The following is a 288358-nucleotide window of genomic DNA, read 5'->3' on the forward strand; positions in this document are numbered from 1 at the left end:
GGCCAGTGCTGAAAAAATGATGGTGTCCATGTTCTGGGACAGCGAGGGCGTAATCCTTACCCATTGCGTTCCAAAGGGCACTACGGTAACAGGTGCATCCTACGAAAATGTTTTGAAGAACAAATTCATTCCTGCACTGCAACAAAAACGTCCGGGAAGGGCTGCGCGTGTGCTGTTTCACCAAGACAACGCACCCGCACATCGAGCTAACGTTACGCAACAGTTTCTTCGTGATAACAACATTGAAGTGATTCCTCATGCTCCCTACTCACCTGACCTGGCTCCTAGTGACTTTTGGCTTTTTCCAACAATGAAAGACACTCTCCGTGGCCGCACATTCACCAGCCGTGTTGCTATTGCCTCAGCGATTTTCCAGTGGTCAAAACAGACTCCTAAAGAAGCCTTCGCCGCTGCCATGGAATCATGACGTCAGCGTTGTGAAAAATGTGTACGTGTGCAGGGCGATTACGTCGAGAAGTAACGCCAGTTTCATCGATTTCGGGTGAGTAGTTAATTAGAAAAAAAATCGGAGGCCTTAGAACTTGAATGCACCTCGTAAATTCAGCATATGACACGGGATAGGTAACCAGAGTAAACAATAGCTAAATTTTTCCACCGGCCGACTTGATCTGTTGTGGGGATCACGGCGCCAGAGAACTGGCAGCGCAGTGGCTCAGCTCTGTGGCTTCCGCCGGCGCGCGGCGTCGGCGCGTGTGATGATGACGCGTGGTGGGTGCAGTGCGGCCCAGCCGTCGTGAGTCGCCGGGGCAGTGCGACCGGCTGCGCGCTTATCGCGGCCTCTGTGCAGCTGAGGCTCGCAGTTCCTCCAGGAACACTGTTCAACCGGAAGTCTAGAGCGACGGCGACTTTCACACAGCGGGACTCCACTTCAAAGGGAACACAGCGCTCCTTCGTCAGCAATTTCTTTTTAAAAAAAAAAGGTTCAAATGGCCCTGAGCACTATGGGACTTAGCTTCTGTGGTCATCAGTCCCCTAGAACTTAGAACTACTTAAACCTAACTAACCTAAGGACATCACACACATCCATGCCCGAGGCAGCATTCGAACCTGCGACCGTAGCGGTCTGGCGGTTCCAGACTGTAGCGACTAGTACCGCTCGGCCACCCCGGCCGGTAGCAAATTTCAATCTTGATCTCTATATAAACAAATGATTTCGCGGACAGGGTGGGCATCAATGTGCGGTTGTCTGCTGACGACGCCGTGGTGTACGGTAAGGCGTCGAAGTTGAGGACCTGTAGGTAGATACAAGTCTACTTAGACAATGTTGCTGTAATGAATGGCAGCTGCCCCTGAATGTGAAAGAACTTAAGTTAATACGGATTAGTGGGAAGAACAAACCTGTAATGTTCGGATGTAGTATTACTAGTGTCCAGCTTGACACAGTCAAGTCGTTAAATATCTGCGCGTAGCCTGCAAAGCGATATGAGGTGGAACGAGCATATGAAAACTGTGGTAGGGAAGGCGAACGGTCGACTTCGGTTTATTGGAGCAATTTTAGAATAGACTGGTTCATCTGCAAAGGAGACCGCATATAGGACGGTGGTGCGACCTATTCTTGCGTATTACTCAAGTATTTGGGATCCGTACCAGGTCGGATTGAAAGAAAACGTCGAAGTAATTTAGGGGCAAGCTCCTAGATTTGTTACCGGTAGGTTCGAACAACACGTAAGTGTTACGGAGATGCTTTGCAAACTCATATGGGAATCCCTGGAGGCAAAACGACGTTCTTTTCGAGAAACACTACTGACAAAATTTAGATAACCGGCATTTGAAGTTGACAGCAATACGATTCTGCTCCCGCCAACATACATCGCGCTTAAGGACTGCGCGAATGTAAGATACGAGAAATTAGGGCTCTTTCGGAGGCGGACACACAATTGTTTTTCCCTCGCTGTACTTGCGAGTGGACCGGGGGGTGGGGGGTGGGCGGGGGTGACAAGGAGTAGTGCATAGTGCACGGTACCCTCCGCCACGCACCATGCGGTGGCTTGCGGAGTATCTATCTAGTTTTAGATGAACCAATACGACACGAATTTATATTTGGAATTGCATTATGTAACACACAGTTGTACTGTTTACTGTTTCTTTATTGTAACAAGCGGTTTTGGTCTCTATTCGGACTACTTTCGGTTTATGAAAGCTACACCGCCTGCAAAATATTACTCGTTTATTTATTTCATATTATGCACTCGCTGATTATCCGAATCCGCCGGATTACCTATTTTTCATAAATGGGCCTCTATGGACGAATCTCATGTTCGGTCTCTGGACCTTGGTCTTCGGTCGGCCTTGACACCCAGCCAGTACTTCTCTAACCCACTAATCGTCCATTCATTTGTTTCCTCTGGCGAAAGGCCCTTCCGTCTTCTGGGTGACAATTCCGCCAAAAAACCCAGACGATTGGCACCGTCCTGTCATTCATTTTATTTCCAGCAGTGTCTATCTCTCGTAGGCCTCTCTCACATAGTTGGACCCCTATATTATATTGTCAGCAGCCTTCTGACTGGATTGATGCATATGCAGCATATACAGCAGGGAAATGTTCGGCATCTACATTTACATCCATACTACGCAAAACACCTTCCATTTCACTATATATTAAGATTTCTTCCCGTTCAGTTCACATGCAGGGCGCAGAAAGAACGCTTAATTGCGTCTGTGCATGCCGCAGTTAGTCTACTCTTGTCCTTGCGTCCCTTATCGGAGTATAGGAGGCTGTAGCTTATTGTTCGATTCGGCAGTTGCTGCTGGTTCCTGAAACACGGTATGCAGGCTTCCACGAGATAACTGGCGTGCATTTTCACTCTTCTGCCAGTGCAGATTTCTCAGTATTTCCGTGGCGCTCTTCCACGAGTCGAAAAAACTTGTAACTACTCGTGCTGCTCTCCTTTGAGTACGTCAGCATACCCTGTTACTCCTATTTGGTATGTGTACTATACACTCGAGCAGTATTCTAGTAAGGGTTGCAGCATGCAGCAAGTCACCTTTGTAGACCGACTACATTTTCCCAGTATCCTACCAATAAATCGAAGCCTGCTGCCTGCTTTACGAACGACTGAACCCATATGATCACTCTACTGCCGCAAACTGATGTACTCGAGTATTTGTTATGAGTCGACTCATGCTGGTTATGGCTCAGAGACATTATACACTCCTGGAAATTGAAATAAGAACACCGTGAATTCATTGTCCCAGGAAGGGGAAACTTTATTGACACATTCCTGGGGTCAGATACATCACATGATCACACTGACAGAACCACAGGCACATAGACACAGGCAACAGAGTATGCACAATGTCGGCACTAGTACAGTGTATATCCACCTTTCGCAGCAATGCAGGCTGCTATTCTCCCATGGAGACGATCGTAGAGATGCTGGATGTAGTCCTGTGGAACGGCTTGCCATGCCATTTCCACCTGGCGCCTCAGTTGGACCAGCGTTCGTGCTGGACGTGCAGACCGCGTGAGACGACGCTTCATCCAGTCCCAAACATGCTCAATGGGGGACAGATCCGGAGATCTTGCTGGCCAGGGTAGTTGACGTACACCTTGTAGAGCACGTTGGGTGGCACGGGATACATGCGGACGTGCATTGTCCTGTTGGAACAGCAAGTTCCCTTGCCGGTCTAGGAATGGTAGAACGATGGGTTCGATGACGGTTTGGATGTACCGTGCACTATTCAGTGTCCCCTCGACGATCACCAGTGGTGTACGGCCAGTGTAGGAGATCGCTCCCCACACCATGATGCCGGGTGTTGGCCCTGTGTGCCTCGGTCGTATGCAGTCCTGATTGTGGCGCTCACCTGCACGGCGCCAAACACGCATACGACCATCATTGGCACCAAGGCAGAAGCGACTCTCATCGCTGAAGACGACACGTCTCCATTCGTCCCTCCATTCACGCCTGTCGCGACACCACTGGAGGCGGGCTGCACGATGTTGGGGCGTGAGCGGAAGACGGCCTAACGGTGTGCGGGACCGTAGCCCAGCTTCATGGAGACGGTTGCGAATGGTCCTCGCCGATACCCCAGGAGCAACAGTGTCCCTAATTTGCTGGGAAGTGGCGGTGCGGTCCCCTACGGCACTGCGTAGGATCCTACGGTCTTGGCGTGCATCCGTGCGTCGCTGCGGTCCGGTCCCAGGTCGACGGGCACGTGCACCTTCCGCCGACCACTGGCGACAACATCGATGTACTGTGGAGACCTCACGCCCCACGTGTTGAGCAATTCGGCGGTACGTCCACCCGGCCTCCCGCATGCCCACTATGCGCCCTCGCTCAAAGTCCGTCAACTGCGCATACGGTTCACGTCCACGCTGTCGCGGCATGCTACCAGTGTTAAAGACTGCGATGGAGCTCCGTATGCCACGGCAAACTGGCTGACACTGACGGCGGCGGTGCACAAATGCTGCGCAGCTAGCGCCATTCGACGGCCAACACCGCGGTTCCTGGTGTGTCCGCTGTGCCGTGCGTGTGATCATTGCTTGTACAGCCCTCTCGTAGTGTCCGGAGCAAGTATGGTGGGCCTGACACACCGGGGTCAATGTGTTCTTTTTTCCATTTCCAGGAGTGTAACTACGTTTGCGTGTTTTGTGAAGTGCTCAATTTCACATTTACGAACATTTGAAGCAAGTTGCCGGACTTTGCATCATTTTGACTACCGGAACCAGTGACGCTATTAATCCCGGAAGACAGGAGAAATGTAGGGAGACCACGCAAAGCGTGCGACGAACTGTGAAGCCGGAATCTGCCCGATCCGTGTCGGATTTTGTATCAGCTACCCTCGTAAAATATTTTATTTTCAGAACACTGGACGGTTGTGGGTAGCTGTCTGCCGTGATACGGTACGTACACGCACGTAAGCCACGCCGGCGTTTCAATTGGTCCGCTGCGGCTGTTAACCCTGACTGACCCCTCGGTGGTCCGGGGCGGACGTTTACCAACGCACAGACACACTATCCGACGCGGTAAACACACGCCCGTGCCTGCTTAACACATCACGATCCAAAACTGTACTGAAACCGCATCAGAAAACTGATCGAAAGGCATCTGAGTAGCGGAACATCAGTAAACATCACGAAGGTGCTATCAAACACTGCAATCTATCAATGTAATCAATACACAAGTAACACAAAAGTACTCAGCCTTGAAAAGGTTACGTCGAAACTCAAGTTCCTTTTCTTCCTGCGTCTTTACGCGATAGTTGCACCGTCATTGACAAAATGTCATCTTACTTGCACCCATTACCGCTATGAAGTTCTTAGTCGATATTTACGTCTCAACGAGGAGGCTGACCTACTTACGCCCCCTTCTTTCACAAATTTTAAACTGCAGGAGTTGTAAAATTTTGAGAAGGAAATGAGGGAAAGGGCCTCCCCTTTATGTAGTGGATGTTCCCACGATGATACAGGAGAAGAATAAGTATATCACTGACGTAGGGAACCCTACTGTAGCAACAACTGAGTCGAGGTTTATGAATACAAACACGTGGGATAGTTCTGCCAGTGACATGGGAGAACTAATCGTAGAATGCCATGAAATGGCTCCATAATTAGATATACAGGGTTATTACAAATGATTGAAGCGATTTCACAGCTCTACAATAACTTTATTATTTGAGATATTTTCACAATGCTTTTCACACACATACAAAAACTCAAAAAGTTTTATTAGGCATTCACAAATGTTCGATATGTGCCCCTTTAGTGATTCGGCAGACATCAAGCCGATAATCAAGTTCCTCCCACACTCGGCGCAGCATGTCCCCATCAATGAGTTCGAAAGCATCGTTGATGCGAGCTCGCAGTTCTGGCACGTTTCTTGGTAGAGGAGGTTTAAACACTGAATCTTTCACATAACACCACAGAAAGAAATCGCATGGGGTTAAGTCGGGAGAGCGTGGAGGCCATGACATGAATTGCTGATCATGATCTCCACCACGACCGATCCATCTGTTTTCCAATCTCCTGTTTAAGAAATGCCGAACATCATGATGGAAGTGCGGTGGAGCACCATCCTGTTGAAAGATGAAGTCGGCGCTGTCGGTCTCCAGTTGTGGCATGAGCCAATTTTCCAGCATGTCCAGATACACGTGTCCTGTAACGTTTTTTTCGCAGAAGAAAAAGGGGCTGTAAACTTTAAACCGTGAGATTGCACAAAACACGTTAACTTTTGGTGAATTGCGAATTTGCTGCACGAATGCGTGAGGATTCTCTACCGCCCAGATTCGCGCATTGTGTCTGTTCACTTCCCCATCAAGAAAAAATGTTGCTTCATCACTGAAAACAAGTTTCGCACTGAACGCATCCTCTTCCATGTGCTGTTGCAACCGCGCCGAAAATTCAAAGCGTTTGACTTTGTCATCGGGTGTCAGGGCTTGTAGCAATTGTAAATGGTAAGGCTTCTGCCGGCCGGAGTCGCCGAGCGGTTAAAGGCGCTACAGTCTGGAACCGCACGACCGCTACGGTCGCAGGTTCGAATCCTGCCTCGGGCATGGATGTGAGTGATGTCCTTAGGTTAGTTAGGTGTAAGTAGTTCTAAGTTCTAGGGGACTTATGACCACAGCAGTTGAGTCCCATAGTGCTCAGTGCCATTTGAACCATTTTTAAGGCTTCTTTTCCGTAAGATTTTCCAAACCGTCGGCTGTGGTACGTTTAGCTCCCTGCTTGCTTTATTCGTCGACTTCCGCGGGCTACGCGTGAAACTTGCCTGCCCGCGTTCAACCGTTTCTTCGGTCACTGCAGGCCGACCCGTTGATTTCCCCTTACAGAGGCATCCAGAAGCTTTAAACTGCGCATACCATCGCCGAATGGAGTTAGCAGTTGGTGGATCTTTGTTGAACTTCGTCCTGAAGTGTCGTTGCACTGTTATGACTGACTGATGTGAGTGCATTTCAAGCACGACATACGCTTTCTCGGCTCCTGTCGCCATTTTGTCTCACTGCGCTCTCGAGCGCTCTGGCGGCAGAAACCTGAAGTGCGGCTTCAGCCGAACAAAACTTTGTGTTTTTCTACGTATCTTTAGTGTGTCGTGACCATATGTCAATGAATGGAACTACAGTGAATTTATGAAATCACTTCAATCATTTGTAATAGCCCTGTATAATTGCTAACACTGTAGAGCTGGTGAACCCGACCGCCCCGTAAGTATACGTTGAGAAGGACGGCGACACTAACACACTGTTGCCTCTGTTCCCAAGTTGAAGTGTGATCTCGATCAGCCCCAGTGGAATAACTCTTTGCACTTTGACAGACATGAGTTTCGTATAGGAAAAAGTAAATGAAAACTGTACGGTAGCTGAGATGTAATTTCGGGCCAGGTTACCACGTGGACCGCACCTGTTGCAACGGTTAGGGGAAACAGTCCGACGACCGAATTGAACAGCTCTCGGAACTGCACTCGGAAGAAGAAATGGTTGCTCGTGTGGACGTCGCGCGTAATACTGTGTGCAAAGTAATACGGGGACAGCAGCTGCAGCTACTGCTGACTTCGGACTGCTTGTCTTGATGAGCCAGTGCGTGCTGCAGCGCTGTACGGTCAATACTCATTTTCCTGCTTGTGTACTTTTCTCTGATGACGTCTGTTCCACTAGAGATGGAATACTCAAATAGTCGTAGTAGTCATGAGCGGGTAGTCATGTACGGGCCGTCAAGAATCTTCACAGCCGTGAAGGGCCATCGGCTCAGAGTGAGTTTGTGAGTGGCCGTTGGCAGTGATCGGTTAACAGGCCCGTATCTCCTCCTCCTCGGGTGACTGCACCAGCGTACGCTGTGTTTTTCAAAGACGAACTCGCTACGTCTTTGAAATATATCCCAACATCTACGTATGTGGTTCCAAGACGATGGCGCCAAAGCTCTCCTTGCATATTTGACTAGTAAACACCTATGCCAGACGTTGATTAAAAGATGGGTAGCAAAAAAATGTTCAGATGTCTGTGAAAACTTACGGGACTTAACTGCTAAGATCATCGGTCCCTAAGCTTACACACTACTTAACCTAAATTATCCTAAGGGCAAACACACACACCCATGCCCGAGGGAGGACTCGAACCTCCGCCGGGACCAAAGATGGATAGGAAGAAGCGGTCATGTTTCGCTACAGAACTTGTGCGACGATGTCATGCTGCAGAGAAACTGAGGGACGCCACTTTGAATAACTGTTGTGCGGCAGTATAAAAGTTAGTACAAACATGTGTCTACTTGCCAGAATGAGATTTTCACTCTGCAGCGGGTTGTGCGCTGATATGAAACTTCCTGCAGATTAAAACTGTGTGCCGGACCGAGACTCGAACTCGGGACCTTTGCCTTTCGCGAGTAAGTGCTCTACCATTTTTTTCCCCTTCATTTTGTTTGGTATTGTTCGTTGCGTTTGGTCTGGGCGGACGTCACAAGGCATCCGTTCAAGTTGATCGTTGATTCCTTTACTCAGTTTTTTTTTTTAATTACAGAGGGCGAGCAGCCCTCTGAGCGAACACGCTGAGCTACCGTGCCGGCAAGCCATCTGAGCTACCCAAGCACGACTCACGCCCCGTCCTGACAGCCTTACTTCTGCCTGGTCTCGAGTTCGAGTCTCGGTCCGGCACACAGTTTTAATCTGCCAGGGAGTTTCAAGTGTCTACTTTTTTTTATCATCGTCAGTTGACACAAGATCAACTTTTACACTTATTATGCCTTGTTGCCTCCCTGACGCTAAATGGTAGGGACATAAGCTGTAACTTATTTTGTTTTCGAGTAAACGGGGCCTTTCCATAACAATTTCCGCCTCACCTGTCAATTTCAAAGCCTTTTATGGCTTCATTCTAGGAACTTGGGGACAGTTATTGAAATGAAACACACCCGCAAGTACATTTTGTTGTTGTACCGCAGTATTCCCTGCCGTGGAAGATATAAGACTGTCAATACAATGTAATTTTGGCTTTGAGTGATCGAGATGGCATTTTAGAAGAACTTGACAGTGTCGCCATGTTAACACAACTGGGTTTGTCAGGCGGCAGCGAGACCAAACACACGCGTCCGTGTCGCTCCAAATGTTCCACGGCTGTCCTTTCTGTACGACATCCGATAGTTTGCAGACCCATAGGAACTACTTACAATTCAGTTACTGGTTTGTGTGCAGTTAGCAAATTTCAATTTCCATGCTAACACGAATACAGTTAGCTCTTTGTTTCTCTCAAATCGCTCAGCACCCGTCATAAGATAAATAAAGAAGTGTGCAGCTTTTCCACACATTGTGTGCACTAATTATGCGATTCATAATTGACCACCAACAAAAAAAATTTAAAAATCTGGTATGGTTGCACAGCAGAAAAACCAGGACTTGTCAATGCTGGCTTTATTTGCTGCACAAGCTAAATTTTGCTCATGGTTTCTGTCTAAATTCACTGTTTCTTTTGAATGTTCCCAGTCGAATACGTCTGTTGACATCGCACACACAGTTGGCAGTAAATGTTTCCAGATGCTTGTTGGTTCCCTATTAATAGGTTCGACGAATTCAGACCAGGACCAGCCGAAAAGTTTCATAGCCTGCCCCACAGGTGGCGTAGATACAAAAAATATTTCGTATCGGTACACGTTGCGCAGTAAGGCAGATGTCAACTTGATTTACGGAACAGCTTCATTTATACATCTTTTATAAGCTGTCGTGATGGGTGTGCGCTGTTCAAATAAGTAGACTGGATTACAGCGCTGCATTAAAATTCTATGTTCTGGAGGGTTCACTGCCGACGGCAACTGAACTAAGATTCGTTAAGCTGTATGAATCTGCTCGTTCACCTTTACCAATTAAGAAATGCATTGTAATTGTGCTGAAAATGGCTCTGAGCACTATGGGACTAAACTTCTATGGTCATCAGTCCCCTAGAGCTTAGAACTACTTAAACCTAAGTAACCTAAGGACATCACACAACACCCAGTCATCACGAGGCAGAGAAAATCCCTGACCCCGCCGGGAATCGAACCCGGGAACCCGGGCGTGAGAAGCGAGAACGCTACCGCACGACCACGAGCTGCGGACTAATTGTGCTGAAGATTAACGTAATGAAGAGAGTCAGAAAACTTCAGTAACGAATTAAAACATGGAGAAAGTGCCAGCACGTGGTAGTTCCTTCCTTCCTGTTGCTCGACGCCAGTACTGCTGCTGGCTGCTGCAGTGCGATGGAGAGGCTGGTCCTGAAATGTTCCCATTTTCGATGGAGCGTGGGTGCCTTTATGAGGGTAGTGTGGTTACACACCGCATAATACTGTGAACGTTAAAGTCTCGGATTCTTCTGCATGAAACAAGCGTAGGTCTTCTCGTTAGTTGTCGCACTACTTCTGCGGCGGTCCTTGCGTCCGAGCCTCTGAACTTACGTGACGTCGCTGCCACGGCCACAATCCACAGCACTCTTGGCAATGTGCAACGTGTGAGATCAGTGACGCGACGTACGCCTGTGCTGATTCAATTGTAAACGTGTGATTAATTTCTTACACTGCTACAATGTCTGCTGTGATTGTAGTAACTGAATGCTGCTATTAATTCAGCCCAAACAACCATAGAAGAAGGAAAGGATTTCCCTGCTGCTTTTCTGTAACAGCGGCTGATGTGCACACCTGTAGTTAAGCACTTGTTTTTGCCGCTCGGGGTAGCCGCGCGGTCTTAGACGCCTGGTCACGCTTCGCGCGGCTCTCCTCGTCGGAGGTTCGAGTCCTCCCTCGCGCTTGGGTGTGTGTGTTGTCCTTAGCGTAAGTTAGTTTAAGTTAGATTAAGTAGTGTGTAAGATTAGGGGCCGATGACCTCAGTAGTTTGGACCCATAGAACTTACCACAAAAATTCCATATTTCCACACTTGTTTGACAATGAGTTCTGCAACACAACACGAAATAACAAACGACATTTATTAAGTGTATTCTACAAAACGCTACTTAACTTTGGAACAATCATGTCTGACTGACATTTCTGTCTCTTGGCAAACTTTGATTTGTCACTACAACTGATTGCAATTGAGCAGACACTCTGTAAGTAGGCTGTTGATAACGCCACGTAGCGCTCTGTATGAAAATCACTGACTGTGCTGTGTACAGTCTGTGGCTGGTGGGCATTGTTGGGAAAATGGTTCAAATGGCTCAGAGCACTATGGGACTTAACTTCTGAGGTCATCAGTCCCCTAGAAATTAGAACTACTTAAACCTAACTAACCTAAGGACATCACACGCATATATGCCCGAGGCAGGATTCGAACCTGCGACCGTATCGGTCGCGCGGTTCCACTCTGAAGCGCCTAGAACCGCTCGGCCACTCCGACCGGCCATTGTTGGAATATTCGCTATTGTAGTGTTGGGCAGCTGGATGGGAACAGTGCGTAGCGTTGCGCAGTTGGAGGTGAGCCGCCAGCAGTGGTGGATGTGGAGAGAGAGAAGCCAGAGTTTTGAGAGGTTGCTAAAGGGGGACGATCTGGACGTGTGTCCGCCAGAGAAAGGAAATTTGTAAAGATGGATGTCATGAATTGGTAGATATATATATGATGACTTTTGACCACTATTAAGGTAAATACCTTGTTTGTTCTCTATCAAAATCTTTCATTTGCTAACTATGCCTATCAGTAGTTAGTGCCTTCAGTAGTTAGAATGTGTTATTTAGCTGGCAGTATTGGCGCTCGCTGTATTGCAGTAGTTCGAGTAACGAAGCTTTTTGTGAGGTGAGTGATTCATGAAAGGTATAGGTTATTGTTGGTCAGGGCCATTCTTCTGTGGGGATTATTGAAAGTCAAATTGCGTTGAACTAAAAAAAATATTGTGTGTCAGTCTAGTGATGATCAGAATAAGTAAAGAGAGAAATGTCTGAGTACGTTCAGTTTTGCTCAACTATTTGAAAATCAAATAACGTAGAAGTTTACCAGCACAGTCATTCATAATTTTCTAAGGGGACGTTACAACTCGATAGTCCTATTACTCCATAAATACCGACTGCTAGGTCTGAAGGCAGAATAAATGTGTTGTTGTTGTGGTCTTCAGTCCAGAGGCTGGTTTGATGGAGCTCTCCATGCTACTCTATCCTGTGCAAGCCTCTTCATATCCTAATAACTACTTCAACCTACGTCCCTCTGAAGCTGCTTACTGTATTCGTCTCTTTGCCTCCCTCTACGCTGGCCTGTGTGGCCGAGCGGTTCTAGGCGCTTCAGTCTGTAACCACGTGACCGCTACGGTCGCAGGTTCGAATCCTGCCTCGGGCATGGATGTGTGTGTTGTCCTTAGGTTAGTTAGGTTTAAGTAGTTCTAAGTTCTAGGGGACTGATGACCTCAGATGTTAAGTCCCAGAGTGCTCAGAGCCATTTGAACCTCCCTCTACGATTTTCACCACACTCACTTCATTCCAGTTCTAAATTGGTGCGCTTGATGTCTCAGAATGTGTCCAGTCAACCGATCGCTTCTTTTGGTCAGGTTGTACCACAATTTTCTTTTCTCCTCTATTCTGTTCAGGACCTCCTCATTAGTTGCGTGATCTACCCATCTAATTTTCAGCATACTTCTGTAGCACCACATTTCGAAGCCTTCTATTCTCTTCTCGCCTAATCTGTTTACCATCCAAGTTTCACTTCCATATATGGCTACACTCCATACAAATACCTTCAGAGAAGACTTCCTGACGCTTAAGTCTATTTTCGATGTTAACAGATTTCTCTTCCTCAGAAACGCTTTTCTTGCCATTGGCAATCTACATCTTATATCCTCCCTACTTCGTCCATCATCAGTTATTTGGCTTCCCAAATAGCAAAACTCATTTACTACTTTAACTGTCTCATTTCCTACTCAAGTTACCTCAGCACCACTTGGTTTGATTCATCTACAGTCCATTACCCTTCTTTTGCCTTTGTTCATGCTCGTCTTACATGCTCCTTTCAAGACACTGTGCATGCCGTCCAACTGCTACTCCAAGTCCTCTGCTGTCTGTCACAGATTTACAGTATCATATGCAAAGCTCAAAGCTTTTATTTCTTCTCCCGGAGCTTTGATTCATACCGTTATTCTTCCAGTTTCTGACCATTTTCTTGCCAAATCAGTACATCGTCTGCATACGCTATGATTTTCATATCATCCCCCACAGTCCCTTGGTGAACTTGTCTTATGATGGACTCGTGAGCACATTCGCTTGCCCAACCCCTCTGACCGTTTTAAACCATTCTGATATTTTTGCTGTCTATTATAACACAATTCAAATGTTTTTTGTACATGTTTGTGATTCTCAATTGCATTCCATATGACAATTGCAGTCTATTCACACCTAGCCATATCCCTTAACAGTGCCTAGAGCCTTTTTTATATCGACGAATGCAACAACCATGTCTTTGCCAAATTCCCATTTCTTTTCTACGAGCAGTCTGGCTGTAAACATGGCATCTGTAGTACATCTTCCATGTCGAAGTCCTTGTTCTTCTTCTCATAATCGTGGTTCTATCGTATTCCTGAATTTCTGTAAGATCATGTTTTCATAAACCTTCATACAATGTTACATTAATGCTGTTCCTCTGAAATTCTCACAGAGCGCTTTGTTGCCCTTCTTAAAAATAGCTACAGTAACTGACTTTTTCACAGCATCAGGAATCTCTCCATATGTCCATCCTATGTCAGGCAGCAGTAGCCGGCCGAGACACAAGCAGCAACAGGGAAGTAACCGATTTTGTGACTTTTACGAGTTCCTAAGCAGGCGCGAATTTTATATCATCATCTGTGTGCTTTAATAGTTTAGTTTCTTGAGTTTCTGCGTGTTTATTTAGTATCTAATAGCCACAGTTCTCGCGTTTTAGTTTGCGTCGGAAAGTAAATTGATTTTTGACATATTACAAGTTCCTAATAGGGGCGAATTATTTAGTTTCACCTGAGTGCTTCGGTGGTTAGGTTTTTGAATCTCTGCGTATTAATCTGATTTATCAGACACAGTTGCTGCGTTTTCGTCAGGGTCTACAGTAGAGTTGCGCAGTACGTGCCGATAGTCCGTGTATCTGCATAGTTTAGTTTTCCACGGTCTTTAGTATGGACACGGACTGCGATTGTTGTGTGCGGATGCGAGCCGAGTTGGTGACACTTCGCTCTCAGCTTCAGGCTGTGATGGCTTCGGTTACACAGCTTGAGGCTGCAGTGGATGGACACCACTGTTGTGGGGCGGCCGTGGGGATCCAACGGACGTCCAGCAGGTCAGAGCCCTCCTATCGGCCCAGTTACTGCTCGCACTGAGTTTGACCCCTGACCTGTGGTCGAAGCTGTCTATGGCTGACACTGTCACTGAGCCAGATGATTTCGCCTGTCCTGTTTCAGAGGAAACCTCTTGGCCTGCAAGATCCGGACAGTCACAGAGGGTGGGATTATTGATAAGTGGGATCTCCAATGTTAGGCGCGTTGGGGCCCCTTAGGGACATGGCTGCCGAGAAGGGAAAGAAAACCAATGAGCACTCCATACCGGGTGGAGTCATTCCGGATGTGGAACGGGTCCTCCCGGATGCCATTAAGAGCGCAGGGTGCAGCCAACTGCAGATGGTGGCTCACGTCGGTACCAATGATGTCTGTCACTTCGGATCAGAAGACATTCTCTCTGGTTTCGAGCGGCTAACGGAAGTGGTGAAGGCTTGCTTGCAAGATGAAAGCAGAGCTGACCATTTGCAGACCCCTGGTACAGAGCCGAGTGGAGGGTCTGAATTAGAGGCTCAGACGATTCTGCGACCGTGTAGGCTGCAGACTTCTCGACTTGTGCATAGGATGGTTCGGTTTAGGGTTCCGCTGAATAGGTCACGAGGCCACTACACGCAGGAGGCGGCTACACGGGTAGCAGGGGCTGTGTGGCGTGGATTGGGCTTTTTTTTTTAGGTTAGATGGTCTCCTGAAAACACAAAAAGGCCTTCAATCACAAAAGGTGCAGGCCGAACACAGGAAGGACGTAGATACAGGAACCATCGGTATAACAGTCGTAAATTGTCGTAGCTGCGTTGGGAAAGTACCAGAGCTCCAAGCGCTAATAGAAAGCACTGATGCTCGAATCGTTATAGGTAATGAAAGCTGGCTAAAGCCGGATATATGTTCAGCCGAAATTTTTGCGAAGAACCTAACGGTGTTCCGAAAGGATAGGCTAAACACGGTTGGTGGTGGCGTATCTGTTGCTGTTAGAAGTAGTTTATCTTGCTGTGAAATTGAAGTAGATAGTTCCTGTGCGTTAGTGTTGGCAACTGGAATAAAACAATAATTGGATCGCTCGAACAGTCCACGGGTGTACTGCCGGTCCATAGTGTCCAACGGGCACAATATTTCGGCGATCAGACATGTCGCCATCGTCAGGTGCGCTGACGAACTGAGCTCCTGATGGCGGGCGGCCCTCCTAAATCCCCTTCCCCCGCGAGGCGTTCTCTCCGCGGTCCGCGCCCGCTCTCAGGAGCTCAGTTCGTCAGCGCATCTGACGATGGCGACATATCTGATGGCTGAAATATTGCGCCCGTTGGACACCATGGACCGGCAGTACACCCGTGGACTGTTCGAGCAAGAAATACGCCGGGAGAAGTTGAAGAATCACAATAATTGGATCCTCCCAATTCAGATGATACAATTGCTGAAAGGCTCAAAGAAAACTTGAGACTGATTTCAAACGCGTACCCGATTCATACTATTATATCTGGTGGTGACTTTAACTTACCCTCGATATGTTGGCGAAAATACATGTTTAATTCCGGAGGTACACATAAAGCATCATCCGAAATTGTGCTAAACGCATTCTCTGAAAATTATTTAGAGCAGTTAGTTCATGAGCCTACGCGAATAGTAAATGGCTGTAAAAACACACTTGACCTCTTAGCTTCAAATATTCCAGAGTTAATAACGAGTATCAAAACGGATATAGGAATTAGTGAACACAGGTTTGTCGCAGCGAGACTGAATATTGTAACCCCCAAATCCTACGAAAATAAACAAAAAATATACCTATTCAAAAAAGCAGATGAAAATTCACTTGACGCCTTCCTGAGAGACAATTTCCACTCCTTCCAAATTAACAATATACCGGGTGATCAAAAAGTCAGTATAAATTTGAAAACTTAATAAACCACGGAATAATGTTGCACAAACAACGAAACAAACATGCCAAATTTAAACAGACACAAATCCCCAATATTGGTAATCTTTTACAGAAGCTCGAAATTTAGCGCGATCTTCAATGCGAGATGCTTATAGCAGTTTCCACAATGAAACGTTGTATCGAAACTTGGCAGAAAATCCAAAGAGATTCTGGTCGTATGTGAAGTATGTTAGCGGCAAGAAACAATTAATGCCTTCTCTGCGCGATAGCAACGGAGATACTATTGAAGACAGTGCTGCCAAAGCAGAGTTACTAAACACAGCCTTCCGAAATGCCTTCACAAAAGAAGACGAAGTAAATATTCCAGAAGTCGAATCAAGAACAGCTGCCAACATGAGTCACGTAGAAGTAAATATCCTCGGAGTAGTGAAGCAACTTAAATCACTTAATAAAATCAAGTCTTCTGGTCCAAACTGTATACCAATTAGGTTTCTTTCTGAGTATGCTGATGCATTAGCTCCATACTTAGCAATCATATACAACCGTTCGCTCGACGAAAGATCCGTATCTAAGGTCTCGAAAGTTGCACAGGCCACACCAATATTTAAGAAAGGTAGTAGGAATAATCCACTTAATTACAGGCCCATATCATTAACGTCGACATGCAACAGGATTCTGGAACATATATTGTGCTCGAACATTATGAATTATCTCGAAGAAAACGGTCTATTGACACACTGTCAACATGGATTTAGAAAACATCGGTCTTGTGAAATCCAACTAGCTCTTTATTAGCATGAAGTGTTGAGTGCTACTGACAAGGGATTTCAGATCGATTCCGTATTTCTGGATTTCCTGAAGGCTTTTGACACTGTACCACACAAGCGGCTAGTAGTGAAATTACGTGCATATGGAATATTGCGTGCTTATGGAATATCGTCTCAGTTATGTGACTGAATTTGTGACTTCCTGTCAGAGAGGTCACAGTTCGTAGTGATTGACGGAAAGTCATAGAGTAAAACAGAAGTAATTTCTGGCGTTTCCCAAAGTAGTGTTATAGGTCCTTCGCTGTTCCTTATTTGTATAAACGATTTGGGAGACAATCTGAGCAGCCGTCTTAGGTTGTTTGCAGATGACGCTGTTGTTTATCGACTAATAATGTCACCAGAAGAACAAAACAAATTGCAAAACGATTTAGAAAAGATATCTGAATGGTGCGAAAATTGGCAGTTGACACTAAATAACGAAATGTGTGAGGTCATCCACATGGGTGCTAAAAGGAATTCGTTAAATTTTGGTTACACGATAAATCTGTCAAATCTAAAGCCGTAAATTCAACTAAATACCTAGGAATTACAATTACGAACAATTTAAATTCGAAGGAACCCACAGAAAATGTTGTGGGGAAGGCTAACCAAAGACTGCGTTTTGTTGGCGGGACACTTAGTAAATGTAACAGATCTATTAAGGAGACTGCCTACACTACGCTTGTCCGTCCTCTTTCAGAATACTGCTGCGCGGCGTGGGATTCTTACCAGATAGGACTGACGGAGTGCATCGATAAAGTTCAAGGATGGGCAGCACGTATTGTATTATCGCGAAATATGGGAGAGAGAGTCACTGAAATGATACAGGATTTGGCTTGGACGTTATTTAAAGAAAGGCGTTTTTCGTTGCGTCGGAATCTTCTCACGAAATTCCAATAATCAGCTTTCTCCTCCAAATGCGAAAATATTTTGTTGACTCTGACCTACATAGGGAGTAACGATCACCACGATAAAATAAGGGAAATCAGAGCTCGTACGGAAAAATATAGGTGTTCATTCTTTCCGAGCGCTATACGAGATTGGAATAATAGAGAATTGTGAAGGTGGTTCGATGAACCCTCTGCCAGGCACTTGAATGTGATTTGCAAATTATACATCTAGATGCAGATACATGTAGATCCTCATTATTCAATACAGCCATTGAATTCCGATAGATCCTGCGGCTTTGATCATTTCCACTGTGGTGTCATCTCCTCCAGCAGCTTTGCCACTGTTCATTTCTAATACAGTTTCTCTACGTCCAACATTTGCAGAGCCTCTCTTTCTCTGTCCTCTGTGATGGTGTTCTTTCTTTCGTCTCGTTCTGTCTCATACAAAATGACGGAACTGTCAAGTATTTCTTATTTCTACAAACAATGACCGAAAAACATCTGCTATTACAATTCTCTCTTTCGCAAAAATAGTTTCCAAATTTACCATAAACGTTCACTTTTCCCGACTATGACACATTTTTATGTGGTGGCCGAGGTGATTGGAACCTTACGAATACAATAAAAAATTTTTGCGGGGACGGAATCTGGACTGACATCTCTGCCTTTCGGGGGGGGGGGGGCGACAGTGCACTTGGTGTGTCAAAACTGCGAGTTAGACTGTGAGAGACGATACTATGAAGAAATGTCCGCCTAAACGAGAACATTTGGCTTCGGAGGAAGATTACGGTATAATGTCTGTAGCCATTAGGTACGAAGCGGTAGTGTAAATGGACGAAGAAGGGAGAAGAAATGGTGGCCGCTTTGATGTTAGAATGGCTCCAGCACACACTGGAAAGAGTTGAGGGACATTAGGGAATCTTAATCAGGCTGACTGAATGATAATATCAAAATCAATGCTCATTCTTGAGAAAGGCATAATCTCTGATATTTGTCACAGTTTTAATATGCCGTGAAAGAAGATGCCAGTTCATGTCGCTCGTATTATCGAAGTATCGAAGTATACTAAGAAGACGCTTTCGGGTAACGTCTTTGTTGCTTCAGTACTTAGCCCGAGTTTTTCACCAAGAAATTCCATTCTACGAGTTTATACAAAAGAATGAGTTTCTGCCAATGGAAATAAAGATATAGAAAACAGAACTGTGCACTTAGTGTACCGCCGCTTCGTGACAGATAGCTGTGTCTGTCAGCGTGAATGTAGCTGACAACGAAACGCCCCACGGCTGGAGTTTGCTGTTAATTTTCCGCTAATTATGTGTAACTCCCCACTGGGCTGACTTCGTAATTTCATAGTGAACTGACGTGTAATAACACAATTAAAGCAGTAGTTGAGGGAAATTTTGTTGTACACTCCCAGGCGAACCAAACTGGACCTGGACATGAGAGGTGAACTCTACGAAAAGTAAAATTTAAAGAGCGCCTCGCTACTTGAAAATGCCTCTCTCTTCAGCTGGTATACTCGTGACTTTGATTGGGACGTTAAACGAAAGTAAACTTACAAATCAAACATAAATAATAAGAGTCACTGTTCGAAGCAATGAACAAAATGTATAGTTTTATGCTGCGTGTTTGTTTCATGGAAACAAACGCCGATTAAATTTCTTCTTTGTGCCTCCATAATGCTTACGAACAAGTGGAGGGACCTGTCAAGATATTATCGTATTCCATTGCAGCTTTTACTGTCCTGAAACATTTATACAGCGGAAGGAGAAGGAATCTGCTGTTGGGTACGACTTACGGGAGCTGCTAACACTAACGTTAATAGGAGATCAGCCCTTGCACGATAAAACCACACTGCGGCGTTAAAAACATATGGTAGATGTTTTGACAAGAAAGGCCCCTCGCTATGGACTAATTAGACATTGCGAAATCTCAGTTACTGATTTCTACGAAGAATTAGAGAGCCCCAACCAGGCAGGTGTGGGACAAAGAATTGCAGGAGTCCTCCAGATGTAGAGCAAGTGGTTACTCACAAATACAGCCTTCCCTGAAGAGCCTCACTGGTATTTTATGACGAATGTAGGTATTCAAGCAGATTCATAATCACCATCGCACTCGTCAGCTTCAGTATCTGCTACTTCATGAAACACCTGAACACGTTTGTCTTACACGATTCCATTCTTGTGCATTTTATGAAAAGCAGGATGCCAAACAAACGTTTTCATTTGGATTGATCTGCTTGTTCGTACAAATACTCTGTTGCAAGGTATAATAAAACTAAACGGTCCCTTGCCGACGTTCAATTTGCTATCGAACAACTGCGATGAATACCGAGTCTTGTAGAAATTTTTAATCATCTTGGAATTCGGGTTTTAATATGAAACTACTACTGAAGAATATTAACTGACATTTGTACGGAGCTGGAAACGGTTCGTTCGACTGCTCTGTAGTATTTTTTACCAGTATTCTAGAGCAGGCTGTGAGAGGCTTAGCCATACTGGAATAAAGAAAGTACGTGAAAGGTGTGTAGTAATAGACAGAGTCACCGACGCCTTCTCGTAATTCAGTAAATTTGGTGCTGCGGGGGAGCAACTGGAAACACTTCCTGAACGTGGCGAAAAATCTCTGGTGATAAGTTTTCTGTACGTGTCTTGAGTGACGAGGTGGGAAACTCGACGGAAGTGCCGTCCACACTTTGCGAATTAAAACTTCTGCTACCACACGACGCCCCATAAATCACTGGTTAAGTTGGTTCTCAGGTAAGAGGGAAAACAACTTCAAAACTTCAATATATCCGTCCCTGTAGGACATTACAGTGCTTAGATCAACAGACGGGCTGAAAACCGCAAAAATAGGAAAAGATCAAAGCAAAATAAGACGTCCCCCCCCCCTCTCTCTCTCTCTCTCTCTCTCTCTGTCACACACACACACACACACACACATACACACATACACACACACACACACACACACACACACACACACACACACAGATAGAAAGAGAGGATCACGAAATAGCCAAAGCAATGAAAAGAGAAACTGTAGAGCAGAACAGATGGAGAATGTGTACTTCCGTAGAAGTGAAAATAAAGCAGTGGGAAAACAGAAAGAAAACGAACAGAATGGAAGAGCAGAAAATGCAGTGCAACGGAAAGGGGTAAAGAATCACGCAGTGTTAAGCAGATGAATGAGAGCCGCAAACCGGCTTCAGATCCAGTGTTCGGTCTCCACCTGGTAGTAATTTTTGTTTGCTGCCTCTACCTGCAACCTTTATGTCTGACAGCGCTCACCATATTTGAAACCAGTCATCCACGTAACTACGAAGACGTGTCGGAAAGAAAAGGCATTTTTTAAAAAGAAACTTTTGTTGGGTCATCGAAATTGCAAGTAACATCATTTTCCTACAATTTACATAATGTCCTTCAACCTCTATGCACTTGTTCCATCTGCTGACAAGCTTCCTGTTTTTGCCCTGAAAGAAAAAAAAATGGCTCTGAGCACTATGGGACTTAACATCTCTGGTCATCAGTCCCCTAGAGCTTAGAACTACTTAAACCTAACTAACCTAAGGACATCACACACATCCATGCCCGAGGCAGGATTCGAACCTGCGACCGTAGCGGTCACGCGGTTCCAGACTGAAGCGCCTAGAACCGCACGGCCACACCGGCCGGCCCCTGAAAGAAGTTTTGTAGTATCTCGCACACACCGTTGCACACCGCCAACAATCTCGATATCTGACAAAAATAATACTGTATGTACGCTGGGGCTCCTTCATCGGACGAAAAGCGTGAGAAGCACTGGGACGTAGGTCAGGCGTACACAGTTGGTTCTCCATCAGTCGAAAGGAATATTATGAACGCACTGGAGAGTTTTGCCAGCTGTATGAGGTCGGGGATTATTCTGAAGCAAAATCACACGTTTTTGAAAGCTTCCCTGTCCTCATCCTTTTTATGTTGGGTTTCACATCTAGCAGTAGTTCACAGTAGCTGCCATCATTCACCGTTCGACTTTTAGGAGTGTAATGAATCAGCAGTGAATCTTCCATACCGGAAGCTCTGTCATCATGAGTTTTCCAGCAGAAGCTTGGCGTATCTCAGTGTATAAAAATGGAACCCCTGTTGGATCGCTTTCTTTTCCGTCCGTCCATCTGTCCATCTGTCATGAACACTTTTTCTCAGAAACGGGTAGGAGTATCAAGTTCAAAGTTATGTCACACATTAAGATCTGTGCTCCCTTTCAGGGGTAAAAATTTTAAGCTTCTGAGTCACTCGAATCAAACGATACGGCCATTTATGTGACAAATTTTGATTCTCGAAAACTCACTCATCAAAGGGTGCCTATCGTCGACCTAGAACCATGAAATTCGGTAGAAAGCAAGGCTTCACATTACAAGTAAAGTAAAAAAATCTGGAACTTGAAAAATATCTTTTGCCATTTGAACATACACTCCTGGAAATTGAAATAAGAACACCGTGAATTCATTGTCCCAGGAAGGGGAAACTTTATTGACACATTCCTGGGGTCAGATACATCACATGATCACACTGACAGAACCACAGGCACATAGACACAGGCAACAGAGCATGCACAATGTCGGCACTAGTACAGTGTATATCCACCTTTCGCAGCAATGCAGGCTGTTATTCTCCCATGGAGACGATCGTAGAGATGCTGGATGTAGTCCTGTGGAACGGCTTGCCATGCCATTTCCACCTGGCGCCTCAGTTGGACCAGCGTTCGTGCTGGACGTGCAGACCGCGTGAGACGACGCTTCATCCAGTCCCAAACATGCTCAATGGGGGACAGATCCGGAGATCTTGCTGGCCAGGGTAGTTGACTTACACCTTCTAGTGCACGTTGGGTGGCACGGGATACATGCGGACGTGCATTGTCCTGTTGGAACAGCAAGTTCCCTTGCCGGTCTAGGAATGGTAGAACGATGGGTTCGATGACGGTTTGGATGTACCGTGCACTATTCAGTGTCCCCTCGACGATCACCAGTGGTGTACGGCCAGTGTAGGAGATCGCTCCCCACACCATGGTTGCGGGTGTTGGCCCTGTGTGCCTCGGTCGTATGCAGTCCTGATTGTGGCGCTCACCTGCACGGCGCCAAACACGCACACGACCATCATTGGCACCAAGGCAGAAGCGACTCTCATCGCTGAAGACGACAAGTCTCCATTCGTCCCTCCATTCACGCCTGTCGCGACACCACTGGAGGCGGGCTGCACGATGTTGGGGCGTGAGCGGAAGACGGCCTAACGGTGTGCGGGACCGTAGCCCAGCTTCATGGAGACGGTTGCGAATGGTCCTCGCCGATACCCCAGGAGCAACAGTGTCCCTAATCTGCTGGGAAGTGGCGGTGCGGTCCCCTACGGCACTGCGTAGGATCCTACGGTCTTGGCGTGCATCCGTGCGTCGCTGCGGTCCGGTCCCAGGTCGACGGGCACGTGCACCTTCCGCCGACCACTGGCGACAACATCGATGGACTGTGGAGACCTCACGCCCCACGTGTTGAGCAATTCGGCGGTACGTCCACCCGGCCTCCCGCATGCCCACTATACGCCCTCGCTCAAAGTCCGTCAACTGCACATACGGTTCACGTCCACGCTGTCGCGGCATGCTACCAGTGTTAAAGACTGCGATGGAGCTCCGTATGCCACGGCAAACTGGCTGACACTGACGGCGGCGGTGCACAAATGCTGCGCAGCTAGCGCCATTCGACGGCCAACACCGCGGTTCCTGGTGTGTCCGCTGTGCCGTGCGTGTGATCATTACTTGTACAGCCCTCTCGCAGTGTCCGGAGCAAGTATGGTGGGTCTGACACACCGGTGTCAATGTGTTCTTTTTTCCATTTCCAGGAGTGTACATTGCAGCCATCATCCGTCAAAAGCATAATAGGCCAACATTACTGCATGCAGACAAAATGTAAATTACAGTCGTCTGTTAGTAAGTAAATAAAAATGTTTTGTTCAGTCTGCTCTCCCTCTCTACATACATAAACTCAAGTCCCCTGCTCGCTTCTTTTTGTGTGTCTGGGCTAGTCTGAGGAATTATCGTAAAATTTTTGATATGGTCTTGGAATTCCCAGAACCAATATCTTGCTAGTATCGATGCCGATAACAGGCAAAAATAGTTGGGATTCTCGATTCGCAGGAAGGATAAACTACATGCAAGTATGTACGGAACCCTCAGTATTAGTCGCACTGGGCCGATTTTTTTCTATGTGGGAAGATAGATGTTTTCACGCTCTCTTCTGTCGCTTTCCCTGTGGTTCGTAACGGTGGAGCCACGTCTCGTCAGCGATTACTATGCGACTGACAAAGTCTTGCCCTTCCTCTTCAAAACACGTTAAATGTGATTCTCCATTTCCAAACGTCGATCTTTGCGAACGCTTGGCCTGCAACTGGTGGCATGACGAATCGTTCCCTCAGCTATCTCGATGTTAGTGCCCTTTTCCGAAGTGGCTGGCCTACCTGAACACTCCTCGATACATGCACACGTGCGTCATTATGTTCTTAAAGGATACACTTTTTACTAATTTAAAAAAGTACAACAGGTGCTAAATGAACAAAGCGAATTTCGTAACGGAATCTTTTTCGAAGTATTTTCTCATCTGTTGTGATATCTCTTCTAGTTTTTTGCATTTCCTTCTGTTGAGTTTTCTTTTTCTGCCGGCTATCACTTGTCAAATAGTGGCTGGATGCAACAGATGTTTCCTTCTGCCTGTTTCGTGTGGCTACACTTCCAACCGCCAGCTACCAGTTTGTTAATCGCAGACAGAGCTTGGAGGTGGGGAGGACCATCCTGATTCTAGTGGACGTCTAGCATATCTACACGAGCAGTTACGAACCTTTTTACTAGCAATCACATAAAGAAAGCTTTCTGTCAGAATGATTTTGTACTGTCAATAGTTTTAAGCTTATCCTTACGATTTAAAAGTTACCAAACTCTACACTATTACTTGATTAACTGCAGCCTTCTGTAACAATAATCAGAGCGCAGATATGTCCACATTCACAGTCCTCCTCTGGACCTCTTCAGTTGACCAGTTGCTATGCAACGTACTCATCAACGTATAGTTCTCTGTTGAAGTTAGTTTGATTTGTAACTTACTTTCCTAGTATTTTACAATCCCCTTTTTGTTTCTTTTTTCGAACATAGTCTGGTCACCGAAGGAAAATTAGGAGAAAAAATCGTGTAGGTCCAGTCGCAAATTTTTGTACACTGGTCGGAGGGAGTGCCATGAATAACACACCAGAAATGGTTCAAATGGCTCTGAGCACTATGGGACTCAACTGCTGAGGTCGTTAGTCCCCTAGAACTTAGAACTAGTTAAACCTAACTAACCTAAGGACATCATACACATCCATACCCAAGGCAGGATTCGAACCTGCGACCGTAGCGGTCTCGCGGTTCGAGACTGCAGCGCCAGAACCGCGCGGCCACTTCGGCCGGCACACACCAGAAATCCCCACCAGAAGGTGTGAGCATAGATATGTGGGGAATGGTGGGGAGGGGATGGCGTTTAAAGGTCACTTTTTGTGTTTCACTTAAACAATTCGAAAACCGCGGCTTTTAGCGAAAATGTTTCACAGCAGAAAATTAAACTTCAAATAATTTCCTATAAAACAGGTCCTATTATTTTTTTGTGTCGGGCTAGTAATTTCCGCATTACAGAAGGTGCAGAAACCACAGATTATTAAAAAGTAGTGTTTTAATGATATAAAAATTACTGTCTGCGGTTAAATATAGTGTATTAAGAACAAATATTAAATGACTGTACCACCTATAAGTCCACTAGATCCGTATTAAGGGACAGATTCTGTTCTGGGGATATTAGGGGGATGGAGGAGGCAGGGGTGGAGTGTAGAAACCGTGAAGGGAGGTAGGTCGCCGGACTATGGTCATGCACTCATAGGTCTGCAAACTGAAGACCGACCTGCTGATTCCCCACTCCATCTCTCCCCTGTCAAGTCCCAAGAAGTAACTGCAGGGTGTTTCACATTATTACAACTACCCTCTGCAGCGCAGCTTACGAATCACTGGCGACGTAGTGTGCAGACGTAGCGGGTGTTTATTTTCCACAAAGTGCATTAGCACTACATGCAACCCAGATATTAGTTACTAGATAATATTAACGCAAGGCATGCATATGGACAGAGTATACGTATATCTGTGCACATTTTTCTCCGCTGCCAGTCATCCTGTATGGCAAGCATTCTTTCTGGAAAGGCAACTTCGAGCTCTGCTTGCTTTTCGTTTTGCAGATGGATTATCTCCCCAGATCTCCTCTCATGTGGTAGACGAAACAGCTCCACCGAGATGGTTTCTAGGTAGTGGAGTTACACTGACGGAAAAAATCCCAACACCAAAAAAAGTAATTAATGTACAGTAATGAAATTTCAGAAATACATTTCTCTAGATAACATATTTAAGTGATTAACATTGCAAGGTCACACGTTACTGTAAGGATGCGAAAAGCCATTGAAAATCTGAAATCCTGGTACATTAATAATCTGTGTAATCGCCAGAATGTTGAATGGAAACACGCAAACGTGCATCATTGTGTTGTACAGGTGCGTATGTCAATTTGTGATATGGAATTGCATGCCTGCTGCCTTTGGTCGCTCAATACAGGGGCGGATAATGCTATTTGTGGATGACGCTGGAGTTTTCGTCCGATGATGTCCCATGTGTACTCTATTGGAGACTGATCTGGTGATCGAGAAAGCCATCTACATCTACATACATACTCCGCAATCCACCATACGGGGCGTGGCGGAGGGTACCTCGTACCACAACTAGCATATTCTCTACCTGTTCCACTCCCAAACAGAACGAGAAAAAAAATGACTGCCTATATGCCTCTGTACGAGCCCTAATCTCTCTTATCTTATCTTTGTGGTCTTTCCGCGAAATATAAGTTGGCGGCAGTAAAATTGTACTGCAGTCAGCCTCAAATGCTGGTTCTCTAAATTTCCTCAGTAGCGATTCACGAAAAGAACGTCTCCTTTCCTCCTGAGACTCCCACCTGAGTTCCTGAAGCATTTCCGTAACACTCGCGTGATTATCAAACCTACCAGTAACAAATCTAGCAGCCCGCCTCTGAATTGCTTCTATGTCCTCCCTCAATCCGGCCTGATAGGGATCCCAAACGCTCGAGCAGTACTCAAGAATAGGTCGTATTAGTGTTTTATAAGCGGTCTCCTTTACAGATGAGCCACATCTTCCCAAAATTCTACCAATGAACCGAAGACGACTATCCGCCTTCCCCACAACTGCCATTACATGCTTGTCCCACTTCATATCGCTCTGCAATGTTACGCTCAAATATTTAATCGACGTGACTGTGTCAAGCGCTACACTGCTAATGGAGTATTCAAACATTACGGGATTCTTTTTCCTATTCATATGCATTAATTTACATTTATCTATATTTAGAGTTAGCTGCCAAGGCGACATGTCGACATTCTGTACAGCACTTGAGTTACAACAGCGATATGTGGGCTAGCGTTACCCTGTTGGATATCAGATCCTGAAATGCTCATCATCATTAGCAGCACGACGGGTCGAATCACCAGACCGACGTACAAAGTTGCAGTCAGGGTGCGTGCGACAATCACGAGAGCGCTCCTGGTGTCGCACGAAATCGCACCCCAGACCATAACTCCAGGTGTAGGTCCAGTGTGTCTAGCGTGCAGAGACAGGTTGGTTGCAGGCCCACACGGCCATCATTGGCACCGAGGCAGAATCAGCTTTCATCAGGAAACAAAACAGAGCTTTCACCCTGTCCTCTAATGACATTTCGCTTGACACCACTGAAGTTGTAAATGGCGGTGCTTTGGGGCCAGTGGAATACACGCTACAGGGCGTCCGGCTAGGAGTTGTCCTTGAAGTAATGATTTGCAACAGTTCGTTGTGTTGGGGTACCAACTGTTGCCATATTGCCACTGCAGATGCATTACGATGCGCCAGAGCCATACGCCGAACACGATGGTCTCCCCTGTCGGTAATGTCACGTGACCGTATATTCATGCAGCTGTCGCTGCCAGCAGTCACCTACAGTGGCTACATTCCTGCCAAACTTTCCTGTAGTATCACGTCCAACTCCTCGAAGCCCTATTACACGATTTCATTCAGACTCAGTGAGGTGCTGATAATGGTGTCTTTGTCGCCTGAAAGGCATTCTTGACTAACATCAACTCACCATGTCCAATCTCAAAGGTAACTAACGCTCCGACCGTTACAGCGTTCATTTAAAGCAAATCTCATTTGTTTCTCATAGTGGCGTTACTAGCACCACTCTTATGCGACTGGCGCGAAATTTGAATAGACATTATCTTTCAGCTGTAGGAACACGCCTACCATCTTTCGTTTATGTCGCACAAGACCTTCATGTCGTTGTGATTTTTCTTCCGTCAGTGTATTTTGAGTCTATTAAATGAGAACTTGTCTGCAGATGTTAAGTGGCCTTTAATGAAAAATATGCTCTGATAAAAACTGCTGAGACGTGCATAATTTGTAAGTGTGATGCCAGTGATCTCAATAGTGTTTGTGACAAAGGGATTGGATCGATAAATGTGGCACCTTGCTGTTATCTATTGTTGACAGCGTACTGTATAGCCATGTAACTGTGTTGTAGTCACTTGTTTAGTTGAATTAATGAATGGCCAGAAAATTGCCGAACTTCTCTCACAATTAATTGTGCAACTCGTGGAATTCATAGATCTCCTCCGTTCAGGAACTGCTGGCACTTCTAGACTGGGGCTACACTGAGTGTAGCAATTTACCTCACATCCACATTGGTTTTGAAAATCCGCTACTGGCTTGCTGCGACCATCGTAGCTTAGCCAGAGCCCCGTTGGCCGTCGCTTTTCGGAATTCCTGTAGGTGTGTGTGAATATGTCTGATGGCATTCGAGTGCTCACGTTCAAGACTAGAACAGTAATCCGCCGTAGTGTATTGCTTGACATACGTAGAAATATCTGAAGTTCCATAACACCTAGGAGGCCGGCTTATGTTGCAGAGGGAGAAAATTTAGACAACTTAAGCTTCTGGGCCTCTTCAGATGTTGCGAGAGCTGAGGCTTGATACCCCTGATGCTGTGAAAGGTATTCCAGCCAGTGGTAGTGGAGCCAATGAAATCGACACCGACGAATACTTACTGACTGTGTAATTCAATTGCGGCTGGTTCTTCAGTGTGGTTGACGACTCACAGATCCAGCTGTTTAACGTCTTTACCTAATAGCTCACTTAACAACTGCAAGTACGTACTCACTTAATAAACTGAAAATAACTCCACTACATAGTGAAGGCAGTTTGTCTGTTCACGTAAGAGAACCTGACACTGTAGACGAGTCTGCAGAGATTTTCATACATTCTGTCCATATGAATCTCTTGCGTTAGTATTATTAATAACTCATATCTGCATTCCATGTAACGTTAGTTAACTTTGTGGAAAATAAACATCCCCGGGAGTGTCTGCGCACTGCGTCGCGAGTGAATTATAAGGCGCTGCGGAAGGGTCGGTATAACTTTGTAGTTGCTTCTTGTGACGTAGTGGTGCAGAGAGGGTGGGGAATGCCCTGCTCGCTCTTGAGTTTGCAGACCTACGAAGGAGGGAAGTGCACAGCTACAATCTGGCGACCTACCCTCCCTCGCGCTTGTACCCACCACCCTGCCACACCCCCACAACACAGTTTATCCGGTAATACGGCTCCACTGCAGCTAGACGTGGCACACACATTTAACATTTGTTGTTAACCCACTTCATTTAACAGTAGACAGTAATTTTAAACCATGAAAACACTATTTGTGATAATCTGTAGTTTTTCCATTCCATGCTACACGGTAACTATTAGTCCTAGAGAAAAAATGAGTAGGACCTTTTATGTAGGAAATTTAATGTAGTTTAATTTTGTACTGCGAAACATTTTCGCTAGAAGCTGCGGCTATCGAGTTATTCAAGAAAAACAAAGTGACCTTTCAACGCCTCTCCCCACCCCCTCCCTCCTCCCATGTGCTCACATCCCGGCCGTTGGGATTTTAGTGTGTTATTCATGACACAGCCTGCTACCACTATGCAAAAATTTGCAAATACACAATTTTTTCTCTTATTCGATCTTTTTTGGTTTTCGTTGAAGGCTACCAGATCATCTTATGCTGACTTGCTAATAAGCTAATAATCTAATGATACTACTTGCGTGAACTGAGGATGAAATATGTACTAATAATAACGATAACAACAGTTGTCTTGGGGTTGAAGCTCTTCTGTCCATGTTTGTTTACTTATAGATTTGTGTCTGGACAGTATCTGCCTTGAGCAAAACTCAATTTTTGTCTTTTATTTTCCAGACATGTTTCGCTGAAGTTTTACATTATCAATGGACATTTATTTTCTTTCTATAAAATAGGAAAAATGCTCTTTATTACTTGCACATATAAACTGCAGTTCTGAAGACAGTATTTACAGATCTGAAAAACAGGCAAAGTTATATATATATATATATATATATATATATATATATATATATATATATATATATTGCCACATGCCGTGGTTTTCCTGGTTTTTATCTTTTTTTTTTTGCAGATCATTTCCACAGGTTGTCAAAGATCAAACCTTAAAATTTGTAGATGACAACAACATAACAAAGCTAAACAGTGACCAACACAGAGATACCAGAAAAATACACAGACTTTCCTAGAAAGTATGTCACACATGTTCACAAAACAAAGTTAAATGGCTAAAACAAAAGAACCCCAAAGCACCTACACAGAACAACTTACTAAAGCTCCACAAGGAAGATATTCCGATACACCCAGATGTAAATTTAAGAAGGGCACCCACACTTCACCTAGCCAGAGAAATACACATACACGTTACATGTACACAAACAATGTAAGCATACACAACACTGAAGAGCTGATACAAAAAATAAAAAGTGAACATACTCACAGCTTCTGAAACCATAATCAAAAAACAATTAGAGCAGCAGAAAGTTATTCCCAAATTCCACATAAAAGAAACAGCTAGCATTCTCAAACTAATCACAGTGAAAAACTATTTCTCATTTGACAACCAGTTCCAATCACAACAAGATGTGCTTCCCATGTGGTCACCTGTCAGTGGACTCCTCGCCAACATCTTTCTCAATCACATTCACAACAACATAGTGTATGTAAAACAATAATAAGACCCAAACAACACTAGACACTGTATCAGTATCACTACGTAGACGACATCATATGCCTTCTAGATGAAACACCTGGTCACATCCAACAACTCTACAATATGAGATTTTCACTCTGCAGCGGAGTGTGCGCTGATATGAAACTTCCTGGCAGATTAAAACTGTGTGCCCGACCGAGACTCGAACTCGGGACCTTTGCCTTTCGCGGGCAAGTGCTCTACCAACTGAGCCACCGAAGCCCGACTCACGCCCGGTACTCACAGCTTTACTTCTGCCAGTACCTCGTCTCCTACCTTCCAAACTTTACAGAAGCTCTCCTGCGAACCTTGCAGAACTAGCACTCCTGAAAGAAAGGATACTGCGGAGACATGGCTTAGCCACAGCCTGGGAGATGTTTCCAGAATTAGATTTTCACTCTGCAGCGGAGTGTGCGCTGATATTAAACTTCCTGGCAGATTAAAACTGTGTGCCGGACCGAGACTCGAACTCGGGACCTTTGCCTTTCGCCGGCAAGTGCTCTACCTTTCTTTCAGGAGTGCTAGTTCTGCAGGTTCGCAGGAGAGCTTCTGTAAAGTTTGGAAGGTATGAGACGAGATACTGGCAGAAGTAAAGCTGTGAGGACGGGGCGTGAGTCGTGCTTGGGTAGCTCAGTTGGTAGAGCGCTTGCCCGTGAAAGGCAAAGGTCCCGAGTTCGAGTCTCGGTCCGGCACACAGTTTTAATCTGCCAGGAAGTTTCATGCCTGGGTTAGATTGAAAAGGGCTTTTTATGGATGACGTGACCCACCAACCACTCTGAGGAATCTACGCTGAATCGCCGTTGAGGAGTGGGGCAATCTGGAGCAACAGTGCCTTGGCGAACTTGTGCATACTATGCCATGACGAATACAGGCATGCATCAATGAAAGAGGACCTACTACTGGGTATTAGAGGTACCGGTGTGTACAGCAATCTGGACCACCACCTCTGAAGGTCTCGCTGTATGGTGGTACAGTATGTAATATGTGGCTTTCATGAACAGTAAAAAGGACGGATATGATGTTTGTGTTGATCTCTATTCCAGTTTCCTGTACAGGTTCCGAAACTCTCGGAACCGAGGTGATCCAAAACTGTTTTTTATATGTGTATATACACTGACTAACGTTCCCTCAGAGTTAACTAAGGTGCGAGGAGACGACTATCACTGTGGAAGACTTGAGCACAGTGCGACGTATTGAGGCGCAATGCGGACTGAGTCCCGATGCGACGTACTGAGGTACTGGGAGGGAGAAATGGACAGCTCCGTCGGCGGCGACGGCCTACATGCACGCTGCCCAGGGGGCGTTATCGGCGCGTAGCCTGGGGGCGTGTCTTGGTCTTCTCTAGTCATAGGCGCGCCTAGTTCAGCGCCTGCTATACAATGTTTCCTAATGCCGATCAGTGTGGCGAAGGCGTATGCCAGTACAACAGCCTTCCCCCCTCCACCCCCCGCCTCCACCCTCCAGAGAAGCTAATAACTGAAGAAGACTATCAAATACAAAAAGTCATAGTTCAAGAAAAAAATAATAAATGAAGACACAATTCAATGGAACTCTGTTCTCTGCCCTCAAGGAACTATCAGACACCACCAAACAAGAAACACACCAAACCCCCCTCCCGTTGAAACATACACACACACATACACGCACAATCTTCCACAAAAAATTAGTTAATGTTAGGCAGATCCATAGAATCCCAAGTCGCAACATTTGAAAGTAAATGACTGTTCTACATTAACTTCTATATGGCTCTAGGTGACAAATTGTGTAAGAAAACGACTGCAATAACAAAGCATAAAATTCCAAGAAAACCACAGCATATGGTTACAAGGTATATGAAACTTTATTTGTTTTTAAATTTGTAAATACTGTCGTAAAACCTCTAATGTACACGTAGTAAAGAGCATTTTTCCTGTTTTATAGAAATATAACAAAACCCTACTGATGATGCTGAAACTTCAACGAAAGATGCCTGGGAAATAAAAGAACAGATAAAAATTGTGTTTCGCTCACAGCGGACTCTCTCCAAAAACAAATCTGATAATAATAGTGATGATAACCATGATGGTATAGCAACAGTGGCGTTAAAACAAGTCATTGTTGAGTCAGTGCAGTCAGCTTATGGCGCAGAAAATTAATTTCTTAAGGTTTCATTTACTTTGAATTAGCGCGTTTCGCCTCCGATAAGCGATTAGCGTGAGGTGAACGGGCAGCAGCGTGACATATTTTTTCCGTAGTTTTCCCCGTCCCCTATACAAGTTAACACGTCGTGAATGCCGTCCACGCAGGAAATAAGAGGAGGGGGCGTGGGGTGGGTGTCGCCTGTGATGTATGCGGCTAGCGCGTGCTGTGTGCTGCGCGCTGTGGTGGTGGCTGTGTAGGCAGGAGGAAGTTTCGCTTAGCGCCGCGCCTCTGGGGTCTGCCAGCCGGCGAGTTCATCGACCGGCGGAGCAAAGCAAAGCAGAGCAGAGGCGCGGGCGCGTCTCCTCTGGTGTGATGTGTCGCAGGCGACCGGCGATCATTTCCCGGCCGGCCTGCCTGCGCTGTCCCCTGCAAGTCGTCGCCGGGTAGTCAAAGCTAAGCAGCTTCAAGGTACACCCTCGTTACACTGTGTTTACAGGACGGCGACTTGTCTGGAAAACTAAGGAAAAAAGGGAATTCTTAACGCAATTGGATTTACTGATAAAATCTGAAAGACCCAGGTCATTCTGAAAAAAAATGGTTCAAATGGCTCTGAGCACTATGGGACTCAACTGCTGAGGTCATTAGTCCCCTAGAACTTAGAACTAGTTAAACCGAACTAACCTAAGGACATCACACACATCCATGCCCGAGGCAGGATTCGAACCTGCGACCGTAGCGGTCTCGCGGTTCCAGACTGCAGCGCCAGAACCGCGCGGCCACTTCGGCCGGCGGTCATTCTGAGAGACGATTGGTGGTACATCAGCACGGTTGGTGATACATATACGGCCGGCCGCTGTGACCGAGCGGCTCTAGGCGCTTCAGTCCGGAACCGCGCTGATGCTACGGTCGCAGGTTCGAATCCTGTCTCGGGCATGGATGTGTGTGATGTCCTTAGGTTGGTTAGATTTGAGTAGTTCTAAGTTCTAGGGGACTGATGACTTCAGATGTTCAAGTCCCATAGTGCGTAGAGCCATTTGAACTATTTGACACATATACATACGCACACACACTCTGAAGCGCCAGAGAAACTGGTATAGGCATGCGTATTCAAATACACAGATGTGTAAACAGGCAGAACACGGCACTGCGGTCGGCAACGCCTATATAAGACAAGTGTCCGGCGCAGTTGTTAGATCGGTTGCTGCTGCTACAGTCGCGCGTTATCAAGATTTAAGTGAGTTTGAACGTAGTGTTGTAGTCGGCGCACGAGCGATGGGACGCAGCATCACCGAGGCAGCGATGAGGTAGGGATTTTCCTGTACGATCATTTCACGAGTGTACCGTCAATATCAGGAATCCGGTAAAATATCAAATCTCCGACATCGCTGCGGCCGGAAAAAGATCCTGCAAGAACGGGACCAACGACGACTGAACAGAATCGTTCAACGTGACAGAAGTGCAGCCCTTCCTCAAACTACTGCAGATTTCATTGCTGGGCCATCAACAAGTGTCAGCGTGCGAACCATTCAGCGAAACGTCATCGAGATGATCTTTCGCAGCCAGCAGAAGGCCCACTCGTGTGCTCTCGATGACTGCACGACACGAAACTTTGCAGCTCGCCTGGGCCCGCCAACACAGACACTGCACTGTTGATAACTACAAATATGTTGCCTCCTCGGACGAGTCTCGTTTCAAGTTGTATCGGGCGGACGGACGTGTACGGGTATGAAGACAACCTCATGAATCCATGGGCCCAGCAGGTCAGCAGAGGACTCTTCAATCTGGTGAAGGCTCTGTAATGGTGTGGGGCGTGTGCAGTTGGCGTAATGTGGGACTCCTGATGCATCTATATACGACTCTGACAGGTGACACAGTCGTAAGCATCCTGTCTGATCATCTCCATCCACTCATTTCCATAGTTGCAGAGGATTAATGCATGGTGCGACAGCTGGCAGCTTTCCCTAAACGTAGATAAATGTAATATAATGCGCATACATAGGGGCAGAAATCCATTCCAGTACGATTATGCCATAGGTGGTAAATCATTGGAAGCGGTAACGACCGTAAAATACTTAGGAGTTACTATCCTGAGCGATCTGAAGTGGAATGATCACATAAAACAAATAGTGGGAAAAGCAGGCGCCAGGTTGAGATTCATAGGAAGAATTCTAAGAAAATGTGACTCATCGACGAACGAAGTAGCTTACAAAACGCTTGTTCGTCCGATTCTTGAGTATTGCTCATCAGTATGGGACCCTTACCAGGTTGGATTAATAGAAGAGATAGACATGATCCAGCGAAAAGCAGCGCGATTCGTCATGGGGACATTTAGTCAGCGCGATAGCGTTACGGAGATGCTGAACAAGCTCCAGTGGCGGACACTTCAAGAAAGGCGTTACGCAATACGGAGAGGTTTATTATCGAAATTACGAGAGAGCACATTCCGGGAAGAGATGGGCAACATATTACTACCGCCCACATATATCTCGCGTAATGATCACAACGAAAAGATCCGAGAAATTAGAGCAAATACGGAGACTTACAAGCAGTCGTTCTTCCCACGCACAATTCGTGAATGGAACAGGGAAGGGGGGATCAGATAGTGGTACAATAAGTACCCTCCGCCACACACCGTAAGGTGGCTCGCGGAGTATAGATGTAGATGTAGATAGTGCATTCCGACGGACTTGGGCAATTCCAGCAGGATAATGCGACATCCCACACGTCCAGAATTGCTACAGAGTGGCTTCGGGAACATTCTTCTGAGTTTAAGAACTTCCGCTGGCCACCAAACTCCCCAGAGATGAACATTATTGAGCATATCTGGGATGTCTTGCAACGTGCTGTTCAGAAGGGATCTCCACCTCGTCGAACTCTTAAGGATTTACTAACAGGCCTGCAAGACTCATGATGTCAGTTCCTCCAGCAGTACTTCAGACATTAGTCCATCTTGCGGTAGTTCTGCATACTCGCGGGTGCCATACACGATATTACGCAACTCAGCTCTACCAGTAGCTCTACCAGTTTCTTTGGCTCTTGAGTTGTTCCTTCTACACAGGCCGGCCGCAGTAACCGATCGGTTCTAGGCGCTTCAGTCCGGAACCGCACGACTGCTACGGTCGCGGGTTCGAATCCTGCCTCGGGCATGGATGTGTGTGCTGCCCCTAGGTTAGTTAGGTTTAAGTACTTCTAAATCTAGGGGACTGATGATTTAAGATGTTAAGTCCCACAGTGCTTGGAGCCATTTGAACCTTCTAGACAAAAATAAATGTACTTCAACATTTTGAAACAAATCAGTCTGAGGTTCTGCTTCGGATACAATCTGTTTTGACATCTTTACCACATCTGCCGCGCTTGTCTGTCTCGTAAATCTTCGATGTTGTCCGTGGGTCCTAGGGATCCAGCTCTTTCTGTTCGCATGATTCAGAGTGAGGCAGACAATAATGAGGGTGGAAGAACTTCTCACGTAGCAAGGATTTCGTTATTCGTACGAAAGCAACGCTGTTTATTTTAATTTCTTTCGTAAATACCGTAATAATTGAACAGTCATGTCTTGTCGTTCAGAACTGAATATTCAGGCTGCGGAGCCGTTTTTATTAAATTCAAAGTGGCAGTTGGCTGACTATCTCGCAGTGTCGTACTACAGATTAACATTCAGCGGCCGGTTTGAAACCTGAGGCGTTGTTGCTATGTACGTGTGCTGACATCACATTCCAATAACAAGATCGTATAGAGTTCTTCCGTGGATTTCTCGTATACTCGAAGTTATCGCACAATGAAACGTCTTGACACGCAATGGTGACGGACAATTGTAACGATGAACTTTCCATTAAAAATTCAACAGTGATACCAATTATTAAGATTTAATAATAGCTCATGAAGAATAGAAATGATAAAAAAAATTCGTATTCAGGGTGCACGGAAATTCCTGTTACGTCTAGGACGTGTAGAGGGAAGTCAGTACATAATATTTTGAATATGAACCCACGTCCGGAAATGTACAGTTTCCGTTCTGCAACGTCCGACGTTTGACTCATCCACTTCTGCTTGAGGAACTGAATTAAGCCTGACGCAGTACAATTATTGAACTCTGTATTCTGTACGTACAGTACAGTTCTTTTTTTTGTTATGGAATAATGAGAACACTTAATGTTTAAATCTGAATAGAAACAAATGTGCTTAAGTGATGAATGGATGTTTCTTAATGCTTACTTTCGAATTGTTACCTGATAACTGTATCGTGTGATGCCTAATTCAATTTCTAAAACAGAAGTGGATGAGTTAAACATTTAAAGTGGAACGACCCACTGTGAGGTGATAAGGCGACGTTAGAAAACACGCAGGAGTGACATGGACGTGTATCGCAGAGGACTGTGAAGTGTGCAACAGTCCAGAGGATGTGTTCATCAACCAGTGTATGAGAAACAGATGATGACAGACGTTTTGCCGACAGGTACGTTTCGAGACATGGGTTCCTATTCAAAATATTACCTACTCGCTCTCCTCTGTAAGTCCTAGAAGCTTGCAACTGGAATTTCAGAACACCCTGTATTTCTTGTTTTCAATCTTATCTGTACTTGCAGTAATGAGTGAAAGTGTGATGGCAACTGAAAAAATATGCGGCCATAAAAACCAGTAAAGTAAACTTCCTCCCTCACAAAGCGGTTAATTGAAATTTTAAATTTCAGTCCTTAAAAACCTGTAAAACTCAGAGAAATGTTTTGATGAAACAAAGTCGCCAACCTGATTTAAAATGTAGTCTAATTAAATTTCAAAAACGTGCCAACAGAAAAATATTGGATAATTCCGTCTCCCTCAAGAACACATACGAGCACAAAGCAAGGCCCAAACATAAAAGCTTGTAACAGCTATCTGACGACTGATTTAAAAAAGTTCGAAACCAGCAACGTTTTAATGCGAATCAACTATATATAAGAGAGTTGAAGCTGGTCGCTGTATTTCAGTTATAATCCTTGTAACTGCACTACAAGCAAGTTTCTCATAACTGTTTTCGCATTAAAAAACGGGTAGTCTGAATGGGCGATGGAGAAATGCATGTTGGGAATTACTAGGAGAGATGGGCGACCAAACTGGTAGAGGAGTAGAGTGGAGCGGAAGGCACGATCGGAAAATGTAATGGAGGTGAGCGGAATAGGCAGGCGAGTAGTGGCTGATTGACTGAGGAATGTCTTTCGGCGGTTCTAATAGATAAGAAAATGCACTGAACAAGGACCACTGTGCGGTGATAAGGTAATGTTAGAGAACGCGCAGGAGCGACACGGGTGTGTATCGCAGAAGACTGTGAAGTGTGCAGCAGTGCAGAAGATCTGCATATCAACCGTTGTATGAGAAACAGATGACAGATGCGTTGCTGACAGACGTGTCGATGACAGAGATGGTGCTGGTGATGGTGGTGGTGGTGGTGAGTGTTGATGATAGAGATAGAGATGCTGATGACAGAAGCTGACGAAAGAGATGCCGATGACAGACGTGCCGATGACAAAGATTTTGTCGACAGAGACGATGGCGACGATAGAGACGACAATGACGACCGTAGTAGAGTTGCGATGATGGTAGTGTTGTTGTTGATGATTATCACGATGCCGTCGAAACAGGGGCGTTGTGATAGCTGCCGCTGCCGCCGCCGCGGCTGATGGGAGGCCCGGTCTTGGGTCTGCGGCCGTCGGCCGTGCACGCGCCGGCGCTAGTCCTGATTTAGCTGGCTGGCTGCCTGGGCCGCGTATAAATAACGGACGGACGGAGGGCCGGACGGACGCTTTCCGGATTCCGCGCCGGATGTCGCTCTGCTGAGGGCGTAGCGCAGACACCTGCCGCTCAAAGCCTCGCGCCGTCTCGCCGCCTCGCCGGGGCGCACTCTGAGAGCGATCCCTCTAGCCTTCCTACACACAGTGCATGTACACTCCTGGAAATGGAAAAAAGAACACATTGACACCGGTGTGTCAGACCCACCATACTTGGTTCCGGACACTGCGAGAGGGCTGTACAAGCAATGATCACACGCACGGCACAGCGGACACACCAGGAACCGCGGTGTTGGCCGTCGAATGGCGCTAGCTGCGCAGCATTTGTGCACCGCCGCCGTCAGTGTCAGCCAGTTTGCCGTGGCATACGGAGCTCCATCGCAGTCTTTAACACTGGTAGCATGCCGCGACAGCGTGGACGTGAACCGTATGTGCAGTTGACGGACTTTGAGCGAGGGCGTATAGTGGGCATGCGGGAGGCCGGGTGGACGTACCGCCGAATTGCTCAACACGTGGGGCGTGAGGTCTCCACAGTACATCGATGTTGTCGCCAGTGGTCGGCGGAAGGTGCACGTGCCCGTCGACCTGGGACCGGACCGCAGCGACGCACGGATGCACGCCAAGACCGTAGGATCCTACGCAGTGCCGTAGGGGACCGCACCGCCACTTCCCAGCAAATTAGGGACACTGTTGCTCCTGGGGTATCGGCGAGGACCATTTGCAACCGTCTCCATGAAGCTGGGCTACGGTCCCGCACACCACTAGGCCGTCTTCCGCTCACGCCCCAACATCGTGCAGCCCGCCTCCAGTGGTGTCGCGACAGGCGTGAATGGAGGGACGAATGGAGACGTGTCGTCTTCAGCGATGACAGTCGCTTCTGCCTTGGTGCCAATGATGGTCGTATGCGTGTTTGGCGCCGTGCAGGTGAGCGCCACAATCAGGACTGAGGCACACAGGCCCAACACCCGGCATCATGGTGTGGGGAGCGATCTCCTACACTGGCCGTACACCACTGGTGATCGTCGAGGGGACACTGAATAGTGCACGGTACATCCAAACCGTCATCGAACCCATCGTTCTACCATTCCTAGACCGCCAAGGGAACTTTCTGTTCCAACAGGACAATGCACGTCCGCATGTATCCCGTGCCACCCAACGTGCTCTAGAAGGTGTAAGTCAACTACCCTGGCCAGCAAGATCTCCGGATCTGTCCCCCATTGAGCATGTTTGGGACTGGATGAAGCGTCGTCTCACGCGGTCTGCACGTCCAGCACGAACGCTGGTCCAACTGAGGCGCCAGGTGGAAATGGCATGGCAAGCCGTTCCACAGGACTACATCCAGCATCTCTACGATCGTCTCCATGGGAGAATAGCAGCCTGCATTGCTGCGAAAGGTGGATATACACTGTACTAGTGCCGACATTGTGCATGCTCTGTTGCCTGTGTTTATGTGCCTGTGGTTCTGTCAGTGTGATCATGTGATGTATCTGACCCCAGGAATGTGTCAATAAAGTATCCCCTTCCTGGGTCAATGAATTCACGGTGTTCTTATTTCAATTTCCAGGAGTGTATTTCTTGCACGTACCTTCCTCAAATTAAAGTCCCTAACTCCGTGGTGCAATACTAAATGCTGTTAAGGCCCCCATACGTGTTCTCTTATACGAGTTAGGTGTGCCTGTATAGGTGAACTGGAACTACACTATGTGATCAAAAGTATCCGGACACCTGGCTGAAAAAGACAAGTTCGTGGCGCCCTACCGGCCGCGATGACCGAGCGGTTCTAGGCGCTTCAGTCCGGAACCGCGCTGCTGCTACGGTCGCAGGTTCGAATCCTGTCTCGGGCTTGGATGTGTGTGATGTCGTTAGGTTTAAGCAGTTTTAAGTTTAGAGGACTGATGATCTCAGCTGTTAAGTTCCATAGTGCTTAGAGCCATCTGAACCATTTTTCGTGGCGCCCTCCATCGGTAATGCTGGAATTCAATATGGTGTTGGCCGCCCCATAGCCTTGATTACAGCTTCCACTCTCGCAGGCATACGTTCAATCAGGTACTGGAAGGTTTCTTGGGGAATGGCTGCCCATTCTTCACGGAGTGCTGCATTGAGGAGAGATATCGATGTCGGTCGGTGAGGCCTAGCACGAAGTCAGCGTTCCAAAACATCCCAAAGGTGTTCTCTGGATTCAGGTCAGGTCTCTGTGCAGGCCTGTCCATTACAGGGATGTTATTGTCGTCTAACCACTCCGCCACAGGCATTATGAACAGGCGCTCGATCGTGTTGAAAGATGCAGTCGCCATCCCCGAATTGCTCTTCAACAGTGGGAAGCAAGAAGGTGCTTAAAGCACCAATGTAGGCCTGTGCTGTGATAGTGCCACGCAAAACAAGCTCCCGCCACGAAAAACACGACCACACCATAACACCACCGCCTACCAATTTTACTGTTGGTAGATGACGTTCACCGGGCATTCGCCATACCCACAGCCCGCCATCGGGTCGCCACATTGTGTACCGTGATTCGTCACTCCACACAACGTTTTTCCACAGTTCAATCGTTGAATTTTTACTCTCCTTACACCAAGCGAGGCGTCGTTTGGCATTTACAGGCGTGATGTGTGGCTTATGAGCAGCCGCTCGACCATGAAGTCCAAGTTTTCTCACCTCCCCCCTAACTGTCATAGTACTTGCAGTGGATCCTGATGCAGTTTGGAATTCCTGGGTGACGGTCTGGATAGATGTCTGACTATTACACATTACGACCCTCTTCAACTGTCGGCGGTCTCTGTCAGTCAACAGACGACGTCGGACTGCACGCTTTTGCGCTGTACGTGTCCCTTCACGTTTCCACTTCACCATCACATAGGAAACAGTGGACCTAGGGATGTTCAGGTGTGCGAAAATCTCGCGTACAGACGTATGACACAAGTGACACCCAATCACCTGACCACGTTCGAAGTCTGTGGGTTCCGCGGAGCGCCCCATTCTGCTCTCTCACGATGTCTAATGACTACTGAGATCGCTGATATGGGGTACCTGGCAGAAGGTGGCACTACAATGCCAGCAAAACTCTGCAGGTGAAAACGACTGCACAGTCGGCTGGAGAAGAATAGATGTTCTGTTGTTTGCGCTTGTGCGTGCTTCGACATCAGAGGGAGTATGCCAGTCACCTCCTCAGGTTTAAGGTCTAAAACTCTCAGTTCGACGCATGTATTCGTGTCAGTATGTGAGGTTTAGAAGTGAGTTCTGTTGCTTTCGTTGTGCTAACACGAAGTAAAATTTATAGTGTCTTTTCTTAGTAACATCTTAAATCGTGAAAGCAACATCACTACTAACGAATTTGTTGAACTTCACAAATCGCCATTCTGTTTGTCGAAAGTAAAATGTGAAGGGTGACACGATTGAGGAAATCTGTCTGCTTATATGAAACTGGGGAAGAAAAATAAAATAAACAACAAATCTGCTATGGAAAGTCTCTGTTGACCCATTGTGGACATAGGACAGCGGCTGGTTAAATATTTATCAAGGAAGATAGCCGAACAGCCATACGTAATTGATAAGTTATTTTATTTTGACTACCAGTTTCGGCATTTCAGTATGCCATCCCCAGGCCTCATATGCACTTCGTGTATACACTGAGGTGTATCGATATTGGGTACACAGCCATCAGTGTTTGGATATTGTGAATTCGTTATTCGAGTGCCTCCCTCGAAGACTTGACAACAGATTTGGATTGTTGATGATGGTAGTGTTGTTGTCAAGTCTTCGAGTCAAGAACTCGACTAACGTATTCACGGTACCCAGACGATGGTGGATCCAGTATGCCGATATCGATACAACTGAATGTATACATGAAGCGCATATGGGACCTGAAGATGGCATACTGAAATGCCGAAACTGGTAGTCAGAATAAAATAACTCATCAGTTGCGTATGGCTGTTTGGCGATCTTCCTTGATAAATATTAGTCCACAGCTCGTGGTCGTGCGGTAGCGTTCTCGCTTCCCACGCCCGGGTTCCCGGGTTCGATTCCCGGCGGGGTCAGGGATTTTCTCTGCCTCGTGATGACTGGATGTTGAGTGATGTACTTAGGTTAGTTAGGTTTAAGTAGTTCTAAGTTCTAGGGGACTGATGACCATAGATGTTAAGTCCCATAGTGCTCAGAGCCATTTGAACCATTTTTGATAAATATTATGGCAGACGTTTATCCTTCAGTCGAAGCTGTGGTGACAACCAAAGGTGAAAATCTCTCATCTGTTGGGGGGGTTGTTTTGGGAAGGAGACCAGACAGCGAGGTCATCGGTCTCATCGGATTAGGGAAGGATGTGGAAGGAAGTCGGCCGTGCCCTTTCAAAGGAACCATCCCGGCATTTGCCTGGAGCGATTTAGGGAAATCACGGAAAACCTAAATCAGGATGGCCGGACGCGAGATTGAACCGTCGTTCTCTCATCTGTACTGTGGCCTCCACGTCTGTGCAGAAAACCTGTGCAGGTGAACAGCAACGCTTCTGGGGCCCTCAAGAATTTCATTGTATCCTCACCTAGCTAATTTTCCAGTTCCACCGGAAACTGGAGAATGATGAGCAACTGATCCGCAGACAGGTGTTTTGCGGGAGAGAGAGCTGCTGCTTTGGCGTGTCACGTGGTTGCTGCGATGTCACGTGGTTGCTGCGATGTCATCAGACTTCGTACTTGACTTCGGCGTGGCAGCCGACAGGCAAGGCGCGCGTGTGATCACGGGCACAGTGTGGGTACCAGTCACGTGAGACACTCCGTCTGCCAGCTCGCGCAGGCACTGTGCTTGCGATGTCAGACTGCCGAGACAAGGCTGCTGCACGGGTACCTCCTGCCGCCTATAGAGTCAACTGCCATTGACGAGTACGTATTTCCAGAATGAATCTTTCGTTCTACAGCGGACTATGCGCTGTTCTGAAGCTTCCTGGCAGATGTAAACAGTGTGCGACCGGGACTCGAACTCGGAACGCCTGCCTTTCCGTGCAGGTGAGCCTCTGTGAAGTTTGCAAGGTAGGAACGAGGTAATGGCGAAAGTAAAAGTGCGAGGGCAGGTTGAGGATCGTGCCTGGAAGTCTCAGTCAGTAACAGCACTGCTCACGAATGGCAGGGGTTCTGAGTTCGAGTCTCGGTCTCACACTCTGTTTTAATCTACCATGAAGTTTCGGAACAACATTTTTATTTCGCGTGCCGCTCTAGACTATCGCAGAATGCGATAGTGGGTAGACTGTCTATACATTTCACTCGCTAATGTAAGGCTTCACAACAACAACAACAACAAACGCAAGAAGCCATAGTACTCGTATAGTACAGGCATTATAGGTGGCCGAAATGAAGCTGGCGCGGAAAATATTTCAGGTGCCTTAAGATAGGCGACACACCTAAGGTTGATGAGGTAAGTTGGGTTGGCTATCGTAAGGCGCCTGAAATGTTTTCCGTGCCAGTTTTGTTTTGGGCGCCCTGTATGACGTGAAAGTCGGCCGCGAAGGTAAACAGATGGAATCTAGATCGCCAGAATGGGACGAGACGTGCAGGGCAACGTGGGTCACCTCCTGTCTCGCAGGGTCGGCAGTCTACGCTTGTGCGAAAGCAGAGAACTGACTCAGCTGCTTGGTGAAGTGAGAGCCATATTCAAACTTCATGATGGACCGGGATAAGTTCCTTCAGTCGTTTCAGAATAAGAAAAAACAAGGAGCAATACATTTACAGCAAGGCGGAGTACACAAATCATTTGGTAACGCTATCCTGCAACTGGTTGTTGCAGTTGGCAGTGTCGTAATCGTGCTTGTTGAGGCCTGAACTCAAGCGGTGTCTTACGCAACCTACAGGGTGTATACGCGGACAAGGAAAAAGAATCCCGCATTATTTCCGGTTTTCCCGATTGAAAATACACTTTTTCTCTAGTGAAAATACACTTTTCCTCAGGTGAAAATACACTTTTTCCGTGTTAAATGACAGTATATTTTCCCTCGGAATTGTAAAACTGATCAATCCTTTAAATGCTAAAGGTTCCAGACACCAGCTTAGAACTTCCCGGCACTTCAGGAAACGAAATCCAGCATGTTAGTTTCAGAAGCACTGAAATCGAGATTGCGATGCGCTTTTGTCAGCCAATAGCAACAGCTGCACTGTTAAATAGTGCGACCACACAAAAAGGAAAAGTTAATGGTTTAAAGTAGTATACGTATAGTATAGTTACAAGAAAGACTATGCTATCATATATAATTTTGGGCTTTTTTGCATGTGTTATCCTCTAAGATACATCACACACTAATGCGCCAGTAAAATTTTAAGTAATGACATAAATGTCTGGTGTTATGGGTCCGAAATTTTTCTGAGCGGGTGGTCTTCTAAGTGTTAAGTTTTGAATGAGAGACAAACACTCAGTGATTTAAGAAATTCATCACACATTCTCACACATAACATAATTCAAATTGTGTGAAAGGAAATTTACCTTGAAAGTAACGCTTCTCAAATTATCATTCGCAATATTTTCCAGCGACATATTAGAAATGTAAGCAGTCACTCTCATCGAAAGTAGTTTGCTGTCACGAAGTATTGCACAGTCTTCTTTCTAAAGTCTTTGACGTTTTGGTGTCGGCAGACGCTTGTGTGCGAAATGTGTTTTGTTTTTATAAATATTATTTTCTTTGTGATTAAAGTTTTATATGGTGTTATTCTCTCGTTTATGTTTTATTGCTGCAGTATTGTTTTGCAGCTTCGGGCTAAAGTAAAATTCTTTGTTAGAGTGTCAATTCTTACAAGTCAAAATTACAAAATTTAACTAAAACAATTCGAAATTCCCGGAATTTTAAAAATTCCCGGTTTTTTCCCAGTTTTCTCAGAAATGGCTTTGAGCACTATGGGACATAACATCTAAGGTCATCAGTCCCCTAGAACTTAGAACTACTTAAACTTAACTAACCTGCCCCTGTTTTCTCCCGGATGAAAAAGTGCCAGGTTTTTCCCGGATTTCCAGATTGTCCTGGGGCATATATACCCTGAACCATGGCTGAAAACACCATTCTCCTGTCCTCCACCTAAAACTGCCACCTTAGCGTCTTTCCACAATACCCAGAACGACATCTTCCGTATGCGGCTCGGAAGCCGCCGCATCACACAGCTCTCTCTACTCAACGCACGTCACAGGACACGCAAACTAGAATGGACGTTGCAAAGTTGCCATTCGACGTTTTGGAGCACAGTAAAGCGCCACCTCAACGGAAATGTCGCGGTGCTCATCGGTACACTTATATCCCAAGATACGAATATGTCGGCAGATGGTAGGAGTATTCTCGTCTGTGGAGAGACATTGACATGGGATGAAACGTTGCTCCTGATACATGTACCATTGTCTCACATCAGCGTACGATACGGGAACCTAATGTCCGATCATTCGCATCCATTTTCCCTCTGTGGCACCGTGTGGTGTGGTGGGTTGTGGACGTGACAGGCTGGAACGTACGAATACATTGACCCACTGGCAGCCGTAGCTTTGGATTGTGGAGTCGTCACCTAACATTGGCTCCCTCACTCAGACACAGATAAGTCTTCCAATTAGAGTAAATCCCATATCCTTTCAAACTGCCAAAGTTAAGAGTACATAAATGATATAATGCATAACATCGGAAGTCCCATCAGCCTTCTCCCGGGAGTTGTTTTTGTATAGGGAGATGCCGCGACGCTGAAGAATAGCAGCGAAATGCAGGAACCCCTGCAGGGGATCAACGCTTCATGTGGGGATTGCTAACTGACCCTCAACACAGAATTCTGCACATAAATAGACAGAAAGACCTATTAATGCGTGATTTCACGAGTGCAGAACAATTAGTGGAAGCGGTCACATCCATAAAATATATGGGAGTATGCGTAGGAGCGATGTAAAGTGGAACGGTCATATAAAACAAATCTCTCCGCCAACCATTCCCGACTGCGATGGGGAAACGAGGAAGGGACGGTGGTACAGAAAGTGCCCTCCTCCACACACCTGCCTGCTGGGAGCCCCAGCGCCTGCCGCCGCGGCCTTCTGCATTCGCCTCGGCTGCAGCTCTCGTCATACGGCGGGCTTTTTGCTTCCCCCTCACGCGGCCTGTGAGAAAGACTGAGGCCAGAGGGGAACCTGGAGAGGTGCTCCAGGCGTCTGCATGCAGCGGTAGCAGCGGCGCTCCTTGGAAGCTGCTTCCTCTACCCACGCCTTCAAAAGCGCGGAACTGGTACTTAACACAAGTACAGTTTCCAATGTTACAAACTTCCAGCCAACCGGTTGCAAACAGAATTTAAAATTCTTTAACTAGTTTTCACTGCCAACTAGGGGCGCCTTCTTCGGAACAAACTGTTACCTTACCTAACAATATCACAGGAAGATACATTAATAGCAGGTAGGCATAGAACAAATACTTAATTTTTACAAGTTAAATTGCATAAAGATACTCACATGTGGTTAAAAGGAAAATATGAATGACACCGCTCTAGTCAAGACGTTAAAACCACAACTAAAGCATTTTACATCTGGATTCATAACAGATATAGTCAAAATTTTAAAACAATGTTTAAATATGCCTCTAAGGGCACTACAGTGGTGTTGGCCGCGAATAAGTAACAGCAACTGTGCGAGCAGGCCTTGCCAAATTACGACGCAAACCTGATACAGATCGCGCCATCTGGTAGCAGAATTTATAAAAGCTTAACAACATCTACACGAAATTAATATAATAGTGATTAACAGATTAATAAAATATGAATTATACAAGCAAGTATTTAAGGGCTTACAGGGAAAAGGATAAGCAACTTTAACTGTCAAACATCTTTTAGTAGCGGCTTTAAGCCATTGAAAAAATTAATATTTCGCGACTGCAGTTGTTCATTTAATATGAGCCATCCTTCAGAGAAAAATGTTTGAAGATCTGTAACTCTTCAATCCCTCGTCTCCGCTCTATCCAATTCAATGCCCACAACCACCTCCGACTCCTCAAACTCCTCTCTGGCCAGACATGGGGGTTGAACCCGTCTACCATCCACCACACCTACAAATTCTTAATCGGTCCCATCCTCTGTTATGCCAGTCCCACCTGGATATCCACTCCCCCCCCACCCCCCCAAATTCTATAAGTCCCTTCAGATCCTCGAGCACCATGCACTCCGCCGTCGCCTCGCCTTCCGTATACGCCTCCCGTCCCCCACGCGGATCCTCTACGACCTGATTCCTTTCCCCCATCTGCTCCTATTCCTCAAACATATCCGCATTCTCTACACCTCCTGCCGCGTTGATTCCCCTCATCCCTCTGCCGCACCTTAACTGTTGTGTCCCCCCTACCCTCCATCTCTACACCCTTCATCTCCTTTCCCTAGGTGGCTTCTGTCAAATCCCCTCCCAGATGATGCCCTCTCTCCCTTCATTTATCCCTCCTTTCAACTCTGATCCTCACTTCCCCTCCCTTCCTCTGTCCTTTTCCTGGGCTCCCTCTCCCCCCTTCCATCCTGTTTTTTCCCCGCCTACTCTCTCTCTGCCCCCCTTCTCTCCCCCCCCCCCCAAGAGTCCTTTTGCATTCCCCTCCTCTGCCTTTACCCACTCCCTCTCTCGTCTGCCCAGCTCCAACCCCCCTCTTATGAGTCCTTGTCCTCCGTCGTCTCCTTCCCCCACTTCGTTTTTCCTCTCCTTCCACTTTTTCTTTCCCATTATCTGTCCAGGTTCCCCCCATCTGCCCTCGGCTGTGGTTTGTCATCTTTGTGCCAACTTTTTCGTGCAGAGTTTTAAGTGATTGTTCAGTGTTGTGCGTCTTTTCCAAAGTGTTATGAACAGAAATCATTCTGTCACTGGGTGTGATTTTTATACCTCTTGCGAACAGAAACCAGACTGTCACCATATTTTTTAATTGTCTGTCTATTTTTTTACCTGTCTGATTTCTGTGTATTTTATTAGCATCGCCAACCCTTTGTTTTATGTTTTAAGTTCCACAATTTTCCGCCATTTTACCATTTATGTCACCGATTTTATCACTTGTTTTTATTATTTATTATCTTCATTTTTTTTAAAATCCTATAGGCTGAAGAGCGGCGTACTAAGCTGCTGCCAGCCCGCCCCCTTTGGGGGGGAATCGAATCTCAATAAAGGAAAAAAAGTAACTGTTCCAAAATATTTAGTCTAAGACCTTTTCTTTCGCAGTGACAAAATTCCGATGTCATGAATTTCCATAGGTTTGTGGCCAGTGATCAACAGGTGGTTGGTAAAGGTTGGGTTATGAATGTTGGAACCATTTTTCCTTAAAAGATGCTCTTTGTATCTGGTAGAGAAAGCACGACCTATTTGGCCTATGTAATAGGCTTTACATGTGTCACAACTGATTTGATAGATTCCTGAGTTCTGGAGGGTAGGCCGGTCTCCCTTAGTTGGCGTTGAAAACTAGTTAAAGAATTTTAAATTCTGTTTGCAATCGGTTGGCTGGAAGTTCGTAACATTGTAATTAATTACGGTTGCTGAGCACAGCCATGTTCAAAACAACAAGTATAGTTTCTTAAAAAGAAACTAGTGGTTTCCATATTTTTTCTTGAAATTTGATGTCACTTTACATAACAGTCATCAATTATACTGCCCTCGCTCTGGGTGATAGCTGATGTGGTCGCGGACGTGGCTTCCAGGGTGACTGGTGAGCGCCCAGAAAACGCCACAGAGCACGTGCTCGCCAACGTCGTGTGCAACCGCGACGCTGACCTCTGGCAATTGTCGATTACATCTGGCACCACAAAAGCAGACGCATGTAAACAGCTGCGGTAACTTCTTTAGAGATTCTCAAAGACGGGCTGGGAAATCCGGAAGACTGTCGAGGTGTTAGTGGATTCAAAGGCGCTAAACATGTTGAAAAGACTGCTTTAAGAATATTCTCTCCATCCTACACAAAATATTGTTGATAACATAGTTTCACAACTAAAGTATTGAAAATTTGCGAGGAATCGAAACTGTCGGACTGCGAAACAAACACAGACCGTAAACAGGAAAATCTTTACGCAACCAAATAGACGAGCAGTACACATATTCGAGTCTCGGTCCGGCACACAGTTTTAATCTGCCAGGAAGTTTAATATCAGCGCACACTCCGCCGCAGAGTGAAAATCTAATTCTGGAAACATCTCCCAGGCTGTGGCTAAGCCATGTCTCCGCAGTATCCTTTCTTTCAGGAGTGCTAGTTCTGCAAGGTTCGCAGGAGAGCTTCTGTAAAGTTTGGAAGGTAGGAGACGAGGTACTGGCAGAAGTAAAGCTGTGAGGACAGGGTGTGAGTCGTGCTTGGATAGCTCAGATGGTACAGCACTTGCCCGCGAAAGGCAAAGGTCCCGAGTTCGAGTCTCGGTCCGGCACACAGTTTTAATCTGCCAGGAAGTTTCATATCAGCGCACACTCCGCTGCAGAGTGAAAATCTCATTCTAGTACACATATTGTTAGTATGATCAAACTCTGTATTTTGAATGTCACATCTGTATCTCTCAGTTTTAATTTCGACATCATCAGTGGAGATGCAAACACACATAGGTCTACAGAGATATTTATTCCTGTGCTAAACCTTTGCAGTTAGAGACATCGTACCAGTTAAGTGCTGGCGCATTAATTTCCGAAATTTTATTTTATCCACTCACCCCAAAACGTCAAGTTTCTTATATGTTTTCTCACGAGCCAAACCATTATGACTAATGCCCAACGAGAGACTGAACGCGACGCGATGCCGTTGGTGGTTTGTGAGGCGGTAAGTGCAGTATATTAGCAGAGCAGAGACGACTGGAGACTCACTGTAGCGACTACATGGACCACAGTGGAATTAGTCCACTGACATAATGTACTTTCACGAAGAGCAGATCGTTATGATCCGGCGGTAGGAAGCGAGCTTGTCGGACGCGTCTGAACTCGTTGGCTGTTGGCGCGCTACTGTGTCATGAGGTCTGCGGAAAATAGCAGGACGGTGAAAGCACACGCACGCGACCAGCTGTTGGCCGCCTACGCCTCCTCTCGGTACGTGGAGATCAGAAGCTTGAACCAGGATAAGCAGCCAAGTGTGCTACATCTCACGACGGAATACGTGACTGGTGGAGGCGCCACTGTTGGACGATACACCGTCCAGCGCACACTGTCAAACATGGGACTGTGCAGGTGATGACACGTACGTCTTATCGCGTTGACCAAACGCATCGTCAGTTACGGCTGCAGTGTGCACCGGATCCTCAACAATGAACCGCGGATCGCTGGTAACATATCACCTGGTCGTATTAATCGCGTTTTTGTTAAACTGGATCGATGGTCGTGCCCAGGTAAGCCGTCATCCAGGAGAACGGTTGCTCGAAACATGCATCGCGCCACGGATACATGCTGGGGATGGGAAACACCGACCGCTTAAAACGGTATTTTAGTTCTCGATAACCAGAATTTTTCGGTACTTGTTTGGTATGGATTACAACAGATTTTCTTATTTTTGCTAATAACCGACTTTAAAAAGAAAAACAAATATCAGTTACTCCTAGCAGCAGTGCTAAAGTTTTCGTGTTTAAGTAAACCCTTTTAAAAAGGGAACAAGTTTTATTCGTAAGATTTGCATTGGTTTGAAGTATTTCGTTATTATAGAAAATAGGATAAGTGATCGGTACCGACAGAAACGGGGAAAAAACAAATGACAGTAACGTCCCTGATGCCGTGTGTCGCGGTTTAAGGCACGCGTGTACGAAGACTTACCCCCACCTGGTCTGTATGGCAGTTTCTCGCTGTCGTCGCCCGACATCGGTGGTGTTGCGGAGTGGCACCAACCTTAGTCTACAAATATTTCTCCGAAGTGACGTAGCAATGAAGTACAATGCTTCATTTGCTTTACAAAATTTAAAATTTCTCTGCCATTTATATGGAATAATAAATTAAGAACGAAATTATGTTACACTTTTAAATTAAAGGCTTAATAGCAATTTGTTCATAGTGTGAAAATAGAATGGAAAGCTGGCGATCTACTGCCTCTGTCTACATAATGTATTTATACGCCTCTAGCCCTTGATGTATGATTAAATGATAATGGCGGCCTCTTGGGTAGTCATGACAAAACACTACCATCTGGTGAGCAAGATGTATGAGACAGGCGAAATACCCACAGACTTCAAGAAGAATATAATAATTCCAATCCCAAAGAAAGCAGATGTTGACAGATGTGAAAATTACCGAACTATCAGTTTAATAAGTCACAGCTGCAAAGTACTAACGCGAATTCTTTACAGACGAATGGAAAAACTGGTAGAAGCCGACCTCGGGGAAGATCAGTTTGGATTCCGTAGAAATGTTGGAACACGTGAGGCAATACTAACCTTACGACTTGTCTTAGAAGAAAGATTAAGGAAAGGCAAACCTACGTTTCTAGCATTTGTAGACTTAGAGAAAGCTTTTGACAACGTTAATTGGAATACTCTCTTTCAAATTCCTGAAGGTGGCAGGGGTAAAACACAGGGAGCGAAAGGCTATTTACAATTTGTACAGAAACCAGATGGCAGTTATAAGAGTCGAGGGACATGAAAGGGAAGCAGTGGTTGGGAAAGGAGTGCGACAGGGTTGTAGCCTCTCCCCGATGTTATTCAATCTGTATATTGAGCAAGCAGTAAAGGAAACAAAAGAAAAATTCGGAGTAGGTATTAAAATTCATGGAGAGGAAGTAAAAACTTTGAGGTTCGCCGATGACATTGTAATTCTGTCAGAGACAGCAAAGGAATTGGAAGAGCAGTTGAACGGAATGGACAGTGTCTTGAAAGGAGGATATAAGATGAACATCAACAAAAGCAAAACGAGGATAATGGAATGTAGTCAAATTAAATCGGGTGATGCTGAGGGGATTAGATTAGGAAATGAGACACTTAAAGTAGTAAAGGAGTTGTGCTATTTAGGGAGTAAAATAACTGATGATGGTCGAAGTAGAGAGGATATAAAATGTAGACTGGCAATGGCAAGGAAATCGTTTCTGAAGAAGAGAAATTTGTTAACATCGAGTATAGATTTAAGTGTCAGGAAGTCGTTTCTGAAAGTATTTGTATGGAGTGTAGCCATGTATGGAAGCGAAACATGGACGATAACCAGTTTGGACAAGAAGAGAATAGAAGCATTCGAAATGTGGTGCTACAGAAGAATGCTGAAGATTAGATGGGTAGATCACATAACTAATGAGGAGGTGTTGAATAGGATTGGGGAGAAGAGAAGTTTGTGGCACAACTTGACTAGAAGAAGGGATCGGTTGGTAGGACATGTTTTGAGGCATCAAGGGATCACCAATTTAGCATTGGAGGGCAGCGTGGAGGGTAAAAATCGTAGAGGGAGACCAAGAGATGAATACACTAAGCAGATTCAGAAGGATGTAGGTTGCAGTAGGTACTGGGAGATGAAGAAGCTTGCACAGGATAGAGTAGCATGGAGAGCTGCATCAAACCAGTCTCAGGACTGAAGACCACAACAACAGCCCTTGAAAACGGATAAATTAACACGAAAAACAAAGTTCTTCAACAGCAGTTTTCACTTTTTAGCACTGATTATTCGTAATGCGCAAATAGTGGTACGATTTCCGATTACAACATGATTTTCGAACAGAGTTTCAAAAAACTAGACTCAAAAGCAGTATACTGATGATTTCTTGTAGTATTCAACAATTTCTGACTTTTATAGAAAAGCAACGAACGGTAAACGCACTAAGTTTTCTTTTACTTGGGTATTTAATTCAATATTTTCAGTCTGTGTACCTTGAAACAGAGAGTCAAAATTGTTCAACATTTGTTAGAATTCTACGTATATTACTGGAATTAAAAACAAAAATCGATTATTTCAGAAACGGGTTATTGCGGATGGCTTTAAAAGTCAGGTTAAACTGGAGTGCATAAAGACGATATAACTGAAAACCAGTTGTTTCAGCGATAACCGCCATCCCTAACAGAGGCCTTTGAGAGCAGTATTATGCTACGGTCGACACTTCCATGGTGCCTACTGCAGTAATCAATGGCACCGCGACAACCGTGACCTGAACATTCTTGCGAATCAGTTGCAACCCTAGAAGCTTGATGTCTGCCTCGACGGCGATGGCATCCGCCAGCAGATTAACAGTCTGTGCCACAAGCCCAAAACATTGCTACAGTGGTTTCAGGAGCACAATAATCAACTCATGTTAATATTCTTTTCTTTTACTTGCACCTGTTCCCGCAGTTTTCGCAGGTTCGGAATTGTTGCAATCGGATTTGGTATGGTCAAGTTAAAGGGGTGGCCGGATGCCCTTTCTGCCGCCACCCCATACACCCCCCCCCCCCCCCCCCCCCAGGATGGAATCTGCGTACCCCAGCTATCTGTGTCTAATGTAAACCATGAAATAGTGCAAACGTGTTTCAAATGTCAGCGAGTCGTGTAACCAAGGCGGGATGTAGGGACCAGCTCGGTATTCACCTAGTGCGATGTGGAAAACCGCCTAAAAACGACATCCAGGCTGGCCGTCATACCGGCCCACGTCGTTAATCCACCGGGCGGATTCTATCCGGGGCCGGCGCGCCTACCCGAGTTCAAGAAGCAGCGTATTAGCGATCTCGGCTAACTTGGCGGGTCCAACTCATGTTAATATGTTGGCCACCAAATTAGCCGTTTGGTGCCATGTATCTCCAGAAGCCTACCTAACAGTAATATCGAATCCTCTCCACACAGAATCGCTGTTGTATTGCGTTCAAAAGATCACCGACACGCTATTAAGCCGATAATTTGTTGCCTCGCCAATGCATGTTAGGGCGTTAATAGCACAAACTGAACCTAAAAAACCAGGTTGAAATACAGAAATAATGACGAATTTAAGATTTCAGTATTAATACAAATGTGTAGATGATTTTCCGTAAGAAGAAGGCCACTGTCGCGTTGTGAAATGAAGTTTTTGGTTTGCGGTGATTGACAGTCCTTGATGTCTTCCTGTTGCATTGGGATCTGCTTAACATTCATGTCTCCAGAATATCTTCGTACGCAAGACGTAGGTCTTATTTTCTATGACAATCGTAGTAATCTATCAGGTCCATGTGTAGTACTATGTCTGATGTGGTTTTTGTGTTTTTGTCTTTCGTTGAACACAGTCTATCGTTTCGTTATCAATGTTCTGAAAGGCCTTTGTTCTAGGTATAGGTAGTATAGTTTGTTGACTGTTGCCTTTATAGTAAATATATGAGTACTGTAGCCGCAGTAGACAAAAAAATCGTATGGCAACTGTATACGTAAAATTCGAAGTACGAACGATACTCTCAGAAGCTGCGCATAGGTACTTCCACGACTTCGTAAGCCTGACATTCGCAGAAGAAAAGGAATACGAGGTCTGGCAAATAAGATACGAGTCACCAGCAGAATTGAGATTGCTTATGTTACTGCAAGTATTTGTCTGGAGGTATTAATGCACGACTATTTTTGCTCTCCCTTGTGCTGTGACAGGTTTCACAACTCCGCTTACTACATACGTCCTCTGTAGGCCCGCTGTCACATGTCTTGAACGAGATGTGACATAAAGGAAACGGCATTGATGCTACCAAATAGTGTACTCCAGCAACTAGTTGAATGACTCCTAATGGTAGCAGGCTTGGAAGCAATTATGATAGGACTAAAATTTTAATCAAGACAACGAAAAGAAACGACTGGTCCCAAAGGGCCTCAGGCGGCTTCTGGCAGGTGTCCCTCTCCTCCTCCCCCCCCCCCCCCCCATCTCCGCCCCCTTCACCACAATAGTTAATTTTTTACGATTTTTTTCGCTCTATTTCTTATCTCGTTTGTTACATCACATGATACCACAAAAGCTCAAGCTAGTTGCCACCCTTTGCTCTTCAAGCAGTCCTTTAAGTTTCGATTATTAAAGGAAGAAGTAACTGCTGATCTCCCTGTACGCACTGTCGGGAACATAAAACATTCTGACAAAACCTATATGCCTGAGTGCTGTAATATAATAAACTTAGGGAAAACAGCTCATTTTCGTCTTTCCATCTTGGTATCTGCACTTGTCCCTATCGCTGATGAACACATTCCCGCGGGTCGATTTCCGTGAGCCCGCTCAGGAGTTTCAGTGGCTTTCTTTTTTTTCTTTTTATTTTTTTCTTCTTCTTTATTCGGGGCTCAAGAAAAGTCTGTAGTAAACTGTTCGTCCACTGACACCGAGCTGATGAGTCGTCCTGGTGAACGAACGGCAGCTGTAATGGTGACCTGTGTCTCCAGTTTATCGTCGATCGCTGATGTTTCGGTTAAACAGCAGCGACTGGTTGATGGGGAACTTGGGTGATTTTTATCAGCCATACATCAGTGCTTAGCGAAATACTCCAGGTAGGGTGTTCTCTTTTTTTGAGCGTGGAACTTCCATCACATCACGGGCACATCTCCAAAGTTACGTCGCCAGCCTGCTAGGATTTAAGCACTACCGTAAGGCCTCGCGGCAACGGGCTCCTTCGCTTTTCAAAATGAAAGGCAGGATTAGCAACTGGTGTTTAACATTCCGTCCACAACAAGGTTGTAAGAGTGGATCACACTCTCAGATTCATTAAATGGAGTATTTCATCCTTTTTCTACTGTATGTTGTGAACTATTGCAACGTTGATCAGAACACTGGCGTATTAAAGCTTTACTATTGACGAGTCCAAACGTTGCGACCACCTACTTAATACCATGTTGGTACACTTTTGAAACGGACTACAGCAGCGATTCTGCGTGACATGGATCCGACAAGTCTTTGGTAGGAAAAAATAAGGACAACACAACAACCAGTCCCCGAGCGGAGAAAATCGTCAACCCGGCCGGGAATAGAACCCGGGCCCGCTTGCATGGGAGGCGAGCACGTTCTTTGGTAGGTTTCCGGGGGTGTGTGGCACCAGACGTGGACTCACAGGTCGCGCAGTTCCCGTAAATTACGTGCCGGAGGTTTGTGGGCGCGCTGTACTGGCGCCCGATAGCTTCACAGATGTGTTCCATTGCGTTCGGATCAAGCGCATTTGGAGACCAAGACGTCAACATGAGTTCACTATCACGCTCCTCAAACCAGTGCAGCACGGGGAGTTATCCTGCTGGAAGAAGCCACGGCTTTGGAGAAGACATCAAGCATGAACAAATGTACGTAGTCTACAATACTGTTCACGCAGTCCGCAGCTGCGACGGTGCCTTCCATTAGTATCACAGGTCCCAGAGAAGCACAGGTGAGCGTCTCACATAGCATGAGACTGCCTCCACCATCCTGAGTCTGCGGTGCGGTGTACGCTTCGAGCAGCCGTTCGGCTAGATAACGGAGTTTCCAGGCACGACCATCGAGCTGGTATAACAACAAACGTGGTTCATTCGAGCAGGTGACACGTTTCCATTGATCTACAGCCCAATATCAATCATCCCACACCCACTGCAATTGTAACTGACGATGTCATTGGAAGAACACTGGAAAACGTTGGTGTCGCTCAGAACGGTGTGTTCCGAAACACTTGTGGCCGCACCAGCACGATACTCCGAAGTCGGAATTGCCACAGATCCCCGCCACCTATCCTGCTTTAGAGAGCAGGCAGGCCTCTGACCTCCACGTTCTGCGATGAGGCGTGGACATCCTTCAGACACTTTTCCTGTATTCTCACGACAGCAGCACGTGAACAGCCGACCAGTTTCGCCGTTTTCTAGATGCTCGTTCCCAGGCACCGGTCTGTACCAACCTGCCCTCTGTCAAACTCGTTTATGTCTGTGGATCTGCCCGTCTGCAGCCCATATCACGTTACAATAATTCCCCTTTCGTCTTTGCTTCGCTGATAATTATAATCTACATCCCTTACCGCGTCACGTGCCCGCAGCGCCAACAGTAGGATTCTGTCTCGCGATCTACATCTACATCTACGTGATTACTCTGCTATTCACAATAAAGTGCCTGGCAGAGGGTTCAATGAACCACCTTCAAGCTGTCTCTCTACCGTTCCACTCTCGAAAGGCACGCGGGAAAAACGAGCACTTAAATTTTTCTGTGCTAGCACTGATTTCTCTTATTTTATTCGTGACGATCATTTCTCCCTATGTAGGTGGGTGCCAGCAGAATGTTTTCGCAATCGGAGGAGAAAACTGCTGATTGAAATTTCATGAGAAGACTTCGTCGCAACGAAAAACGCCTTTGCTTTAATGATTGACGCTCCAATTCACGTATCATGTGTGTGACACTATCTCGCGATAATACAAAACGAGCTGCCCTTCTTTGTACTTTTTCGATGTCATTCGTCAGTCCCACCTGATGCGGATTCCACACCGCACAGCAATACTCCAGAATAGGGCGGACAAGCGTGGTGTAAGCAGTCTCTTTAGTAGACCTGTTGCACTTTCTAAGTGTTCTGCCAATGAATCGCAGTGTTTGGTTTGCTCTACCCACAATATTATCTATGTGATCGTTCCAATTTAGGTTATTTGTAATTGTAATCCATAAGTATTTAGTTGAATTTACAGCCTTCAGATTTGTGTGACTTATCGCGTAATCGAAAATTAGCTGATTTCTTTTAGTACTCATGTGAATAACTTTACACTTTTCTTTATTCGGGGTCAATTGCCACTTTTCGCATCTTACAGATATCTTATCTAGATCATTTTGCAAGTCGTTTTGGTCATCTGATGACATTACAAGGGGGTAAATGACAGCATCATGTCGAGCGATTCTAGGCGCTACAGTCTGGAACCGCGCGACCGCTACGGTCGCAGGTTCGAATCCTGCCTCGGGCATGGATGTGTGTGATGTCCTTAGGTTAGTTAGGTTTAAGTAGTTCTAAGTTCTAGGGGACTGTTGACCTCAGCAGTTAAGTCCCATAGTGCTCAGAGCCATTTGACAGCATCATGTGCAAACAATCTAATAGGGCTACTCAGATTGTCTCCTAAGTCGTTAATATAGATCAGGATCAATAGAGGGCCTATAGCACTTCCTTTGGGAACGCCGGACATTACTTCTGTTTTACTCGATGACTTTCCGTCTGTTCAAGAGTGATCACAATATTTTTGCTCATCTCTGTATATGGTTCAAATGGCTCTGAGCACTATGGGACTTAACTACTGTGGTCATCAGTCCCCTAGAACTTACAACTACTTAAACCTAACTAACATAAGGACATCACACACATCCATGCCCGAGGCAGGATTCGAACCTGCGACCGTAGCAGTCGCGCGGTTCCGGACTGCGCGCCTAGAACCGCTAGACCACCGCGGCCGGCATGTGTATATAGAGGCACTCTTTTTAAATATACACCCTCGTACTTTTGTTCCAATTCCTGATGCCCTCTGTCGTCAAGTGAGGGAACTGACTCTCGCAGGTGATTATGCTTGGACTAATAAAAAAAAAAAAAAAAAAAAAGTGTGTGAAATCTTATGGGACTTAACTGCTAAGGTTATTAGCTTACACACTACTTAACCTAAATTATCCTAAGGACAAACACACACACTCATGCCCGAGGAAGGACTCGAACCTCCGCCGGGATCGTTGGACTAATCAAAGGATTGTGTAATAGATCACGATATATATTGTATTAGCGCAGAGGGTGCGAGCAACGAATCGCTGTCTGCTGTGTGGGGTTGACGTGGTATAGGAGCTAGCGGCGTCCACTGGTGGAGTAGACAGTCGAGGATCCGTTTTGGAACTCGCACAAGCAATGAGGATTTCCTGAGTGCTGATCAGCTGCCTCGCTGGATGAACAGGCGCAATGAGCAGCGACCTCTGCAGCAGGTCTCGGAGAGCTGCAGTCCCCGCTGCAACACCCGCGAACGACGGCATCATCACGAGGGCACCATCCCTCTGGCTGCCGACCGCGGGTCCTGCTAAAAGATAACAGCTGTACGCGTTAAAGGCGAAGCAACACCAGGCAACGGGCAGTCTACATCTACATCCCGGCGTGTGGCGGAGGGTACTTCGTGTACCAGTCTCACTTCCCCTTTCCTCCTTCCCTGTCGCGCTCGCGTATGATTCGCGGAAAGAAAGATTGCTGATAAGCTTCTATGTGGGCTGCAATCTCTCTGATTTTACCGTTGTGGTCTTCTCACGAAATACACGTCACAGGACTGTTATAGGATCGCAAGAGCTCGTAATTTTAATAATAAACCATACAGTGATACAGAAAGCCTCTCTTGGAGCGTCTGGAGTTGGTTGACCATCTCCGTGAAGCTTTTGTACGTACTAAACGAACATGTAACGAAACGCGTTGCTCTTCTTTGGATCTATCACAAGTAATTTTACGTGGTCGTTCCACTTTGAATGGTTCCGTATGTATACTCTTAGATTGGAGTGATTGTTCTACTACCGTGTAATAGTACAATAATGCGTATTTCTGTCTGTGTATACGCAATACGTTACATTTGTTTATGTTGAGTGTCAATTGCCACTCCGTGCACCAAGCGTCAATCCACTGCAGGTCTTCCTGATTTTCACCGCGATTTTCTAGCATCGCGAGTTCTGTGTGTACGACAGCAACATCCGCGAAATATTTATTGACTATCGGTGCTCGACAGTGTGCAAACAATGGTAATCATTCGACATCCACCTCCGGACACTGCTCTCCTTGCACTGCTGTCTTCACTCGCACATGTTTACCAAAGTCGTCTCCTCATCTGCTGTTAGGTCGCTGTCTAGATCTCTGCTCATGTTTGGCTAAGAGCTTCTTCCTTGGTCCGTCTACCAACAACTCGTTTGCCTACATGGCCCAGCTACATCCATTTCATTTGCGTTATGGTCATAATTATGTCATCGTGGCTGGGTTCTGTGATTCATTTGTTTCTTTTCCTGTCTCTTCTTCCCAACCCTCCATTGCTTATTCAACATCTCTCAATTTCCCTCCAATGTTCGTACTTAGTCCATGTATCAGTGCCATTAAGTTAAAACTGGTACTAAACACTGATTGTAAGCGCTGAGATGCGTCGGTAGGTTTTTTCTAGAACCCTATGTGGTTTAACAAAGGCACTGCAGGATATATTTATTTTCCTGGTTATTTCTTTTCCTGACCGTGCCATCGTTGCACTGATCTGCTCTAAATAAATTCTTGATTCTTCTTTCAAATCGAGTTTGTCACTGTCCTGGTAAACTCTAACCATGTATCGAATCCACTTCTAGGGTCAAGCGGACCGAAAAAACTCAGTAAATCTGGCCTTCCCCAACACCTTAAGAGATCTTGACTTGGTGGTGACTATAAGGAAGAGATAGTTTATGTGACTCTACATGTACAAACAGAGTGCCCGTGCTGATTAAAATATCTCACGTTTGGAAGGCTGGTCTGGTGTGGACGTCGAATATGATACGTAAATGTTTTTTGATGGAGTTAACTTGTCACTATGTCTTCTTGGAAGGGAATACATTTTTCCCCATTTCTGTCGAGGCGTAAGTTTTGGACCTAATGAAGAGGCTGTCAACGCAACAAACGAGCGGTAATCAAGCCAATAGAATTACTAACGCAAATTATAGAGGTATTTCTAACTTTATGTTTTCTGCTAGGACCTTTCTTCCCGTAATCTTTATGCTAATCTCTGCCAGCAATACAGCAGAGACAGCACTTTTAGCAGTTGGTTGATTTGGAGGAGGAGACAAAACAGCGATGTCATCGGTCCCATCGGATTAGGGAAGGAAGTCGGTCGTGATCTTTCAAAGGAACCATCCCGGCATTTGCCTGAAGCGATGTAGGGAAATATGGAAAACCTAAATCAGGATGGCCGGACGCGTGTTCGAGCCATAGTCCTCCCGAATGCGACTTATACCTACTCGCTTTGACACCGGATTATCATTGAGCGTATGTGGTATTTACTGAGTGTAGTTTCGTTATAAGCTACCCGTGATCCTGCTGACTCGGTCCGGTTCCACCTTTAGGGTTTCCCCTCATTCATATGTAACCCCCATATCTAAGGAGCATCCGCTATCCGCCAGCTGGGATCCGTCCGGTAGCTCACATCGCACGGTGCTCTGGCACTAATATTTAAGTGATCTGCATGCCTTGACGCCTGATAAGATTAATACGCTTTAAAAATTATTACTTCATTTGCAAAACGCGTAATTGCGTCGCAACCAACTAATCTTCAAGCGCAGAAAGGTAGACTTACTTAGTATGCGAAGCAAAACAAAAGGCATTTGGATTGGCAGTTTATCAGCCAGTTTATATATATAGACTTGCGCGCTGTATCTTGGTGTTCTACCACTTTTCACGTGAGCCCATGGACGGATTTAATTAGCGTGTCGCTCTACCGCGCGCAAAATCGTCGCATTCAACTGACTTCTACAACTTATTGTAAAACTTGCAGACGCTGAGGTACAGTAGAGGACCTCAGTTTACACTTTTGTTATGGGCAGTCGTTATTGTTGGATTTAGCTCTGTTATTAAAATGACAGAAAAAAATCGCAACAGCAAAAAGTGATTAATGTAGAGTAAGGAAATTTCGGGAATACGTTTGTCTAGGTAACATATTTAAGTGATTAACACTGCAAGATCACATGTTAATGTAAAAGCGAGATAAGCCATTGCAAATGTGAAATACTGACATTAATAACCGGTGTAACCGCCAGAATGTTGAATGCAAGCATGCACACGTGCATGCATTGTGTTGTACAGGTGCCGGATGTCAGTTTGTGGGATGGAGTTCTATGCCTGTAGCATTTGGTCGGTCAATACAGGGGCGGTTAGCGCTGTTTGCGGACAACACTGGAGTTATCGTTCAAAATGGATCAAATGGGTCCAAGCACTATGGGACTTAACATCTGAAGTCATCTGTCCCCTAGACTTAGAACTACTTAAACCTAACTAACCTAAGGACATCACACACATCCATGCCCGAGGCAGGATTCGAACCTGCAACCGTAGCTGCGGCCGGCTGGAGTTATCGTTCGATGATGTCCCGTATGTGCTCTATTGGAGACAGATATAGTGATTGAGCAGGCCAAAGCAACATGTCGACACTCTGTAGAGTATATTGGGTTACAACAGCGGTATGTGGGCGAGCGTTATCCTGTTGGAAAACGTACCCTTGAACGCTGTTCATGAATTGCAGAGCAACAGATCGAAGCAGCAGACTGGCGTACAAATTTTCCGTCAGAGTGCGTGGGGTAGCCACGAGAGTGCTCCTGGTGTCATACGAAATCGCACCCCCCAGACCACAACTCCAGGTGTAGTTGGTTGGTTGTTTCGGGGAAGGAGACCAGACAGCGAGGTCATCGGTCTCATCGGATTAGGAAAGGACGAGGAAGGAAGTCGGCCGTGCCCTTTGAAAGGAACCATCCCGGCATTTGCCTGGAGCGATTTAGGGAAATCACGGAAAACCTAAATCAGGATGGCCGGACGCGGGATTGAACCGTCGTCCTCCCGAATGCGAGTCCAGTGTCTAACCACTGCGCCACCTCGCTCGGTAACTCCAGGTGTAGGTCCAATGTGTCCAGCACACAGACAGGTTGGTGGCAGGCCCTCAACTCGCCTCCTCCTAACCAAGAAACGGCCATCACTGACAACGAGGCTTTCATCAGGAAACAAAACAGACCTCCACCCTGTCTTCCAATGAACTCGACACCACTGCAGCTGTAAATGACGGTGGTCTGGGGCCAGTGGGATGCACACGGCAGGGCGTCTGGCTCAGAGTTGTCATTCAAGTAACCGATTTGTAACATTCGTTGTGTCGCTGTGGTGCCAACTGCCGCTCAAATTGCTACTGCAGATGCAGTACGATGCCGGGCATGTTGGCCGAGTGGTTCTAGGCACTTCAGTCCGGAACCGCGCGACTGCTACGGTCGCAGGTTCGGATCCTGCCTTCGGGCATGGATGTGTGTGATGTCCTTAGGTTAGTTAGGTTTAAGTAGTTCTATGTTCTGGGGGACTGATGACCTCAGATGTTAAGTCCCATAGTGCTCAGAGCCATTTCGCAGTCCGATGGGCCAGAGCCATACCCGAACACGGTGGCCTTCCCTCTCTTCTTTCGATCGTATATTTTCGTGAACACCGCTGCCAGCAGCTCCATTCCTGCCAAATCTTTCTGCAATATCGCAGAAAAAATAGGCAGCTTCTCGTAGCCCTGTTCCACGACCTCGTTCAAACACAATGCGGTGTTGATGATGGCGTCTTTGTAGCCTTAAAAGCATTCGCGCCTAACGTCAGCTCACTAGTCCAACCTCAAAGGTAACTATCGCTCACGGCCGCTACAGCGGGTGTTTAAAGCAAATCTGATTTGCCTTCTCATAGTGGCGTTACTAGCACCACTCTTACGCGACTGGCGCGAAATCTGAATAAACATCATCTTTCTGTTGCTAGCAACTTGCGTTTATGTCGCACAATTCCTTCTTGGTGTGGCGAATTTTTCCATCAGTGCATTGTTCCTGGACGGATATCATCGTATTAACATCAGGTATGAAATTTCTGTGCCCCATCTGTCTGTGAGTAGCATAAAGTTACGATTTTTGAACTTTTCCGTGCTATTAAGCTAAAGGAGATGACTTTTACTGATCAACTCACCGTTTGGTACCAATCTTCGGAGCACATCTTCGGGGGTGGTTTCGATTCTCTGCGTACAGTACTCTTGCTGACTTCAGCCACTACTTCCATCGATAGTTAGGGGTGCTATGGCGCTCATCTTCGTCTCTATACGCCTCCTGGAAAGCGAAAAATACTATTTGGAACCACAACAAAAAATTATTTTTTCTCCACATTACTGCTTAATACCAAATTTTAGCGTTTATCATGTGTGATTACCGACTAACTAATGTGTTTGTGATGTTCTTAGCATAAGTTAGTTTAAGTAGTGTGTAAGTCTAGGGACCGATGACCTCAGCAGTTTGGTCCCTTGGTAATTCACACACATTTGAACTAATGTGTTACTTGCCACGTGAGTCAGTTAATTGACAATTTCTCCTAGCTATCAGTGTTTAAAATGTTGTGATGTGTGTTTCACTAGGAATCGTACCTCTGACTACCACGATCCACTACTTTGTATAGCTTTAAAGAAGCCTAATTTGCATTTTAGTTAATTCTCTTGCCATCAAATCGTCCACCATATTTTAATACGGACCATCTGCAGCGTCCTTTTATTGGTGTTTACCGAATTTTGAACACAGTGCAAAAATGAAGCTCCTAAATCTTTTGCTGCTATCTCACCCCGCACTTTAGTTGACTGTGGCCTACAAATGACACTGGTTAGACATCTACTCCCCATCAATTCCTTCTCGTTCACGCTTCCGTGTTAAAACGGCTGTGAACCCAGCGTTTTAGAACTACTTTCCGTCGTACGTCGCTTGGTAAACAGTGTTGCATAAGATGTAATCATCGTAAAGCCGGTGCTTAATGGCCTTGCATAACCTTGTATTGTATTTTTGGAGCATGAGACCTCCATGTCGTAAGACTGCCGTGTGAGTCAGCGTAACCATACAACTGATTAAATGCTACCAGTCATGGCTCAAGCATTAGTTGGCTACCGTCATGTACCACCACTAAAACAAAAATGAAATAAGTAAAAGTTTTTAGAAACAAATACACTACAAACCTGTAGAGGTGTTAGTTGCGTGCAATATTATGTTAAAAATCATCACTTTGGGTTCCGCTAGTTACAACTGAATGAAACGAATTTTTTCGTGTCATACGCGTTTCACTTTTTTGAAAGGTGTCATCAGTGGCGTGAAATATACACATATTTGAGTTTAAAGTATTTTGTTTTACTCATTGGTCATTATTTATTGAGGATTGTAACTACTTCTGGCACTTTGTGATTTTTTTATGACGTGATAATAGTTGAAATCTCTATTTGCAGATCTCGCAGATGCTATTCTACATCTGTTCTTGAGCCTATTGTTTGGCTGTTCTTTTGATTGTTGCCGTTCGCAATTACAATTGCAGAGAACTTGAAGATGAGTACTGTGTTGATTTCATATTATAGTGGAAACGAAATTGCGAATAGGAATACACTGAACGACAGCTATAAAACCGTAAAACCAGCACGTGTAGAGTATTCATATTATAGTGCTGTGCAAATGAAAACGGCGAATGGCAATAATCAGAACGAAAGGTATAAAGCGGGAACAAGAACAGATGTAGAGCAGCATCTGCGAAATTTGCAAGTGGGATTATTACGTTACAAAAAATCAGAAAGTGCGAGAAGTGTTTATAACCTCAATGTACGACGTCCAATACGTAAAACAAAATAATGTAAACACAAATATGTATATATTTCACAGCTTTGGTGATGCCTTTCAAATAACAATGGAGAAACGCGTATGTGACGAAATAATTCGTTTCATTTAGTTGTAACTAAACGAACCGAACCGAACCGAAAGTGATAATTATTAACATGGGGTAGAGGTGTGTGTGTGTGTGTGTGTGTGTGTATGTGTATAAACACGGTCGCTTTAGTGACGCGAAATTCCTTCCGGAAATTCATGTCCAAGGAATGCAATCATTCTTTTGCCTACGTGCTTTACGTCATTTCCAGACCATAAACGGTCAGCTCACATTTGAACCCGAACTGATTTACTTGTGACACGGTCCTGAAGAATTCGTCAACACCGTTGTACTGTCACCTTGCTGCACTGCGTGTGTTAACGCTCTACTCTGTGAACTTACGCACACCAATGGGGCCCTCGTCCTGCTCCTCTGTGCGCTGGGTTGTCTGCCATGTCACCCACGACTTGGTGTATTAGTATCTCCAAGATTTATCTATCGACTCTTTTTATGATTTTGCTCGAAATCTCGACTAAACGCTTGAAATAATGGAAATTTGGAGCCGCGTCGGCTCAGGATCTAATCCGCCTGCTGGATTGCCGACGGGGGTCGGTGTGGCGGCCGACCAGCCAGCCTGTATGTGATATTTAGGCGGTTTTCCACGTACGAATAGGCGAATGCCGGGCTGGTCCCACATCTCACCTCGGTTACACGATGCGCAAACATTTAGAAAACTTCATCGCTCCTGCACATCAGAAAACACTAGACTCAGACAGATGGGGCTCACAGATTCCATAACGGCGGGAGGGGGTGGGGGGGTTGCGGTTTTTAGCGTTCCCAGTATTTATTGTCAATAGCGTATCGAAAGTTAGTAAAGCTTCTCGCCTATTTATGCGGAATGAGTCACATTCTTTCAGGCTGAGAGTCAACTGCCACTTCTTGTATCAACAGTACAATCCTCTGTAGATAGCACGGATTTCGCTGGTCTTCTGGCGTCGCAATCTCCTTAGGTACAACACCGTCGTCTAAGAATAGTCTCATGGAGTTCGCAACGGGACGCACTACAAATTCTAAACAGTAGCGACCCATTAACACTCCTCTGGCCTACTCCCAAAGCAACCTTTACAACTGCTGATTTCGCTTCCTTACGAACGACGTGTTGAGCTATGCCTGCTAGGAAGGCTAGAACAGTCACCAGTCTGGTCCGTTACTCATTAAGCTCGTATTTTGTCCACTAAACTATGAAACTGTATCTAATACTCTCTGGAAATCAAGCAACACGGCTTCTACCTGGGCGCCGTTATTTACTGCTTCCTGGCTCTCGTAGGTGACGAGAGCGAGGTGCGTTTCACAAAATCGTTGTTTTCGGAATCCATTTTGATTCCTAGAGAGGAGATTTTCGTTCTCCAGAAACCGGTACGCACGCGACAGCAAGCAGTACTAATTTGTTCAAAACCGCCGAGAATAAAAACGGGATTTCTTCTGGGCCCATTAAAATCCCTCAGACTATGTCAATCACATAGTGGTATGCTGCCCCAGTGCTACGAAGTTATACGAATGAGATGAATGGTTTGTAATCTCGCTTGACAGGAAGTCAGTGTTACAGTACAGTGTATTACGATTCATCTGTTTCACTTGAAGTTCCAATCGGTAGCTGCCCGTGAATTCACGTCGCGAACCCCAGCTTGGCTGTGCGGGAGTGGACGCTTTCTTTGCCTGGGCACAAGTCAGGAACGCGAGGCCGACAGGATCGTTGCAGCGCCTTCGGACACAATGCGCGGCCTGGGAGATTATCTGGTCCCAGGTAAGGCTCGCTTCCCGTTTGCTGTAAGCAAACGCCAAACCCGGAAGACTGCAAGACATATACAACTGACACCTCTTGAGAGAGCAAGTTACCACGCAAAACATAAGATTTTTCCACTTTTCGCACGTGAAAAGGACATCGGATTCAGTTTTTTAATTTTTTTTTCACTTGAAATGTAAGCTTCCCATTCGTTAACAGCAACAAACTATCGGGTATAGAGCGCTGGAGATAGTGAGACGGAGACGGAAAATACGAGGACAGAGAGAACCAGTGGCAGGGACGAAACTAAACGTAAAACTGAAAACGAACCCCACCACTGGCTGGAGACAGGGAAGTGGCAGTCGAGAGGACATTTACGCCCGGTGAAAGACTAGTGGTTAACCATAATAAACTAAGATACGCAAAGGACAAGTTTATGAAAGTAACAACAATTCTGGTTCACTAATGCCCACCCCACCTAACTTTAACGGTAGACGTACCGGAAAGGTAGAGCTTCAGAAAGGACACTCTTGAAGCTGTCATCGAATAGGGCTGTCGTTGCTGACGTAGTCCGAGAAGCGCCGCCCTGCGACACGTGCCATGGCTGTCTGCCGCAGTGATCCACTGCAGTCCTCGCGATGTGAGAGGGTAAAGTCACACCAGGATTTCGGATACCAGAATCGAGCCGCGGATTCGAAGACGGCTATGCGAAACAAATAGCTGAAATATTTACGACATATTCCCAAGATGCCGATCTCAAAAAACCTTAAAAATTTTGTAGATATCTTTATCCGTTTCCGAGGTACAGAGATTCAAAGTTACCCTACTTGTGCACGTAAAATCCGCCGTGAGGTGAAAACGTAACTTAAAAAGTGACGTTGCACGAAGAACTATGCTGTAAAGTGTCTTCGTTATCATCAGAAGGGTTATCGGAACACAATGTTGTAGTACTGAAGCAGACGGAAAATTTTGGTGCATGTAAAATCAGGTTCAAAAATGGCTCTGAGCACTATGGGACTCAACATCTGAGGTCATCAGTCCCGTAGAGCTTAGAACTACTTAACCTAACTAACCTAAGGACATCACACACATCCATGCCCGAGGCAGGATTCGAACCTGCGACCGTAGCGGTCACGCGGTTCCAAACTGAAGCGCCTAGAACCGCACGGCCACACCAGCCGGCCTGTAAAATGAGGTCTGAGGAGTAAAATTACTTTTGCTTTTTTCAATTTCACGTAAGTAAACTATCAGAATGCACAGTTCTTGTGATATGAGTGACATGCCCTGCTATAGGAGGAAAAAGAAGACAATCAGCTGGAAATATCCTCCCATCGCAGAGCAAACAAAGGCGAATATAATTAAAAGACTGCGACTGAAAAGTGGGGTACCGGTTGCCTCATTCTACCTTCCTCAGCATCTTTAAAAATTTTGGCATGCGAACATAATCGTCCTTTTTCTGCCGAGAGAGTGGCAGTGGGAAAGGGCCGGAAAAATATTGGACGACAGCAGACAGTGGTTGCGGTATTGAAAGAGCGAACGAGGCAGTGACAGTGCGAGAGAAAGAGAGGGACATAGTGGTATTGGAACTGACTTCACATTGATAGAACAGTGCTAGGAAAAGAGTGAAGGAGACAGGGCCAGTTGGGGAGGAATAAGGAGAAGGACGAAGTGGAACCTGGTGAGAGTCAGTGATAATGACACACGGAGTATATGACAATGACAACGAGGAAAAGAGAGATAGCGACAGTAGAGAAGAGACAGGAGCATTGGGAAGGAATGAATGAGAAAGTAGCAGTAAGAGAACAAGAAGGTGACACTGACAGTGAGAGCACTGGTAGGGGAGAAAGAAGGAGACTGTGACAGTGAGAGACAGTGGCAATTCGAGAGACACACAAAGAGATAATGACAATGAGTAGGGCCGAATGAGTAGGTGAGAATGGGCAAGTGGAGTGAAAGGGCATGAGAGGCTTACAGCGATGGACTAGTGGATGTGAGCGAGTGTGTGTGAATTCCTAAGGGACCAAACTGCTGAGGTCATCGATCCCTAGACTTACACACTACTTAAACTAACTTTATGCTAAGAACAACACACACACACACACACACACACACACACACACACACACACACACACACATGCCCGAGGGAGGACTCGAACCTCCGGCGGGAGGGGCGCACAATCCGTGACATGGCGCCTCGAACCGCGCGGTCACTCCGCGCGGCTGGATGTGAGCGAGTTACAGTTAGGACAACTAGGTGGAGTGAGAGGTGAGTTGCATGAAGGTAGAATGAGGCAGCTTTTGAATCAGCCTATTAAACAGGAGCATATCCGCCTTTTTTGTGCTCCGATACTAATATTTTTCCGTTGGTGTCGAAATACACGAGCAAAAAACATGTGCCGTAATTCTATACCAGATTACCGACGATGATGTCGGGTTGCACAGATACAGATACGGACTTTTGGCCGGGTGTCAGCGCCGTGTAGCAGCGGAGAGGCGGGGAGTGTGGCGCGTGGCGTGAGGCGAGCAGCACGCGCGCCCAGTCTGCGCGCCGTCACGCTGATCGCGGGAAACCCGAGCTGCTAGCCGGCGTATAGCCGCTGCCTGCTGGCTGCTACTGCGTGGGGAAGGGCGCGCTCTGCCAGCGGCTGCCACGGCGCTCTTGTCTGCGTTACGTCACGCTGTTCAGCCCTGTACTGAAAGGTGGTACATAAAGCACACCGCAAACTGAAGGAACAGAAAGTGCGTAGTACAACGCCCTAGTGTCCGTTTTAAGCCCATTTTCAAGCCATATAAGAAGTAATTAGCCGAACATTGTATATGAAATCTTTCTTACACTGTGTGAACTATTCCTTTCAGAGTACGCTCAGACAAAAGCTTAGCAGTCACACACTACCGCTTGCTCATCGAAAGATCCGTATGTAAAGACTTGAAAGTTGCACAAGTCACACCAATATTCAAGAAAAATAGTAGCAGTAACCCAGTACATTACAGGCCCATTAACGTTGATATGCAGCAGGATTTTGGAACATACGTTGCATTAGAACATTATGAATTACCTGAAAGAGAACTGTCTATTGACACACAGTCAACTCGGATTTAGAAAACATCGTTCTCGTGAAACACAACTAGCTCTTTACTCGCACGAAGTGTTGAGTGCTGTAGACGAAGTATTTCAAATTGATTTCAAATTTCTAGATTTCCAGAAGGCTTTTGAAAACTGTGCTACACAAGCGGCTTGTAGTGAAATTGTGTGCTTATGGAACATCGTCTCAGTTATGTGACTACATTTGTGATTTCCTCTCAGAGAGATAACAGTTCGTAGTAATTGACGGAAAGTCATCGAGTAAAACAGAAGTGATTTCTGGCTTTCCCCAGGGAAGTGTTACAGGCCTTTTGCTGTTCCTTATCTATATAAACGATCTGGAAGACAATCTGAGCAGCCGTCTTAGGTTGTTTGCAGATGACACCTGGAAGACAATCTGAGCAGCCGTCTTATGTTGTTTGCAGATGACGCTGTCATTACTCGACTATTAGTCATCAGAAGATCAAAATAAACCGCAAAACGATTTAGAACGGTTCGAAAATTGGCTATTGACCCTAAATAACGAAAAGTGTGAGGTCATCCGTATGACTGCTAAAAGGAATCCGTTAGACTTCGGTTACACGATAAATCAGTCAAATCTAAAGGCCGTAAATTCAACTAAATACCTAGGAATTACAATTACGAACAATTTAAATTAGAAGGAACACATAGAAAATGTTGTGGGGAAGTCTAACCAAATACTGCGTTTTATTGGTGGGACACTTAGAAAATGTAACAGATCTACTAAGGAGACTGCCCACACTACGCTTGTCCGTCCTGTTTTACAATATTGCTGCGCGGTGTGGGATCCTTACCAGATAGGACCGACGGAATACATCTAAACAGTTCAAAGTAGTGCAGCACTTTTTGTATTATCGCGAAATAGGGGAGAGAGTGTCAATGGAATGGTAAAGGATTTGGGATGGACATCAATAAAGCAAAGGCGTTTTTCGTTGCGGCGCTATCTTCTCACAAAGTTTCAATCACCAACTTTGTCCTCCGAATGCGAAAATATTTTGTTGACGCCGACCTACACAGGAAGAAACAATCACCATAATAAAATAAGAAAAATCAAACCTCTCACGGAAAGATATAGGTGTTCGTTCTTTCCGCGCGTTATACGAGATTGGAATAATAGAGAATTGTGAAGGTGGTTCGATGAACCCTCTGCTAGGCACTTAAATGTGATTTGCAGAGTATCCATGTAGATGTAGATGTAGATTCCAACTGCGTGCCTATGGAGTATCGTCTCAGTTACGCGACTGGATTCGTGATTTTCTGTCACAAAGGTCACAATTCGCAGTAACTGACGCGAAGTAGTAGACTAAAACAGAAGTAATATCTGGCGTTGCCCAAGGAAGTGTTGTAGAACCTCTGCTGTTCCTGATCTACAAAAAGACATAGGAAATAATCTGAACATCTCACTTAGACTGTTTCCAGATTATGTTGTCATTTATCGTCTTATAAAGTAATCAGATGATCAAAACGATTTAGACAATACATCTTCAGGGTGCGAAAAGTGGCAATTGACTCTAAATAACGAAAAGTGTGGAGTCATCCACACAAGTAGTAAAAGGAATCCACTAAATTTCGGTTACACGGTAAATCACACAAATCTAAAGTCTCTAAACTCAACTAAATACTTAAGAATTACATTTACGAATTACTGAAGTTGGAAAGATCACATAGATAATGTTGTGGGTGTAGCAAAGCAGCGACTGCGACTTATTGGCAGAACACTTACAAAATGCAACAGGACTATTCAAGAGACTGCTTACACTACGCTTGCTCGCCCTGTTCTGTGCTATTGTTGTGCTGTGTGCGATCCGCATCATATAGGATTGACGGAGGATATAGAAAATAAAGAAGGGCAGCTAGTTTGGTATTATCCCGGAAGGGAAGCCACGGATATGATACATGAACTGGGGTGGCAATCATTAAAACAAAGCCATTTTTCGTTGCGGGAGGATCTTCTTACGAAATTTCAATCAACATCTTTGCCCTCAGGGTGTGAAAATATTTTGTTGGCGTCCATATATATAGGGAAGAATGATAATCGAAATAAAAGAATTCAGAGCTCGCACAAAAAGATTTCAGCGTTCGTTTTCACTGCTCGCTGTTCGAGAGTCGAACTGTAGAAAATACCTTGTATGTGGTTCGATGAATCTTCTGCCAGGCACTTAATTGTGAATTGCAGAGTAATAACGTAGATGTAGATTCCAACGCAGTATTAAACTCAAAACTTCGGATAATATCATATATGTTGGATGATCCGCGAAGATGAACGCTACTGAGATATTATCCTACCTTGTCCGTTATGGACATCGCTCCTTTGATTGTGTTTTCAGAAAAACAAATATGTCCACTTGCATCTTGAAAATAAAGTACTAATAATATACTAACACTCGGCTGTATGTATTGCCACCTCTTTGGGGGTATGCGTGAGATGTAGCGGTATCAGGACAGGTGTACGATTGCATTGTTGAAATTCGTGTCTTTTATTCTTTACCCAGTACATAATTGCAGTAGATAAATAAACTGTATCTATGCTGTAGAAGACCTCACTTACCGTCGTTTGTAATACCTTTCGACAATTGTCTCCAACATACGATTCCCGGCGGGGTCAGGGATTTTCACCAGCCTCGAGATGACTGAGTGTTTGTACTGTCCTCATCATTTCATCATCATTCATGAAAGTGGCGAGAATGGCTTGAGCAAAGGTTGGGAATTTGTACGGGCGCTGATAACCGTGCAGTTGTGCGCCCCACAAACCAAACATCAACATCATCATCATCATCATCATCATAAGCATCCAGCATACGAAAGAACGTCGTGTGGAAAAATGATCCATCTCGTAAACCTCTCACTCACAGCGCTAAAATGTTTTCAGACAAATTGTTAAAATGAAGCGCAAGTTAGTACTGCAAGTTAGTACTGTGTCTGGATCAATTTAAAGTGCCACACTTACAGCTTAAGTTACTACATAACGTGTTCGTCGCAGAATATATTAAATCCTTTTTTTTATAACTGAACGATCTATAGACATGCATACTGTTTTTACCTAGCGAGTAGCCGCACCAGAGAAAGAGCCTGCAGTGGACTGAAAGCTAGCTTGCAGCCACGAAAGGATGAGTTATCGGTCGCGGCTACACGCAGAATAATAAATGCCTTATCAGTAGTATTCAAGTCCGCTGATCATACACGATATGTCTCATACTGTAAGGTTTTGCCTTTATAATATGATAGTATTGTTCATGTTCTGTACGAGGAATTTCTAATTTATGGCGCTCGGCAAATTACTCCTTACAGAAACTGAAGATGACCTTAAAAATGACGAATTTGTACTTAAAATAAACGGTAAATACCGCCATGTAATCGTTGATGACGTTCCTTATACGACGATTAAGAAGACACAGAACCGCTAAATGCTGTTCTACCAGATGAGTGAGCGTAGCGAGAATACGTTAACGTCGACTTCCGACGCTATACTCTGTTCATCATAAGAACAAACCTGATGTAAATATTACACTAAATATTCTTCCGCGTTTGCATGTATCTCATTGGATTTCGTTTCACGTGGAGCAGAAGCCAAGCTGTGACCAGTACAGTCAAGTACGATCATAAGGGTACGTTTTATGCTGTGTTACACGCACATAGATTAAGCAATAATTAATGCGGAACAACAGCTTTACCGGCGCGTTAAACTTGGACAACTCTGGTCAGCCAGCGGTCCAACTAACCTGCAATGATGTGAGCAGTTGCAGTTCAGACGTAAAAATAGACGAGAAAAGAAACAATATAGCTTCGAATGTCATTTAATTTTTAAAGAAAATGGCATAATATTCGGCAAAAATCCAGCACTAACGCGCGCTTCTTAGGTGACCAGACGGAAAGCATAAAATACATTCGTTCTCGCCTGGCATATTATTCTAATTACAAACAATGAATGATGAAAATTTCTAACGTAAACATAGGGTAATTTTTCTGAGCGAGCTATGTATGATGCTGAAGCATACTGCAGGGATTTCACCGTATTGCTGAATACTGAAGCCACTGAAAGTATTAATTACAGTCAGTCATCTGATAATCTCTCAGATCCTTCCTTATCCGAATCCGAGAAATACATTTCAGCTCTGGAAGTGTTACCTGCTGCGTTGATAGCGAGCCTATCAACAACAGAATCAACGAAGCCAACCAGGCGCCGTATTTGCTCCTCTTATTTTATGACGAGCCGTTGTATATCCCGCCAGCGTTCGGCAATGACGTGCGTTAATTCCAGTTCGTCTGGCAGCTTAACAGTCTTGTTACTTTTCGGGCCAAATCCCGCAACTTCGCTTCAGATAAGTTCTGCTGCATTCATTTTGTAATGGTACAGTAACAAAAGTAAAAAGGCAGCATTTGTACGATGTCCTCGATGCTGTGAAAAAGATTGTTTTTCGTGTCCCTGCGATACTTTTCTACCTCTGTTGTATAAAACGACGGACAAAGTCCAAATAAAGAAGATTTGGTTTTCCATTTTTGCCTTAAAAATTAAATTGTTATGTTTTCTTAATTTAAACAACTTTTATAAACAGTCATTCATAAAACATCGATAACGAAGAATTTGTATCTGAAATGGCAACAGGAATTTCGCGTCCAGTATATACTTAGAAACAAGAAGACGTGCATTGATGATGGGTTTTATAATTACGAGATGTAGGTATTTCAAATTGAACGAGAAAAAAATGATACTGGGGAGATTGGAACCAACGCACGAATAATAGCATTTGGTTTACATCCAATTACGCCACTGACTGTGCTACGCGTTCTATGCGTGTTGTTTCTCTACGGAACAGAAAGCAGTCTCAGTCATTTTTATACTGCGCATTAACAGCGCGATAATCAGAGCACAAAGCTGCAGAGGCTGTGACTGTACACGATTTTCGAAATGAAAACTACGTATCCAAAGCGTGATTAAGAAAAATGTTGATGGCTGTTAATACATTTGAATATCTTAAGTTCCATTTAACATTACTTAGTAATAATATATTTAATACATAAGTAGAACCTACTTCCAAGAGCGTAAAAACACCAGTGTACGTTGCTACGGTTTCTGATCAATCATCGCGTTTGTGTGTGTGGTTTTTTTTTTTTTTTTTACATTAGGTTTATTCTTACGATGAATGGATTATAGCAGACGAGACGACATCAACGTCAAAACGTTCTTCCCCAGAATCCTTGACGCTGGCGTCACGTTCCGTTGACGATCTGTGTGATTCCACTTCTACATGGCCTCGCACCTGACACTGTGGTGAGTCCAACAATACACGCGTCTGCCATACTCGTTACGGACGCACTTAGCGGTATTAACACTGCTTTACCTTTGCGATATCGTATTGAGTGATCAAATGTAAACCCCCTGTAAAACAGAACGGTTAGATAAAGGAAGGCTTGAGAGTGCTCTCTGCTGAAGCTGCGGTATTTCTACATTTACTTAAACATTTTTCATTTCAATTATTCGTCATTTTTGTGCTCCTTGCCTTGTAATTAAAGACTTCATTTTGAGAGGTCAAGGTCTTTAGCAGGTCTAATCGTAAATGAGCGGTAGGTATCGTGCGTGTGCCAATGACAAGGATCTCAGGTCTGATAAGGCAAATTTATATAAATGGTTTGTATAATTGTAAGAAAAGTATGTTTAAGCAACAATAAATAATTTAAAAAGCAGTGGACAGTTTTAGTATACTGACGAAGAAAATATAATTGTAGTAATGAGACTACGTAGCTTTGTGGCTGAAAAAAGTCAAGTAGACTGACAAGCTATGAAAAGTATTCTGGTGTTAGTTCCCTGCCAAGCTAGAATTACAAACTGCCGATTATTATCATTAGATTAAATAAATTTTAACTTTCGAGAGGGTGCGAGTAATGGAAACGTGTGGAACTAAAGACCTATCGTACAGAAACGTTCATTATGTTAGAATGTGTTGAATAGTGATAATACACGATTTTTTTGTTCGGAAGTATTTAAATGGACAAACCCATGCAACCGTCTACTGTAAATATCTTGAATGCGGCGTCAGCTATTAAATGAATACCATTTAAATCGTAAACAGTAAGTTCCAAAGAAAGTCTGCTATATTCATATGCCAGTTACATAATGATAAACGTAAAGGCAAAATAATATAATTTTAGAAAGCCGTGGTATACATGGTTCTTTCAGATTATAAAGGCTAAACTTTGAAACACGTATGTAACGCAGCAGCGATGGCGAGGCATTGTAGCATCTGTGACCAGAGAGTATGCGCTTGACCGCGCGAGTGTTGCGAGCGGTTCTCAGTCAGTAGTAGTCTTTGCGAGTTAGTTGTCGCTATCAGTTCAGTCGTTGCGAGTCTGTAGCTCTGTCTAGTTGAGAGCAGTACTCAGTCTGTAGTCGTCATGCAGAGCGGTCGGTCAGTAGTAGCAGCGCAGTGCGGTTGTGTGATGTAGGCGGTCGGCAACAATGGTCAAGATGAGGAATAAGGTATACTGTTAATTAATATAATCATTAGATAATGAAAAATTTTATTTATTGTAATTATTCTCCAACAAGTCTCCCAATAATAATTTTTTATTTCAAAAGCATTTTTTTTAAAAGTTTAATTTTTATTGAACTCAAGATTTCGTTGCACTTCCCATTTCATTCCACTTCTTTTGAAGAAAAATTCCATTAAAATCACAAAAAAGGAGAATATTATTATTTGCAATGCAGTTCCTCCAAGCGGTGCGCAACAACAAGAGCAGATATGTGAAATCCATTTATTCTGAGGTAAGACTTTAATTCTGATTGTTTTTCACAGGGCCAAAAACCGATATTTCGGTTTAATTGTATTTTCTTGTCAGTGAACGGACTTTAAATTTTGTGAAGGATTTATATTTGAGTCAGATTGCGTATTTCACATTTTTGTTGCCACTGTCAGTACATTTCATTGTGGGCAGGTTACGCTTAGAGTCATGTCCATCAGCATTTCTAATTAGTATCGGCATTTTCTTTCTTTTAAAAATTTTGTGGGGAGGTTACACTTGGCGACACCCAGTCCAGGATCGTATTTCGTTGAGAGTCTTTTGAGCGACAGTCAGATATCTGCTCTTATTTGTTTAGATAATTAGGATTTGGCGCAACGCTTTTAATAATATTGTGACTTTCTTTCTACAGGTCAACGGCAATTTGCTGCTTTGTTGTATTTGTGTGTTGCTTTTGCATTGTGCTTATTTGCTTTGTGAAAAATTTTGACTATTGTAAAAATGCCGCGAAAGACTGTGAATAGTGTATCGCGAAGTATTGTGAATGAAATTACCGACTTAAACAACGTGACCGATAGTAATTGTGATACGCAACGTAATGATGACAAACCTGCGTTCACTAACAATCAGTGCATTCCAACCACTAAAGATGACTTTCACCTTAATGATGAACAAACGAACTCAATTGTCTCGTCTGTTAACTTGACGACAATTGATGACGCGGAGCGGTCTATAGTAATGAGCGCTGCCGAGCTTAACACACCCGATTTAGAAATTCCAAGTAATGTACAGACAAATTTGTCTAATGAAAATGAACAGGATACTGAAAGTACGACGGATTTATTTAATTCCGAAATAATGTCTGACAGTGTACATCCGACTGCTCAGAATAACCAAATGGTTACAGTAAGCGTGAAAGTTCCAGATCCACCACTAAACAGCACAGAGAGTATAAACGCTAACTTTGGCTTTGAACAAATCATGGTAAGATTGCTACAACAACAGAGTGAAGATATCAAACAAGATAATGAAAAACTCAAACAACACTTAAATGAGAAACTTGACAATAATGACGAAAATCTCAAACAACTTAGGGAAGATAACAAACAACAAAATGAAAACCTCAAGCAACTTAGTGAACAGGTCAGACAACAAAATGAAAAATTTGACGACAATTCGAGGCAGCTTAGTGAACAAATTAAAGCTGTTGCCGCGCAGTGTCATGACACTAAGGAACAGTTGCGCGCGGAAATTGAGGCGTGTTCACAAAAAAATAGCGAAGAAATTAAATCTGTTGCGCAAGAATTAAGAGAAATGCAAACAGTCGCAACAGAAACACTCAGAGACGAAATTAGCGGAGTCGCTAAACAATGCTCTGAAAAAGCTGCACAATTACGGGACGAGTTTAAAGCAATGACGGTAGAACTTTCGCGCACTATGGACGCAAAGATAGACGCGAAATTCGAACAGCAGTACACTCAGATTAACGAGCGCTTTAGTCAGCACATACAGAACAGTAATACGCGTTTCCGCAGATTTATTCAAGATCAAAACAAAGTAAAACGACAAGTCATGGAAACAATCACTGCACAGAGACAAGAGGACAAACGTAAAATATTCGCGAAAGCGAAGACGTATGTAGACAATAATATTACTACAGTGTCCGACAAAATTAATACCATAGAACAATTGAACGCGGAATTACAGGATGAAATTTCTGATCTTAAAGCAAAAACAGATACACACACAGTAAATATTCAAACAGTGACAGATAGAGTCGAACAACTAGATCTAACACAGGATTGCGATGTCATCAAAGCTGATGTTAAAAAACTGAGCGAAACTACGCGCAAGTTGCAAAAACAGATTAATGCGTCTGATTCTAAAACCGATGATCAGGGTAAGATATTGACTGAAAAATGTGATGAATTGGCCAGTCGTATTGATGTTATCGAAAATGCTAATGACAATAAATCAGACGATACTGCACCGGTTTCATTTATCCAAACGCCTGAATTTCAAAATTTACAGCAGACTATTAATGAGATCGATTCATCTAACAACACGTTACGTAGGAAGTTATCAAATTTACAACAAGAAGTAACACAGATGAAAAACATTTCAGTTAATAACATGCCACAACAGACGCCACTTTATGAACATGTGTCAGACTCACGCAGCGCGTATAATTTGGGTAATCTACAGAGAGTACGGGACTTAGATTCCGATCAACCGCAGTTCAATAGATTCTCTTACGATCCTGAACCTGTTTCATTACACAGAGATGATAATTTCGACTATAAACATTTTCTGTCAGTAAGAAAGTTCAAAATATTTAAAAACGATAGAACGCAGATTCACCCACTGGATTGGATTCAACAGTTTAGCTTTGCTCTTCCACCGACTTGGCCTGTAACACATAAACTTGAATTTATTTGCAGTTTTTTGGAAGGCGAACCGGCAACTCGTATGAGACCGATCGCGAGACAGTGTTACTCGGTAGAGGAATTTCAGAATGCTTTTCTGTCAGCGTACTGGTCGAAGACGACACAGCGCGGAATTAAAGACCAACTAATTAGTTTGCCAAACTATGAAAACTCAAATTTTCCCAGTGTAACGCAATTTTTTGAGCATATGGTACAACAAAACCAGTACCTAAGTGAACCGTACAGTGAATCCGCACTTATACAACTATGCATCTCTAAATTACCACGGTCATTACGAGTGTCACTTCTAACGGGCCAGCAAAAAGAAAACATTTCAGCATTCAGAGATCTTTTACAGCTCTTGGAAGTACAGCAATCTGATTATTCTTTTGTAAACAAAAACTTTTTGAGTAACAACCAAGGTCAACAACAGTACTACAATTATGATCAGGGACGTAATTCCAGTCGGAAAGATAACAGACGTTTTAGGAACGACAATTACCAAAACTTTAATAACAGGCAAAATTCGAATTATCAATACCGTCAAAATTTTCAGCAACAGGAACAACACTTTAGTAACAATAGAGGTGTTTCACAACAACAACATCAAAACCAGCCGGTTAACATACCTAACCAACAATGGAATACACAAGGTCAACCAGGCTTTAATGTTTCGCCGCGTGGACGTATAGCCCCTGGTACAACAAATAGTAACGTACGTCAGCAAGGAAACAACTACGTACAAAGAAGACAGTATTTCAATTCCTATCGTAATGCACCGTATAGGAATGACTATTACGACAGACGTAAAAATAATGAGGACAATTTTCAGCGAACATCTAACAACAGTCGGTCATACCAGCAGCAAAATCATACGCAAGAACATATTCTCATGAATGAACCCGACAGTAGGTACCATCCAGAGCGTAACACGCCTGGAAGAAGTAATAGGACAGTTCAAATAGTCGAAATGCCACAGAATCCTCCTAATAATAATAACACGTCAGATAGAATCTGACTAGATAATGTACAGGACGCATCTTCCAATAATACAAGCACTACCTTAGACACGCAAAATGTTGTTCACGAAAATGTAATTACTTTTGACGACATCAGAGACACTCTTTTACAGGAAAGACCAGTTATTCAGAAAACCATTTCACATCCTGTTATCGAAATTAAAATTGGTTCATCGAAATTCTCAGCAGTAATTGATTCCGGCTCACCTATATCAGTAATAAATGAGGAGACTTTTAATAAGTGCAACAAAGAGAATACCTATCCGACACTACCTTTAGGCAAAACAAAAGTGAAAGGAGCAGTATCGAGTAAAGGTGTAGACGTTAAATTACAAACGCATTTATCATTTTGTATTGGAGGTCATACTTTTCACTCTAATTTTTGGATTGTGCCTTTATTGACAACAGACATAATTTTAGGCACGACTTTTCTGGTACAACACGACGCAGTTATCGACTTTCAGAATTCTTATTTAATGTTAAAGGATGAAAATGTACAATTGGCTTTAGAATTTCAGCACTCTTTATCTGCGGAAGAACAAACAATTAACCGCACAGAGGTGATTTCCGCAACACGTAACATAGACTGTAATCCCACATTGTTCACGGATACGTACGTACATAACTATAATACTCCAGACGAAGCTGACTACGACGTTATGCAGTTAATTTCTGATAAGGTTAAAGAGAGCAGTGCAACTACAGACGACGAACGAACGCAATTACACAAAATTCTTTTACAGCAAGCTCCAGTTTTTGACAACATTCCTGGTACTATGTCCGGCTTTATGTATGAATTTCAAGTCAAACCGCACGACACATTTAAAGCAAAGCATTATCCTATTCCATACATTCACAGAGAACAGGTTAAAAAAGAATTGCAGGATATGCTCGACCAAGGAATTATAGAACCAGCAGTTAGCCCGTACATAAACCCGCTACATATTGTTAAGAAAGAAGATGGCTCACTTCGCCTTGTACTTGATTCACGTCACATTAATGACATTATCATTAATGAAACAGATCGACCACAGACATTAGAGGAACTTTTACAGAAATTTCACGGTACAGCTATTTATTCCACATTAGATTTGAAATCGGGATTTTGGCAAATTCAACTTCATCCGAATTGTAGAAAATATACAGCTTTTCTCTGTTTCGGCGACTGTTATCAATTTTGCAAACTACCGTTCGGCTTAACTATTTCTTCTGCAGCTTTTATTCGCGGTTTGAACACAATACTTCCGACAGAACTTAAAGACAGAATTACGACGTATGTAGACGATATTCTTATCGCAGAAGCTAACTGGTCTGAACACAATATGATTCTTGAACAACTGTTACAAACTTTTCATGCACAAGGACTCACAGTTAACCTCAGTAAATCGCACTTTGGCAAAACTTCTATAAAATTTCTTGGACACGTAATTTCAGCAGAAGGCATTGCACCTGATCCGGCAAACTTCAAGCTCTACGTGACATTACTGTTCCTACAACAAAAAAGCAATTACGCAGTTTTTTGGGCTTAATTAACTTTTTTCGTAAATTTATTCATCACTCTGCTTTAGACACACCCAGATTATGTCAATTAACAGGTAAAAACAGTATTTGGTCTTGGGATAAGCAAGCACACTCTGAATTCATGAACCTGAAACATGCTCTGTTGAATGCTCCACTTTTATCGCACCCAGATCTTACCAGAAATTTTTCCATTGCTACCGACAGTTCCAACACCGCTTTAGGCGTACACATTTTCCAGGAAATAGAAGAAGATGGTTCAACAGTTATTAAAAACATCGCATTTGCAAGCCGCATTTTGTCACCTGCTGAGCGAAATTATTCTGTTACAGAACTTGAAACATTATGTGTTGTATGGGCTTTCACGAGATTTAGGCACTTTCTTTACGGCAGACATACCACCGTCTACACAGACCATAGAGCGATACAATTTTTACTTTCAGCTAAATTCACTCACGACAGGTTAAGCAGATGGAAACTATATTTACAGGAATTTAATTTTACAATAGTTCACATTCCCGGCACACAAAATGTTATAGCAGACGCACTATCGCGTTCTCTCGGCAACAATCAGCAAGACGTAGCAACCAACTTCTGCAAAGCAAATTTCAGTGTCATGTACATTCAGCAAGTTGCATTTGAAAATTTTATTTCATCGTCATTACAGGACATAGCACAAGAACAAAACAAAGACAATGTGTGGAAAGAAATTAAACAGCTTTGGCAAGATAAGAAAAATGTTACGATTAGAAACCACTACACTGTACGCAATGACATTCTGTTTCGCCGCTCTCATCCTGACAGCAACATTTGGTTATTATGCATTCCTGACGAACTGGTTAACAAACTAATTTGGTACACTCATTTAAGTTACGCACATTACGGAACACGAAAATGTTTTCTTATACTGAGACAGAACTGTTATTTTACCAACATGGAAAAACGTATACGACGAGTTTTAGCGTCTTGTAAAATTTGCCAGAAAGCTAAATCAGACACCACTTCACATATTCCTCCTTTATATCCCATTATACCTGTGAAATTAAGACACATGGCCGCAGTAGATATTTTTGGTCCGATTCCCAGAACTAACAGAGGTTTTTGCTACATTTTTGTCGCTGTTGAGCTCACTTCAAAATTTGTTACTTTCACTCCGTTACGCAAAGCTACTGCTAAAACTGTTTCGAAAGCATTTGTAAAACATTTTCTATTTCATGTAGGGCACGTAATGAGAGTAATTTCTGATAATGGATCTCAATTTCGTAGTAGTGTATGGACACGCATGTTACGAGCTAGAAACATTTCTCCGATCTATATATCCAAGTACCACGCTTCTTCGAACCCTTGTGAAAGATTAATGAAGGAAATTGGTAAGCTGTGCAGAATATACTGCCACAAAGGACATATTGATTGGGATACACACATACTCTCATTCCAAGATGTAATTAATTCCATTCCAAATGAATCCACTATGCTATCTCCGACTGTTATACTGAAAAACGTTGAACCACCGAACAAAATTAAAGAATTAATAGACTTCCCCAAAAATCGTCGCCTACGACACCACGAAATAATTGACATTGCGCTGAACAACATCAAACGTGCCGCAGAGCGCCGGAGAAGACAGCAAAAACAGGTTTGTACACGCCGCGACTTTCACGTTGGACAGAAGATATTAGTACGTACACACTATTTATCCAGCAAATTAAAAGGTAAGTGCAGTAAGTTTGAACTTCTATACGCAGGTCCGTATCGGATTCGCAGCATCCCTCACCCCAATGTTGTACACGTCGAAACTTTGAGAACCAGAAAATCGAAAGGCAATCACCATATCTCAAACATTAAACCGTTTATTGAGTGAAACCACTGTATGATTCAACACACTATGATACCATTTACTAATGCAATTAATTCACCTGACTAATTATTGATGATTATCGTATTTTTTTTTTTTTTCTTGGCAAGTGCCCGGCAAGGTAAGGTTAGCAGGTCGCTTTTCTTGTCGTTACACATCAGACCGTGCACATTTTCCATTTTTTTGTGTATATGACTGTACTCCAGTTTTGTTTGTATGCACTATGAAATAGTTAAGATATAACACACACCAGTCGACTTTGACATTTTTTTTTGCCTTATGACATCTCAACATCGTGACTGTTTCACATTTTTTTTGCTACTGCATTGTATTATTCTGTGTACATTTTTTGCATCTGAACACTGTCAATGTTTTTGACATATTACGTTTTCTGTCATGTTATGCTGTATGGTTAATTGTGTCACCATAAACCAGTCATTATTTAGTGGGTATAGGATTTAAATGCAAGACATTAATCTTTGTTCATCAATTTCAGAAAGGAATGATGATTCTAAGAAATAAATTTAACATAAATGGGAATTTCACCTACGGAATAAACGAAAGGAGATGCAATAACTTTATGAGGAAGAGTAAAGGGATCAGGATTAACAAGCATTAACAAGACTATACTATACTCATCACAGAATAGCAGTCTTAACTAATTTTTTCTTTCAGATTACAAGGTGATTGATGCAGGCTGTCAGACTGAACTACACATCTTAGTTTTAGTGATGAAATATGCTAGAGATAGGGAATAGTTACGTAATGAGTAATGAAGTGATTTTTTGCAGATGATAGTGAATACTGATGAATAATGATGAAGGAAATGGTATTATGAATAATGAAGTTTTTCTTTACAGGTGATGATAATAATGAAGTTATGATAATGTGGATAATGAAGTGATTGATAATGAAGTTTTCTTTACAGATGAGGATAATGTTGAAGTAATGTATTTATGCTACGTAGTTATTTAAGTATTTGTTGCAGTTTGCTTTGACAGCAGGTGTTACATTGCATAGTAGGATGACGGAAAGTTTTGGAAAGGACAGCTATGGAACACATTTTATACACATTTCACTACTTGTTAATTCGAAGTTCACTACTTTTCAACATAGTGTGCGTTTCTTCTTTCAGGTCAATAATCCGTTTTTGTATTTTTTCCAGGAGAAGTTTTTTCATGACACTTACTAAACCTGTTACTTATTATACCTGTTCTAGTACTTGCATTTTTATATTTTTTACCCATTTGTGTTTATCATTTATAAATGTGATCACATGTACTGCCTTGTTCCATAATCTTGCTACAGCTGACTCATGACGAATGACGTTACCTATCCTCATTTGCAGCAATAGGTCAAAAGCAAAAAGTATTATGCCTCAGCAATTAATTATCGATCCCAACGCAATGCATTGCTACCAAAAAAATGTATTACCAGTCCCACATAATGTCACTAGTTTATGATAATTCTGAATAATACTGATCAACTCTGAATAGCATGTCACTCGAGTAATGACCTCTTAATGAGACTATATTCAAAATAATGCTTTGTCACTAGCTAATACCTGCCACTGTTTATTGTAATGCCTGTGATTACTAATGATTTGACTGTAATTAACTGATTTTTAATAATGACTTTGTAATGATCTGAATAATACTGACTGATGAACTATGTTTTATTCTATTCAATACTTGATGGCCACTGAGTGCCAATAATTAATGTCAATCAACGAAATTGTTATTAATTATGCCATTAATTAACTCTTGTTTTCAATGTTCATACTTTGTTGTTGGAAATGAATGTGACTGTTTCATAATGCTTTGTAATTAGGAAAAGACTAATGATTCTTAATAGATTGGAATGACACATAATTAATTAACTATGGTACTGTTTAATAATGCTTTGTAATTAATTAAGGCTAATAATTCTTAGTATATTGAAATGACAAATGATTAATTAATTAACTGTAATTAGACAAATGATTAATTAACGACAAATGATTAATTAACTGTAATTAGACAAATGATTAATTAACGACAAATGATTAATTAACTGTAATTATACAAATGATTAATTAACTGTAATTAGACAAATGATTAATTAAAGACAAATGATTAATTAACTGTAATTAGGAGAAGGTTAATGATTCTTGATTATACTCTGTAACTGAAAGGAATGCGATTATTTCTTAATGCTTTGTAACCAGGAAAAGAAGGCTACTGATTCTGTGTAAAACAATTAATGAACATTTTTCTGTAATACTACATACTTGGTACAGAAATGTTCAATAACTGGGCTATGAATGCCACGAACTATCAATGAAGACTGTAATTGTCAATATTATGTGACTTGATGTCCTTCACCTCATAAGCTGACTACCCTGAATTACTGCAATGTCCATTTGTCCTGTTTATCCCAGTGATCATGGAGCACTATATTTGGTTTTGCACTAATTCTACGTTGGTGTGCCTTGTAAGAGTGTGGTGTTGACACGACATGCTGTCCACCACCATGAGCGATGAAGACATTATTATGGTCCCACTGTTTGGTGTACCTAATGTACTGCCAAAATGAAAACATGGAACATTACTACGACAGTTCAGTGTCTTGGCTACACTGATAAATTCTGATGGGAAAAGAACTTCAAGTTGTGTCACTTGGTGTTGTACTACTGTGGAAAGATATGGACTTTCAGAGCAGCTGTGTGCAATCTAAAGTGCTACAACCATGATGCAATCCTTCCCTTTCCTATCCTGATTCTTGTCACATAAAGAAAAAATTTTTTTTGGTAACATCATTTATGTTCATAGGTTATACATTTTTCGATTCGCTAAACTCCAGTGTGAGTACGCTTATGTCACTGGTCGACATGATGTTTGCCATTATGTTTATTTGTTGTGAAAATACTAAAGACATTTTTCAGTGCATGTGCACTTTGGACATGAATTTTTTTTTTACCATTATGTTTATTTGTTGTGAAAATGCTAAAGACATTTTTCAGTGCATGTACATTTGTCAACATAATATTTTTTGCCAGTCTGTTTATTTGTTCTGAATATGCTAAAGAATTTTTTCAGTGCCTGTGCACTTTATCTGTCAAAAAGTTTGTATATACTTTTTTCTGATTTGCTACTATGTTTAGTATTCACATTTTGTCCTTGTCTGATATATTTTGTACTTAGTGCGTGTGCACAACATTTAAATATTCTGTAAGTTGTAGGATTTTGTTAATTAAAGAAAAATTTTGCCGCGCTTGGCAAGTCCAAATGACTCACCATCGCTGCCAAATTTTTGCCCCCCGAGTGGAGGGTTATGAAACACGTATGTAACGCAGCAGCGATGGCGAGGCATTGTAGCATCTGTGACCAGAGAGTATGCGCTTGACCGCGCGAGTGTTGCGAGCGGTTCTCAGTCAGTAGTAGTCTTTGCGAGTTAGTTGTCGCTATCAGTTCAGTCGTTGCGAGTCTGTAGCTCTGTCTAGTTGAGAGCAGTACTCAGTCTGTAGTCGTCATGCAGAGCGGTCGGTCAGTAGTAGCAGCGCAGTGCGGTTGTGTGATGTAGGCGGTCGGCAACAATGGTCAAGATGAGGAATAAGGTATACTGTTAATTAATATAATCATTAGATAATGAAAAATTTTATTTATTGTAATTATTCTCCAACAAGTCTCCCAATAATAATTTTTTATTTCAAAAGCATTTTTTTTAAAAGTTTAATTTTTATTGAACTCAAGATTTCGTTGCACTTCCCATTTCATTCCACTTCTTTTGAAGAAAAATTCCATTAAAATCACAAAAAAGGAGAATATTATTATTTGCAATGCAGTTCCTCCAAGCGGTGCGCAACAACAAGAGCAGATATGTGAAATCCATTTATTCTGAGGTAAGACTTTAATTCTGATTGTTTTTCACAGGGCCAAAAACCGATATTTCGGTTTAATTGTATTTTCTTGTCAGTGAACGGACTTTAAATTTTGTGAAGGATTTATATTTGAGTCAGATTGCGTATTTCACATTTTTGTTGCCACTGTCAGTACATTTCATTGTGGGCAGGTTACGCTTAGAGTCATGTCCATCAGCATTTCTAATTAGTATCGGCATTTTCTTTCTTTTAAAATTTTGTGGGGAGGTTACACTTGGCTCCCATTTCTATTAAGTATTGTCGATTTTCTTTCTTTTAAATTGCGGTGGGGAGGTTACAACTTCCACAGAAGAGTTCCATCGGAAGTCATACTACTGAATGAAATGATAATTAAATCGACACCCTAGCTGCAAACAGGCGCTGAGATACATCATTGGGGACATGTTGAAAATGTGTGCCCTGGCCGGGACTCGAAACCGGGATCGCCTGCTTACATGGCAGACGCTCTATCCATCTTTTTTTTATCTTTTTTTTTTTTTTTTGTTGGTTCATCTGTGCCACCGGGGTCACAGAGGATAGTCCGCCTGCAGGGACTTATCCCTTGTACACTCCCCGTGAGCCCCCCTTCCCAACATGTCCACACAACTACATTCGTAGTGCGCCTAATAGATGTTTGCCCACACCCTAGCTGCAAACAGGTTCTTTCAGGAACAGATGCTACCTTTCATATATAGTTAAAATATCGCTACCCGGCCATTGATCTTCTTGATCGAACGAAAACGCTATACCCCAACTCGTACGGGACTTGGTAGCTTAATCTGCCACGAGTAATGAGTGTGTTGGGCAAACATCTATTAGGCGCACTACGAATGCAGTGGTGTGAACATGTTGGGAATGTGGGTCTCACGGGGAGCGTGCAAGGGATAAGTCCCTGCAGGCACACTAATCTTGGTGCCCTCGGTGACTCAGATGGATAGAGCGTCTGGCATGTAAGCAGGAGATTCCGGGTTCGAGTCCTAGTTGGGGTACACATTTTCAACATGTCCTCAATGATGTATATCAACACCTGTTTGCAGCTAGGGTGTCGATTTAATTATCATTTCATTCTAGAGAAGAAGCACGGTCATCAATGCTATCTGTTCTTTCGGGAACAGATACTACCTTCGTATATACCATACTACTGAGTTGAAATTCTTGTGAAATACTGTAGAATAATTCTGAAACGTTGACGGTTGACAGGAATTTAATAACATTTGAATAAATGAATAGATATAAAAGTGTGATAAGAAATGGAAAGACCGCTCGAGACAATGGGTATATAATATGTTTATATTTTTAAGCTTACTTATCTACGCTACTCTGTACTTCATACTGTAATATCCTTTTTTACTTTGAACCGATGTCACGAGATTATGTTTGCTTTGCTCCAGGAAACTGGCGACGGCGTCAGACAAATGCAAGAGATTTACATGCAAATTTTTCTACCGAAATAAAATACGTGAAATTTAATTAATAAACGTAAAGAATGTGGAAGGCGGTATTTACATTAAAGACTCGCCTAGTTATTTAGAGGTAAGCTACAGTTCAGAATACGGCGTATTAGCATCTAGTAAATACGTACATGATGCGTCCTTCTTCTATGGCTTCCAGAAAACGAGAAACGACCGCCGCATCTCCATCAGGCAAAAGAAGAAAAGTTCAACAGCGATACAACTGCTCTAAGGTAGCATTCTACTCGAGAAAGATCGTCATGAAACTTCATAATATCCTGCGAAATTAAACGGAAAGACTACTGTCGCTGTTTGGAAAGATTTGCACTGAATATCACAGCATGTCCTGTGTGGATATCGTTTCCAAAACCTCACTCATCGCAGACGCCTGCTTTGATCAAGGACACTAAAGAAAGAAATCTCAGAGACAGTACGCATTATTACCTTATCTTGCGAGAAAATTACTAAATCTCAAAGCAAGCCACTGCATGCGAAAGAAAAATGGCTCAAATGGCTCTGAGCACTATGAGACTTAACATCTGAGGTCATCAGTCCCCTAGAGCTTAGAACTACTTAAACCTAACTAACCTAAGGACATCACATACATCCATGCCCGAGGCAGGATTCGAACCTGCGACCGTAGCAGTCGCGCGGTTCCGGACTGAAGCGCCTAGAACCGCTCGGCCACCGCGGCCGGCCTGAATGCGAAACATTCACGTAATTCCAACATATTTTTAGTTACAATGAAGTACTATGGATAAAAATTAATACATTCCGTGTTTTTGTGTACTGGAGACAGCCAGATTTGGCGTCAATATTATGATTTATTGCCAGTTGATAAATCAACTGTGTGTTAGCGCAGCTGCCTGCGGTCCGTTTTTTTTCCGCCAGCAGTACTGGTTTCCCGGAAACAACATTGTCAGTTGACGGTCGTATGGGTGTTCTTCACGCTCCCTTCGTTCACGATCGATGCGATTTTTTGTTACTTTTATTTCATGTCCCTGCCGACCATTCTGAAGTTCGTCGCCGTAGTTGATAGCACGAACATAATTCCAAATGCAGAGAGACTTTCGTCGAATGTTTATTGAGAATTTATTTACTGCCGTAACAAACTAAACCTACAGTCTTGTTACAGAATGCATACTGTAACAGTAACAACAAACGAAACAATAAGTTCATACAGTTATAACTAACTGTTTAAATAACGGTTTAGCATTAAAAAATTCTGTCTAAAGTTTGGCAGTTACATTTGTACGAGAAGACAGCCTAACCTAACCTAACCTACCTATCTGACGAGGTACTGTGAATCCCAGACACTTCGCCGCTCGGAATCGACACGAAAAGCCCTTAGGATGTGCCACCTGAGGGCGCCAATGAAACCACCGCTTGCCATGGGTGCTCCATTTGCACACATTTCGCTGTTTAAAACGGCCGTTCCCAGAGCGATGGGCATCAAAACGACGTTCTTGACAATCTTTAACATCGCTGACATCCCGGGGCGAGTCAAGAATTCTTTTAGGACGTCGTGGGACTGCAACTCCAGTGAACCTGATTCGCCCCCTTTGCAATGCAGTGGGATCGCGAGTTTTGTTCTGGTATTCAGGATGGTACCACTACAGACCGTTCAAAATTATTCGATGAAATTTGAATGTGATCGGAAGGATGACAAGGTGTTTATGCTTTTTCAGCCCCGCAGCAAAGCGTCTGTCGAAGAGTTCTGGCCAGTTTGGCAACACCCTTGGTGGCACCCGCACACCTTTGATGTCCATTTGAAAAAGTCCCTGTACAGAGACATTCATTTACCGATAACTGTGTTCAATGGGTTGGGCAACCCTACCGACACAACCTGTGCTGACGACGCTATATCGCTGCATTAGCGCCCGCTAGTCGCATGTGAAATCTGAGGAGTGTCGAAAGTGTGGCCTATGACGTCGACGTGTGCTCACCGGTGAATGCACGTTCCTGTAAAGAGACATTTTAAAGTGCTCAACAAAAGTGCGCCGGTGGCACCGAAGATGTTGCCGAACTGGGAGGTTTTAGAGGCACTATTTGCTGTTTCATTTATGCATTGTCGATGTCGCGCTGCCTCTTGATCATAACAAAGAAGGGCGCGAAACACGAAGCCGGAAAAAGTATAAACACCCTTTGCTACTTCAGATCCCTTTCAAATTTCGTTGAATGGTACTGAACAATCCCTTGTGATTCCACTCTGTATTTCGGTCCATTCCAAAGTGGTCAGATCACATTCAGTGGGTTGCTGCACCTCAGTGTCCTTAGACAAGACTTGAATCGTCGTGTGAGGTGTGGAAGGGGGCTGGGGGAGTTGTCAGCAGTGTCTAACTTTCCCAGGAACGTTCTGTTACACATCGCATTGGAAATTGTGCTTAATGTCTGTAAATGAACGCCCCAAATGAACGGGGTAGTTTCTTCGACGCCCTCTATACTATCCCCTGAGGCCTCTTCGCGTCACTTGTGAACAACGGTGTGTCTGAAGTGTTTTCCTCGGCCACCTATAAGGTTATTTCAACGCTAGGCGTCGCTGTTCTGACTTTCGTGGCAGGGGCGTCAAGAGAAGTCTGGGATGTGAGAAAGGGCGGGAGCTCTGACGATCTTACCATAGTGTGACACGTCCACAGTGGCGTTACAAAGAATTGAGGTGAATTTTGGCGCCAATGTGAGATAATTAACCCACATTACACTTCACATGAAGTTCTGAGCTCTGTCCTTTTTTCCGCATGTGTCTACGGTTTCCCGTTTGAAGCTTCACCGAGTTGTTTACATCCTTATAGTCGTTCACTATTGATAAATAGATCTATTTCTAATACAGATTAAGTCAAGAAATTCACAGTGAGCAAATTAATTTCGAGGTACAGCTGTCGTCAACAGCGTCCGTTCTTTCAGACATGCGTGGAAGCAACTGGAAAAAGGCGCACGTCATTTAATCGTATGTCCGTAGATCGCGGTCTCGCGGTAGCGTTCTCGCTTCCCGAGCTTGGGTTGGTTCAAATGGCTCTGAGCGCTATGGGACTTAACATCTACGGTCATCAGTCCCCTAGAACTTAGAACTACTTAAACCTAACTAACCTAAGGACATCACACAACACCCAGTCATCACGAGGCAGAGAAAATCCCTGACCCCGCCGGAAATCGAACCCTGGAAACCGGGCGCGGTAAGCGAGAAAGCTACCGCACGACCATGAGCTGCGGACCCCGAGCATGGGGTCCCAGGTTAGATTCCCGGTGGGGTCAGGGATTTTCATCTGCCTCGAGATGACTGGGTGTTGTGTCGTCTTCATCATCATCATTCATCCCCATTACGGTCGGAGGAAGGCAATGGCAAACCACCTCCGCTAGGACCTTGCCTAGTACGGCGGTGCGGGTCTCCCCTACGCTCTGTCAAGGAGTATGGGACTTCTTCATCATCATCATTTCATCGTATAAACCGATTTGAAACGTCGACTTCTTGCTAAAAAGTGTCGCAAATATTGTGCTCGCTTATGATACCTTTCTGTAACCGAACAATTGCTTTACTGAAATCAGAGGCAGTGACTGTCTGGAACATAGCTTTGTCTGTTTGCTGATGAGAACCAGAAGGCAGCGGATAGAGAATATAATGCTGTCGCTTCATTTCTTGGCTTCTAGAAAGCCTTCAATACAATTCTGCACAGTCGCCCAACGAAAAGAATACGAGCAAACGGAATATACGAACAGGTATGGATCGGGCTGAATACTTGGTAGTATAATGAATCATTATGTCATCCGCTATTTGTAGCCCTATGAGGCTGTTCGCAGACAATGCGGTCGCGCAGAGGGAGGTCACAGCATAAAAAATGTTTCGACATGGAGAGTGACTTGCAGATGATTACTTCCTGCAGCAAAGTTAGACAGCTGACTATCAACATAAATAGCTGTAGCGTATTTTGTATAAATATTCGAACAGCGTAGTGAACGCATCACTGTAGCCAAGATAGTCGCAAAGCCCCCACACACGGTAGTAGTACACGTTTATATGCCATCTAGCTCCGTAGATGATACAGAGCTTGAAGAAATGTATAACGAGATAAAAGAAATTATTCATATAGTTAACGAAGATGAAAATTTAATTGTGATGGGGGACTGGGATTCGACAGCAGGAAAAGGAAGAGAAGGAAAAATTGTAGGTGAATATGGACTGGTGGAAAGTAATGAAAGAGGAAGCCGCCTAGTAGAACTTTGCACGGAGCACATTTTCTTTATCGTTAATGCCAGATTTAAGAATTATGAAAGAAGGTTGTATACGTGGAACGGACTTGGAGACACCGGAAGGTTTGTGACTGATTGTATATTGGTAAGACAGATATTTAGTAACCAGGTTTTAAATTGTAAGACATTTCCATGGACAGATGTGGAATCTGACCACGATTTACTGGTTATGAACTTAGATTAAAACTGGCGAAATTGCAAAAATGTACGAGATTATGGAGGTGCGTCCTGAATAAGTTGAAAGAAGCAAAGGTTGTTGAGAATTTCGAGAGAGCTTTAGGCGTCAGCAGGAAAGGAATACAGCAGGAGACGAATGGGCAGCTTTCAGCATCAAACAGTAAAGACAGCTGAAAATCAAATAGGTAAAAAGACAAGGACTAGTAGAAATCCTTGGATAACACAGGAGATACTGAATTTAACTGATGAAAGGAAAAAATATAAAAATGCAGTAAATGAAGTAGGCGAAAGGGAATAGAAATGTCTAAAAATGAGATTGAGAGAAAGTGCAAAATGGCTAGGCACGACTGGATAGAGGATAAATGTGTTAAGAAACATGTTTCCTACGGAAAAGGCAGATACCGCCTAGAGGAAAATTAAAGATACCTTAGGGAAAATAAGAAGCAGCTGTATGAACATAAAAAGCTCATCAGATGGAAAACCAGTCCTAAGCAAAGAAGGGGAAGCTGAAAATTGGAAGAAGTATACAGAGCGCCTATACAAGGGCGATGTACTTGAGGACAATATAGATGAAGATGAGATGGGAGATATGATACTGCATGAAGAATTTGACAGAGCACTGAAAGACCTACGTCGAAACAAGGCCCCGGGAGTAGATAACATTCCGTTAGAACTACTGATGGCTTCGGGAGAGCCAGTCATGACAAAACTCTTCCATCTCGTGAGCAAGACTTGTGTGACAGGTGAAATACCCTCAGACTTCAAGAAGAATATAATAATTCCAATCCCAAAGAAAGCATGTTCTGACAGGTGTGAAAATTAGCGAACTATCAGTTTAATAAATCACAGTTGCGAAATACTAACACGAATTATTTAGAGAAGAATGGAAAGACTGGTAGGAGATTTGATTCCGTTTGGATTCTGTAGAAAAGTAGGAACACGCGAGGCAGTACTGACCCTACGACTTTCTATAGAAGGTAGGTCGAGGAAAGGCAAACCTACATTTATAGCACTCGTAGGCTTACAGAAAGCTTGTGATAATGTTGAGTAGAATAATTCTGAAGGTAGCATGGGTAAAATACAGGGAACGAAGCGCTATTTACAAGTTTTACAGTAACTAGACGGCAGTCATAAGAGTCGACGGGTATGAAACGGAAGCAGTGGTTGAAAAGGGAGTGAGACAGGGTTGTAGCCTAATCCCGACATCATTTAATCTGTATACATCGAGTAAGCAGTGGAAAACCAAATGAAAACTGGGTTAGGAATTGAAGCTGAGGGAAAAGAATTCTGTCAGCGACAGCAAAGGTTCAAATGGCTCTAAGCACTATGGGACTTAACATCTGAGGTCATCAGCCCCTAGACTTAGAACTACCTCAACCTAACTAACCTAAGGACATCACACACATCCATGCCCGAGGCAGGGTTCGAACCTGCGACCGTAGCAGCAGCGCGGTTCCGGACTGAAGCGCTAGAACCGCTCTGTCACAGCGGCCGGCGACAGCAAAGGTTTTGAAAGAACATTTGAACGATATGGACAGTGTCTTGGTAGGAGGATATAGGATGACGGTCAACAGAAGCAAACAAAGCTAGAGGAATTTAGTCGAATTAAATCAGATAATGATGAAGGGATTGATTTAGGAAATGAGAGACTAATTGTTGTAAATGTGTTTTCCTATTTGGGCAGCAAAGAAACTGATGACGGCCGAGTAGAGAGCATACAAAAGAATGCGGACTGGAAACAGCATGCGAAGGATTTATAAAAAAGAGAAATTTGTTAAAATCGAATATAAACTTGTGTGCTAGGAAATTTTTCCTGGTAGAGTGTAGCCTTGTATGGTAGTGTAACGTGGACGATAAACAGTCCACGAAAGAAGGTAACAGAAGCCTTTGGAATTCGGTGTTGTAGAAGAATGCTGAAGATCTGATGTTTCGTTCGTGTAACTAATGAAGAGGTACTGAATCGAATTGGGCAAACTCGCCTAAAATAAGTAAGTTGTCGATAGAATACATGGTGAGGCATCGAGAAATCATCAGTTTGGTAATGGATGTAAGAGTAGGACGGTAAAAACTGTAGAGGGAAGCCAGTTATGACTATAGTAAGGCGTTTCAGCTGGACGTAGGTTGCAGCAGTTACGCCGAGATGAAGAGGCTTGCACAGGATAGATTAGTGCGGAGAGCTGCATCAAACCAGTCTTTGGACTGAAGACCACAACAGCAGCGACAACAACAACACAACAACAACACAACAACAACGACAACAGAAAGTTACCATCAGTCTCTTCCCGTTCGCCAACTGTGGATGGAGCAGGAAAGGAGCAAAGACATACTGACACGAGAAATATCTTCCAGTATAGCCCATACGGTGGCCTGGGGAGTAGAGATGCGTAGACGTAGATGACATGTCGTCTTCCAAACACTGAGACGACCGTTCTTCGCCGCCTCGCAGTTTCCGTGGCGTCCCACAGCGGCCGCGCCCCGAACCCACAGCTCGCATGGCGATATGATGTGCGGCGCGCGAGACACGTTACGGGACCAAAACAGTATAGACAGAGATCTAGAACCCTGCTCTGACCCACGAGACAGGGTTAAACACACAACTCCAAAGTTAATAATTAAAAGCTTCAACCACTTTCAGAAAGATCCCCAGTTCCAATTACTAGACTGGAGTGTGTACACCGCTACACCGCCTCCGACTCCCGCCGGTAGTGACCACAACAACAAAACACCATTACAGTTCAGTGTCAATAAAGAGACAAGTCTAACAAAAACACATCACTCGAATTTCCACGGAAATCAAACATTTGTTTCAATAAAACCTCGCCAAGTCCTTTACTAAAATACAACAGCCCAGATAGCTACTTTGCTCTACAACCTGATGTAAGACGCCTCTCCTTATCGAGCACTTACACGATCATTAAAACCCAACAATCGCCTAGAAAACCAGAACTGTTCTCCGAAATCCATGCACGCGCACGAAAACGCAATTTAGGTACAGGAAAAGCATTTTCGATGATCACGAAGGATCACTAACTGCAGAGTTCCGAAATGTTAATGACTTTGAAACACAAACTTCGCCATAAAAGACTCACGACCAGCCACCTCAACATCACGAGAACTGACGGCCGACCCGTCGATAACACGAGCTCCAAACCGCTTCTCGAAATTATTCAACATATAGGCCTTTCAGCGAGTCAGAATCAGGATTGGAATGTAGGCATTTTCATTGGCAATTTCCTGCTCCAGCTTACAGTGCTTCTGTTAGCTGCTGTCTTCTGGCAGGACTTTATGAACTTTCTGTGCAACGGATGTTGGGAACACCGGCCGTCATGGCGAAATTACTCCCCCCTATAAGCCAACCGTCTAGGCTCCAGTCACAACCCATTCATGACGATTAGAGAAAGACCAGCCCATGAGCTCCGGGCTGAAGAAAGCCTCCCTCCCCCAGATCCCGATACTGTCATAGACAATGCTCAGAGGAACATCATACATCAGGTGTGGCTAGGAAGTGACATGTTACAACATCTCTAGTATACGGTTGTTCGAAAACTCTTGAACACAGCTAAGCATTCCTTGCTTTCATGGCCAACATCTTGATGCCCTGACCATAGCACATGGTAGGTTCACAACACTAAGCACAGTTCGCTCTGACGTACGAGTCTGTAACGCTAATGACATTTCGTATCGTCTGAGGTATCCTTCTTACGAGTGTTCCAGCCTATCAAGACTCGAGGGGTAGGTACCAGAAGTGGAGCCGCGGTCTTGATAGAGGTCCTCCTTTGGGTGCGCCTAATGGCTGCGACCTGGACGGGAATACCCAGACTGTCGGGCGCGACTTTATATATATAGTCGGTGTCTCCACGCAGGCACAACAAGCAGTTCAGTTCCGCTATATATAGACGGTGCGTGCAGCGCTCGCGGCGCCTGGCGGCGGACCGCGGAACCGCGGCCGCCACTTGGCACCGGCCCAGCGACCTTTGGAGATTTATATTTTGAGGGTGTTGTCCTTTGGCAGCTAAATGCCCCGCCACCACCGCCAGAAAAGGGCGCTTTCCTCCACCGCGCGTCCCCGACTTCTCCCGCACACCTCCAGCGGCGGCGCCAAACACATTCCCGCACAACATTTTATTATCCTCGCACCATGGCGCTTACGGATTACTACTGTTCCGTTTTCTGATCGCTTCTAGGACTTTCACATTCTCTTGCCGCGTAATTCACCAAATGTATGTAAGAGGCTTAAGCTGATACTAGGATCCAGAACGCCGTAGCTAATCAAATGTACTGCGAACGTTAAAATATGCATGCGCACCAACTCCCGGCATGCCTTGCTCGTCAAGCGACGCCATTTGTATTGGTACTGTCGTAGTCTACATCTCTACATCAACAACCATACTCCGCAAGCCACCTGACGGTGTGTGGCGGAGGGTACCTTGAGTACCTCTATCGGTTCTCCCTTCTATTCCAGTCTCGTACTGTTCGTGGAAAGAAGGATTGTCGGTATGCTTCTGTTTGGGCTCTAATCTCTGATTTTATCCTCATGGTCTCTTCGCGATATATACGTAGGAGGGAGCAATATACTGCTTGACTCTTCGGTGAAGGTATGTTCTCGAAACTTCAACAAAAGCCCGTACCGAGCTACTGAGAGTCTCTCCTGCAGAGTCTTCCACTGGAGTTTATCTATCATCTCCGTAACGCTTTCGCCATTACTAAATGATCCTGTAACGAAGCGCGCTGCTCTCCGTTGGATCTTCTCTACCTCTTCTATCAACCCTATCTGGTATGGATCCCACACTGCTGAGCAGTATTCAAGCAGCGGGCGAAAAAGCGTACTGTAACCTACTTCCTTTGTTTTCGAATTGCATTTCCTTTGGATTCTTCCAATGAATCTCAGTCTGGCATCTGCTTTACCGACGATCAACTTTATATGATCATTCCATTTTAAATCACTCCTAATGCGTACTCCCAGATAATTTATAGAATTAACTGCTTCCAGTTGCTGACCTGCTATTTTGTAGCTAAATGATAAGGGATCTATCTTTCTACGTATTCGCAGCACATTACACTTGTCTACATTGAGATTCAGTTGCCATTCCCTGCACCATGCGTCAATTCGCTTCAGATCCTCCTACATTTCAGTACAATTTTCCATTGTTACAACATCTCGGTATACCACAGCATCATCCGCAAAAAGCCTCAGTGAACTTCCGATGTCATCCACAAGGTCATTTATGTTTATTGTGAATAGCAACGGTCCTACGACACTCCCTTGCGGCACACCTGAAATCACTCTTACTTCGGAAGACTTCTCTCCATTGAGAATGACAGCTGTTTACAGTGTCAGTTCAAAACGTTTGAAACAATTCATCAACCCGCCGACAGACATACGGTCGGTGATTTGGTGTTTGACAGCGAGGAACGTTGCAGCTGCGGAAATTCCTCTGCTTACTGCGCTACCCTTAATAAACTTCGATGAGCAATACAGAATAAGCGACGTAGCCTTCTGACGTCTGGAGTTTTGTTGTTCCCTGACAATACCAGACCACATCCTGCCATTGACACTCAAAACCTGGTCGGATCTTTTGGATGGGAACAGATTGTCCACCCACCTTCCAGTCCAGACTTGGCGCCGAGCTGTTTTCACTTGTTCAGCTACCTACAGGAGTATCTCGGCGGCAAGAGTTTCGTAACGGACGACGACATGAAAGAATCACTTAACGACTGGTTATCTTCACAGGCGTCAGTCGTCATTGACTTAGGGATACAAAAGCTTATAGAACGTTATGACAAATGTTTAAACATATAAGGAAACTATGTAGAAGAATAGAGGAACATGTAAGCAATTTAAAAACAGTTTTTTGGAAAAAATATGTGACAGTATATGTTTTATGATATCCGAGCTTACTCTCTGAATAACTCTCGTACATGTAGACTGTGAACCCGAATTCCACCGACATGTTTTCGCAGACTGTTCTGAGATATTTTCCGAGTGTTCTGCTGTAACAGACCTATGGCTCGTTACAGAGAGATTGCATTTCGTTTGATTTGCTACCCCCCATTCATCTCTGTACTTGTATTAGACTGAAAATATCTACACAACAGTGCAAAAGTCGACGGTATGCGCTCTGTGTCTTGTTCCATTCAGTCACTGTTCTAATTGTAAACAGTGATGCCCGCTTTAGTCTTCGCCCTCGGGCTTACATTTCGTGCTGCTCGGTCCTGTCTCGTCGACACTTTTCCGGCTCTCTTAGTTTGAGTTAGAGTTAGCACTCATACAAAGTTGTACTATGGGCAGGTGTACTGTTGAACGGTTGGCCGTATGCAGCTGGTGTGCGGGTTCATTGGATGGGTGGTAACAGCGGCACAACGGCGCTATGTTGAGCTGTTCCCACAGCAACCGCGACCACATCGCAGTCCTTTTTCATTTGTACTCATATACAAACGTCTTTGTTTTGTGTTTTACGTTTTGGCGATAGCATAATACAAGTTTTACCACTGTTATGAAGGTATTATCACAGAAACAAAGGTGACTGCGTTAACAAATCGAATAAATCGTAATCGGATACTACAGAAGTCTTTCTTTTTGTTATGGACATTATCTACATCTACATCTATACTCCGCGAGCCACCTTACGGTGTGTGGCGGAGGGTACTTATTGTACCACTATCTGATCCCCCCTTCCCTGTTCCATTCACGAATTGTGCGTGGGAAGAACGACTGCTTGTAAGTCTCCGTATTTGCTCTAATTTCTCGGATCTTTTCGTTGTGATCATTACGCGAGATATATGTGGGCGGTAGTAATATGTTGCCCATCTCTTCCCGGAATGTGCTCTCTCGTAATTTCGATAATAAACCTCTCCGTATTGCGTAACGCCTTTCTTGAAGTGTCCGCCACTGGAGCTTGTTCAGCATCTCCGTAACGCTCTCGCGCTGACTAAATGTCCCCATGACGAATCGCGCTGCTTTTCGCTGGATCATGTCTATCTCTTCTATTAATCCAACCTGGTAAGGGTCCCATACTGATGAGCAATACTCAAGAATCGGACGAACAAGCGTTTTGTAAGCTACTTCTTTCGTCGCTGAGTCACATTTTCTTAGAATTCTTCCTATGAATCTCAACCTGGCGCCTGCTTTTCCCACTATTTGTTTTATGTGATCATTCCACTTCAGATCGCTCCGGATAGTAACTCCTAAGTATTTTACGGTCGTTACCGCTTCCAATGATTTACCACCTATGGCATAATCGTACTGGAATGGATTTCTGCCCCTATGTATGCGCATTATATTACATTTATCTACGTTTAGGGAAAGCTGCCAGCTGTCGCACCATGCATTAATCCTCTGCAGGTCCTCCTGGAGTACGTACGAGTCTTCTGATGTTGCTACTTTCTTGTAGACAACCGTGTCATCTGCAAATAGCCTCACGGAGCTACCGATGTTGTCAACTAAGTCATTTATGTATATTGTAAACAATAAAGGTCCTATCACGCTTCCCTGCGGTACTCCCGAAATTACCTCTACATCTGCAGATTTTGAACCGTTAAGAATGACATGTTGTGTTCTTTCTTCTAGGAAATCCTGAATCCAATCACAAACCTGGTCCGATATTCCGTAAGCTCGTATTTTTTTCACTAAACGTAAGTGCGGAACCGTATCAAATGCCTTCCTGAAGTCCAGGAATACGGCATCAATCTGCTCGCCAGTGTCTACGGCACTGTGAATTTCTTGGGCAAATAGGGCGAGCTGAGTTTCACATGATCTCTGTTTGCGGAATCCATGTTGGTTATGATGAAGGAGATTTGTATTATCTAAGAACGTCATAATACGAGAACACAAAACATGTTCCATTATTCTACAACAGATTGACGTAAGCGAAATAGGCCTATAATTATTCGCATCTGATTTATGACCCTTCTTGAAAATGGGAACGACCTGCGCTTTCTTCCAGTCGCTAGGTACTTTACGTTCTTCCAGCGATCTACGATAAATTGCTGATAGAAAGGGGGCAAGTTCTTTAGCATAATCACTGTAGAATCTTAAGGGTATCTCGTCTGGTCCGGATGCTTTTCCGCTACTAAGTGATAGCAGTTGTTTTTCAATTCCGATATCGTTTATTTCAATATTTTCCATTTTGGCGTCCGTGCGACGGCTGAAGTCAGGGACCGTGTTACGATTTTCCGCAGTGAAACAGTTTCGGAACACTGAATTCAGTATTTCTGCCTTTCTTCGGTCGTCCTCTGTTTCGGTGCCATCGTGGTCAACGAGTGACTGAATAGGGGATTTAGATCCGCTTACCGATTTTACATATGACCAAAACTTTTTAGGGTTCTTGTTTAGATTGTTTGCCAATGTTTTATGTTCGAATTCGTTGAATGCTTCTCTCATTGCTCTCTTTACGCTCTTTTTCGCTTCGTTCAGCTTTTCCTTATCAGCTATGATTCGACTACTCTTAAACCTATGATGAAGCTTTCTTTGTTTCCGTAGTACCTTTCGTACATGATTGTTATACCACGGTGGATCTTTCCCCTCGCTTTGGACCTTAGTCGGTACGAACTTATCTAAGGCGTACTGGACGATGTTTCTGAATTTTTTCCATTTTTGTTCCACATCCTCTTCCTCAGAAATGAACGTTTGATGGTGGTCACTCAGATATTCTGCGATTTGTGCCCTATCACTCTTGTTAAACAAATATATTTTCCTTCCTTTCTTGGCATTTCTTATTACACTTGTAGTCATTGATGCAACCACTGACTTATGATCACTGATACCCTCTTCTACATTCACGGAGTCGAAAAGTTCCGGTCTATTTGTTGCTATGAGGTCTAAAACGTTAGCTTCACGAGTTGGTTCTCTAACTATCTGCTCGAAGTAATTCTCGGACAAGGCAGTCAGGATAATGTCACAAGAGTCTCTGTCCCTGGCTCCAGTTCTGATTGTGTGACTATCCCATTCTATACCTGGTAGATTGAAGTCTCCCCCTATTACAATAGTATGATCGCGAAACTTCTTCACGACGTTCTGCAGGTTCTCTCTGAGGCGCTCAACTACTACGGTTGCTGATGCAGGTGGTCTATAGAAGCATCCGACTATCATATCTGACCCACCTTTGATACTTAACTTAACCCAGATTATTTCACATTCGCATTCGCTAATAACTTCACTGGATATTATTGAATTCTTTACTGCTATAAATACTCCTCCACCATTGGCGTTTATCCTATCCTTGCGGTATATATTCCATTCTGTGTCTAGGATTTCGTTACTGTTCACTTCCGGTTTTAACCAACTTTCCGTTCCTAATACTATATGCGCACTATTTCCTTCAATAAGAGATACTAATTCAGGAACCTTGCCCTGGATACTCCTGCAGTTTACCAATATTACGTTAACTTTTCCTGTTTTTGGTCTCTGAGGACGGACGTTCTTTATCAACGATGATAATGTCCTCTCTGGTAAGCCGTCAGGTATTTTATCGTTTCGCCCAAGGGGGGGTCCCTCTAACCTAAAAAACCCCCGTGTGCACGCCACACGTACTCTGCTACCCTAGTAGCTGCTTCCGGTGTGTAGTGCACGCCTGACCTGTCTAGGGGGGCCCTACAGTTCTCCACCCAATAACGGAGGTCGATGAATTTGCAACCATTATAGTCGCAGAGTCGTCTGAGCCTCTGGTTTAGACCCTCCACACGGCTCCAAACCAGAGGACCGCGATCGACTCTGGGCACTATGCTGCAGATATTAAGCTCAGCTTGCACTCCGCGTGCGATGCTGGTTGTCTTCACCAAATCAGCCAGCCGTCGGAAGGAACCAAGGATGGCCTCAGAACCCAAGCGGCAGGCGTCATTCGTTCCGACATGTGCTACTATCTGCAGCCGGTCACACCCAGTGCGTTCAATAGCTGCCGGAAGGGCCTCCTCCACATTACGGACGAGACCCCCCGGCAAGCACACCGAGTGCACACTGGCATTCTTCCCCGACCTACCCGCTATTTTCCTAAGGGGCTCCATAACCCGCCTAACGTTGGAGCTCCCTATAACTAATAGGCCCGCCCTCTGTGACTGTCGGGACCTTGCCGGAGAATCGGCCACTGGCCCAACAGGCGAGGCATCCTGTGGTGGCTCGGAAACGATGTCATCACCACTAGGAAGCACCCCGTACCTGTTGGAAAGGGGTAAGGCAGCTGCCACGCGGCCAGATCCCACCTTCGCCTTTCGGCCAGGCACGCGCGAGCCCACCACTGTCCGCCATTCACCCTGGAGTGATGGCTGACCGGTAAGATGCTCACTGCCGGAAGACGCAGCGACATCAGGGGTTCCATGTGATTCCAAGGCCACCGAAGTAGGCATAGGTCTCACCACAGTTGCCCCAACGCCACTACGAGCCGACGCCTGCGCCTCGAGCTCGATGAGCCTAACAGACAAAGCCTCCACCTGCCCCCGAAGAGTGGCCAATTCTCCTTGCGTCCGCTCACAACAACCACAGTCCCTACACATGACTATGTTTACCCTACTCTATACGGTGACAAATTCCCAAGATATGATTCATGTATCCTCATTTAAAGAGCTCTCATTCGTTACACTAAGTGCAAATGTAGTTCAAGTGAATACATGTATTTCCTTAATATTATCGATCGATGATGCTTTTCTATAAAAGCCGATCCGTGAGCAAACAATATAATACTGCTGCAGAGAACGCAGAAGTGCCGCAACACGACATGGCATGCACTCGACTAATGTCTGAAGTAGTGCTGGAAGGGATTAACACCACGAATCCTGCACGGCACTCCATAAATCCGTAAGAGTACGAGGGGATGGAGATCTCTTCTGAACAGCACGTTGCAAGGCATCCCACATATGCTCAATAATGTTCATGTCTGTGGAGTTTGGTGGCCAGCGGAAGTGTTTGAAATCAGAAGAGTATTCGTGTAGTCACTCTGTAGCAATTCTGGACGCGTGGGATGTCGCATTGTCCCGCTGGAATTTCCCAAGTCCGTCGGAATGCACAATGGACATGAATGGATGCAGGTTATCAGACAGGATGCTTACGTACGTGTCACTTGTCAGAGTCGTATCTACACCTACTAGGAGTCCCGTATCACTCCAACTGCACACGCCCCACACCATTACAGAGCCTCCACCAGCTTGAATAGTTCCCTGCTGACACATCCAGGGTCCACGGATTCATGAGATTGTCTCCATACCCGTACACGTCCATCCTCTCGATACAATTTGAAACGAGACTCGTCCGACCAGGCAACATGTTTCCAGTCATCAACATTCCAATGTCGGTGTTGACGGGCACAGGCGAGGCGTGAAGCTTTGTGTCGTGCAATCATCAAAGGTGCACGAGTGGGCCTCAGGCTCCGAAAGCCCATATCAGTGATGTTTCGCTGTATGGTTCGCACGCTGACACTTGTCGATGGCCCGGCACTGAAATCTGCAGCAATCTGCGGCAGGTTTTCACTTCTGCCACGTTGAACGATTCTCTTCGTTCGTCGTTGGTCCCGTTCTTGCAGGATCTTTTTCCGGCCGCAGCGATGTCGGAGATTTGATGTTTCATCGGATTCCTGATATTCACGGTACACTCGTGAAATGGTCGTAAGGGAAAATCCCCACTTCATCGCTACGTCGGAGATGCTGTGTCCCATCGCTCGTGCGCCGGCTATAACACCATGTCCAAACTTACTTAAATCTTGATAACTCGTCATTGTTGCAGCAGTAACCGATCTAACAACTTCGCCAGACACTTGTTGTCTTATATAGTCGTTGCCGACCGCAGCGCCGTATTCTACCTGTTTACACATCTCTGTATTTGAATACGCATGCCTATACCAGTTTCTTTGGCGCTTTAGTGTATAGTGTAATGTGTAAGAGGTTGTGCGTAGAATGACTAATTATTAACAAAAACAACAATAACTTGAAATTTTCTGCTTGTAGCCATGTTTAAAACTTAATTTGTGATGTGAATTTAAAGACGACTCGATCCATACCATTACGATTTATCGTACAAAACGATCCATTGAACCTGAAACTAATTAACTATTAGTAGTCTCTGAGTGTGGAGTAGGTTCTGCAACAGGTCGATGTCTGTGGTGTTCGTCTGTAATTGTCTTACAACCTTTCTAAACTTTAGTAACATGCCCTCTTTTTCAGTCACGCTGGATTCTTCACTGTGCAAGGGATTTTCGAGAAATACGCTTTCATCTGTGAAAATTCCAAGTTCGACAATGATTCGGGTTACGAGTTGAGATATGAGTCTTCTTCTCCTCACATATTATTTGATAAAAAAAGTGACGCACCCACAAAGGGAACTAGAGTCGAATTGAAACTTCGCGGGTTCACGGGATATTTGAAGCTATTTCAGTGATCATAAATCGAGTACAACATAGCACCGTGACGCCGCTTACCAGTACGACGTTGGACTCCGTCTGGCCTGGATGCATGCGTGCACTGAATCGCTAGGGGATGGTGTCGTAAGGCTGTTGCATGGTCTCCCTAGACACGCTGGCTCGTAACTGCTGTAACCGGTACTTCATATCCTCGTCCCCTACATGTTGTATGAGAGACAGATCTGTGCATCTCGCTTGCCACGGGAGTACCTCAACGTCACGCAGATAGTTCATAGATGCATGTGAGAGGTGTAGACGGCATTGTCCTGTTGCAAAATGGCACTACAATACTTGCTGCCTGAAAGGTAACACACGAGGGAGCATGCAGTCCTTGACGTACCGCAGTGCCGCCAGAGCCCGTTCAATCACCGCCTGGCGCGACCTGAGGTCGTACCTGATAGCTTCCCACACCATGATGCCAGAAGTAACAACGCTGTGCCTCTCCAAAATGTTGGAATATTGGGACATGTCCCCAGCTCGCCGCTGTACTCGCCGACAGTGGTCATCTGGGGTAGTGCAGAATCGCAATCCGTCGTTGAACACATAGCGATGCAACAGTCATGCTTCCCAGCGACGGAACCACTCCAAACGCTGCCGTTTGTGTCACGGTGTTAACGGGAGCCTGTCTGGCTGCTGCTAGTGTCCGACCAATGGTGCGCCATGTCACAGAATGTTGCAGGGAATCCATTACTGGTTCTCGGTTGGCAGGCGCAGATGTAATGGGGTTACTGTGTGCCTGGTGCACAAAACGGTGATCTTCTCTTACGAGTGGTCAGAGGTGGTCGATCGGAACCTTGGGGGGGGGGGGGGGGGAGGAGTATGCTTGTCCTCACGATGCCATGCAGTCCAACATCGGGCCATTCAAATGGTTCAAATGGCTCTGAGCACTATGGGACTTAACTTCTGAGGTCATCAGTCCACTAGAACTTAGAACTACTTAAACCTAACTAACCTAAGGACATCACACACATCCATGCCGGAGGCAGGATTCGAACCTGCTACCGTAGCAGTCGCGCGGTTCCGGACTGAAGCGCCTAGAACCGCCGGCCGGGCCCCAGTCACATCCCAATGCCCCACAAATTTTGGTTCGAACAGCAGGTCATATGGAGACCCACAAAGTCTCCTTTGAAACTGTCAGTTACTGAACGCTGTCTCACATGAGTATGCAGCATCTCCGCGCCCTCCACAGTGATCACTCATCTGACGCCGTTCACGCCCCCTGTACCACATATCAGGCGTCGTAAAGACGCTAAACACCAGCAACAGTAATCCACTCTGGTGGCCGTTCCATCTGTCATAGTGAATTGCAATTCTAAATCATTTACACGGCCGCGACGGTGTATACGTTACGAAGTTACAACGATATGCGACTATATCTTCTGTGTGTTTCACGTTTTTTATCAGGCAGTGTATTTTAACGAACTTGGTAACTCGTAACATATCCTAAGCAGCAATCCACCTGAAACAGACATCGGCTATTGAAACGAAACCTTAACGTTGGAAGAAAAGATAGCTGATCACCGAATCCAAAGGTAGATGCACTGGTACCGAGAGAGGTATACATTTGGTATTTTTCTTGCCTACCGCTATATTGAAGTAACAATGTTTTGTAACGCAACACGAACCTTTTTATGCAGCACTGTTTCCTCTTGAGAAGATGATCTCAACGTCACGAGGTCTGTTAATATTAGCAGTGAAATTTATGTAAATTTCGTTAACATCGCTGAACAGGTTTTGGCTTGATGCTGCAAACATTGCGATGCGGTATTTGCTGCTTCGAAATGGTTCAAATGGCTCTAAGCACTATGGGACTTAACATCTGAGGTCATCAGTCCCCTAGACTTAGAAGTACTTAAACCAAACTAACCAAAGGACAGCACACACATCCATGCCCGAGACAGGATTCGAACTTGCGACCGTTGGAACAGCGCGGTTCCGGACTGAAGCGCGTAGAACCGCTCGGCCACAAGGGGGCCGGCTGCTGCTTAGATATCTCTCTAATAAATATCTGGCGTCCATCGTACACTGTTTTCAGAATGAAACGAAACACTCCTTCAGGACCGTACAACAATGTTGAAACATGTTTAGACGTTAATGTGCTGTTACTGTAAATCCATTCAGCTGTTTTATTGATGGTATTTGATCAGATGATCGATTTAGAAATTAAACAGTTTCATCTTCACAAGTATTTGCCGCAGTTCGTGCCAAATAGGACTAACAGAGGTTCTTCGTGTTCTTTTTCTGGTGCCTTTCTCTCGCATCGGCACATGGTTGGCATGGTTATTAATGTATTTTGCATGGTTAATGTAAGGGGTAGCCGGATGCCCTTTGTATCACCACCCGTTGAGAGGATTACTTTTGCAGATTATGGAATTCTACCAGATGCACCCAATCGTATGTACGCCATCTAATCAAAAGCATATGGAAAAGTACAAGTGGACATTAATATTGACTGTGTACACCCTTTAACTTTATGGCGACTTGTGTTGTTGGACGCTGGGATCTAGAGCGAACTCAACGTTTCAACTGATGCGAATTGTATTTCATTGGCTTTTCGGTTCTGATCGGGACTCTGGGCTGGTCAGTCCAATTCAGAAATATTGTTGTCCACAATCCATTTCCAAACAGAGGCTGCTTTATGGCACGGTGCCCTGTCGTACTTATAGGAATAATCATCGTTTCTGCACTGTTCCTCTAGATACAAAGTGCATAATGCTGTAAAATCTCTTAATTTCGGTTCGCATTTGGTGTTGTCCTAAGCGCAATAAAGGGGACAACCACACCCTAGTTACCAAAAACACCGCCCACACCCTAACGCCGCCTGGCCTATACTTCACTTTTGGCAGTACACAAGACGGCAAGTAAGGCCTACATCTACATCTACATTTATACTCTGCAAGCCACCCAACGGTGTGTGGCGGAGGGCACTTTACGTGCCACTGTCATTACCTCCCTTTCCTGTTCCAGTCGCGTATGGTTCGCGGGAAGAACGACTGTCTGAAAGCCTCTGTGCGCGCTCTAATCTCTCTGATTTTACATTCGTGATCTCCTCGGGAGGTATAAGTAGGGGGAAGCAATATATTCGATACCTCATCCAGAAACGCACCCTCTCGAAACCTGGCGAGCAAGCTACACCGCGATGCAGAGCGCCTCTCTTGCAGAGTCTGCCACTTGAGTTTATTAAACATCTCCGTAACGCTATCACGGTTACCAAATAACCCTGTGACGAAACGCGCCGTTCTTCTTTGGATCTTCTCTATCTCCTCCGTCAAACCGATCTGGTACGGATCCCACACTGATGAGCAATACTCAAGTATAGGTCGAACGAGTGTTTTGTAAGCCACCTCCTTTGTTGATGGACTACATTTTCTAAGCACTCTCCCAATGAATCTCAACCTGGTACCCGCCTTACCAACAATTAATTTTATATGATCATTCCACTTCAAATCGTTCCGCACGCATACTCCCAGATATTTTACAGAAGTAACTGCTACCAGTGTTTGTTCCGCTATCATATAATCATACAATAAAGGATCCTTCTTTCTATGTATTCGCAATACATTACATTTGTCTATGTTAAGGGTCAGTTGCCACTCCCTGCACCAAGTGCCTATCCGCTGCAGATCTTCCTGCATTTCGCTACAATTTTCTAATGCTGCAACTTCTCTGTATACTACAGCATCATCCGCGAAAAGCCGCATGGAACTTCCGGCACTATCTACTAGGTCATTTATATATATTGTTAAAAGCAATGGTCCCATAACACTCCCCTGTGGCACGCCAGAGGTTACTTTAACGTCTGTAGACGTCTCTCCATTGATAACAACATGCTGTGTTCTGTTTGCTAAAAACTCTTCAATCCAGCCACACAGGTGGTCTGATATTCCGTAGGCTCTTACTTTGTTTATCAGGCGACAGTGCGGAACTGTATCGAACGCCTTCCGGAAGTCAAGAAAAATGGCATCTACCTGGGAGCCTGTATCTAATATTTTCTGGGTCTCATGAACAAATAAAGCGAGTTGGGTCTCACACGATCGCTGTTTCCGGAATCCATGTTGATTCCTACATAGTAGATTCTGGGTTTCCAAAAACGACATGATACTCGAGCAAAAAACATGTTCTAAAATTCTACAACAGATCGACGTCAGAGATATAGGTCTATAGTTTTGCGCATCTGCTCGACGACCCTTCTTGAAGACTGGGACTATCTGTGCTCTTTTCCAATTATTTGGAACCCTCCGTTCCTCTAGAGACTTGCGGTACACGGCTGTTAGAAGGGGGGCAAGTTCTTTCGCGTACTCTGTGTAGAATCGAATTGGTATCCCGTCAGGTCCAGTGGACTTTCCTCTGTTGAGTGATTCCAGTTGCTTTTCTATTCCTTGGACACTTATTTCGATGTCAGCCATTTTTTCGTTTGTGCAAGGATTTAGAGAAGGAACTTCCAGGTATTCGCCAAACCTAAAACCTGCCGTCAGACTGGCTGGCGGTGTAGCGTGGTTCATCACTGCAAATCAGCCTTTTCCAGTCATTCATTACCCAGTGACGTCGCTTTTTACACCACCTCAAGCACCGCTTAGCATCGAATACAGAAATGTGCGGATTATGAGGCGCTGCTCGACCGTTCTACCCCACTCTTTTTAACCCCGCCCTCTCCCCACACCCACACACAGTTACTGTGTTAGCCGCACTGCTGGTAGCACTCTGGGACTCACGAGTGACTCCTTCCGCTGATTTCATGCGATTTTTATAACCACCCTCTACAATGCTCGGCGATGACTGTCCGCCAGTGCATGGGGTCTGCCCAGGTCTCGATTTAGCTGTGCTTGCTCCTCTGCATTTCGACTTGACGGTCGAATTGGGCAGCTTTAGAAAGGATGGGAAGTCCGCGATGATTCTGCTACTCAGGTCACATCCATTGACTGGACAACGTTGCAAGTAGTTGAGCAATCCTGAACGACCCGTTCTGCTGTTTACTGCTTCCTTGCTGACAACAAAGTTGTCCCCGCCTCCTTTCATACTGGCGAGTCTGCCTCTCATCATGTCTAGTGGCCAACTCTGCATTACATGGGAGTGACGAGACACTTCTGATCAGATGCTGCATAGTAACCAAAGTGTTGCGAGCTAACATCCCAAAGATGTTCGGGATCACCTGCCGTTCCACTTCATCGAAATGTCTTGGCTCAAACTCGTCTAGGGGTTGAGCCGCACGTATCGCATTATACGCCCTAAATTAGACAATTGTGATCCCTTGGTTAAATTGTCTGGCTGATGGCAATTTTGCGAAATACAAAGTTAATATAACATATAATAACAGTAATACTTATATCGGGAACTAAATTAACGACCCATAAATGATGTAGGCCACACAGTTGCGATTTCATTAGAATAATGTTTATTCAGGAAGCAAACTAACAACGAAAGTGGTCGTATTTGGAGTTACTGTTACACTCGAGTGCATATCCATTTGATACAGTTCGATCATTCACAATCTCAGCGTGAAATGCAAGTCCAGTACTCCGCCTCCTTACCTACACGAGAAGTTACGGGTTCACACGAGGCGCGCGGCTGCTCACCGCTCAGAGACAAAGTCCCGCGATACCACACAACGTGAAATTTTCTAAGTCGTTTCACTTCGTAGCTACCAAAAGACCGACTGTCCGCTTTCGCGTCTCAATCTGAACTGTGCTCTTTGGTGTCTCAGCCGAACTGTACGCTTTCTTGTCTGCACCAGCACTGTCCCTCTGCCCGTCCCCGGCCCCGTGTCCCGCGCGCGCCGAACATCCTCGCTCAACTGACTAGGGCTGTTCCCTTTCCTGAAACCGTCCATCTGATTGGCTACAGCTTATTCTACATTATTTTACATTACAACATATTTAAATAATCGAAGCTGAGCACTTTCACGTTCTAAATAAAGTAACAATAATATCCATTACATAATAAACGTTAAATTCTTTACATAAAACCAACACAATTTCCTTCTTAACTTTGAATGTCACGGCCAGTAGCCTTGCACCAATGTGCTTTCTGATAAATAAATAAAGAACAAAAGTAATTATTATGCACTGAACTTTACAACAAATATTCTGTTACCTAATGATTCAATAAGGCGTCATGCTGTCATCGCTCAGCGTGTTTTGTGTGGAGGAAATGATGATCTGATGCTTAACTGGAAATACTGATAATTTAAATTTACTATATCTTTTAAACAAATAAAGTTACAGAGTTGATATTTATATCATTTGTCATTTTAATGATGCGCTTCTATATGAAATGTCGGTAGTTAAGATCGAGCAAAGCGTTCAGATTTTAGCATTCAGGTCTTTGTTACAAAACTTGTTAATTTCACTTTAACAGTAAATCATAAACTATTATAGATATGATAAATATTCAAGTTTTATTGGGCTCACCAAGAAAATTAATGGAGGATGGCAGATTAAAATTACTGTAGCTTGATTCCCTGCACTACTAAAGAATTAAATAGTTTTCATAAATGTTACCCTTTATGGCTGAGCTTAGGTCTGCCTTATTTAACACTGCTACGTCTTCTTGGCCACAAACAGCTCTACTGGGTTTCCCTATGACGTAGGTTCTCGTCTATCTCACTCGCACACTACAGCGCTTTGGCCTCAATAGACAATAGACGTCTGTGAGTTTCTCCACCTCTTGTTGAATCTGCGCCCTTTGTGGCACCCGGTCCTGGACGACAGGGTTCGTTTCACAATTCCTGAAGGCTGACTCTTTCGGTCATACACTTAAATGAGAGCGAAATGCTCGTTAACTCACAGTGTCATGGCTGCTCAACGAAAGAAAGGAAAAGCGAAATAAAAAATTACATCAAATTGGCCTGTGTGTGTCTTCTTAGCGTCCAGCCGGCAGTAGGTGAGACGAGGTGGAGTGATGTGCCGGCTCTGGGTCACACACACAGCCCGGTAGCGAGTTTCCGCCGTGACGCCGGTACAGACGCGGATCCGCCGGCTGCGTGCGGCCGTGCGTAAGCGCGCGGCGCGGCCTTGCGCGCTATTCCCGTCTGGCGGAAGTCGCGCCTATCGATTGCCCGGCCCCCTCGCCGGCCACAGACAGGCAGACAGAACAGACACACAGGCAGAAACAGGCGCCGCCCCCAGATTCCGCCGCTCGCCTGCCCCTGGCCACGTGGAGCAGCTCGCCGGCCGGCTGCGGCTACGTTTACTCCCCACTCTGAAGAGTTCGGCCACATACGTTCGCGACACGCCTCAGCGTGCGGAATTGCTCGAGATAAGCACGTGTCCACTGCCCTGTTCTATTCAAGTGCCTTTAGAGCAAGACACGGCTCTTGTACGTCTCTTACCTGTAATTTCACCACTCAGGCAGATGACATAGTAATTAAAAACTAGACACGCGTTCTCGAGTAAAATTAAACCTGTTCTCAATTCAAATTTTGTTTTGAACACCACTAGGCGTGTTGCTTTGGAAAATCAGGACGGTTGGAATTTAATGTCTCCTCGAAGACAAGGTCATAACAGATGCACCAGAAGCTCGAATTGTGGAGATCAGTGAACGGTCGTGTCCTTATCAATGCTTTAATTGGTTTATGGAAGCACGGGGAACTTAATATGGGCGACCAGAAGCAGATTTGAACCGGCATCCTCCAAAATGCGAGTCGAGTGTCTTACCGCTTCACCATCTGGTTCGGTGCTTCTGTTGGAAGTGGTATAAGAGATATATAGTTGTCGTCCTTCAACCTTTGAACTCACTCATACAGCCAGTAGTTATAGATGTCTGGGGAGGGAGGAGACGGGTGAGGGACACCTATAGCTTAACACGGTACAGTCTAGCATACTTCACATTAACTTAATCCTTGTCGAAGATGAGAAAGATGTTACAAGACACAAAAATGTCCCGGGATAGACTATGCATGGAACCCAGGACCCCTATTTTCAGTGTGGCACTTAGCCGTCGATCCGTGCAGTACCGCTGGAACTGTGTTCAAAATGTCATGGTTTCCTTAAATCATCTGTCTTTGTTCAACAAACTTCAGTGGCAGTCGCTGCGAGAGAGGCGTGGTGCAACACAGCGTACTGAAAATTTCGATAGCGTCCGTTCCAAAAAGAGCTAGGCAACGTGCTGAGAAAATCAGAGAAATCAGAGCTGGTACCGAGGCTCACCGACAGTCGTTCTTCTCTGGTACCATTCGCAAAGGGAAAAGGAAAGGGGGGTTTGATAGTGATCCCAGAAGTGCCCTCCACCACTCACCGCAAGACATCTTGCGGAGTATAGAAACATATGTAGTTAAAAATATACTTCACAACCACTCATTTTAATCATCCACAGTGCACAATCAGGGATACAACTTCTATGTAATACAATTTCTCGTGCCATTTTAGTAAGCGTCTGTTTCATGATGCTGAACTGTATCCTTACGCTATGACCGGTGTCAGTTCAGTGTTAACTGACGACCGGTTCGCTACCGACGAATACTGGCGTCCCTTCGGAGAATCTCTTGTAAGAGGTGCGACTAGTGGGCCATGTTTGTGTAATTACCAAACCTGCTCAGTTAGTAGCGGTCCTCTTCAAAGCAAAGCAGGGCACTTTTGAGTTCACACAAGTCCTCATTATGTCGTCCCACTGCTCAAAAAACTCCTGAATGCTGTTTTCCGCGAGGAAACTTCGACGTTTTCTCCTTAAGGTGGCGCGCGTGAATTCGCCTGTACTAAAATGATCGTCCACTGGCAACGAATTGATCTACTTCGACGAAACCTATCACAGCACAAGGAAGAGTACAAGAGGACAGTCTCTGTCTAGAACGGTACGGTCAAGAGTGCCTTGATGATTGTGGGCAGTCTCGCCTTCTAAGTTCTAGGGGACTGATGACCTCAGAAGTTAAGTCCCATAGTGCTCAGAGCCTTTTTTTTTTTTTTTTTTTTTTTTGCAGTCTCGTCTCTCTCTTGTCGCGTTAGCACGCCAAACCATCCACATGTGGTCGGAGCAGGACATCAGACCACAACCACTACGGCCTTACTAGAGGCAGCATTAAGTCATCATTACATCCATTGACCTATACATGTCCTGTCTCCGCGCTTGAAGTTACTTGTGGCAATTCATGTAAGCTGTGCGGTCCTCTGTGTGCATGCTTGCAGAACTAGCACTCCTGGAAGAAAGGATAAGCAGAGACATGGCTTAGACACAGCGTGGGGGATGTTTCCAGATTGAGATTTTCCCTCTGCAGTGGAGTGTGCGCTGATATGACACTTCCTGGCAGATGAAAACCCTGTGGTGGACCGAGACTCGAACTCGGGAACTTTCCCTTTCGCGGGCAAGTGCTCTACCACCTGAGCTACCCAAGCATGACTCGGGACCCGCCTTCACAGCTCAGTACTGCCAGTACCTCTTCTCCTACTTGCACGCGAAAGGGAAAGGCAAAGGTCCCGAGTTCGAGTCTCGGTCCGGCACACGGGTTTAATCTGTCAGGAAGTTTCATATCAGCGCACATTCCGCTGCAGAGTGAAAATCTCATTCTGAAATCTCTTCCACACCACGAAGCACCGCGGCATTGTGCCTGTTGCTGGATCTGCACGGCGCAATGTGTGCCACGTTTTCCCGCAGACCTAGTTTGAGCCGGAAAGACGTCACGGCGAGCACGTGCGCACGTATAGATATGTGGCGAAAGCCTGGGCGTGGGAAGCCCGTCACGTGCCGGAATTAGCGGCTCCGCCGTCTGCCCCCGCTACCTGCTTTCTCACATGTGCTTGGTCGACAGTGAGCTGACGACAAGAACGTGGCCGACCTTCTGCTATATACAGGTTCCGCTTTGCGCTGCCGGACTCTACTTTTTTCTTTAATTACTGATTATTCATCAGTCTCTGGCCATCTTAGGTAGCATTCTACACTACTGGTCATTAAAATTGCTACACCACGAAAATGATGTGCTACACACGCGAAATTTAACCGCCAGGAAGAAGATCCTGTGATAAGCAAATGATTAGCTTTTCAGAGCATTCACACAAGGTTGGCGCCGGTGGCGAAACCTACAACGTGCTGACATGAGGAAAGTTTCCAACCGATTTCTCAGTCACAAACAGCAGTTGAAAGGCGTTGCCTGGTGAAACGTTGTTGTGATCCCTCGTGTAAGGAGGAGAAATGCGTATCATCACGTTACCGACTTTGATAAAGGTCGGATTCTAGCCTTTCGCGACTGCGGTTTATCGTATCGCGACATTGCTCCTCGCGTTGGTCGAGATCCAGTGACTATTAGCAGAATATGGAATCGGTGGGTTCAGGAGGGTAATACGGAACGCCGTGCTGGATCCCAACGGCCTCGTATCTTTAGCAGTCGAGATGACAAGCATCTTATCCGCATGGCTGTAACGGATCGTGCAGCCACGTCTCGATCCCTGAGTCAACAGATGGGGACGTTTGCAACACAACAACCACCTGTACGAACAGTTCGACGACATTTGCAGCAGCATGGACTATCAGCTCGGAGACCATGGCTGCGGTTACCCTTGACGCTGCATCACAGACAGGAGCGCCTGCGATGGTGTTCTCAACGACGAACCTGGGTGCACGAATGGCAAAATGTCATTTTTTCGGATGAACCAAGGTTCTGTTTACAGCATCATGATGGTCGCATCCGTGTTTGGCGACATCGCGGTGAACGCACATTGGAAGCGCGTATTCGTCATCGCCATACTGGCGTATCACCCGGCGTGATGGTATGGGGTGCCATTGGTTACACGTCTCGGTCACCTCTTGTTCGCATTCACGGCACTTTGAACAGTGGACGTTACATTTCAGATGTGTTACGACCCGTGGCTCTACCCTTCATTCGATCCCTGCAAACCCCTACATTTCAGCATGATAATGCACGACCGCATGTTGCAGGTCCTGTACGGTCCTTTCTGGATACAGAAAATGTTCGACTGCTGCCCTGGCCAGCACATTCTCCAGATCTCTCACCAACTGAAATCGTCTGGTCAATTGTGGCCGAGCAACTGGCTCGTCACAATACGCCAGTCACTACTCTTGATGAACTGTGGTATGGTGTTGAAGCTGCATGGGCAGCTGTACCTGTACACGCCATCCAAGCTCTGTTTGACTCAATGCCCAGGCGTATCAAGGCCGTTATTACGGCCAGAGGTGGTTGTTCTGGGTACTTATTTCTCTGGATCTATGCACCCAAATTGCGTGAAAATGTAATCACATGTCAGTTCTAGTATAATATATTTGTCCAGTGAATACCCGTTCATCATTTGCATTTCTTCTTGGTGTAGCAATTTTAATAGCCAGTAGTGTATATGGGGCAAACGCCAGAAGGGCAGCAAAGTGCATTTGCACAATACATGAAAACACCTTGTGGTCGATACCATCGTCGACAGTCCACAGGTTCACTGTTGAGGTATTACTATTTACTGGGATTTTAACTCATTAATTTACAGAGACGCTGCCAACTTCCTAAGTGCGAGCAAACAAAAAGCAAACATGATACTTTTAAGAACAAGACGACATGGCTAAGGCGTTGCCAACCTAAATTTTCTAAGGAAAATCATTTAGCAAACAGCGATTAATGTCACACTCTTTATGCAAAATAAATTGTGCGTAACAGCCACATAAACTTCAAAATTTGAAATCTTATGTGACTACGCCGAAGAATAAATGAGTAACAAAAAATAATTTTATCAGTCACAGACGTCTCCATTGCGAATCAGCTGTGGTTATTTCCGAAAAAACACACACCCGATTCACACGAGAGCTCAGCGACAACTGTAACTCTTTCTGAAGCGGTTCTCATTAAAACCAGCACAAAAATGGTTCAAATGGCTCTGAGCACTTTGGGACTTAACATCTGAGGTCATCAGTCCCCTAGAACGTAGAACTACTTAAACCTAACTAACCTAAGGACATCACACACACCCATGCCCGAGGCAGGATTCGAACCTGCGACCGTAGCAGTCGGACTGAAGCGCCTAGAACCGCTCGGCCACCGCGGTCGGCCAAAACCAGTACAGCTACATCTTTTTCTGAGTAATACGTCATTCCAACCTAACTGTTGGCTGAAGACCATATTCAAACATAAGTAGAGTACTGTTTTAAATGGTATCCCTCGCAAAAAATCCAGTTATTTTGCTTTGGCTCAGGTTTTTTAACTGTTTGACTAAAGTGGGTCGGTGTCTTCCGGATTTCATAACGTATGTTACTGTCGGAGATTGCAAAACTATCGGTATCTAAACCTCTTAAAGAAGTTTTGCACCAGCTTCATGAGTTGTGTGGTTTGTATTTTCTCGGTCGGAAATTGCTTTCTCAGTACACATACACAGCAACGCACGAAATTGTTTCTTACAGCCACCTCTGTAATGGAAGTAAAACTAAACCTGCAGTTTCGGTGCCAATGATTAGAGAGCGTCGTGCGACCGATTTTGAACTGGGCGATGCGGCTCGTGTACGCTGCTCAGTCTGTCAACGAGCCTCGAAGCATCATTTCAAGCTTAGACCGTGCTGCATTTTCAGTTTACGCAAGAAATGCTTCTCAGCAAAGGAAGTTGCCCTGATCACACAGACGTCATTCCAACGTTCAACCCCCGTCATGGGACACAAAACATCGAAGATCTGCTTGGCAGCGGTCGTCCTAAGACAGCAGGACCAGGTGGTACTCGCTGTCTACGAATTGTTGGTCATACGTTTGCCGAGGACAACGGAAAGTACAATGCGCTGCCTTTTTGGAAGCAAGTGAACGGGTTGTTTCGATTCAGACAGCACTCAGCCATCTGTTCACAGTCAGTTTGGCATCACGAACAACAGTACAACCTCACCACTGTGGTGCTGGAAGGAGATGAGCAAGGGAACATCTGCAATGTAACCTGGTCAGTGGCGTCGAGCTGTGTAGAGCGACGAGGACAAGATGCATCCGTCGGACGATGACAGTCGCACAAGAGTGCGGTTGCGGCTGGGTAGCAGGCAGACCTCTGTCGTGGCTAGCGAGGTTAATTTGAGGGCCGTGCAGTATCTGCACAGCGATCTCCAACCTAATACACGGCTCTACAGTCGACGGTTTGCCGATATGCCCAGGTGTTCACTTTGGAAAAGGTTGCCTTTATTTTGGTTATTGCTTTGTTCTTGTTTCACAATATAATTGCTTTTGGTTTGCTATTTTAATGCTCCTTACTGTCGTGGAGCCTAAGCCCACACGCAGTCGCAGATATGCAGGTAATTTAAAAATTGTTTCGAGCGCTTTAATTTTAAGTATAATGCAGCCATCACTTTTAAACACATTACACAGGTGCGCAGTCACTTCACTTCTTAATATTGTGCAGCCATAGTCTTCTCTGTAAATAATGAACTGACAATATGCAGAGTGCAGTAATTGTAGTAATTAGTATTTTAACGCGTATACTGGTGTATAATTTAGGACATAAACTGTAGAAGCTACTTAAGCACCGTAATTAGTAAATCATATAGATTATAATTAAGTCAATTTAGGTAGTAAATAGTGTTATAGTAGTAATGATGCAGTTCGCTGTGTAATGTTATTACTCTAAAAATACACTCCTGGAAATGGAAAAAAGAACACATTGACAGCGATGTGTCAGACCCACCATACTTGCTCCGGACACTGCGAGAGGGCTGTACAAGCAATGATCACACGCACGGCACAGCGGACACACCAGGAACCGCGGTGTTGGCCGTCGAATGGCGCTAGCTGAGCAGCATTTGTGCACCGCCGCCGTCAGTGTCAGCCAGTTTGCCGTGGCATACGGAGCTCCATCGCAGTCTTTAACACTGGTAGCATGCCGCGACAGCGTGGACGTGAACCGTATGTGCAGTTGACGGACTTTGAGCGAGGGCGTATAGTGGGCATGCGGGAGGCCGGGTGGACGTACCGCCGAATTGCTCAACACGTGGGGCGTGAGGTCTCCACAGTACATCGATGTTGTCGCCAGTGGTCGGCGGAAGGTGCACGTGCCCGTCGACCTGGGACCGGACCGCAGCGACGCACGGATGCACGCCAAGACCGTAGGATCCTACGCAGTGCCGTAGGGGACCGCACCGCCACTTCCCAGCAAATTAGGGACACTGTTGCTCCTGGGGTATCGGCGAGGACCATTCGCAACCGTCTCCATGAAGCTGGGCTACGGTCCCGCACACCGTTAGGCCGTCTTCCGCTCACGCCCCAACATCGTGCAGCCCGCCTCCAGTGGTGTCGCGACAGGCGTGAATGGAGGGACGAATGGAGACGTGTCGTCTTCAGCGATGAGAGTCGCTTCTGCCTTGGTGCCAATGATGGTCGTATGCGTGTTTGACGCCGTGCAGGTGAGCGCCACAATCGGGACTGCATACGACCGGGGCACACAGGGCCAACACCCGGCGTCATGGTGTGGGGAGCGATCTCCTACACTGGCCGTACACCACTGGTGATCGTCGAGGGGACACTGAATAGTGCACGGTACATCCAAACCGTCATCGAACCCATCGTTCTACCATTCCTAGACCGGCAAGGGAACTTGCTGTTCCAACAGGACAATGCACGTCCGCATGTATCCCGTGCCACCCAACGTGCTCTAGAAGGTGTAAGTCAACTACCCTGGCCAGCAAGATCTCCGGATCTGTCCCCCATTGAGCATGTTTGGGACTGGATGAAGCGTCGTCTCACGCGGTCTGCACGAACAGCACGAACGCTGGTCCAACTGAGGCGCCAGGTGGAAATGGCATGGCAAGCCGTTCCACAGGACTACATCCAGCATCTCTACGATCGTCTCCATGGGAGAATAGCAGCCTGCATTGCTGCGAAAGGTGGATATACACTGTACTAGTGCCGACATTGTGCATGCTCTGTTGCCTGTGTCTATGTGCCTGTGGTTCTGTCAGTGTGATCATGTGATGTATCTGACCCCAGGAATGTGTTAATAAAGTTTCCCCTTCCTGGGACAATGAATTCACGGTGTTCTCATTTCAATTTCCAGGAGTGTAGTTATTAAATAAAATTAGAGAACAATACTTACTGTAAACAAATAAAAAGTCACTGTCTGTTTTCACTTCTCGGTAGGTGTCATGTATATATGAAGCACAAATAAATAAGTTTGCATTTATGGCCGCTGATATTGTCAGTTTACTCCACTCACGATCCTTTTTTGAAATGGCAATATCGTATGTATCGTGTATAACGATGTTTATGGTGACTGACATACCAAATTAGGTAACTACGGGATAAAACAAAAGTTATTATTAGGACGATAAAACTGCAAACTGGCTCTGACTTTTACAGTGCAGTATAGAGCGCTGCAGTCAGAGCCTCTAAACTTGCAGGCATGGGACAAAATGTTAGTTGTGGGATTATTGTATGAGGTCCGCCCCCGGTAGCTGAGTGGTCAGCGCGACAGACTGTCAATCCTAAGGGTCCGGGTTCGATTTCCGGCTGAGTCGGAGATTTTCTCCGCTCAGGGACTGGGTGTTGTGTTGTCCTAATCATCATCATTTCATCCCCATCGACGCGCAAGTCGCCGAAGTGGCGTCAAATCGAAAGACTTGCACCAGGCGAACGGCCTACCCGACGGGAGGCCCTAGCCACACGACATTTCATTTCATTGTATGAGAGTCAACGAAACACCACAAACTGCGGCCGTGACCAACAAGTTGCCGACCTGCCAAGCAAACTTGCACGTCAGGGAAGCGAAGGAGACGTTACTGATTTTCGTCGTATGTGCCCAGGCGGTCCCCCCCCCCCCCCCCCTACAAAAAAAAATTAAATAATCATATGGTATCGCCGGCCGGGAGGCCCCAGTCGGGTAAGTTCGGCAGCCGATTGCGAGTATTACTTCGGTCGACGCCACGTTGTGCGACTCGCGTGCCGTTGATGAGGATGAAATGATGATGAGGTGATGAGGGCAACACAACACTCCCTCCACGGACGGGCGGACACCCCTCCCCCCCCCCCCCCCCCCCACAGAAATATCGCACGAACGAAACTGATTTGCTCATAACTCTAAAGCCATCCAACTATAGCGGTTGTGGTTCAGAATGTCCTCAACTCGCAAAACTTTCAGTTATCACCTCGAATTAATCAGCTTGCTACCATGAAATTGGGTGATCGTGTCAGTCCGTCTCTGCAGATCCTCCATTCAGAGAGAAACTTTTCCCAACGATGAATGAGTTAGGGAGACCTTAGTCGTATGAAGCAAGATGGCGTACCAGTGGTGAAGCGGAGCATCGTGCGCTACTTCGCTACCTGGATATGAGGGTGGACGACGCCCCGGCTGCCTCGTGATGGCTGGGTGTTGTGTGCTGTCCTTAGGTTAGTTAGGTTTAAGTAGTTCTAAGTTCTAGGGGACTGATGATCTCAGATGTTAAGTCTCATAGTGCTCAGAGTCATTTGAACCATTTGACGCTCCGGCAACCCATGCTGGGTTTCTGTAAGTGTGCGGCAACAATGCGCCATCACAGCACATAATGTTTACGTGGTGCAGACGGACGAAGAGCGAAGTAACAGACCATCTCTCTGGGAAGAACCGAGAATCGCAAGACATGTTGGTTGGTTGATTTTTGGAGAGGACGCGAAACAGTGAGGTCATTGGCCCCATCGGTTTAGGGAAGGATAAGTCGTCCGTGGCCTTTCAAAGGCACTATCTCGGCATTTGCCTGAAGCGACTGAGGAAAATCACGGGAATCCTAAGTCAGGATGGCCGGACGCGGGTTTGAACCGCCGTCCTCCCGAATGCGAGTCTAGTGTGCTGACCACAGCGCCACCTCTCTAGGTCGCAAGACGAGTGGAGATCGTGTTAGTCTAAGACTACGTATCACATTCTACGTGATGGTTTTCAACATCTAGAACGACATTTTGACCGTGACTAGGTTCGCTGCTCTCTGGGTTCCGCAACTGTTCACACTCATCAAACAGCCCGCCGAACAAAGGCAAGTAGCGGAATTGTTGCAGCTATGTTAGGCTAACCCAGATGACTTCCTTAGCTGCCTAATCACTACGGACGAGTGCTGGGTACATCACTGTGTGCGGTCCTGTGGCGCCAGACTTCAGTGTGTACCAGAACTGCAGACATGTGCCTGCACACAAACAAAAAATTAATTGTGTAACTTTATTTTTTCGAAGTGATGATTAAAACTTTGATTATCCCTCGTATTAATACTGTGAAGTGTCTTCAACTACAGGAAAATGGAAAACTGTGCCCTTTAATAAACTACGTGACGTGTCTGTCATAACAATGGGATATTTAAACACCATACAATTTACCAGCTGTATCATTACGTGGAGATACGAATTGGAACAAAGGATCCACCGCGGGTAAGATAAGAATAAGTATTCCGACGGATCGACGATAGTCTAGACACCCTACTGGACTTCTTAATAATTTTCGAACGGTATGAACGTGTTCTACACAACTACTTCACCTATCACTGCCTCAATGAGATACAGATGTCGTCTGCCAGGTGATTTACACACTTTATGAAAATTAAGAACTCTGTCACACTTCCTTGACGTACGGCTAGATATAATACAAGAGACAAGTCACATATTGTGGCCAACCATTTGGAAGTGTTCCGTGAACTGGCTTTGCAGGAGAAGGGTGTTGCACAGAGGGGAATTAACTGGTCTGGGAGTGAACTAATCTTCCGAGTATCGCACCCACACAGGGACTGTGCAAAGAGGATTAGACTACTTGCTATTGACACATAGACCTTTGGTGGCGACTGCAGGCTACCTTCGTCCGCCGCGGGCCCGCTGCATCTAACTCTAGCAGCCACGCCTGGCGAGATCGCTCGCCCACGCTCGTCCGCGCCGCGCCTCCGTCACGTGTGACGTCAGCTCCGAGGTAATCGCTGCCCTCACGCACGGCGTGACCTGTTCTGTTCTGTTCTGTTCTCCACTCTTCCACGTGCCGACGTCACGCGCCCAGCAGCACTGCAAAGCCGCCGTCGACGATCGCTATTCTGGCAGACGAACTGTCCGCCATGGGCGCGTCGTTCTTCCCTCTAAAGAAGTATACTACGCGTAAAGTAGAAACAATCACCGGCACAATGGTCAAACACAGCGGTCGGATTTACGGACAGATAAGAAGGATCAATGATTTTAAATAAACGGAATGCTTCTTCAACATGTCTGACTTGAAACCGAAAACAAGGGCACCGTGATATACGGACACAAAAAAGTAAAGAGACAAATTAAGACACAGGAAATAGATATACAGCCTACAGTCGGAATACGTGCAAAACCGGGACATACTGAGAACAGCTGTAATGATGGTGTTCTCCGAGACGAGAACTGCCAAATGGCCGCATGAAGGCTGTGGCAGACACAGTGCACTATGAAATACAGAACTAATGTTGGTAAGTTTATCGTCGTCCACAAATGGCAGACTGACAAAACAAATAAATAAGCGAGCGTAATTTTGTATCCAATGGATCCGCAGCTCGATATAAGTCGTGTAAAGACATTATGAATTAAGTCCAAAAAGCTGCTTCTTTTTTTAATGTTTATTTAATCACGACAGGCCTGTTACACCACTATTGCCATCATCAGGCGATCTGAAAGTAATGGTTTTATTATATACTATTTTCTAGGACAGACGGTAGCCTACTTGTCATACATGAGATTGACAACCTTACATTTATGGAATTCTTAACTTACCTATAACATCGCTGGTTAGTCACTTAAGCGAGTGTCAAAATTTCTGGACAAGGAATACTCAAAAACGAGACAGCTGCTGATTCGCAGAACTGTGTAAACACTATGATCTTCAGTCACGTCTCACTTTCGGTGCGGATCCCACACTTTCGTGTGGCTTCATGGGGAGGTTGTGCGAACTTCGTCTGTTTCACGTTCGTACCATTACCCTCAATTAACTGGCTGGCGGATGATAAATACGTGTATGCATGGTGTCCCTAACCTCTAGACATTAGATTAGATTAGACTCAATTTTCGTTCCATGGACCCAAAAATGAGATGATTCTCGTGGATGTGGAACATGTCAGAAAGAATAACATAAAGAACATAAAACATTTGAATACAATACCTACTACCCTGATCGGAGATTATCGAAATAGGTGAATACGTTACAGCAAACTGGAACTGCTAATATTTACAGAATTAATATACTGTCGGAATGAAATATTGTTACGCCCTTTTAATAAATTTATAGTGCACAAAATACCTAATCTTGACTGTTGTGACCAAGTGTTGTCAAAACTGAAATATAACAGACATTTTAGCTTAAGCTGGTCTAATACCCCGTCTTAACTATAGAGTACAAGGAGCTGCCTATCAAAAAGTCTTTCAAACTCGGTTTAAACCATGCTTTATCTGAAACCAAGTTTTTAATAGGTGCTGGTAATTTATTGAAAATGTGTGTTCCTGAATATTGGACCTCTTTTTGGACCAAGATCAGTGATTTTAGGTCTTGATGTAGGTTGTTCTTCTTCTTCCTAGTACTGAAATTATGAATTGAGCTGTTGTTTGGAAATAGAGATATCTTACTGGCAACAAATTTCATTAAGGAATAAATATACTGACAAGCAGTGGCTAGAATACAAAGTTTCTTGAACAGGTTTCTACATGATGTTACTGAATTTACACCACAAATGATTCTTATTAAACGCTTTTGCACGCTAAAAACTTTTGCTCGGTTTCAAAAAATGGTTCAAATGGCTCTGAGCACTATGGGACTCAACAGCTGAGGTCATCAGTCCCCTAGAACTTAGAACTACTTAAACCTAACTAACCTAAAGACATCACACACATCCATGCCCAAGGCAGGATTCGAACCTGCGACCGTAGCGGTCGCTCGGTTCCAGACTGAAGCGCCTAGAACCGCTCGGCCACCACGGTCGACTTGCTCGGTTTGATGAGTTACTCCAGAATGTGATCCGATATCACATAATAGAATGAAAGTAAGCAAAGTATACAAGTTTTTTATATTTATGTCTCCTACATGTGAAATCATTCTCATTGCAAATACAGGCTTGTTCAGACCCTTCAGGAGTTTGTGGTATGCCATTCCCAGCTGAATTTATTATTGAGTAGTAATCCCAGAAATTTAACACAGTCAAACTCTTCGGTCTACATGTCCTCATATGTAATACACATGCTGGAAGAAAATATCTTACAGGTTCTGAACTGTATATAGTGGATCTTTTCAAATGTTAATGACAGTGAGATCAAAATAAAAACGCAGGCTCTAGAGGAACGTAAACTGGGTACTTTGAGATGAGGAACCAACTGTCGTGCACGGAAAACCGGATTTTTACTGACACGAATAACGTACTCATTATAACAACAACGTAAGCTAATATCGGCCGCACAAAGCGACGACCGCCGTTGTTAAAATACTCATTACAATTTTGCCACAGTCTTCCAAAAATTATTGTTGTCTCTCGTACAGGGTGGATAAAATAAACCTAGCCCAGAAAATATCTCAAACACCTTGAGATATACTGGCCGAGCGGTTCTAGGCGCTTCAGTCTGGAGCCGCGCGACCGCTACGGTCGCAGGTTCGAATCCTGCCTCAGGCATTGATGTGTGTGATGTCCTTAGGTTAGTTAGGTGTAAATAGTTCTAAGTTCTAGGGGACGGATGACCTCAGATTGTTAAGTCCCATAGTGCTCAGAGCTGCACCTTGAGATAGGCAACACAGCGTACATCACGCGCTCCAGGTGTGGTTGACGTAAGCTGTGTTGCCTATCTCAAGGTGTATGAGATATTTTCCGGGCTAGGTTTATTTCGCTCACCCTCTGTAATAGTCGCAGAGTTAGGACACTATCAACAAGTTCCTCTTTACCTCTATCACTGCAATCCGAACCGCCTCCTACCGCTTACATCCTGCCAAACAGTCATCTCAAATCGTACCTCATCTCACTTCCTGACTTATCCCTTCTGCATACAAATCCGTGACCTAAAAAAAGTTACCAGTAGTCCACAGCACAATCGTCCTCACAGGTTTCAAGACTGCACACACAACCTTATCAAACTTAATACCATCGTGTCTATTCCTACCAATGTATTTATTATGCGTATATTTTATTTTAATCAAAGGCTGGACAGCGGCGGTATGGTCACTGCTAGACCAACCTCCTTATTGGGGATAATTAAAAAAAAAATTGAATGAGCAAACTGCGTTAACAAAACCCGGTTTCTAATTCCGTCATGAGATACAGTAAAGTGCAGTCAGTGCGCAGGTAAGAGACTCCATATCGAGATTGCGCGAGGTTGTGCAGACGTGGGAGAAGCGCATCAGCGGGCGATCACTTTGCGCTCTCATAACGGCGAGTGCCTTCGCCGAGCGTCCAAATGCGACGGACGCCCCTCGCCTCGTCTCGCCTAGCCGCCCTCAAAGCGGGTTATTTTTACCTGCGACTGCGTACAAGGCGCTTTTCGCCCGAGCTGAAAATTTCCGCTGCAGGAGTTAAGAGGCGGACTTGAAATATAGTCGTCGCCGCGAATGTGTCGGGATTTCGGCGCTTCCTCCACTTTTGGCGAGTATCCAATATTCTACACATAGCCATGGATAACGCCCGCAGATGGTGCGGACACTTTAGGTGATGAATATAGTGTTTAACTGGAAACCTGGTTTTTCTCACCCAAATGCTATTCAAGTTTCCGCTCTTCCCATCCAAGACGGTATTCCTACCAAGCCCGACTCCAAGCTGAGGGTTGTTCAATTTAAAACTGTTTTTAGAGCAGGTTCCTTTTTGATTTAATGATATAAATTCCACATATACATAACCCCAGGTAATTCAGCCATCTCTCTGCATATGCTTTTTTATATATACATATTATACATGCCACCTTATGGTGGCGGAGGGTGGTTTCGATATCACGGTCATTTCCTCTATTGCCTCATCCGTTCGGAAATGGTGAACGGGATCGACAACTTTCAGCAAACAACCGAATACACTCTAATTTTCCGATTTTTACATCGTGGTCATTTCGTGAGAATTCGTGGAAAGAAGTAATATGGAACTTATACTCTCCGAAGTTTAATACACTACTGGCCATTAAATTTGCTACACCACGAAGATGACGTGCTACAGACGCGAAATTTAACCGTCAGGAAGAAGATGCTGTGATGTGCAAACGATTAGCTTTTCAGAACATTCACACAAGGTTGGCGCCGGTGGGGACACCTACAACGTGCTGACATGAGGAAAGATTCCAACCGATTTCTCATACACACACAGACGTTGACCGGCGTTGCCTGGTGAAACGTTGTTGTGTTGTCTCGTGTGAGGAGGAGACATGCGTACCATGACGTTTCCGACTTTGATAAAGGTCGGATTGTAGCCTATCGCAATTGAGGTTCATCGTATCGCGACATTGCTGCTCGCGTTGGTCGATATCCAGTGACTGTTAGCAGAATATGGAATCGGTGGGTTCAGGAAGGTAATACGGAACGCCATGCTGGGTCCCAACGGCCTCATATCACTACCAGTAGAGATGACAGGCACCTTATCTGCATGGATGTAACGGATCGTGCAGCCGCGTCTCAATCTCTGAGTCAACAGATGGAGACGTCTGCAAGACAACAACCACCTGCACGAACAGTTCGACGACGTTTGCAGCAGCATGGACTATCAGCTCGGAGACCATGGCTGCGGCTACCCTTGACGCTGCATCGCAGACAGGAGCGCCTGCGATGGTGTACTCAACGACGAACCTGGGTGCACGAATGGCAAAACGTCATTTTTTCGGATGAATCAAGGTTCTGTTTACAGCATCATGATGGTCGCATCCGTGTTTGGCGACATCGCAGTGAACGCACATTGGAAGCGTGTATTCGTCATCGCCATACTGGCATATCACCGGGCGTGATGGGATGGGGTGCCTTTGGTTACACATCTCTGTCACCTCATGTTCGCATTGACGGCACTTTAAACAGTGGACGTTACATTTCAGATGTGTTACGACCCGTGGCTCTACCCTTCATTCGATCCCTGCGTAACTCTACATTTCAGCAAGATAATGCACGACCGTATGTTGCAGGTCCTGTACGGGCCCTTCTGGATACAGAAAATGTTCGACTGCTGTCCTCGCCAGCACATTCTCCAGATCTCTCACCAACTGAGAACGTCTGGTCAATGGTGGGCGAGCAACTGGCTCGTCACAATACGCCAGTCACTACTCTTGATGAACTGTGGTATCGTGTTGAAGCTACAGGGGCACCTGTACCTGTACACGCCATCCAAGCTCTGTTTGACGCAATGCCCAGGCGTATCAAGGCCGTTATTACGGCCATAGGTGGTTGTTCTGGGTACTGGTTTCTCAGGATCTATGCACCCAAATTGCGTGAAAATGGAATCACATGTCAGTTCTAGTATAATGTATTTGTCCAATGAATACCCGTTTATCATCTGCATTTCTTCTTGGTGTAGCAATTTTAATGGCCAGTAGTGTAAATTCTAGGGGACTGATGACCTCAGCTGTTAAGTCCCATAGTGCTCAGAGCGCTATGACCTTTGTGGTCTACCGGGTGATTATAATTGAAGTTGAACTTTCAAACCGCTGTAGAAATAACACCATTGCTCAGAATGACATCAAATTGCAACGCAATATTATGGGAGAAGGGGGAAAACGTATGGCAGAAGAAAAATAAATAGTTACAAAATGTAGCAATAGTTGGCACTGTAAGCCTCATAATTTAATAGTAGTCGACAACAAATGACGAATGAATCATACAACAATGTCTAAGGTATACGCTTGACGGTAAACAAACCGTACTACTCAGTGTGCATGGGTGTACAGGTCTGATACCGTTAGTTACGTAAGCCCATCCACGACGGCAAGGTCATATCACATTGGATGGGAAAAACCGGTTTTTGATTGTCCTGAGGTCTAAAACCGCATAAAAAGCATCGATCACATCGGTTTTTAATTGTCCTGAGACCAAAAACCGCATAAAAAGCATCAATCAAAATCAAATAGGATTATTAATTCCCGTGTGACTGGCGTAAAACGTGTTCAATATGCTGTCCACCGTTTTCTGCAACAAGTTGAAATCGAGAAACAGCATGTTCCGCAACAGATCGAAGTATTTCCGGGGTCACGTTCAGAATGTGTTGCGCAATGCGTGCCTTCAATGCAGCTAAGTTTACAATCGGAACACTGAACACAACACCTTTCAGATATTTCCAGAATGAGATTTCCACTCTGCAGCGGAGTGCGCGCTGATATGAAACTTCCTGGCAGATTAAAACTGTGTGCCGGACCGAGACTCGAACTCGGGACCTTTGCCTTGGGCGGGCAAGTGCTCTACCAGGTTCGCAGGAGAGCTTCTGTAAAGTTTGGAAGATAGGAGACGAGATATTGGCAGAAGTAAAGCTGTGAGGACGGTTCGTGAGTCGTGCTTGGGTAGCTCAGTTGGTAGAGCACTTGCCCGCCATAGGCAAAGAGTCTCGGTCCGGCACACAGTTTTAATCTGCCAGGAATTTTCATCTTTCAGATAGCCCCACAGCCAGAAGTCGCACGAATTAATATCAGGTGATCGGTACGGCCATACTGTAGGGAAATGGCGGCTAATAATTCTAGCATTTCCGAAATGGCGCTTCAGCATCTGTTTAACTGGATTTTCAATGTGTGGAGGCGCGCAAACTTGCATAAAAATGATTCCATCCACACGTCCACGCTGTTGGAGTGCTGGAATGACATGGCTTTGAGCACTATGGGACTTAACATCTGAGGTCATCAGTCCCCTAGACTTAGAACTGCTTAAACCTAAGGACATCACATACATCCATGCCCGAGGCAGGATTCGAACCTGCGACCGTAGCAGCAGCGCGGTTCCGGACTGAAGCGCCTAGAACCGCTCGTCCTGGAATGAAATGGTTGCGCTAAAGACACTCACAGCGCTTACCAGTGGTGGTACAGGTAACAGGAACGGAGGCACCTGTTCTTTCGAAAAAAATGTGGCCCTATGATAAATGATGCCGTAAACCCTCACCACACAGTGACCTTTTCAGGATGAAGTGGTACTGGTTGATTTGCGTGTGGATTTTCCGTTGGTCATATTCGACAACTCTGTGTATTGACATATCCTGTCAGACGAAAGTGGGCTTCGTCTGTCCACAAAATCTTCCTCGGCCAATCATTGTCCACTTCCATGCGAGCAAGAAATTCTAAAGCAAAGGTCTCTCTTGTTGGCAGGTCAACAGGAAGCAACTCGTGCACGTGGGTAATTTAGAATGGATAGCAAAGAAGGTGTTTCGCAGGATTTTACGCACCGTGCTCACGCGTATGTCCAATGTTCGGGCAATTCTCCGTGTTGTACACGTTTGCACACCACCACTTGTCTTCTCCTGCATTGCATTGCTGTGGCCACTGCTTCCACTGACGTCGAATCAATTCGTTTGCTCTCTCTACCAGGTTGCACACCAAAAGAACACGTCTTTTCGAATTTCCGAATCGTTTTCTCCAGATCCTCGGCAGTCATGGGACCAACGCCTTTTTTCAAATCCTTCAGTGTCCGCAACTTCTGCAGAGCGACGTGTGCACAGTTATCATTCTGGTAATAATACAGCTTTACAAGCAAAGCGCGATCTTGCATAGAGATAGTCATGGCGAACGTCGAAGACGCGAAAGGAGGAAAAGTCGTTTACCCGGCTTATTTATACCAACGCATGACAGGTGTTTACATTTACGTATTCTGGCACATACAGCGCCATATGTTGGTCACATTATTTTTTTCTCCTGCCATACGCTTTCCCCCTTCTCCGATAATATTCCGTTGCAATTTGACGTCATTCTGACCAGTGGTGTTACTTCTACAGCGGTTTGAAAGTTTAACTTTCATTATAATCACCCTGTAATTTGGAGAGAATGATGCGTGATAGCTGTCCACGTCTATCACCATTAACTGAAATTGTCACTATTTTACAGAAAGATTACACTGAAAACCAAACGGGGCCTATATTTATCCATTCCGGGGCGAGTGGAAATTATTTGGAATGCCAGGTTTTTCTGTACCGCATTAGGCATAGAAATGTGTTCGTATTTGGTCTTTCGATATTTTAGTAACCCCCTCCCCCACCCCTCGCCTGTACGCTGTTACGGAAGGCGGAAGACCCGTTATGGGGGTTGCTTGAAGCAGTGCTCGACACCTGCGATGCGAAGTGCAGCTACGGCACGCCACCGCGTGGATCGTGGCCGTCTGTGGTCCGTACTGATGCTGCGCGCATTCCAGGCGGTGACGTGTGTGTGTGTGTGTGTGTGTGTGTGGTGAGTGAAAAGCCGGCCCAGTTCCTGCCTGGGTGGAGCCGAGTGATTCCGCGGAACAGCGGCGAACGGCCACAGGCAATGCCGCCAGCGCCGCCGTAAAAGGCCGCCGCGCCGCTGAGTCACACCGGGTCTTCGGGCGTTGCGGACATTAGGAATGGTTTCCCGGTACAGTGGCCAGTCCGACTCGTTACACTTTTTCTGCACATTTTGCGCTGCACGCGTCATCGAAATCACTGATCAAGGCAGTCCTTTAAAGCGCCTATACCCAGTCAGAGTACATTCGTTGTCGTGCCTCGTGGAAATTTGCCCTTCTATCGGATTAGAGTCCATTTGTGCAAACAAGCCGATGTCAAATGATACGACTGTGTTTCGCCTGTTTTGATAAATAAAAATAGTTTTCTCGGCAGAATACGTTTCAGTAAATTTTTGCCATCATCAGTGGGTTGTAATTTAATTAAAGTCAGAACATACAAGATTTTTGTGATGTACATTAGAGTAGATACCTTTCCGTTCCATTGATCCACAGTGAGAACTTCCTCAATAATGTAGTACATGCCACAAAACTAATAATAACCGTTTCTAATGGATGAAAAAATAAAAAAACATCTTAATTTCATAACATACAGCTTGTTTCATAACTCATATTAGAAGCTTCTTGGACTTGTGGAAGGCACTTAACAGATAGTTTTGATAAGGGATTCATGTCCGGAAACGTAGCGTTTGAATTTAAAATAAATTTGAGCGTCGAATCACTTTCAAACCTCCCCGTTCACGGTACGCACGCAGCGGACACAATGAGCCCTGGCCTTTCTCTCCACGTGGCGAACCTGCTGTGAAGGTGTATCTGCGACGCGTGCTTTCGTACAGAACGTCCACAGACGCTGGCGCGCGTGCCTGCGGCAGCCCAGTCAACCATCCTAGTTGCGAACGTCGTTGAAGTCGGGCGAAGTGGTATGTGATGTGTGCAGATCTACTATTACGTACCGTGCAAAGCATACACATTTAGCCTATAGTTGTCTCTTTTAACACACGTGTCTTCAAATCTTACAGCAAGTAACGCTAAAGAGAAAATACGCCACAGAAGACATGCCGTAGGCGACTTAAGACGTTGACACGAGACTACAAACACGAAATCTCTATTGTGTACATTGCATGCGCGAGCGTTGGAACACGCTCATTACCAGTCACCGCGGACTTCAGCTACACATGTCCCTGTCGCTCGTGCATGTTTACCAATGTATCTACGCATCTTCCATTGGTCGTGGTATCGGTCTTTTCATATCTCTTCGACAATAGTAAAGGACTTCGATGCTCCATCAACAATCCAGCGTCCTTGCGTCATGTGCTAGCCACTTCTATTTAATTTTCCTTGCAGTCGTAAACACGCCTTCCTCTCCAGTCTGTTCACTGATCCATTTTTTCTTGTCTTTTTTAGTACTTTCTAAAAATACATCTCTTCATTTCTCGCTGAGGTACGTTCAGTTACAGAATGCATTTCGCATTAAAAGATCGTCTCTGTGCCGAAAGTCAGAACCGGTAACACACTCTGTAACACACACACCAAGCTTAGTTCAGAAAACCCCATTTTAAATTCCTGCTTGACCTTCCCCCCCCCCCCCCCCCCCCCCAGTCCATCCAGTCGTTCTCTTCACCTGCGATAGGACCGCCCTTCTTCTTTATATGAAAGTCTCTGATGTAAAATATGGCAAGGGAGAATCGACGAGAAAAACAGTTACTGCGTTTAAAACATGCTACGCGATATGCTTCATTCATGTTTTTGTTGATAGTTCCATGATAAACCGGGAAATGACAACTGTATCTATGTTTTCGGATTCTCGCTAGTGGCAACTTTGGCACGGAGTGTGCATGTAAACAGTGCCAAGGACCAGAAATATGGCTGCCAGTTGTAGTAACGCCCGCCGTGTTCCTGCCAGGAAACTGCTTTTCACGAACGATTTGTACAAATCTGAGGACGACGTGGAGAACTACGAGTCACATAAAGATTACGAACATGTTCCTACTCTTCAAAAGTTGTTGGTAATCATATAAATGTGAATATTTATTTAAGCAAGTAAACAATGTTGTGTCCCTTCCCGTAGTTTACGTGAATCTGCGTCACAGAGTGATGGCAGAAACGTTAAGGGCCATCCTTAATATTGCTTTCACGCGCTGAAGTAATTTTATATTGTGCCGAGTAAAAAATTAATTTTTGAGATTGATATACTTTATTAATGCAAAAGTTCGTAATGGAAATCTTTGTACCATAAAGTGAAGCAATTCGGACTTTTTAAATTTGTGCTTTTCAGAGGTTCCACAGCAATGTTTTGTTAACTCGCCCAGTCAGTAAACAGTCGTAGCTCATGTTAAGTGCACTCCGTTTACAAGTAAGCAAAGTTAAGTATCCGTGGACATATTTTCAAAATCGTAAATTCTGTCGAAAATTTTCTTCTTAAAAATATGTCGTTTCTCAAGGAATATTTGAAAACAATGACCTATTTGAATAGGAAAAAATCACACTGCATGTAATTGAAATATGTTATTTATGAGATGTTATTAAAACGTTACTCCGCTGTTTCTCAGAACAAGCAGCTTGTCCCTTAACGTTGTTTACGGCCGAGGTCTTCATAACCACAAACCATCTGACGAACAGGGTGTGCAGCAGTCTGCGACTGTTTGTTGATGACGCTGCAGTGTACTCGAAAATGTCGTCGTTTAGTGAGTGGAGGGAGGCTGTCGGCAGCTCATGGTCTGCCAGATAACGTGACTGCCTCTAGATCAGGGGTCCCGGAGTGTTTGTGTCAGAGTGATAAGTGGAAGTGAAGAGCCTCTGATCCATAAAACGGGTTCTGTTGTGCTCATAAGTGCTCCGTGTACTTTCCCGTGTGTGGCAACAAAAAGAGTACGAATATCAAACACCATTCGTCAACCACCACGAAAACTAGTGTATAAAATTTTGTTTGTTCTATTTTTTGGTGTCATGTAAAAATCTTTAGTGAAACAGGATTTAGTACTCTTAACTATTTTTCAATTTGTTTAAATTTATATGTTTCAATTTGTCGTCTGAAAAACAAAAGTGCAAAAGCCAAGTACTCGTATTAGAGACAAGCAATGCAGATCAATTTTTCCCCTTTGTACCAAAAAACTTAAAAATAATGTCTCCATTCAAAAAAATAAAATGTGCTATATCTCTCTCTTTCTCTCACTCCAAATCTGCATTAACTCTCCCCTCCCACGTGTCTCTCTCTCTCTCTCTTTCTCTCACGCACACACACACACACACACACACACACACACACACACACACACACACACACACATACACACACACACAAACGCACGTGCACACACAAACACATCATAGATATCTCAAAAGTTACGCTGGAAAGTTGGCAATAACATTCGATCTTAGGCAATAACATCCAACAGTCGGCAACACAAACCAAAACATTGCATCGAAACAAGTGTTCAGTTCCTGTTGCTGTGAAATGTGGAAAACAAAAACCCCAAGTGGCAATTATAAGAAGAGGAACAGCACCAAAAATGGAACAGAAACATGACATGTAGAAAATCGTTCACGAAACCTGTGAGTAGAATTTAAAATACGTCATAGAAAAAACCAGAACTGTTTATAACGTATAGGTACACTGCCCCAAAATGTAAATAGTAAAAATATGTGCATATTCCAGGCCACTGAAGATGCCTTGCAGATAATAAAGGCGAATCGCGTATGGCACTAAAATTGTATTTCATTCAGTTATAGTTGATCCATGTAGTTAGACGGTCCAAAAGTAAAAATTATCAATATACCGTAATAATTCGAATACAATATTCGTGGTGTGCTTCTTGACACAGTTGTGTCGATTAAATATCTAGGCATAACTTTGCAAAGCTCTGTGAAGTGAAATGAGCAAGTAAGGAAGGTAGTAAGAAAGACGAACGGTCGACTTCGGTTTTGTGGGGAGAATTTTACGGATGTGTAGCTCATCTATAAACCAGACTGCATATAGAACACTAGTGCGGTCCATTCTTGAGTACTGCCCGAGTGTTTGGCACCCCCACCAGGCTGCAGTTAAAACAAGATCTGTAAGCAATTGGGCCGGTAGGCTCGATCAATACGGTAGTATTACGGAGATGCTTCATGAACTCAAAGGGGAAACCCTGGAGGCAAGACGGCGTACTTTCTGCGAAACAATGTAGTGAAGGTTTACATAAACAGCATCTGGGGCTGACTGCAGAACTATTCTACTGCCGCCACCGTACATTTCACATAAGGGCCGCGAGGACAAAGTAAGAGAAAGTAGTGCTCGTATGGTGGCATATAGACGGTCGTTTTTCCGTCGCTCCAGCGTTTTCCTTGCAACTTGTGGTTACTTGTGAAGTATGTAAGTAGATTGTCCTAAATAAAAATCTTCGACTGGTTGTATAACTTCACTGTTACTTTGTAATGTGTTGTTTTCGATTTGTTGGATGACCTGAATCAGCATTCTACAATAGTTTGGTCTTATTATAATCGATAATCAGACCAGCCTTAGAATTTACTCTATCAAATCGTTCCATGCGTTGTTGAAGTGCGCCAGTACTAGAGGCGGACTGTACTGTGTCATCTGCAAGACGAAGGTGGCTTATAGTACGCTCCATCAACATGAACTTGTTCTTAGTTTCACAGTTTTGGGATTTGTGCCGGTCTTTGTGGCCGAGCGGTTCTAGGGGCTTCAGTCCGGAACGCGCTGCTACCGCGGTCGCAGATTCGAATCCTGCCTCGGGCATGGATGTGTGTGATGTCCTTAGGTTTGTTAGGTTTAAGTAGTTCTAAGTCTAGGGGACTGATGACCTCAGATGTTAAGTCCCATAGCGCACAGAGCCATTTGAACCATTTTTTTTTTTTGGGGGGGGGGGGGGGGGATCTGTACTCTTCTTACATGCCCGTTGACAATGGTTGTGACGATACGGAATCACTATGCCTAACTCCTCTTTGTTCTAAACTTCTCTTTCTCCTGATGAAGTCTAATGGAAGCATCGCCCTCAGTTTATTTCCAGCTTTCTATCAAGTCGTTGTTTTCAACTGTCATGGAAGTCCTCCTGTTCTTTATATGAGACTTGGGGTGTAACAACAGATAGGGACAATCGGCGAGCAACAGAGTTACCGAATTTAAAACACGGTACGTGATGTATTGTATTCACGTTAGTTGTTGGTAGTTCCACAATAAACTGAGAAATGGCAGCTGTGGGTGTAACTTAATTTTCTAATTTTCACTATTCGCATGTATATATTGTTCAGATTCTAACATAGGATGCCGCGTTTTTGAAGGGCTGCCGATACAGGTTTTGTTGATGCTGCGCCAATAACTTCTTCGAAGAGTATAAATCCCAGAACTCTTTTGTTCTATAAGATCGTTTTCCACTTGCGAGTCGTCTGCTAGGCTGTATTCATTTTTAAAGCAAACTCTTTGTTTTGTTTGATAAAAAACCCAATGTTTTCTGTATGCAGTTAGAGATAATTTTAGAGCACATTTCGTACCGCAAGGCTAGGAGGCTGATAAACAAGCCACAAAGGAACTACAAACCTATGCCACCTATGTCTTTTGTTTTGAAGTAGAGGTGAAACATCTCGCACAAGGATAAATTAAACAAGTTCTGAGAGATGTGGCGCGTACAGACATATACAAACCGTCATTTTTACTTCGTTGAATACGCGGATTTGGGGAAAGATCTCGACAGCAATCGGTCGCGGTTTATTTAAGGGAACCATCACGCAAGTAATCTGAGGAAACGACGCTTATAGCCGTCCCTCCTCGACACGAGAGTACAGTCGCTACCTCACCATTACCGTCTGCCCTTCCCTGTGTTGTCCATCCTGACGAGCATATCGTCCCGTTGCGAGGCCCAGTGCCGTGTACAATCCAAGACGCAAGTCGCCGTCTAGACAGTGGGGAGTCTAGAGCGTCGGGCTAATGACAGGATGCCTCCCTCCAGCCCTCCCACTGGCCGGGTGTACGGCCTGGATGCGTTCATTTGGACCGCCCACGTGGCGACCTCGCGGACCGCCGTCTCAAGAGGCACGCGATGGTCCCTTTCGCAATGGGTGTCGTGTCATTACAACACACGCACACTGCCTGCTGCCCTGCGACCGTCCTGTCGGGCCTTGTGGTCAAAGACTACATTACTCGGCGAATACCCATGTTAGGAACTCTGCCTGCCCACACACACCTCCTCCCCCTTTTATTCTCCATAGTTTACCAGAACTGTCCCCGATAACACGCTCCCCCCGCCCCCCTCCAAATCCCTGGCATAACATTTAGAAATAATGAAGATGCATCATAGAATAAACCACTCTTACCCTGTAACTAATAGCTCAGGACACCCAAAAGAGGCTCACCTCTGTCCCTAAGAGGAGGAGGAATGAAACGTGAAAAAATAAAAATAAAAAAGGAAAACTCTGAGGGAAGAAAAATCCACTTGAAATGGCTGTGTATCTGTAACACCACATGACAAATGTCTCGTATAATTTTATTAGATTATTTACTTGTTTAAAGGTAACAAAAGTGATCGTCATGTTCTTCAGAATAATTCTTGTAAAAGCACGTCAAAATTGTTGTACATTCATGAGTCAAAACATTATGACCACCTACTTAATAGCTTGTTTGTCCGTCTTTGGAACGAAATACATAATTGATTCTGCGTACCAGGAATCAGAAAGTTTGTTAGTAGGTTTAAATGGCTCTGAGCACTATGGGACTTAACAGCTGTGGTCATCAGTCCCCTAGAACTTAGAACTACTTAAACCTAACTAACCTAAGGACATCACACACATTCATGCCCGAGGCAGGATTCGAACCTGCGACCGTAGCGGTCGCGCGGTTCCAGACTGAAGCGCCTAGAACCGCTCGACCACTTCGGCCGGCGCCGGGAATCTCTCCCTTAGCATACATAATACGGCTCCCACCAGTCTGTGCCTGCGGCGCGCATGTTTCAAACCGCTGTTCACCTCGATGACGGAGTTTATACGGTCGCAGGTTCGAATCCTGCCTCGGGCATAGATGTGTGTGATGTCCTTAGGTTAGTTAGGTTTAAGTAGTTCTAAGTTCTAGGGGACTGATGACCACAGCAGTTGAGTCCCATAGTGCTCAGAGCCATTTGAACCATTTTGACGGAGTTTATGGAGCCGACTATCGACCTAGTGTAACACACACGTGATTCACCCGAAGAGCCGACGCGTTTCCATTGATCGACGGTTGAATCCCGGTGGTCCCGTGCCCACTGCAATCGTAACTGACGATGTAATTGTACCAACATGTGAACACGTAGGGGTGCTCTGCTGCGGAGCTCCTTGTTCAACAACGTACGATGAACGGTGTGCCCTGAAAAGCTTGTGCACACACCAGCACTGTGCTCTTTCGGCAGAGATGCCACAGATCAACGTTTATCCTACTTTACAGAGCAGACAAGCCTCCGAACCCCACGTTCTGCGAAGAACGTCCAACCAGTCAGCGCCTAGTGGTACTTTCAGAGGCCTTCCACCTCTTTCCCTAGATGCTCAGGACAGTAGCACGTGAACATTCGACCAGCTTCGCCGTTTTCGAGATACCCATTCACAGACTCTGCGTAATCAGTCGTCAGAACGTTTTGGCTTATCAGAGTGTATAATATGTTTCTTTCTGGCATTGTTCCTCGAAATCTTATTAAATTTTCTTTACGAGTGGTCGACGCAGGCCCCGAAGGAAGGTTAATATCTAATGCCCCGTCGAGATCGAGTTCGTTAGCGGAGGAGCACAAGCTTCAAATGGACAAGGATTGCGGAGAAAACTTAAAAACTGTTTGAGACATACTGTACCCAAGTCGCACGCCTAAATCAGTCCTCTTCTTCAGCGGTATGTTTCCAACATGGCCTATTTATGAATCTGCATTAAACTGACTAATGATGGATAAAAGCTGTCATGTTTTTCATCCAGAGTGTTTCGCATGTTTCCTGATTGGCTATACCGAATACTTCCTTATAACGTACAATATTGCCCGTGCATGCGAAGATAATTCAGTCTAAATGCGCTGCGTGAGATACAAAGCCCCAGTCATCTATGAAACATAATTCTAATCATTCTGCCAGGAATATAATTGTTTCAGTCTCGTCTGTACAGCTCAACTGGAAAGAGGCAGCGCATTGCAAGTTCCGGTCACGAATCTCGGTCCGGCACACAGTTTTAATCTGTCACAACAGCATACGTTCCTATGCACAGTCAAATATTCATTATGGGTCCCTGCGAGATTCATCGGTATGAGGAAAATGGCTCTGAGCACTATGGGACTCAACTGCTGAGGTCATTAGTCCCCTAGAACTTAGAACTAGTTAAACCTAACTAACCTAAGGACATCACAAACATCCATGCCCGAGGCAGGATTCGAACCTGCGACCGTAGCGGTCTTGCGGTTCCAGACTGCAGCGCCTTTAACCGCACGGCCACTTCGGCCGGCCGGTATGAGGATCCATACAAAATGTTACGTTTTAGGAGTGAATATGTTGTTGTTGTGGTCTTCAGTCCAGAGACTGGTTTGATCCAGCTCTCGATGGTACTCTATCCTGTGCAAGCTTGTTCATCTGCAACTACCTACTGCAGCCTACATACTTCTGAATCTGCTTAGTGTATTCATCGCTTGGTCCCCCTCTATGATTTTTACCCTCCACGTTGCTCTCCAATACTAAATTGGTGATCCCTTGATGCTTCAGAACGTATCCTACCAACCAATCCCTTCTTCTATCAAGTTGTGCCACAAATTCCTCTTCTCCCCAATTCTATTCAGTACCTCCTCATTAGTTACATGAGCTACCTATCTAATCTTCAGCATTCTTCTGTAGCACCACATTTTGAAAGCTTCTATTCCCTTCTTGTCTAAACTATTTATCGTTCATGTTTCCCGTCCATACAGGGCTACACTCACTCCATACAAATACTTTTGCCATAGCTAGTCTACATTTCATATCCTCTCTACTTCGACCATCATCAGTTATTTTGTTCCCCAAATAACAAAACTCATTTACTAATTTAGCCGGCCGCAATGGCCGAGCGGTTCTAGGCGCTTCAGTCTGCAACCGCGCGACCGCTACGGTCGCAGGTTCGAATCCTGCCTCGGGCATGGATGTGTGTGTTGTCCTTAGGTTAGTTAGGTTTAAGTAGTTCTGAGTTCTATGGGACTGATGACCTCAGATGTTAAGTCCCATAGTGCTCAGAGCCATTTAAACCATTTTTTTTACTAATTTAAGTGTCTCTTTCCTAACCTAATTCCCTCAGCATCACCTGATTTAATTCGACTACATTCCATTATCCTCGTTTTGATTTTGTTGATGTTCATCTTATATCCTCCTTTCAAGACACTGCCCATTCCGTTCCGTTCCAGGTCCTTTGCTGTCTCTGACGGAATCACAATGTCGTCCGCAACCCTCAAGGTTTTTATTTCTTCTCCATGTATTTTAATTCCTACTCCAAATTTTTCTTTTGTTTTCTTTACTGCCTGCGCAGTATACAGATGAAGAACACCGGGGACAGGCTACAAACCCGTCTCACTGCCTTTTCAGTCACTGCTTCATGCCCTTCGACTTTTGTAACTGCAATCTGGTTTATGTACAAATTGTAAATAGCCTTTCGCCCCTGTATTTTACCCCTGCCAGTTTCAGAATTTGAAAGAGAGTATTCCAGTCAACATTGTCTAAAGCTTTCTTTAAGTCTACAAATGCTAGAAACGTAGGTTTGCCTTTCTTTAATTTATCTTCTAAGATAAGTCGTAGGGTCAGTATTGCCTCACGTGTTCCAACATTTCTACGGAATCCAAACTTATCTTGCCCGAGGTCGGCTTCTACCAGCTTTTCCATTCGTCTGTAAAGAATTCGTGTTAGTATTTTGCGCCCGTGACGTATTAAACTGATAATTTGGTAATTTTCACACCTGCCAACATCTGCTTTCTTTGGGATTGGAAATATTATATTCTTCTTGAAGTTTGAGGGTATTTCGCTTGTATCATACATCTTGCTCACCAGATAGTAGAGTTTTGTCATGGCTGGCTCTCCGGAGGCAGTAGTTCTAATGGAATGCCTACTCCCGGGGCCGTGTTTCGACTTAGGTCTTTCGGTGCTCTTTCAAACTCTTCAAACAGTATCATGTCTCCCATTTCATCTTCATCTACGTCCTGCGTGAACATAGGGAATGTTATGTTGCAGGCCAAGCTTGTAGTAAAGCACATTCTTGGGTTCTTAATGTGTCCAGAAATATTTGTATTTAACAAACTTAAAGAAAATGCTCTCCAAACATAGATTCTTCTGTCAGCGTTTTATGTAGAAGTATCACATTTTAACATAGCGTAAACCGTTGACTCTGGACAAAAAAATGGTGCAAATGGCTCTAAGCACTATGGAACTTAACATCTGAGGTCATCAGTCCCATAGACTTAGAATTACTTAAACCTAACTAACCTAAGGACATCACACACTTCCATGCCCAAGGCAGGATTGGAACCTGCGACCGTAGCAATCACGTGGTTCCGGGCTGAAACGCCTCGAACCGCTCGGCCACAGCGGCCGGCCTGATTCTGGGCAGCGAGATTTTTTTTGGCTACAGGATAGTTTCTCGTGAACGTATCTGCTGGATCGTCTGCCGCATGAAATTACCGCTCGCGGCAGTGTAACTTCGAGTAATCGCAGTAAATGCGGTGTGATTGTGGGGAGAACATTCTCAGCTACCGTGCATCAAAAAACTGTCTTCTACACTTGCTACATACCGTCAGCTCGCCGCCCCTCTCATCCCCCTCGAGATTCGCTGAAGGCGCGCACACTACAAATTCATGGCAGGAGGTTACGCTTGTGGAAGCTACGTGACGGCGCTGCAGAATCTCGCGGCGTGCGGCTGCTGACATTTCGCTGCGCCCGCAGCTTGCTGTACCAGTTCTACATCTCGGCTTACATCCTGTGCGTGAGGAGAATGTCCCAGCAAGTCGCTGTGCAGCGGGGAAATCGCGCAGGACGCGTGGGGATGGCAAGGGCTGTTAACTGCCGCCGCGCGTGGCCTAACCAGTGGGCTGGCCCTTAGCTGGTGTACGAAGCCACAGTCTTACTACGCAGTCATTTTTCATGACCCCGAGTTGCGTTAGTTCACAAAACATTATCTGCGTTAGAAGGAGTTACTTCTGAATCTCGCTGACGACGTACTGTACTTTCTGATTAATTCTAAAAAAAAAAAAAAAAAATTGTTCAGATGGCTCTAAGCACTATTGAACTTAACATCTGAGGTCATCAGTCCCCTAGAACTAGAACTGCTTAAACCTAACTAACCCAAGGACGTGACACACCTCCCTGCCCGAGGCAGGATTCGAACCTGCGACCGTAGCAGCAGCGCGGATCCGGACTGAAGCGCCTCGAACCGCTCGCCCACAGCGGCCGGCAATTAATTCTGATCAATAGTGCACAGCGAAACCAAATGATAACAGTCTGTGCCACTGGCTATCATTGGTTGGATTAAAAGATCCTTTTAATCTGCATTCACCACTGCTGCTCAGTTTTCGATGCGTAGCCATTTTCACGTGAATGTCTTTCCAGTGGGAACTACTGAGGGCCAATTTTTAATCTGTTTCCCATATTCTTCTCGTACAGATCGTTGTCATGTACCATTTCAGAAAGATAATTTTCCTCATTAATGGTACCGTACACAATTTTATTTACCACAGAAATACACTAATTTCTAGACCTACTGCAATAGTTATCGTAAATATCAGCCCTTGCCGTCTTCGGATGATACTCTTCTGAAAGTCTATGTATGACTTCACTCAAATCTCTCACCGTCAGATGCACCGCCTATAAGATAAACTGCTGGCTGTATCGCCTGTAGGCCAAAGGACAACAAATCAAAACAAAAGGTAAACTGGCAGCGAGCAGCTGTCCAGGCGTGGGGATCAGGGCCACGTGCACTTCGACAGCGTCAAGCTCGATAGACTTCCCGCCCGCCGACGCATGCGGAATGCGACGCGCTTTTCAGCCGCTGTTAGGGAAGCCTTCCGTGAGGCGCAGATGTGTCCAGACGACAGGCAGCCGCTGAAAGCGCCGCCCAGCTGCGTAACCGGCGGGAGCCGCCCACGCTGGCCGCGGCACAATTACGGAAGACCGGACTGCCTTGGGCGGCCGCTCCCTGCGGTATAAACAACGACCGCCTCCTCTCTCCACCTGCCAGCACACTGCTTCGACGGAACCTTCTGCTGTCTCCGACAGCCGCATGTCAGCGGCTGGGCAAAATGATACACAGCACTGGCCACTGGCCAGTTCCACACCGTCATGTATCCTGCGTCAGTCACTGTACAGTGCATGCGGGAGGGTACTTCGTACTGGTACTAGCCACGTCGACTCGCGTGGAGGAGTGTGTGTGAGTGTGTGTCCTCACGCTTCGCTCCCCAATCTATCTTATAACGCACTATCGTGACACTTGCGCAGGGTCACATAGTTTTCCTCGAATATCGATTTCCTGCTAACGGGTCTTTTCTATAACGACGTCGCTTCTCATTCATTTACCCTATACCCGCTATATTCGTCTTGTCAGAAACTGTAACTCTATTGATATGTAAGTTAATTCTCATTTATCATCCAGTCTCAATTGCACATTTTTAATTAAATTACGCCTCTGGATCACTCAGGATCATCTACAGATCTAATTAGTTGCGTCAGCAACACGTCTTGTCTACTAAGAACCACAGTACTCTGATATGTGGTTCTGAGTAGACAAGACGTATTCCTGACGCAACTGTTGTCAACAGCATCCCGAGACTTCTTGGACCCGTCTCCACACATCGCCTTTGGAGTACGGTCTGAAGATGGTCCGCCTTTGGACAGACACTGGTCACCAATAAATGTGACTTACGTAATCTAAAATATTTTTCTGATCGCTGTTCTCCCAAAATGTTTACCAAATTACTTGATATAACAGATGACATAACAATTCGTCAGCGAGCTGCGACCCAATAGCTGCAGAGGGGCAGACAATTCAAAGTAATGGAAATTAGGGGGAAGATTTAAGAGACAGGCGCCAGCTGAAACAATGATGGGTGAATGCGTGGCAGCGTGAGTGTGCAACCAGTGTTAAAGGCCTCAGAGTTTATTCCTTTTCTCCCGGCAATTGGGAGCCGTTGAAAGCGCCACGTAAACCCCAGACGAGGCATGAAGCACGTTTTAATAGGACGCCGCCCCTGCCCAATGCACCATCGTCTAATGCACCTCGGTCAGTGAATAAAATGTAGCTGTAGGGGACCACAAACACTTGATCATGTATTTCAACACTGCACTGTACAATCGCGGACCCGACAAACAAATTTCACACACGACGACATCTGCGAATTCATAAGAGACGCAGACAAGTGGCAATCTGAACAGATGCGCTGACACATCACCATGTACAGCTTTGCAGCTGTCCTCATCAAGGCGAGTAAACTGCTCGTTTGTGGGGATGGTCTTTCCTATATATCGTCCTGTTTCGGTTGTAGCGTGACAACATATGTCAGTGTGTGTGCTTGTGTGTGTGTGTTGTGTGTGTGTGTGTGTGTGTGTGTGTGTGTGTGTGTGGTTGGTGCTTATAGGCACTCAACGCAGAGGTTATCAGCGACCTTACACACATTAACAGAAACAAGTGTGAATAAAATTACTAAAAAGTTATCATACATGCTAAGACAACGGGCAAGAACAAAAGACGCTATACAGGAGACTAAAACACAAGTGAAACGACAAAGATGCTAAAATTTGGACACAGGAAAATGTCAATGGCTGATCACTTACGTAAAATATTGGTGAGCCAGTCACCGTGTTGACGCAATAAAATCACCTCCTTAAAATCTTGGAAAAAATATTGGACAGTTCACAAAATTTTAAAATTCTAATCAAAGTCGGTTGAACGTTACCTGAAATACGGGGCAGAACATACGTCACTTTCCTGAATGTCATTGGGGAGTTCAAAGTCTAGGTGCCAGTGGAGTGAAGGCTGTAACGAAAACAGATGCCTCTGCTACTCTAGAAAGTGACTGGCTGGCGTTTGGAGATCGGCAGATTGTACGCTCCTACAGCAGGACGTCGAAGCCACACGGCGGCTGTTGGCCCGCTGTTAATTCTGCTGGAACAGGGTCTCGTGTGGCCGCTACACTACACAGCTGGCGAGAACTAGCGCTCAGTCGGACAGGGGTCGCTCGCAGCCTAGCCGTGCTCCAATGACCTTCAGCAAAGACACTTAGTTTCTCACGTGCCAGCCGAGACACGACTGTGTGTCGCGAACACCGTCCCCAGAAACCAGCAGTTCCGTCGCCCTGGAGACGACCGCTGCACAGATGGTTGAAGCGTCTGTTTCGATAGTGATTTTAGTTCCAAAATGACGCGGCCTAATGCCGAGAGTGATTTTATTGAAATAGATTTTTTTTTTCAAATGATAAGTAGCAGTTGAGTGAGCATCTATGTTTGAATAAGTAAATTCTCTGCTAAGGAGTAACGGAATAATCTGACAATACGAGGAAAATGGTAAGCTGCTTTCCTGAACTGTTGTTAAAATCGACTTTGTATCACAAGACATTCATTTGCTGAGTGACCTAAATACTCTTTGTAAGTGCTCTATTTACTGATGACACGCTGTGTAATTAAATTACTTGTGTAACCTCCAATTCGTATCTGCCAAAAATACGTTGTGATCTTAGAAATATATATACCTGCGGGCTTAAAATTCGTTTTCCTTGTCATGTAGATATTTTGTTTGTATTCAATAAGGGAATATTTTGTGTTCTGAATGTTTACACCAATTCTAATTTCGATTTTTGTTTCAGGTCACATACAACTTCTGCAACTATCACCCTATCACTCGCCAACTCCTGTGCAGGTAGGAACCGATACAATGATCAGTCTTTTTGGCCGGCCGAAGTGGCCGTGCGGTTCTAGGCGCTGCAGTCTGGAACCGCGAGACCGTTTCGGTCGCAGGTTCGAATCCTCCCTCGGGAATGGATGTGTGTGATGTCCTTAGGTTATTTAGGTTTAAGTAGTTCTAAGTCTAGGGGACTAATGACCTCAGAAGTTGAGTCCCATAGTGCTCAGAACCATTTGAACTATTTGAATCAGTCTTTTTGCAGGCGCTATATTTTTTCCATAAGCCCAGAATATTTGCAAAGAATGTAAGAAACATTGATTGGAAAGCATGTCTGGATTTGTAATAGTTAATGTAATAACAATTTTTATGTTCGACTTGTAGAAATGTATCGTGTTCGATAACACTGGAAATACAAAAGGCATGCGGTGCACACTTCATATTGAACAAGATAGGTGTAAGACGAGTCGCATCCACACGCAGTACAGACTCAGCAAGTGCGTGGACGACATTCCAGAGACTCTTGAAATGCGCGCTTTCAGCAGCTGCTGCCTAGTCCTGCTCCCTGTCGTTCACTCATCCTTGCGACCAACAGGTTCTCTCTGTGAAACTGACGGCCATGTCGAATATTTTTAGCACAGTGAACACAGTAAGCTCTACAACAATAGGGATATTGCAGTACGGACGTGAGTTCGTTGTTACTCCAAGTGAAGTACTGACAATCAGACGTCCCACTCAAAACAATGGGAAGCCCCGTGACAAATCATTTGCATGCACGGTGGGACCTCTCGGGAATTGTTTTGGGAGCCATAATATTACATGTTTACAGATATTCTCAAATACAGATGAAAACACTTTATGCGTGTGCTTAAGACCCTTGTCGCATATATTCCCAGTGAAATAAAGATCGTATCCCGTTACTTGATTAGTTTTAAATTGAAGATCCTTTCAACGTTAGAAATAATGAGGGGCTAGCAGCAGGACATTGTGGAATATAACTAAATAAACTTTTGTGTTCTGTAAATGTGTCTGTTTATTCCATGCATCTATCTAGTTTCGGCCTTTAGGTCGTTCCCAGTTACCCAACGGTCCTAACAGCAAGCATAAATAAAAACATTTACAGACCAGGGTCGGAAATGTCTTGATTCAAACATTTCAATGAGGCTTCGGAACCAGGTGTAAAGGATTCTAACTTACGACGTCGCAGCCAATAAGTTACATGAAGGGAATACTCTAGGCATAGTGTGTGCCCTTCTCAACATACCTCGCTATTTGATTTATTACTACTACATTACAATTGCCTCATTATATTCTGCATTTATAGCTGCTCGCTAAATAAATATGTCGACAATATGAAATTTCCCGGTCTTGCATATCTACTACTGCGACTGTTGTAAAGCTTGCAGAACCACTACTGCTATGCTGTTGAGTGTAATTTTCCTGTGCGATCAAGCATGGCCGGTGCTCATTCATAAGCAGCATTACCCATGTTAGTCACAATCTATTATAGAACGAAAAACCAGTGCAAAGTTGCAAATTTTACTTTCTGCTCACTCTATGACTAGTTTCGAGCCGAGACCCATAAGTCATCGAGTGAATGAAAAGTAAGATTTGCAACTTTGGACTGGTTTCTCGTTCTACTGATTAACAGAAGTTGCTCACCCAAGCTACTCCAGAATGCTGGAAGTTCGTACAATCTATTGTAATAATTTATTATATCTGGCTTTGTACTGTATATGGCCAACGGCCTTGCCGCAGTGGTAACACCGGTTCCCGTCGGATCACCGAAGCTAAGTGCTGTCGGGCTGGGCTAGCACTTGGATGGGTGAGCATCCGGTCTGTCGAGCGCTGTTGGCAAACGGGGTGCACTCAGCTCTTGTGAGGCAAACTGAGGAGCTACTTGACTGAGAAGTAGCGGGTCCGGTCTCGTAAAGTGACATACGGCCGGGAGAGCGGTGTGCTGACCACATGCCCCTCCATATCTGCATCCAGTGACGCTTGTGGTCTGAGGATAACACGGCGGTTGGTCGGTACCGTTGGGCCTTCATGGACTGTTCGGGCGGAATTTAATTTAGTTTCTGGCTTCGTATATGCAGGGCCCATTCGTATTAATGCGATCACCGCCTATGCTCGACGTCAACGCTCGGTAACGACTGACAAACAGCAAGTGGCAGCATTAGCAGTGGACGATATGTAAAGTGTGTCGTGCGGACGAGGGTATCAGTACTGTCGTTGTCGTAATGTGGTAACGGAGCGATTTATTTGACTTCTAAAGGGCATGCTCATTGGCTTTCGGCACAAGGGCGGAAGCATTACCGAAACGGCTAAGTTTGTAAACTGATCGCTTGCCGCTATGGTTAAAGTGTACAGTGCATGGCAAAGTGGATCTATGTAAAAACGGCGCCGAGGCGACTGTGATGCACCATGGGTCATAGACGACAGGGGTGAGCCGGCCGAAGTGGCCGTGCGGTTAAAGGCGCTGCAGTCTGGAACCGCAAGACCGCTACGGTCGCAGGTTCGAATCCTGCCTCGGGCATGGATATTTGTGATGTCCTTAGGTTAGTTAGGTTTAACTAGTTCTAAGTTCTAGGGGACTAATGACTTCAGCAGTTGAGTCCCATAGTGCTGAGAGCCATTTGAACCATTTGACAGGGGTGAAAGACGCCTGCGAAGATGTGTACGGGGGAACAGGCGTGCAACTGTTGGGAAGTTGACAGGCCAGATAAACCGAAATACAGTATCTCCTCCGCAGTGTCTCCTCATCGACCGTTCAGCGAACGTCGCAACTTACGGGCCTCCGCAGCAGGCGCGTGGTTGAAGCACCCCTGTCGACTGCTGTTCATCGGCGACGAAAGCTGGAATTTGCACGCCAGTACCGTAACTGGACGTCCACTGAGTGGCGATAGGTGGTCTTTCGGGAAAATTACGTTTTATGCTTCACCGAACAATTCGCCACTGGCTGGTACGGCGTGAGACGTCTGAAAGCAAGGATCCTGCGACAATCGCCGCAAGGGTCCAGGCCGGATAACGAAGTGTTATGGTCTGGGGAATGTTTTAGTGGCATTGCCCGGGTGATATCGCCATTCTGGAAGACGCAGTGGATAAACACAAGTACGCTTCTATGCTTGTGGACCATTTCTGCCGCTACATGCAGTTTGTTTTTCTTCGGTACGATGGCATCTGCCAGCAGGACACTGCAACGTGTACCTCGCAGTATAAGTGCGTGTTTCGAAGACCACCAGGATGAGTCTACCGTACTTCCCTGGCCACCAAACTCCCTGGATTAAAACCCAGTCGAGAATCTGTGGGACCACTTCGACTGGGCTATTCGGTTTGGGGATCCTCAACCAAGAAATCTAGCACAGCTGGCCACCGCACTGGAGTCGTCATGGCTCCACATTCCTGTCGGTACCTCACCTCCACGTCTGGCAGCGATGCGCGCTGCGTAATGGGGTCGTTCAGTCTTTTGACAGGTACTCACATTAATGTGACTGGACAATGTGTATTGCCAGTTATTATGCACTATATTACAACGAACGCTGTTACTGCTCCCAATTCTTCTACTAAGTGAACGACGACCGCCGCCACCACCACCACCTCCAACACCACTGCCATCATTACTACTACTACATTTACTTGCATAGTTGTATGATAAAACTCCTGTTGGTAATATTTATATTACGATTACAATTTTTACTATTATCATTTATTACATAGTTGATGCATGTTATTTCTAAGACCCTAATATATTGATGGACAAAGAATTTTACAATCTTGGTATTATTTTTTCCAAGACACCTTACGTTCGGGATGACACACACTGATTTATGATTGTTCCGTTCGTCATTGTGTCTTCTACCAGACAGTGCATCGCATCAAGTTTGCTTCATGTTTCATATGCCGTCGAATCATCAACTGATTTCCTACCTGGCTGGTCCCGGCGGAGGTTCGAGTCCTCCCTCGGGCATGGGTGTGTGTGTTTGTCCTTAGGATAGTTTAGGTTAAGTAGTGTGTACGCTTAGGGACTGATGACCTTAGCAGTTAAGTCCCGCAAGATTTCACGCACACACACACACACACACACACACACACACACACACACACGTTTCTTACCTTTGAGGTTCAGTAGGATAAAGTGTATGAGTTCTGACCATTTATCTTGGTTATTACGTTACTGGTCCACTGGGCATGAAGTTATAGAGATGTTTTGTCGAGGAAATATTGCCTTCCAGAGCCCTTCCAGTGCTCTCAAGCAGCAAGGATTTCCATATGACGTGACCCCGTCCGTCCAGTTCGCTCCGAGAAGGAAGATCAAGGTTTAAAGCTCCTTCAAGGAGCGGTTGTTTTCAAGGGAAACATTCCGGAATTTATCTAGAGCAGTTTAGGGAAATCGCACAATTTAAAATATAATTACACGATTGGGATTTGAAATACCGTTATCCCGAATGGAGTCCAGTGAAGGGCGTGCACAACGAGGGTCAACGCAGGCCAGATGCCTCCCTGCCCCCACTCCCCCAAGCTAAAAAAGTTTTGGAAAGTGAAATCGCATCATACTTCATCAGATAGACAGATTGTGAGTTAACGAGCATTTCGCTCTCATTTAAATATATGGCTGAAAGAGTCAGCGTTCAGGAATTGTGAAACGGACCCTGTCGTCCAGGACCGGATGTCACAAAAGGCGCAGATTCACCACGAGACGGGGAAACTCACAGGCGTCTATTGTCTATTGAGGCTTAAGCGCTGTAGTGTGCGAGTGACACATACAAGAACCTACGGTATAGGGAAAGCCATGTTCTAACTACTAATGGGCAAACATTCACTTTAGGTGGATTTGACGTTTGACCTGCGGTAGATGTTTGCTGTTAGTTCTTAGGAGATGGACGTGACGTCTTGCTACTGCTAGATTTCAGGTACACCTGAGGGTGCGGCTATGACCCCGAAACTTTTGTAGTGCATAGCGACTTACATAGTGCAAGACTTCGGTCAATAAAGTATTTTACAACTCTGGAGGATTCGTTTAGCACGAACATGTTGCAGAACATTTACGGATGCCCCACAAATAAAAATGTAGACTTCGTTGAGGACGTTGTTACCTCTCCCCCTCCTTCCTTCTTCCATCTGTTGTCCGCATTAAACAATGTCCAGTCCAAGTAATTAATTGGGAAGAGCGAAGATTACAATAAAGTTTCAAGTTTACTTAGCTTGTCATGTTGGGATGACTCCAGTTGTTCCTGTCTAGGGGTGTGATTCTTCAAGCTGAAAACCTAACATCAGATCCTCACGGTTGATTTCAACTAAATAAACTGGAAGATTGTTGTTGCAGCATTTTCTACGTAAATATACTTTCCACTGATTTCCTCACATTTTAGTATATCGTACAACAATATTTTGATTTTTGACATTAACATAGCCGAAATTACATTGTCCGCACCTATTATACAAAAATACGTGCGGTCACATCAGATGCAAGCTTACGACTCCCACACTGTGCGGAAATAACCATATTCCAAAGTGTTAACAATTTTTCTTACATTATTAATTTCGGTTATTATTTCATAAGTGAATCCAGAAATAAACATAGTAAACATTATAGGATTGCGTAATTAATAATAGAAGTTTTAAGTGTGCCAATAATTCGTAAATTATAATGTTTCTAAAACAATAATTTTAACTGTACATTCAGAGCTAGTGCTTATCGATTGTAACATCGAAACTAAAATATTTTATAAAGTAATAATTCTTTTTATAAATTTTAGTTTGAAATATAACATACTGTGTATAAAATTATGTAAAAGTTTTCAGAAAAGCAACTGAGATAATACTGACCTGTCCAAAATTCGAAAAATAATACTGGTATCGATAACTACTGTTGAGGAAAAGTTATGCTAGAGGAGGATGGCCAGTTACAACGTGACGTTAAACACTAACCTCTTGTTCCTCCTCTCCTCGCTGATATTGACACGAAGTAACCCTCGCCGTGCACAGTACAGTAGCTTGCTGAGTAGACGTAGATCGTGGTAGAAATTGGGCTCGGGGAACGAAATGTGGAGGTGGGAGGTAATGAAACACGCTGGAAGCTAAAATGATTTTATTTATCACGGATCTGTACAGAATTCTGCAAGTAGCTTGCGGCGTATACGGAGTGCTGGTCCGCTACGGCACGCGTCTGTCGGAACAGCGGGGGCGCAGCGCCACCTGCCAAGTGCGCGCCAGCCGCCAGCCGCCAGCCGCTGGGTAGTGCGGCTTGCTACCTGCTGCGCTGTGACGGGGCGCGTGTCGGCGACCTCGCCAGGCCGGGCACGGCACGGCCCATCCCATTCGCAGCGCATTCCTCCGCGGCCGGCGTTGCGACGCCTCACTGCTCGCGAAACGCGGCCGCGTCTGTCTACGCCCGGCCTCTACACTTTCGAGATACAATTTTCTATACTACTGGCCATTAAAATTCCTACACCAAGAAGAAATGCAGATGATAAACGGGTATTCATTGGACAAATACGTTATACTAGAACTGACATGTGATTACATTTTCGAGCAATTTTGGTGCATAGATCCTGAGAAAGCAGTACCCAGAACAACCACCTCTGGCCGTAATATTGGCCTTGATACGCCTGGGCATTGAGTCAAACAGAACTTGGATGGCGCGTACAGGTACAGCTGCCCATGCAGCTTCAACACGATGCCACAGTTCATAAAGAGTAGTGACTGACGTATTGTGACGAGCCAGTTGCTCGGCCACCATTGACCACACGTTTTCAATTGGTGAGAGATCTGGAGAATGTGCTGGCCAGGGCAGCAGTCGAACATTTTCTGTATCCAGAAAGGCCCGTACAGGACCTGCAACATGCGGTCGTGCATTATCATGCTGAAATGTAGGGTTTCGTAGGGATCGAATGAAGGGTAGAGCCACGGGTCGTAACACATCTGAAATGTGACGTCCACTGTTCAAAGTGCTGTTAGTGCGAACAAGAGGCGACCGAGACGTGTAACCAGTGGCACCCCATACCATCACGCTGGATGATACGCCAGTATGGCGATGACGAATACACGCTTCCGATGTGCGTTCACCGCAATGACGCCAAACACGGATGCGACCATCGTGATGCTGTAAACAGAACCTGGATTCATCCGAAAACAATGACGTTTTGCGATTCGTGCACCCAGGTTCGTCGTCGAGTACACCACCGCCGGCGCTCCTGTCTGTGATGCCGGTTCAAGGGTAACCGCAGCCATGGTCTCCGAGCTGATAGTCAATGCTGCTGCAAACGTCGTCGAACTGTTCGTGTAGATGGTTGTTGTCTTGCAAACGTCCCCATCTGTTGACTCAGGGATCGAGACGTGGCTGCACTATCCGTTACAGCCATGCAGATAAGATGCCTGTCATCTCGACTGCTAGTGATACGAGACCGTTGGGATCCAGCACGGCGTTCCGTATTACCCTCCTGAACCCACCGATTCCATATTCTGCTAACAGTCACTGGATCTCGACCAACGCGAGCAGCAATGTCGCGATACGATAAACCGCAATCGCGATAGGCTACAATCCGACCTTTATCAAAGTCATAAATGTGATGGTACGCATTTCTCCTCCTTACACGAGGCATCACAACAACGTTTCACCAGGCAACGCCGGTCAACTGCCGTTTGTGTATGAAAAACCGGTTAGAAACTTTCCTAATGTCAGCACATTGTAGGTGTCGCCACCGGCGCCAACCTTGTGTGAATGGTCTGAAAAGCTAATCATTTGCATTTCACAGCATCTTCTTCCTGTCGGTTAAATTTCGCGTCTGTAGCACGTTATCTTCGTGGTGTAGCAATTTTAATGGCCAGTAGTGTATATTCCCTATATTGCTGTAGTACGAGGGAACGGAAGAAACAGAAATCCACAAAATGTCAATTAAAACTGCAGAAATTGCAAAAAGGTAGGAAATTAAGGCGAAAGGGTCTTCGACAAGTGCCAACGGCCTTGGCGCAATGGTAACACCGGTTCCCGTTAGATCACGGAACTTAAGAGGTCCCGGGCTCGGCTAGCACTTGGGTGGATGACCGTGTGGGTCTGGTAAGTGCTGTTGGCAAATCGAGTGCACTCAGCCCTTGTGGGGCCAATTGAGGAGCTGCTTGACTGATAACCACCGGTTCCGGTCACGAAAGCTGACAACGGCCGGGAAGCAGCTGTGCTGACTACATGCCCCACCAATATCCGCATCCATTGACACCTATGCATGTTAAAAAAGCACGAATATGTTCGCATGCTCTAATGTTTGGGAACAGTTGTATAGATGCTGAGTAACACTGAATGAAAAGTTGAGTACCAGTTGCCCCATTCTGAGTCTTTTAAATTAACGGGTACATACTCACATTTTTAGTGCTCCGATAGTAGCATTTCCCCGCTGTTATAAAAATGCATCAATTGAAGCAGGCGACAGGAAACACTGACGTATAAAAAATCAGACTCACAGGAACTGCAAAATGGCTAAGTAGGAATGGCTGGAGGACAAATGCAAGAATTCAGACACATATTTCACTAGGGGACAGATAGGTACATACCGCCTACAGGAAAATTAATGACGACTTTGGAGAAAAGAGATGCAGCTGTATGAATACCAAGATATCAGATGGAAAACCTAAGCAAAGAAGGGAAAGCTGAAAGTTGGAAGGAGTATGTAGAGGCTCTGTACAAGGACGACGTACTTCAGGGCAGTATTATGGAAATGGAAGAGGACGTAGATGAAGATGAGATGGGAGATATGATATTGCGTGAAGAATTTGACAGAGCACTGAAGGACCTATGTCGAAAGAAGGCCCCGGCAGTAGACAACATTGCACCAGAACTACCGATAGCCTTGGGAGAGCCAGTCAAGACAAAACTCTTCCATCTAATGGGCAAGATGTATGAAACAGGTGATACACCCACAAACTTCAAGAAGAATTTATTATCCAATTCCGAAGAAAGCAGTCGTTGATGGATGTGCAAATTACTCAACTATCCGTTTAATAAGGCGCAGCAAATACTAAAACGAATTCTTCACGGATGAATAGAAACACCAGTAGAAGCCGACCTCTGGGAAGATCAGTTTGTATTCCGTAGATATGTTGGAATACGTGAGGCAATACTGGCCTTACGACTTATCTTAGAAGATAGGTTAAGGAAAGGCAAACCAATTTTTCTAGCATTTGTAGACTTAGAGAAAGCTTTTGACAATATTGACTGGAATACTCTCCTTCAAATATAGGGAGCGAAAGGCTATGTACAATTTGTACACAAACCAGATTGCAGTTATAAGAGTGAAGGGACATGAAAGAGAAGCAATGGTTCAGAAGGGATTGAGATAGTACTGTAGGTTATGCCCGATGTTATTCAATCTGTATACTGAGCAAGTAATAAAGGAAACCAAAGAAAAATTTGGACTAGTAATCAAAATTCAGGGAGAATAAATGAAACTTTTGAAGTTAACGATGATACTGTAATTGTATCGCGGAGAGCAAAAGACTTGGAATAGCGGTTGAACGAAATACACTGTGCCTTGAAAGGATGATACGACTATGTTATCAAAAGTATCCGAACACCTGGCTGAAAATGACTTACAGGATCGTTGCGGCCTCCATCGGTAATGCTGGAATTCAATATGGTGTTGGCCCACCCTTAGCCTTGATAACAACTTCCACTCTCGCAGGCATACGTTCAGTTCGGTGCTGGAAGGTTTCTTGGGGAACGTGAGCCCATTCTTCACAGAATGGAGAGGCATCGATGTCGGTCGATGAGACCTGACACGAAGTCTGCGTTCCAAAACATCCCAAAGGTGTTCAATAGGATTCAGGTCAGGAATCTGTGCAGGTCAGTCCATTACAGGAATGTTGCTGTCGTGTAATCACTCCGCCACAGGCCGTGTATTATGAACAGGTGCTCGATCGTGTTGGAAGATGCAATCGCCATCCCAGAATTTCTCTTCAATAGTGGGAAGCAAGAAGGTGCTTAAAATATCAATGTAGGCCTGTGCTGTAATAGTGTACGCAGAACAACAAGGGGTGCAATCCCCCTCCATGAAAAACACGATCACACCGCTTCCGAATTTTACTGCTGGCACTACACACTCTGGCAGGTGACATTCACCGGGCATTCACCATACCCACACCCTCATGGGATCGCCACATCGTGTACCGTGATTCGGCACTCCACACAATGTCTTTCCACTGTTCAATCGTCCAATGTTTAGGCTCCTTACCCCAAGCGAGGCGTCGTTTGGCGTTTACCGGCTTGATGTGTGACTTGTGAGCAGCCGCTAGACCATGAAACCCAAGTTTTCTCGCCTCCCGTCTAACTGTCATAGTACTTTCAATGGATCCTGACGCAGTTTGGAATTCCTGTGTGATGGTCTGGATAGATGTGCGCCTTTTACACATTGCGACTCTCTTCAACTGTCGGCGGTCTCTGTTATTCAACAGACGAGGTCGGTCAGTACGCATTTGTGCTGTACGTGTCCATTCACGTTTCCACTTCACTATCACATCGGAAACAGTGGACCTAGGGATGTTTAGGAGTGTGGAAATCTCGCGTACAGACGTATGACACAAGTGACACCGAATCACTTGACCACGTTCGAAGTCCGTGAGTTCCGCGGAGTGCCCCATTCTGCTCTCTCACGATGCCTAACGACTACTGAGGTCGCTGATATGGAGTACCTGGCAGTAGGTGGCAGCACAATGCACCTAATATGAAAAACGTATGTTTTTGGTGGTGTGCGGGTACTTTTGATCACATAGTCTAAGGTGAACATCAATTAAAAGAAAACGAGGATAACGGAATATAGTCGAATTAAATCACATGATGCTGAGATAATGAGATTACGAAAGAGACAATTCAAGTAGTAAATAAGTTTTGCTGTTTGGTGAGGAAAATAACTGATGATGTTAGAAGTAGAGAGAATATAAAATGCAGACTGGCAGTGGCAAGAGAAGCTTTCTGAAGAAGAGAAATTCGTTAATACTCAATATAGATTTAAGTGTTAGGAAGTCTTTCCTGAAAGTATTTGTATGGAGTGTAGCCACATATGGAAGTGAAACATAGACAATAAATACAGGCTTTCGAAATGTGGTGCTACAGGAGAATGCTGAAGATGGATGGGTAGATCGCGTAACTAATGAGGTGGTACTGAATAGAACTGGGGAAAAAAGAATTTCGGGCACAACTTGATTAAAGAAGGGATCACCAGCTAAGTGTTGGAGGGAAGTGTGTGTGCGTGTGCGTGTGTGCGTGTTTGCGCGTGCGTGTGCGTGTGCGTGGGGGTGGGGATGTATAAATCGTAGAGGGAGACCAAGAGATGAATACAGTAAGCAGATTCAGAAGATGTAGGTTGCAGTAGTTATTCGGAGATGAAGAGGAAAATTGGAAATTTCTGGTAAGGACTATGTGATCAAACTGCTGAGGTCATCGGTCCCTAGGCTTACACACTACTTGATCTAACTTAAACTACCTTACGCAAAGGACAACGCACACACCCATGCCCGAGAGAGGACTCGAACCTCCGACGGGACGAGCCGCGCGAACCGCGCACGACGCCGAAGACCGCACGGCTACCTCGCGCAGCAGATGATGAAGAGGCTTGCACAGGATAGAGTATCATGAAGGGCTGAACGAGACCAGTTTTCGAACTGAGGACAACATCAAACAATGCTGAGGGGACTTCAGATATAGTAACTTGCACATAACTATGGCAGGCCAAGTAACTTTTGATGAATGTTGCACTACACTTCAAAGTGACACAGACACTATTTTTCAACATAGTCACCAGTTCTTTGCAAACGACGGACGGAACGTTCTACCATCGTTCAATCGTTCGACAACAGAAAGCCGCTCCTTGGTGACGGAGCCACTTCAGAACCGCTGTCTGAACGTCCCCGTCTATTTGTCTCAGATATTTCTTCAGCCTGCAGGAAAGATGGAAATCGCATGGTGCAGGATCTTCCTTCCTTCCAGATCAGCGTTACCCACATCTGAGCGGCCTGGTTAAATTGTTGGCAGCATTTCAGTACCGCTGGACGCGACATTAAAAAAGGTCCACATGTCGCCAGAATTTCCACGGTGTATCTGGGTGTAATTTGAACGTCTTGCCCACAAGAGTACTTCTCTGCAGTACCTTTCCAATGGCCGTGCCATTTTAAACGGCCACTTTGAAGCACCTGTTGTCTGTATCGCATCAGAACTGTGTCTGCAGCAAACCCGGAACGTGAAATCCCCAGTTACAATGCGCCACTCTTGTTTGGCAATTGTGTTAGCGTGGGTTGACATGTGTAACTTGCATTCCGAAGACCCTACGTAAGAGTTGGACTGTTTGCTAAATGCATAGCGAGCAAGTTTTTGCAATGTCATTGGACTCTCTGTTTGGAGGGGAAATAGGACGAAATTGTAACACGAGTACAAGCAACGCTTTCTGCGCACGGAAAATAGTTTTTTTCCTTCCTTCTCACAGTTTGAAATATAACTGTAAATTATTTCATGTTGCAAAGTTATTTACTTTGGAAAATCTAATTGCGAATATATTGTGACCACAGGTGGCTTGTTCAGGTCAGGAAGGTCAAACTTGGGTTACAGAATTAATCTACGTGAGACAGAGCAGACGGACAGGGGAAGCACGGGCCTCAGGGGAAGATTGAAGGTTGCGGCCAGGATGCGAGCTGTGGAGACCCTCTCGGCAGCCAGTATTTAGGATCGCCGCAGCGGACCAGAGGGCCAGATAGTTCGAGCTTGTTAAACAGAGTTAGTTCGAATCTGTGCGCCGTGTGAGTTCCATCCTGTCACCGAGATGGAACGGCAGACTTAGCCTCTGGCAGAGAGACAGGCAGCATATAGCAACCTTTTTGTGAACAAAGCGGACTTCTACTTCACCAGCAGTGAGGCTAAACTGGACTATATAGGAGAGCTTGTACCACAGCGCATGGAAGCTTAAGTTAATTTGCTCTTTGTTTACGAATAAGGAACCCAGTTAACAACTGCGTGCAGTTTGTGTTATTGAACAAGGATACCGGTCACCAACCAACATTCTTTCGTGCTTCCCATTGTACAGCTCCACAGAGACACAGATACGACATAAAAGCGGCTGACGAGGATTCAACAGCCACCACAAAATATTGTTGACGTCGCCAATTGCATCCGCGGCTGAACGAGTGGAAAATGCTACAGAGACATCTTGACGTCAGAGGAAACTTACAACTGCCTTCCACACATCAGCGCCGCCAATGCTACTGTGTCTTCTTTAGTTTTGTAAAGCGACAGGGCCAGCAATCTTATTCTGTGTTAGTATAATAATTAAATGAAGTTTTACAAATGAGTTCTTATCCTGAATCGTATTCCCTCTTCGACTGCACTTACCTACGCCTTAAAAGAACTGAGAAACTACCATATTAATGTTTCAGAAGGAAGATATTTAAGACAATTTAATAAAGTAAATAATGATATGCTGTAATTCAACCTTTCATTAAATGAAATTGCGAATCTGTGGCAAACTGATGGAAAAAGTGCTACTGTGTATTCGTTGTATGAAAAAGTATGCTTGTCATGCTTTCCTGGCATGGAGAGAAATGTCATTTTATCGGCTTTATTTGTTCTTGATGTCATTAGTTCTGAATGAAAATTGCTGTCATTCAATGTTGTTCCGACAAAATGGCTTGTAGGCTATCTGAAAACACAATAAGTTACTGTGAGGTATCACTGAACTGATTAGGACGTTCAGTTAAGTAATAACTGGCAATTATAAAATTACGCACTCTTTTACAATTGATGAAAGACTCTTTTGCTTCTCTGAAAAATTCTTCGGTTTTTGTGTCGGTGATGCAATATCTCCGTTGGTTAACGTGTATTTACGTACATCAGAATTGACTCTATAATATTCTTTGCTATAGTAAAGCACAATAATATTAATATCTGAATAGTTATGAAAATTAATTCTCCATTACTTTGGCTGCCGACCGGTCATTTTTAAATTCAGATTGGATAAAAATGTGTCTCCAGATTTGTGTTGATTTCACATCATTGGTGCCTAACAACTTAATGTTTGGCTACAGCACTGATTTAGCCTTACTCTTACGTAAAATCACCATTAAACATCGAATTATCAGATTAAACAGAAATAATGAGCTGTACACGATCTGCAAAAATAAGGCAATAAGGAGCAATACTGCATCTACAACATTTAATTATTTAAAAAGTGAAATGCAAAGAAGGATACATAATGGTGCTTGGTAGTGACGTATTTGCAACTTTTGTGTGCTGCGTCTTCTGCACTGCCTCCTTGTACTTAGCAATCCAAGATTCTTCTCTCCCGCTTCTAGCTGCACATCGTCAGGGACATCCACAATATCTTGCTGGACACGCAGTACTTTGTACGGAACACAAACGCCTGATGTTCTAACTGCTGCTTTCCCTTCAAAGTGCAGCGCAGCTACTTCGTACTTAAAAAAAAATTCTTTATTTCCATAACAATAATAATTGTACAAAATAACCCACCACCTTAATGATTAGTGGGTCTTAATTTTCTTAGTGTTATAATAGCAGCTTCTACATTTTACTTTACTACAGACAGTACTATATTTATTACTGGGCAGACTACTTCTAATTTTACTAGTTTTAGCATAATTCCTAATATCTACGAGCGGTTAGTATTGACTGCCTGCAGCGTTATAGATGTGCCAGTGTTAATATAAACCTACTTGGGTGCCTGGCTCATATAGCTAATCCCTATGAGCATGCCCCTGGCACAGGGCAGGCAAGAAGTTAATTATCGCTGCAGGTTCCTAACTTACTATCCTATCCTATCTAACTAAATCTACTACCTATTCTACGTCATAGTTAGTGCGTTGTCTCAGTTCGTGATGAAAATTACCCCAGTCCCTCTAGTCCTGCACGTGGCGGATTCCGACTGTGAAGTCGGCCTATCCACGAACAGGCGGTACGGGGTTGGGGTGGTGGTCGCGATCGGTGATTTCTAGCTATCTACTCACGAAGATCTCTCAGAAAAGTTGTTAATACTTTTTGTGATACCTCGTTGGCTAGTGTGTTCAGTCTCTGAAAGGTCTCCTCTTGTCTTAGTAGGTCATACGTGTTTGTACTTGATAGTTGTTGTCTTAGTGCGTCTGCTGCGTCATCGAAAAGGGGGCACTCGTAAATCACATGGTCAGGAGTGCGCCACAGTCACACGCGGGCGTCGCCCTTTTCCCAAACCGACATAGATAAGTCGGATAGGGGCCATGACCAGTGAGAAAGTGGAACAATCCCCGAGTTGGCTCGAAGTATCTCATTTTCATTCTTTCCTTTACATCTGGTAGGAACTGAAAGGTTCTTCTACCAGCTTCATCTGACTCCCGTAACTCCTGCCATAGATCTTCACCCCTTCCCCTTATCTCCGCCTTTTCCCTAACTGGTGCTCCCATAATTTCCTCTACTTTTGTAATATTGTCTTTCTTGGCCCAGTACCATACGGCCTGTTCCCTTATCTTTATATCCGGGGACAGAGCCCCATTATGATTAACAGGGCTCCTCCCGGAGATTTTCTGTATGCTCCCACAGATCTTAGTAACATGTTCCTTTGTACTCTTCTCACCGCCACGGCGGGCACCACCCTCGTAAGGCTGTGAGCCCAGACTCCCGAGCCGTAACCCACTATTGACGTCAGTATACTATTATGATATAGCATAATTAGATGAGGCGGAAGGTGAAATCTTTTAGGTCCGATGGAAATCAGGCTATTTAGTAGTTGTAGTGCTTTCTGGGTTACGGTTTCAATGTGCTTTGCGAAGTTCCACCTTTCATCGATGATGATTCCCAAGTAGCGCGTTTCTCGTTTCCGAACTGGCGTACCCTCAATTCTCACGGTCGGATTTCTCATTAGCTGTCCTTTGAGTAATAGATAAGTCGACTTGGTTGGTGAGATAGTCATCTTGGTGTTGCGGCACCATAGTTGTAGTTTGTCTATTGCTCTCTCTATTTTCGGTTCTATGTCCTCGAGACTTCGGCCGCCGACCAGCAGGAGGAGGTCATCAGCGAAGGCTATCACCTCTAGCACCTCTTCGCTCTGTTGCAGGCTGTCCAGGAGAGGCTCCATGTGGATGTCCCAGAAAAGGGGACCCAACACGGAGCCCTGGGGGCAACCCTTGGTGATAGTTTTCCCGACTTTCCCGCTTGGGGATGATAGCCATACCTCCCGATCCTCACAATAGCTCCTCAGACAGCCATATAGTAGCCCTGGGCACGCTTTCTTCCGAAGGCAGAACTTCGTGCTTTGCCTCACAGCGCCATCCGCTTAAAGAACATTCATATACAGACGTGATTAGTCACTAAGAAACTGCCGATGTGCCGATGAGACTTCGCGCACGTTTCGGAAAATCTCAGTAGAACTATTACTGCATGGGAAAAATCGGAATGTCCTTGTCCTTGAGCACATTTAATGTACGAAAAAATCCTTTCGTTGGCACACTGAGATCATTTCACTTTGTCCTCGCAAACGCTCCGATGGAAATCAGGCTATTTAGTAGTTGTAGTGCTTTCTGGGTTACGGTTTCAATGTGCTTTGCGAAGTTCCACCTTTCATCGATGATGATTCCCAAGTAGCGCGTTTCTCGTTTCCGAACTGGCGTATCCTCAATTCTCACGGTCGGATTTCTCATTAGCTGTCCTTTGAGTAATAGATAAGTCGACTTGGTTGGTGAGATAGTCATCTTGGTGTTGCGGCACCATAGTTGTAGTTTGTCTATTGCTCGGAGTGGGGAAGGGAATAAGCTGTGTAATATGTATAGAAAACATTCCAACGATAGCTATAATAGTATCGCATTGCGCGTAGATAGGCATGGATACCTATTACTGTTCGATTACGCTACTGGCGATAAACCACTGGAAACCGCAACAACTTTACAATAGCTATGAGCGACTTTCCGGCGCGAGATTAAGTGGAACGACTACATGAAACTAGTGGTAGGAGAAGCAGATGCCGACCGCTGTGGCCGAGAGGTTCGAGGCGCTTCAGTCAGGTTCGAATCCTGCCTCGGGCATGGATGTGTGTGATGTCCTTAGGTTAGTTAGGTTTAAGTAGTTCTAAATCTAGGGGACTGACGACCTCAGATATTAAGGCCCCTAGTGCTTAGAGCCATTTGAACCATTTGAGAAGCAGGTGCCGGGACGAACTGGACTGGAAGAACAATAGCCGGCAGTAAGGAAGTGTAAGTCATCCAAGAAAGAAGCTGGCTGGAAAGACTTCTCTGTCATAATGGAGACGTGAGTTATTGTTAAAATACATTTTCAAACCCTTTCGTGGTAAAATATCATTTTCACATATCTCAAATAAAAGATCAAAACGTGTCTTCCGACACGGTCAGTATTACATTTTAACTAACAAAATCCCCCTAAGTTATCCTCGTTTCACAGTCAGTGTGGTCGGACTCGAAGCTAACGTTTCTGTCTGAACCAACGATTTTCAACGTTAAAGTTTTGTTTATAGAGGGACTTGATCAGAATGGTAGACACAGAAAAAAGTATAGCAAGTCATCACCAAAATGCATGTGTTCTCATGGCAATGAAAAGCATGAAATTTGTAATACTGCAAACAGATTCTTAAGGGGCTCGGGAACGCCCTATACTTGCAATGTTAAAATAACGCTTATAAATTACATCTTTCAAATGGTTGGTTCAAATGGCTCTGAGCACTATGGGACTTAACATCTGTGGTCATCAGTCCCCTAGAACTTAGAACTACTTAAACCTAACTAACCTAAGGACATCACACACATCCATGCCCGAGGCAGGATTCGAACCTGCGACCGTAGTAGTCGCGCGGTTCCGGACTGAGCGCCTGAACCGCTAGACCACCGCGGCCGGTTACATCTTTCCTCACAAAGTATTTGAGGTAGGAAGTTGAACTTTTTACAGATTATTTATTGGAATATGGGCTACAACTTAACACAGGGATTTTACAAAATTTTAGTTCAGTTATTAAAGATGATTTTTTTTTTCAATTGTAATGAAAATTCACAACATTTTTTTGCAATTTTTTATTTATATATTCAAAAATATACAGTTTTTTGGAAAAAAGGCTGTGTTAAATTATGCAGAAGGTACTGTGTAACATTTACTGAAAGTTTGAAACAAATATGTTTGGAAGATCCTTAGAAAACATGTAATTAGTATGAGAAAATAAAAGTTTTGGGAATCGAGCGACAAAGATTGGATTAACTTTTTAGTGCATTCCAGGTCCATAGGATGGATTATCTTCATCCTCTGCAAACTCCTCCTCCAGCTTCCTCTTGTTCCTCCTCCTGTTTACTCTTGCTTGTATTTCTAGACTCTTTACAGCCCTGTCTGCAGCCCGAAGGCGTTCCTTGTCTAAAGCAAGCATCGCTCGTTGTTGTGTTCGTAGATTTTGCTACCATTTTCTTCAGTTGCAGTTACTGCAACACTGTTCCAAAAGGTGGTCATGTATGAACACTTATCACATTTCAGTTGTATTTCACTAGCAAGTCCTACGTGCTTTATTATGGAGAGTTCCAGACCAACTTCACTACAATGAATACATCTTACACAGTTTGAAAAAATTCCTTTGAGAACCAACATATCAAATATTTCATTCACATCCGATTCGCCCATAAAACATTCATAGTTTTCACTCATTGAACCAAGCTTCTTCTGTGAAGTATTTTCTTTCCCACTTTGACTGCTATGGGCAGGTGAACTTGAGAGGTTAGGTTCACTCACTTGGTTATCGTCTTTATTGTTTACAGTAATAATACATACCTTTGGCTTTCCAACATTTCTCCTTTTCTTAAAAGCCTTCAGAGGATTTCTAATAACTTTACTTTTACTCATTATTATACTTCAACAAAACAGAGACTCAAGAAACAGAATTAATTACGAATATTTTCGAGATAACGACAGAGTAAATAAACATGAAACAATCGACAATCACACCAGCGATATATATTGAACCATCACAGGTTAGCCACAACACATACTTTATCTCACATCACTAAAATGTACTTGATGAACACGGACGTTAATAATAACACCATTTGACAGCAGTTTAACAGCGCCACAGTGGGTCACGCCATGTAGAACACATTTCAAAAAAAATTTAAAAATAGTTGTAGTCTTCGGAATTGAATAAATTATATATCTATTAAAAGGTAATAGTCTGCAGATTCAGAAAACGCAAAAAAGTAAAAATTGAACTTTGCATGATTTTGAGCCTTTCCGGAGCCCCTTAACGATGATTTTTATACAATTGTAATAAACAGATGTTTTTTTATATTCTATGGAGTTTGCTGAGGCGTGTACATCCCACTAACTACAAATGATGTACAAACCAGCACATTTACTGATGAATGTAGTAAAACAACGTCTGTGGTGTATAAGGAAACACAGTTATTGACTTCAGACATTTCTGGAATGGTAATAATGGCGATATGATTCGATTTTGTTTGAAACAAATGCACTGTGCCAGCTATAAACACACGCCTCCCCGGCGCCTGATACCTCAGAGGCTTCTGTTCATCTAGCCCACGGTCTGTAGTACTTGTCTCCACGTTCCGAAAGCTTCTCCCTAGATAATACCACTAGAAATGTACGGAACGTAGGTGTTCCCATGGGGTAAAATGGGTTATTTTCTAGCAAAGTCAAATACAGTTTCAGGCAAGAACTTCAGTATTTTCTGCCAGTGTAGGGATGCTGATCCACAGCGCACACTCCTCCAGCAGCCAGCCAACTGGATGAGTAGCCGGCGTTACCATAATGAGCGCAAGGTCAGACCCTTTGCCCGCACCGCCGATAATGAGACGCAGCGTTGCAGAACGATCGCCGATAAGGCGCAATACCTGCCGCCGCGCAGGAACGAGCTGTCGGCTTGTTTTCTTTCTTCCCGCCGGCCGTTTAAAGCGCGGTGCGTTGTACCGAGCGCCAGATAGGCCGTGGCAGGATCGGCCTTTAGCAGGTGTTGAAAGCGCCGCGGCGCTGGCGCCAGATCCGATAGCGGCGCAATGAGCGCCCCTGCTGCTCCAAGCTGCGCACACTCAGATACCACACGTTCCCGACAGGAGTTTCTTTTTTTTTAACTGACACTTGTTTACATAAAGGTAAGGAATCAGCATCGATTACGAAATGTTCTACCTCTTTGCCGCGTGTGCCTCTTTTTTAATTTACTTCTTTTTCTTGGCATTTTATGCATGTACCATGCAGCCTGAATCGAATGGCGTAAGTGGTACTTATCTTAATTCGAGAAAGAATTGTGTAAAGACAAACATATCACATGCTACAGAAGCTTTCCGTAGAACTACGCATATAGTACAGCAGATAGGGATAGACGCATAAGACTTGAAGCATATAGGCATGCACAATACTTATACAGACAGACCCTATACAACACGCGTAGACAACAAAGGGAGCTATTTATAAAAACACAAAATTGGTTCGAATGGCTCTGAGCACTATGGGACTTAACATCTGAGGTCATCAGTACCCTAGATTTACAACTACCTAAACCCAACTAACCTTAGGACATCACACACATCCCTGCCCGAGCCAGGATTCGAACCTGCGACTGTAGCAGCAGCGCGGTTCCGGACTGAAGCGCCTAGAACTGTTCAGTCACAACTAGAGGTGTACAAATTCCCCTTGCAGCCTGCTTGCCCCTAGCTCCTCTGCAACAATTCATGCAGATCAGCCTGCCGCGACGTAAACACAAGAGTGCGCGTGTACTGAGGCATAGTGGGTAATGCGGCCGACTTGGGCTCCCACAAGCCCGGGCAACCTGGGTTCCTGCAGGCCTGCCAAGCTTCACGGGACCCGCTCAGCTTGCTGCGCATGACAACACGTTGCGCTGTCAAGCTACCGTGACTAGAGTAGCCAGGTAGTTAGCCCGAACCTTAGTGAGATTGAAAAAAAATTGACAACTGGCGAATACATTCTGGTATCGAAACAGAGCACAAGTGCCGCATGGGAAACGTTTTCGTGTGTTTATGAGGCCGCTTCATTTAAATCGGTTGGTGTGTCTCAATGCAAACTATGCAAAAAGCTCTTAAGTACTTATTCGGGAATCTCGAGTATGTTACGACATGTGTGTGACAAGCAGTTCCCTCACTCCGTAAATATCTTGAAAGAGGACAAAGATTAAGTGGCCGAAAAGTGCATCGAAATGTGTGCTAAGGACCTGAGACCATTTAGCAGTATAGAGGGAGAAGGATATCATGGTAACCTGCAAACGATGTCAAAATCTTTTGTAAGGTACTCTATTCCATGCACTGTCCGAAATATTATGTAGACAGTGATGTTACTCTTGATGGTCAAGTGTGCAAAATTTCCTCAAGATCAGAATAAAATTGTAGGTTGGTGTAGAAGTGCGTAAGTAAAGTACCCTCCGCCATGCACCATTCAGAATTTTAAGCAGACAGCACCCTTAATCCTGATTTGAATATCAAGTGTGCCAAATTTCATCAAGATCGGAATAAAAACGTACAATTTGTCGAATTCCGTTAGGTAAAGTAACATCTGCCATGCACCCTACGAAATTTTATGTAGACTGTGACCTTCCTCTTGGTTTGAAGGTATAGTTTACAAAATTTTATCAAGATTGTATGCAACACAAACACACGGACACAATTAAAAGGCGCTTTCAGTTTTTCTCAAATTTTCCAATTTTTCGGTCGATTTTCCAAAAATTTTAGTTCATAAAAACCTTGTCCTGAGAATTACGAACACAGAAAAATTAATAAATAAATAAATTAGCGGAATGGGTCCAGCCGTTCTCGAGTCTTACGCTTATCAACACATTTGGCAATTCATTTTTATTTATATAGATAATAAGTCCGAAATCTACGCTTAAAGGAAGAATTTACAAATAAAACCCAATATTTTTTGACATGGCGCAGGTAAAATAGAAACTTTTAATTAACGTTTATAATACGACAATGACGCGCGCAGACTAAACGGCTGCTTAGCGCAGCTCAGCAGTAATATGGGCAGGCAAGCAAGTTTCCCGCAGCCTGCCCGGGTTGGGTTCTGCTCGGCTTGACTGGGAGTGAAGCAGCCCGCCCGTTCTGTTGACAAGGCGCGGCGGCCTGCCCGCCTGGCCACCGGGCAAGCATGGGCGGGTTAAAAGCGGAACGTGTACACCACTGGTCACAACGGCCGGCTATACGAGGGGAGTTTGAAAAGTCGGTGCAAAAATGAAAACTACTTACGTGTTTGGGGTAAACCTTTTTTAGTTTTCGACATAGTCTCCTTTTAGACTTATACACTTCGTCCAACGCTGTTCTAATTTGTTGATCCCTTCCGAATAATAGGAATTGTCCAAGTCTGCAAAATAGCTATTAGTTGCCGCAATCACCACCTCGTTTGAATAAAATCTTTGTCCTGACAGCCGCTTCTTCAAATTGGGGAACTAATAGTAGTCCGTGGGAGCCAAGTCTTGAGAACAGGGGGGATGTGAAACGAGTTGGAATCCTATTTCCATTAATTTTGGACCACAACTGCTGAAGTGTGTGCTGGTGCATTGTCGTGATGGAAAAGGACTTTTTTGCGGTTCAATCGCCGGCGTTTTTCTTGCAGCTCGGTTTTCAAACGGTCCAATAACGATGAATAAGATTCACCTGTAATAGTTTTACCCTTTCCCAGATCGTCGATAAAGATTATATCTTGCGATTCCCAAAAGACAGTCGCCATAACCTTTCGGGCCGAAGGAATTGTCTTCGCCTTTTTTGGTGCAGATTCTCCCTTGGTAACCCATAGTTTAGATTGTTGTTTGGTCTCAGGAGTATAGTAATGTATCCATGTTTCATCCACAGTGACGAAACGACGCTTAAAGTCCTGCGGGTTCCTCCTGAACAGCTGAAAACCATCCTTGCAACACTTCACACGATTCCGTTTTTGGTTAAGCGTGAGCAATCGCGGAACCCATCTTGCGGATAGCTTTCTCATGTCCAAATGTTTATGCAAAATATTAAGTACCCGTTCATTCGAGATGCCCACAGCACTAGCAATCTCACGCACCTTAACTCTTCTGTCATCCATCACCATATCATGGATTTCATCAATGATTTCTCAAGTCGTAACCTCCAGAGGGCGTCCAGAACGTTCTCACTTGTGTCCATACAGCCACTCCGAAAGTTTTGAAACCACTTATAAACTGTTATAATCGAAGGTGCAGAGTCACCGTAATGTTTATCAAGATTCTCTTTAGTCTCCTGAGGCGTTTTACCTTTCATAAAGTAATGTTCAATCACCACACGTAATTCTTTTTCGCCCATTTTTTGACAATCACTCGGCTTCCTTGATTCACACGAATGCCAAACACAAAGAAATAGACCAATATGGCTGAAACTTGGTGTGCGTTCTTTCCAATGATGCTACTAACTAAACATGACCTCGATACGCGCCGGTGGTGCCATCTCTCGTACTTTGCACGGACTTTCCAATCGCCCCTCGTAACAGTACAAACAGAGCAAAATATATGGGGGAAACCATACAAAATACTGACAGAGAAAATAAAAACTCTACTAGTTCTGGGAACGCTAAGGCAGTATGACGATACGATGACGAGGAGGTAGAGGAATACAGCGGAGTTTCTGCTTTATAAACTGCTCCCTGACGACTTTATCGATACAGACACACAATATCATACAACACTAAGAGAAAACCCACACACAGCATACAACACTGCAACTGTCACCTGTCCTTTTGCGCAAGAAGAGGTCGCGCTAGCAATATCAGAGCTCAAAAACAAGAAAACACCTGGACCAGATGGTATCCACTCGATGCCATCAACCAGGCCCTACACATAGTTAGTACTACAAAACAGAAATACGCCATGGCAATAATGATTGGCATTGCTGGAGCATTCTACAATCTCTGGTGGCCCGCACTGTTTCAGAGGTTAAGACATCTGTAGGTACCGCAGTCGCCGTACAACAGTTTCCTAGACTACTGTAAAGACCGAGTAGTGGAATGGCGGATGGACAGCCGGAAAGTAATAAAAGAATTACCAAAGGCTGTCCTCAAGGGTCTATCTACGGCCCCATCTTCTGGGACATAACATTCGAACACCTCCTACATCTTCTGGATGGGGATGATAGGTCAGACGGAATTGTCGCCTACGCAGATGACTTATTACTTGTAGTCACTGCAAACAACAGAGCCCAGTTAGAAGAGAAAGCCAGTGGAATACCACAAACAATTAGTCAATGGTGTCACAACAATAAACTCAGGATAGCCGAAAACAAAACAACCTACACATTACTGAAAGGATCACTCCAAAAGAATCCTTCGGTTAAAATTGGGTACACAAACATCAAACGAGCACAAGTTACGCGCTATCTTGGGGTACACATAGACGAAAAATTGAATTTCCACGAACAAATAAGGCTAAAAACAGACAGAGCAGGAAAAATACTACACAAACTGATGAGGCTAAATTCAAAACAGTACAGATTACCTATACCAGTCATACGGACGTACCACTGTGCGCTCTTCGAATTAGAACTAAGCTTCGCAGGTAGCAGGTGGGCACATAGACTGAACGTCGTCACCAACAAAGCATCGGTCAGACAAGGGCAGAGAAGTGTCCTACTTAGGCTATCTGGAGCTTTCGGCACCACCTCAGCGGATGCACTGTGTATGGTGCTCTGAATATGCCCCATAGATATCACGATCAAATACAGAGCTGCAGGGTACTGGATAAAGATGGAGAGACTAGATAAAGCACACATAATAACTGGTGTGCCGATAGAGACGATACGTCACCTTAAAAGTTGCCGTTTGGATACCTGGAAAGGTGAGTGGGATGTAAGTGATAAGGGACGCAGACTACACGACTTCCTCCATGACGTAGGGAGCGGTTGAGAATGAAACATATCGATCCCACCCGGTATGGTACCGGACACGGACTTTATCCCACGCACTTAAACCGCGTGAGTCTGAGGCAGACACCTACATGCACCTGCGAGGAAGAAGGTTCCGCAGAACACACTGTCTTTTTCTGCGGGCAATACGCGAACAATAGACATACACTTCACTTAGACTACACAGATACAGACATAGATATATACACAGCAATAAGAGACGAAGAACAATGGGCACAATTAAACGTATCCACAACAGTATTTCAAAAACAACACATGAACAGTACATGTGGACACAAAATAACAGACATGCCTATGTGCAACGTAAGAACAATCTCCAGAGGGTGGACAGCGATACCCACAGAGACAGCGAAAACAGTGACAATGAGGAGGAACAGGAGGAGGAAGCCGAGATGTGACAATAAATAAGCATAAGGTGCTGACGATCTAGCCAAGAAATCACCAAATGCTGTACACGGGTAGGCACCTGAAGTTAATAAGTAGGATTAGTAATAAACAGGAATACTATGTATCTACTAACAACCATTTGTGTGTGTATGAGTGTGTGTGTGTGTGTGTGTGTGTGTGTGTGTGTGTGTGTGTGTGTGTGTGTGTGTGTGTGTGATTGGAGGTTAACGGTTCGAAGAAATCATCCCGAGGTATCCAACGTCAGTCACATTCGGTGATGGTACTAACAAATCTCTTCTCTATCCAACCATCTTTTTATATTCTTCTTAAAAAAACAACAAAATTTTATTTATATTTCAACCTTAAACTATTGTTATTTTGAAAAGTATTTTTCTTTGTAAATGTTGTAGATAAAACAAAAGATGAAAAACGAAAATTGTAAGATCTACGACCTGTTTTAAAAAATCAGGTAACAGGTCTGTAATTTGGCAATAAATAAAAAAATAAAAATACAGTAATCCGCAAGCCATCTTACTGTGCGTGGTGGAGGGCATTTCTCGTACCACCAATACCACTATCATTCCGACTCCGACTGAGTGTAAAAAAAAAAAAAAAAAAAAAAAAAGGTTCAAATGGCTCTGAGGACTATGGGACTTAACATCTGAGGTCATCAGTCCCCTAGACTTAGAACTAATTAAACCTAACTAACCTAAGGACATCACACACATCCATGCCCGAGGCAGGTTTCGAACTTGCGACCGTAGCAGTCGCGCGGTTCCGGACTGAAGTGCCTAGAACCGCTCGGTCACGGCGGCCGGCGACTCCGTGTCCTTTACTCCCATACCCCCACTCTTCACCGGTTCCATTCGCGAAAGACAAGTGCGGAAACGACTGCCAGCTAATCTGCATACGGGATCTAATTCCTCTGATTCTCTCGTAGCAGCCACTCCGCCAGACATTTGCTGGAGAAAGTAATACATTGTCCCTCTCTTCTTGGAATATATGCCGTCAGAATTCCAACAGTAAAGGTGTCTGTGATGCACAACACCTCTATTGTAGCGTTTGCCACTGGTGTTCGTCGAACATTTCCGTAACGCACCGCCTAAAGGAAACGCGCCAATCTTTGTTGGATGGTGTGTCTATTAATCCAACCCGATCAGTCTCCGTCAAACGAGCAGTACTCTGGAATCGGTCGAACAAGTGTTTTGTGAGCCACTCCTTCCGTGGGTCTACAACACTTCGCTAAGGAAGAAAAGTGTAAGCTAATGCGGATGAGTAGCAAAAACAAACCTGTAATGTTCGGATACAGCTTTAGTAGTGTCCGCTTGACAGTCAGGTTGTTTAAATATCTGGGCGTAACGTTGCAAAGGGATAGGAAATGAAACGAACATGTAAGAACTGTGGTAGGGAAGGCAAATGGTCGACTCCGGTATATTGACAGAATTTTAGGAAAGTGAGGTTCAATTGCAAAGGAGACCGCATATTCCACGCTAGGGAGACCTACTCTTCAGTACTGCTCGAGCGTTTGTGATCTGCACCAGGTCGGATTAAAGGAAGACATCGAAGCACTTCAGAGGTGGGCTGCTAGTTTGTCGCCGGTAGATTCGAACAACACGTAGGTATTACGGAGATGCTTCGGGAACTCGAATTGGAATCTCTGGAGCGAGGGCGACGTTGTTTACGTGGAAAACTATTGAAAAAATTTGGAGAATCGGCATTTGAAGCTGACTGCCGAACGGTTCTATTGCCGCCAAAATACACTCCTGGAAATGGAAAAAAGAACACATTGACACCGGTGTGTCAGACCCACCATACTTGCTCCGGACACTGCGAGAGGGCTGTACAAGCAATGATCACACGCACGGCACAGCGGACACACCAGGAACCGCGGTGTTGGCCGTCGAATGGCGCTAGCTGCGCAGCATTTGTGCACCGCCGCCGTCAGTGTCAGCCAGTTTGCCGTGGCATACGGAGCTCCATCGCAGTCTTTAACACTGGTAGCATGCCGCGACAGCGTGGACGTGAACCGTATGTGCAGTTGACGGACTTTGAGCGATGGCGTATAGTGGGCATGCGGGAGGCCGGGTGGACGTACCGCCGAATTTCTCAACACGTGGGGCGTGAGGTCTCCACAGTACATCGATGTTGTCGCCAGTGGTCGGCGGAAGGTGCACGTGCCCGTCGACCTGGGACCGGACCGCAGCGACGCACGGATGCACGCCAAGACCGTAGGATCCTACGCAGTGCCGTAGGGGACCGCACCGCCACTTCCCAGCAGATTAGGGACACTGTTGCTCCTGGGGTATCGGCGAGGACCATTCGCAACCGTCTCCATGAAGCTGGGCTACGGTCCCGCACACCGTTAGGCCGTCTTCCGCTCACGCCCCAACATCGTGCAGCCCGCCTCCAGTGGTGTCGCGGCAGGCGTGAATGGAGGGACGAATGGAGACGTGTCGTCTTCAGCGATGAGAGTCGCTTCTGCCTTGGTGCCAATGGTGGTCGTATGCGTGTTTGGCGCCGTGCAGGTGAGCGCCACAATCAGGACTGCATACGACCGAGGCACACAGGGCCAACACCCGGCATCATGGTGTGGGGAGCGATCTCCTACACTGGCCGTACACCACTGGTGATCGTCGAGGGGACACTGAATAGTGCACGGTACATCCAAACCGTCATCGAACCCATCGTTCTACCATTCCTAGACCGGCAAGGGAACTTGCTGTTCCAACAGGACAATGCACGTCCGCATGTATCCCTTGCCACCCAACGTGCTCTAGAAGGTGTAAGTCAACTACCCTGGCCAGCAAGATCTCCGGATCTGTCCCCCATTGAGCATGTTTGGGACTGGATGAAGCGTCGTCTCACGCGGTCTGCACGTCCAGCACGAACGCTGGTCCAACTGAGGCGCCAGGTGGAAGTGGCATGGCAAGCCGTTCCACAGGACTACATCCAGCATCTCTACGATCGTCTCCATGGGAGAATAGCAGCCTGCATTGCTGCGAAAGGTGGATATACACTGTACTAGTGCCGACATTGTGCATGCTCTGTTGCCTGTGTCTATGTGCCTGTGGTTCTGTCAGTGTGATCATGTGATGTATCTGACCCCAGGAATGTGTCAATAAAGTTTCCCCTTCCTGGGACAATGAATTCACGGTGTTCTTATTTGAATTTCCAGGAGTGTACATTGCGCACAAGGGCCGCGAAGATAAGGTACGAGACATTAGCGCTCATGCGGAGGCATATCGACAGTCGTTTTTCCCTCGCTCCATTTGCGCATGGAATAGGAAAGTAAATGACTAGTAGTGGTACAGGCTACCCTCCACCACGCACCGTACTGCGGCTTGCGGTTTATATACGTATATGTAGATGTAAGTTTCTCGCAGTCAGTCTCAGCTTGACATCTGCTCTTCCTACAACATGTTTCACGTAATCATTCCACTTTAGGTCGCTTACTTGTAGACATTTTTCGGTTCTACATCTAAATCTACAGATATACTCCGCCATCACCAAGCGATGTGTGGCGGTTGGCACAATTCGCGCCAAAGTCATATTCCCCCCCTCCCCCCCCCCCCTCACTCTGTTCCACTCGTGGATCGCTCTAATTACCCGTATCTTTGAATGGTGACCATTGCGCGATTTGGAAGTTGGGGGTAATAATATATGCTCTACATCCTCGGCGAAGATCGGGTTTCGGAATTTAGTGAGCGGCCCCTTCCGTTTAGCGCGCCGTCTATCTGCAAGTGTGTCCAACTTCAAACTTTCTATGAGATTTGGAACGCTCTCGCCATGGCTAAATGTACCAGTCACGAATCTTGCCGCTCTTCTTTGGACCCTCTCAATCTCTTGAATCAGACCCAACTGGTAAGGGTCCCATACAGACGAACAGTACTCTAAGACTGGACGAACTAACGCATTGCAAGCTATTTCCTTTGTTGAGGGACTGCATCGCTTCAGGATTCTACCAATAAACCGCAGTCTAGAGTTTGCCTTACCCGTTACTTGTGTAATCTGATCATTCCATTTGAGATCGTCCAGAATAGTCACATACAGGTACTTGACGGATGTTACCGCTTCCAAAGACTGGACATTTATTTTGTACTCGTACATTTATGGGGATTTTCGCCTTGTTGTACGCAGTAGGTTTCACTTACTAATATTGAGAGATAACTGCCAGCTATTACTCCACGCATTTATTTTCTGCAAATCCTCATTGATTTGTTCACAACTTTCGTGTGATACCACTTCCCTGTAGACTACAGAATCATCGGCAAACAGTCTAATGCCGCCGTTAATACCATCAACTAGATCGTTTATGTAAATCGTAAAAAGCATTCGTACCTATTACGCTGCCGTGGGGCACACCTGAAGTTACGCTTGTTTCTGTCGAAGTAACCCGTTCAGGACGACATCAACCGCTTATGTCACCGGATAGACCGTAAGCCTGCACTTTTTGGAGCAAGCGATAGTCCGGAACTGAGTCGAGTTCTGTTTCTAGCGTTTTATCGCCAACAGCGTAATTCTACAGCAATGGACTTATTAGTGCAATTAAGGTCAATCAGCACCTCCACCCCCCTCCCCACCCCTTCCCGCAGGTCTCCCGGCATTTCGCTACAGACTTCTGGAGATACAACCTTATTATAAATACCTTTCGTCTGCGAGCAACCTCTCTGAGTTTCGCACTTTATCCACTACATAATTAAAAAATCCGTTATACTTTAAGCTGTCTTCCCTGGCCAGAACACAGTTTGATAATACAGTAACTCAGTCCCTTACACAACGTGATCTGTCGATCGCTGTAGCACTTACACCATACGAATGTATGTTTTAAATCACTCTCTGATGGTTTCGGAAGTCTCTGTCTGTGGAGGTGACTGGAGAAGTTTCCTTATGACGAACTTTCGGTGCCGTCTACCGATTGTCCAGTCCATAAACTTCGTACTTTTGGGAGGAGCAGTTGGCAGATTACAGTACTACCACACTCTTTGGCGTCCAGGTTGTTTCCACTCTGCTGGCCCTCGCTTTGTGTTCACTTTACTGATTGAGTTAATTTTATTTTAAGCACTACTCCATGCTTCAGTGACCATGCTATCATCGTCATGCGTATTATGATGTTTCTACATCGTGTAATTTACTGCCGCGCGGAGTGGCCGCGCAGTTTGAGGCGTCATGTCACGGACTGCGCGGCCCCTCCCGCCGGAGGTTCGAGTCCTCCCACGGGTAAGGATGTGTGTGTTGTTCTTAGCATAAGTTAGTTTATGTAGCGTGTAAGCTTAGGGACCGATGACCTAAGTAGTTTGGTCCCTTAGGAATTCACACACATTTGAACATATTTTTGTAATTTACTTCCGGTAAACTGTTGGTGTCGTCTATTTAGCAAACAGCGATATGCCAAGATGGAAACGTGTCGTTTTGCATGGGAATATGGAATAATGCGCTTGGAGTACGGTACGATGTCACACCACAGATATGAGAACATTCTTCATCTTGCAATGCAAAGATGCTAGCTGTTCGGCCTGCAGCCACTAGGCGTGCTGTGGACACAGGTCACGTGATTATGGAGAGCAGAATAGCCCAATCTTGCTTGGTCTTCCGAAGGGAAGCGCACAGCAACCTCTGTGCACACAGCAACACACGATTTAATATCTCTTGCGGAATATGTGTGGTGATTTTGTCATCAAAGTGTAATGATACTGAAAGCTGGTAGTCAAGGGAAGGCAGTATTCGGTTACGATTGTAGACGGGTCCGCAATCAGTTACTACTGGTTGCCTTTTACAATTACACACAATTTATTTTAAACCAGTAATTCCAGACTCAACAATAAATAAAAATACCACACGCTATTAATGAAGGAATAAACAACTGTGTAAATAATAGTGTTTTCAGTGAGTTACAATTTAGCAAATCACCATTAAATACAGATACAGCAGATAATGTTCCAAAAGCAATCCGCTGTGCTCTGGGCAGAAGGCCTTGCACGCCAGGAATGGCAATAAATTAAGAATTGTTTAAAACTCGCCGCAACTTACAAATCACAGGTATTGAAATATTAAAGGCATGTGGCCACAAACACAGCAGAAGGCATCAGACGCCAGGAATGGCAGTAAATAAGGTTTTAAGGCTTATTGCTAAATTACAAATACAAAATTAGAATTTTAAGGCCAATGACCACAATCACAGCTGAAGGTCTTACATGCCAAGAACGGCCATAATATAAAAAAATTTAGAAACCTGCTGTGAAACAGCAAATACAATAGCAAAGGTTAATTAAAAAACAAGCAACTGATCACCAAATGGATGAAATAAGATGATGGTAAACTTTGTAACACAACCCTTAACATCCACTGAACACTACATTGCTAAATTTATTCCAGAAGGCGACCAGAACTATTAACTAGACATATATAACCTTTAATGTAGGCATTGCAAGGCATTGTAATAAATAGTACAATAATAAAACACAAGAACCAGTACATAAGTTCCTTAAAGGGTACTGAGGCAGATTATACCCCCAGAAGGCGTGGGCTGAAGGAGCGTTACACTGAGATACTGGCCATCAGACCTCCTTTTAGAACACACATGTCTTACAAGAACCAAGGGGCCACAGACGGTGCTCCAGGAATCGACCTCTGAGAAGGTCCGGCAACAAACACTTTCGCGAGCGATGAGATAGGCAGCCAAGAGTTGCATGCACTCCACAAGATGTTAACTCAGACTAGTGGCAGTCTAACGAATGACTAATGATAATCTTGCTGAAGCTACCTGACGTCCGATAAACCAAATGCAACGATGGAACAATACGCCAAAGCCAGAACCGGCGGTGTGCACTACGTCCTCAGAAAACTGTGTTTAGAGCGTCCGGAACGAGAAAGGAATCACTACCACCAGAGTAGAAGAACCACCAAATGGCCTACAATCAAGAGAGCTGTCAAAACTGCACGCCTTATCGGACAGTAGCGGCAAGGCGAGGAAACGTACACTGCCGTTACATAGACTAACCCCCAGGGTCGGTAACTGGGGCGTTAGGGGCCACCAGGCAAGAAAATTACCGCTGGTTGAACTTAACAAATTGTAACAAGTTGAACGCAGTAAATAGTAATAAGAAGTCGAGGAAAGCTAATCAGATCCGCCTTCCCCAAGCACTCCACTCGCTGCTCTTCGCCTCAGCGACACTACGAGCAGCAACACGAACCTCAAGTCAGTGGAGAATCGCGAGATATCACAATGGTGGAGGTTTATCTACTTGGATTGAAATGCACACATCTTAAAGCTTGCTGGATCCGGATTACGACGAGATCGTACACCCTCGTGTCCACGGCCCTTCCATCCGGCAGTCCAGTGGTCCCGGCGTGTTCTGGCACTGCGCGGACCTGGCTCCTCTTGAGTCCCCAACCGAACTGGCCCTCTCACACGACCCGAAAAAACAACGACGTCGCCCCAAAGACAGGGCAACAGTTACAACATATCGATAACAACCGCTGCTGCCACTAGCGGACAGCCAACGCTTGCGAAACAGAGTGGCGCCAGTCAACACGAGAAGAAGACAAGCAACCACAACCACGCCAACTAAACAATACCGTCTGGCCTCCAACAGAGAGCGGAACCTACAAACAGCACCAACGCGAGCCACAACACGGCTCAGATACCGCAGTCCATATACGTGTGTTATTTCATAGATGAGGCCTAAAGACGTGTCAGTTACTTTAAGAATCGAAATAGTCACCTCAAGGACTATTGAGACCTATATGCGACTGTCGCGAGATGTCACCAACAAAAGTTTTCGTTGCACATTTGGAGTGGAGTGGTTGGTAATCATCTTCTGGGACCGACACTTGAGGAATTGCAGCGCGGAGGTCCGCTTGTGTGCGTAGCAGAGTCCATCCTCGCCGCGATTAGGGCCCCTACTTGGTCCAGTGGTGATGCGACCAGGGCACGCTGGACTGATGGACCTATTCCGTGTACAATGCGTTCGCCTACTTTAACGGTCCCTCACGTTTTGTTTCCTTTGATGAATGTAAAGGGAGTACATGATTCTAACTGTCGCCACAGCTGAGCTGATTGCCTATATCAGAGATGCGCATCACGACGTGAAACACAATCCTGCCGTGCTGGACTGAGTTGGTGGCTCACTGCTCAGAATGAATGAAGCGTGCAGTGAGGTTAAAAAAGATGTTTAAATGTATGTGAAATCTTATGGGACTTAACTGCTAAGGTCACCAGTTCCTAAGGTTACACACTACTTAACCTAAATTATCCTAAGGACAAACACACACACCCATGCCGAGGGAGGACTCGAACCTCCGCCGGGACCAGCCGAACAGTCCATTACTGCAGCGTCTAAGACCGCTCGGCTAATCCCGCGCGGCGCAGTGAGGTTCGTGGTAGATTCTTTGAAAACACGCATTGCAACTTTATTCAAACATCCCTTTAATAAAATGTGATGTGAGCCGCGCGGGGTGGCCGTGCCATGTCACGGATTGCGCGGCCCTTGCCGCCGGAGGTTGGGGTCCTCCATCGGGCATGGGTGTGAGTGTAGTTCTTAGTATAAATTAGTTTAAGTTAGTTTAAGTAGTGTGTAAGTCTAGGAACCGATGACATCAGCGGTTTGGTCGCTTAAGAATTCACACACATTTTTGAAAATGTGATGTGATTTGCGTGCAATTGTTGTTATTAGTTCTTGCAGACAAAACTCATAGAGGACTGGTTAAGAAAGGATACCTTCTTTTCTTTGCTGGAAAAGAAGCCTTGTGTATGTTCTACATTTCCTCAGAGTTTGTTGGTGAGGTCTGGAAACTGTTTTCGTACGAGACATGTGCGAGATTGGAATGCGAAGTCCAATTGGATAATCAAGGCATGCACTGGCCTCGTACGGTGAGGAACTCGTTAATTAGTTTTATGGATTTGCATGCCGTTTGAATTCGTCCTCATAAACATGCATTGCCCTGACTACGCAATCAACGTGAACATCTGCGTCTGCTGTCTGCGTGCTTCAACTTTGCCGTATACTGAAATAAAATCGAAAGTGAACTGATGCCAGGAAAGGTCCTTCTGCACAAAACTAAGACACTATCTCACCATAAGTTAATACCGCGCATCTTAAAACAAGAGCAATTACTTGTTGATACTTAGACATTAACGTTAACAGGCTACAGCAAAATAAACATTTTATGTGAAATTCCTTTGGATACAGGCGGATGATAAGCTAAAACAGAGTGAACGCACAGATAAAGGTTGGAGACACTGTGTTTGAGTTATTTGTAGAAGTGTGTCAAATTGTCCTGACTCGAAAGTAACGGTGCCACCTTACAATGCACACTTTTAACCGCTGTTGTCTTATGTAATAGCACTGCGGACAACGAAGCTAATGTGCAAAAAATATTTACGTAGCAAAAGCGAACATGGAGAATCTTCTGCAAAACAAATAACCGCCAGACTTAAAATTTCAGAAGTTTCTTCCATGATCTTGGAAATCTTATTCACTTCCCAAAACATTTACCTCTTCTTTGTCGCTAACAGTAAAAATGAGTACCCCCAACTGTCATTTTCATAAACAAGGTACAAGATAGAAAAATTATTTCCATGTAGTCACATGTGGACATATGTAGCCGTATCTGGGAAGAAGTCATTTGTTGACTGACTTTTTGTGGAAGAGTGAGCGTTGAGTTATTCTTATGCCGTGCCACGGGAGACGATGCGTTCTACGCGTCGAAGCTCATCATCGACCTCTGAAAGTCCCCTAATAGTTCCATCACGAACGACGGCTTTGCTCCTTTTTTTATAAAATGCTCTATTTTCATTATGTCCCGAAGATACAAACGAGCCCAGATTTTTATTGACTGTTTTATTAGAGTTTAGTGCACACAGTCAGTTTATGTCCGTACATTCATTGGTTGTACCTGCTGATAATAACACGTGTCAAAGATGGCTTCTTAAAACATCCATGATACATTCGGAAGATTTCGCATATCCTGATGGTGGCGTTAGTGGGAAACTGGTGTTTCGGTGTGCTTGCTGATCGCCGGGATCCTAGTTGTGGCAATCTAGGGAAAAAAATAATAATGAATAAATCGCAGACTCCATATCTGCAGTTGGTGTCCACCTCTGAAACAAATTACTATACAGTCTGCACACAACTCAATACCCGATGCTTTCAACAGGAAAACTGAATCACTTGTTTCTCTCACCCTAATAACGTTTCCCCAACTGTTAAGGCATGTGGCCTGTTTTTTCCCCTCGGTCAAGCAGTAATTCACCGTCCTCCAGCATGATGATGATGATTGGTTTAGGGGGCGCTCAACTGAGCGGTTATCAGCGCCCGTACAAATTCCCAACCTTTGCTCAGCCAAATCTTGCCACTTTCATGAATGAGGATGAAACAATTAGGACAACACAAACACCCAGTCATCTCGAGGCAGGTGAAAATCCCTGACCCCGCCGGGAGTCGAACCCAGGACCCCGTGCTCGGGAAGCGAGAAAGCGACCGCGAGACCACGAGCTGCGGAGTCCAGCATTACGTCCATGAGGTTGATGCTGTCGTCTCTCCGCAGTGCTGAGGTGTTGAGAACCGACAGTGTACTGAGCGATGTAAGTGCCCTTCAAAATAAAGCTGCGTCTTTTCCGGTTTCCTATCCCGGCTACTACGCCACTAAACCGCTCTTCGCATCTGGACCATTTGCCCAAATCTCGCGCGTGGCGCATTAATAACAAATTGCGTGGGTCTACACAATTTCGAGAGGTCGGTAATGTCACTCGTAGACAGTTCGTTGAAGTTATCGATCCCTTTCGTTGATTCACAACTCAGCCACAACGCTTCTGTAGTCCAGCTGCAGATTCACTACACAGCCCGGGTGCTAAGTAACGTTTCACGAGTTACCAGCATACTTCCTTGTATTCTGAATGTTCTTCATTGAAAGTACTCAGCTACATTTTAATCAGTTTTACAGATATTTATTTACTAGTTGCTATGGCAGACTACTGGCACACCACTACTGTATTTGTAAGCCCAGTATAAAGCAAGGTAGCTACGCCAGCTTCCATTTCTTTGTTTCCAAAATCGTACTCTTTGTAATTCAGTACAGCTGCAGTTCAGTCGGCCACTGTTTTTCTCTCTGTATCACGAAGATATTTCAGATTTCTTTCCATTTTTGGCCTAACATCACGTGAGCACTTTTGTACAGAGTTATTAGTAAGTACCTCTAGGGTTTCAGATGAAGACCACGAAAAAACTGCAAGATATACCGAAAATAAAAAACGCCAGTGGCATGAGGATCTCTCCAACTTTTTAACTGACATGACAGGCATTCCATATGGACGCCAAGCTGTTTGTGAAGCGACAAATGTCAATACGGGGGTGCACTCCACTGAAGTCGCTACCGTTGTACCGGGGAAGGCGAGGCGACCGCAGCCCGTTTTCGAAATCTGATCACTGGGTTGCCTATTTCCAAGTACGAACTAATCTGACGGAAAAATATGGAGGGGATGATACACGTTCTGATACGCCAGTCCCCTAGTGGTCGGCTCTGAAACTACGCCATGGTGCGTACCACGAATCGGAACGTGGAATGCACTCTATGTTACCGGTATGCGTCATTTTTCTGTGTCTTGTAGTTTTCGAGCAGTCGTCTTCTCAAACCCCAGAGGTGCTTAGAGCTCACCTTTCAAATGGTTCAAATGGCTCTAAGCACTATGGGTCTTAACATCTGAGGTCATCAGCCCCCTAGACTTAGAACTACTTAAACCCAACTACCCTAAGGACATCACACACATTCATGCCCGAGGCAGGATTCAAACCTGCGACCGTAGCAGCATCGCGGTTCCGGACTGAAGCTCCTAGAACCGCTCGGCCACAACGGCCTGCAGGCTCACCCTTCGTTGCACTACAGTTATACATTTGCTGTTCGCCAGATATTATAAGAGTGCACTTTTCTAAAATGAGTCTCATGTTTTTGCACAAAATCACATTGAATTACACTTCCACGGAGCTTTTATACTGCGGCCGTTCACCCACACGACATGACGCGGACACACTCTGACCCAGATCGTTGGCGTGTAATCGGCGACTGAAGTTAAACACGCGGCGATAACGCTCAGCTGCGGTCAACAGAGTGTGTAACGTGAAACGTTCAAAGATAAGGCTAGGACAGGACGACAGTATGCTCAGACGCGAACGAGACCGTGCTCAGTCCAGGCGGCCTCGTCCTCGAGCCGGTCCCGGCTACTCGGGCTGTGTTGTGTGCTCCAGAAGAGCGGCTGACTATTGCCGGCGGCCAGCGCTCCTGTTTCGAGGCGCCCGGAAATTAGCGGCTCGGCCGGCGCCAGTAAGCGAGTTAGTGTCGCAATTAAAGCGGGCGCCGTTAATTAATGTTAGTAATTGGAGGCGGCGTTCCGCGTGTGGAGGGCAGTGACAATTGCCCTCCCGATCGACCTGCGCCGCCCCGCCTCGATACGATAGCTGTCCACCGTCTAATTCGGTACTCCGGGAGCTCCGCGCCGCTTCCCCGATGGCCCACTCGGGGGCTCGCGCATTCCGGATAACCAGCGCGGCTGTTAGGCTCTCCGCCCCACGAAACGACCGGGTTAGTCGGACGTTATCTTTGGTTGCTATTCGAGGTCAGGATGCCGTGGATCGCATCCCCAGAACGCGGGTTCCTGCTGGGCGTTAGTGAAACATCACTGAAGAACCAAACATTTATTATAATGAGATTTTCACTCTGCAGCGGAGTGTACGCTAATATGAAACTTCTTGGCAGATTAAAACTGTGTGCCGGACCGAGACTCGAACTCGGGACCTTTGCCTTTCGCGGGCAAGTGCTCTACCACTGACCTACCCAAGCACGACTCACGACCCGTCTTCACAGCTTCAATTCTGCCAGTACCTCGTCTCTTACCTTCCAATTGAAGCTGTGAGGACGGTTCGTGAGTCGTGCTTGAGTAGCTCAGATGGTAAAGCACTTGCCCGCCTAAGGCAAAGGTCCCGAGTTCGAGTCCCGGCCCGGCACACAGTTTTAATCTGCCAGGAAGTTTCATATCAGCGCACACTCCGCTGCAGAGTGAAAATCTCATTCTGGAAACATTCCTCAGGCTGTGGCTAAGCCATGTCTCCGCAATATCCTTTCTTCCAGGGGTGCTAGTTCTGCTTCCATGAAGTTTGGAAGGTAGGAGAAGAGGTACTGGCACAGTTGAAGCTGTGAAGACGAGTCGTGAGTCGTGCTTGGGTAGCTCAGATGGTAGAGCACTTGCCCGCGAAAGGCAAAGGTCCCGAGTTCGAGTCTCGGTTCGGCACACAGTTTTAATCTGCCAGGAAGTTTCAAACATTTATTGTTCAACAGTGCAGACTTGTTGCGTTGACGCTCCAGCATCCAGCACTGGCGGGGCACCGGCAACAGGCACCCGCCCTGGTACGTGCCGCCGGCCGGTGTGGCCGTGCGGTTAAAGGCGCTTCAGTCTGGAACCGCGCGACCGCTATGGTCGCAGGTTAGAATCCTGCCTCGGGCATGGATGTGTATGATGTCCTGAGGTTAGTTAGGTTTAAGTAGTTCTAAGTTCTAGGGGACTTATGACCACAGATGTTGAGTCCCATAGTGCTCAGAGCCATTTGAACCATTTGGTACGTGCCGATCACGTCGCGGCGTCAGCTCCGGTGACGTCACGACGCCGTCGGCCTCGCAAGGCCAGCGCGTGGCGCCTTCCGCGCTGCCCGAGGCGGCTGTAGGCTTTAGAAGTGGGTGAGCAGGGTACGCACTATCACGCTGTAGACTATACACGAGGAAGGTGGCAGGAGGGTCTGCCGTCAGTCGCAGACGAGACTGCGCGCCCCTGCCATGACGGAAGAACAGCTGCACGTCCCGAGGCGGGAACCGGAGACCCTTAGGGTGGAAGGCGGCAGCAGTTCTAGTATGACCCTCAAGTGGCCTGCCGATCGAAGACGCCCGAGTTACTTTCGTCGAACTGGCCACGGACGACGATGCTGCGGTGAAGCGTGGAAATCCCCACGGCGGCACTTGCCACTCCGAAGAAACTCGTAGACAGCTAGACGAGCAGACGATAGATCTACATAGGTCTCTCTTCCACGTTGTTTGGCTGCGGACTAGCATACCTCCGCTGGAAATGAGAGGTATTTAGACGGGACTGGCCCACGTTTGTTACGCTACTGTCAGGCAACAGTGATATTATTTCGCTTGCTTTTCCCTTGTGGTCAGCTTTCCTGAATGCACCGTGATATCCCAACTTTATAATTCGGGCGCCCTGGCTGGTTTATTCTGCAGCGTCAGTGTACTGAGTAGTTATTCTTGCGTCTGACTTACGCTTTCTCGCTTTCCCCTGTGCCATCGTCTCGCTGAATTGGCTTCTCGGGAAAAAAATGGTTCAGATGGCTCTGAGCACTATGGGACTTAACTTCTGAGGTCATCAGTCCCCTAGAACTTAGAACTACTTAAACCTAACTAACCTAAGGACATCACACACATCCATGCCCGAGGCAGGATTCGAACCTGCGACCGTAGTGGTCACGCAGTTCCAGACTGTAGCGCCTAGAACCGCTCGGCCACCCTGGCCGGCGCTTCTCGGGCACTCTGCTCGTCCGATGTACAGCAGTCGGCTCGATGGTGTGCGAGTGATGTATGCAATACCAGCGGATTCTCCATGTTGAAACTCAACTCGGCTGTAATCGCTCGTCCCACTTCCCCCTGCTTCTTGCGTTCCCAGGAAGCGCTTGAATTTTTACTTGGTAACACCAACATACTATTTCCTTGCACGACACTCATAACGCTACCCAGACCTGCCAGAACAATTAGAACTCACTGTATTACCTCCGACTGTACGTGTTCATCATAAAAGAAACTGACAACGGTTTAGTCCAGCCGCGGTTCCAGTGGGGTGGGAGTGGGTTGGGCTCATGTCAGTCAAAAATACTCCTCCCCCAGCCTCACAAAAGCGAGTAGTTTACCATAAGTGTTGATGTTTATATATACCAAACTTGAAATTTCTCAGCCGACTGTCGGAGAATAAACTAGCATGAAAACTTAGAGTCTCGATAATGGTAAGAAAGACTAGAAAAACAAATCGACACATGATACATTTCTACTGCGTGGCTGCAGAAGACATTCCAGATAGTCAAACGCGGCCCCTCACACGCTGACAACTACTCCGACACGGTTCCAGAGTCGACAGGTACAGTAGGCAAACCAGAGGAAGCGAGTAAGGCAAGACAGAGGGTGAAACACGCTCCACCAGAGTGACTATCTTGAACGGAAACCGAAACGGCTAAACACATGGTAATAGTCTGCAGCTCTGTTTAAAATATTGGAGTGCTAACAAGGGAACCTCCCCATCGCACCCCCCTCAGATTTAGTTGTACGTTGGCACAGTGGATAGGCCTTGAAAAACTGAACACAGATCAATTGAGAAAACAGGAAGAAGTTGTGTGGGACTGTGAAAAAATAAGCAAAATATACAAACTGAGTAGTTCATGGGAAGATACGCAACGTCAAGTACACTGGGAACGCTGGAGCGCCGTGGTCTCGTGATAACGTGAGCAGCTGCGGAACGAAAGGTCCTTGGTTCAAATCTTCCATCGAGTCAAAAATTTAATTTTTTATTTTCAGTTTATGTGACAAACTCTTATGTTTTCATCACTTTTTTGGGAGTGATTATCACATCCACAAGAAAACCTAAATCGGGCAAGGTAGAAGAATCTTTTTACCCATTCGCCAAGTGTACAAGTTAGGTGGGTCGACAACATATTCCTGTCATGTGACGCACATGCCGTCACCAGTGTCGCATAGAATATATCAGATGTGTTTTCCTGTGGAGGAATCGGTTGATCTATGACCTTGCGATCAAATGTTTTCGGATCCCATTGGAGAGGCACGTCCTTTCGTCTACTAATCGCACGGTTTTGCGATGCGGTCGCAAAACACAAACACTAAACTTATTACAGTGAACAGAGACGTCAATGAACGAACGGACAGATAATAATATGCAAAAATAAACAAAGTAAAATTTTCGCTCGAGGGAAGACTTGAACCAAAGACCTCTCATTCTGCAGCTGCTCACGCTACCACGGGACCACGGCGCTCCTCACCTTATTTTGTCTATGATGTTACCTATATGGCCCATGGACTACTCAGTTTGTATATTTTGCTTATTTTTTCACAGTCCCACACAACTTCTTCCTGTTTTCTCAATTGATCTGTGTTCAGTTTGTCAAGGCCTATCCACTGTGCCAACTTATAACTAAATCTGAGGGGGGTGCGATGGGGAGGTTCCCTTGTAAGTAAAATCACTTCACACTTCGATTTTATAAGTCCAAGTTCTGCCACTGACAAACTTGTGACACTTTGTTGCTGTTACAGTTCTTAAACCAATTGCGTGGACATAAACTTGTCAAATTTTCGGATGGTTGCTTGTAAAATGAATTGTTGAGAACTGAGGTTTTTTAAGAAGTTATGCCGAAGCAGTATGCTAAGCAGTAATTTCAATAAATTTTACTATATTAAAACATTCTATGTACTTATTGTTATTATAGCTAAAATTCTGGGCCTCAGTGGCACGTTCGGAAATGGGAGTTACTGCAGACTACACTACAGGGAAGAGCAGAAAGAAACAAACCTTTCCAGAATGAGATTTTCACTCTGCAGCGGAGTGTGCGCTGATATGAAACTTCCTGGCAGATTAAGACTGTGTGCCCGACCGAGACTCGAACTCGGGACCTTTGCCTTTCGCGGGCAAGTGCTCTACCATCTGAGCTACCGAAGCACGACTCAGGCCCGTTACTCACAGCTTTACTTCTGCCAGTATCTCGTCTCCTACCTTCCAAACTTTACAGAAGCTCTCCTGCGAACCTTGCAGGTAGGAGACGAGATACTGGCAGAAGTAAAGTTGTGAGGACCGGGCGTGAGTCGTGCTTCGGTAGCTCAGATGGTAGAGCACTGGCCCGCGAAAGGCAAAGGTCCCGTGTTCGAGTCTCGGTCGGGCACACAGTTTTAATCTGCCAGGAAGTTTCAGACAAACCTTTGACCCTCCCAGATGGCAACGCTTGATTCGCACCTGGTTGAGTTTCAATTGAACATTTCTGTATGCAGTCTACCTAAGGTGCAACAGAGCGAGGTCGTTCGGCTGCTAATGCGCTGGATGGACATTCGGGACAACAGACATTGTATTTATAATCAGTTCAACCAAAGATGCGTTTTCCCAGTTTTTCTAAATCCCTAAATTCATTGATTCATAGCAGAAGCGAATGATCGATTCACTGCTTGCCTATGCGAACTTGCGTTCTTTCTCTAAAATTAGCTATTCATTGACTGGGTGTTCACTCAACTATTCCTACACGAAATCTTCTCGTTGCAGTCATGGATTGTGCGGCTAGTCCCGGCGGAGGTTCGAGTCCTCCCTCTGGCATGGGTGTGTGTGTTTGTCCTTAGGATAATTTAGGATAAGTAGTGTGTCAGCTTAGGGACTGATGACCTTAGTAGTTAAGTCTCATAAAATTTCACACGCATTTTTGAAATCTTCTCCATTTGCGAGATGAGTATCAGCTATATCTCGCTATGTCGTTTGGATCAGATTAATTAATGTATTTATTTATTGTTTACATCCTTTATTGGGCCCCGAAACGGTGGTGACAGACCGGATGGGAGTCGTCAGACTTTTTACGGCCAATGTACTCTTAAGGTTTTTCCGAGCCTATTAACTTCTAGTACGGAAAATTGGCGCTGGGCCTTTCTTCGTTGTTGCGAGTTTGATAATCTGAAATTTTGGGGAACAGCTCTTGCAACTACACGCACAGTGAAAAACCTTGGCGAGAACTTTTTCTGGGTATGATTGGTTCAAATGGTTCAAATGGTTCTGAGCACTATGGGACTTAACATCTGAGGTCATCAGTCCCCTAGAACTTAGATCTACTTAAACCTAACTAACCTAAGGACAACACACACATCCATGCCCGAGCCTGCGACCGTAGCGGTCGCGCGGCTCCAAACTGAAGCGCCTAGAACCGCTCAGCCACTGCGGCCGGCTTATGATTGTTTCAGTGGATCGTCAAATGGGGAAAACCAGCTACAAGTAAAGTGCGGCACGACAGATTACTGTAGGAGGCGATTTTTATGAATTCTGGACCGCTTCTGTCCACCTCTTCCGCTGAAGGAGCATCAGACGGCGCAGTCATTGGACCAGGAGTGGGCGACTGGGTACTGGCAGCGGTTCCACATGTACAGTCGTGATCTGCCAAACCATTCCTAAACGCTGAGATTTGCCACCATCCAGTGCGGCCCTAATAAAGTGTTCTCCAACCTGGAGGACATGTCTCGAGCTATCAGCAATGCGAAGGGTCTGTCTGCCGATCTGCAGCACCTATGAGAAATATTCGCCGAGAACACGACCTCCAGACGAACATAGAGAAGATGATGAAAGTAAAAGAATAAATCACGTCTCACCTTCCTATCGTAAACAGGGCAGCCCAACTCCAAGATTGAAGAGATTCTGAAGAAATACTACATAAAAGTCATATCCCACCCAACACCAAAAGTTAACAGCACCATCAAAGACCTGCTAGAGCTACAGAACTCTCGAACTCTCGTGTAATTAATATTTTATGCGGGTTTAACCGCCAACACATCCGCCAGACGCAACACCGTGTCCCTCAGTGTTTTGTGGAAGACGTAAGCTGTGTTCCGCTTCAGCTATGCAAACAGATCAGTGGTCAGAGACTATAACACCGAAGAAGGTCAGATGTTGCACTCTGAACAGGCTAAGGTGCTGTGTCAGGCTACTGGATTCTCGTACTCAATAATAAAGAAGGCGGTGAAATAAAAGCAAACGTCGATCTTGTCGGGTGCAACAGTGGTATCCAACAAAGTTCCGCCTGAGGTGCTGCGTTAGCGCGACAGCGGCGCACGGAGCACCGGGTACCCCCACCACCCTTCTTCACAGGCAGGCGGCCGGGTGGTCCACCCAGTCATCTCCTGGCAGAGGGGTGAAGGGGAGGGGGCACGGTGAGTTGAGAATTCGTAACAGACTAGTTCACACAGGAATATGTCACCGTAGCTGTAAGTGAAGAGTTGGAATCTTGTCGAAAGGTTAGCGTAAAATGACGTCGTTAATCGGCTGATAGCCCTGGAAGATTTCGTCACTGAAATCCGACGTGGAAAGCTGCATTCTCAGGAAATCTTTAGTGTTTACAAACTATCATGCAATCGTATTATACACTCCTGGAAATGGAAAAAAGAACACATTGACACCGGTGTGTCAGACCCACCATACTTGCTCCGGACACTGCGAGAGGGCTGTACAAGCAATGATCACACGCACGGCACAGCGGACACACCAGGAACCGCGGTGTTGGCCGTCGAATGGCGCTTGCTGCGCAGCATTTGTGCACCGCCGCCGTCAGTGTCAGCCAGTTTGCCGTGGCATACGGAGCTCCATCGCAGTCTTTAACACTGGTAGCATGCCGCGACAGCGTGGACGTGAACCGTATGTGCAGTTGACGGACTTTGAGCGAGGGCGTATAGTGGGCATGCGGGAGGCCGGGTGGACGTACCGCCGAATTGCTCAACACGTGGGGCGTGAGGTCTCCACAGTACATCGATGTTGTCGCCAGTGGTCGGCGGAAGGTGCACGTGCCCGTCGACCTGGGACCGGACCGCAGCGACGCACGGATGCACGCCAAGACCGTAGGATCCTACGCAGTGTCGTAGGGGACCGCACCGCCACTTCCCAGCAAATTAGGGACACTGTTGCTCCTGGGGTATCGGCGAGGACCATTCGCAACCGTCTCCATGAAGCTGGGCTACGGTCCCGCACAGGCCGTCTTCCGCTCACGCCCCAACATCGTGCAGCCCGCCTCCAGTGGTGTCGCGACAGGCGAGAATTGAGGGACGAATGGAGACGTGTCGTCTTCAGCGATGAGAGTCGCTTCTGCCTTGGTGCCAATGATGGTCGTATGCGTGTTTGGCGCCGTGCAGGTGAGCGCCACAATCAGGACTGCATACGACCGAGGCACACAGGGCCAACACCCGGCATCATGGTGTGGGGAGCGATCTCCTACACTGGCCGTACACCACTGGTGATCGTCGAGGGGACACTGAGTAGTGCACGGTACATCCAAACCGTCATCGAACCCATCATTCTACCATTCCTAGACCGGCAAGGGAACTTGCTGTTCCAACAGGACAATGCACGTCCGCATGTATCCCGTGCCACCCAACGTGCTCTAGAAGGTGTAAGTCAACTACCCTGGCCAGCAAGATCTCCGGATCTGTCCCCCATTGAGTATGTTTGGGACTGGATAAAGCGTCGTCTCACGCGGTCTGCACGTCCAGCACGAACGCTGGTCCAACTGAGGCGCCAGGTGGAAATGGCATGGCAAGCCGTTCCACAGGACTACATCCAGCATCTCTACGATCGTCTCCATGGGAGAATAGCAGCCTGCATTGCTGCGAAAGGTGGATATACACTGTACTAGTGCCGACATTGTGCATGCTCTGTTGCCTGTGTCTATGTGCCTGTGGTTCTGTCAGTGTGATCATGTGATGTATCTGACCCCAGGAATGTGTCAATAAAGTTTCCCCTTCCTGGGACAATGAATTCACGGTGTTCTTATTTCAATTTCCAGGAGTGTAATTTATGAACAGACTGTTGTGTGTGAAGGAGAGTATCATCGCTGAATGATAAGGAAATGAAGTATCACTCGGAGAGAATTTTTTTTTTTTTTCGTACCGGAAAGAGTTCTGGGAAAATGGAGTAAATCTACAAAGGAAATATCATACGAGACGCTAGTGTCTCCAATTCTACAGTATTGCTCCCGTGTTTGGAGTCCGTACCAGGTACGCATGACGCGAACGAAATGAGAGACGCGCTGCTAAGGTAACAGGTCGGTGTATCCCATAGGACGGTGCAAGAGCGATGATGGGGGAAATTAAACGGGAATCTTTGGGAAAAAAAGGGCGACGTTGTTGTTGCGAAGCCCAGTTCAGAAAATTTACAAGACTAGCAGTCCAGATAGACGATCGAAGGATTGTTGAGCCTCCATCGTACCTCAAAGTGATCATGATAGTAAGACAGGAGAGATTAGGGAACATAGGGAGGCATACAGGCAATGGAATCGCTAATATCGGTATCAAGCGGCCTCCGCAGCAATGTATATAAGTTCGCGGATTAAACATGTACGTGTACAACGGACCAGCATATCGAAACACATTTCAAGGCAGTTATGTAGGTACAATTTTCGAAAACTTGAATATGTACAAAACGGTAACATCGGTTGAACATCGAAAGTATTTCACACATAATGAAGTTAAGTTTCGTACTGCTGGTAGTACAAAAAGAGCCCATATTTTGTCTCTCACACAATCCTCAACTACTTTTGAAATATCGGAACTAAGCACTGTCTTTGATAACATTGCGACGGTCGAAAGCAGATATGTAACAAACAATGGTGTGGTTCTGCGTTCTGTATGTCAGAGGAGTATGGCGGGGAGGGAGGTGGGGGTGAGAGGAGTCACTGTTTATTATTCACCCACACCAATATAAATACCCGTCTGTCTCACTTTTAATGAGCTACACAAACCAAACATTTTAAAAATAATATGTTATGAATATTTTATTAAAATAGGTCATATAATTTCTTTACATCAATACTCAGTAAAACTTTCATCCTCAACCGTCTTTACTACTTCAAGTCTCAAGGTTACCCGTTCTTCTTCTACCGCATCCCTTTTCTCTGGTCTAGTGCTCCCTCGAAACTCTCAACAACCTCTAGTACTTAGGCAGGTCTCATCTCCTTAATGGCTCTGAGCACTATGGGACTTAACATCTGTGGTCATCAGTCCCCTAGAACTTAGAACTACTTAAACCTAACTAACCTAAGGACACCACACACATCCATGCCCAAGGCAGGATTCGAACCTGCGACCGTAGCAGTCTCGCGGTTCCGGACTGCGCGCCTAGAACCGCTAGACCACCGCGGCCGGCCTCATCTCCTTAATATCCTATATTTTTGCAGTTTCTTCAATTTGAATCTGCAGTTCATAACCAATAAATTGTGGTCAGATTTCACATATGCCCCTGGAAATGTCTTAAAATTTAAAATCTGGTTCCTAAATCTCTGTCTTTGCATTATACAGGGTGGTCCATTGGTCGTGACCGGGTCAAATATCTCACGAAATAAGCGTCAAACGAAAAAACTATAAACAACGAAACCTGTCTAGCTTGAAGGGGGAAACTAGATGGCGCTATGATTGGTCAAACCGATATCAACTGCGTTTTTTAAAAATAGGAACCCCCATTTTTTATCACATATTCGTGTAGTATGTAAAGAAATATGATTCTTTTAGTTGGACCACTTTTTCGCTTTGTGATAAATGGCGCTGTAATAGTCACAAACATATGGCTCACAATTTTAGACGAACAGTTGGTAACAGGTAGGTTTTTTAAATTGAAATACAGAACGTAGGTACGTTTGAACATTTTATCTCGGTTGTTCAAATGTGATACATGTACCTTTGTGAACTTGTCTGAGAACGCATGCTGTTACAGCGTGATTACCTGTAAATACCACATTAATGCAATAAATGCTCAAAATGATGTCCGTCAACCTCAATGCATTTGGCAATACGTGTAACGACATTCCTCTCAACAGCGAGTAGTTCGCCTTTCGTAATGTTCGCACATGCACTGACAATGCGCTGACGCATGTTGTCAGGCGTTGTTGCTGGATCACGATAGCAAATATCCTTCAACTTTCGCCACAGAAAGAAATCCGGCGACGACAGATCCGGTGAACGTGCAGGCCATGGAATGGTGCTTCGACGACCAATCTACCTGTCATGAAATATGCTATTCAATACCGGTTCAACCGCACGCGAGCTATGTTTCGGACATCCATTATGTTGGAAGTACATCGCCTTTCTGTCATGCAGTGAAACATCTTGCAGTAACATCGGTAGATCATTACGTAGGAAATCAGCATACATTGCATCATTTAGATTGCCATCGATAAATTGGGAGCCAATTATCCTTCCTCCCATAATGCCGCACCATACATTAACCCGCCAAGGTCACTGATGTTCCACTTGTCGCAGCCGTCGTGCATTTTCCGTTGCCCAATAGTGCATATTCTGCCGATTTACGTTACCGCCGTTGATGAATGACGCTTCGCCGCTAAATAGAAGGCGTGCAAAAACTCTGTCATCGTCCCGTAATTTCTCTTGTGCCCAGTGGCAGAACTGTACACGACGTTCAAAGTCGTCCCCATGCAATTCCTGGTGAATAAAAATATGGAACGGGTGCAATCGATGTTGATGTAGCATTCTCAACACCGACGTTTTTGAGATTCCCGATTCTAGCGCAATTTGTCACCTACTAATGCGCGAATTAGCCGCGACAGCAGCTAAAACACGTACTATGGCATCATCATTTGTTGCAGGTCGTGGTTGACGTTTCACATGTGGCTGAACACTTCGTGTTTCCTTAAATAACGTAACTGTCCGTCGAACGGTCCGGACACTTGGATGATGTCGTCCAGGATACCGAGCAGCATACATAGCACACGCCCGTTGGGCATTTAGATCACAGTAGCCATACATCAACACGATATCGACATTTTCCGCAATTGGTAAACGGACCATTTTAACACGGGTAATGTACCACGAAGCAAATACCGTCCGCACTGGCGGAATGTTACGTGATACCACGTACTTACACGTTTGTGACTATTACAGCGCCATGTATCACAAAACGTAAGAAGTGGTCCAACTAAAACATTCATATTTCTTTACGTACTACACAAATATGTAATAAAAATGGGGTTCGTACTTAAAAAAACACAGTTGATATCGGTTTGACCTATGGCAGCGCCATCTAGCGGCCCAACCATAGCGCCATCTGGTTTCTCCCTTCAAGCTAGACAATTTTTTTCGTTTGATGCTTATTTCGTGAGATATTTGGCCCGGTCACTATCAATGAACCACCCTGTTTAATCAGTCTTAAACCTTCCGGTGTCTCCAACCTTCTTTCGTGACTCTTAAACCAGCCGTTAGCGATAGTTAAATTGGGCTTTGTGCTAAATTCCACCAGGCGCGTACCTCTTTCATTCTTTTCCCCCAGTCCATGTTCAACTACAATTTTTCCTTCTCTTCGTTTCCTACTGTCGAATTCCAATCCCTTATCACAATTAAATTTTCGTATCCCTTAACTAACTGAATAATTTATTTTATCTCATCGTATATTTCTCCAATTTCTTCATCATCCGTGGAGCTAATTGGCATATAAACTTGTAGTACTGTCACCCATGTTTTTCAGCTGCAAACTGGATTGAACTTTTAATTCATACGTCCATTGTACTACTGTGGTGGGTGTGGGCTTAGTGTCGATGTTCGATATGACAATGCGTTCACTATGCTGCTTATAGTAGCTCACCCGCATTTCTGTTTTCTTATTCATTATTAAACCCATTCCTCCATTGCCCCTTTCTGATTTTGTATTTATAACCTTGTCTTGACCTGATCAGAAGTCTTGTTCCTCCTGCCACCGAATTTCACTGATTCGCAATATATCGATTTTCAGTCTATCCATTTTCCTTTTTAAATTTTCTAACCAACCTGCCCGATTAAAGGATCTATCATTCCACTAGCCAATCCGTAGCTCTTGATGGCGATATTTTACCCAAGGGGATGCCATCATCATTTAACCATAAAGTAGAGCTGCATGTCCTCGGGAAAAGTTACTGTTGTAGTTTTCCCTTGCTTTCAGCCGTTCTCGTTGATGCTACAAGACCAAATCAGTCAAGAACTCAAACCATTGCCCCTGCAACTATTGGAAAGGCTGACCACCCAAACCGTTGACCCTGCAACTACTGAAAAAACTGATGCCCCTCTTTAGGAACCACACGTTTGCCCGGCTTCTTGACAGATACCGCTCCGTTGTGTTTGCACCTATGGTGTGGCGGTTTGTATCGCTGAGGGATGCAAGCCTTCCCACCACCGGCAAGGTCCATTGCATATTGAAGGGGGGGGGGGGCTTCGGGAGAACTTCAAAGAAATTACAGTTCAGATAAATACAACAGGTGAAAAGCATTTGTCCCAAGATTTGTGAAGTATGTGTCACACCCAAGTTTAAAGAATTACAGCGTTGCGGAGTGTTAGTCTTTATGTTATTGATGCCTTGTGGTGCATAGTTCTTAAAGTACCTGTGGTCTGTCGGTCCTACGTGTAGACTCTTGAGAGGTGTCAAATTCTTCGTTGGCAGAGGGTACGGGCGACCTGGGAATGGGTACCTTTCGTTGTCGGAATCTCAAACGAAACTTTTAATTTTTTTAGAATTTCCTCTCATTTTCGGTACTCTAGTTTCGACGGTACTGTATTATTCGGAAGGTAGCTGAAAACTTTGGAAATTAATGTAGAGGGTGTCGCAGGAGGAATGGCAGATATTCAGGGATGCGACGGAACGATCATTCGAAGCAAAGAAAATGAAATGCCTACCTTAGCTATGAGCACTACTTCATCTTCGATACTGTGAAACAAATCTCTTCTACTGCAACCTCTTTGCTTTCCATATTTTTGGAGGAGTTTTTGTAGACCGAAACAAGAAAACATATCTAAAAAACTGAGGCTCTAAAGTGCATACCCTAATAACTAAGAGCAGTTGTGTCTATGGAATATCGCCTCAGCTGTGCGACTGAATTCGTGATTTCCTGCCAGAAAGGGCACAGTTCGTAGTAAATACGGAAAGTCGTCGAGTAAAACAGAAGTAATATTCGGCGTTCCTTCAACGAAGTGTTATAGGCCTTCTATTGTTCTTGGCTATATTAACGACATAGGAGACAATCTGAGTAACCCTATTAGATTGTTTGCAGATGATGCTGTCATTTACCGTCTTGTAAAGTGATCAGATCACCAAAACGAATTGCAAAATGATTTAGATAAGATATCTATATGGGGCGAAAAGTGGCAATTGACCCTGAATAGAGAAAAGTGTGAAGTTATTCACATGAGTACTAGAAGAAATCAGCTAAATTTCGATTACGCGGTAAGTCACACAAATCCCTAAATACTTAGGGATTGCAATTACAAATAATGTAAATTGGAACGATCACATAGATAATGTTGTGGGTAAAGCAAACCAAAAACTGCGATTCATCAGCAGAACACTTAGAAGGTGCAACAGGTCTACTAAAGAGACTGCTTACACCACGCTAGTACGCCGAATTCTGGAGTATTGCTATGTGGTGTGTGGCCGGCCGAAGTGGCCGTGCGGTTAAAGGCGCTGCAGTCCGGAACCGCAAGACCGCTACGGTCGCAGGTTCGAATCCTGCCTCGGGCATGGATGTTTTTGATGTCCTTAGGTTAGTTAGGTTTAACTAGTTCTAAGTTCTAGGGGACTAATGACCTCAGCAGTTGAGTCCCATAGTGCTCAGAGCCATTTGAAGCCATATGTGGTGTGGGATCCGCATCAGGTGGGACTGACGGATGACATGGAAAAAGTACAAAGAAGGGCAGCTCGTTTTGTACTATCGCGAAATAGGGGAGATAGTGCCACAGACATGATAAGTGATTTGGAGTGGCAATAATTAAAACAAAGACTTTTTCGTTGCGACGGGATCTTCTCATGAAATTTCAATCACCGATTTTCTCCTCCGATTGCGAAACCATTCTTTTGGCACCCACCTACATAAGGAGAAATGATCATCACGACAAAGTAAGAGAAATTAGGGCTCGCACAGGAAAATTTTAGTACTCGATTTTCCAGCGTGCCGTTCGGGCGTGGAACAGTAGAGAGACAGCTTGAAGGTGGTTCATTGAACCCTCTGCCAGGCACTTTATCGTGAATAGCTGAGTTATCACTTAGCCGTAGATGTAGATCAGTAGAAGAAATGTCGAAAAGAACAGTTGTGCAGAGCGACAGTTATGTAATTCAAACAGGAAGGCAGTCAGCAGTCTTCGCGACTGAATCTGTACTTCATTAGTCAATAAAGCAAAGATTTAATTGCAGCAGATCGCTGAGTTACTTCCATTTTGAATTAGAAGAGATGTGTTTCAGAGTAACGAAGGTGGACAAGTGCTCACAGCTTTCGAGGTGTAGACTATGGAGCCCGTGTTTACTAGGCATTTTTTCTTGTTTTGGTCCATACTACCATCTGTTAGAAAAGGGAAAACAAAGAGACTGCAGTAGAGGAGATTTGTTTCACAGTATCGAAGATACAGCCGTGCTTATAGCTCTTCAAGTATGCATTTTAGACGCAATATTTAGCGGAGTTATTTTGTTTCGTATGAGCGTTCCTGTCCTATCCCTGAATACTGACCATTCCTCCTCAGACACTCCGTATGTAGGAAGTAGCTTGAGGGAGTGGGGGTGAAGGCGTACGAACTCACCCATCCACCCACTCTCCCTGAATCTGCGCCTGGTTTGCATTATCAAAAATCGCAAAGTAATTCGTAAATATGAAAGCAAGTTCTATGTGAACACAGCATTATACGACTAAAAAGCTGTGTTGTTTTAGCCATCAACATTAAAAAAATTACAGTTTCACGGTAATCACTATATCAAAACTGCTCTCTTCAAAATATCTGGAGTAATTATATATATACACTACTGGCCATTAAAATTGCTACACGACGAAGATGACGTGCTACAGACGCGATATTTAACCGACAGGAAGAAGATTCTGTGATATGCAAATGATTAGCTTTTCAGAGCATTCACACAAGATTGGCGCCGGTGGCGACACCTACAACGTGCTGACATGAGGAAAATTTCCAATCGATTTCTCATACACAAACAGCAGTTGACCGGCGTTGCCTGGTGAAACGTTGTTGTGACGCCTCCTGTAAGGTGGAGAAATGCGTAGCATCACGTTTCCGTCTTTGATAAAGGTAGGATTGTAGTCTATCGCGATTGCGGTTTATCGTATCGCGACATTGCTGCTCGTGTTGGTCGAGATCCAATGACTGTAGCAGAATATGGAATCGGTGGGTTCAGGAGGGTAATACGGAACGCCGTGCTGGAACCGAACGGCCTCGTATCACTAGCAGTCGAGATGACGGGCATCTTATCCGCATGGCTGTAACGGATCGTGCAGCCACATCTCGATCCCTGAGTCAACAAATGGGGACGTTTGCAAGACAACAACCATCTGCACGAACAGTTCGACGACGTTTGCAGCAGCATGGTATATCAGCTCGGAGGCATTGGCTGTGGTTACCCTCGACGCTGCATCACAGACAGGAGCGCCTACGATGGTGTACTCAACGACGAACCTGGGTGCACGAATGGCAAAACGTCATTTTTTCGGATGAATCCAGGTTCTGTTTACAGCATCATAATGGTCGCATCCGTGTTTGGCGACATCACGGTGAACGCACATTGGAAGCGTGTATTCGTCATCGCCATACCGACGTATCACTCGGCGTGATGGTATGGGGTGCCATTGGTTACACGTCTCGGTCACCTCTTGCTCGCATTGACGTGCCGTCAATGCGAGCAAGAGGTGACCGAGAACAGTGGACGTTACATTTCAAATGTGTTACGACCCGTGGCTCTACCCTTCATTCGATCCCTGCGAACCCTACATTTCAGCTGGATAATGCACGACCGCATGTTCCAGGTCCTGTACGGGCCTTTCTGGATACAGAAAATGTTCGAGTGCTGCCCTGGCCAGCACATTTTCCAGATCTCTCACCAATTTGAAACGTCTGGTCAGTGGTGGCCGAGCAACTGGCTCGTCACAATACGCCAGTCACTACTCTTGATGAACTGTGATATCGTGTTGATGCTGCATGGGCAGCTGTACCTGTACAGGCCATCCAAGCTCTGTTTGACTCAATGCCCAGGCGTATCAAGGCCGTTATTACGGCCAGAGGTGGTTGTTCTGAGTACTGATTTCTCAGGAACTATGCACCCAAATTGCGTGAATTTGTAATCACATGTCAGTTCTAGTATAATATATTTGTCCAATGAATACCCGTTTATCATTTGCATTTCTTCTTGGTGTAGCAATTTTAAAGGCCAGTAGTGTATATATATATGATGCGTGATTTGCCAGTTTCGCCTGTTATGCTGGGAGGTCACTGAGTCGAGTGTGGTACAACGTAACGGGTGTGAAGTGGGCGCGGCCGGCAGCGTTGGCGGACTGGTGTGCACAGCGGGGAGGCTGCGCGCCATAGTAAAGTGCGTGAGAGCTGAGAGAGCGTAATTGAGGCGTGGACTGGGGCCAGCTGGCGCGCTGCCGCTGACGGCACGGGAAGTCGCCGCGCCGCGGAGGAGGAGCAGGAGGAGACGGAGTAGGCTGCTGGGGCAGCAGCAGACCTCTAGCCGAGGAGCCTCACTTCACCTCATCTCACTGAGCGTGTCACACTACCTCGTCCGAACTGAAAGGGCGAAGACTCAATTCCGTATTCCGGTGACTCTACTGGTAAAAGTTTGCTCTGCCGCCTACACAGTCTGGTTTGGCGTACATAGGTTGCCATCGAAAAAAGAAACAGTCATATGTAACTGTGGACTGTGTAACTATACTTAAACTTTACTACTTAACTTGCGTTGGCCTGTGGTTCATCGATTATGTGGATGCTGCCAATAATGAGAACATCACGAAAATTTCAAGCTTGACAAATTATTTATTGACATCAGCTGATCGACAGAACTGACGTAAGTGCAAAACATTTGACGAAACTGAGCTAAACCGAACTGAACTGCACTGACTCCTGAAGTAAACAAAACTTGACTGACTGCGCACGCAGCATCGCTGCGTCGCTTTAAATACAATTTTAACAATCGCTACCATTGTTAATTTATTACAAAATGTAACTTACAATTAAAAACAAGTTCATCTAACCTAAGTGCTGTTACATTTGTACAGGTTATAAAATGTGATGTCAAATAACATAATATTTCATCAACATTTTGGCTTTATGTGTGAAAATTAATTCACAATCTGATTTCAACAATTATTTTGATTTTATTTTAATTTCGTAATTAATGACTGTATGGATTTTATTGCTAACATTTGTTCGAAGTATACACATCGTGCTTCGCCAGATTACATAAATTAGATACACACCTTTTCTCAAATACTGGAATTTCGTAAATTTTGGTGGTGTAACTAATAAGAGGTAAATATCTGCGTAATTTACAAGAATCATTAATTACAATGAATTACATAAAAATTAATAACGAATAAAATTACATTAATGGATAATGATTGTTATTTTCATTTGAACTGTAATGAGGCTTTTGTGTTAGTGAATTTACAGGTTACAATCATGGTAATTAGAGGTGTTAGTTATTTATACTAACATTTCCACAGCCTCTTAATATCTGTTGCTAAACATTTATTACTTCAATTTCACGATCTGATATTTAATTTGGCATATGTACATATCTTTGTTAATGACAACAATCTATTCACAATCACGAGAATGTACGCCGTTCCAGAATATTATATATGTATTTACAAAGAAGAATAGGTTTTTGGGCGAACTGAACTGAACGATACCTATAAAAATACTCATAAAAGGTCCTAGGAAGCACTGAATCGTACGATAAATACAGAGATGCATATAAAAAAGGTGGCATCGGACAGTTTCTAATGTCTGGGGGAAGACTGTTGCATAATAAGTGGAAGACTCCAAGGGATAGCTCCAGTCTCCTACTCGGAAAGGCTTTCTTCCATCGCGTATAATGGCCAGTTTTCAGTGCAGTGTATCAGCGTTTTGCTTTAAGTATTTTTGTTGAGTGAATTTAGGTGACTATAATATGTGTGTGTGTGTGTGTGTGTGTGTGTGTGTGTGTTTGCGAGTACACTGTGGTTTCAACACTGCGCTCTCTATGCAATCCGCAGGATTGTGCACGCCTGCCATCGTGACAGCCCGCCTCCAGAACGCCGCTTGGCTATAGGATTACACAATCTTCCGCCTGCTGTCGACCCTGAAAGGATCCATACACGTGGCGTAGATTTTCCTATCGCATTGCAGCTTCAAATGTCGGCGACTTCAGTGTTACCGGATGTGAAAGGCAAAGGATTTGCCTTTTAAATCCGGTAACCAGATATATCCGAAGTCTTATATACACACTGGGTGTCCCCCCCAAGAGTTGTCAGGCGAATTTCGCTTGTGTTTCGCCAGATAGTAGTAATATCGTTTTGCCTGTTTGTAGGTGGAATCAGCCCAACATATACAGCTCATCGCGATTTAAAGCGACACCCAGTGTCGACGAACATCGTCGTTCTGTTTCCCGTTACAAATAAAAAAAGTTTTAAAGCAGAATGTTACGCTCCCATTCGACAGAGCGTTCCAAAAGTAGTCCAGTGCGATATTTGTTGTATCGATGTGTGTTGACACGGGCAGTAAAACACAAAGAATAACCAGTACTCCAGCAGCGAGTGATTAGCGCTGCTGCACGGCGATAGCAGGCAACGCAGCGCAGTACCGTCGCTGCTGTTATGCTGGTTATTCTTCGTGTTTCACTGCCCGTGTCAACACACATCGATACAACAAATATCGCACTGGACTACTTTTGGAACGCTCTGTCGAATGGGACCGTAATATCCTGCTTAAAACTTATTTTATTTGTAACAGGAGACAAAACGACGATGTTCGTAGACACTGGGCGTCGCATTAAAGCGCGATGAGCAGTATTTGATTAGGCTGACTCCAGCTACAAACAGCAAAACCGACATTGCTACTGTCTGACGAAACACAAGCAAATTTTGCCTAACTCATAATAGGGAGCCGGCCACGGTGGCCGAGCGGTTCTACGCGCTTCAGTCCGGAACCGCGGAACTGCTACGATCGCAGGTTCGAATCCTGCCTCGGGCATGGATGTGTGTGATGTCCTTAGGTTAGTTAGGTCGCGGTAGTTCTACGTTCTAGGAGACCTATGACCTCAGATGTAAAGTCCCATAGTGCTCAGAGCCATTTGAACCATAATAGGGCAGCCTGCATGTACTTCTGTTTCTCCTCAATACAACTCTGGACTGCTTCCAGGGATTTCAACGAAACTTGGCACACATACGGCTTGGTATCAGCATCTTCACACACGAACACATACATACACACACACTTTTCATTTCTAATACGTATAATATAGGGGTAAATATGCAGTCGGGTAACATCGGTAAACGGCTACATACGAAACGGGAGTCCCTTGCTCTCTACATCTACGTACATACACCACAAGCCATCATTTCGTTTCCTCTTCCACTAGGAACAGAGCGAGAGAAAAATGACTGTCTATATGTTTTCGTAAGGGCACTACTTTCTCTTATCTTCGTGGTGCTTACGCGAAATGATTGTTGAAGGCAGTAGAATAGCTCTGCAGTCAGCTTCACATACCACTTTTGTGAGAAGAACGTCGTCGTCCCTCCAGGGATTCCCATTTGAGCTCACGAAGCATCTCCGCAATACTCGCGTGTTGACCGAACCTACCGATCACAAATCTAGCAAAACAATTGGAAATTAGTGGTAATTTTCTGTGGGACCAAACTGCTGCACAAATCTAGCAGGGCGCCTCTAAATTGCTTCGATGTCTTCCCTTAATCTGACCTCGTGGAAATCCCAAATACTCGAGCAGTAGTCAAGAACGAGTCCCACTAGTGTTCTATATGTCGTCTCCTTTATACATGAACACTTCCTAAAATTCTCTCAATAAATTTAAGTCGACCATTCACCTTCCCTACTCTGTCCTTATGTGTTCGTTCCATTTCATATCGCTTTGCAACGTTACGCCTAGATGTTTAATCGATATCACGGTATCAGGCAGCACACTACTAATGCTGTATTCATATATATTTCCAATAACTTAGATTTGTTTTCATTTAGAGCAGACTGCCATTCAACACACCAACTAAAAATTTCGTCTAAGTCACCTTGTACACTCCTACAGCCACTCAACGACGACCCCTTCCCGTGTTCTACAGCGTCGTCAGCAAACAACCATAGATTGCTGCCCACCCTGTCCGTCAGATCACTTATCTATACATAGAATAATGGCGGTGCTATCACTCTTCCCTGGGCATTCCTGATGATAATGAACGCTCGCCGTTGGGGACAACGTACTGGATTCTATTATTTAAGAATCTCTGAGCCACTCACATATCTGGGAACTTATTCCGCATGCTCGTACCTTCGTTAACAATCTACAGTGGGGCACTGGGTCCAATGTTGTTCGGAAGTCTGGGGATGTGAAATCAATCTGTTGCCCTTCATCCATGGCTTGCAGGTTTTCGTGCGAGCAATGCTTTCTAAATCCGTGCTGATTTGTGGATGGATGCTTGAAATTTATTATACTGGAACTGGGAATATGTTCAAGAATCCTGCAGGAAACCGGTGTTAAGGATATGGTCTATAATTCTGCGGGTCCTTTCGTTTACCCTTCTTACATACAGGAGCCACTTATGCCTTTCCCAGTCGCTTGGAAGTTTGCGATGAGCGAGAGATTCGCAATAAATGCAAGCAAAGTTAGGGGCCAAAGCCGTACAGACTACAGTACTCTCAGTGAAACCAAACTGGAATTCCATACTGGTGTCTGCGACAGCCAAACGAAGGTATGCTTGTACGATCCTCCTGCGTGAATGATTTCTTAAACGCGAGATTTAAAACGTCAGTTTTGCTTTTGCCGTCTTCTGTTGCCACACGAGACTGGTCAAGGAGTGACCTGATAGAAGCCTTCGATCCATTTAGTTATTTTACGTAAGAGCAGAATTTTCTCGGGTTCTCGGCAAGATATGTTGCTGAAGTATGACAGTGCAAGTTGTTGTATGCTTCGCGCATCGATTTTTCTACAGACGCATGAATTTCCGCCACCTTTTGCCTGTCGCCTATGTTATTAAACCAGGGTGGTTCTTTTACGTCCTTAATACACTTAATCCGCAGATAATTCTCCGGAAGCGATTTACAATTCTTTTAAACTTTTTTCACAATTCCTTTACGTCCATCATGCTGCAACTAAATGATATCCACTCATTGTGTAAGTGGGATACTAACATCTGCTTATCTGTTCTTACCAGCCTTCTTGGTGAATTTATTAACTGTAGTAATCCTCGTTCCTGTGATCACATCATGATCACTATTCCATGTCTCTGTAATGACTTGTGATAAGTAGCTACAAGGTCTAAAATATTTCCATCGTGTGTGGGTTGTCTAAGTAACTGCTCAACACAGCTTCCAGAAAACGTGTTCATAACTACTTCACAAGACTGTCTGCGCATGCCACCTGCAATGAATCCACGGACGTGTCTATCGATACTAGGTAAAGTCATTCCCAACTAGTATTACATGATCGGGGTTTTTCCGCGCCAGTGAGTTATACTTTGAATAATTCTATAACTGTTGCGGTGGAATAGGGTGGCTGGTAAAAAAATCCGATATTTGAGTTCACTTGGGTCTGTTAACATGTCCAGATAATTTACCTATCAAACTCAAATTCGACCTCGATGGAGGCGATGTTTTTGTCAACTGAAACGACACTTCCCCTCGTATGGTAACTAATCTGTCTTTCCGATATACGTTCGATGACTCGCTAAATATTTCGGAGCATTCTACTTCGGGTTTCAGCAAGCTCTCAGTTCCAAGAATAATTTGAGGAAGAGAAAATTTCTGGAGGATAGTAAATTCGGGAACTTTCGACAGTTTACTGTTACAATTTTGACACTCGGATGTCTCTTTTGTATGTAATATTACTTCGCTCTCTGTGTATCGACTGGCGAGTGTTCGTCAGAGGATCTCAAACTACCGCCTAACCTAAAAAGCCATGTGCACTCCACAAGTACTCCGCTAACCAAGAAGCTGTTCCCTTTGTGTAGTGCACCCCTGACATATCAGCGGGAGTCCTACACCTCCAACTCATAACGCAGGTCCAGAAATCTTGCAGCCAAGACCGTTAAAGAATCGACGGAGCCTTTCCTTGAGACCCTCCACTCGGCTCCAAACCTAAGGACACTGTGAGACACAGTCCGACTCGGGTATTTGCCCCCTGCGCTTTCAAGCGTCCGAATCCGAAAGAACTACACTGATCAGCCAGAACATTATGACCACCGATCTATTGCCGACAAAAACCTGTCCAGGCAATAGCAGCGTTAGCTGGCGAGGAATGACTGTTAGTCAGACACACGAACGGTGCATGTAGTAACAGTGAGGTTGCTGTCCGTGTGTAGAATGGGGAAGGTACGCGATCCATCAGACTTAGCGCGAGGGCAGATTGTGATGGAGCAGAGGCTCGGGGCGAGCAAGTCGGAAACTGCACGACTTGCCGGGTGTTCGAGGAGTGCTGTGGTGAATGTCTTCAACACGTGGCGAAACCAAGGTGAAACCACGTCCAGACATAGTGGGATTGGGTGACCACCACTCATTGCAGATGTCGAACGTCATAGGTTGGGCAGACTGGTATAACAGTAGAGGCGGTGAACTGTGGCGGAATTAACATCGACTTTAATGCTGGGCAGGGTAAAAGTCTGTATGAACACACAGTGCACCGAACACTTCTAACGATGGGCCTCTGCAGCCGACGACCCATGCTTGTGCCAATGTTAACACGACGACATCGCCAATTACGACTGAAATGGGCACGAGACTTTCGGCACTGGATGTTGGCGCAGTGGCAGAGCGTTGCATGGTCTGCTGAATCCCGTTACCTCCTCCGTCATGCCGACGGGAGGACTCGAATCCGTCGTCTTCCAGGGGAACAGCTCGTTGACACCTGTACTGCGGGACGAAAACAAGCTGGCGGTGATTCCATTACGCTCTGGGGAACATTCACGTGGGCATCCACGGGTCCAGTGGAGCTCGTGCAGTGCACCATGACGGCCAAGGAGTATCGTACACTGGTTGCAGACCACACGTACACCTCTTCAAGGGATCATGTTTCCCAACGGTAGTGACATTTTTCAACAAGATAATGCGCCATGTCAGAAGGTCAGGAATATGATGAAATGGTTCGAGGAACACAGCGGCAAGTTACAGTTGATGTGCTGTCTCCCTCCCCCCTCCCCCAACTCGCCAGCTCTGAATCTGAACGAACGCACCTATATTGAACGTGACGTCAAAGCCCATTGCCCCCTCTCCGGAATTTACGGGAATTAGGTGACGTGTGTGTGTAGATGTAGTGCCAATTCCCTCCAACGACCTACCAAGGCCTCATTGCTTCCATGCCACAGCGCGTCCCCGCTGTTATCCTTGCCAAAGGTGGACGTACCGGCTATTAAGTAGGTGAACATAATATTCTGGTTGACCAGCGTGCACCCCATGTCCGCGACATCAAAACACCACTACTTACACAGTTGGGGAACGGATAACTCTTTGACAACGGAACAGATGCGGTTGTTGTTGCCTCTAAAACCCTGCACCTCTTCTAGTACTCTGTGACTTTAGTGTCCTTACCTACAATCACATAAATGATTGAAGACACCGATTTCATTAATTTGTTTATTTATTTTGATGAAGAAGTTGCAAAATGTGATTAACACACTTTGCAGGGGGTTCGGCAGAGCAACTTTTCAGTCGGTACACAGATTTCTAATTAATGTGACCAGCCATAAAAAAAATGATCAGTATGTCCCATGCTGAGGAGCTAGTGGTATCAGCGGTATTTCAATGTTGTGTAATCAGTGAATAATACGAGTGTAACGAGTCAGTGCAAAGATCTGAACCGTCCAAAATTCCGTACTCTAAGTAGGCCTAATTCCTGAATCGTTGGAAAAATCTACAACGTTAATACCGTAATGCAAATGTGACTGTAGCGATCAGAGACCTTCACTTCGAAATACTTCCTGCTATAACGGGCTGCTCTGATCACTTAGCGGTGTTCAGTTGCCAGAACCACCAATTAAATGCTAATATTGTGTAGGTATCCTCCTGCCAACAGAACTGTAGACAGCTTCTTACAAAGAATGAGTACCGATTTAGGAAAAACCGCTCGTGTGAAATACAGCTTGCTTTATTCGCACACGACGTCTTGAAAACATTAGATATAGGTGGTTATGGTTTCCCAGATTTCCGAAAGACGTTCCAGACTGTGCCACATCGTCGATTAATAACTAAAGTAAGATCGTATGGCGTGTCCTCATAGACATGTGATTGACTCAATGTACATTTGAGTAACAGAACCCAGTATATTTAATGAATAGCGAAATTTCAACAGAAACGAAAGTAACATCGTGTGTGCCCGAAGGAAACTTAACAGGATCTCTAACGTTCTCACTATAGGATCGGCAGCACTGTAACATTGTTCGCTAACGATATCGTTGTCTAAAGGGGAGTATTGTCGTTGGATGAACGTTAGAAAATGCAGGAAGACTTGGACAAAATAATCACTTGCTGTAATGAATGTCATCTCGCTTTAAATGTGGATACATACAAGATAATGCCCATAACAAAGAAAAAGATATCGTCAGAATTGGATTACCAAGATTAGCAGCGAACAACCGAGGTACAGGGTTATATGAAATGGGACGAACGCATGGAATAATGAGTGCAAAGATGAATGGAAGACTTACATTTGTTGTACAGTTTCTAGGAAAGTGAGTTGCACATGTAAAGAAAGTAAGTGCAAAAACTTAATGAGGTCGAGACTGTTTACGCGATTGGGCACTCTACGAAGCACGAACGACAGCAATTATTACACTAACTCAGAAACGCGCTGCTAGGGTATTATCTGCTCAGTTTAGTCAATACCAAAGCGTAACAGACACGATCGAGGAGCTTAAGTGGGAGTCTTTTGCAGAGAGGCGAAATCCTTTTTGGGTAATTTTATGGAACCGGTTATGAATAAAAGGAAACAAAATTCCTGACTGAGTCTGCGATCATTATGGATATGTTATGAACAAAGCCATTGAGATCGTTTAATACATGTGTTTGTTTATAACGTCGTTTTGGCTACTGCCGTCATCAGACCAAAACTTAGAACAGGTAAAAAAAATTTCACTGTATCAATATAACTTATGTCTAAGAGGAGGATTGTTTTGTAAGTTCTGAATTTCGATATGATAATGGCAGTAGCCTAAACGATGTAATAAATAAAGAAAGATATCAAGCGAGCTACACTGCTTTATTCACAAAATTACGGTATCAGTGCTAAAGAAAGTGTATGCGACCAATCTGCAGAGTTCATCGTATATCTCGTGTGGGGATCCCGTGAATAAAAAAAGAGCTTAGAGCGTACACAGAGGCGTATGACAGTCGCTTTTTCAGTACCCCAACGAAATATGTCGAAGTCTCTGTTATTGTTACGATGTATCCTCCTCCAAGCACTTCAAAGTGGCTTGCAGATGTTGATCGTTCGGTGCGTTTATTCACCCGTGAAGTAAAGCCCTCAAAATACCCACCATAAAAGGAGGAGGAGGAATAGAAAGATATGTTACCAAAACGAAAGTAAAAATTTGACATTGCTAGTTACAAAAACTGGGACTGCAACGCAGAAAGAATAAACGAACAACGGTGAAATGGTCTGAAGAAAAAAAAGAGAAGTTGAGAAAAGATGAAAGTGTAGCGAAGAAATAGGAAACAATGAATGAGAGGGATTTGAAACCGGCATGTGCCCATAAGATGGAACGTAAAGTAATATGAAAAAAGCCAAGGCTAGAAGGGAAAAGCAGAGCAAAATGATATGGCTATCAGTGAAAGCCGTCAGGAGCAGCAAAGGACAACCAGACAAGCAGGCGACACAGAGCAGCGGCCTTGTCTCCCCACCAACAGAAGCTCTGCGGACCTCTGCCCCCCCCCCCCCCCTCCTCAATTGTGTAGTCGCTGGCCTTCCACTAAAAGAGTCCTAATATCTCGTATCATGTGTCACCAACGCGAAAACACCCAACAGATGCATCTTGTCAGCTTCTTGCTCCGAATCGTCTAATCTGCTCTTCATCCACATCCATGCTCTATGGGCATACCACGTGACGGAGGGTACATCGCACCAGTAGTACCGCCTGTCTCTTAACCACTCCACATACGGAAAGAACGACTGCCCTAACGCTAAATCACTTCGGGGCGTTCTTGATCAGTTCAGACATACCGATGTATATTTCGGAAACATCGCAAATGTATGATGAACATCCTCTGCACAATTCATGAAAGTGATCGGTAGCGCTAATCCAGGGCTGTTGTATTGTATTGAACTGGGGACCTAGAAACGACGAAGAGGCTTCATTCCCGCCGTAGTCCTCAGTGGTACACAACCCCACAACAGGCTACAGCAGTTCACTCACCCCACCGCCATCCCACACCGAACCCAGGGTTATTGTGGGGTTCGGCCCCCAGTTGACCCCCGCCCCCTCCCCCCGGAAACGTCACACACCAGACGAGTGTAACCACAATGTTTGCGTGGTTGAGTAATTCTGCTGTACGCGTACGTGGAGAAAGTGTTTGCGCAGCAATCGCCGATATAGTGCCACTAAGGTGGAATAAGGGGAACCAGCCCGCATTCGCCGAGGCAGATGCAAAACCGTCTTAGAAACCATCCACAGACTGGGCGGCACACCGGACCTCGACACTAATCCGCAGGACGGATTCGTGCCAGGGACCGGCACGCCTTTCCGCCCGCAAAGCAGTGCGTCAGACCGATCGACTATCCGGTCGGGGGCATCTAGGGCTGTTAGTCCACAGGTCTGCTGTTGGTTCCAAGCTGTCTCATTAATTTCAAGAATCACCGTCAGCTACTTACGTATACATTCTGTAAACAAAAAGCATTCATCACACCTTCGATACCACTCAACAAGCCTAATATGTTGTTGACTTAAAATTATTAAGAAAAATTTAAAATGTTGAACATGGCTGGATGCAGCAACTGTAGAGTGGAATCTACATGAGCATCAAGTGAAATATGGAATTCCTCCCCTCCTCCATGCCTTTCCCGTTACTTTCATTCACAAATTATGTCCTCCAAGCCATTTAACAGTTTACGAATTCATTGCTTAAAAAATTTTTTTTGGCGATAACCTAATAAAATGCCATACATTGCCTCTTCATATTATCACGTGGTCATTAAATCTTAAGTGACAGTTTTAATATTTTAATTGTTTTAAGCCATTTTGCTGCCGTTATTTTCATTCACTCTGGCGCATACATCCCGCGCATACAAATCCTGCCCCCTTAATCTAACAGACATCGGCACAACGTCAATTCTCTAGTTAAATTTGTGAAATACTGTCTAATGACGATCAGCGTGATTTTTATGGTTTTACTATTACGGAGGTTTGTTTTATCTTTCATCGTGCCTTACGACTATAATTTTAACTTATCTCCACAACAGTATGTAATTAGTAAGTAAATAATTCGTTGTATGATACTGAGTTATTTTTCACTTTTTCTGTATGCCTGTGTTTTAACATCTATATAATGTTAACTATTGTAGGTGTATCCATTGATCCTTGTGAAGAAGTTCTTAAAGACATCGAAACCTAGAAGAAGGGATTTCAATAAACCATCATTTCTGCAATTAATCGGCTGTATTTTGCTTTATACTCACGAAGATTAACAAAAATCATAAGCAGAGACACGTCTAGCTCAGCAACAACTGCCGCTTGTGTCTGAAGCGGTTCTTATTAAAACCTGCACTGCTACTTCATCGATTGTGAGTCAAAAGGCATTTTGGCAAACATTTTACTGCTGACTGAAGACCAAATTGAAACATAAATAAACAGAGTATAATTTTACATGTATTTCCTAGTCTACCCCGACAGTATTTTGCTTTCTAGACTCGTGTGGAGCCATCAAACTTACAATTTGTCTTTATGTTGTGAATTTACGATTTAACTTAGTAAGAACAGTTATCTCAGTCATGCATAAGTTCTTAAAATTTACGCGCTTATCGACTAATCAAGCAAACGCGTTTGTATTTGCAAGAATCAGTGCTGAAAATATATACCAAGCAGCAACTTGTCTACATGCAAAAGCGGTGTAGCAAATGCTGCGACTTATCTGTTTGGTGAGCGTGGTCTGATGTGTTCTTATTTTCGAGCTTGACGTCTGCCGAAAGTCTTCCGCATGGATTTGAAATACCCTTTTTCCTCGAGTTCCGGCAGCAAATTTTAATATTATTGATTGACATTTTAAGAATTTCGCAACAGTGATGTAGAGGATTAATATGTTCAGCTCAGTACAAGTAACACAGTTAACTGAAAACATACAAAGAGTTTACATATGGTTACTCGGTTCCCTCTGACATAGCAATACGTTCTCTGATCGCGTCATAAAGCAGGAATATCTATGGACTGATGTAGCGCTCTGCGCATGTCGCTGAAATCAAACCCAGATAATCACGTAATATTCGCATGACGTTGTTGTTTAAATTTTGCAAAAAGTTCTAAACTGTACTATCGTACTTATTTCATATGTTTTCATGCATGGATTTGTCAGTAGCAGCGATGGTGCTGAATGGTTGCGGCTACGGATGCAAATCGAAATTATTCAAAGGAGGAAAAATTACTTTTCATAGGTAAGAACCGCCAAGGTCTGATTACAATATTGATATAGCAGTAAGAGGCGGTTTATGTGTTGGTTGATATCGACATTGTAATTAAGGCATGAAATCGTAGGACTAATTTATGTGAATATATGGCGATATATTGTATTTATGATTGCTAGATAAATTCGGTAGAATGCGATTGTACTGCCAGTCAGTGCATTGAATGGATGCACCATTCGAGTAATTATCAACTGCAGGTAAGATTTCTGTAGTACGTTCTGAGTCGTTACCTTTGTGTTACATAGATCTTCAAAACAAGGTAATAATTTAAAAATACTCACTGTAGAAAACTGTTGTATCTATTACGTCGAGGAGGAGGAGGCCTCTGTGCGGTTAATATTTTCGTTTGACTAAGGACCAGAAAGATTAAAAATATAGTACCAGAGAGTAAAACGGAAGATTTTCGTCATGTAAAATATTTCACTGTGTGACAAATTGCTAATTTGCTGTATGTCGTAGCGTCAGGTTCGATATTTTTCTGGAAACTTTCTCTTTGCCGTACTAGGAAGTCATTTCGCAATGTCACCGCGTATAATTTCTCAAAATAGCCTCGGCAATATGATCAAGTGTACTACAAAACACAAAATAGTGGTGGCCACAACAAATCATTAAGATGTCTATGAAATACGGGTACAAAATCCTTGGTACTTTCCAATGGGATCTTCCTGTAATAGCGATATAATGACATTCACAACGTGCAGAGCGCTTAGGGACAAATTGTACGCAACCCAAAGTGACGATCGCGTTGCTGTTGAAGTCAGGGTATTTTGCCAGCACAGATTCTTTTGTATGCACCTGAACGCTGACTCCAAAGACATTCGATCTCTACCACCGCAATACGCTCTTCAAATTGTCCACCTGATCGAATGTGACTTGTCTCCTTTCCCCTACTGCATTCGTTATGCAGTTAAACAGTACCTCACTGTGCGGACAGAAAACGGAGGAAAATAATGTCGAGGATTCGATACCTACTTGGGTTTCGTGCCTAGACCTGCTTCTTCAGAAAGATATTGTCTTCCTGTATGCTGTCGAATTTCAAACCTTCGGGCTTCAAAGTTGTAGTGGAAAGTCGTCCATTATGGAGTATGCGCTTTAGTTGGGTATAGTGTCCACGTCCGTTGAAAGTGGCTCAGTGAGCGTATAACCAATTGTGACTGTATTTCCGCTCGCTGAAATACTCGATGCTAAGATTTAAATTATTTAATTTATTCGGTCTTCTATTGTAACAGTGTGTGTTGCGAGTTGACTTTATTCGCTATAGAGACACCTTTCAATTTTAAATACTTTTGTGAGCTGTGGTAGCTGGAAATTCAAATATTAGTGAATTTGTATTTGTATATCTGAACTTCGAAGATTTTAAAGTTTGTTCTATGCTTACCTGTGAACCATTGCGTGGCAAATGTAAATCAAGTCAGACTTTTACATGTACATTGGTCTCGGTCTGATCATGCAGTGAAAGCTTTCGCGATCGCATGTCTTAGCTGCCGGTGAGAGTTCCGGGTTTTATGGTGGTGGTCCATGAAACTTTCTCATTCGTAACGTTTCGTCCAGGGCTGCGTTGGACATCTACAGAGGTGCTTCTCGTTCCGTTCAACTTAAGTCTGATGATCTCATGTGGGACTTCCTTTGCTATTCTTTGAAAATCGCTAATTACTTTATCGCAGCTATTTCACACGTGTCAGTTTTCGGGAAGTCAAATTCTGTGTCGCTGGTACGCCGTGTAGGCGAGTGCTGCCGTTGCAGAGCGGATGTGGTCGCGTATCACGGTAATGCGCACGTGTCGTGTGGACTGCCGGGCACAGTTTCTGGGCGTTGGCCAGGCAGGCCTTAGACGTGGTAATTGCTGGACGTGCGACACCTCCTCACGAACCACTCATGCAGAGCGACGTGTGGACAGCGAAATAGTATGAGAGACATGCTATACACTCTCCATTCATTCAGTCATTCTATTCCGCAGAGCCCATCAAATCTTCGAGAGGTGAAAGAGTCTAGGTGCCTTCATTAAGAGTAAGCTGTCAGCATACAGCTTAATTTTCTATTCATCCTTGCTAGATAAATTTAACCAAGTTTCCTAGCAAGAAACGTTCTAATTTGAAAATACAATTGCTTCTTCAACCAGTGTTGTTTATTTTCTTCTCTTAGTTTAATACTTAATCGATCACTGCGTTCTTTGTCTTGTGCCTTTGTCCCACATCTGCGCAAGGTCGGCCCGGTTTTTACCGGAATTGGCATGGTTAGTTTAAGTGGTGGTCGGATGCTCTTACTGTAACCGCCCCGTTACCCCTGGGACAGGATATGGCTGTGTGCGCCAATTGTCTGCGTGTAGTGCCAATCGTGAGAGAGCGACCAGGAGTCTTCTAAAAGTTTACGAATCCGTGTAACTGAGACGTGAGTTGGGTACTAGCCCGTTATTCGCCTAGTCGTATGTGGGAAACCGCCTAAAAGCCACATCCAGGCTGGCTGGCCGCTCACCGACCCTCTTCGTTAATCAGCCGAGCTAATTCGATCCAGGGCCAACGCACGTTGTAACGCGTCCACGATCGCTTAGCCAACGATAAACACCGTTTTGCCACGCACAGGTCAATGGCAGGCAACATTTATTGCTAACGCTAGCTGAGTGAGTGTGTGCGCCATTGAATCAGTCAGTTCGAGTTTGGAGTCCGCTGAGTCCGGGAGGAGCAGTGAGCTGTGTCGCGCCGGCTGAATGAGACCCCACCGCCGTGGACTGACCCTCAGCAAAACAATACCGATTCGTCACAAATGGTATGTCTGACAAGTGTTTTCTAAAGGCTTACAGTGTGCAATAGCTTCGCGTTTTTGCCAACTGCGCTGGCCACACATTGGATTGCAGCGAGGATTGCGTGTGTTCACAATTGTTACACAAGAACTCTGACCTGTCATGAGATAAATCGTAACTAGAAGAGTGAGATGAAAGTAGTGTCTATCTCAAAACTGTGTTTAATCAGAATATAGTAATCAGAATATATCAAACAGTGTAAAACATCTTTGAATTGATTATTGCAGTTCATTGTGTTGAACACTGGTGAGCAGCCGCTTTTGACATCAAATTGTTGTAGCATTATGGAACATGTTCTGTGCACACCTGTTATGACGTATCTGGAAAACGAATATCTCCACCATAAAAACATCATGGATTGCACAAAAAACAGAGATCTTACGAAATCAGCTCGCTCTGGAAATCCAGAGTGCCGTAGACAGCCGTGCCTGGATTGGCGTTGTGTCATTGACTGTTGGAAGGCATTCGATACAGTTCTACGAACTTATAGAATACCGGAGCAAATCTGTGACTGGAATCAGGACTTCCTTGCAGACAAAACTCAACACGTCGCTCTTGACGGAACAAAATCGGCAGGAGTAAATGTAGATTCAGAGCACCTCGAGTAAGTGTGACATTGTTCACAATATTTGTATTACTGGTCACAATATGAGATTGTCCGCAGATCCAATGGTCTATAAGAAGGTAGCAACGCCAGAAGACTGTATCGACTTCCAGGAAGACCTGCAGAAGATCGATGATTTGTGGAGGGACTGGTTGTTGACCATGAAAGTAAACCAGTGATAGACCAGTGGAAGCAGCAACTATCGTGAAATTCCTAGGAGTAACAAAACATCGTAAGACCGGTTCTTAAGTATTGTTCATCAGTCTGAGACCATGTTCAGGCTGGATTAGCAGAAGGGAGAACCAAGATCCAAAGAAGAGCGACGCTTTTCGCCAAAGGTTCATTTAACCGGAGCGAGAGCTATACGAAGGTGCTCAACAAACTCCAGTGGCAAACGCTACAAGAGAGGCATTGTGCATCACACAAAGGTTTAGTATTAAAATTCCGAGAGCGTACGTTCGAAGAATAGTCGGGCAACATGTTACGCACTCCCACATAAATTTCGCGAAATGGCAACCATCAGAAAATCAGAGAAATCAGAGCTGATCCGGGAATTTATACACAGTCGTTCCTGCAACGCACTATTCGCGAAGGGAACAGAGGAGTGGGGACACGATACTTGTAGCAGAAGTACCCTCCGCCACACATCATAAGTCGGCTTGCCGAATACGGGATGCAGATGCATGTCAGTATAAGATAGCTGTGGTCTCCAGTGGCTCGCTACGGGTAATAACGAAATTAAGATTTTTTTCGATTTGTTGTCCCAGTTACCTTAGTTTCTGTGAAAATACCTTAAGAAAAGTGAAAAATAATGTGCGAGAGTCACTCCAAAAGAAATGCACACTATTTTCTTAAGTCCATCTTTTATTCTACATGTTTCAAAGTTTTACAGTGTGTAGATACATCCTTTAGGAATAATATTTTCATTTCTCCACATAATTTCCATCCCTCTCAACTGCCTTCACCATCTTGGATCCAGCGCCTGTGAAGCCGCACGGTAAAATTCTGGACCAACCTGTTGGAGCCACTGTTTGGCAGCGTGCACAAGGGAGTCGTCATCTTCAAACCTCGTTCCACAAAGAGAGTCTTTTAGCTTCCCAAAGAGATGATAGTCACATGGAGCCAGGTCAGGACTGAAGGCGGGTGTTTCAGTGTTGTCCATCCGAGTTTTGTGATCGCTTCCATGGTTTTTTGACTGATATGTGGCCGTGCATTGTCGTACAACAGCAAAACATCCTGCTTTTGCCGATGTGGTCGAACACGACTCAGTCGAGGTTGAAGTTTCTTCAGCGTCGTCACATACGCATCAGAATTTATGATGGTTCCACTTGGCATGATGTCCACAAGCAAGAGGCCTTCGGAATCGAAAAACACCGTAGCCATAACTTTTCCAGCAGAAGGCGTGGTTTTGATTTTTTTTTCTTGGGTGAATTTGCATGATGCCACTCCAATGATTGCCTCTTCGTCTCTGGTGAAAAATGATGGAACCGTGTTTCATCACCTGTCACAAATCTTCCAAGAAATTCATCTCCACCATTCTCGTACTGTTCCAGAAGTTCGCTGCATACCGTTTTTCTTGTTTCTTTGTGAGGCACTGTCAACATCCTGGGAACCCACCTGGCACCTTTTTTAACGCCAACACTTTCAGTATTCTGCAAACACTTCCTTCCCCTGTCCCAACGTGACAATTCGTTCACTGTGATGCGTCTGTCAGCAGTCACCGATTCGTTAACTCTCTGCACATTGTCTCGAGTGTGTGCAGTACGAGGCTTGTCGCTGCGAGGACAATCCTCAATATTGCCGTGCCCGCTTTCATCACATAACCTGCTTGCCCACCTACTAAATGTACTGCTATCGACAGTAGCAGCTCCATACATCTTTTTCAACATCTTGTGGATGTTTCCCACTGTCTCGTTTTCACAGCACAAGATTTCTATGACAGCACGTTGCTTCTGACGAACGTCAAGTGTAGCAGCCATCTTGAAGACATGCTGTGACGGCGCCACTCACGGGAACAAATTGAACTAAGTTTGAAAACAAGCGGGAAGGATGCATCTACACACTGTAAAGCTTTCACACGTGCAGAATGAAAACTGTATTTTTACAAAAATAGTGTGCATTTCTTTTGGAGTGACCTTCGCAGTATGCAATCACCAAAACTTACAGCACAACACAGAGGAAGGCAGCCACCCTCGGATGTGAAGTGCGTGCCGTCGCTGCGGGAACAGGTCAGCGTAGCACCCTTGTGGCGCTCCTGCATCGCTTTCAGCGAACCCATACACGGCGTGCATCCGGCCAACTCTTCGGCAGTAAACCTATCCACACCGCTGTGTATCACTTTAACTCACAACGAACACAACCAGAAAAACAAACCAGACAGAGAGCGGAGCAGTGCTGAATGCAATCTTGAGGGCTAAGACTAAAGTGAGCATTACTGTTGTCGACATCAAGTACCGTGACTGACGGAGACAAGTTTGTATCCAAACAAGACACAAAGCGCATTTCGTCGACTTCTCATCTGTTGTGCAGTTATTTTCAGTGACATACAGGTACAAAGATAAAGTGGGGTAAGAAACTAAAAAAAAAGGAGAAAAAGCAATAAGTCTGCAACGAAGCAGCGGAGATCACGTGTCCCTTGTACCAAAATAATCATAAAACGTACCCGAAAAATCTCCAAAATTTTGTCAGTGGTGTTCGAATTAACCCTTTGTACTGTGTGCAGTATTATATTCCCTGTAATGATAGGACACAGCCGATGTCCACCATAAAAGAACTTAGCACATGTGACGCCTGGGAACTGATAGAAACCGCCTAGTGTGGTTCTCTTATCGACGCGCTGGTGAAATACAACGGAGAGTTGATAAACTAAGCGAAGGTAAAGACGGTCAGTGGTGACTAACAGCTTTCGTCATTAGCGGAGCAACATCTTACTTCTGAGCAAGGCACAAAATGATCGAAAACAGGTGTGCTAGAAATTATTGTAGATGAGAAAACGGAAAAATTAAGACTGGCAGTTCAGTCAAGGAGGCGCTCATTCGTAATCTTATGCTTCGTCAGAGAAGTCTCTGCATTAATCTTCGCCTACTGACTTTTCTTGTTGGCACGATTACATGCCAAGTAGCCACTGGCCCACTGCCTAACGTGTTTATGACCTTAGTGAAGGGGACATTGTTACGTGGCCCAAGCGGCTCACAAGTAACTCTCCCTTTCCACTGGAGGTGATAGTTTGCTCAACTGTCTTTGTATATATGCGACTTAACTCAGGGGTCCACACCAAACACTTTGTAAAATTGAAACTTATTGGAAATTTGGAAATTTGTAGTAAGGTCTTATTGGACCAAACTGCTGAGGTCAGCCGGCCGCGGTGGCCGAGCGGTTTCAGCGTTTCAGTCTGGAACCTCGCGACCGCTACAGTCGTAGGTTCGAGTCCTGCCTCGGGCACGGATGTGTGTGATGTCCTTAGGTTAGTTAGGTTTAAGTAGTTCTAAGTTCTAGGGGACTGATAACCTCAGATGTTAAGTGCTCAGTGTCATTTGAACCATTTTGCTGAGGTCATCGGTCCCTAAGCTTACACAAAACTTAAGCTAACTTAAACTAATTTACGCTAACGACGACCCATGCGAAACGTCTTGGCAAATTAAATGATGTGGTCTACCAGCAAGTTTCAAAACAGTGCACACTCCGTGTCGGGGTGAAATCTTGATTCGGTAAATGTACAACTGATCTTGCACCCGGGTCAAGTGCTCTGAGATGTACCAAGCATTATCGTAATTTAGTCAGATGACTAACGTTACATATTAATAATTATTCCTTTGGTGTAATGTATGTGATTCCTGATACACCGGTTTTCTTTCGTGTAGTATATTCTCCACTCTATAAAGAACAGTTCTTGTTCTACTTTCAGTATCCTGGCGCATAACAGTCATTAAAGCAGCTGAGAAGGCTACACTGCATTGTGTCTGTGACATGGAAGTTGCCTATCGTCTCCATAAAACGGAATTTTTGACACTGAAGTTATTTATCTAAGCGTGATTGTTGGCGTGCACTAAATGTACCCAAAGTTAAATAAGATAAGAGTTGCGCTACCCAATTTGAGTGCTACAAGGTCGGATCTGGTTGTCTAATGGTAGAGCGCCTGCCAGCAAACCGAGACATCACGGGATCGGATCGCAGTCGGACCACGGGAAATTTCCAGTCTGCCTTTAATCTAGCACCTCCGCCTGTGAGCGATCCGGGGAGTCACCAGGGACCACACGTGTTGCAGATTCCACGTTAAACTGTAGGTCCACTTTCCCCGGTTGGATAAATGTCGTAGGTTAGGGACACACGAGTTACCTAAGTGGCGCCCATCTACACGAAATGCCATATGAACTCTGTAAGATTTTATCACATCAAACGAACACGATGAAAAGACTGAGATATTAATATATGCCGACTTGATTGTTTTGTTTCGTGAATGGAACCAAGTAACTTATAAACGAGTATGTAATACGTAGTAGGAAGTTAAGAAAATTTGTATGTATAAAGAAAATTTAGCTGCCAAATTGGATGGTGATCGCTAAAATCAAATTAATGGTGGTGGTGGCTCCAAGCACTATGGGACTTAACAACTGAGGTTATCAGTCCCCTAGATTTAGAACTACTTATACCTAACCAACCTAAGGACATCACACAAATCCATGCCCGAGGCAGGATTCGAACCTGCGACCGTAGTAGCAGCGCGGTTCCGGACTGAAGCGCCTAGAACCGCTCGGCCACAAAATCACATTAACTACTGCGTGTTTCGTGTTAAAATGTGGGCATGTCAGGCTCCAGAAGTTTAAGTGGAGTTGTCCAGGCATTTGCTCCGAATAGTGTGCAAAATACCAGTTCACCCTGAAGGTAAGGTCAAATGGCGTGGTGTTCACGCTAGACGGAACGTCAGCACGACGTCACTTCACTTAGTTCGGTACGGAACCTTGAAAGTGGGGTTATGTGACCCATAAAAGATACAAAATGTCGGAATGTAGTATCAGAACTGAGGAACTAGCAATGGTAAATAAAATGAATTAGTGGCCGCAGGAAAAATTAGTAACGGATGTTCCTGACGATGTTTATATGGTAAACTGCTGGGAATGAACAAAAACAAAAGACAAAGTATCTCTGTATCTTCAAACCCATCCGGGAAAAACAGGAACAGATAAATTCGGCTAAGGATGCTCGCAAACCGTTAAAAAAACGGAGGAATTTATAAGATACCATCTGGTTGTGAAGTCGTGTAAATGGGTACGACTAAAATAACGATAGAGAAATGTCTGGAACTCAAGGGCAACTATAGGTGGAAACAGACAGACAGATCGGCTATTCTGGGAGATGCTTAACTGCCAGGAGACAGCTGTATTCTGTGTCACAATACTGGGGTATCAGCAGACACTAGTGGGTACTACACAGAGAGGCCGTACGGATTAGTAAACACCCCAAAAGTTTTAATCGGATGGAGGAGAGTGTGAAACTGAATGATATGTGGATTTCTATGCTGGAGAAGACGTGTACCAGTCTTCGGCCATGGAGTGACACCAATACCAGACGACACCAACTGTCAATGGGTCGTTGCGCTCGAGTTTTCAAAACATTTGACGTCACGCCACGCGGAAAAGGAATTTTACTTGAGTGACGAGCGAGCCACGGCATAGAAATTTAGATATCGTTCAGTTTCAAACCCTCCTCCTTCCGATTAAAATTACTGGGTTGTTTAGTAATCCGTACGACATCTCTTTGTAGGTCTTCGAAAAAGCTACGAGCCCCTTTGAAGATGTTCTCTGCAAACGGGGACAACCCTTGGGTTCCAGAGAGAAATGAAACGTATCGCAGCATAATAAATAGCTCGGAATATTTTAATAAGTGGGAACAGCAAAAGCACTGTTTAAACATTTCAAGACAACGATACTGGTTTCTCGAAGAAAATATATACGTATAAACACATCATACGGTATTTAGGATCCAATATAGAGAGCATTTTTACGTTATCCATAGTATTTTTTTTCCTTCCCACGTACTAAACAACGTCAAAAACAAGTGTATTTTTTCTTCATAAAGCAGAGTTTTCGACGTCATAAAAGGTCGACGATCACTGTTTCAGTAGTTTATGTTGTTACTTATGCACAATGTAGACATTTCTTTGTGCTTGTGTTGTGAAACCTCTAACATTCTTCGCTCTCAGAGATATGACCTATTTTGTTGAGCTCTGACAGAAAGAAGTATCCAAGTCGTCGTGGAATTCTCAACATAAAAAAATCCAAGTCTTCATGAAACCCTCGCAATGTGTCACGAAAATAAAGCACACAATAAAATAAAGACAATGAAGATTCATGGACACTAAATCGAAATCGAGTACCATAACACCAGTGAACGCGGTGGGGATCCGTCAGCTTGCGATGTTATCCGACGATGACACAGTCAGCCGGCCGGAGTGGCCGAGCGGTTAAAGGCGCTACAGTCTGGAACCGCACGACCGCTACGGTCGCAGGTTCGAATCCTGCCTCGGGCATGGATGTGAGTGATGTCCTTAGGTTAGTTAGGTTTAAGTAGTTCTAAGTTCTAGGGGACTTATGACCACATCAGTTGAGTCCCATAGTGCTCAGAGCCATTTGAACCATTTGATGACACAGTCTCTCCACCACTGTCCACGACAGAACTTTATTCCCGTGAAACCTTAACGCTGACGTCCCGTTCCGTCCGTCCCGTTCTGTTCCGTTGGCGGCGTGCAGAATTCCACCATTTTAAAATTGTGGGATGTTTTGGCATTCCCTTCGTTCAAGCGCGAAGCTATTTTAAAACAACTTTAGGACGATCAAAATTTTCAGACTAACGTTGGTTCATATTACTGGTCAGCATCAGCTGCTCACCTCAAAAAGATGGTACTCCGCGAGCTGGTGAGGTACGAATGCGGATCTGTGAGAGCCACGCCTACCACCGCAGGAGTCGCCGCCGTTTTTGAGGCGCCGCACCGCGCCGCGACCTGCTTTGCTGCCGAGCAGAGTCGAGCCGTGTGTGTGTGTGTGTGTGTATGTGTGTGTGTGTGTGTCTGCCGATCGCTATGTAGCTGGCAGCCGCTCCTCCGCGCGTCTTTTGTCTCCGCCCTACCGCGTCGTCCTTGGCTGCATCTGCTGTCGTCTGCACACGGTTACGCCAGACTGCCCCCCTCCCCCCCCCCCTCTCTCTCTTTCTCTCTCTCTCTCTTTCTCTCCCTCTCCCTCTCTCTCTGCCACTACCTGTTTCCTCTCTCCCTTCTCCGAAACATAAACGCTAGGCTCTGGCAAGTAACGGAGTTGCAGGTGGCGCACTCGCTTTGGTCTCCTACAATACCACATTCAAAAACTTTCTGAAAGGTTCACCCCAGTTCTCCAAACACAGGTGTTCGTGAATCATTTTCTGGTCACAATATTCATGTTTTTGAAAGTAAGCAGGTAATTTTGGGATACAACACCTTTGCAGTCTTTGCTACTGTGTCATTCTAGACCCTTCCTTTGTTAATTACTTCAGTTCCGATTTCTTCCACCTCTCCAAGAGTGTCTTGCCAAGTTTAAAATTTGACCCTCGAGCGTGTCCGCCTTATGAGCATTTCTTTACCTCCTTTTTCTTTATCTGCATGTTATAGCTGCCAGTTACCACACGTTCCTTGTAAATAGTCACTCAACTGAATTACTATTCAATTTCTATGGCTACTACTACGTCACCAGCGATCCGCACTACGCTGACTTAGTAGTAAATCACCCCCACACTTGAGCGACGCATCCAAGGATACTGCTTAAGTTTGTGGGACCCTTACCAAAAAGGACTAATAGGGCAGCACGAATGGTGACAGCTTTTTTGATCCATGGGGATGTGTCTCGGAGATGCTGAAACAAATGAACTGGCCGACTCTCGAAGATAGACGGAAAATATACCGAGAAAGCATACTTACAAAGTTCCAAGAACCAGACTTAACCCCCTACGTATCGTTCCCATATGGATCGTGAGTACAATATGACATTAATTACAGCACGCACAGAGGCATGTAAATTCTTCCAGCACTTCATATGTGAACGCAACCGGTAAAAGCCCGGATAACTAGAACAATGGAAACTATCTTTTACCATGCACTTCATGACGACACAAAGTAATTAATGACATTAGCTGCTAGCGGAGATTGATTTATATCAATGGGGAAAGTTGACAATTTGTGCCAGCCCAGGATTTGAATGTGGGTCTCCTGCTTTGGAAATGGAAATTTGTGGTAAGTTCTTATGGGACCAAACTGCTGAGCTCATCAGTCTCTAAGCCTACACACTACTTAATCTAACTTAAACTAACTTACGCTATGGACAACATGCCCGAGGGAGGACTCGAAACTCCGACGAGGTGAGCCACACGGATCGTGACAAGGCACCTCAGGCCGCGCGGCTACCCCGCGCGGTGGTCTCCTGCTTTCTAGGCAGGTGCGTTGATCACTAAGTCATCTGCACAGAGTGGTCACTGCAACTGCACAAACTATCCTAGCCTCTCTCTCGCCAGACCAAAATTCTCAACTTATCCACACACTACTGATGTTGTGCCCCTTGCCCATTACCCTCGTTACTCGCGGCATTTCGCCGATCCCCGTAAGAGTTCGAGCGTTGTTTGCATCTGCACTGAAGGGTTCATTGGCCAGTGTCGCATTAATTTTATATGTGCTATCTATTCTTTCGGACATGCCCGAAAGAACAGACACACATATGTAACATTTCGTAGTGGTTTGCGTTATTATGGACATAGATGTACAGGTAATCCTTTACCGCCCTCTTGCCTCCCAGTACAGAAATGAGACATCAGTAGCGATCCCTCAACAACACTGTTCCACACTTTTCATCGTTTCAAATGTTCCAGCGTGTGTGTGAAATCTTATGGGACTTAACTGCTAAGGTCATCAGTCCCTAAGCTTATACACTACTTAACCTAAATTATCCTTAGGACAAACACACACACCCATGCCCGAGGGAGGACTCGAACCTCCACCGGGACCAGCCGCACAGTCCATGACTACAGCGCCTTAGATCGCTCGGCTAATCCCGCGCGGCCTTTTCGTCGTGACGTATGAGTTGTATGGCAGTATTGTTGGCTGCGAGACGACGACATGTGTTCCCCGGGCCAAAGCGATGGAAGTCCGAGGGTGTCAGGTCCGGACTGTAGGGTGGATGGGGCAATGATGTCCAACCAAATTTGGCGATGTGTTCTCGGGTTCTCAGACTTGTGTGTGGGTGTGCATTATTGTGTTGGGGCAAGATTTCTGCTGGATTCTTGTCCGATCGAACACGTCGGAAACGGTTTTGAGTTTATTCAGAGTTTTCACGTTTGCCTCTGAACTGATGGTTGACCCTCTTGGCATCACATCCATGAGAATGACGCCATCACAATCCCAGAAGACTGTCACCATGACTCTTCCAGCATAGGGAGTTGTCTTGAACTTCTTCTTTAGTGGTGAATGAGGATGATACCACTCCACGTACTGCCTTTTTGTTTCCTAAGCAAAGTGGCGCACCCAGCTTACGTCCCCCATAACGATCCGTGATAGAACGGCCTCTCCATCGGTCTCTAAACGCTCCAACAATTCAGATGAAATGGTCTTTCTTTGAATCTTGTGGTTCGCTGTGACCATTCGTGGAACCCATCGTGAGCACCCCCAGTGCTGACCGACAACTGTACAGCCAATTGTCGAGTTGTGACGCGCCAGTCGGCGCGAATAATGGCATCCGCACGATTCAGCACGTCTCGAGCAGTGGCTGTGACAGGACGGCCCGAGCGTGGCTGATAATGAAACTCTGTTTCTGCATTTCCTGAGGCTGTAACTTTCTTTACCCATCGGCCAACCGTACTCCTATCAACTGCAGCATCGCCATACGCTGCACACAAACGTTTATGGATGTTCACCACGGTTTCTTTTTCTGCACACAAGAATTCAATAACAGCACACTGCTTGTAACGTGAGTCGTATGTAGACGCCATTTGGACGCGGTACTACGGCTCTGCCATATGCGAGAACGGTTCGAAACTTCGCCGGCGCACAGAACTAACATCAAATGTGAAGCACCAACAAGGACGCTTGTCTTTAACGACTTTTGTTTTTTAAATGTGGGGCATTACTTATTGAACGACCCTCGTACTTTACGCCGTTTCGGAGGATTACTCCTCAATTTTTTTGCAGTACTTATTGTTTGCAATTACTGAATGCCAATAATGTAATAGAACAATAGTGATCTTTCCTTCTATTTACGCGCAGTATTTTGCTTTTGTAAATGGTGGAGGTCAGCTGCGAAACATTGCAACAAGCTGCGAAACATTGCAGCAAGCGTCGATGTTCTGCGGATCTTCCTGCACTTCGCTACAACAGTTCCCCGGCAACGCGACTTCCCGTATACAACGCCGCCTGCAAAGAGCCGACGGCCCGTAGAATTTCCTTACGGTTCCCGCCTGGATACTCTCAACCGCTGACGATTCGACCCGACGAGTTGAGTTCTATGTGCTAGGACGCCCTGATTGCAGTCAGAAAGCTGACTCAGCATCCGGTAAAATCGCATGTTGCACTGGGCAACTGTGGTGAACAGTGCAGCGCACGTTGCGTCAGTCCGGCGCTCTGAAGTCCACACACGGACAAAGTGATCTGAGTTGGACAAGCTCGCTGTTCACGGTATCCACCTCGATTAATACACGGGAGATTTCCTGCCTCCGTGATTCAACGGTAAACAACCAAGGCGCACACAATTGCGGCCTATTTGTATAAACGGACCTCGTTTTGGCTGCGCTCTGTTCGTGTGTTTGTCTTGTCAGAGATTTCCGTGCCGTTAATAGACTTGTGTCGGAAGACCCGGGCGGGCGGAGCTCGCAGGAAACGCAATGAAATCTGTGTTGCTACCTGCCACCAGACCGACCATTATTGCTGTGAAAATAAGCCACGGTAGGTCTGTTCTGTGTCCGGAGCGCGCCTGCTTTCATTACAGAAACAACAGCCGCCGCCGGGGGTACACAGAGAAACACACCCAGAAGCGAGCCGCGACTTTTAAAAATAAGATCACAAGGCCGCTCCAGGCTTGTTAACACAAACGATAATCCAGGTGTAACTAGACCGCCGTTCACTGTCCGCTGACCCAAAAACGTATCTGTCCCTGACGATTTTTTCTTTACTGTTATTTCATCTCCCACGCTCCACATGGGCAGGGAGGAGGGAAGGCTGTCAGCGGTACAATACTACGCTCTTCAGCCAAGAGTGCTCATAAAAAGATAACGCAGGTAATTACTGGACGATATGAAGAAAGTGTAAATTAGTTACAAACTACAGAGTGCACACACTTTATTCAACATGTAAACGTCACTCCAGATATTTGGATTTAGGTTATGACACGTTCGATATGCCTGCCATCATTGGCGATGATGTGGCGCAGGCAAATAGCGAAATTCTGAATGACCCGCTTAAGTGTCGGAACATCGATGCTGTCGATGACCTCCCGAACGGCTGTTTTCAGCTTGGCAATAGTTTTGGTGTTATTGCTGTACACCTTGTCTTTAATATAGCCCCACAAGAAGGAGTCACATGTGTTCCGATCCGGAGAATATGGCGGGCAATCGAGGCCCATGCCAGTGGCCTCTGGGTGCCCCAGAGCCAGAATGCGGTCCCCAAAGTGCTCCTCCAGGACATCAAACACTCTCCTGCTTCGGTGAGGTCGTGCTCCGTCTCGCATGAACCACATCTTTTTGAAATCGGGGTCACTTTGGATAATGGGGATGAAACCATCCTCCAAAACCACGTATCGTTCGGAAGTCACCGTGGCATCAAGAAATATAAAAAAAATGGTTCAAATGGCTCTAAGCACTATGGGACTTAACATGTGAAGTCATCAGCCCCTAGACTTAGAACTACTTAAACCTAACTAACCTAAGGACATCACACACATCCATGCCCGTGGCAGGATTCGAACCTGCGACCGTAGCAGCAGCGCGGTTCCAGACTGAAGCGCCTAGAACCGCTCGGCCACAGAGGTCGGCCCAAGGAATATCGTACCGATTATTCCGTGACTGGACATTCAACACCACACAGTCACCCATTGAGGGTGAAGAGACTTCTCGATCGCGAAATGCGGATTCTCAGTCCCCCATACGCGCCAATTTTCTTATTGACGAACCCATCCAAATGAAAGTGGGCTTCGTCACTAAACCAAACCATACATGCACATACTAATTCCCATCGTGCAGTTTGAACGTCATAAGGCAAACTGTTCAGAAGTTATGACGATTTCACTTCATATAGTTCAATAACTGTCATCATGTATGAGCTCCGTTTACGTTTTGAGTTAAAAAGATTAATGACAGAAAGCTAAAAGGACGAAGAATATATACAGTTTAAATACGCAGTTACAATGAGGTGAAATTCTTCTACGAAAGAATGCTGGAGCGCTGCACTTCCGCTTAACATCTGAAGGACCTGCACTGGGTCAAAATTATTGTGGGAGGATGGGAGGAGAGAATATGATCTTAGAGGTTCACGGGGTGTAGGTAAAGAGATAGAGGTCTGTTAGTTGGGGAAACTATGGAGATGAGTGGGACGTCAAGCAGATGGTGTAATACAGACGGTGGGAAGGACAGAGGGTGAGCAGGAGTAATGGTGTGTGTGTGTGGGGGGGGGGGGGGGGGGGGGTAATGGTACAACAGGAAAGGCATTGGAGTGGGTGTAGAGGGGAAAGAAGAGAGGAGCCCTGATGTGGAGCGGGATAGGTGGAGAAGGGTTAATGTTGGTAGAAGGGATAAATATCGGGGCAGATCTCATTGTCTGGGAGAGGGAGTTGGTTGAAGTCTTTGACGACGAGTGACGTCGAACTATTGCAGGTGTAGCAGTTCGTGATGAGCACTCAGGTATATGAACCAAGGAAGGGTTTCTTTTCTCCGACAGTCACGAGTAAAGTAGGGATGAATTTTATTTGGTCTACAGTGCATACTACGAATAACCTTGATTTTTATTGATGCCGTTATCTGTTTCCAGCAAACATAGTCATAATACAGTGTCCATTCGTACGTATACAAGAGAAATTACATTTTGTATTCCATCTTCAGGGTGATCGGAAACAGTCTGAATAGCTTGTAAAGGTGTTGCAGGAGAGGTTGTGCTGAGAAATAACTGTTCAGGAAACAAAGCCTGAATGTCGCGCCGTTGCCGAGTTATTTACCATTGAAGTTAGCCAATCAGGTAGTCTCGCGCATAAATTCAAGCACTTGCACACGCTAAAATGTGGTAATGTACAGACATCTGTCAGCCCGTGAATTATCACTTGTTCAGGTACTCATTACTAGTTAAAGTATGCTTTTTCCGGAAGTGATAAACTTACTCTAGGTGAGAAAAGCTACGTTTGCTTGATCTGAGTAAATCAAACGAAGAACGCGATTGGCGAAACCGCCTCTGGCACGCTACTTGTATTAGCGCGCCCAGCGACCTGATTGGATAACATCAACGCTAAATAACTCGGAAACGGCTTAACGTATCGAATTTTTTTCTAAACAATTATTTGTCAGCTGAATCTCCCCTGCAACACCCTTACCGGCTTTCCAGTCTGTTTCTGTGTTTCTGACCACAGTCCGTGTTTATCAAAGGCAGCAATAGAAAATGACTTCAAACAAATTCAAGTAAAATATGCGCTGAAAACATTTTGGTTACAGGTACAACACTATCTTTCGTTGCGTGGAAAATGTTCAGTACAAAGAAAAGTTACATCTCGGTTGCGCCAATTGGGCGCAATGTTCTCAACGTACACGAATAGTTTATTAGATGGAATCAGCAGTCCTCTCATAGTGTTTGGAGACGATGCTGTTGTTTACGGGGAAGAGTTCAAATGGCTCCGAGCATTATGGGACTTTAACATCTGAGGTCATCAGTACCCTAGACTTAGAACTACTTAAACCTAACTAACTTAAGGACACCACACACATCCACGCCGAGGCAGGATTCGAACCTACGACCGTTGCAGCAGCGCGGTTCCGGACTGAAGCGCCTAGAACGGGGAAGAGTATCCGATTGCACGGAATGGCTAGTATAGTTGCATAAAATTTCAACTTTGTGTTATGAATGGCAGCTCACTTTTGACGTGAACGAATCCAAGGAGAGTCCGCAACACATACAAAGAACCTACGAGGGCAGGTTTTTTTTCAACCTCCGATCGCTTAGTACAGAAGCTACGCGAGCGACATAAAGTGGACATGCGCTGTAGGCTATTGCACAACGCCCCCATTGCCGACCTCAAGGCATCAGTCTGCGTTGCACTACAACCACGTAGACATGGCTGTCGTCATTGTTGCTCCCGCCACGTGTGAATATCGAAGTGCAGTCGGTTTCTGCAAGCAGAAGGGAATACTGAAGCAGAAATTCATCGGAGAACTAGGCGAGTATACCGTGATAGCTTCATGACTGATGTTGTGCGTGAATGGTGCCGGAAGTTTAAAGATGGCCGAATTGACGTGCATCATGAAGGGGGCCATGGACGCAAGTCTGTGGTTACAGACGACCTTGTTGAACGATTTGACAGAATGGTTAGAGAAAATCGTAGGATCATCATAACTGCTTTGTCTATGGGAATTAGGGAAGTTTCAAGATCTGTTGTACACTCTATCGTTACTGAACATAAGGCTGCAAAAAACTTTGTGCTCATTGGGTTCCAAACATGCTGACGGACGCCCACAAAAGTTACCGAATGGCGTCAGCTTTGAATTTCCTTGACCGTTATCACAATGAAGGAGAGAACTTTGCCGGCCGAAGTGGCCGAGCGATTCTAGGCGCTCCAGTCTGGAACCGAGCGACCGCTACGGTCGCAGGTTGGAATCCTGCATCGGGCATGGATGTGTGTGATGTCCTTAGATTAGTTAGGTTTAAGTGGTTCTAATTTCTAGGGGACTGATAACCCCAGCAGTTAAGTCCTATAGCGCTCAGAGTCATTTGAACCATTTTTGAGAGACTTTTTTGAAATCAATTGTTACTGGAGATGAATCTTGGATCCAATACAACACACCGGAAACAAAACGAAAATCACAACAATGGATGCATCCAAATTTACCAAACAAATCAAAAAAATTCAAATAAACATCCAACGACAGAAAGGATATGGCTGCTGTGTTTTGAGACCAAAAAGGTGTGTTGCTTGTAGAGTTTATGCAGTCCGGAACCACTATCAACGCAGCTGCTTATTGTGAAACTTTATGACGTTTGCAGAGAGCCATTCAAAGCAAACGAAGAGGAATGCTGACTTCAGGAATTAGATTGATCCGTGATAACACTCGTCCACACGCTGCTGGCACAACCCAACGGCTCCTTGAACAATTGCAATGGGGCACTATCGATCATCCGCCGTACATTCCTGACCTGACGCCCAGCGACTTTCACCTTTTCCCTGAACTGAAGACGTGGCTAGAACGGCAGCACTTTCAAACCAACGAAGATCTTCAAAACAACATCAAATGGTTCAAATGGCTTTGAAGACTATGGGACTTAACTTCTGAGGTCGTCAGTCCCCTAGAACTTAGAACTACTTAAACCTAACTAACCTAAGGACGCCACACACATCCAGGCCCGAGGCGATTCGAACCTGCGAGCGTAGCAGTCGCACGGTTCTAGACTGAAGCGCCTAGAACCGCTCGGGCACTCCGACCGGCAACAGTTTTGAAGAGGGTATTGCAATGCTTGTCCACAGGTACGATAAAAGTCTCAATCTTTTCGGTGATTATGTTGAAAAGTAACCATAAGGATACAAAACTTTTGGCAATAAAATAATTGTTTTTTATGTACTCGTCTTTTATTTATAGCCTATCGGTGGTTGAAAATAAAGTGGCCCTCGTAATAGCAGTCGACTATTAGATTAGTGATAAACATCTGCAGCACGCCAGATTGTCTAAATCATCACCAGCAACAGGAACCGCAGCCATTAAGATGCATAAAGTCCTCCTGTAGACGTTTCCGATGCGCATAGATTTTGCTGCTGCATGTGTTCCAATGCCATATACCCACCTCCGATTAGACGGTCGGTCGGTCTATCCTTATCACTTTGAATCACGGGGAGGTGACGTCAGTAAACGTGGAACAGCAAAAATTATACTGGTAGTTGAATGCTATAGTGCATATATACGATGTTTCAAAAAGAATGACATGATTTCGCATGGTCATACTTACGAAACATAGGACCTGCCGACAAGGGAATGTGTGTCGTTTGAATGGGCGTGACCTAGAGTTTCAGAAAACTGGCGCTAGATTCCAGCCAATGCCTCTTCTCAATTTGCAGCCAGTCAAAAGTAAGACGGCGTCCGCTCAACAGAAGGCATTTTGTGTGCTGCAGTTTGCAGAGTTAGGCAGTGACTTCGGTCAGTGTGTTTTTCGTTGGCGTTTTGGCACTGATTCGTCTACAACCAAAAACATTCGGCGTTGGCATCACCAATTTGAAGAGACAGGATGCTTGTGCAAAGGTAAAAGTCTAGGTCGACCTCGCACTACTGATGACGTGTTGGAAAAGGTTTGAGAAACGTTTGAGCGGAGGCCACTAAAGTAAACTGGCTGAGCAAGCAGAGAACTGGCAACGCCTCTTACGACTGTGTAGTGAGCGTTAAGGGGTCGTTTGGTGTACAAGCCTTACAGAGTACAATTAGTGCACGCTCTTCGGGCCGGTGATAAAAGGAAATGGGTTGACTTCAGCTATGCTCTGCTAGAGGACTTGGAAGACGATACATTTTTACCACGGTTAATTTTCAGTGATGAAATAACATGTAGTGTCATCGGTAAAGTAGACCGACATAACGTACGCATGTAAGGACTCCAGAATCCTCATGGCAATATTGAGCAAGAAAGAGACTCATTTAAAGCGAACGTTATTTGTGCCATTCCTCGTGAAAAAGTGTACGGTCCCTTGTTTTTCGAAGAAAACACAGTGACTGGAATTTTCTAACAGGATGGATCTCCACCACACTGGCACAACAACATATATTAGGCATTGGTGTGTGTGTTTTCCGTAGCATAAGTTAGTTTAAGATAGATTAAGTAGTGTGTAAGCTTAGGGACCGAAGACCTAAGCAGTTTGATCCCATAAGTTCTTACCACAACATACATTAACTTCTCAAAAACACTCTGCCTCATCGCTGAATAGGGAGCGAGGGACCCCGAGACACTGCCCTGCATTCTTGGCCTTCCAGATCGCCAGACATGACTCCATGTGATTTTTTTCTTGAAGGGTTATGTGAAGGAAAGTGTGTTCATCTGCCCTTCACCTCGTGATCTAGAAGAACTGAGGAATAGAATAACAGCCGCCGTAACTTCTGTAAAAGCAAATGCATTGTGTAAAGTTTATGACGAATTTAGGTGTTGTCTACGTGTTGTTTGTGCTGCTAGGTGTTGTCTAGATGTTGTTCGTGCTGCTGCTGGTGGACAAATACAGAATTTGTAAAGGCATAGCTAAAACTTTACGATTTTGTGAGTATTTTGTAATCCAGTCCACGTTTGTAGTGTGTTTTATAAATAAATATGGAATTTTGAAATCAGGTCATTCTCTTTGAAACATCCTGAAGATATCTGTGGAAGTCTTTTGTTTGAAATGGACGTAAAATCGCTGGAAACGGTACTTACAAAGTGTAATTTACAGGCTGTCACCACTGTTCATTAATCATTATACGGGCCTTAATGAAAATGTTTTTCCTTTGTAAATACACAGCTCGGAAACTTTCGGCTTAGAAATACCTTCTAAGCAGGCACTAGTGACTGCGGGTTCACTTCGACAGTGTGACGACGCCTAGTTTCAAGTTGGCGACAACTCCGCTACTCACATGAAGTTACGCGTATCCTATATTGCGAGTGACGAGTAGACGACACGTGACGCTGTTAAGGCGGTGACTTGGCCAGCCACGCTCCAGTACTCCAGTGGGCGATGAGAGGTGTTCGGTTCGCCTTGCGGACGACACTTGCACTTCGCGAAGCGGAAAATAACTTAAAAGCTCTCCTCCGGTGCTCGGAGCGTGGGACACACTCGAAGGAGATGCACCGGCGTCTAAGCTGGAAACCGCGATCGATAGGAGACTACGGCAGTGCAGCTTTCCGCACCACAAGTGCCGGAAAGGGAGCCGAGTGCAGGCGGAGAGGGGGGGAGTGGCGTCCTGCTCTGCTCGCAGCTGGCCGCAAACAACTGAGACCAGTGTGGAGGACAAAGGTGGCTGTCCAAGGAAGGACCAGTGTGGCACAGTGATTAGTCAAGAAAAGAGAAGATTAATGAATATCGGAGCAGCTTTCTCACAGGATTAAGGGTTTCCTAGCAAACAGAACTCATTCTATCGTTCGAAGACAATTTTGCATCTGGTCGAGGGTTTGAGGGAAGCGAAAACAAGACTCAACACAAAGGATTTTCACGATATTGCACTGCCTGTGTTATACTGATTACGATGCGAAGTTCCTTGGCATGCATCTGACGATACCGGGAAAGCGATTTTCAAGCACAACGTGTGACCCGCACGGGAATACGCATAATGGTTGTACGAGTTCAGGTCGTAGACGTATGGTTGATGATATATGGAAGTTTGGGTCTGGGCGCGAGTCGTGCACAGATAATCAAGTGGTAAGGCAACCTCTCGCGATAAGCGGGAGATCCGGGTTCGAGTCCCGGTCCGGCACAAATTTTCACTGTCGAAATTCCATTCTACAGCTGATGGTAGTCCTTATTGACAATTACGATTTCATTTGATGTGTCAATGGATTTTTGTCCCAATTTTCATAATCAAACGAAGATTGGGAAATGGATAAATGGAGTATAAAATTGACCAGCATGAGATCTGATTTTACAAAGAAAGATTTAATTCCCTGAATACAATAAGAGTAACTAAAAAAATACTAGACTGCCGATCCATATGTAAATAATTTCATGCTTCCTGAAAAAAACATGTACACTACTGGCCATTAAAATTGCTACACCACGAAGATGACATGCTGCAGACGTGAAATTTAACTGACAGGAAGGACATGCTGTGATATGCAAATGATTAGCTTTTCAGAGCATTCACACAAGGTTGGCGCCGGTGGCGACACCTACAACGTGCTGACATGAGGAAAGTTTCCAACCGATTTCTCATACACAAACAGCAGTTGGCCGGCGTTGCCTAGCGAAAAGTTGTTGTGATGCCTCGTGTAAGGAGGAGAAATGCGTACCATCACGTTTCCGACTTTGATAAAGGTCGGATTGTAGCCTATCGCGATTGCGGTTTATCGAATCGCGACATTTCTGCTCGCGTTGGTCGAGATCCAATGACTGTTAGCAGAATATGGAATCGGTGGGTTGAGGAGGGTAATACGGAACGCCGTGCTGGATCCCAACGGACTCGTATCACTAGCAGTCGAGATGACAGGCATCTTATCCGCATGGCTGTAACGGATCGTGCAGCGACGTATCGATCCCTGAGTCAACAGATGGGGACGTTTGCAAGACAACAATCATCTGCTCGGACATTTCGACGACGTTTGCAGCAGTATGGACTATCAGCTCGGAGACAATGTCTGTGGTTACCTTTGACGCTGCATCACAGACAGGAGCGCCTGCGATGGTGTACTCAACGACGAACCTGGCAAAACGTCATTTTTTCTGATGAATCTAGGTTCTGTTTACAGCATCAGATGGTCGCATCCGTGTTTGGCGACATCGCGGTCAATGCACATTGGAAGCGTTTATTCGTCATCGCCATACTGGTGTATCACCCGGTGTGATGGTATGGGGTGAACAGTGGACGTTACAGTGCAGGTGTGTTACGACCCGTGGCTCCACCCTTCATTCGATCCCTGCGAAACCCTACATTACAGCAGGATAATGCACGACTACATGTTGCAGGTCCTGTACGGGCCTTTCTGGATACAGAAAATGTCCGACTGCTGCCCTGGCCAGCACATTCTCCAGATCTCTCACCAATTTGAAACGTCTGGTCAATGGTGGCCGAGCAACTGTCTCGTCACAATACGCCAGTCACTACTCTTGATAAACTGTGGTATCGTGTTGAGCTGCATGGGTAGCTGTACCTGTACACGCCATCCAAGCTCTGTGTGACTCAATGCCCAGGCGTATCAAGGCCGTTATTACGGCCAGAGGTGGTTGTTCTGGGTACTGATTTCTCAGGATCTATGCATCCAAATTGCTTGAAAATGTAATCACATGTCAGTTCTGGTATGATATATTTGTCCAATGAATACCCGTTTATCATCTGCATTTCTTCTTGCTGTAGCAATTTTAATTGCCAGTAGCGTAAATAAAAAAAATGAAAAAAAAACGATCAAATGTTTTGTGAAATGATTTGTCTTTTAATAAGAAAAAAAATAAATTACAGAGACATCTGACGCAGCTTTGAATCATGCACGAAATCACTCGTACGCCTAACCCTAAAACGCTCTGAAAGATGATGACTGTCGGAGCTAAGTGATCCTCAGTCATAGAAACAGACAGCACTCGTTTATCTTTCAAAGACGCGTCATAGGTTTTTCTAATCGATGTTGTTTCTTACTTTTAGACAAATTGTTTCACAAAACATCTGAATCTTCTTCCAATTTTTTATTCGCTTTCGCTGTTAAAAAAAACCGCTGTTCTTTACAGGACACACTCAGCTAATTTAGGTGATGTGTTATTTCACAATTCCGAAATCGGCAGATCGTGTGGTATAAACGACAGTGACTGCTTAGTAGCGAATGTGGGAAACGGAATTGTCTTTTAATAAATTTGTGGCTATTGCATCCGATATCAAAAAGATTACCATCAGGTCGTTCTTAATGCTGTGATATGATAGATGGAAAATTAACTTCGTGAGTACCCCCAGAGACTGTTATAGGGCTGCCGTTACGGTTTGGGATAGACTCACACAAAAAAAAACAACGTACAACGAAGGAGCTATCCGAGTGGGGTGTAAATCGCTAGATGTGAAGATGTAATGAACATATATAGACAAACAAATGATTACAAGTTCAGAAAACTGGATCATTTATTCATGAGAAAGAGCTTAACAAATGGAGGAAGTCAATTACTCTTTGGTCCATCTCTGACCATTATGCAAGCATTTATTCGGCCTGGCATTGAGGGATAGAGTTGTTCGATGTCCTCCTGAGGGATGTCGTGCCAAATTGTGTCCACTTCGTCACTGGGGACTGGAATCTCAGTGACTGGAGTAGAATTGTGTTCAGTGATGAGTCCCGCTTCCCACTGAGCCCTAATGACCAGCGAAGACGTGTCTTGAGACGCCCCTGACAACGAGGAGTGATGGTCTGGAGTGCCGTTTCATTTCATTGCGGGACCCCGTTGGTTGTCATCCGAGGCACCCTTACAACGCACCTGTACGTCGACGATACTCTATTTTGGAAATTTGTGGTAAGGTCTTATGAGTCCAAACTGCTGAGGTCATCGGTCCCTAAGCCTACACACTACTTAATCTAACTTACCCTATGGACAACACACACACCCATGCCCGAGGGAGGACTCGAACCTCCGACGTGGGGAGCCGCACGGACCGTTACAAGCCGCCGGCTACCCCGCACGGCGACGATATTCTATGCCCCGTTTTGTTGCCCTTCATGGCAAGTCATCCTCGGCTTACATTTCAGCAAGATAATGCGCGCCTGCATACGGCTAGAGTTTCTACTGCGTGTCTGCGTACTTGCCAAGCTCTACCTTGGCCGGATCTCTCCCCAACTGAGAACGTTTGGAGCGTTATGGACAGGGCCCTCCAACTAGGTCGGAGTTTGGGGATGTAACGCGGCAGTTGGACAAAATTTGACACGATATTTCTCAGGTCCTCTACGAATCAATCCCAAGCTAAACAACGGCTTCCATAAAGACCAAAAAGGTGGACGAACGCGTTATTGACATTTTCAGTTTGTGAAAGTGTTTCTCTTAAATAAATCATCCAATTTTTCTGAAATTGTAGTCGTTTCTTTGTCTATACACGTACATGTTATCTGCTGGCTTCCGACCCATTCGTGTAATTCCTTCGTGGTGCATCGTTATTTTTTCTTTGTCTTACAAGAGTGAACATAAATTATCTCGACGATATTACTGCAACGTCAGTGAGGTTACACGCAGATGATGCTGCAGTATATAGAAAGCTTACAGTGCCGGAAAATTGTAGCGAAATACGAAAAGACTTGCAGACGATAGTCGCTTCTTGCTGGGACTCCAAAGTGATTTGCGGCATAAATAAAAGTAAACAATCGCTTTTAAATAGCCGAGGTAGTACAAACACTTGAAACTTCTTCAAGGGGAAAACCAGTTAGATGTTGGGATACAGTGGAAGATTCCTAAGCAAATATAAATCATCCATGAAAGAATAGGCTTACAATCCCTCATTCGGTCAGTTTTCGAGTATTTCTCATCAGGCTCGGCCTCTTATTAGGTACAATTAATACAAGAGATCCAAATAACAGCGGCGCGTTTCGCTACGGGTTCGTCACTAAGCGCGGTAACGTCACGGAGCTCATTGAACTACAGCAACGGCCGTTACGATGGGCAGAAGTTAGTTAATACTTCGAGACCGTACATCGAGAGATGACCACGAGGGGAAAAAATCAGTAAACATTATTGTTAACATGGAGGCTTAAGAACAGCCGTATTTTCCGCGCATCGCTCGCAAATGAAGCAGGAAAGGATGGTGGAAGTGACAGTCGTAGCAAAATTATCGTCGGGCCTGTACTGTAAGGCGATGTAGCTGTAGATACACTCACAAGGAGAGGACGCCTAGTCGTCATCGCCGAATTCGTCCAAATTTATGTTACATGTAGGGCGTGGTGAGGCAAGAAAGTGCCCCAAGTGGAAACTCCAGATGGCCAAGCGTTTAGGAAATAAAAGGAATTTTGATACGGATCTATCACCATTGCACCTTATCAATTGTCCCTGTGAGAGTGTGATTAGGAAGCGGAGTTTGGCTCTGCGGTAACAGATCGGATTCGCATTGAAAGGATCACAGTTTCGACCCCGCCCGGTGGCAAATATTTTTGTGCTCCGTGGCAATGCGTAAACTACTGACATCACAATTAAACGCAACATCATATAATTTATTTTATTAATTTACATAAGCACAGAAAGTATAGGCATAGGATGAAATGCGGATTAATTGTGACGTCAGTAGTGTATGCATTGCAAAGAGCTCAAAAATATTTGCCACTAGGCGAAATCGAACCCGCGACCCTTTGAATCACAATTCGTTCTCGTACCGCTGAACCAAATACCGCTTCCTAATCCCTTTGTGACAGGGACAATTGATAAGGTGCACATGGTGACAGATCCGTATCAAAATTCCTTTCATTTCCTAAACGCTTGGCCACTTTCATGTCCCACCACGCCCTACATGTACCATGAATTTGGACGAATTCGGCGATGACGAGTAGGCGTCCTCTCCTTTTCAGTTTGGTAGTATCCAGACCGTGCCAGCCAGGAGCGAGTACTGTGCGAGAAGCTGATGAAAGTCATGGTATAGCGATAAGCACATGTACAGATGACGGTCGTATCGCGTACACAAGGTGTAAAAGGGCAGTGCATTGGCGGAGCTGTCATTTGTAGTCACGTGATTTATGTAAAAGTTTCCGGCATGATTATGTCCGCACGAAGGGAATTAACAGACCTTGAACGCAGAATGGTAGTTGGAGCTAGATGAGGGGACATTCCATTTCGGAAATTGTCAGGGAATTCAACATTACGAGATCCACTGTGACAAGTGTGCCGAGAATGCAAAATTACAGGCATTACCTCTCACCACAGAGAATGCAGTGGCCGGCGGCCTTCACATAACGACCGAGAGCAATGGCGTTTGCGTGCAGTTGTCAGTGCTAACAGATGAGCAACACAGCGTGGAATAATCACAGAAATCAATATGGGACGTTCAATAGTGTATCCGTTAGGACACTGTGGCAAAATTCGGCATTAATGGGCCATGGCAGCAGACGACTGACGCGAGTGGCTTCGCTAACAGCACTACATCGCCTGCAGCGCCGCCCCTGGACTCGTGACCGTATTGGTTGGACCCTAGACGACTGGAAAACAGTGGCCCGGTCAGATGAGTCCCGATTTCAGTTGGTAACAGGTGATGGTAGGGTTCGAGTCTGGCGCAGACCCCAGGAAGCCATGGGCCCAGTTTGCCAGTAAGGCAAGATAGTGGTGGCTCCATAAGCTGTGTTTACATGGAATGGGCTGCGTCATCTGGATGTTCCGCTACTTGGAGGCAGTTTGCAACCAATCAAGGACGTCATGTTCCCAAACAACGATGGAATTTTTATGGGTAAAAATGAGCCGCGTCACCGGCCCACAATTGTTCGCGAATGGTTTGAAGAACTTTCTGGACAGTTCGAACGAATGGTTTGGCCACCTATCGAATATTTATGGGACACAGTTGAGAGGTCAGTTCGTGCACAAAGTCATGCACCGGCAACACTTTCGCGATATGGACGGCTACAGTATATCAGTAGGGGACTCCCACCAACGACTTGTTGAGTCCATGCCACGTCGAGTTGCTGCATTACGACGGGCAAAAGGAGATCCGACACGGTGTTAGGATGTATGCCATGACTTTTGTCACCTAGGTATAGATAATTAATGTCAAACGAGAAGGCCAAGGTACTCTGAATTACGGTAATAAAGAGGAAGTACACCACTCTCCCACCGCTGGACGGTAGCGCGAGTTTACAAAAACAGCTGATAGCGAACTGTTGCTCCAGGATTTAATAAATTAGTGACGTCACGCTCGGCGAGGTTGTATCGCAGTCCGACGTTTGTTTTATTTTTGTAAGCGGGGAGCCACTGTGTGTACCGTATAGAAGACACGACTCTCCGAAAATGTGCACCACAGACGGGGACGAAATGCTATGTTTATTAAGAAAATCAGTCGACCATGTTAAGAAGCTTCGGGACATTTCAATACATTTAGCTACTTTTTAATGATAGTTCTGCTTCTGGTGGAGGCAACTGGACTGCAGGCTCAGGAAGACCCACATCTGTGATTAACTGGGGTTGGGATTATACAATTATCAAGCGACGAGAAGTGTAGCGACAGACTGATGAAGTAGTATCCCGACAATGCGTAGCATTTATACGACGACGACGAAAACGGACTGGCTATTAATAGTACAGTTCGTTAAATTATTTCCCATCATAAAAAATATGAATGTGGGGAGCTCTATGTTGTATCACAGTATAATATTTATGCTATCAGTTTTAAGGTATTTCTGAAATACTGTTCTGTCATAGGTGGACATAAAGTACATCTCGAAAATCATTTACTGTCTGACGTACCAGAAGGCCTGTGTTTTCATCCGAAAATGATCGACCGCAGAATTTTCCCTATATGGCGTTACTTCATTTTTTTTTAAAAAAAAAAAGAAACAGAAAAAAACATTTCACTTTTTTTCAAGTACCAGTTTCACAAAACATGTAACAAATAACATCTCTTTTACATTTAAAAGACGAAACAAATATTGTTTTTTGTTTTCTAAGCGGTAGTTACAAAATTAGATTTTCCCACTTGTAGCCGATTAAACGTTATTATTCTATTTCGACAGTACTGACAACTGACTTCCTCGGATGTTTCTATTGCTGACCAAATAGTTCGGTTCAGCTGCGAACAACAATCAACTGATATCTGCTTGTCGCGTACCCGAACGATATACGAGGGTTGCCCAGAAAGTAATGCACCGCATTTTCTTCTTCTACAATTCTTTATTGAGCATTATGAGGATTACACACACGAAAAAATGTTGTTTTATCTACATACCCTATTTTTCCACATAATCTCCATCCCGTTCTATGGCCGTCCTCCAGCGCGAAACAAGGGCGTGTATACCCTGTCGCAGCCAGTGCTTCTCTATGTGATCTTCCTTTGCTGACTGACAGATGAAGCGCCAACTGCCGAGTCGTAATTCGTCTGTCCTCGCGAATGACATCAGCTCGCTGCAACATGTCGGGTGTGACAACCGTGGATGGTCTCCCCGACCGCTGCAAATCGTGGAGCTCCGCTGAACCGCCTTCTGATGACCTCACCCTCCGTGCCCAGCGGCTGACTGTACTTCTGTCCACAGTAGATGCTCTGTAGACTCTGCAGAAGTGTTTGTGAATATTCCCCACAGGTTTTTTTCTCTGAAGTGAGAAATGCAATGACGGCACGTTGCTTGTAACGTACAGGGTGTCTAGAAAAGGGCTCCCTGATTTCAAAATTAGATATCTCGAAAACAAAGATCGATAGAGGAATGCAGTAAACGGTATGTTTATTGTGAAAGCTGTAAGAAGTTTATACAGCAGTTTGAAATAATAGTTACAAAAGCTGCTAACAGATGGCGCTGTAAGCTGTACAGCTCATATCAGCATACATAAGTGAAATAATCGTATGAAAACAATCTTTGCAAACAATCACATCACAAAGTTTTCAAAATGTTCACCATTGGCACTACAGAGGTGGCGCAAACGAAGAATGAAATTCGCCATCACATTTCTTAGTGTCTCAACCGAAATGGATTCACATGCCACAGAGATCCCGATTCGAGCTCGTCCAGCATGACGGGATGCTTCGGGTAGACCATGTCTTTCACTGTGCCCCACAAAAAAAAGTCACAGGGAGTCAAGACCGGCGAATACGGAGGCCAATCCATGCCTGCACCAGTAAATTTGGGGTATTCCAAAGCAATGACTCGATTCCCGAAGTATTCCTCGAGAAAGCGAAACACTTGTTAGGTCCGATGTGGTCGGGCTCCATCTTGCATAAACCATTCAGTACCTGGTCGATCCTCTAACGCTTGCTGTGTGGCGTCAAATTGTTCCAAAATTGCAAAGTAACGTGCACCAGTGACCGTTTCTCGAATGAAAAAAGGGCCAATAATGCCTCTGCTGCATACTGCAGCCCACACATTAACTTTAGGAGAATACAGGGGTTTCGCTTCACACCAATATGGCTTTTCGGAACCCCAAAATCGCCAGTTCTGCTTATTCACGTATCCATTCAGGTGGAAGTGTGCTTCATCTGTAAACCAGATGCAGCCAACATCAAATCCTTCACTATCAATCATTGTGAGCATCTGATTAGCAAAGGCAACCCTTTGTTGCACAGCTCGTACGGGTATGGCCTGGTGCGTTTGAATTTTGAATGGAAACATGTGTAGGCTATTTCTCGGTATTTTCTGCGTGCTGGAACGCTTCAAACCAGTCTCAGATGCAATTCTACAGACGAATTACATTGGATTTCGCTGAATAATTCCAGAAATTGTGGCGATATTTTCAGGCGTAACTGCGGTTTGCTTGTGGCCAACATGCCCCACTAGATCATCAGTTACGCTGCCTGTTCGTTGAAATTTTGCGAAGAGCGTACGAATGGTTTTCGCATCGGGTCCTTTTGGAACATTAAATCGTGCTTCAAAACTTCGCCTTGTTGCCGTAGGACTCTCTTCTAACCTGTGGTACTCTAGCACCAGAAAAACGCGTTGTTCGATGGAGTACATGGTTTTAATCTCTTCCTTCGGTACGCTAACCTCCTTCCACGTTTCAATAGTGGAAATGATCGCTCTGGGCTTCGGATCACTATTTATAATAGGAATACGTATGGCGATTACAGCGCCATCTGTTAGCAGCTTTTGTAACTATTATTTCAAACTGCTGTATAAACTTCTTACAGCTTTCACAATAAACATACCGTTTACTGCATTCCTCTATCGATCTTCGTTTTCGAGATATTTAATTTTGAAATCAGGGAGTCCTTTTCTGGACACCCTGTACATCGCCTACAGACGCCATTTTGAAACTGTCCTGGAGCTACGCTATCTGTCGGAAGTGACGGAAACTTGGCGCGCTTACTGCGGAGCCTTCAAATGATACATACGTAACGTTTCACATTCGTAGCATAGTTTTCAGCTGAGAAAAAAATGCGATGCATTACTTTCTAGGCGACCCGCGTCGAAATATCACGACTAAAAACGGTATCATATACTCGCCTGTAAACTTGAAAACATGTAATTACTGATTTATGTCTTTTTGAGTTACATGTTATTCAAGGCAAGATTTTTCGGATACAATGGAAAGACGATTCAGAATTTTCGGGTGAAAGGAGCGCGAAATGAAGGATGCAAGCCCAAAGGACAGCATAGCGTAACCCTTGAAGGACGAGGCTTCTGTTTTCTGAAAGAATAACACTGTTTCAGCTTACTGTTTCGTAATCGTTTTGAAATGCAAACGAGATTACCGCGTCAGACAAAGAACAAACGAAAGCGCGTCACTGATTAACGCCTGGCGAGTGTGCTGAGCGGTGCGTAGACAATAAACGCGCGAAACAAAGCTACAGGGCTGAGCAGGTGCCGACACAAAGCGAGCGCGGTGTGGTTTATGCAGTGACGTTGCCTGAGAAGTAATGAGCTACAAATATAAACGGTGGCCCAGCCAGCCGGCTTTTTGGGCGTCGCGTCGTGTCAGTTCCATGTAAACAATCCGAGCGAGCTGGCTCAGAATTCTTGAGAAGTGGACTGCAAGGGTTCGTATTCTACTCCGTCATCCACGTGTTGTTTGCCGTTGTATCCATAAATCGCTTAGCGTGAATGCTGGGATGGTTCCCTTGTGAAGGACACGGTACACCTCGGCCCCCATACGTGTGCTTCCTGAGGGTGAGCTGTATTTTTAATGACTTTGTCGTCGACGGAACAGAGAGCGGTAATTTTCCCTCCTCCCTTTTCGCGTAGAACTAGCACCAAGAAATGACAGCCCGCAAATATGAATTATTTCTATCTAATGGTACATTTACGGTCTGTCTTCACGTTTTAATATGTTATTATTGGTTAGTTAGTAATAATTATTCTTTATTTATATATTATTATAAATAAATGTACTCTATGTGTGTTTTTATTTTAATTATTGGTTTAGTTATTGGTTTTATTTGGTTTAGTTTAGTTTCTTATTTCCTTTTATCTTTACTCTCCTAAAAACCTGGAAAATATAAATATTCCGTTTTAAATACTAAAGGAGAGCAAGAGATGAATTCCGCAGCGGCGATCTAGCGGAAATTCCTCGTCGTTATCTGCTCCACCTGAAACCTCTAAAACCTTTACTCGCTGCCCACATTGTTCGGCACATCTGTGTTCTATGTTGTTTGATGAGTCTGGATGATAGGTCCAATAATTTAGCAGGTTACAGTTTATTAGTTCGGACATAATCTCTCGACGAATTATGACCGTGGAAAATGCAGGTTCGCACTATCGTTCCAAACTTCACCTCCGAGCGATCTAGTCTCATAATATCTGCACCGTGATAATTAACTAATTTAGGTACGAAGATATACACACCTTGAATACTTTTATGTTAGTTATTGGATTTTATTTTGTGCAAAAAATTAATTGAACATTTACTATATACCGTAATGGCGTCTCACAACAATACCATCTCTCTCCTCCTTCCACAAGTCCGATCTCTCCATTTACTTCACAACGACTCCATAAAACAAAATATTTGGTTCGATAAGACACAGAGATGCGTTCGTAGGACGGAACGTCCGATTCTCGCAATCGGTATATGCTGTTCACCACAATATCTATTGTCACACCCAGTGCAGACTCTTGTGTGCTTTTAGTCAAGGTATCATGTAACGGATATAGAATCACTAACAACCTACGTTTGAGTTAATGAGGTGTTACTATAGAGAATCCGAAATAAACTTCTCACTCCTTTGCGTTTTGTGGGTATAAAAAATCAGTAGAGATTTCTAAGTAAGAAGCTCTCAGCGTGGTAGTAAATGCAATTGCAATAAATATGTTACTCGAAACAAATACAGAACCCGAATGGCTTGAAATATACACGAACGGATCACAAGTTAATCATAAAACTAGAGTCGTCACTACAAATTGTTTTCTCAATATTCATCTGCCGGGCAACATGACGAACTTCGACGCTGAAGTACATGCAACGCAACTAGCAGTTAACAATCTTATATAAAGAATCAATTTATTTACAAAAATTGTAGTAATTGTTCATTCTAAATCAGCCATGTGAGCCATCTTAACAAACCTTTCCAATGAAACAGCCATAGGTGAAAAAGGACAAGCTATAAAGGATATTACGGACACAAATAATTAAACAGAGTTTCGGTGGATACTTTCATACGTAGGAAACGACGGATATGAGACTGCTGATCTATTGGCCAGGAAAGGAACACATAGGCAAGTTAACGAAAAGAGCATTCCACCTGACACACTTGGGAAAGTTATTCACAAGACAACTGCGGAATTCCACAAGACAAATTTAAGAATTAAATCAAAAGGGAAATCTTGGGAAAAGATACAAGAATTTTGGAAGCTGTTCAGGAGAGATCTGAGCAGAGAAGCAGTAACCAATTTGCAAGTAACAACGGGAAATAATTGCCCAGCCCAACAACATCTAAACAGGATAGGAGACCTTGCCACAAATGAATGTTTTATTTGCCAAAACCGGTGTTGCGGATTCGGATCATCTACTGATATGCTCAGGTTTAACTGCAGAAGCACAGAAGAGAGCAAACATCTAAAACTTGTACTGGGATGCCAGAAATTATCAAGTTGTTACTTTTTGCAACCTCTGCTTCATTACTACATTTACTTCTCCAAGTCATTACGGAGATCTGAAGATTTCACTGGGACACCGTAATCTTTACTGTAACTCATTTATTATTATTATTATTTTGAAAGTAGTCGATACTACTATCTTGGCTGATTTACGTCAAATTTTTATACGATGCTATAATATCCTTTGTCGTCCAAATGTTTATATCGAAAAGTTCTTGACCAATTTACTTCAAACCTTTACTCTATAATCCAAGAAACATTCGGATAGACTATATATATATATATATATATATATATATATATATATATATATATATATATATATATATATATATACTCCTGGAAATTGAAATAAGAACACCGTGAATTCATTGTCCCAGGAAGGGGAAACTTTATTGACACATTCCTGGGGTCAGATACATCACATGATCACACTGACAGAACCACAGGCACATAGACACAGGCAACAGAGCATGCACAATGTCGGCACTAGTACAGTGTATATCCACCTTTCGCAGCAATGCAGGCTGCTATTCTCCCATGGAGACGATCGTAGAGATGCTGGATGTAGTCCTGTGGAACGGCTTGCCATGCCATTTCCACCTGGCGCCTCAGTTGGACCAGCGTTCGTGCTGGACGTGCAGACCGCGTGAGACGATGCTTCATCCAGTCCCAAACATGCTCAATGGGGGACAGATCCGGAGATCTTGCTGGCCAGGGTAGTTGACTTACACCTTCTAGAGCACGTTGGGTGGCACGGGATACATGCGGACGTGCATTGTCCTGTTGGAACAGCAAGTTCCCTTGCCGGTCTAGGAATGGTAGAACGATGGGTTCGATGACGGTTTGGATGTACCGTGCACTATTCAGTGTCCCCTCGACGATCACCCGTGGTGTACGGCCAGTGTAGGAGATCGCTCCCCACACCATGATGCCGGGTGTTGGCCCTGTGTGCCTCGGTCGTATGCAGTCCTGATTGTGGCGCTCACCTGCACGGCGCCAAACACGCATACGACCATCATTGGCACCAAGGTAGAAGCGACTCTCATCGCTGAAGACGACACGTCTCCATTCGTCCCTCCATTCACGCCTGTCGCGACACCACTGGAGGCGGGCTGCACGATGTTGGGGCGTGAGCGGAAGACGGCCTAACGGTGTGCGGGACCGTAGCCCAGCTTCATGGAGACGGTTGCGAATGGTCCTCGCCGATACCCCAGGAGCAACAGTGTCCCTAATTTGCTGGGAAGTGGCGGTGCGGTCCCCTACGGCACTGCGTAGGATCCTACGGTCTTGGCGTGCATCCGTGCGTCGCTGCGGTCCGGTCCCCGGTCGACGGGCACGTGCACCTTCCGCCGACCACTGGCGACAACATCGATGTACTGTGGAGACCTCACGCCCCACGTGTTGAGCAATTCGGCGGTACGTCCACCCGGCCTCCCGCATGCCCACTATACGCCCTCGCTCAAAGTCCGTCAACTGCACATATGGTTCACGTCCACGCTGTCGCGGCATGCTACCAGTGTTAAAGCCTGCGATGGAGCTCCGTATGCCACGGCAAACTGGCTGACACTGACGGCGGCGGTGCACAAATGCTGCGCAGCTAGCGCCATTCGACGGCCAACACCGCGGTTCCTGGTGTGTCAGCTGTGCCGTGCGTGTGATCATTGCTTGTACAGCCCTCTCGCAGTGTCCGGAGCAAGTATGGTGGGTCTGACACACCGGTGTCAATGTGTTCTTTTTTCCATTTCCAGGAGTGTATATATATATATATATATATATATATATATATATATATATATATATATATATGTTATATCATAATTAATGGTGTAAACGCATACAGTTGAAAGTACACGATACTAGAAGCAAAAAGGTCTCAGTAAACATAGGGTCGAAAATGCATACCTTAGGAACTACGAGCAATTTTTCATCTTCTACTGAAAGCTCTTTGCTTTCCATATTTTGGGAAGTGGGTAATGTGGACCAAAACAAGAAAAAAATGTCCAGTAAACATGTACTCTAAAATGAATACCTTAAGAACTGTGAGCACGTGCTCATCTTGGCTACTTGGAAACGCAACTCTTCTAATGAACAATTGCTCATAACTTTTAAGGTATGGATTTTAGAGCAAATGTTTACTGGACTTTTTTCTTGTTTTGCTCCATACTACTACTCCCCAAAATGTGGAAAGCAAAGAACTTGCAGTAGAAGAGATTTGTTTCACAGTATCGAAGATGAAAAATTGCTCGTAGCTCTTAAGGCATGTATTTTCGACCCTATGTTTACTCAGACTTTTTTGCTTCTAGTATCGTGTACTTTCAGCTGTATGCGTATACGTCATTAATTATGATACACCCTGTATATAAATATATTTTAAACAACAATGAGCAGGATTTCCATTCAAACCGACTGCGGAAAAAAAAATGTTGTGCTGTGAAAGTGTGCGGTTTCGTTTTAACTACGACAGCAAGGCGTTCAGACGATTAACAGATTAGACAAATGGTTTCTCTCATATGTATTCTGTCTCATGTACAATTTTAAACCAAAATTTCGTATACTGGAATGTGTATTTTGTTTTCTTCCTCGCAGTCGGTTTTAACAGAAAACAGCAAAATTTGATTGGTGGCTTATCGGGTTATGATTTAGAATACTACTACGGAATCTGAATCGCTCATAACTTTGAAATCCTCCCCATTCGTAGATTAAAACTACGCGGAATACTGTCTCTGTAGCTGCTATCCCCACGCCCCTTATACCAGTGATCCCATACTCTCAATCAATGTTCCGTTTGCAATAACAATAAGAAAGGCTCAAGCTCAGAGACAGGGGGGAGAGGAAATGGACAGACGGGGGACGGGGGGAGGGAGAAATGGACTTAGAGAGGGCGAATATTATTATGAAAAAGTATAGGAATAAAGATGTTTTATTTATTTGAAAGCGAAAGTTAAATAGTACTTTGCAACATAGTCTCCACACTTATTTGGACACTTATCATAGCGGCGAACCACCTTTGGCATTCCACTGGCATAAAACTCTGCTGTCTGAGAGTTCGACACCGGTTAGTCACGCCCTCTCGCAGTTCCTCGCCGTCGTTGCGGGCCAGGTCTCGTCGCCGGACTCAGATGATAGTCACTGGGTGCGAGATGAGGACTTAATGGCGCACGAGGGAACACCTCCCACTTGAAAGCGTCGAGTACCTCTCGGGTGCGATTTGTCTGGTGTGGCCGAGCGCTGTCGTGCAAGAGCAAAATATTTGAGCTCAGCATTCCTCTGTGTTCATTCTGAACTGCTATTCTTAATAATTCTGACAATACCTTGCAGAGTTGGCTGTTGGGCCAGAAAATAGAAAAGAAGCATACCTTTACTGTCCCAAAAAGCAGTCGCCAGAATATGTCTTACAGACAAAGCTTGGAACCATGTTATTTGTTTTTGGGAGGATTTGTGAGCCCGCGTTCCATAAGCAACAATTCGGTCTCACAGTTCACGTGTCTGAACCAAGTCCTGTCTCCAGTTACCATTCGATTAAGTAATCAGTCACCGCGTTTTTCGTGAGAATCCAGAAATGCCAATGACGGAGTCGTGCGCTGGTTCATGGGGTTTTCTGTCAAGATTTTTGGTACCACCTTGCACAAAATTAGTGACAGCCTAGTTTGTGTGCAACGATTCGTTGCATCAAACTTCGCGACATTTGTGGGAAACTAAACGATAGGTGTGTCATTGTGAATCGCCGGTTTACTTGAATCTCCTCGTACTTTTGCCACCAACTCATCAGTCACAGAGCTTGATCGTTGTGTAGCCTCTTTAAATGGCCTACACATATAAATAAATATTTCCGGCGTTTCCATACGGCAAAGATATCGCAGGGATGTATGATTATATCCACGCTGACAGAAAATTGAAGAACAGAAATAGCAATCATTATATGGAACACATATGTCATTTTTCGCCGATATCGGTGTCTGTCGGTCTTCTGAGGTGGAGCGAGTAAGTCGTTATATAATCGAGACGTCTCAGTATTGTGTGAAGTAAAAGTTGTAATGTGTGGAGTCGCAATTTTTTCGTTCTACTACTGAGCTACGTCCTGATTTCCTTCTCCCGATGTGACGAGAGTTGCATCTTAAAATTCAGCTCCTCGGAGAGAAAGTCAACTCGAAGAAATAAAGGCGTCGCAGCCACGCCGCCGTTGTTGTACGTCGTAGGCTGATGATGATTATGTTCGGTTCGTGGGGCGGTCATCTCTGCGGCTATCAGCGCCCGTACAAATTTCCAACCGTTGCTCAGTCCAATCTCGCCACTTTCATGAATCTTTACATCGTAGGGGAGGAAAGGTAAATACAAAGCCACACGCCAAAAAACTATAGGATCTTGCATCCAAGTAATGTTTCAGAATTGCCACAACGTTCTTAACATGCACGCATCTATACCTGCGTGCGTTTCTGGGAAGACAATTTTTGGTGCCTATATCTCTCTCCCCGCCAAATATGTCGTCCACTCCGTTCTTTACCGTGAAAATAGTTAGGCCGCTTTTAAGCCTAATGCACCGTTGGCGCACTCCGCCTTTAGTGATTGCGCTGTTTCCGTACACTTCACATAATTTCCGATAATTCTTTTGCCAACGTTACGTAAAGCATGTGGAAGTTGTTAGCTGTGACTAAACTTGTAAAGTGGTGTAAAATTAACGTCACTGCAAAACATACGTTATGTTTTCCAAAACAATGTGTGCACCAAGAACAAACCAAAAGACACTACTAACTCTGTACGACCCCCACAACGCTCCTAACATATAATGAATATGTACAACCTGTTGATGAACCCTAGGCCATTCGAAATCAATAACGGAAAATAAAAATTGAAAAATAAAGCTAAAGGCGACTGGTTGCAGTAATTTGTGGAAACCTTAAATCATAACAGTCACAGTGTTCCACCTCCATAACGGATAAACGTTTTAAAAACCTTATTACTGACCGGCCTTCACAACTCGCAGGAATTTCAATGGGGACATACATTGAAAACTTTTATTGTGAAATAACGGGAGACGACACGAACCTCACGCTGGCTCGGCTGGATGCCGACTGTGTGGATGAACGCTCAGACAGCGATATGGCCACAGTAGCCCTACCCATTGCTGCTGCAGGCGAAAATGTAAACTATTTTCTGGATAGCCCTCCTACTTTCAGAGAAGTCCCGGTTCTGCATACAGCATCATGGTGGTCGTATCCGCGTCTAGAGGCGATAAGGAGAACGGACTTGGCCAGCCTGCTTTCGTCATGACATAATACAGCAACTGGCGTGATAATATGTGTGGGGCGTCACTGGGTACGTAACACGATCACCGACGGTTCGCACAACCGGTAATTTGGAGACCATCCGTTACGTTTGTGACGTGTTAAGGCCGGCTGCTATGTTCTATTTTCGAAGTCTCTGCGTCGTTATCTTTCGAGAAGATAATGGTAGACCACATGTTGCACGTGGTGTCGAGACCTACCCAGACAGAAAGGATGTTCGGCTGTTATCCCGGCCGGCACCTGTCCAGATATCTCACGCAGTGACAACACCTGTTCATGGCCTGCCAGGAGAATGGGACGCCGTCAGACGCCAGCTACTGCGAATCATGAACTCTGCCACAGAGCTGAACCAGCATTCAGTGACGTACTCTTGTCTGTCATCCAAGCTCTCATCGACTTGATATCGAGCTGGGTTAAGAGTCACTGTTCCCGGCGGACGTGGCTGCTGTGTTCTGTAATTTGTACCTTGTATACCCCTAATCGCCAACAAATTAAATCGTTCCTACTACTGTGTATACACAAAATAAGTAGTATTTCGTTATTTGTTGTTGTTGTTGATGTAATTTTAATGGACAGCGGTGTCGTTCAGGAGCGAGATGACATATGTACACAATTTAATGGCCTTCAGCCTTGTAATCGGATACCTTTGGGTGTTTCTGATCCATACTTACAGAGTGTTTCCTTTCAGCACGTTTAGTGCGATGCACCGACGGTTTTGCCGTGCAAAGTACAGTATGACCAGTTGGTGATCTCAAAGAGCCTTACATACTCTATAAATAAGACGTCTCTATCCGGAATTTCTGCCGACAGTTTTTTAGTTGATGCGACATTCCGTAAGGACGAGTGGCTGCTATTCTCATGAGCCACCTACCCGTACAGTGGTGCAGTGGTACCGGAAGTGTTGTTGGAGTACAAATATTGGAGTTCACCACGAGCGGCGGAGAATAACATTTTTCGAGAATGCTAGTCACTCATGCTGACGAAACGGCAGATCGTACAAAGAACCCGAAACAGGCACGGCCTCTCGTTCCCGTGCGAGAGAAGAGAGAGAGAGAGAGAGAGAGAGAGAGAGAGAGAGACTTACGGTCTGGAGGTGCTGGCCGGCATGAAAGGAAAGCATGTGGCCGCGCAGTATGCGCTCATTAAAACACGCTGCCGATCCGAGGCTCGATATTTCTGTGTTGTATAACAGCGCGTATGCCAGTTTAGGTTTAGAAATCGAGCGGCCAGGAAAAGCCAAACAGGGCGGCGTGTTGAAATTCGCAGCCGGTTGCGGAGCAGATAATCAGTGGAAAGCGGAGGCGGCGGCAGCTGCAGCGGCACACGTGCGTGGCTGGTATACAGCAGTATTCCTAGCCGTGTGTGTGTGACACCGTGCGTTCCTGTGCTGGGGCCGCGATGGGGCAAGGCAACGGTCGTAACTCTGTCCAGGTGCGCTGCCTGTCCGCAAGGTAAACGGCCGAGACACAGAGTGCTGACTGCACGTGCCGCTGTGGAGTCACTGCTCGAGCAAACGTCTCGTGCTAATAAATGACTGACGTTATCTGCAGCATGCTACATAAAGCCCTTACAACTCGAGTGGGTGGTAACAGGTTAAATGAGCAGTTGCCGGTGCGAAACCGTTCACTCGCACAAGTAGTATGAGTTGGCAATAGATGGCTAGCGCCCGGTATCACCTCTTTCCGCCGAGATGTAGGCTACGGGAGAGACTGACCTGCCGCACACTACCCACGCAGACCCGTCGAACGCACGCACATTTCGCGCAATGGCATTCGAGACCTGCTTGTTACGCTTAAAGTGATGACAACAGACAAAACAGATCTGAGAAAGTCGTCAGATATGAAAGCAACTTTGTGGTTACCGCAGGGGACGGTTATAGGGCCATTGCTGTTCATCATATACAGGTTAACTTTAGATGCACAGAAAGTACATGTGTTTAACAGATGAAAACACCTCTTCCAATTCTTGTTTGGCTAACTTTTCTCTCCCATACTAGAAACAGCAAATACATCACATTGTTAATTTATCTATATAGCGGAAATAAGAAATAGATGATGTAACGTCCCCTTAGAAAAATTAATGAATTACTGTGCTGATAAACCTCTTACATTATTTGCTTTTCAAACAGCTGAGCAGAACTGAATGTACTCAGACATTTCGCAATTCGCTCTTTACCTATTTTGATCAACACTAAAATGACACAAAATATTTTTAGCGCAACGCAGTCTGACTTTCAATAATCCCTACCAAAGAATGGCCCTGACTAACATTAAACTATACCTTTCACAAATCACTTACCTCACAAAAATTTTCGTTACTCAAGCTACTGCAATACAGCGAGCGCCACCACTGCCAGCTAAATAAAAGATTCAAACTACTGAAGGCACTAACTACTGATAGGCATAGTTAGCAAATGAAAGATTTTGATAGAGAAAAAACAATGTATTTACCTTAATATTGTTCAAAGGTCATATTATATATATCAGTTCATGACATCTAGTCTTACAAATTTACTGTCTCTGTCCAGATCATCCGCTCTCAAAACTCCGCCATCTCACTCCCCACATCCACCACTGTTGGCGGCTCACCTCCAACTGCGCAACGCTACGCGCTGTTAACATACCTAAAGTGATTTACAATATATATGCGCATTCTCAGTTCTAAAAAGGTAACGAAAACCACTCATATGCCGGCTTCATCAGACTTGTAAATATGTTCGTCGAACATCCCACCTAGAGTTCGTCCGCCCTGAACGCTGTCGTTGTTCTAAAAGCTATTGTTCGTTGCTTAAAACCTCCTGTTTACAGTGGATCAGAGTATTGTTTTGTGTTTGATGTCTGACGTCTGAGTTTAGGTCTTCTTCATTAAAGATAAATGAATAACAGTTATTCGTATAATAACTATTCTAGATCGTTTAAAAGCGTGTTAGTTTTGCAATAACAACATCGTAGTCTCTAGAAATATTCTCGTTTTCGATTTCAAAATACAGGAAGTTAAGTACTTTTTACCTAAAGGTTATCTGACCGCATCTGAGTTCACTGATGGTGTGGAGACGAATACTTTCTTTCTGTAAAAGAAGAGTGCCCCATATTTTAACAGAAATGGCGTTCAATGCAAAAATCCAAGTACAAGACAAGAAGATCAAGAATGCATGCAAGATAGTTACATACATTCCATATAAGTACGGACCATTTTATGAGAGGGTGTTGATAAGACCAACAACAGCTATAGCAGAGGGCATTAATGATTTTCAGGGTAAATTTCATAGGTAATGCTTTCAAAATCTATGAGCAGTTTAGACATTCCCTGCATATGTTCCATTACGGAAGTTTTGTGAAAATATAACTAGTTCTGATGTTGTACTAAGAAGGTTTGATTCCTAATTCACAATCAATTTGAAGATGGGAACAAATCCTCGGTTTATAATATTGTGACGCGTCCTTCAGGACAATCCAGTTCGTCTTTTCATGTTACTGAGATAGGAGATTAATGTAAAGCATCTCCTATAAACGTTTTACAAGACAAAAATAAAACATGAGGATGTTTATTGTATTTCCCCACAAAAGGAGGTTTTGGATTCATTTCGTTCGATTAATCTCCGTCATCCATAGGTACAGGGAAAGGTCTTCATATACAGAGAAGCGTGGTTATAGATAAAACCATTAAATTAATGCTGGAAGAGTCGAATGAGACAGGGAAAATCTCCTTAAAACTGTGCTTGAGAAAGCTGCATGACCCACTAGCCGTTCTAATCGTACAATAAACAGAATAACAAAGAAGAGGAAAAACTGCTACAAGTACTTCTCGAGACTTCTCTACTTCAGGGAATGTGTGTCAGAAGAAGAAAACTGAATAGTGATGATAAGTTACTAGGGGATTTATTCTTTGCATCTTTTAATTTTTATTTATGAGTTTTTTCTTCTAGAAGCACGTGATCCGACTTGTTTTAATTTGGTTGATTCTTTCCTTATGTGACTATTCCTCTTTTGACACTCTGAGGAAGTATTGATTTCTACTCTATATACTTATCAAGTTATTTGTCATACTGATATAACATTGAGAGGCTTCTACATTAAATGAAATTATACTAAATTACAGTTAGTTTGGTGTATTACCACTTGCTGCTTCTTTGAATTCAAATATAATAAAAATTTTCTGTTTCTTCGGAACATCGCCACTTAAAATATCTTTACGTGCTGTACACATGCGGCATACACAGGCTCTGTTGCGAGAGGTCGCATCGTTGAAAAAACTGTAACAGCAGTCTCCTCAACTCTGGGAAAACTTAAGGGGCTCCGGAACGCCCTATACTTGCAATGTTAAAATAACGCTTATAAATTACATCTTTCCTCACAAAGTATTTGAGGTAGGAAGTTATTTATTGGAATATGGGCTACAACTTAACACAGGGATTTTACAAAATTTTAGTTCAGTTATTAAAGATGATTTTTTTTTCAATTGTAATGAAAATTCACAACTTTTTTTGCAATTTTTTATTTATATATTCAAAAATATACAGTTTTTCGGAAAAAGGCTGTGTTAAATTATGCAGAAGGTACTGTGTAACATTTACTGAAAGTTTGAAACAAATATGTTTGGAAGATCTTTAGAAAACATGTAATTAATATGAGAAAATAAAAGTTTTGGAAATCGAGCGACAAAGATTGGATTAACTTTTTAGTACATTCCAGGTCCATAGGATGGATTATCTTCATCCTCTGCAAACTCCTCCTCCAGCTTCCTCTTGTTCCTCCTCCTGTTTACTCTTGCTTGTATTTCTAGACTCTTTACAGCCCTGTCTGCAGCCCGAAGGCGTTCCTTGTCTAAAGCAAGCATCGCTCGTACCATGTTAGAACCTATCTTCATTCACATATTTCTAAATACCTTGCACCTTACAATGTTGCCATCATTGAAAGTCGCAACAGCATCATACACACCAAAGTGAAGTGTTTCTATTCCAACAAATACAGTCTTGGGGATTCTCGACCATGTAACACTATTTACACTTTCATTGGGGTTTTGAGTTTTTCCGTGAATACACTTTTTCAACAGTTCAGGTGCTGCTAAGTCTCTGAAAATAGGTTTTATCACCTCCATTATTGCATGAGGCAGACTATGCTTATGAGTGTACACTTCACCAGTTAGCAATCCTTTGTTATATTTACACCAACTGTCTTCTTCTTTGGGACACAAGCTATGTTGGGGATTTTCATCGGTTGAAGAAGTATGAAAAAAAAGAGCCCAAACAGCCTTCTTCATTTCGTCGACACTTTGTGTATTTTGCCTAATAGCCATTCCATAATAGTTCCGTATTTTTTCAATTACACTGTCAGTTAACCTTCCCTTCCCAGCCAACCCTTTACCATCACTGAGTTTTTGTTTTTTGTACGAAGCTTTCAGTCGCCGAAGTCTTGTTCCCATTCGCTTCTGTACGTGTCCAATACACTCAAATTTCTGCACTACAACATCATCACCATAGGGCTTCAGTCCTTGAACATGTTTGAAACTTTTAGAATCACCGTCACCAAGGTAATTAACATATCGCACTTTATCACACGCCTCAGAACGCTGGAATATACTGGCAACACCAGCCACTTCCATTCCTCCACTACTGCCACTATAGTTAGCTTTGCAATTATTTTCATGTGTACCTTTATATTTTTGTGGACATCTACAATACTTTGATATTACTGCTACATCTAAAACTTTCCCTGTATACATACTGGTGGCAGATACTACACCATGAAGAGATGTGTGTCCCCGTTTATGCCAGGTACCATCGAACGCTGCAGTCAAATCTCTGTTACCATTATTTTCCATTACTGCCTCTTCCACAGCGTTCTTCATAGATTCTATACAGACATCTTCTACTTTATACCCTATTAATTTATTATAGGTCGTAAACTTGGTTGGGGGATTTGGAAGATTCATGATGCCACAGAAAATTGCACCTGCAGTAGCACCCTTACCAACTGATCGCAAGGAATAAACAAATCTAATGTTGTGTTCGTAGATTTTGCTACCATTTTCTTCAGTTGCAGTTACTGCAACACTGTTCCAAAAGGTGGTCATGTATGAACACTTATCACATTTCAGTTGTATTTCACTAGCAAGTCCTACGTGCTTTATTATGGAGAGTTCCAGACCAACTTCACTACAATGAATACATCTTACACAGTTTGAAAAAATTCCTTTGAGAACCGACATATCAAATATTTCATTGACATCCGATTCGCCCATAAAACATTCATAGTTTTCACTCATTGAACCAAGCTTCTTCTGTGAAGTATTTTCTTTCCCACTTTGACTGCTATGGGCAGGTGTACTTGAGAGGTTAGGTTCACTCACTTGGTTATCGTCTTTATTGTTTACAGTAATAACACATACCTTTGGCTTTCCAACATTTCTCCTTTTCTTAAAAGCCTTCAGAGGATTTCTAATAACTTTACTTTTACTCATTATTATACTTCAACAAAACAGAGACTCAAGAAACAGAATTAATTACGAATATTTTCGAGATAACGACAGAGTAAATAAACATGAAACAATCGACAATCACACCAGCGATATATATTGAACCATCACAGGTTAGCCACAACACATACTTTATCTCACATCACTAAAATGTACCTGATGAACACGGACGTTAATAATAACACCATTTGACAGCAGTTTAACAGCGCCACAGTGGGTCACGCCCATGTAGAACACATTTCAAAAAAAATTTAAAAATAGTTGTAGTCTTCGCAATTGAATAAATTATATATCTATTAAAAGGTAATAGTCTGCAGATTCAGAAAACGCAAAAAAGTAAAAATTGAACTTTTCATGATTTTGAGCCTTTCCGGAGCCCCTTAAGCACAAGTCTAACCGTCTGTAAACATTCAGTTTTTCTGTAAGAATAATCATCAGCTTTACGGACATGGGGATCAGTAAGTTGGCGTTTTTTCGTTCACTCACTAGTAACTGCGAGCAACTCCGCGCCTATTCAAAACTTACTCATTGTATCAAAGATAGTACCGACAATTATGCGTCGAGATCACACATGTAGATACATATTGTGGTTATCTATTTTGTCAAGCTGATTTCTGAGAAACGGCATAAGCGATAAATTTGTTGCTCCTTGGAGCTTACGGGCGCTCAACGCCAAGGTTATCAGCGTTTTTGTCATTAATAACGTCTTCTATAACGTAAATGAATTGTAGAATATAATTAAGCAGTACAAGAAATACCAACTTTCGCAGATTGACACGCTCTTCATTGTCACCAGAGGACGATGAAACAATGGAAACTGTGAAAGCAGGGGATCCTTCTTAAAAGTGCAGCGACTTGGAAACCGTGAGAATTTTATACCGTTGACATTGAAAAAGGTAGGAATACTTCAGGTTCCAGTATTGACGTGTCACTTATCAGTGGGATAAGCAGGAGACAGGAAGTGAAAGTCTCCGATAAACATAGCATCTGTGTCATTGCTTTCCTCGCTCATGCCAGTTAGACCAACTCCGCGACAAATAAATTGTCTAAAGGTCTGAGTGCAGTTGGCGGGAGTCCGAGGTATCTGGTCGGCTGTTTGAGGCTGTTAACAGAGGAATTTGAAGACGCGGAAGCACTTGAGATTAGTAGGCCTAATGCACACTGTGTACGATAGAGCAGCCTCGTAATTAAGACATCGCGTGGAGAATTCCGGAGACGCGTCCCATTACCTGTAGAAAGGTCTGCGTTCCGACTCTTGCCCAAGCCTGCTGACTTTGTCCACGACGGTGTTATTTACAATCGCGGTTGATTGTAAGATGGTCATTGACGGAATGTTATCTGGATATGTAGTGGAGAGGATGACTCTGGCGCGACATCCTAGAAAGCACTTGAGATACACACTACGCTCGAAGTTTGGGAATAGGAATTGGTGTTCAATGACGGTTTGCCAATTACACTGTTATTCTTTCAGAGACGACAAACCATCTGCAATATCTACAGCGTTGTCAGTTGAACAGACACGAAGTCCACAGGGTGAACCCGCTGCACCGACAAAATTTCGTGGTTCGTTCAGGGATATATTCTGAGTTCTTTGATGTAAGGGAGGAGGGATCAGCGAACATCCGGCTGTCCTGCTTCGGATTATCCGTTTTGCGAGTTTTGCTTGCGTTGTTCGACGATTTTTGAAAACATGGAAAGCATAGCTTGAAGTATTGTAATTGCAACGAATATTTTCGGTAATAATACACTATTATGTATTTGATTCATGTTTCACCGCTGGAAGATGATGCGGATCGCAATCCACCGTCGGACATTCCTGTGTATATGTTTCACTAGCACTTTCCCTAGAAGATAAATGTCTAAATTTACCATTTAAAGCCGACAGTAAAAGGAAACGATTTCGATTCTGTTCTCTGACGGTTATCTTCAGAATTTTTGCTCTGTGTTAATATTAACTGAAAGCGTAGTGTTAAAACATGTCAAGGATGATCGCATTGCAGATCGTACTTTCTAACCGTCGACAGATCTTAATTGTAATGTAGCTTCAGTCCGGAACCGCGCTGCTGCTACGGTCGCGGGTTCGAATTCGGCCTCGGGCATGGATGTGTGTGATGTCCTTAGATTAGTTAGGTTTAAGTAGTACTAAGTCTAGGGGACTGATGACCTCAGATGTTAAGTCCCATAGTGCTTAGAGCCATCTGAACCGTTTTGTAATGTAGCTACTACAATAAATATGGCCGATGTTCTTTCTTGAAAATGCGAACCGTCGTCAGAAACAAAATAAATAAAAACAGGGACGGAAAAAGCTGAACAATTATTTTTCCAAATTGAGCTGAAAGCAGCTGATATATCCGTTTTAAATGCAATTTTGTAAATATCTTGTCAGTTTCAGGCCAGTAATGCCTGAGCAATGCAATAGGCTTCCAAATGTGACATGCAGCATGAGCGTTAGTTCAATCAACAGTGGTTCCCAGCAAAAAACTATGAGTGTTTTTCGGTTTCCGTGCAGTCTTGGGTCCACAGTAACGCGGATAATTGCATGTTTACATTTATATGACGAGTGCAACACATCTTGTATTCTTCTCATTAGAAATGCAGTACAGATTTCGAGTTCGAAGGTTGCAAGATGTGCCTCACCCGTCGTGGAAACATTGGCATAAAAGTACAGTTTTACTATATACTGTGGATTTCAGCAACTGACAAGCATCAAAGACTGCTACATATGTATAGACGTTCCAAGTTGCACAAGATGTATTTTAGCTGTGTATATTTTTACTTGTGACAAGTCTGTTTATAATTTCATTTTTGATAAACTTGTGTGGAACATGAAATATACTGTTCACCATAATGTTAACATGGCTTGATAAATGAACGCTAGACGAACGTGACGTACAAGCAAAAATTTTTTTGAAGATCTGAAGGTACAGTTGTACCTGTCGACACCGTTCAATAAGAAATAGCTTTTAATGCCATCTTGATAATAAAAAATTTCATTAAGATGCGTACAAATCGCTCCTTTTTATTTTTCATTTTGAGGAACTTCAGTACTTCAATGAAGCTTATTAATAGTCTATCTACCTTGTAATAATCTCAGACAAGTAAACTGAAACAAAATCGTACGTTTCGTTTAACTTATACCGTTGGTGTGACATTTGCTGTGTGACGTCCTCATTAATTTACAAACTTTGTTAGGTCTGCTGTCATTTTACTAGTGAAGTATTGCGTGACATGGAGTTAATTTGAAAAGAATGTCACCAATACAGGAAGGAAAGAAGATGTCATCGAGAAGTATTATGAAGGAACAAAATAACAGCGCAGCTCCATTTGAAAGAACGAATTTGACAGTTACATCTAGGTGGCTGGTAAGGATATGGTACGCGCTGTCGATATTAATTGATGAACCCATAGTGATTATGTGTCGAAGTGAAAATATTATCAGTATCATCAGCACATCAGAAGTATATAAACTGAAAGAAGTGCCTCACTCTGTACATTCCTTTTCTTGCTGTTCAACAGGAGGATGTCGGAGGAAGGCTCAGACTGAAGTACCGCGAAACCTCCGCCCCGGAGAAACTGTTGCGTGTGGCGCGCTAGCCTGGGAACGTCCTTTGCTTTACTCCTTTTCAATCAGAGCGCCGCGTCTGCAGAAGTCTTGGCAAACTACTTGACTGCTTGTGCGCACGTGGTCCCCGCATTCCGTCTGCGTGTTTAATTAATGGCGCGTGGTCCGCACAGAGAGCGGGGCACTCAGCGCTCTTTGCGTGGCCCTCCCGGCAGGAGTGACGCAGCCGTCCTCCGCTGGAGTGGGCGCGCGACTTCGCAAAGGAACGCGAAATGCCAGCAGCTGCTCTGAAGGTTTCCTTTGATGCCGGCTGCCTCTTTCATTTCGTGACAGTGTAGTCGTCTTTGCAGTTCGGCTCTACTATTGATCTCCTCCGCACATCCAACTTTGTGTATAACTACTGTGTCTCACAAGGGGAGGCCGCCAATTGTAAAATTCAGATTCGATTCATACTGCGCATAGTAGAAGCTCATGGCCAGAGGTGTAATGTGGCAAAGCACCAAGATGCACTTCTCAGCCGTTGTCGAGAAAATCGACAGTTAAAAGAAACCGTTACAGTGAAATACTCTCTACCGATTAATAGTTTTCTAGAGCGTTGTAGCGCAGCGGTAAGCGTTCGGGTTCGTAATCCGAAGGTCGCCGGATCGAATCCACGCCATGCAACTTTTTTTTTATTATTAGTTTTTTGTAATTCATATTTTATATATATATATATATATATATATATATATATATATATATATATATATATGAATTTCTTATGCATGTTGGTGAAGGTGGATCGCTCTCCAATTGTACCGCCTCCATTTTTCCGTTTGTTTAACAGGGTGTACCAAAGCTCTCCCGTCCGCACTGATTTTCGACGATGTTATAAGTTGCACTAGGGACCGCATCTACCTTCTTTCGAAGTTAGCAGGCAACTACGCTGTTATGCGGCGGCTCGTTTCGGCCCATTCAACATCTGTCCTTCAAGTGTAACGCGCGAGTAACGAAGTTTATATTTCATACCTGCCACAGCAAATTTGTGTTCGTGGGGTTTCTATTCTACACTCCTGGAAATTGAAATAAGAACACCGTGAATTCATTGTCCCAGGAAGGGGAAACTTTATTGACACATTCCTGGGGTCAGATACATCACATGATCACACTGACAGAACCACAGGCACATAGACACAGGCAACAGAGCATGCACAATGTCGGCACTAGTACAGTGTATATCCACCTTTCGCAGCAATGCAGGCTGCTATTCTCCCATGGAGACGATCGTAGAGATGCGGGATGTAGTCCTGTGGAACGGCTTGCCATGCCATTTCCACCTGGCGCCTCAGTTGGACCAGCGTTCGTGCTGGACGTGCAGACCGCGTGAGACGACGCTTCATCCAGTCCCAAACATGCTCAATGGGGGACAGATCCGGAGATCTTGCTGGCCAGGGTAGTTGACTTACACCTTCTAGAGCACGTTGGGTGGCACGGGATACATGCGGACGTGCATTGTCATGTTGGAACAGCAAGTTCCCTTGCCGGTCTAGGAATGGTAGAACGATGGGTTCGATGACGGTTTGGATGTACCGTGCACTATTCAGTGTCCCCTCGACGATCACCAGTGCTGTACGGCCAGTGTTGGTGATCGCTCCCCACACCATGATTCCGGGTGTTGGCCCTGTGTGCCTCGGTCGTATGCAGTCCTGATTGTGGCGCTCACCTGCACGGCGCCAAACACGCATACGACCATCATTGGCACCAAGGCAGAAGCGACTCTCATCGCTGAAGACGACACGTCTCCATTCGTCCCTCCATTCACGCCTGTCGCGACACCACTGGAGGCGGGCTGCACGATGTTGGGGCGTGAGCGGAAGACGGCCTAACGGTGTGCGGGACCGTGGCCCAGCTTCATGGAGATGGTTGCGAATGGTCCTCGCCGATACCCCAGGAGCAACAGTGTCCCTAATTTGCTGGGAAGTGGCGGTGCGGTCCCCTACGGCACTGCGTAGGATCCTACGGTCTTGGCGTGCATCCGTGCGTCGCTGCGGTCCGGTCCCAGGTCGACGGGCACGTGCACCTTCCGCCGACCACTGGCGACAACATCGATGTACTGTGGAGACCTCACGCCCCACGTGTTGAGCAATTCGGCGGTACGTCCACCCGGCCTCCCGCATGCCCACTATATGCCCTCGCTCAAAGTCCGTCAGCTGCACATACGGTTCACGTCCACGCTGTCGCGGCATGCTACCAGTGTTAAAGACTGCGATGGAGCTCCGTATGCCACGGCAAACTGGCTGACACTGACGGCGGCGGTGCACAAATGCTGCGCAGCTAGCGCCATTCGACGGCCAACACCGCGGTTCCTGCCTGGTGTGTCCGCTGTGCTGTGCGTGTGATCATTGCTTGTACAGCCCTCTCGCAGTGTCCGGAGCAAGTATGGTGGGTCTGACACACCGGTGTCAATGTGTTCTTTTTTCCATTTCCAGGAGTGTAATTCGAACGTTTGACTTACGCTATACGTATTCGTTTCGGAATATCGTTTCTACGTCTTCCGTTAACTATACGTGGTTAACATTATGAAGACAATTAATAACATTTGTGAAATACAACTTTGTTTGCGGAAAACATAATGATGTTCGAAGTCGCCAGTTTTTCCACGACAAACGACTTTCAACAACACGGGTTCGTAATCCGAAGATCGCCGGCTCGAATCTCGCGCCATTCAAACTTTTTTTTTTAGTATTTGTTTTTTGTAATTCATATATATATATATATATATATATATATATATATATATATGAATTACAAAAACAAATATATATATGAATTACAAAAACAAAAATATATATATATATATATATATATATACGAATTACAAAAAACAAATACTAAAAAAAAAAAAATTTGCATGGCGCGAGATTCGAACCGGTGACCGTCGGATTACAAATCCTAGCGCTTACCGCTGCACCACAACGCGGTAGATAATTATTAATCGTAGAGAGTATTTCATCGCAACGGTTTCTTTTAACTGTCGATTTTCTCGACAACGGCTGAGAAGTGCATCTTGGTGCTTTGCCACATTACACCTCTGGCCATGAGCTTTTATTATGCGCAGTATGAATCGAATCTGAATTTCACAATTGGCGGCCTCCCCTTGTCAGTTAAACAGCTCGCTGCTACGCGAAGTCTGTTTATGCGCCACCTTTTCTAGGTTTCATACAGGCCCTACTCTTCTGATGACAGACACTGTTTACGTTAGGTTGCCACTTAGCTACAAGCTGCGTGGAACAGACCTGAAAGCGCCAGTTGCATTTATGTCGCTCCTGTCACAGTACCTGTTACCTGTGTGACAACAGACGTACTTAGACATTCTTTTAATTAGAACTCCTTAACATTAAAAGTATAACACTCTAGGTCGCTGGCTGCGTTTGCAAATTTTAACTACTGGCCATTAAAATTGTTACACCAAGAAGAAATGCAGATGATACACGGATATTCATTGGACAAATATATTATACTAGAACTGACATGTGATTACATTTTCATGCAATTTGGGTGCATAGATCCTGAGAAATCAGTACCCAGAACAACTACCTCTGGCCGTAATAACGGACTTGATACGCCTGGGCATTGAGTCAGACAGAGCTAGGATGGCGTGTACAGGTACAGATGCCCATGCAGCTTCAACACGGTTCCACAGTTCATCAAGAGTAGTGACTGGTGTATTGTGACGAACCAGTTGCTCGGCCAACATTGACCAGACGTTTTCAATTGGTGAGACATTGTAACGCCGGAAATGCATATCCTCCTATTTCCATCTATTGTTCTATAAATTTTTGCCTTATTTTGTCACCTGAAGATATGACATTTCTGTCTCTTTATATATTGTAATTGTTTTACTATTGTATATATATATATATATATATATATATATATATATATATATATATATATACTGTATATATAAATAATATTTACAAAACAAACCAATTATACATCGACATGAATGCATATATATATATATATATATATATATATATATATATATATGTCAATGTATAATTGGTTTGTTTTGTATATATTATTTGTACTTTTACGCTGGGTCTGGCCTAGGGCAAAATATGCTATCGAACGACTACATCGATAGGTCGTGTGGAGAACCGAAGTGTTTAGGATCTTTGGTAGTGTTAACTCTGCCGCATGGAGCGCGGGCAGAGGAGTCTGGCTGGGGTAGGGCGGTGGAGCAGGTGTGTTGTGTGACGCTCCCGCAAGTTGCTGCGCTTTCGGGGTTTGGCAGCATGTAATTGCACTCGACTTGCTATGATAGTTTCTGACACGGTGTCGCGGACGGGAAGCATTACCTGGCGCACATCAAGAGCCCGTTTCACCTGGTGATCGTGTCGAGAAGGAGGCGCACCAACATCCAGCTTCTGCAACAGCGACGGCCGACAATGAGGGACTGTCGCCACCTCCTCGATCGACGGCTTCAAACCTTCAATCAACCAACAAGGAAGACTGGAAGCACTTAAAGTTTTAGAACTGTATGGCAGACCTCAGCTTTGCACTACAAAAATACAGCAACTTAGCATGAACCTTTGTTGCTCATTGTCCCAATTGCATTACCAAGTAGGGTCCCTTCCTTTTCTGGAATGAACCTGAGTGTCGGTGAAATTCATACGCCAGCATTAAAGTAATATCATTCCATTTCACTGCTTTAATTTCAAAGTTCAGTTAAAGTATTCATAGCTAGCTACAATATTTATACTACACAAGCACAAATTAAAAGTGCGAGTTTTGTTACCATATTTTAGCTTACCTGTGACTGCAGCTCAGCTTGGTACGTACTAAATTTTACTATTGTTAATTGTTCAGAATCATTTAATTCAAGTTCAAAGTTAAATCTCTTATTTCTTAATTGCGTAGATTCAAGTAGCTTTTGAAATGATTGTTGAGGTAGCCCAAGACTAACCTTATTTTATTGAATTTCGTAGTGCTTCAGAAACAAAGTTCATTATTAATTTCAGTCACTAAATTAACTTTCAGTTTTCCGGTTTTATTAATTCTTTTGCTAAATTAAGTAAGAGTGTAGCGAAATTTATTACTTCTGACAAACATTCAGTTTTCACACAACACGTGTCAACCTTCAGTTGCCACGCCTTTAGTGCTAATTATGGGTGCATTAATCTTTCATTTTCAGTTATTATAGTAGTTGTCCATAGGACTGACGACCGTAATTTTCCCCAAATCCCAAATATCTAATTAACGCCAGTTAATTGTTAACGTGACGACCGCACATTTACTTTCTTTATTAATTTTACCCTTTTCTCAAAATTAATTTCCACCAATTTCATTTGCATTTTTCCTTTCATTTAGATGTAACCCTCTCCTCCCTCTTTACCGCCAGATTAACTTCGGTGACGATTGCTTTTCCCAAATTTCCATTAGGTACACGCGGTTTAATTTTTCACTGTCATTAAGGTCGATAAGTGAGGGGGAGGTTACAACATCTGGAGAATGTGCTGGCCAAGGGCAGCAGTCGAACATTTCCTGTATCCAGAAAGGCCCGTACAGGACCTGCAACATGCGGTCGTGCATTATCCTGCTGAAACGTAGGGTTTCGCAGGGATCGAATGAAGGGTAGAGCCACGGGTGGCAACACATCTGAAATGTAACGTCCACTGTTCAAAGTGCCATCAATGCGAACAAGACGTGGCCGAGACGTGTAACCAATGGCACCCCATACCATCACGCCGGGTGATACGCCAGTATGGCGATGACGAATACAGGCTTCGAAAGTGCGTTCACCGCGGTGTCGCCAAACACGGATGCGACCATCATGATGCTGTAAACAGAACCTGGATTCGTCCGAAAAAATGACGTCTTACCATTCGTGCACCCAGGTTCGTCGTTGAGTACACCATCGCAGGCGCTCCTGTCTGCGATGCAGCGTCAAGGGTAACCACAGACATTGTCTCCGAGCTGATAGTCCATGCTGCTGCAAACGTCGTCGAACTGTTCGTGCAGATGGTTGTCTTGCAAACGTCCCCATCTGTTGACTCAGGGATCGAGACGTCGCTGCACGATCCGTTACAGCCACACGGATAAGATGCATGTCATCTCGACTGCTAGCGATACGAAGCCGTTGGGATCCAGCACAGCGTTCCGTATTACCCTCCTGAACCTACCGATTCCATATTCTGCTAACAGTCATTGGATCTCGACCAACGCGAGCAGCAATGTCGCGATACGATAAACCGCAATCGCGATAGACTACAATCCGACCTTTATCAAAGTCGGAAATGTGATGGTACGCATTTTTCCTCCTTACACGAGGCATCACAACAACGTTTCACCAGACAACGCCGGTCAACTGCTGTTTGTGTATGAGAAATCGATTGGAAACTTTCCTCATGTCAGCACGTTGTAGGTGTCGCCACCGGCGCCAACCTTGTGTGAATGCTCTGAAAAGCTAATCATTTGCATATCACAGCATCTTCTTCCTGTCGGTTAAATTTCGCGTCTGTAGCACGTCATCTTCTTGGTGTAGCAATTTTAATGGCCAGTTGTATATGTTGGTCAGCATAAAATATGGGGATAAATTATTGTTTACTTTTTCTCATTCATTGTTACTTAATACAAATGATTTAGTTTCAAACGCAAAAGTAGTTTTGTGGATTTTAGGAGACTATCGCTAATTTTTTATACAAGAATATTAGATTCAAAATTTTAACTAAAGAAAAGTTACCGAACACTCTTCGCTGTTTTCATTGCAAGTTGAATGTAGGATCTACATCAACATCTACACTTCGCAGATGATACTTCCAATCAGTTGCTCCGTTTCTTCACCAACAGTGCGAGGAGAAGAGCACCGGTTTCACGTCGCGGAATGGCTCTTGTCAGTAACAATTGGGGCTTCAACGAAAGCAGTTCTTCATTATTGTCTCTAAAGTTCTCGATTTTTTAAAGTGTTTTCATTTCTGTTGGTTTCCAGCTGTCTCTTACTACGGCTATTGGGGCAACTGCTTTCTCTTGTTTACTCGATGTACAAAAGGGAGCAGTTTATACAGCAGAAACTCCGCTGTATTTCTCCATCTCCTCGTCATCGTGCCGTCATCCTGCCTTAGCGTTTCCAGAACCAGTGGAGTTTTTATCTTCTCTGTCAGTATTTTGTTTGGTTCCCCCCACATATTTTTCTCTGTTTGTGTTGTTATAAATAGCTCTCTTTGTTGTCTACGCGTGTTTTGTAGGGTCTGTCTGTATAGGTCTTGTGCATGCCTATATGCTACAAGTCTCATGCGTCTTCCCCTATCTGCTGTACTGTATGCATATTTCTACGGAAAGCTTCTGTAGCGGCCCGCAGGGTAGCCGTGCGAGCTGAGGCGCCTTGCCATTCGAGTCTTCCCTTGGGCATGGGTGTGTGTGTGTGTGTTGTCGTTAGCGTAAGTTAGTTTAAGTTAGAACGGCCGGCCACGGTGGCCGACCGGTTCTAGGCGCTTCAGCCCGGAACCACGCGGCTGCTACGGTCGCAGGTTCGAATCCTGCCTCGGGCATGGTTGTGTGTGACGTCCTTAGGTTAGTTAGGTTCAAGTAGTTCTAAGTTTAGGGTAGTGATGGCCTCAGATGTTAAGTCCCATAGTGCTTAGAGTCATTTGAACCATTTGGTGTCATAAAGGCCTTATGTCTTCTCCTGAGGCACGGTGACCCCACTCGATGACGTCCGAGATGGCTCCACATAAGTTCTTTCGGTGGTAGATTGGGCATCTACTACCCAGAAGAGTACATCACCACCATGCAACAGTTGATAGAGGCACATTAAGTGTGTGGACGAGCATTGGCCTGTTGAAAAATGGCACCACGATACTGTCGCATGAGAAATAACACACGGGGAGACATGATGTCCGTGGCGAAGCGTTGTGCCTGAATCGCTTCCAACCGTGACCTCGAGTCACACGCGATGGCTCCTCGCACCTCGACGCCAGTAGTGACACTGCTCTGCTTCTCAAAAGCATGGGAAGAATGGGGCCTCTCCTCAGTTGTCCTCATAACACAATGCGATGCATTCCATCAGCTGTCCGTGATATCTAGTCATAGAACCAGTGCAAAAGCGGCCGTGTGTTTGTCGTGTTAATGGCTGCGTATGTATCGGACAGATTACCCTAGTCCATTAGTTCAGCAAGTATTACTTACTCACATTGTCACTGTAGACACTATAATCTTTTTAATACCATTTGTCAGACTGAAATTGTTATTTCTTAGGTAACTGTAATCTAATAAAGGTACTAGGAGTGTGTGTGGAACTCCGGTCCAATGTAAGAGAGGGTCTGATGGCCCTAATCAGAGTAGGATCAATAAATAAATAAATAAATGGTCCGGCAGCTGCTAGTCTCCGACCAATTTTGCGGGTGACACGGAATTAGGGAAGGAGTCAAATACTTGTAGTCGCCCACTGACGCAGTTCACGCTCATCACGCTGGTGTCCAAAATTAAAGCAACAAACAGATATTTTACAAGATTGCTTTTATTTTGCCGTGAAACAGTACAAACAGGTGATGGCAAAGTAGAAACAATGTAAAGAAAACAGAATGTTAACAACTGCAACATGCAAATTAACAGATTTGCACACATATTACGATAACTGTGTATTGTGTTCACCATGGGAAGCAACATAGGCCTGACAACAAGGAGCATTCTGTGAATAAGGTCATCAATGTCATGTTGAGGCAATAACTCCCATTCTTCCTGCGGTGCTGCTCGCACGTCGTGAAGAGTGGTTGGTGGATGTTGATGTGATGAAAACGTCTCCTTAGTGCACCCCAGACATTCTCAACGGAATTCAAATCGGAAGACCGAGTAGGCCACTCCATGCGTGCAGTATCTTCCGTTTGCAAGAAAACATCAACCACTCGTGCTCCGTGACATCGAGCATTATCATCCATCAGTAAGAATTCTGGGCCCACAGCACCTCGCAACAACCGTATGTGAGGTCCCAAGACCTCATCACGGTACCTGACAGCAGTTAAACCTTTCCAATTCACCCGTACAATTTCATGAAAAGGTCTTAGAGTCGTCAACATAACCGTTGCGCACACCATTAGCCATCGTCCTCGATATAGGTCTATTTTCACAATGTTCATGTCTCGAAATCGTATCCCGTATTCCCTTCAGATGCAAATCCATAGAGAGTCACTCCCCACACCAAATCGGGACTCATCTGTACAAAGAACAGAGACCCACTCTTCGACTGTCCAGGTGGCATATTGACGACTCCACTCTAGAAGCTCCCTCTTGTCAAGACGCATCAGACAAACACACACAGCAGGTCTCCGACAATAAAGGCCAGTCTGCCGACGCCTTCTGTACACGGTTTGCCTCGATACAACACGTCCAGTGGATGCTGCGAGCTCAGATGCCAGTTGGTACGCAATACTACGGCGGTACTGTCGTGCTTTTACAAACAACGGTCCTCTCTTTCTGATATCACACGTGGTCGGCCCTTTCCTGGTCTCTGTGATACAGCTTCGGTCTCTATAAACTGTCGCCACATCCGAGAAACAACAGAACGGTTCACGTTAAGCCATCGCGCCACATGAGTTTGCGGTTGTCCTCCTTCCATTCTTCCTATGAGAGTCTGGTAGGTGTCTTCTCTGTGCCATAGTCTAATAAACTAACCCCTGAAATGATTAAAATAATAATTATATCGCTATCAAATGTAATAAATATTAATTATATTAAATTAAGATATCCTATATCAATAATTTTTCTGTTTTGAGCTTTTCGTCATTACAGATGCTTATCTCAACATAATAATTTACTCGGAAATTACTACACAAAGAATAAACGTTCTTAAACTATATTTTCAAAATATTCCTCCAGTTGTTTCGATCTTGTGTGTCCTCTTCCTCTGCGCCCATTCACCTCACTGTGTGCTGTACATTCTGGAGCCAGGTGGCCATAGGCCGTCCTCTTCTTCTCCTTCCCTCCGGCTCCCACTCCAGTATCAATTTTGGTATTCTGGTTTTCTCCATTCTTCGTACATGCTCGTACCACTGTAATTTCTTCCTATCCATTACATCATATATTCTTTCTTTTATTTTCATCCTCCTTATTATTTCGGTGTTCCTTATCTTCTCTTTCCTGGAGAGTCTTGCCGATCTTCTCCAGAAGTCCATCTCTAGAGCTTGTAATTTTTAATGTGCTTCAGGTTAATTGTCCAGGTCTCCGTTACATGCAGAACAACACTCTCTAAAATAGATTTGTATATTAATTTTTTGCTCTGCTTATTACATTCCTGCTACATAGGACTGAGTTCAGCATCTCAATGACCTTCCGTCCACTACTAATTCTTTTATTGATTTCTGACTATGATTTTCCCTCGATTTCTAAAATGCATCCCAAGTAACAGAAAGTGTTTATCTTTTTGATTTTCTTTCCTTCAATGTATAGCTCATCTGGATCATTAGTCAAGTATTCTGTTTTTTGGTAATCAATCTTCAAACGCCAAGTTTTGTATGCTACTGCTATTTGATTGCACATATAGTTAACATCATCCCCATCTTGTACCACGACTACTTGATCATCAGCAGATGATGTAGGTAAACTCCATCTCTTATTTCTAATCCCATACTATTACATTTACGAGACCATGTTCTAAGGCTAATATCTATATAGGTTTTAAATAATGATGGTGACATGGAACAGCCCTGTAAAAGGCCTTTACTTGTTCTAAATTTCTGCGAAAGTTTATTACCAACTTTCACTTGGCAAATGTTATTTTCATACATCCGTTGTATTATTTTAATCAAGGAAGGGTTTATGTTTGCCATATGTAGTGCTCTCCAAAGTAATTTTCTTGGAATAGTGTTGTTAACAGGCGTACTAGGGTATATGTACTGGTGTAATACTTTTCACTATCCCACAACCGTCTGTGGCTGTGTACACAACGATTGTGAATGTGGGACTACCCGACAAACTCAATAATACTTTTCATTATCCTACAGTCGTCTGTTGTTGTGTACACAGTGATTGTGGATGTGCGACTACCCGGCAAACATTGCTCCATTTAATAAATGCCCTGACGTCATCGTTGGCATGGTTTCTACTGACCGAAATGCCATCTTCCGTGCAGAATACGACCATACGGGCATCTGTTGACAGTTTGTATGATTATATCGTGAATTAAACACAGAATGGGGAAACAGCGGCTTGTTGCTTTAATTTTGAACACCAATATATATATATATATATATATATATATATATATATATATATATATATATATCCTAATAGGCCTGTTAACAACACTACTCACGGACAACGCAAATGCCGTCCTACCCAGCACAGAGAATTGCAACTCTACACTTTTACATACCCGTCGACGCTGTGTGCGTCGATGAAGTGACAACTGACATCCGACCATGACTTCTGGGTGTTTAACTTTTTTTGTAAGACGATGTGTGTAAAGTTCTGATGAAAATACTTAAGTTATTTAATTTTCAGTTTAATTCTGAGTAAAGTTCCGACGGCTATTTCTATAAAGAAATAAACGTAAATTAAATTGTAAATTAGAATTTAAATTTAACGTAATACGGCAGTATAAAAATTACGTTGCAGGTTAGTCACAGGGAGAAGATGTTCAACAATGAAAAGATATTCAGCTCACTGTCCAGCAGCAATCCGAAACTGTAATAAAAGAAAGAATGTATTGATTTAATGAATACTTCCCTTAAAAAGACCTAAGAAAGGCCGCATAGCAAACATAGTATCATAATTCGGAAACTAAAATGTAAGATATTACTGTTGTCCGAAAAGACCATTTTCAGAAACGCTTTGTTTCATATACATAAAAGTATTTTCTTTAAAGGTACAGCGGATGCCAGGAGTTCCCCCCACACGGACGCCGGCACACTAGATACACATCCGGGAACTTTATTTTGAGTTTAGCCGCCTACGTTGTTAAAAGTGTGCGGTGACCCACGCGGCTGGTCTTTAGCCGTAATAAACTTCTCTGATGTGTATTCAATTCTTTTTCTTTCTCAAGAGTTTCTGATTCTCTGATGTTCTCGGCTCACTACTAGCTGCGATGTCTCTTAGACAGTGCAGCTGACGGGATGGTTGAACGTTTTAAGGGAAAAATCTATGGTAAATATAAGGGACGACCAAAAAGCTTCCGTTCGAAGGCTACACTAACCCGTTGCCTACATGTCGGTGCTCATATACTCGCATGAGAGTCGCGCTGGGTTGCATAGATGCAGCATCAACGTCCTCACTTGGAAACTTTTTGATCGCCTCTTATAGTTACCAAAGAAAGAAGAGCAGTAGGCCATTTTCTGAGATACTCAGGTATAACTTGGCCCCGATATAAGCAGTAGAAGGGCAAAATTGAAGGACGTTGCAAGCATTAAGATTTGTAAAAGACGTTATCAAGGATTACGGGAGTGTAACGCCAAACAGATGAATAGATTGACACGAGATGAGGAGGGCTGAAGAAAGGCATCAGTGGAGAGAACGCGTATAGACTAAAAAGATAAATCCTGCTAACTCTGCACATACGCTGCGCAGATCGAGTGCCTGCATCCATTCAGGGACTGCAACATCTTAATACACTCCTGGAAATTGAAATAAGAACACCGTGAATTCATTGTCCCAGGAAGGGGAAACTTTATTGACACATTCCTGGGGTCAGATACATCACATGATCACACTGACAGAACCACAGGCACATAGACACAGGCAACAGAGCATGCACAATGTCGGCACTAGTACAGTGTATATCCACCTTTCGCAGCAATGCAGGCTGCTATTCTCCCATGGAGACGATCGTAGAGATGCTGGATGTAGTCCTGTGGAACGGCTTGCCATGCCATTTCCACCAGGCGCCTCAGTTGGACCAGCGTTCGTGCTGGACGTGCAGACCGCGTGAGACGACGCTTCATCCAGTCCCAAACATGCTCAATGGGGGACAGATCCGGAGATCTTGCTGGCCAGGGTAGTTGACTTACACCTTCTAGAGCACGTTGGGTGGCACGGGATACATGCGGACGTGCATTGTCCAGTTGGAACAGCAAGTTCCCTTGCCGGTCTAGGAATGGTAGAACGATGGGTTCGATGACGGTTTGGATGTACCGTGCACTATTCAGTGTCCCCTCGACGATCACCAGTGGTGTACGGCCAGTGTAGGAGATCGCTCCCCACACCATGATGCCGGGTGTTGGCCCTGTGTGCGTCGGTCGTAAGCAGTCCTGATTGTGGCGCTCACCTGCACGGCGCCAAACACGCATACGACCATCATTGGCACCAAGGCAGAAGCGACTCTCATCGCTGAAGACGACACGTCTCCATTCGTCCCTCCATTCACGCCTGTCGCGACACCACTGGAGGCGGGCTGCACGATGTTGGGGCGTGAGCGGAAGACGGCCTAACGGTGTGCGGGACCGTGGCCCAGCTTCATGGAGACGGTTGCGAATGGTCCTCGCCGATACCCCAGGAGCAACAGTGTCCCTAATTTGCTGGGAAGTGGCGGTGCGGTCCCCTACGGCACTGCGTAGGATCCTACGGTCTTGGCGTGCATCCGTGCGTCGCTGCGGTCCGGTCCCAGGTCGACGGGCACGTGCACCTTCCGCCGACCACTGGCGACAACATCGATGTACTGTGGAGACCTCACGCCCCACGTGTTGAGCAATTCGGCGGTACGTCCACCCGGCCTCCCGCATGCCCACTATACGCCCTCGCTCAAAGTCCGTCAACTGCACATACGGTTCACGTCCACGCTGTCGCGGCATGCTACCAGTGTTAAAGACTGCGATGGAGCTCCGTATGCCACGGCAAACTGGCTGACACTGACGGCGGCGGTGCACAAATGCTGCGCAGCTAGCGCCATTCGACGGCCAACACCGCAGTTCCTGGTGTGTCCGCTGTGCCGTGCGTGTGATCATTGCTTGTACAGCCCTCTCGCAGTGTCCGGAGCAAGTATGGTGGGTCTGACACACCGGTGTCAATGTGTTCTTTTTTCCATTTCCAGGAGTGTATAATTGCACTCTCGGTAACGCTTTTTTACCAGGCGAAGTTTTATCGCATTTCGTAGAAGTGGGATCCGAATCCTCGCCTGGGCAACTGAAAAACATTTTTCGTGATTTCCCAAAATAAGTTCACTCAAGTGGTTCTAGTGGCCCATGCAACGATTGACTAACGTTTTGACCCCCGTTATTACTCAATTGAGCTAATCCTCCTTCTCCGTGCAACTCAGCACATTAGATATAGAGATATTCATTCTTCAGACGGTCGTACCACGGTTCGAAATCGCAGGAAGGTGTCAGAAGTAACAAAATACTTTACAGTACTCGAGTTAGCGACGAATGCTTGAGTAACATGTCTGTGTAACACTTGGATCATCAAGCCACTCCTTCCTGTGCTCAGTTACGTTGAGTGCGACCCAATATGCGACGTGACATTCGCGCACTCTCTTTACTTCATCGGTTTCTTAGTCACTGGAGCCCTCAGTACCTCTCCTCGCATATTAGATGTCTATAACCACTCGATAAGTGTCATACAAAGTCTAAGGCGTCCAGCGTGTTGAATGTATCTATACATAACTCTAATTCTTTGTCTGTCTTCTTTTACCAAGTGACTTGGTACATTAGTTATCGTAATGGACTTGCATTCTGGACGACGACGATTAAAACCCCCGCGCGGCCAGCCTGACTCAGGTTCTTCGGTTTTGCCTAAAACGCCTAACGTGAATGCCGAGATGGCTCCTCTGAAAGTGCACGGCCGATTTCCTTCCCCACTCCGAGACTGCGCTGCACTTCTAATCATCTCGCCGTCGTCGGGGTTTTTCCGTGGAGGTAAAGAAAAGAAGGGAGGTGGCACTACAGACTTACACCGTACACCGTTATTTTGAAGCCAGAGTGGGCGGGGCCTGCCGGAATTTTAAGTATCCCCAGACATTAGCAGACTAATGTTTACGAGTGCTTCTTGTTCATTATTTCTGTCGCGTGCGCGCAACAGCTGTTTTAAGTACTAAAAATTATAGAGCTTACATGAATAACAGAGTCAGGAAGGCAGTTTCGAACGTTTTTCTGTTCTTGAATGCGTATTTGCTCTAGTAATACGATACAGTCAGAGTGATGTCACGGGGAAGTGTCACGGCGGTGAACTATGGGGATATGAACTGAATGCGGTGAACCTAATGTTTTGGGCTCTTTAAGATGGCGGACATCACTTTCAAGTCTGTGATTAATGCCACCTCCCTCCTTTTTTTACCTCCAGGGTTTTCTCCAGCTATCCGTCTTCCAACTGGTTAGCAGCGAAGCAGTCTGTATCTCAATCACATTGGCGGCACTCGTCTGTCTGTTTCTGCTTTTCCTACACCTCATCTGCTAACCTCAACCCATTACTTCTAGCTATTTTCCAGTCCAGTCTACTTCCTCTCCAAGGTTGGTTTCTTCTGTACTGCTTCCATAAGGAAATTAATGAGAAAATTACTTAACAAAGTGTTAAGAAGATTGGTACTACTGTAATACTTTAATCCCATTAATATGTGTCTCACTCTTTTATTGGTTTGGCTTACTGAATAACACCTGAAATAACTTCAGGATTCTTTCTTTTCTCCTTTCTCTCTTTCCAGTAGTTTTTGATCCTTTCCCAATGTTTGTCTCTTATTTCTTGTTTCTATATTGCGCTTGTCTATTTCTTCGTTTTCTCCTGGAAAACCTAGAAACATCTTACTTTTGCCTTGAAATTTGCTCTTTTTCCTATTTCTCCCTTCTGTATTTCCGTTTTGCTCAGCCCTGGTTCAAATGGTTCTAAGCACTATGGGACATGACATCTGAGGTCATCAGCCCCCTAGACCTAGAATTACTTAAACCTAACTAACCTAAGGACATCACACACATGCATGCCCGAAGCAGGATTCGAACCTGCGACCGTAGCAGCAGCGCCGTTCCGGACGAAAGCGCCTAGAACCACTCGGCCACCGCGGCCGGCGCTCAGGCCTGCATTAATATCTTTGATCCATGTCACTGATGGTTTAGTTCTTCTTTTGTTATCATTGTGTCTAATATTCGTTCTGTTCATTTATAAACTTCTTTATTAGGTCTTAATTTTCGTTTACTATTATCATATTTTAATCCCAAGATTTTCCTCGGTATTTTCCTTTTCTTACTTTCTATTGCACCTAATTGTTCGGCTGTTTAACGAAAGCCATTGTGAAGCATAGAGCATACTGTTCTGATGGCAGTATTTTTTTTTAGAGTACAGAGTTTTGCATCTATGCTTAAAGAGTTATTCTTATGCAAGTTAAATGTTAATCCAAATGCCTCGTCCATTTTCCTTTCTCTTGATAAATTGACTTCTTTGTCGATAGCATTCGGTTGTATTATTTCACCTAGATATTTAAATTTTGTACTTATTTTCATTCTTTCAGTATGACTTTCCATGCATTTATTAAACTGCCACAATCAGATCGAAAACGTTCGGGGAAAAGCTAACCATAGACTGCTTTTACTGCCAGAATAGTTGGAATTTGACCCATATCCGCTAAAGATACTGCATATTCTACGCTTCTTCGTCCTGCCCTGGAATATTCCTGAGCTGTATGCAGTCTTTATCAGATAGGATTGACGGAGGACATGGAAAAATTTCAGAGAAGGGCAGCTCGTTTTGTATTAACGTGAAAAACAGGAAAGAGTGTCACGGATATGATGCACGAGTTGGGGTGGCAGCTATTTAAACGAAGACTTTTCTTGTTACAGCTAGATGTTTTCACGAAATTTCAATTACCAAATTGGGACAGACGACCGTTCTCATAAACTACCAGAAACCAGAACTCGCATATAAAAATTTAAGTGTTCGTTTTCTCCCACATGCTATTCGACACTGGAACTGTTTCTCAGTAGTCTAAAAGTGACTCGATGAACCCAATTTCAAGCACTTCACCGTGAATTGCAGAGTTGTCATGTAGAGGTAGATTTCGGTGCTTCCTTGGCATCTGCCATACACCTTCAAAAGACATACATAGGCCTGTTTTTGATGTTGTCTCTTTTATGAGTTTTATCTGTATTGTTGCAGCTTCTATAGTTTCAGCCAAAATAACCAAACACTCAGATTTTTTTTTTAATTCCTCCTTCTGCTGTTATTTTCCTCTATTCCTTTTTTACCTTTTGTAATACGCAAATGAACAGCAGTGGGAACTGAAAAATCCTACTAATTGAGGAGATCCCCCGTAGATGTTACAAACATTTTCTATATTAGCTTGCAAACGACTGGTGGTCATAATAGGGATAACAAGAAATTAACTCCCCCTCTTCAGCGCTTCCAACTAAATACAATTCTGTTGCATAGACTCTAACTAATTCCCAGGAGCTGGAACTAAAACGTGAAAAACTAGCACTCGAGAAACTGTTGCCTACAACGAAGCCTAATTTCTAGGCGTGACGCAGTCTTCCCCGATGGCACGTCGACCAGAGCTGAAGCGATGGACTCCAAGCAGTCGGCACACGACTCTGCTATATGTCGTTGGTGCGGACTGTCCGCAGTGGTCTATGGGTCGGCTTAAGCAGTCTTTCTTTAGGAAGGGACTTGCTGCTCCCTACCCTGGTCACTCGTGACCGGATGGTGGAGTGGTTTGGTGGTGCGGCCAGCGAGGCGAGGTAGCCGGTGGTCCGCAGCTCTCGATGCGCCTCGTGGCGGTCTGCCTTTCTACATGCTAGAAGTCCGCACTCACCCGCGCTTCGTAACTGTCGTGAGGGTTGCGGCCGCTGCCCCTTGTCACCACAGCAGGGACAATCCGTGTCCTTGTCTTACACCAGTTTAAACCTCAAATTCTTTAGAGGTTTCACGTAAAAGCTTAACTTTCCATTTTGTATTTATTAATGTATCTTTTATGATTGCAACTGATTTGGTGTCTGCTACAAACGCTTATAAGGTGCTGAATATTTTCTCTCTATCAATCGAATCATATGGTTTTTTTTATTTTTTTTTTTAGTCCACAGATGTTATATACACTGAAGTGCCAAACTGGTATACGCATGCGTGATGCGTGTTCAAATACAGAGATATGTAAACAGGCAGAATACGACGCTGCGGTCGGCAACGCCAGTCAGTGTAAGACAACAAGTGTCTGGAGCAGTAGTCAGATCGGTTACTGCTGCTACAATCGGAGGTTATCAAGATTAAAGTGAGTTTGAGAGTGGTGTTATAGTTGGTGCACGAGCGATGGCACACAGCATCTCAGAGGTAGCGATCAAGTGGGGATTTTCCCGTACGACCATTTCACGAATGTACTATGAATATTAGGAATCTGGTAAAACATCAAATCTCGGACATCGCTGCGGCCGGAAAAAAATCCTGCAAGAACGGGATCAACGACCACTGATGAGAATCACTCAACGTGGCAGAAGTGCAACGCTTCCGCAAGTTGCTGCAGATTTCAATGCTGGGTCATCAACAAGTGTCAGCGTGCGAACCACTCAACGAAACATCATCGATATGGCCTCTCGGAGCCGAAGGCCCACTCGTATACCCTTGATGACCGCACGACACAAAGCTTTACTCCTCGCCTGGGCCCGTCAACATCGACATTGGACTGTAGATGAGTGGAAACATGTTGCCTAGTCGGACGAGTCTCGTTTCAAATTGTATCGAGCGAATGGACGTGCACGATTATTGTGACAACCTCATGAATCCACAGACCCTGCATGTCAGCAGGGGACTGTTCAAGCTGATGAAGTATCTGTAATGGTGTGGGGCGTGTGCAGTTGGAGTGATAAGGGACCCCTGAAACGTCTAGGTACTACTCTGACAGATGACACGTACGTAAGCACCCTGTCTGATCACCTGCATTCATTCACGTCCATTGTGCATACCGACGGACTTGGGCAATTCCAGCACGACAATGCGACACCCCACATATTTGCTACACAGTGGCTCCAGGAACACTCTTCTAAGTTTAAACACTTCCGCTGGCCACCAAACTTCCCAGACATGAACGTTACTGAGCATAGGTGGGATGTCTTGCAACGTGCAGTTTAGAATAGATCTCCACCCCCTTGTGCTCTTACGGATTTATGGTTAGTCCTGCAGGATTCATGGTGTCAGTTCCCTCCAGCACTACTTTAGGTATTGGGAGAATCCATGCCACGTCGTGTTGCGTCACTTTTGCGAGCTCGCGAGAGCCCTACACGATGTTAGGCAGGTGTACCAATTTCTTTGACACAGTAGTGTAAATAGTATTGGCTCTCATTTTTATATATTTGATTACGAATTTCAGACTTAAAATTTGTTGCACGCAAGATGTTGTATTACAATTATTGTTATCATTCTGTGTATCTCGTTTATAAGGCGCAGTAAAACTATCAAGGTTTTCAATTGTTAATAACTCTCGTATTACACAACTTTTTCCTTGTTGCGTAGTGAAGCAGTGTTGCCTATGCAGTGGCATTTCAGTAGCCAAGGAGCCGTGGTCGTGTCAGAACCGTTAGATAAATCGTGGAAGCCAGAAGAGACGGACTAAAGGAGAGTTTCAAATCTTAAACAGAACGAGTATGTCAACAAACAATTGTACTGGACGAGTGTAACGGGAGGTAGGAGATAGTGCTACACCAGATCAAGTATCTTTGGGAGCAGCCTTCGCGTCTGCATTGCGAAAAATGGATACCACTTACGCGGCACGATTTTTAAGTTCTAAGACTTTATTTTATAGATTTATTTTTCTGGTTCTTAAATATCCCAGTACGTTGTAACCATACGGCTGTCAGAATATTATGTAGCAGATGTGGATTGTTAATTAATACCAGTCAGATGTTTCTGCCGTACTCTATGTATTATGCATGGAACAATGTTACATCACTCATAGTAATAATTTTACGTACGCCTATGTCAGTCTTGGGTGTACCGCCAACACGTAATACGAAGTACTGCACGGTTTCACTGAGTAGGACAAGACTCTTCATAGGAAGTGCTGAAGTGCCCGCTGGTGTGGCATCTGGCGTGTCCCATGACATGGCCCACAGGTGTTAGAAACGAAAACAAAAAATGAACTGTGTCTGTAATGTAGTGTCCATGTAGTCGTGAAAACACCTTTGAAATCATGCAGCAGAGTCAATGCGGCATGACTGCGGACAGTTTCTGTACGCTGTGAGCAGCTGTCTCGCGTGTCTCCAACGCGATTTTGTAAACGACTCTATGGCAACACCTCTCCACAGCTCTACAGACGGTTATTGTTTTCGCCTAAAGCCGTTCGCGCGTCGCAGTTGAAAGCTATCAAAAGCGCTGCCAGCTGAGGTGTCAGGTATTTCTTCAAGCTGATTCAATTGTACGATTGTCTTTATAATAAAGAATAAATTTATTAAAATTTCAAGCATCATACGGGATTTTTTCACACATCTCAGAGTTCATGACATATCTCGTGATATATGAATTGCAGAGTGATATATTTGTGTACGTACCTTCAGTGCTAAATGTGGATACTGTCTGCAAAATGTGTTGCGAATAGAATTAGCAGCAAAGAAGTAATAAATTTAAATGTAATGCATGATGCAGCAATTTTTTACGCATCTCAGTGTTTGTGACGTCTTATGTCGTGACCTATGACAAGTAGGTGGTCCTAATCCCCACAGCTACGGTTGCCTGTGGTTCTTAACCCCACAGTTATTGTTGCCTGACAGTAAGGACAACGTATACCTAGTTTGATTAAAATTGATTAAGTGGTTTAGGAGAAGATGTGGAAAATACGCAATTACGTACCCACACATATGTACATCCATTTTTGTAATATGTATGGGTTTACTTGCCGTGTGAAGCTTATTTGCCTGCAGTCTAGATACACAACGGATCCAACATTCCATTGGTTACACAACTAACAGTCATAATTACAATAATGACTGATATACAACTGTCGCGTTCATTCACAATTTGTGTATATACTTTTCTTTCATAGTACAATAACAACTGAAAGAATGAAAATTCGGTTACTGATCTGTGCAGCCTATTGTTACTTAAGCTAAAAGGTGTTCAGTATGCCGAAAAGACGGACACATATAAATAAAAGACAAAAAAAGGAAAGAGGGAATAGAAGATAGAAAGAGATATGGGTAAATCCCCATCACAACAACAGGGTTTTTGTGGTTTGTAATATCCGCCGAAGCCACACCGCAGGGCTACTTGTCTACATACTGTTATTCACTCCACTTCTATGCTGACGTTCAGGTGTTCCTCGGGTTCTGAATAACTAGAGCGTTTGCTACCGTTATAGGTCTGTTGTTAGTACTCACTAGGCAGCATTGCCCTTAATTATAAAGATACAACTGAATATGACACAAAAAACATCTGATAGCTGAGATATTTACATGTAACAGAAATCTATAGTTACCTAGCGCTAAATGTTAACTACGCCAGATATCTTAGTAGCACTTCTCCTAGTCTCTCTCTCTCTCTCTCTCTTTCTTTCTTTTTTTCTTTCTTTTTCCTTCCTTACAGTTTAGCCAGCGTTTACTGTAAGCATGAGTGTTGCCGACGATGTGACAGTTGACCGTAAAGCTATGAGCTGCATACGTTTAATCACTTCATTTTCACTGCCTTACTCTCCCATTCACTGTGGGGTCCTGCTCCCTCTTATGCATACGGTGATAAGTCCGCGGCGACACCTTTCCTTATATTCTGCTAACACAAAAGCCTGCTGGAGATTTTCTTTGCAAGCTCGTTAGTTTTATGCCTTTTTCGTGGCCCCTTAGGGCTGCTTACAGATGTGACGCAGTGGTTAGCCAGTTTGTCCGTGGCTGTGGTTGGGGTGAGGACGGCCTGCGGCCGGTGTCGAAAGGTGCGAGCGCGCTATTGATTGGCAGCGATCGGCCGGCTCTTGACCCAATTACGGGGAGCGTCGCCGTGATTACGGCTCGCCTCCCACCCCCACCCACACCCCTTCAGCCTAGCAGCTTTCGACGCCGCGCGGCACGATCGCTGCTATCTTTGTTCATAGCTCTGCCCACTGCAGCACAGACCATCGACAAATGTTTCTCCGAGTTAGACCAACTACTTGTCAAAATAGAAAGCATACCTCGTACGAAGCTCAGTTTGCTCTTGTTTGCAAAATATGGATCCAGGGCAGATGGAGGATTCCGTATTCCTAGATTTCCGTAAAGTATCTGACACTGTGCCCTACTGCCGACTGTTACCGAAGATACGAGCAAACGGAATAGGTCTAATAATTGCTTCTTCCTCCCTTGCGTATTTCGTCAGTTTATATATGTTCTTTTACTAAGAAGGGATGATAATGGAAATGAGCGTATGGCATCGCTGGCCAGGAGGCTCCTATTCGGGGAAGTTCGACCGCCGAGTGCAAATCTTATTTCATTCGACGCCACATTGGGCGACTTGCGCGCCGGTGATGAGGATGAAATGATGATGACAACACAACACCCAGCCCACGAGCGGAGAAAATCTCCAACCCGGGCCAGGAGTCGAACCCGGGCCCGCTTGCATGGGAGGCAAGCACGTTACCACCCAGCTAAGCAGGGGGATGATATGAAAACAGTACAAGGTTTGAAACTTCCTGGCAGATTAAAACTGTGTGCCCGACCGAGACTCGAACTCGGGACCTTTGCCTTTCGCGGGCAAGTGCTCTACCATCTGAGCTACCGAAGCACGACACACGCCCGGTCCTCACAGCTTTACTTCTGCCAGTATCTCGTCTCCAACCTTCCAACGAGATACTGGCAGAAGTAAAGCTGTGAGGACCGGGCGTGAGTCGTGCTTCGGTAGCTCAGATGGTAGAGCACTTGCCCGCGAAAGGCAAAGGTCCCGAGTTCGAGTCTCGATCGGGCACACAGTTTTAATCTGCCAGGAAGTTTCATATCAGCGCACACTCCGCTGCAGAGTGAAAATCTCATTCTGAGTACAAGGTTTATTACCCGATGATCCCGTGAAAGATGTAGTGGCTAGATATTGGATTTCGAAGTTAGTGGTTGCAATAAAATTTAGCTTAAATGGGAGAATCAGTTATGAAGAAACATATTACTTACGCAATGACGCAAATGAGTGCGACTAGCTGGGAGACCTGTAATCTTACTAAGAAAACATCTGCATTGCCTGTTTAAGAAAGCGATGCCATGAACGTATTATTTGAAACTGAAATTATGACACAATAATTTGAAGATATTGGACTTTGAAATCACCGAGCTAAACGTTTGAGTAGATGACGGTCTGAGATATTTTGGACGTCCAACTTGCGCTAACAACGGTGATAATTTCTGCTGGCCAAATGCCTCGCGGCAGGCTCTTAAACGCAGCTCATCGTTTCTCTGTCGATGTGGGGGTGTTACAGTTCCCAGGTACGTGAGTGTCTCGAAGACATCTTAAGCAACAGAACTCAGTGGCATTTTGTGGTTGTCTGCTGATGATGCTGTAGTGTATGAGAAGATATCGAATTTGAGTTACTGTAGGAGGATACAAGATGACTTACACAAATTTCCTAGTCGATTTGATGAATGCCAGCTAGCTCTAAATGTAGAAAAATGTAAAATGATGCGTATGAGTAAGGAAGAAACCCATAATGCTAGAATACAGCATTAGTGGTGGCACAGTCACGTCGATCAAATATCTAGGCGTAAAATGCTGCAAAGCGATATGAGATAAAACGAGCATGTGAGAACTGTGGCAGGGAAGGCTAATGGTCCACTTTGGTTTATTTGGAAAATTTTAGGAATATGGTTCATTTGTAAAGGATGACCGCATATAGGAGGTTAATGCAACCTACTCTTGAGTACTGCTCGAGTGTTTGCCATTCGTACCAGGGGTCAGACTGAAGGAAGACATCGAAGCAAGTCAGAGGTGGGCTGCTATATTTGTTACTAGTAGGTTTGAACAGCACGAAGATGCTTGGGAGCTCAAATGGGAATTACTGGAGGGAAGCCGAAGTTCTTTTCGAAAACATTGTTGGGAAAATTTAGAGAACTGGAATTTGAAGTTGACTGTCGAACGATTCTACCGGCAGCAATATTTACTGCGCGTAAAGACCACGTAGAAAAGATAGGAGAAATTAGGGCAGCCTGTGGTTTTCCCCTCGCTCAGTTTGCGAGTAGAACAGGAAAGGAAATGAATAGTTTTGTACAGCGTATCGTCCGGCACGAACCGTACTTTGGCTTGCGTAGTATCTCTGTAGATGTATATGTAAATGAAGATGGAGAACCGCGGGACGTGTGCAAAGACATCAGATGCACACATATCTCCGGAAAACTAACGTCGCGTTATCGAATAGTTAACAGTTAGAAACATTTCCGTATTGTGTTGCACAGCTGGACCATCACCGTATTAACGAGGCGCTCTTTACGTTTAGGCCTGTCAATGTACTAGTCGACCAAAATATTGTTGCACTCGCAAGTGAGGGCGGTTCGGTCGGCTTACCTTGAGATCTCATCGTGAAGACGCGCTGAACCACAACTGTCCTGTAAGCATTCACAGTGTGATGCGTTTTTCTTGGTCACCACAGTGTTTGTTTGTCGTAACGGCGTCGCGTTTTTCCGATAACGGCAAGGGGAGGCCGAGTGCAGTAATGTCATGTGGTGGTAAGTTCGTATGGGACCAAACTGCTTATGTCATTGATCCCTAGACTCACACACTCACACCCATCCCCGAGGGAGGACTCGAACCTCCGACGGGTGGGGGGGGGGGGGGGGGAGGGTGAGGTGAGGAGCGCCGCTTGAACCGGGGCAAGGCGCCAAGACCGCGCGACTACCCCGCGCGGCGGTAATATCATGATCGGGTAGCAGATG

At 44.8% G+C, this 288358-nt stretch overlaps 1 non-coding gene across 1 annotated transcript; it reads left to right on the top strand.

Annotated features, from left to right (window-relative positions):
- The first annotated feature begins 31576 nt into the window (after positions 1 to 31576).
- On the top strand, positions 31577 to 31651 carry Trnas-uga (transfer RNA serine (anticodon UGA)). The gene has a single exon. It is a non-coding gene; the product is annotated as a tRNA-Ser (tRNA).
- The last annotated feature ends 256707 nt before the right edge of the window (positions 31652 to 288358 follow it).

The sequence above is a fragment of the Schistocerca serialis genome, chromosome 2 (assembly GCF_023864345.2).
Source record: "Schistocerca serialis cubense isolate TAMUIC-IGC-003099 chromosome 2, iqSchSeri2.2, whole genome shotgun sequence".
Classification (NCBI taxonomy): Eukaryota; Metazoa; Arthropoda; class Insecta; order Orthoptera; family Acrididae; genus Schistocerca; species Schistocerca serialis.